At 41.8% G+C, this 288358-nt stretch overlaps 1 protein-coding gene and 1 non-coding gene across 2 annotated transcripts; one reads left to right on the forward strand and one right to left on the reverse strand.

Moving 5' to 3' along the window:
• The first annotated feature begins 22764 nt into the window (after nucleotides 1-22764).
• On the forward strand, nucleotides 22765-22839 carry Trnat-ugu (transfer RNA threonine (anticodon UGU)). Its single transcript has one exon. It is a non-coding gene; the product is annotated as a tRNA-Thr (tRNA).
• Nucleotides 22840-26211: 3372 nt separating this feature from the next.
• Nucleotides 26212-208845, reverse strand: LOC126183697 (homeobox protein engrailed-like ceh-16). The gene is made up of 5 exons (XM_049925879.1): nucleotides 208766-208845; nucleotides 168035-168180; nucleotides 57450-57661; nucleotides 53714-53850; nucleotides 26212-26521 (listed from the first exon to the last, which is right to left on the reverse strand). Exons 2-5 carry the CDS (start codon nucleotides 168165-168167, stop codon nucleotides 26341-26343), a joined length of 663 nt encoding a protein of 220 aa, XP_049781836.1. The 5' UTR covers nucleotides 168168-168180; nucleotides 208766-208845; the 3' UTR covers nucleotides 26212-26340.
• Between the last annotated feature and the right edge of the window lie 79513 nt (nucleotides 208846-288358).

Consider the following 288358-nt stretch of genomic DNA (forward strand, 5'->3'; position numbering starts at 1 on the left):
GACTGACTCTGCTGTGGGCTTGCTCTGTTGTGGCCCATTACCTGTCTGCATGTCAAGAGTCAGCACTGTCTCTCCGTTGGAAAGACTATACTACTTCTTCACGACTGCATTGAAATCCACTACTTCCATGTCCATGTTCTTTTACTGATCAGAATTTGTGGAATGTAATTACTACTGTGATGAAAGATCAGGACTGTCTTTATGAGAACAATTTTTGCTTTTGACCAACACTGTATCAATAATTGTGTGCATTTGATATATTTGTTATCGTAAGTATAAAAAATTTTAACAAATAATTATTGGGCACTGCCCAATACACTACTTGTTCAAGACTGCATGGAAATCCACTACTTCCGTGTGCATTTTCTTTTCCTGCTCAGACTTAAAGAAAAAAAACACTGCAATTTTACTGTGATGATGTGGTCAGGATTGTGTTTATGGACTGTGAGAAAATTTTAGCTTTTGACCAACATTGTATTTATAAGTGTGTGCATTTCATTTCTTTGTTATTGTAATTACGAAAAAAATTTTCAAATCTGTATTGGCCAGTGCCCAAAACAATTTGCAAAATTTTTTGTGGGGAGCATGGGGGCTATGTAAGTAGGCTGTTTAGGTTTTTATATTGGTAACGCCACGCAGCGCTCTTTATGAAAATCACTGGCTGTCCTGTGTGCAGTCTGTGGCTGGTTTGCATTGTTGGAATTCTCTATTGTAGTGGGCAGTTGTATGTTAACATGTTAACAGCGCGTAGCGATGCGCAGTTGGAGGTGAGCCGCCAGCAGTGGTGGATGTGGGGAGAGAGATGGCAGAATTTTAAGAGTGGACGATCTGGACGTGTGTGCGCCAGAAAGAGTAAATTTGTAATACTGGATATCATGAACTGATATATATATATATATATATATATATATATATATATATATATATATATATATATATATATATATAATGACTTTTGAACACTATTAAAGTAAATGCATTGTTTGTTCTCCATCAAAATCTTTCATTTGCTAACTATGCGTATCAGTAGTTAGTGCCTTCAGTAGTTTGAATCTTTTATTTAGCTGGCAGTAGTGGCGCTCACTGTATTGCAGTAGTTCGAGTAACGAAGATTTTTGTGAGGTAAGTGATTCATGAAAGGTATAGGCTATTGTCAGGGCCATTCTTTTGTAGGGATTTTTAAAGTCAGATTCGTTGCGCTAAAAATATTGTGTGTGAGTTTAGTGTTGATCAGAATAAGTAAAGAGCAAAATGTCTGAGTACGATTATGTGAAACCCAACTTGCACTATTGTTGTTTGAAAATCAAATAATGTAAGAGGTTTATCAGCAGAGTAATTCATTAACTGTTCTAAGGGGACATTCCAATTGGTGAAGCTTTTTCACATTTAAGATTCAACACATGCAGTTAAACAATGTCCTACGTTTAACACATCAGTAGCTGCATGATATTTTTTACATTTTTGTCCCACTTTTTCTGATGGAAAGTGAAATAGTTTGTAGAGTATAGAACTAGAAGTCCCAAAATTAAACTAAAAAAGTGATACACATCTTTTATTTTCATTCAGTCTTCGTAGTTTCATGTAACTGATATACAAGACATCTAGTTCTTTTTGCTTTCACTAAAAAGTTTTAAAGGTCTCAGGAATTACCTCAGATGGAAATGAAATGTTTCTTCTTTTAATATTTGGAATGGGAATAAAATTTAGAAATTTATATATATTACAGAGGAATGTCTGTGTAGAACTTATTTTGAAATAATAAAACAACCAATTTACGCTCATTAGATTTGTTTTGAGAAGTCTTACCAAGAGGCCAAGGAAAGGCAAGTAATACTTGAGAGATGGGGCGAAGGAGTTCGTGTGCAAAAATGTTCTCGAATCGGCCCTGTATAGCTAGAAAACATCTTATTTATACATCTATTTGATGTACAGTCTTAGACATATTCTGAGCTCAAACGTAATGAGATAACTCGAATAAAACGACCACCTACTTCCAGAACATAATGTATTCCGGAAACATCGATTATTTGAAACCCAACTTGCACTATTCTCACATGACAGTCTGAAAGCCATGCACCAAGACAGACTAGCAGATCCTGCATTTTTCGATTTCTGGATAGCATTTCATTCAGATGGTAATGGTACAAATGCACATGTCGAAACCTACCGTGAAATTTTTTTCATAGAAAGAGTACACCGAAAGAAATGCACAGCCAAAATTTTGTTAAGGCGCACTGCAAGTATTTAAACAAATGTTGAAGGTATTCCTTTTTGCCGCATGAAGAACCGCTTATAACAGTGGTTTGTACAGCTCTTCGTACCTAGGACGCGAATCAGCGAATAAGCTGATGAATCCGTGAATCCGTGGTACGATAATGCAGTGCCGTGCAGCGTGAAGTCCAGAGTGCTGACATGCGAATTTTAAGCACTTGAACCAAAAAAATTCACAGATCTTTAATTTTTTGAATAGCTTCCTGTTCATATCGGCAGCTAAACTGTTTCAAATTTGTTACACAAGTGACTAGCAAATTAAGGCAGTGTGTGCTGTCACATTACAGATGACTTCCAACAGTTGGAACTTTAATTTGTTGACATGAAATATTTTACAACAATATCTGTAGCACAGTTCTTGAATAAGGTATATTTTACTAACAGTGAAACAGTTCCTTCTTTGTTCCCTACAATCGTCACAAATATGCGAACTGTCTACTGAATGACAAAAACAAACATTTTCCTTACATCAGGCACACCTGATAAAATAAAAATTAATGCGTTCAGGCACTTCAATGTAATTATTAGTTTTATTTAGACCGAAATGGGAAGCAGTAAGTAAAGGTCATGGCCATTCTCCATAGAATGCTGCGTACCAGGCACATTTGATCAAATTTATAAAATGTGGTGATGCAAACTGACAATGCACAAGCGACTGACGTTTAACCATACTATTAGAAATTATATTTGTCCGACAGTTCTCTAAAAATACTCATACTGTGGAAAAATTTCTTTATCGAGAGGCCGAATCACACTATTAGTCCGAGTGGAATCCGAGTTATACTAAAAGTCTTTTCGTTGTCCTCCTGAAGACAGAGATATAGTTATGCCCAGGCCGAAAGCCCAACAAAAGGAATGAATTAATCTCTGCAACTGGTAAGAAAACGTTTGGGGTGTAATACTGAAAGCGATTCCCTCCCATTATTTTCAAATTTTACTACGTTGATTATTAGATTTTTGCAGCTAAACAGTGCTTTCTAAATTTTGGCCCTAATTTTCCTTGAGTTTCATGAAAACATATATAAAGTTGTGGAAATATAAATTCACTGATACTTATCACTGGCATTGTTGTATACGAATGTGTCACGGCGTTCATTGACTGCACAAGCGACTCTGTCTTTTGTTCGCTCGAGGTCATAAAATGTGGTTTGCACGTAGTTAGTGCACGAAAACTGACTGATCGCCTTTATAAAAAGCATTTTAAGCGATAACGAGAAGCTTCGTCTTCACGTCAGATATGAATTTTCTGTGGTGTTACCTATTAATGACATCTCTACACTTTAAGTAAACTTCGTAATTTTGCGACTTCCTTTTGTGTATAATTTCCTGAATCTATGCAACCAGAGGGCACAGTCTTGGAGAAATTCCTCGGTAATGGTGCAGTGATTATCATGAGCCGTTCTTAATCTTTAATGTTTTTATTTCAGCCTTCTGCGAGTTTCGTTTTGGCGCATATTTCGTACTTCATGAAAATCTTTCTTCTATTTATCAGTTTACCATCAGATTTTACGAAAAGAAACCTGCTGTACACACTATCTCTCTACTTTTTTAACCAAACATATTAAGAGCAGTTTCTTCATCACTGCAAGCTATTACTGTATGTGATTTTCTTGGGCTTCGAAAGTATTGCACTTTTGTTCTGCAATTTAATTAGCGCAAAAACCCTCGTTCAGATCACGATTCATGAAATCGTTAGAGTTATTCCCTGTTTCTTGCAATGTTTACAGATTTTCCAACGAAATGTCGACATCTTTCGAATAAGTTTCCAAGGAATGAACTACTAAATGACAAATATTCTTTTAGAGAAGCAGGTGATTTCGATTGGATACTGCGGTCTTCATATTTCATCCCTGCAAGGTTTAAAACGTAACTGGATTCCACATTACTGCACAGATTGACTCTATTAGCATGCATATACGAAGAAAACTAATTCAGTTTCATCTCCACTGTTAACACTTAGTGATACTGCAAAGAGAACTGCTAATTATTAGGGATATTAAATGAGTTGTTAATTCTAATCAGTAGTAACTGTGAACAGTTGTGATAGACAAACTATCAAAGCAAACTGAAAATCGCTTCACCAATTACGATCACGTCGAGCCATTTTATCTGGTTATTGTTGAGCAGATAGCCAAGGACAGGCACCCACCACTTTGTGCCTGCTGTGTCTCTAGGTAAGGGTGTACAGTTCTCCAGCCACCTGGCGAGCTACGAATATGGTAATTTTCAGCATTAAAAAAAAACTTGTATTGGGTCTTAGCAGCTAAAATTTTGACATCGTGTTTCTTTCGGTGTTTTCTTCCTGTACAAAAAACATTTCAGTCCCGGTTTCGACAAGTCGTGTTGGACCATTTCCTTTTCAGCACCACATCTACGCTTATTATAGAAAGTATAACCACTTGGGTTATCAAGTAGTTGTAACATACGATTTTTGTGAATGATGAAATTATCTACAATAAAGTACGGCCTGAAAAAAGATGCACATGTATTCAGATCTTGAGAAGATAGGAGAGTGGTGCAAACAATGGGAACGTGCTTTAAATGTCGAGAAACACAAAATTTTGCACTTCACAAAATTATAAAATCGTCTATCCTAAGACTACAAATATTTGGGTATAACAATCTTTAGGAATATGATAGGCATGGATCACATAGGCTCAGTTACAGATAAAACACGTGGCACAGTTCGTTTCATTAGTAGAATACTAAGGAAATGCAATCAGTCTTCAAAGGAAATCGCTTACACAAAACTAGTGTGACCCATCATAGAATATTGCTCAAATGTGATTCCTGTACCAAAGAGGACTAACAGGGGCTATTGCTCACAGATTTTTTGTTTTCCCTTGGAAGAGTGTCACGGAGATGTTGACGAATCTAGCTGCAGACTATCCCGAGAAAGCTGTTTAAAAAGTTTCAAGGACTTAGGAATATACTATGACGCCCTACGTATTGCTCCGGTAGGGATCAGAAGGACAAGATTAGTTTAATTACCGCGCGCACAGAGGCGTTTAAGTAAGCATTACCGCCATGGTTCGAATGGAACGGGAAGAAGCCATAATAATTGGTGCATCTACATCTATACTCTGCAAACCACTGTGAAGTGCATGGCAGAGGGTACGCTCCATTGTACCAGTTATTAGGGTTTCTTCCTGCTATGGAGTGCGGGAAGAATGAGTGTTTATATGCCTCTGTGTGTGCTGTAATTAATGTAATATTGTCCTCACGATCTTTATGTGAGCGATATGTAGGGGACTGTAGTATATTCCTAGAGTCATCATTTAAAGCCCATTCTAGAAACTTTATTAGTAGACTTTCTCAGGACAGTTTGTCTAGCTTCCAGAGTCTACCAGTTCACTTTCTTCAGCATCTCTGTGACAATCTCGTATGAATAATGCTAAACCTGCAACCATTTGTGGTGCCTTTCTCTGCACAGGTTCAGTATCTCCTATGAGTCTTATTTCGTACACGCCCTACGGACTACAGCAATGTTCCAGAATAGGTCACACTAGTCACTTGTAAGCAGTCTCTTTTCTAGCCTGAGTGCATTCCCCTAGCATTCTTCCAGTACACTGAATGAGAAATACCCTCTGACATGTTTTGTAAAATATGGCTGTAGATGCAGATAAATAGTCTTATGATGACTTGTGAAGAAGACAAACATACTGAAACTGTTTGTGAACCAAGCCTGACAAATATAGTAAACGGATTTCATTAAAAACTGGCCACTGTGTTCTCCTTTGGCGGGATGTCTAGTCCACGTAAACTTTTGATCAAATGTTTGGGCAGAGCGAAAACTAAAGTCCCTATAAATTACGCGATGGGCTTTCGTCCATACTTTCATAATCAAACGAAAGGTTTTAAATGGACAAATGGTGTATCATATTCACCAACGTGAGACCTAGTTTTCTAAAAAAACAGGTTTCTTTGCTTGGAGGTAACCAAGTTAGTTAAGAAAAATGTAATGATAAGAGGGAAAATTTTTGTCCAAATTTTGATAATCAAACAGAAAGTGGAAAATGGACAAACGGCGTCTCAGAACGACCAGTTTTAGATTTATTTTTGCACAAAACAAAAGGTTTAATTGTATCATATTTCTGGTTCTGTAGCCGTAAGATTCTATCCCTAGATTCACTCCATGGTTTGTTGAGACTGCAATAGCTGAGTTACGACGTAAGAAGTCGGGTGAGAACAGAAAGTACAATGAGTATCAATTCTGTGAGACGTTACGCCAATTTAGTAGGCGAATAGGCTGACTGGATGCCACCACAGGAGCCAGCACACGAAACTTCTAAGACTGATTTATTAATGTTTGGTAAAATACGATTCAGATTTAATTGTCTATCATGCTGAATACACTCTCAACATCAGCTATAATCCACCTATTTTTGATCTTATATTTATAACAATTTTCATTAAGATGTCAAGTATAATCCATTAATTTTTGATCTCATGTTTATAACAGTTTTCGTTAACATTAGAATAACGATTCTCAAACGAAGCATTTCCTGTACCTCTGGCTCCCGCCAAAATGCAGTATGAAGTTAAGTGGTTCAGGTTGTCGAGTCACTCAGGAACAAGAAGTTGAACGATTTGGATCACGTAACAGGCCACATAATTAATATCTCGAACGCGCGCCGAATAAAAACTATATTCTGTTGTCGCGACTCTGCATGCAAAGTAGAGAACGCACGCGTATTTTGTGCAGGATACTCAGTGTAATGGACTTCTGAGTGATTCTAGTATAGACTCTGAAATTTGTGATTTTGTAGATGCATATCCAAGGTGTCCTAGAAATGTTGCCACGAACTTTTCGCAGAGACGGGGCACATCATAAAGATTAAGAGTTGCACGGCCTCAAGTGTCGTCGTATGCTGCTAGTTGGTGCTGTACGCGAACGTACTGGAGGGGAACGGCCCCAGATTTACCGAGGCTTGATTTTTTTTCTACGGAGAGCCATGAATTCTCTCGTGTACTGCGACGTAAGAATCGTCTGCGAAGCTGCTACGATCGAGGAAACTTCCGGTGTGTGCGAGTGTCAGTGTTACGCATGCATGGCGTCTCATGGTGCAAGCTTCGAATATCTGTTGTAACATTAGAGCTGTATTTAATTCGTACACCATGTGTACTCGTTATGTCCACTAAACGTTTCAAATGGATCACTCTCTTGTTTCCTTCCTGATCTTCGAGCTCTGCTACCACTTATTACTGACTTTTGCGGCTATGGGTGCTATGCATCTCTCTATCCTTACGATGTGCCTCATCTGCTCTGCAAGGCCTTTGCAACAGTTCTGGGACACCCTGTATCAGATCATTTAGGAGAACTGAGAACCTTATCCACTTCACCAGCTATTTTCCGGCCTTAGCTCAAGAACAACTACTCGCGACATGACCACTACATCTATACTAGGACAAGGACATCTACAGACGATCTCAGATTTGTGGAGTAAGTGTCAGGAATGGCGAGGAAGGGAAAGCAGTGGGCACCCGTTGAGGTGAAGAAATGAAACATGTTTTAAGAGCACGGTTATTTAGTACAGTAAGAAAGAAAGGCAGGCCTAAAGAAGCCGGCGAAACTGAATGGGCGACTGCCCGAGAGAGCAGGAGAGGAGAGCGTCTGGTCGGGTGAGAAGCTGCCAGCAGAAGAGAGCGGAGGGCGTGTCTGCTCCCGACGGCTGGCCGCGGTTCCACCCCCACGTGACCGTTCCAACCGTCCCTATTGGACAGCCAAGTTGTAGACGCGCAGTTCGGTAGCGTTACCTCGTTAGCAACACGTGAGTTTAGCTGCTGATGGTTCAACACGTGAGTTTTAAAGTGGTTCTGTCCAGTTTTGTGCAACGTGACTGATACGCTGCAACTAGCCGCCAGGTAGAAGGCACTGACGAACATAAAGTGAAAAATAAAATCAAATTTTTATACTATTAAATCCATTCAGTAATGGCTCACACTGTAGACCTTTCTCTCCGCCTCCGCAGGAGTGAAGCAATGGGGGGGGGGGGGGGGGGGAGGGGGGGCAAATTGACAGTTACTATGCAGCTCCTGCAAAGGACGGCCTTTCATAATTTTGACAATACATTTTTAATTTTTATTTAACTTGCATTGAAAGAATGACAATAATATTGTAATGAGATCTTGCGTGACAAAATATGGACGACAGAGGATGGTGCGGCGGTAGTGTGTGGCGCTGCGAATTGCGGCGCGAAGTGCGGCGATGGAAAACATGAATGAGAAGACCATTAACCAAAATATGGGTGCATTTCGTGCTAAAATGAGTATTTTAGTGATTAATTTGCTACTGGTCCATACTGTTTTCTTTTTCCTTTTGGCGTTTTGGTATTTATTAATTAATTTTCTTCCCATGGCTTAGATTAGTGTTGTGAAATGTATAGAATGTTGTATAATATGACTGGTGCTTAACATAACTACTGCACTACGTGAAGTCATACATTACACAATTACTGGCACATCAACAAACTTTTGTCACTGGTTTACGATTGACTTTTTTATGACACTAGTATCTTGCATTTTGTGATGACATACTTTGCTTTAGTTACTGCATTGCATTTCTGCTGAAACTTCCATGTGTACTTCATTTTGTTTACTGGTTTACCATAACGATTTTTTTTCAGCGTATGCATAGGATAAGATACTTTTCTGTCTTGTCTTTCTGATGAAATATTTGACATATTCACATGTTTATGATAATCAATTTGGTTCCATTACTCTTCTGATTAAACTGTTTCATGAATATATGTGTATCGCAGCACCTATCGTTTCGTGATAGCTCAGGAGAAGCATTTACTATTTACTGTATAGCGGACGCGCTGTCACGTTTGCCTGAAACCGATCATCGGCTTGTGGAGGACGAGTCTGAAGGCGTACTGAAATTGTACTACTTTCAAGATGCAGAAGGTTGTAAAAGAGTAGAGAGCATCTGTAAAAACATGCGTCGTCATCAAAACGAGGACGACTGTCTAATAATTGTTAAGAACAAGTATGGCGAAAAGTGTAGAGAAAGGGGAGTAACTGAGAAAGTGTTACAAAATACATAACCGTATCTTGTACATACGTAAAGGTGAAGATAGCAAGAACTGGCGAGTGTGTTGGCGAGCCAAGTACGTCACAGAGATAATTGACTAGTGTTATTTAGCTTATGGTCATTGCAGACCAAAGAAGTGTGCTGAAAAGCTAGCGGAAGTTGTAAATTTTAATAATATACAAAAAAGAGTTGCTGAAAGAATAAAGACATGTGATAAGTACCAGAGGGTGAAGGTAACGAATTGCACGAACCGTGGCCCTATGCAGAGCATAAGACCTAACGATGTGCTGTATTTGGTTTGTACGGACCTCTATGGTCCACTGCCAAGACTTCGAGGAATTTCGCGTACATATTACTGGTGCTAGAAACAAAACCAAAAGCGTTTTGGTCCGATAACGGAGCGCAATTTACTTCCAAATTATGGAATGAAGGAATGAAAAATAATGGCATTGATGTAATACACATTTCGGCCTATTGGCCAAGCAGGAATCCCGCGGAACGGCACATGCGTCAATTAGGGCAGCTTTGCCGAACGTATTGTCACCACAATCACAGATCGTGGGGCTATTACGTCGGCGATTTCGAGAAAATAATGAACGCCTTGACGCATGAATCCAAGGGCTACACTCCAGAAGAAATACTATTAGACCATAAGTCTAAAAGTTTAGTGAAATAAATGATCGATTTCTCTCCGAGAGTTGATATTAACCATTAAGTAAAGTAAGAACACCTACGAGAAATGATGAAAAAGAAAGCTGAAGTACGAATACGGCGTCATGACGCTAAAGCGCGGTTTGCCAAATTTGCTATTGGCGATCTTGTAGTTGTTAAAGCTCACGAAAAGTCAGGCGTGATCGACCATGAAATTTCAAAATTGAAATTCATTTACAATGGACCATTTGAGATTATCAATGTACCGCATACTAACGCTTACTGTTTAGCTTTTCCTAAATCAGGCAAGCTGTTAGGTATGCGTAATATTGTCGATTTAAAATTGTACCAGTCAGGTTGTAATTAGTCCGAAATGAGAAAAGAGAAACCAAGCCATTACGTGCTATTCTAGTATTAGTGAGTTTGTGAACTTTGTATATGTATGTATTACGTTAAAATTTTATTGTAATCTGTATGATGTGAGTTATTACCCATGCACTTAGACGAACTGTTAAGTTCAGGTCTGTGTACACGTGTGTATTAACGGACAGTGTTGAGTTATCCACTGTGATAGATTTAAAAAGAGGACTCCTTTAGATTGCTTGGGAGTGAGTAACAGCAATTTGAGGTAGGTGGACGTTCTGGAATGCCACTGCATACACAAACACGGAGATCTAGCGTGCCGCTATAGCGCACGCAACAATGCTCCGCTTGAACGGAGTCGCTGCCGGCTCTTGTAGCGCTGCGACGTTCTTTGTGAATGTGCGTGTGCAACGCGAATTGGTTTTCTTTCAGCGCCAGCTGTTAAAGGTTTTGATGTAAATGTTTATGTTTGGTATCGACGTTATTTAAAACACACTCACTCGCGCAATGCGAGAGGACACTTGAAAAAAAATTTTTTTCATGTTCATTATACACATTTATGTAATGAATTTTGTAATTACTATTTCTTATACTGTTCTGAAAGTTTTTTTACTATTCTTTCTGTACCTTTAAATGATGCTTGAATTTTTCTATGCCAATATTAAGTATGTTTTCCATAATATTTGTAGTAATTTTAAACTTACTGATTTCTTGAAGGAAACGTTTTGAGTAATAATGACACAGGGTCGTCATGTAAATAACGTGCCCCCTACAGAACTGCAATAATTATTTGAATTGATAACCAAGCAATTATTGGATTTTATGCAGACAAAATTATTTAACTGTATACACGTGCATTTCCGTTTGTTTAAATTTTAGGACATTCCCTGAATTTGTTTTCCTCCAGAAAAAAAGTCATGAAATGTGGGGCACGTGTAACACCGAAAATGCAGGATGCATGGTACCTGCTACCGATATACACTACTGGCCATTAAAATTGTTACACCAAGAAGAAATGCAGACGATAAACGGATATTCATTGGACAAATATATTATACTAGAACTGACATGTGATTACATTTTCACGCAATTTGGGTGCATAGATCCTGAGAAATCAGTATCCAGAACAACCACCTCTGACCGTAATAACGGCCTTGATACGCCTGGGCATTGAGTCAAACAGAGCTTGGATGGCGTGTACAGGTACAGCTGACCATGCAGCTTCAACACGATACCACAGTTCATCAAGAGTAGTGACTGGCGTATTGTGACGAGCCAGTTGCTCGGCCACCATTGACAAGACGTTTTCAATTGGTGAGAGATCTGGAGAATGTGCTGGCCAGGGCAGCAGTCGAACATTTTCTGTATCCAGAAAGACCCGTACAGGACCTGCAACATGCGGTCGTGCATTATCCTGCTGAAATGTAGGGTTTCGCAGGGATCGAATGAGGGGTAGAGCCACGGGTCGTAACACATCTTAAATGTAACGTCCACTGTTCAAAGTGCCGTCAATGCGAACAAGAGGTGACCGAGACGTGTAACCAATGGCACCCCATACCATCACGCCGGGTGATACGCCAGTATTGCGATGACGAATACACCCTTCCAATGTGCGTTCACCGCGATGTTGCCAAAGACGGATGCGACCATCATGATGCTGTAAACAGAACTTGGATTCATCCGAAAAAATGACGTTTTGCCATTCGCGCACCTAGCTTCGCCGTTGAGTACACCATCGCAGGTGCTCCTGTCTGTGATGCAGTGTCGAGGGTAACAGCAGCCATGGTCTCCGAAACTGATAGTCCATGCTGCTGCAAACGTCGTCGAAATGTTCGTGTAGATGGTTGCTGTCTTGCAATAGTCCCTATCTGTTGACTCAGGGATCGAGACGTGGCTGCATGATCCGTTACAGCCATGCGGATAAGATGCCTGTCATCTCGACTGCTAGTGATATGAGGCCGTTGGGATCCAGCACGGCGTTCCGTATTACCCTCCTGAACCCACGGATTCCATATTCTGTTAACAGTCATTGGATCTCGACCAACGCATGCAGCAATGTCGCGATACGATAAACCGCAATCGCGATAAGCTACAATCCGACCTTTATCTAAGTCGGAAACGTGATGGTACGCATTTCTCCTCCTTACACGAGGCATCACAACAACGTTTCACCAGACAACGCCGGTCAACTGCTGTTTGTGTATGAGGAATCGGTTGGAAACTTTCCTCATGTCAGCACGTTGTAGGTGTCGCCACTGACGCCAACCTTGTGTGAATGCTCTGAAAAGCTAATCGTTTGTATATCACAGTGTCTTCTTCCTGTCAGTTAAATTTCGCGTCTGTAGCACGTCATCTTCGTGGTGTAGCAATTTGTAAATATTTGTAATTTAAATGCTATCTTTTAATAAGTAAAGACATTGATTCACTATATGTGTACATTTAGGTAGAAGTCTGTTGACGTTTCATTGCATTTATCTATGTTTTACTGTGAAACTTATAAGCTCTGGGAAAAAGTCAAAGGAATTGTTATTTGAATCGACTAGCAAAGATAATAGCAGTGCTTGTGCGTTGTAAAGTCTTTGGGTAGGGAGTTGCGCTGAGCGCGCGGAGAGAGGGAGACGGGTTCCAGCGCTTGTAGTGTGCGGAAGAGTGGCGTTAACGCTCTCGCATTAGGGAGTACCATTTTGGGCGGCATCATGTACACGCGCCGGCCAGATGTCTGGAGCAGGAGTACAGACAGTGGACGGGCGGAAGAGGCTGTATTAATTACGATTGCCCGTTCCTATAATTAGCCGTGGCTCTACAAAATGCTACCGTCTTCAACAACAGCAGCAGTTCCAGCAACACAGTTTCGTCGTCGGCTCCGAGTTTCGTCGTATGCACAGCACTGAAGAAAGACTGTTAATTGATATAAAGTATTAAAGGCTAACCCAGCAGCGCAAATGAATGTGATTTGATTGATAAGATTTATTTAAATAATAATCAGTTAAACTCAAGGCGATTGTGTCCTCATTACCCTCAGACATTGTTACCAGGCAGGATCCTTGTTCCTCTTTTTTCTAATATGCTAACTGAGTGTCATAAGAAACAAATTGAATAGTTACAGTCAGTTTATTAATGAATAATTTCTCTTTAAAGAATTTTAGCCTTAGTCTACTTTCAATTAATTGTTGTACAACAGAGGCTTCAGTATGTGACTAAAGTAAAGCAATTTCATTTTTCCAGTTTGAGAATCAATCACTGGAAAAAGTCCAAATCTAAAGAAATGCACAAATTAAAAGTGCAGAAATTTTGTTTATTTTACATATAGCTTGGAGCACATGGCTGTTTGGTTTGGTATGTATTCTAGTATTTAATTCTGTTCAAGTCAGTAAAAAAGGCTCAGTTGTTGAGACAATAATATGAAACCTTTATTTGCCACGTCAGTGTTTAATAATAAATGTTTTTCTTTGCCATCATCTTGTACAGGATTTTTTATGTAAGTTGTCCCTAGTGGGCTGGCGACCGTTAATTACTTCCTTTTCGTTCATTAGTATAACTTTTGGATTCGTGATCAGTGGTACCCCTTTCTGTCCAGTGTTGTTCGAGGGGGAATGCACAAAATAACTTTCGTTTTCCAACAGCCATCGGTAATGTTGAAATTCAGTATGGTGGACGCCCATCCTTAACCTTGATGAAAGATTCCACTCTCGCAGGCATACGTTCAGTCAGGTGCTGGAACGTTTCTTGGGGAACAACAGGCCATTCTTCACTGAGTGCTGCACTGGGGAGAGGTATCGATGTCGGTCAGTGAGGCCTGGCACGAAGTCGGCGTTCCAAAACATCCCAGTGCTGTTCTATAGGATTCAGGTCAGGGCCCTGTGCAGGCCAGCCCGTTACAGGGATGTTACTGTCGTGTAACCACTCCGCCACAGGGTGTGCATTATGAACAGGTGCTTGCTCGTGCTGGAATATGCAATCGCCATCCCCGAATTGCCCTTCAACAGTGTGCTGCTGCTACGGTCGCAGGTTCGAATCCTGCCTCGGGCATGGATGTGTGTGATGTCCTTAGGTTAGTTAGGTTTAAGTAGTTCTAAGTCTATGGGCCTGATGACCTCGGATGTTAAGTCCCGTAGTGCTTAGAGCCATTTGAACAACCTTCATCAGTGCGAAGCAAGAAGGTGCTTAAAACATCAATGTAGGCCTGTGCTGTGATAGTGCCACGAAAAACAACAAGGGGTGCGAGCCCACTCCATGAAAAACACGACCACACCAGAACACCACCGCCTCCGAATTTTACTGTTGGCACTACACACGCCGACAGATGACGTTCACCGGCCATTCGTCAAACCCACACCCTGCCATCGGATCGCCACATTGTGTACCGTGATTCGTCACTCCACACGACGTTTTTCCGCTGTTCAATCGTCCAATGTTTACGCTCCTTACACCAAGTGAGGCGTCGTTTGGCATTTACCGGCGTGATGTGTGGCTTATCAGCAGTCGCTTTACCATGAAATCCAAGTTTTATCATCTCCCGCCTAACTGTCATAGTACTTGCAGTAGATCTAATGCAGTTTTGAATTTCTGTGTAATGGTCTCTATAGATGTCTGCCTATTACACATTACGACCTGTTCAAACGTCGGCTGTCACTATCAGTCAAAAGACGAGGTCGGCCTGTAGGTTTTTGTGCTGTATGTGTCTCTTCACGTTTCCACTTCACTATCAAATTGGAAACAGTGGACCTAGGGATGTTCAGGAGTGTGGAAATCTCGCGTACAGACGTATGACACAAGTGACTCCCAAACACCTGACTACGTTCGAAGTTCGTGAGTTCCGCGGAGCACCCCATTGTGCTCTCTCAAAATGTCTAATGACTACTGAGGTCGCTGATGTCGAGTACCTGGCAGTAGGTGGCAGCACAGTGCACCTAATATGAAAAAAGTGTGTTTTTGAGGGTGTCCGGATACTTTTGATCACATAGTGTACAAGTAAACGAATTACCACTTGATTTGACTTATTTGCCTCTCTTTTGTACTTAAGGACGAGCGGGCGCCAGACCGAACCAGAGAGCTTGTACCATTTCCTAACTCGTACAAATTACGCCACAAAGAGGTAATAGGCCCAACAATAAGCAACGTCAAGAAAGCTGCAGAACGAAGAAAGAATTTGCAACATGCTAAGGTAAACGTCAAAAAGCTATGCACTGGTCAGAAAGTACTTGTGGAACTCCACCCTTTGTCTCATAAAAATAAGCATCTGTGTCATAATTTTTTCTTGATGTGCAATGGATCTTACAAAATTCATCGAATAGCACATGAAAACGCAGTAGAAGTGGAAACAGTATCTACTAAAAGGAGCAAAGAACTCCATCACGTGTCTTATATCAACCCATTTGTGGAATAGTGATTTTTAAATTTTGCTCAGAGATCGTAGTCTTAAAAACTACCCTGAACTGTATGTTGCACATCTCCGACACGTTGTGTCCTTTACGATGTTTTGTGATCATTTGGTTTTTGATCTGCAGCGTATGACATACGAGAGCGTTATTGAAGTATGTACTTTTTTCTTTTGTAACTAACTACACACCTTTTTGTTTTTAGGTCAGATAACATATTAAAACGAATTTGGCAACTATACATATATCCGAGATTTATGAGACACTGTTGCATATAGGCTGCAAGGTAAATGTCATGACAAATAAAAGAACTATGAATTTGGCTGTAGGAAGATAGTAAGCTGAAAAGATAGTAGGTGTACCTAGAAATATGAAATCAATGAGTACTAAGAAATGGGAGTAGTAAAAAGTGTCAGTAGGCAGATTAAATAATATTGCATATAAGCTGTGGTTGCAGAAAAATATTGACTGTAATGTGGAAATATAAATGAGTCCTGGATAGTTGAATAATGACTATATGTTGTGGTTATTATGATGTGATAATGAAATTCAGACAAATTCACTTTTTTGAGGGTGAATTGACATGAGAAGTATTATTACGGGAATATCCTGTTTTTGACAGGTAAACGAAGATAAAAGATATTATGATAAAAGTATGAGGTTTCAGCGAACATATAGTATGCTTACAGTACAAAAGTTAGACATTTGATCAGTTTAATAGAGTAGTACATAACACTGAGATAAAACATCACACAAACTGACTGAGACTTTAACTTTGAAGTGTGCTTAATCCTTTATTGCGTTTCCGTTACATGAAGCATGTTACATTTGTCTGTGTGTCCCTTGTTCCTGGTCTATACATCTTCCGCTTACGTTAAGTGTATGTTTTTCATGTATGCATTTTATGACTGCTGTTTCTATGTTTTGCATGCTAGTTCTGTGTAACTAGACGTTTTCTAAGTGATTAGGTAACATAAGATGTATTATCTAGTGCATACTAGATTTTCTTTTATATTATCATGGCCATTTATCACTACTGAAAGATAATGATCTTTTGTCAGTTGCTGCTCTTATTAAAACTTGACTTTTGTATTTTGCACAATTCGTTGTGTATGTATGTGTTTTCTGGTCATGTTGATTACTGCAGTCTACAGATATTCATGGTTTGTACATAAGCTTTATCTAACATTTTCATACAACTCTCTTGTACTATTTCACATATTTGCTAGGAAGAAGTTCATTTCTTTGTGAGACAATATTGCAAATGTAATTCATATTTTTTAACGTATTGTAAAAACGACAAATTCAATGAAGTTGCCAGGGATTTAACTGATTTTTGCACTCTCTTCAAGGAAATAATACTACTGAGTGTGACGATATCTATGAGGCTTGAACTCGACATAATACTTGTCAGTGTGAAGCTACTTTACTGAGTTTTCTCATATTTGATTCTACATTTACCACCAATGCTCAGTGGGTTATCAGTGATGGGCAGTCAGTAGCCTTACAGAGTCTGCCTCTGATACAGCTTTATCAGTGTTTCAAGAAATGTGTCAATATTGCGCTAGTTGCATTCTATTTCTTAGCCATAGGATTTATGACAAGAGACATTAACAGTATCTTCGTTGGTGCTAAGTCATGCGACATTTTGCCTTTAAGTTCATTCACATACTAGCCTCAGAATTAATGATATGAGAAATTAAAGCAAATCTTCGATGGTTATTAATGATGGAATATTTCCTTAGAATCTACAGCACTCGGCAAATTGTATGTGCTCTTCCTCCCTGTGCAAAGACAACCTTCATATGTAAAACACCGTTCAGAGCATTATTTTGTACATTTTGTAACCTAAATCAATGCAGTAATATTTATAGCTGTAACTTATTGTATTCACTTCTTTGTAATTTTCTTAAAAATTTCATTGTCCTTGCCTTACCAAGCCTACGACAATCCCTACGAAATTTAGCGCACTGCATGAGCAGTGAATAAAATCCTTAATTCAGTGGCTGAATTACTAGTCAGTCAATTGAACAGCGCTGGGTCATTCTTATTTGAGGCTCTGTAGCGAGCAGTTGAGTTTTTCAAAGGGTGAAATCTGTTTTTTTTTTTTTTTTTTTAATCTGGGAGAAGCTATATGGAATACTTTATTATGGAGAGGAAAACACATTTATAACACATGTTTGTTTGTCAGCACTATTAACCGAAGGAAGTCTTTGTCCCTCAGATAACTAATAACGTTCATGATTAGAGTTATTTTGATCTCTTTGTTTTTTATTATCTCACAAATAACTCAATTGGCTGAACTTTGTAATGAGAGAATTTTGTAATTGTAGAGTCCTCTTATGTTTTGCAGGTTTTTGTCAATAGTCAGAGTTTAATTTCTCAAGAACGATTTGTTTCTGACACACCAGAAAAATTAGAGTAGATTTTTCCTTTAGCTCCTTCATCTGCTAATTTCTATTTCCTTTCGAGAACGTCGGCACAGAAGACACAAAACAGAATGCTGAGCAAGAGGTAAGTCACTTTTATTTCAGGGCAGATGTAACCTTGTGTTCTGAGCAAACAGTGTGTCGCCGGGATTGACAGGTGTCTTGCTAGCAAGTAGATTAGTTTTTCAGTGTTGGTTATTTAAAACAGTTATTTTATTCCGAGTAGAGCTGTTACTTATTTTTGTGGCTATTGTAAGTCAAACATTGCACCACATGTTAGGCACCGTTCATAATGTACTTCGGCACTAAGTTTCAGTTATACAGTTCTTATTGGGCCCACAATTAGTTTCTTTTGGCATTTAATGAGATTCATTTTCTTTATTTCAGATTTTGCTTTTCATGAAGTTTAAAGTTTCGATTCACGACACTGTTCACATGTGCACCACAGAGTCAACCAACAGTCAGTTATGCTCAGCAACTGAATACGATATCTAAAGTGCACGTTACGTGAGAAGAAAGTTTTGGAAAACAAAATATTTAGTATTTACACATATAGACAATAATTACATAGAAAACTTACGCCACTTAAAATATTAAGGAGTTACCAGTAGAAGTTGAAACATTACCACTGCAAAAGTTCAGAGGTTTTTAAGTTATAACTATTGCAGTTATTCATAATTTGAGTAGCTACCACTTTCGGTTGAGTAAGCAATTAAGTGTTTATTTCTCCGATTATACAACCTCAAATGCCATTGGTACAATATTCCGATTATACTGTATGTGTATATGAAGGGCTTATTTCAATAGTGGTACAAGTCCATTTTTGTTAATTGTGAGATACAGAGTCCTAAAGTTAAATGAGCTCTGAAAAATCTGCAGATGAGATACCAGAAATATTGAAGCATATGGCTTCTTGCTAGAGATGAACATGTCTTTCTGTTTGTCTGGATCATTAATTTCAGAAGCATTATAGACAGAAAAGTGGAGGTAATGGACTTATATTTCTGAGTGTGTGTGATTGATGGAATCTGTTCAGTCATGACAGAAGAATGATTATGATTTAATTAAAAGTAGTTATAAAAATAGCATTATTTTGTACATTTTATTTCTAGTTAAAGCAGAGTTTTTACCATTACGACAACACAAAGACCTCTAAGTGTACTACATTTTCATTTGTGCAAGGAAGTCATTTTTCGTAAGTATTAAACATTTTTGTAGTTGTATTGTCATATTTTATTGTTCTGACTAATAGAACAATTGAAGATTTTTTCCAAGTTCTATTGTTTACAAATATTATTTAAGTCATATAATTTCTGTCTACACCTCGATCTTCATGTGTGAAATATTCATAAATTTATGTGCAACTGCATTTTTGTCTTGTATTTTATGAATGTTATGTGTAAGGTACTTAATTTGAGAGCTTTTTACGACCTGAAATATATAAAAACTTACATCTAGCGTAGGACGCTGTGTTCACAATGGTTGCACACATGCATGCATGACTGGTGAGTGTTTTGGTTGCCATAGGAATGTTAGTTTTAGAGAGCTGTGTAGCTACAACGGTAGATCGTTTCACTGGGAAGAATATATTAGCGTAGGAGACTGCGAGCTGACTGAGTCTCCTACTTGTTATTTTAGAGCCTACGCCTGAAATGGAGAAATAATTGAACTTAAGGAACTTTTTGCGTAATAGAAATCAGTATGTTGTTCTCGGCGTCGAGAGACAAGTGTATCGTCAAGAGTAACCGAGGGAAGTGTAGTAGGACCGTTATTGTTTTCTATATACACAACTGATATGGCAGACAGGGTGGCAGTAATCTGCGGTTGTTTGCTGATGATGTTGGGGTGTACTGGTTGAGTGACTGTGACAGGATACAAGATGGCTTAGACAACATTTCTAGTTGATGTGATGAATGACAGCTGACCCTAAATATAGGAAAAAGTAGGTAAATGCAGATGAGTAGGGAAAAAATCCGTAACGTTCGAATACAGTGTTAATATTGTCCTGCTTGACGCAGTCACGTCGTTTCAGTATTTAGGTATAACGTTGCAAAGCGATATTAAATGGAACGAGCATGTGACGAATGTGCTATGGAAGGCGAATGGTTGTCTTCGGTGTATTGGGAGAATTTCGGGAAGTTTAGTTCATCTGTAAAGGAGAACGTATATATCATACTGGTGCGACCTATTCTTGAATATTGCTCAAGCGATTGGGATCCGCACTAGGTCGGAGTAAGGAAGCACCGAGACTGTTCTAGGCGGCCTGCTAGATATGTTACCGGCTGTTTATACCAACTCCCAAATCTTGCGGAGATGGTTCGGAAACTTAAATGGGAATCCCTGGAGGGAAAGCAACGTTCTTTCGAAAACACTATTGAGAAAATTTAAAGAACCGTAATTTGAAGCTGATGGCAGAACGATTCTACTGCTGCCAACGTTATTTACGCTTAAGGAGCACGAAGATGAGATACGAGAAATTAGGGCTCATATGGAAGCATGTAGATAATCGTTTTTCCCTAGCTCTGTTCGCGAGTGGAACAAGTAAAGAAATAACTAGGAGCGGTGCATAGTACTCTCTGACAGGCTTGCGAAGTATGTATGTAGATTTAGATGTAGAAGGACGAAGGGAAATGACAAACAACTATTGCCAGGTGGCCTATAACTGGAAAGGGAAGAAAGGGGAAATTGATAGCTTGCTTGTAATGTGTTTAAGGCGAAAAATATCGTGCATCAGATTAACCTTCTCGTCACTGATGTGAGGACAGATCCTTGTTTAGGTAAACTCAGACCACAGGTATTAAAAAAGGTATGACTAAACATTTCGAGCCTCGAACCACGGAAACAAAAACAAGCATATCGAAAAATATTCTGTGCCTGAATATAAGATGGTCTAAAATAAAATTTAGGAACTTTTGGTTCGCCGCATGTGTGTACGAGAGGACGTAATGATTCTGATGTTGTCAGAGAAAATAAATAATTATGGTTATTTAGACCAAATTAAGGATACTAGTCATGCAGACATTGATATCTTTACTGAATGTCGTCTAACTAATGGAACAGATATTTTGAATGTGGTAGGATACAGTTAGCATCAAATAACTATACATCAGATAGTAAAGAAAGGAGGCGTTCCCACTTACATTGGTAAAAAATACAAACAAATGTGAAATCACTTATACAGTTCGTAATTATCAGTATCTGAAAGCTTATGATACAGAAACATAAACTGATGGTAAGTTAATAGTAAAGGCGATAATATACAGGGATGCATATAGGAATTTCGAGTAATCCATGGAACAGATGGATCTTTGTTAAGCCATTGAACTCCTAATCAGAGTGAGGCACAACTAAATGCGGACTTAAATTTAAAATTTATAGAATATAGTTAAGTGGATTCACACTAAAGGCCCATTTAATCCGGTTTTCTTTGTACAGTTGGGACCCAGCTCTAGAGGAACTAGGACTGACAGTGGTAAGATTTTATAGACAGACACAAACACATTACACAACAGTAGTACAAATCCTGTAACTAATCTTCTCGCAAATTGTGATGCTCAAATACTTGAATGTTTTGTATTAAATGAGGGAAGACGTGTGCCTCGAAACATAATTTAGTTGATGTAAAGGGAAGCAGACACAATATTTGCTTAATATTATGAAAGTTTGCAATCCGTAGATTTAATCTTCTGACAGGATTCACTCCATCTATTCTTGTTGTTGTACCGAACTGAGCATGAGTAGAGTAATATACACCGATAAGTCAAACCATTATGACCACTGCCCACTGTGGCGTTGGATACCGCCTGGTGGCCATGAGGGCACGTGACGCTGTAACCAAAGAATGTAAGCAGAGGAGGCATGGACGGAGGATCATCCTAGGGAAGATATTAGCTGCAAATGGGGAAATCCGTTGAGATAAGCGACTTTGACAAAGGGAAGATAATTATTACGAAGAGCCTGTGAACGAGAATCTCGAAAACGGCGAAGCTGGTAGAATGTTCACGTGCTATTGTCGTGAGCATCTACGGAAACAAATAGGACACAAACTGCCACTACGCGCTAAATCGTTGGACGTCCACGACTGTTCACAGAGCGTGGGGTTCGCAGGCTTGTCTGCTGTGTAAAGTAGGGTAAATGGTGGTCTGTGGTATCTCGTACCAAAAGAGAACGACGCTGGTGCACGTACAAGTGTTTCGGAGCACACCGGTCATCGTACATTGCTGAACATGGAGCTCCCCTACATGCCCACATGTTCACCCATCGACATCGTCAGTTACGATTGCAATGGGCACGGGGTCATCGGGATTCGATCGTCGATCAATGTAAGTGTGTCGGCTTTTCAAGGGAATCACATTTTTAACTATATATGACGGTAGTATCTGTTCCCGAAAGAACAGTTACCGTCAATGACCATGCAGCTTTGCTAGAAATGAAATGATACTTAATTGGACACCCTAGCTGCAAGCAGGCGTTGATATACTTCATTGGGGACATGTTGAAAATGTGTGCCCCGACCGGGACTCGAACCCGGGATCTATTAGGCGCACTACGAATGTAGTGTTGTGGACATGTTGGGAATGTGGATCTCACAGGGAGCGTGCAAGGGATAAGTCCCTGCAGACGCACTATCCTCTGTGCCCGCGGTGGCTCAGATGGATAGAGCGTCTGCCATGTAAGCAGGAGATCCCGGGTTCGAGTCCCGGTCGGGGCACACATTTTCAACATGTCTCCAATGAAGTATATCAACGCCTGCTTGCAGCTAGGGTGTCCAATTAAGTATCATTTCAAATCACATTTTTGCTACACTAGGTCGATGGTCGTCTCCACAAACGCCGTCATCGAGGTGAACGGCGGCTCGAAACGTACTGAGCGCCACGAACGCAGGCTGATGGGAGCATTATTATGCTACGGGAGACATTCTCCTGCGCTCGCGTGGGACCTGTGGTAGTAATCGAAGACACGTTGACAGCTGCGAACCACTTGCATTCCTCCATACTTGATGTCTCCCCCGGCGGCTATGTGCCTCGGAGGCAGAACCGTGCTACAGTGGTTCTAGGAGCATTGTACTGAACTCATGTTGATTCTCGGCGACCAAATTCGGCTAATGTAGTTCGTATGGAACCCAGCTGGGTCGCTATCGGGTGCCGTCACGGCGCACGCAAATCAGCGGTGCGTTATTTACGCGACTTACATGCATGTGCCTAGACATCTAATGCCACATGTCTCCACATACCTACCGACAAACTGTCAGATCCCTGATTCGCAGAATCAGTGATGTATTCCGTTCCAAAACAGGTTATTAAGCAGGTTATCATAATGTTTTGGCTGATCAATATAAAAAAAAAGAAAAAAAAGCAACGCACACAGATGAAGTGAGTTTCGAAAGTTTCGACGGCTTCTGAAAAGTAGCACATTATTGAAGATGACACATTACACAACCAAATTGAGTAATTGTTCTACAAACCAAGGAAATTAGTGATCAAGGCAAAAAGGCGTAGCCCTCATTTTTAACCATTACTGCTATTATGTAATAGTTTTAGATACATAATGAAAATAAAGTCTTGAAGTTGATGGCAGATGTATACTGAAATTTCTTCGAACGAGTAATTTGAGAAGAATTTATTTTTTGCTCGGAAATAATTCTTATAATCTTTTTGAATCCACGGCTACTGTTGAACATCACAAAACAAAGGATGGTTACAGTCCCTGCAGATATTTTCTTATGTGACTTATAAAGAAGCGGATTTCTTTGTTTTAGTGTATTAGCTGTTTCAAGTGTATACTAGCGATTTGAGTGATCCGATAGCAGGTGGTCCACGCATGCCATCCTCTGTGGTTTTATGTTTCCCGCATACGTTGGTTAGTGTAAGAAGTGTTGCCTCGTCAATGCTGCCCGCTGTCCAAAGGGGAAGTGCACGTTCAAGCGAACCTCCACCAAGCTGAGCCACAATCTGCTGAGTTTTCCTCCTGGTTCCGCTCTGACAAGGTCGCGTGGCTGTCTGTCTGTAGTACGAGTCAGGTCTTTCAGTCAAACAGATAACAGCTCCAATGTGGTCCAGCGAAGACAACACCCATATTATACATATCTATGGCGAGACGTACCACAATGCAGCTGAGGCCAGAACCCTGTTCATGTTTTAGACGTCCAGGGATGCATTTAAGAACCGTCGGAGCTTTCTGGGTACAACGTGTCGTGGAAAGACAAATCCGCGACCCACACGATGTTGCCCGGAGCGTTAATGAGTCTTTTGAGAACATCCTACGCACGGTAAAAGTAGCTTAAATGAAAATAACGCGTACTTACATTGTAGCATAAACGAAAGTGTTATCGTGGTAATGCATTTAGTCTGCGGTATTATTTATACATGTAATAATAAAAAAATAATAATACTGTTATGGCCAACATTATTATTATTAAAGTCATGAGATCTCGCCGAATAATACCTATTTCTCATCGTAATTAGGACAAAGAAGAGCTACAGCGGACCTGGGGATATCAAGGTCTTCGGTACAAAGGATTCTGGAGGAAAAATGGCACCCATTTAAGCTGCACCTACACCAACAGCTATACGGAAATAAATTCCAAAATAGGATATCGTTCTCCATATGTTTCGTAAATAGACAAGTGGAAGATTTTTTGAGCACCAACGGGTTCCCTACACGGTATTAGGCACTGTGCTGTGCTTCTTTGTTTCCATATTTTTATCCAACCCCCGTAACAGTACACTCATACTGATATTGCTGGTATTATATCATAAACTGTGCCTTATATTCTCCTTATGAAGTGTGATGAATGTCCCCTGTAAGCCTCAGTATTTCATATACCTGTACGCAATATCTATACTGGAATTCAAACAATTTCAGGATGCAGTTTACACGGGACGATCCAAATGTTTCCTTTTGAGGGCGTTGTTGCAACGGATATCCAACGTAGCGTGACTACATTGATTGCATGTAAGCACCGACATGTACGCGTAGATAAGGGATTATTTTGGCATTACTGTCTTTCCTACGCGCGTGCGGTAAATGCGGAAACGTGAACTATGGCGGCGTTATTACCATATGTATCCAAACAGGACCAACGTGCTATTATTCTTTTCTCGGCTGCCGAAGAAAAAACCAAGGTAGGCATCTATCGGAGAATAAAGACTGTATACGGGCCAACACGTCTGCTGGAAATCACCGTTGAAGAGCGGTACACCAAGATCCGTGCAGCTCGCAATTCTACACAAGAAGCCTGTCCATTTGTGACCCTGTTTTACCCATTATTTATTTCAATGTACCTGGTGTCTCCATCACTTGGGGACGTTACTGTGTAACGCTGGAGAAATTACGACGTGCATTTAAGGCGAAACGTCTGGGAAAACGGCGACATGGGGTGCTGCTGCTTCATCATAACGTACGTCCCGATATCGCAAATGTCCTAACGCAGAAATTACGGCAACTGAAGTGGGATATACTCAAACAAAGGCCCTATAGTCTTGCCTTGAAGGGTCGACGATTCCTGTCGGACGGGGACGTGCAGCAGGCATTTACAGACTTCTTCACGCTCTGGTGCGTGGGATGATTGTGTCATTGTTCGCTGGAATTTTGCCTGCTTGACATATCTATTTTGGACTGTACGGCCTTCGAACGGAAACTTTTTGATACCACTTATAAAAGAGCGGTTCTAGGCGCTTCAGTCTGGAACCGCACGACCGCTACGGTCGCAGGTTCGAATCCTGCCTCGAGCATGGATGTGTGTGATGTCGTTAGGTTAGTTAGGTTTAAGTAGTTCTAAGTTCTGGGGGACTGATGGCCTCAGAATTTAAGTCCCATAGTGCTGACAGCCATTTGAACCAACCCTTATAAAACAGTATCTTTTCAAGCGGGATTTGAATGAAACAAGTAAATATAATTAACAAACACTGCATTACTGCAATCGACGATTTCGACCAGAGATGTAGTCGCAGTTTTCTGTTAGTAAAGACCTCAAGTTCCTTACATTGTTGATAAAAACACTAATTTTCTCAGTAAATTTGACTCATTCATTTTAATCCTGCTGCATGGGAAGCAGCAGTTGCGAAAGTCCGTTAAGGTTTCACTACTACTGAAGATGAATCATCTGCCACAGACAAGGAGTGGGTAACTATTTACAAAATCTGTCTCTCGCTGGTACACGAATTTATTTCTAATTCTACAGTGATACGTAAAAAAGAGTGTGAAGAGGCTGCTAGAAGGTGATCTGCGCTGAGCCGTGTTGCGCGGCGCCGAAGTGTGCCGGGTGCAGCAGCGGCGGAAAGCCATGTGTGGGCGGCGGGGGTGGCGGAGGCGGCGGCGGTGGCGGCGGCGGCGGTGGTGGTGGTAGCGTCGCAGGCGTGGGCACTGGCGCACCCCCACACCAGTTGAAAAGCCTGCAATCACAACAAAACGGTCCTACAGAGTCCAGATTACTTGGCTTAAGGTCTTCATGTATGCCCTACTTCTCTTTCATTGTGAACTGTATGCAAGAATGATTGGCTGTGCAGTTCGAGATTGTAAAGTTAGTGATCTCCGAAACACTAAACCTCGAAAACGTTGAGCAATCCCACACATTGTGCTTCGCCATGTCCGCGTTGCTACATCTAGAAAAATAGGAATTGTTTTCGGAAGGCGAGACATAACTCCTATTTTGCGACTACCGAAGAAGATAAAGGAGCTCCTGCGATCGGTTAAGGAAAGTCTCTACGCTAGGGTACCTCGAATCTAGAACTTGAAAAGCCAACCATTTCTGAACTACTCCTCACAAATAAACGCAGTATAATGTTTGATGAAACGAAAATCTTGTCCCATATTCTACACACTGGGAAGAGCACTACAGTGTAGAACATTAGAGTACCAACGGGAAAATGTGACGTATGTCAGCCACAGCTAAAGCAATTATACATAATTGTTAGTCAATCTATACAGTATCACAAGGTGTTTACATATATATGTCAAAACATTTAAAACAGAAAACGGAATGAAAAGTCCATAGGTTGCAGTAGATGTATTTGTTAAAGTTGATTAGAGACTTACGCGACTGGTTTCGCAACTTTTAAATTGCATCGTCTGGTATACATCCGTACAGAAATTTTTCTAAAATTAATACTTTGATAATGGGGAATTAAAATTAATCTGAGATGTTTTCAAAGTTCGGAGTGATTAGATTTAAATAAGGAAGAAAATATTGTGCACCTGGTTAGGAAATTAAGTATGGATCTCAAACGCCCCAGAAAGAATGGGCCTACTCGTGTACAATAAATAAGATTTTAATTTCATACCAAAAAATTATTGCTTACAATGCTATATCGTATGGTATAGCGAGTTATTACGAAGTACCGCGGAGTAACATTTGGCGTGGCTAGGTAAAGTTTTCAGCTTTCTTCAGTTGGAAAAACCATCATCAGTGATGAATGACCAGTCTATAAAAGTGAAGGAATGAAATTAGGAATCAGAAGCTGATCCGCGTCAAAATCAATGTCTTCTTTATTTACCGCTTCACTGTCTTTTACTCAGCGACCATTTTCTGATTCCTAATTTCATTCCTTTTTCTGTTTAAAAAGTTTTAACACCTGTGGTACATTGTATGAATGGTCAATTTGCGAATTTGGCAGAGCACTTAAAAAATGCAACAGGCCTGTTAAAGAGAATGCTTACACTGCGCTTGTCCCATTTTCCGGAGTACTGCTGCGCTGTGTGGGATCCGCATCAGATAGGATTACGGAGGACATCGAAAAAGTCTCGTTTTGTATCATCGCGGAACAGGGGAGAGAGTGGCACAGATATGATATACGAATTGGGGTGGCAATCATTAAAATAAAGGCGTTTTGCGTTGCGGCAAAACCAGAGTGAAATTTCAGTCACCAGCTTTCTCCTCAGAGTGTGAAAATATTACGTTGGCGCCAACATACATAGGGAGAAATGATCATCATAATGATATAAGAGAAATCAGAGCTCGCACAGAAAGATTTAAGTGTTCGTTTTTTCCTCGCTCTGTTCGAATGTGAACGGTAGAGAAGTAGCATAAAGGTGGTTCGATGAACCTTCTAATAGACATTTTATTGTATTGCAGAGTAATCATGTAAATCTGGATTTAGATGCAGAGACCCATACCAAATAGGACTAACAGGGAACATCGAACATATACAAGGAAGGGCCAGATGAACGGCCACAGCTCTGTTTTAACCATGAGAGAGCATAATGTAAGCGGTGAACAACACGAACTGGTAGACTCTCGAAAACGAGCAACTATCCCGAGAAAGCTTACGTGCAACATTTCAAGAATCAGAGATAGTTGAATAATCTAGTCATATTCTTCAGTCCCCTACGTATCGCTCCAATAGACAGGATTAGACCAATCACAGCGCGCAAGCAGGCAGTTAAGAAGTCATTCTTCCGGCGCTTGGAATGGGAAGAAACACTAGCATGTGGTGGACTGTTAAGTACCCTCTGCCATGCACTTCACGGTTGTCTGCTAAATATGTATGTAGATATGGAGTGATATCCGGCAATACGTAAAAACGTATCCGCGAAACCTCATCAGGTTCATGAAGTGCTTCGGTTCGTCATCCAACTCCATCACATTTCCAATAGTAGATTTATCATGCATAAGTAATTGACCATTCATACAATGTACCACAGGTGTTAAAACTTTTAAAACAAAAAAAGGAATGAAATCAGGAATCAGAATATGGTCCTTGAGTGAAAGACAGTGAAGCGGTAAATAAAGAAGACATTGATTTTGACGCGGATCAGTTTCAACTTTCAATAAGGATAAATCTAGCAGTTAAAAAAAAAAAAGAAAAAAGAAAAAAAAACAGCACAGTGACACGATACCTTGAAGTTCAACTGGACGAAAGCGTAACTTTACACAACTCACTCAGAAAATCGCATACGAAGCAAGCAACATTATGCACATAGTTGCCCGCGCCTTCACAGCTAACTACAAGTTACCGCTATATGCGGTGAGGACCCAGCGCGATGCTATTTTCACGTCCACTGGAGCCTTCACAGCAAGTGTCTGGATGTGCAGACTTCAGTGCGAGTGGCACAAATAATTCGACGTTCACAGAGAGGTGTGCTCCTCAGACTAGCGTGGGGCTTTGGCATCACCGCCTACCGATGCTTTGCTGGTGATCGTCGGAAGCTACTCACCAGACATTGCGGAAAGATATCGTGCAGCCTACTACAGGTTACATCAAGCGGATTCGACAAAAATGCAACTAATCGTAGACCAGAGGGTAACAATTAAGGCCCAACTCCTGAACTGGAAAGTGAGTACAAGGTAGGACAAATGGACAGCAGTGAAGGGTCCAACTTTTCCATGCTTCCGAGAACGCCTGGGCGTTGATAATGTTAAGCAGAGTCCTGGAATGGAACATTACCTGACGAGACACGGCCCATATCCAGTTTACCTGTACAGCCTGAACAGGAAAGACGGTGACATGCGTCAGCGTGCTCATATGGGAACTCCCTATCCTTAACTGTGCCCCCCATTACGAAATTAGGGAACCATTAGAGACTAACCAATCAGTTTACAAAATTTTAAGACATTACGAGTGGAGGAAACTAACAGAAATTTCTTGGCATGAAAAATATGTTAGGATATAGCAATCACAAAATCCCTCCCATTCCGTACAACATCACCAAAGAAGTGTGAATGTGCTTAACGAAGTGCTAGCCAGTGCATTTATTGTTCGGAAGATGTGAATGTGAGTGTTGCGTTACAGAATGAGCATGTGCAACCAGGATCACAGCGCCGCAGTACCACATCAGCCCCACGACGGTGCAGCATCCAGTTCCACCACGGCGACGTTGACGAGGAAATGCGCGTCAGAGGGACGTGTTCAAAAATGGCTCTGAGCAGTATGGGACTTAACATCTGAGGTCGTAAGTCCCCTAGAACTTAAAACTACTTAAACCTAACTAACCTAAGGGCATCACACACATCCATGCCCGAGGCAGGATTCGAACCTGTGACCGCAGCGGTCGCGCGGTTCCAGACTGAAGCGCCTAGAACCGCTCGGTCACAACGGCCGGCAGAGGGACGTGTATACCACATCAAGTGTAACACACAGCCGTAAACAGTCACGATGTCTTTCCGAGACAGTTTTTCAAATACACTAAATAATTAAAGTAAAGGAAAATAAAGTGGTTAATACGGCAGAGATAGAACAGCGTCGTTCTCTGACGCCATTCCACAACGTATATGCGTTTATAAACAAATACACTCGTATCATCACGCAGTGATAGTAGTCACCCTGTTTCTCTCTGCCCGTAGAAGTCCTACTTAGAACCTGGTGTAAATGGTTTTTAGTATCAAATACTGTCTGACTAGAATTAATTTTTCTGTTTAAAATTTCATTTTCTGTATTTCTAGTCTATACATGTGCATATAGTCTCTCAACTAATATTGTTACTGATTCATAATAAATTTATGAATACATACACATTTCTTTTTTTATCTTTACTTAACCATTATTGTCATTACTAATATTACTGTCATTATTGTTATTGTTACTACTATTATTGCTACTTCTCCTATGTTACGTAATCAATGAAAAATGTGACACATACCAAAGTGTTATAAACACGACCCGTTATAGAGAGAAAGTAGACCTAAAGCTGAAATAAAATTTTAAAAAATTGGCATGTGGCTACCAGTCTTGCTGCAAACAAACTAGTCTTGCGACTAAAAATATAGAGGTTTGACAAGAATAAGGAAAGACCGTGAGAACTGCACGCTTCAATATAAATGTAGACGCTAACCAAGACCGCAGTAGTGTTGTTGTATTTGACAACGAATAGCACCTGCGCAATGTCCTCAAAGCGTTGAATGTATCAATAATGGTCATAACGGTGTTCTGTGCAGTTGTGTGTTCATAAGGTCAGGGCTAAGTGAGTTCGAACGTGAGCAAACTACTGTTGGACGTATGGTGGGCGTTACGACAACTAAGGTAGCTCACGTGTTTGGTGTTTCAAGAGGCATCATATCCAACATACAGGGAAAGTGAAAAAACGAAAAGCGTGAAAGATCATCATTGAAGAAGACTGTGACGAAAAACCAAAACAACATAGCTGGGAACTGCAGGGCGAGCTGGAATTCCAAAACCATTCATCTACATGGATACTCTGCAAATTTAAGTGTCTGGCTGTGGGTTCATCGAACCACCTTCTCAATTCTCAATTATTCCAATCTCGTATAGCGCGCGGAAAGAACGAACACCTATATCTTTCCGTACGAGCTCTGATTTTCCTTATTTTATCGTGGTGATCGTTTCTCCCTATGTAGGTCGGTGTCAACAAAATATTTTCGCATTCGAAGGAGAAAGTTGGTGATAGGAATTTCGTAAAAAGATATCGTCGCAAGAGAAAAACGCCTTTCTTTTAATGACGTCCAGCCCAAATCCTGTATTATTTCAGTGACACTCTCTCCCATATTTCGCGATTATAAGAAACGTGCTGCCCTTCTTTGAACTTTTTCGATATACTCCGTCAGTCCTATCTGGTAAGGATCCCACACCGCGCAACAGTATTCTAAAAGAGAACGGACAAGCCTAGTGTAGGCAGTCTCCTTAGTTTTCTAAGTGTCCTCCCAATAAAACGCAGTTTTTGTTTAGCCTTCCTCACAACATTTTCTATGTGTTCCTTCCAATTGAAGTTGTTCGTGAACGTAATTCCTACGTATTTAGTTGAATTTACGGCCTTTATATTTGACTGATTTATCGTGTAACCCAAGTTTAACGGATTCCTTTTAGCACTCATGTGGATGACGCCTCACTTTTCGTTATTGAGAGTCAACTGCAAATTTTCGCACCATTCAGATATCTTTACTAAATCGTTTTGCAGTTTGTTTTGATCTTCTGATGACTTCACTAGTCGATAAACGACAGCGTCATCTGCAAACAACCTAAGACAACTGCTCAGATTGTCTCCCAAATTCTTTATATAGATAAGGAACAGCAAACGGCCTATAACACTACCTCGGTGAACGCCAGAAATCACTTCTGTTTTACTCGATGATTTCCGCAATTACTAAGAACTGTGACCTGCCTGACAGGACGTCACGAATCCAGTCACATAACTGAGACGATATTCCATAAGCACGCAATTTCACTATAAGCCGCTTGTGTGGTGCAGTGCAAAAACCTTCTGGGAATCCATAAATACGGAATCGATCTGAAATCCCTTGTCAATAGCACTAAGCGCTTTATGCGAATAAAGAGCTAGTTGTGTTTCACAAGAACAATGTTTTCTAAATCCATGTTGACTGTGTGTCAGTAGACCGTTTTCTTCGAGGTAATTCATAATGTTCAAACACAATCTACATCTACATCTACATGGATACTCTGCAAATCACATTTAAGTGCCTGACAGAGGGTTCATCGAACCACCTTCACAATTCTCGGCCGGCCAATGTGGCCGAGTGGTTCTAGGCGCTTCAGTCTGGAACCGCGCGACCGCTACGGTCGCAGGTTCGAATCCTGCGTCGGGCAAGGATGTTTGTGATGTCCTTAGGTTAGTTAGGTTTAAGTAGTTCTAAGTTCTATGGGACTGATGACCTCAGAAGTTAAGTCCCATAGTGCTCAGAGCCATTTGAACCATTTTTCACAATTCTCTATTATTCCAATCTCGTATAGCGCGCGGAAAGAATGAACACCTGTATCTTTCCGTACGAGCTCTGATTTCCCTTATTTTATCTTGGTGATCGTTCCTCCCTATGTAGGTCGGTGTCAACAAAATGTTTTCCCATTCAGAGGAGAAAGTTGGTGATTGGAATTTCATGAGAAGCTTCCGTCGCAACGAAAAACGCCTTTCTTTTAATGATGTCCAGCCCAAATCCTGTATCATTTCTGTGACAGTCTCTCCCATATTTCGCGATAATACAAAACTTGCTGCCTTTCTTTGAACTTTTTCGGTGTACTCCGTCAGTCCTATCTGATAAGGATCCCATACCGCGCAGCAGTATTCTAAAACAGGACGGATAAGCGTTGTGTAGGCAGTCTCATTAGTAGGTCTGTTACATTTTATAAGTGTCCTGCCAATAAAACGCGGTCTTTGGTTAGCCTTACCCATAACGTTTTCTATGTGTTCCTTCCAATTTAAGTCGTTCGTTATTGTAATACCTAGGTATTTAGTTGAATTTACGGCTTTTAGATTAGACTGATTTATCGTGTAAGCGAAGTTTAACGAGTTCCTCTTAGCACTCATGTGGATGATCTCACACTTTTCGTTATTTAGGGTCAACTGCCACTTTTAGCACCATTCAGATATCTTTTCTAAATCGTTTTGCAGTTTGTTTTGGTGTTCTGATGACTTTATTAGTCGATAAACGACAGCGTCATCTGCAAACAACCGAAGATGGCTGCTCAGATTGTCTCCAAAATTGTTTATATAGATAAGGAACAGAAAAGGGCCTATAAATCCTCGCACGTACGAAAAAATGGCTGACATCGAAATAAGTGTCCAGGAAATAGAAAAGCAACTGAAATCACTCAACAGAGGAAAGTCCACTGGACTTGACGCGATACCAATTCGATTCTACACAGAGTACGCGATAGAACTAAGAACTTGCCGCCCCCCCCCCCCTCTCCGCTTCTGACAGCCGTGTACCGGAAGTCTCTAGAGGAACCGAAGATTCCAAATTATTGGAAAAGAGCACAGGTAGTTCCAGTTCTCAAGAAGGGTCGTCGAGCAGATGCGCAAAACTATAGGCCTATATCTCTGACATCGATCTGTTGTAGAATTTTAGAACATGTTTTTAGCTCGCGTATCATGTCATTTCTGGAAACTCAGAATCAACTCTGTAGGAATCAACATGGATTCCGGAAACAGCGATCGTGAGAGACCCAACTCGCTTTATATGTTTATGAGACCCAGAAAATATTAGATACAGGCTCCCAGGTAGATGCCATTTTCCTTGACTTCCGGAAGGCGTTCGATACAGTTCCGCACTGTCGCCTGATAAACAAAGTAAGAGCCTACGGAATTTCAGACCAGCTGTGTGGCTGGATTGAAGAGTTTTTAGCAAACAGAACACAGCATGTTGTTCTCAATGGTGAGACGTCTACAGACGTTAAAGTAAACTCTGGCATGTCTCAGAGGAGTGTTATGGGACCATTGCTTTTCACAATATATGTAAATGACCTAGTAGATAGTGTCGGAAGTTCCATGCGGCTTTTCGCGGATGATGTAGTATACAGAGGCAGCATTAGAAAATTGCAGCGAAATGCAGGAAGATGTGCAGCGGATAGGCACTTGGTGCAGGGAGTGGCAACTGACCCTTAACATAGACAAATGTAATGTATTGCGAATACATAGAAAGAAGGATCCTTTATTGTATGATTATATGATAGCGGAACAAACATTGGTAGCAGTTACTTCTGTAAAATATCTGGGAGTATGCGTACGGAACGATATGAAGTGGAATGAGCATACAAAATTAATTGTTGGTAAGGCGGGTACCAGGTTGAGATTCATTGGGAGAGTCCTTAGAAAATGTAGTCCATTAACAAAGGAGGTGGCTTACAAAACACTCGTTCGACCTATACTTGAGTAGTGCTCATCAGTGTGGGATCCGTACCAGGTCGGGTTGACAGAGGAGATAGAGAAGATCCAAAGAAGAGAGGCGCGTTTCGTCACAGGGTTATTTGGTAAGCGTGATAGCGTTATGGAGATGTTTAGCAAACTCAAGTGGCAGACTCTGCAAGAGAGGCGCTCTGCATCGCGGTGTAGCTTGCTGTCCAGGTTTCGAGAGGGTGCGTTTCTGGATGAGGTATCGAATTTATTGCTTCCCGCTACGTATACCTCCCGAGGAGATCACGAATGTAAAATTAGAGAGATTCGAATGCGCACGGAGGCTTTCCGGCAGTCGTTCTTCCCGCGAACCATACGCGACTGGAACAGAAAAGGGAGGTAATGACAGTGGCACGTAAAGTGCCCTCCGCCACACACCGTTGGGTGGCTTGCGGAGTATAAATGTAGATGCAGATGTAACACTACCTTGGGGATTGCCAGAAATCACTGCTGTTTTACTCGATGACTTTCCATCAATTACTACGAACTGTGACCTCTCTGACAAGAAATCGCAAATCCAGTCACATAACTGAAACGATATACCATAAGCACGCATTTTCACTACGAGCCTCTTATGTGGTACAGTGTCAAAAGCCTTCCGGAAAGCCAGAAATATGGAATCGATATGTTCCAGAATCCTGCTGCATATCGACGTTAATGGTATGGGCCTGTAATTAAGTGGATTATTCCTACTACTTTTCTTGAATATTGGTGTGACCTGTGCAACTTTCCAGTGTTTGGGTACGGATCTTCCGTCGAGCGAACGGTTGTATATGATTGTCAAGTATGGAGCTAGTGTATCAGAACACTCTGAAAGGAACCTAATTGTGATACTGTCTGGACCAGAAGACTTGCTTTTATTAAGTGATTAAGTTGCTTCACTACTCCGAGGATACTTACTTCTACGTTACTCATGTTGGCAGCTGTTTTTGATTCTAATTCTGGAATATTTACTTCGTCTTCTTTTGTGAAGGCATTTCGGAAAGCTGTGTTTAGTAACTCTGCTTTGGCAGCACTGTCTTCGATAGTATCATCACTGCTATCGCGCAGAGAAGGCATTGATTGTTTCTTGCCGCTAACATACTTCACATACGACCAGAATCGCTTTGGATTTTCTCCCAGGTTTCGAGACAAAGTTTCGTTGTGGAAACTGTTATAAACATCTCACATTGAAGTCCGCGCTAAATTTCGAGCTTCTGTAAAAGATCGCCAAACTTGGGGATTTTGTGTCTGTTTAAATTTGGCATGTTTGTTTCGTTGTTTCTGCAACAATGTTCTGACCCGTTTAGTGTACCAAGGAGGATCAGCTCCGTTATTTGTTAATTTATTTGGTATAAATCTCTCAATTGCTGCCGATACTATTTCTCTGAATTCAAGCCACATCTGGTCTACACTTATATCATTAATTTGGATGGAGTGGAGATTGTTTCTCAGGAAGGCGTCAAGTGAATTTTTATCTGCGTTTTTGAATAGATATATTTTTCTTTTATTTTTGGTGGATTTGGGGCTTATGGGCGTTCAAATAAAAATGAATGAAATGAGGTGATGTCCTTCAACTACGTACCCTCTGGCTCAAAGTGTTGAAATATTAAAAGTTTTGGCTGGTGTCGTTGTCTAGGGGTTGGGATACGTAGTTGCTGCATTACAAGCCCAATACTGCTGAGTCTACAGAATACAATATGGATATACAAATGAATCGAATGGTCGAAGGTTCCTATTACTCGGCAATCACGAATGTAACGTAAAAATTTATAAATAAAAGATTGCAATACATAAAATCTGCAGGTACTATCTTAACGGGATAGTAGAAGTACTTTTGAGAATGTGGTATATTCCTGCAAAACACTTATTGGTGTCGATGGTCCAGCAATTAAATAAAATATAAGTTGAATGAAAGGGGAAAAAAAGGTTCAAATGGCTCTGAGCACTATGCGACTTAACTTCTGAGGTCATCAGTCGCCTAGAACTTAGAACTACTTAAACCTAACTAACCTAAGGACATCACACACATCCATGCCCGAGGCAGGATTCGAACCTGCGACCGTAGCGGTCACGCGGTTCCATACTTAAGCGCCTTTAACCGTACGGCCACACCGGCCGGCATGAAAGGGAAACAATGGATTCCTACTGCCCGTAATTAGTTATGAACGACAACATAGCTCACGAGACATTCACTTCTAAACGCATACTACGTTTTCGCTGTAGAAACCTCGGAAATCTCAGAAGTTCACAAGCCCGCTCTCCAAAGTATTTCTATGTCTTGCGACGATGCGCAAACCGCTCCACACTCCAAGTCTCTCTCGCGACCGTGCGTCCCCCGCGCCGTACTGTCCCCGACCTCCCCATGTGCTGTCCCGTACTGTCCAGAACTTTCTCTGCTCCCTCGTACTGTCCTCCCACTCCCATCCAGTCTCCCGCTTCACGAGCGCTGTGATTAGCTACAGCACTCCCGGCCTGCCTTCAAGCCAACTCACACAATCACAATGAAACACATTCGAAATACTGGATTTACATTTAAATAACTTTAAATTAATTAAATATTCCTACGGCTGGATCAGAAACACGCTCTAACACACATTGTTAAATTCATAAACAAATTATATAGACATATATCAAAGGAATAGCAAGAGAAGTAGGCCAACAGCCTAATGTCTTTGTGGTTTCTAGAACACAGTAAATAATTTCTTCATGAATAGCATATATCGGATATTAACCAAGACATAGATGAATAAATATATTTATAAGCATGCTGCTACCGTTTTTTCGTGTAACTGTGGAGTACTTACGGCCTGACGCGATCGATAGTAATCGGCCACTTCGACCTACAATAACTCATGTACTATTCAAGTTACGTGACTAATTTATACAAATTTGGGTTTACACTAATAGCTTTCTAAAGACATGTTGATCGACAAAATCGGATGAACCGTTTAGATTTTGAATATTCGTTGCTGGGTGTTACTTGTATAATTTATCATCAGATACTAAAGTTTAAACTAATAAAGATATTGAAAATATGATTACACCATCAGAATCGTTGTGCGAATAGTGGTAAAGTATCCGAACGACCTGAATAGCATTTCGCCTGATCCGCATGCAACCCGCATAACGCAGCTGTCCAGCAGGTCCTTTAATCGCTCCTTGGTACAGTCGTTTGACTATTGAAAATGGGTCCAACAAGCCACCACTAGAAAACTCTGCTCTGTATCGCAATAACTCAAGATGTAAAGTAATGCCACGATACTACAAATATCAGGGAACACCTTATCACAGATAAGACTGTCCTTAAGGCTTGTAAGCTCACATTTATTGTAATAAATGACATACCTGGAATGTTACCACTTTCATTACTACGTCAGATAGGTAATGCACGTAGTAAGTTCGTCGTATTCATGATTTCCTCTTCAAAGTAACATACCGTACTTGTTATTTAACACAAAATGACATTAAATATTTAAGTTATTCACGAGCAGCTAGTTGAGAATATGTATGAACTTCAAATGACACGACGAACCGTCTCGTTCTGCATATGGATTCAAACCCAGGTCATGCAGACTAAGATTTCGTGACTGACGGAAATTAACAGTCATTCCTGACTAGGCATACAGAGAGTGATATACCTCCATTTTAGACAGTATCATTTAGCGAATATCAACTTTAAATTACATAACGTAAACATTTTTAACGGACGCGAATTTCTACCCAGTATCTATTGTACCTGTTAACGAACTACGAGAGATGTTAAATATTGCTTCTTCACAAGTAACGTACTTGAAATGCCGTGAGGTAAAGCTTTGTGTTGGACAGGGATTCGAACCCAGAACCTAATCGGATTGTTATCGAAGCACAATCAACTGTGGCATATCAGATTTTCTCGGTAGTAGCTAAATGTTTTAACTGAAGTGACGAGACGAAACATTAATTTTTTCCTTCCCAGGACTCCAACCCGGCATCTATCGCTGTTATATTCTAGAGAAAACGAACGTTAAATATGGGTTTGTTACACCAGCAGCGACATGTGAGCATGTTTGAACTAGAAATAATATGAACAAGAGTTCAGTGCTGACTGGGAATCGAACCCCACACATATCGTTGTTGACTACACACAAAGAGACGTCAGCTACCGAATTTTTCTCCACCAGCAGCTCGGAATAACATCCTTGAACTTACAGTGATCTCTGAAATAGTTCTGTGTCTCACTGGGAGTCAAAAACGTCAGATATCTTTAGTGTTGACAATGAATGAAAATGCATTAAAGATCAAAATTATTATCCACCATCAGATAGGTGTTCTCACGCTAGAGCCTGATAATACATAATGAAAACTTTAGTGCCGGGCCAGGATTCGAACCCATTCACGCGCAATATGTGGAGATGTTGAGGAATCTGCAGTTTTGAACAAACAACAAATTGTAGTCGAATTGTATTGTCATGAAGGGATCAAATTCCGCGTTAAGGGCGGTATGAGTTGCATTCCAAGCTCAGAACCAATTTTATCGACATACAGAAGCTCAAATAAAAGATGGAATAAGTGTCCTGTGACCATACATAGCGTATGTTTCGTCACTAGAAATAAATAACTAGTATAAGAAAGGTTACTGGTGATAGAGTTCCCACATTTCGCCACTCCTGACTTTATTGTGGTTCAGCGTAACGTCTACTTGGTAGAGAAGGAATATCATGTTTAATGTGAATTTCAGACCACAATGCCATTATAGCTTCTTCACTTGGCGTAGTCAGAAGAGAATAGAATCTGTCCCTCCTTACTAAAAATTCTCGGCAGAAGCTAGAACCGAACCCAGACCACCATCATAGGAACCTATCGTCAATCCAACAGACCACCAAATGTTCTTCTCTAAGACGCATTTTTCTATCATAACACTGTTGCGGCACACTCTATGAGAATTATGACACACAGGCTCCCTGTAGTGGTTTGCAGCATGTTCAGTACATTCATTTACTTGGTCGACCGAATCGCCATGAACTAGCTGCCTCGGCGATCCAGTGCATACATTCAACTCTAATTTGTAATCACCGAAATAAAATCACGTAACTGCCACCTACACAGAACTGACAACAGTGTAGGATGCAGGAATTTGAGTAGGAACTGTTCCTTTCCATTTGAGCTACTCTCTTGCGCTATCTGTTTGTAGACAAAGTCGTGCAGTGCAAAAGAAAAGCTGTAACTGTCTGTCTCTCAGAAGTCTAGATCCGGCCATATGCATTATCTCACAGCACTGTGGAATACGGAAGTTCTGGAGGAACTGTTCTTGACGTCTGGAGACGCTGTAGCTCCATGACAGCTACTAGCGTAACGGTAAGCGTCACGCAATGTAGGTATAACGTCGCGAGTTCTATTGCATTGGCTGCTACATTTTTTAAAAAGCAATTCTGCTGTCTTCAGAAATTATCAGTTTAATGGAACTTTGAACTTAATTCCCTTCACTTCTCAAACCAAAATAGCCGCATTTGGAAAAAGGGCTAACATCTGCGACATTTTGTTCTTTTCAGGTTTAATAGACGGCCAGGCAGCAGATGCATCTCGAAGCCTTTGTATTATGTATGGGACGAGCGCATAGTGCCAAAATAGTCAGAAAAGTGTTTTCTACATTTGCTGTCGTCTGGTAGTGGCATTTTAGTCTTCTTCAAACCTTGTTTGACTGCTGTAACTCAGAACAAGTTTTCTACATGCACGTAATCAATAAACTGCATGTGCATTGTCACACTGTTATAGATAACATCAGAGAATTCGCATATATCGTTGATAATTAATTTCTCTCTCATGCTTAGTATTGTTTTAACAACACTAAAAGAAGCCTTACAAAAACTGTGCACTGTATTATAAGAAATGAAGTAAAACTACCCACGATAACCTTACGACGAAAGTCTTTTTTAATAAAACTGAGTATCTGTACACAAGCGTGCTACTATCGGCACGAATTAGTCAAATACTACTTACTTAGATTTCGATTGGGTCTGTGTTTAATTGGTATGCTGTGTCATACTCAACAGGTATGCAAATGTGGCATTTCATAAATAAAGTTATGTGTTCCTAGAAACCCAAAATTTGTTTGTGAGCAGCGGAAAGAAGTGTTACCTGTTGTGCAGCATTGTAAGTTTTTCACCATTGCACTATGAGCTGAAAGTATTTTCTTGCGATTTCCTTATCGATGTTTGATCTGACTGCATGTAGCTCTTTCACAGAAGGGATAAAAACATTACAGTTAGCGAGACTGGAACCGCGAACCATAACAGACGCTATTTCACAGGTCAGCACGTCCCCACAGACGTAGAGATGAAGTATGTATTGCACATTCCTCTTACAAGGCTAAAAGTGACTAGAACTCGTAAATGGCTATTTAAAGAACGAGATTAGTTGCTATTTCCACGTGCAATGGCTTTCCTGGGCTGAAAACCGTAAATTTACAAGCTTTTGTTACACCTCAAGCGATAATAACACAGATTATTCAATGGAAATGACAGGAAAAATAAAGTGAACTTTGAGGCTTAATTCCATGCACACCAGGAAGTAACTCATCGATCACAGGATTGCCAAACATACTCTGCCCTGTTGCCAAATCTCAGTTTCAGTACCAGCAAGAAGAAGACGAACTGATGTGATCCTACAGCGGGCTGGGAAGTGACCATAGCTGGCGTCTCAAAGACGCGGCTGCTACGGCCTGGAATACGTAATGCGTCTGATTCGCATTTCTGTAACTAGGTTTAGAGACTGGAGCGTAGTTACTAATAGTAGTCAGAACTGACTGCCAACTAAGCATCATAAATCAGTAACTCTCATAGTTGTTTTTATATTTCTTTCGTAACTGTACTCAAAACTAAGAAACTCATCCACGGACGTTATCGTGCCCCGCTGATATTCGAGCACACCAAACAAATAAAAATAAAAAAGAATGTGTGTGTGTGTGTGTGTGTGTGTGTGTGTGTGTGAGAGAGAGAGAGAGAGAGAGAGAGAGAGAGAGAGAGAGAGAGAGAGACAGAGAGAGAGAGAGAGAGAGAGAGAGAGAGAGAGAGAGAGATAAAAATAAAAAAGAGTGAGAGAGAGGGTAAAAATTGTTGTAAAGAAATTGAATACCGGTATGTAAAGAAATCTTTCATTAAAATGACACATTCCACATCATTACGAAATGTCGTATTCATGATCTATGTAACAATTATTAATCTAATCTAATCTAATCATATTGCTGACTAGCTGCGAAGAGTCATGAATTACCGAAATTTTCGCCAATGTCAGTAACCAAATTTAAACTTGAAAATAAAAGACGACAGTTTTTGTAATAAACCGGGACTCCTATCAAGACCCTTTCATCACTGTTACCTAACCACCAAAGATGTCTGATATACCTCCATTCAGCAGTAACAAAGTGTGTATGCATTTAAAGATGATGTGAAGTTTTCTGACGGAGATACGATACGTAGAAGCGTGACGGCGGACACTAAAAAACACAAAACGACGTCACACACAAGAGACACAGATGGCGATGATCTCCGGCGCGCGAATGTTCACTGAGCATGTGCGAGTCCGGGGACCTCCCAAGGGGGAGGGGGGTGGGAGAGGGAGAGGGGAGAGCAGAGAAGCCATGTAGGGGAAGGAGGAAGGGGGAGGGGAAGCCCGTGGGAAGAGGGGAGGAGGAAGGGGATGGGGGAAGAGGAAAAAGAAGGAAAGGGGGAGGGAGGGTGCCTAAAGGAAAGGACACAGGAAGTGGGGGAGTGAGGATCAAAGCTGATAGGAGGGGTAGATGGAGGGGAGGAGGACATCATCAGGGAGGGGGAGCTGGCGGAAGCCACCTTGGCAGAGGGTAAGGAGGGTGGAGAGATGGAGACCAGGTGGGACGTGGGAATACAGGCGCAGCAGCGGGTGGGGGTGGGAGAGGATCGGGGAGACAAGCGGGTGAGGAGGATCGAGTTTGCGTGAGGTGTACAGGATCCGTAACCTTTCAAGAAAAAGGAGGAGGTGGGGGAAGGGGATGAGATCGTACAGGATCCGCGTGGGGGAGGGGAGACGGATGCGATAGGCGAGGCGGAGAGCATGGCGTTCAAGGATTTGGAGGGATTTGTAAAAGGTAGGGGGGGGGGTGGAGATCCAAGCCGGATGGGCGTAACAAAGGATAGGGCGGATGAGGGATTTATAGGTGTGGAGGATGGTGGAGGGGTCCAGACCCTACGTACGGCCGGAGAGGAGCTTGAGGAGACTGAGTCGGGAGCGTGCCTTGGCTTGGATTGTCTGGAGGTGGGGAGTCCAGGAGAGGCGACGATCGAGGGTGACGCCAAGGTCAAGGAGGCGGAAGGAAAGGGTGGTTTTGCCTACAATGATCGCCTGGGTTTTGGAGGGATTGACCTTGAGCAACCACTGGTGGCACCAAGCAGTGAACCGGTCAAGATGGGATTGGAGAAGGTGTTGGAAGCACTGCAGGGTGGGGGCAAGGGCAAGGAAGGCGGTGTCATCGGCAAACTGGAGAAGGTGGAGGGGGGGTGACGGCGGCGGCATGTCCGCCGTATACAGAAGGTACAGAAGGGGGGAGAGGACGGAGCCTTGGGGCACACCGGCGGAGGGGAAAAAGGTGTAGGAATCTGTGTTATGGATGGTGACATAGAAAGGACGGCGGGAGAGAAAGGAGCCGATCAGACGGACGTAGTTAATGGGAAGGGCGAAGGTTTGGAGCTTGAAGAAGAGGCCGGAATGCCATACGTGGTCATAAGCACGTTCGAGGTCCAGGGAGAGGAAGATTGCGGAGCGACGGGAATTAATCTGGTCGGAAAGGAGATGAGTGAGGTGAAGGAGAAGGTCGTCGGAAGGGAAGGACGGCCGAATGCCACACTGGGTAACGGGAAGGAGGCGGTGCTGGCGGAGATGCTGGTGGATGCGTCGGGTGAGGATAGATTCCAGGACCTTGCTGGAGACGACTAATCAGAGGTCTGTACACTCGTTATAATACCTCGAGCGTTCAGGTATCACTGCGAGAGTGTGATCCGCGAGGAGAAAAGGTTCTACGTTAGCAGCAATCTCATTGGCTGCGTTACATATTAATACGCGGATCGGCGGAAGCAGAATTTGGTCCGTCTTTATGGCAGCACCATCTCGTAGAGCGGAGACGGACGAGCGCTGCGCCTGCGCTGTTGTGCTTAGCGGGGCGCGCTCTTGTGGGAAAGTTGTGTACGCGCTGACTACGCGGAACTATGTACACAACAACTTGTACCTCCAATGGTGGATAACATCACACAATAAATTTAATAAACTAGCTGGAAAACGCCGGACCGCGCTCACAGCCAAGCTTCACTGACATACCCTCACCAATAAACTGATTAATCGGCACCAATTTACTGTACTAAATACCAATCAATTAAGAAATTTAACTGAGGTACCCACAGCTATCTGTGACACACTGTGCAAAGTAATCAGAGTCCAAATAATGCCGGAACATCTTCGGCGGTAATTCGTTAGAATACCGCCCTTCGATTTGTGCTTTCACAGTACCAATCGAAGTGATAGGTGTTGCAGTTTCCAGCCAGCCAGCCAGACAACGTGCAGCGGTCCAGCCAGCGTCGGTCCTCGCCAGCAGCGGTCACCGCCAGCAGCCAGCAGCGGTCTGCGCCAGCAGCCAGCGGCGTCCCCGCCAGCGACACGCAGCGCTCTTCGCCTGCGCCGGCCCCAGCCAGCATCCAGCGGCTACCAGCGGTCCCCGCCGCCAGCGGTCGCAGCCAGCGGCCAGCAGTGGTCCTCGCTGCCCCCACCATCCACCACCATCCGCCAGCAGCAGCAGCAGCAGCAGCAGAGGCGTCCCCGCCAGCCAGCCAGCCAGCCAGCCAGCCAGCAGCAGCAGAGTGGGGCTTCGGCCCCAGTCTCCTTCGTCTTTCTCCGTCCCTTTCTCCTCTGTGTCTCTCGTTGCCCTGCCCGTCTCTCGTTTGCTGCTTTGTCTAGTACTGTGTGTTTCCCCCCCCCTTGTCATAATGTCAACCCCCACCACCTCTTCTACAGCCACCACCACTGCCATTGTATACACCTCCCCCTCCACTGCTCCCACCACTATCACGTGGTGTGCCGCTTCACTCCCCCCTCAGTCCATCCCCCCACTACTTACTCTCTCCTCTCCCTCCCTATTTCTCGCCCCGTCCCCAGCTCCTCCCTCCCGCGCCTCCTCTGATCCCTTCCCCCCACTCACCCCCTCTGATCCTTCCGTTTCTGCGGCTCCCGCCAGGGTGGTCGCCCGGCGGGCAACGGCCCACGTTCCACTCTCCCCTTCACCTTCATCGTCCTCGTCATCATCTTCACCGTCGCCGTCGCCATCGCCCTCACCGTCTCCGGCGCCGACTCCGGCCCTGGGACCTGCCACTCCCCACCACATTCCAGTTGTTCCCATCCCCAACACCTCCTCTGCCGCCGTCAAGCGCCCCAGTGGCACCCCTGCCTCCTCTGCTCCCAAAAAGGCTCCGCCTCGTCCCCCTTCCCCCACCCACGATGCCATGGATGTCTCCCCGCCTGTCCCTGCCCCCTCTTCCTCCTCCTCTACCCACTCCTCCTACCGCTACCTCCTCTCCCGTCCTGATGCCTCCCTCCTTGAAGCCCGGAACCTCACCCTCTTCCTTCGCCAGCATTGTCCTGGTGCCCCCATCTCCCTCCTCACTCCTCGCCGTGATTCGGTGCTCATTTCCTCCCCCAGCCCTACCCTCCACACAGACCTCCTTTCCCGCATCCCTGTCACCCGCTTTGGCCCTCATGCCTCCCTCACCCCTGCTCCTTTCCCACCTCTCTCCCGCCAACCCCAACTCCTGCATCACCCGCCGACCCTTACCGCCGTGATCACTCGGCTCAGTCTGGCGATCACGGAGGAGGAGGTGTTGGCGGAGCTTCAGGCCCATCCCCATCTGGAGGTGCGTGCGGTTCATCGCATCCACAACGCTGCCGGCCCCACCCGCCTTATGCGGGTTTTTTCTGAGCACGCCCCCTCCTTAGACCGTCTCCTGAAGGAGGGTGCCCTCCTTTTTAACCAACGTTACAAAGTCGACCCCTCCCGTTCCCCTCCTCAATCCCTCCGCTGCCAAAGGTGCTTGTGGTATAATGCGCACCCAACATCTGAGTGCCGCGAGGCCCCCACCTGCCCGCACTGTAGGCAAGCCCACTTTTTACGGCAGTGCCCCAATCTCCGGTCCCCCCCCCCTCCTGTAATACCTGTAACCTCCCTCATCCCACCTACTCCCAGAAGTGTAAGGCCCGATCCCCTCCTACCACTCCCGAACTCACCGTTCCCGTCCGCCCTCTGGACGCCTCCACCCCTCCTGGCAACTCCTTTCGCCCACCCCCTACCGCTGAGGACATCATCAGATTCCTCACCATCGTCCTTCAGAATGTCCATCCTTTTCAGCACCCGCACTCCCTCCAACAGATCTCCCTCGCCGACTGTTCTGTTTTCCAGCTCAAAATGTACGCCACCTACTCCAACAACCAGGCCCATTTCACCTTCTCCCGTCTTGACACCCTCGTTTAAATCCCTATCATGGCGCGACAGCACCGTATCCTTTCCAACAACATACGCTCCCTTTCCGCCAACAATAACCTCTTCCTGCACACCCTTGCCACCCACCGCGTGGATGCCTTCCTCCTCAATGAAACCTTCCTGCAACCCCACCTCACAGTCCACACTTCGCCCTACCTCCTCCACCGCTCCTATAATCCCCTCCCGATTGCGCGTGGCAGAGTTGCCATAGGGCACCACCACCAGATCCCCGTTCGGCTCCAACCTCTCCTTCCCGACCCCACCGAACACCTGATCCTTAGTCTCTTCTTCCCCGGCCTTACTGTTACCTGCGCCACCATCTATGTCCGCCCCAACGCTCCTATTCCCTTCGACTTCCTCTCCCACATCGACCGTACCTTCTCCTCCTACATGATCGCCGCCAACCTCAACATCCATAGTCGTTCCGCTGCCCAATTAGGGCGGTGGCATCGGTTCCTCTCCTCTCCATCCCCATCCCCCAGCACACCAATCCCAAATCCAACTCCACTCCCGATGTTATTCTCTCCTCCCCCAACCTCCTTGGTCGTATCACAATGGATGTCCTGGAGCCTATTGGTAGTGACCATCTCCCTGTCCTCCTCACCGTTTCTGACAGACGTCGCCCCCGACCCGACCCTCATAATGACCCTCCCCCTAAGTACGTCCATGACTATTCCCGTGCCATCTGGAATGCCTACCGGGATACCCTCTCCACCCAGGTCGATAGCCACCCTTTCACCTACCACCACCCCGATGATGTCACCCATGCTGCCTCCTTTCTCCAGCAGACCTTGTCTGAGGCCGTGGAGGCCCACGTCCCTACTGTCGCCGTCCACCCCCACCGTCCTACCATACCCCCACAGGCCGTCCTCCTCCTCCGTGAATCCCGTCGTCTCTACCGTGCCTTCCTCCGCACGCGTGACCCGGACACACTACGACGCCACCGGCAACTCCAGCGACACGTTCGTAATTTGCTCACGGCTAAGAAACGCCGGGACTGGCGACAGACATGCACCCGTTTAAATGCAACCCTACCAATCAACTCGTCCAAGTTCTGGTCGGCCTTCCGTCGCCTTACCGGAACTAAACCCTCCCCCTATTATCCTCTTCTCCATGATGATCACCCTTTCCCTTACATCCTTAGTAAGGCCAATCACTTTGCCTCCTACCTCTCCGATGTATTTTCCATCCCCGATGATCCCCAGTTCGATTACACTCTCTTCCCAGATATCCGTGATCGAACTGACACGTCTGTCCCTCCCCTCGCTTCTGGTTTCCAGTACTTGGACAACATTGCACACACAGAACTCAATGCCCCTATCACTACACAGGATCTCATTGCTACACTTCACCCAAAACGCAACACCGCTCCTGGTCATGATCGTGTCACCTACCGTCACCTTCATGAAGCTCCTGTCTCTTTCCTCTCCACCCTGGCCAGGCTCTACAATGTAGTCCTGTCCACCGGTTACTACCCCGACCTGTGGAAAACCTCCCGTATCCTCAGGTTCCTTAAACCTGGCAAACCGCCGTCCGCCGTCTCCTCCTACCGTCCCATCAGCCTTACCTCGGTCTTCAGCAAGGTCCTGGAATCTATCCTCACCCGACGCATCCACCTGCATTTCCGCCAGCACCGCCTCCTTCCCGTTACCCAGTGTGGCTTTCGGCCGTCCTTCTCTTCCGACGATCTTCTCCTTCACCTCGCTCATCTCCGTTCCGAACAGATTAATTCCCGTCGCTCCGCAATCTTCCTCTCCCTGGACCTCGAGCGTGCTTATGTCCGCGTATGGCACTCCGGTCTCCTCTTCAAGCTCCAAACCTTCGCCCTTCCCATTAACTACGTCCGTCTGATCGGCTCCTTTCTCTCCCGCCGTCCTTCCTATGTCACCGTCCATAACACAGATCCCTACACCTTTTTCCCCTCTGCCGGTGTGCCCCAAGGCTCCGTCCACTCCCCCCTTCTGTACCTTTTGTACACGGCGGACATGCCGCCGCCGTCAGCCCCCATCCACCTTCTCCAGTTTGCCGATGACACCGTCTTCCTTGCCCTTGCCCCCACCCTACAGCTCTCCCAACATCTTCTCCAATCCCATCTTGACCAGTTCACCGCTTGGTGCAACCAGTGGTTGCTCAAGGTCAATCCCTCCAAAACCCAGGCGATCATTGTAGGCAAAAACACCCCCTCCTTCCGCCTCCTTGATTTCTATCTCACCATCTATGGCCGTCCTATCGCCCTCACTCCCACCCTTGGCGTCACCCTCGACCGTCGCCTCTCCTGGGCTCCCCACCTCCAGACAATCCAAGCCAAGGCACGCGCCCGACTCAGTCTCCTCAAGCTCCTCTCTGGCTGTACGTGGGGTCTGGACCCCTCCACCATCCTCCACACCTATAAGTCCCTCATCCGCCCTATCCTTTGTTATGCCCATCTGGCTTGGATCTCTGCCCCCCCCCTACCTTTTACAAATCCCTCCAAATCCTTGAACGCCATGCTCTCCGCCTCGCCTATCGCATCCGTATCCCCTCCCCCATGCGGATCCTGTACGATCTCCTCCCCTTCCCCCACCTCCTCCTTTTCCTTGAAAAGATACGGATCCTGTACACCTCCCGTAAACTCGATCCTCCTCACCCGCTCATCTCCCTGATCCTCTCCCACCCCCGCCAGCTGCCGCGCCTGTATTCCCATGTCCCACCCGGTCTCCATCTCTCCACCCTCCTTACCCTCTCCCAAGGTGGCTTCCGCCAGCTTCCCCTCCCTGATGATGTCCGCCTCCCCTCCATCGACCCCTCCTATCAACTTTGACCCTGCTCCACCCCCCACTTCCGGTGTCCTTTCCTTTAGGCACCCTCCCTCCCTTCTCTTCCCTTCCCTTATCTTTCCTTTTCCCCTGTCCCCTCCCTGCACCCCTCTTCCCTCGGGCTTCCCCTCCCCCTTCCTCCCTCCCCCCTTCCTCCCTCCCCCCTTATTTCCCCTGCCCGTGGCATCTCTGCTCTCCCCTCTCGCTCTCCCACTCCCCTTCCTCCTCCTCCTCTCTTGGCAGGTCCCCGGACTCGCACACGCATAGTGAACATTCGCGCGCCGGAGATCATCGCCATCAGTGTCTCGTGTGTGTGCTTCGTTTTGTGTTTCGCGTTCTTTCGCAGTTACAACTCTACTGTTCGCATGTGCCGTCGCCGTCCTCCGTGTTCTGTGCGCCGTGTCAACAAGTGTTAGTTTTATCGTCCAGCGTGAACGGCTTCATGTCTATTGTCTCTACTTTTTTTGCCCGCCATTTTCATTTTATTGTCTATGTCGCCTCTTTGTCACATGATTGTACCACTTAAGGCTGAAGAGCGGCGTACTATGCTGCTGACAGCCCGCCTGTATGAGGTGATAAAATTACAATAAAGGAAAAAAAAAAAATGCCGGAATATTTCTAAGCCCCCCAAAGCGCGAAATATTTCAAACACCTAACGAGTGCAGCTGGATCACCGCTCACACAACTCTTTCTAAATCTCATCATACCGAATCACCAACTGAAGACGGACCGACTGCCAGGCTGCAGACAACAGACCCTGGGGAACTTGGACCCGACTCCATAAAGACTCTGTCACCTCTTCCAGAAAACTGTCGCCCTTTCCAACCCTCGGCGCCTCCATCCACGAAAACCACGCCCCCTTACGTCACATAAGGGCATCATGTAATCACCAGTTCCTTTATACAACTTTTTATACACTACTTTGATCAAAATTCTGTTTGCACCATCAGCTGTTCCCTAAAATTTCGCGCTGTAAACATACAGTATGCAGCGTGTAGCAAAAAGATACTTTTGATTTGGCACGTCAGTATTTCTGAAACTAGTAAGCCTATACAGTGAATTTTGTTTTTCGATGAACGGCAAATCCAAAAAGTTTTTTTCATACTTTTCATAGGTGTTCAGTACGCCCCCCTTGAGATGCTCGGCATGCGGTATTCAAATTGTTTCCACACTGCCACGAACATGTCATGAGTTACAGCTTCCACAGCTGCTGTTACGCGATATAATTTCATACAGTCAAGTCCGGTGACCTTGGAGGCCAGTAATGTAGGGCTGAATCATTTGGTCCAGTGCGACCGATCCATCGTTGAGTAATCCCTTGATTTAAAAATTTCCGCACTTCCAGATGCCAGTGTGGCGGTGTGCCATCCTGTTGGTAAATGAAGTCGTTGGAATCAGTCTCCAACTGTGGGAAAAGAAAGTTCTCAAGCAAATCGAGATATGTGCTTCCTGTAACAGTGTTCTCAACCGAGCGGGTTGGCGCAGTGGTTAGACACTGGACTCGCATTCGGGAGGACGACGGTTCAATCCCGCGTCCGGCCATCCTGATTTAGGTTTTCAGTGATTTCCCTCAATCACTCCAGGCAAATGCCGGGATGGTTCCTCTGAAAGGGCACGGCCGACTTCCTTCCCAATCCTTCCCTAATCCGATGAGACCGATGACCACGCTGTCTGGTCTCCTTCCTCAAACCAACCAACCAACAGTGTTGTCGGCAAAGAAAAATGGACCATAAACCTTTTTCCGTGAAACTGCAAAAACACATTAAATTTTGGAGAGTCCCTCTCATGTTGTACAACTTCATATGGTTGTTCCATATCTCTTATTCTCAAATTATGGCAGTTCTCCTTTCCATTTAAATGGAATGTTGCCTCGTCACTCAACACTAAGAGTGTAAGAAAAACTATCATCCTCCATCTAACCAAGAACGAAATTACAGAATTGCAGCCGGCCGAAGTGGCCGTGCGGTTAAAGGCGCTGCAGTCTGGAACCGCAAGACCGCTACGGTCGCAGGTTCGAATCCTGCTCGGGCATGGATGTTTGTGATGTCCTTAGGTTAGTTAGGTTTAACTAGTTCTAAGTTCTAGGGGACTAATGACCTCAGCAGTTGAGTCCCATAGTGCTCAGAGCCATTTGAACCATTTTGAACAGAATTGCACACGTAGTTGTTCGTCACCTTCACGAAGAGCTTGCAGTAGCTGCATTTTGTATAGTTCAAGTGTAAACTTCGACCCAACTCACACCAGACGGTCATCGGGGGCATGTTAAGCTGTCGAGCTGCACGGCGAACGGATTCCTGCGGACTCCTTGTGAAACAATGATGGATGCGTTCGACGTCTGTCCCGACACTCGGGGACGGCCCGGCGATTAGCCTTTACACGAAAAACCTGTTTCTCGGAATTGTTCATGCCATCATCTAATGCTCTGTGCTGTAGGAGGATCCACACCATACCTAGTACGAAAGTCACGCTGAGCAGTTATTACTGACCCGCACTACGCAAAACATACAACACAAAACGCTTCCTGTACTCCCGACACCATTTTTATTAGAACCGAAGTGCTCGCACACTGCTGCTACCTGGCGGAAACCATGTAAAACTCGAGAGTTCATTCTTTCCAAGAGTTCGTTGTTCACGCACATATCTCAAATAACATATGATTTGTTTTAAATCGGACGATTCTTTTTGATACACCCTGTTTAATAATAATTTCTAGATGCCGCAGTTTGCCCGCAAATCAAAGTTATCAATATTTCCAATTTGTGCTTGTAATGGTGAGAACTGATTATTCTCGTGGTACCTTTACTATTACGCTATAAATGTGAATAGTAAATCAGTTTTTTGCAGTTTTGCTTCTCTTTCCGTTGCTGTCATTACAGTTCACGTTTATTTAATGAGACTTAAATTATAGGCAAACTATACAATTATACCATAAAACAATAAAAATAGATAAAAAATAATAAATCTTAACATCTAGATGGTGCGTGTGGTAAATATCAATAGCTGCCAACACATACTGTATCTGACTTCATTCATAAGGTATGCTGATTTCAATTAATCTTCCAATTAAAATATTCGCACAGCTTAATCATTGAAGTTACTGATAATGTAAGTAGTTCTGTCGATGTGTCACATCAAGACCTGCAAACTGAGTGCTCGGTCTCTACGGTGGAATGAATATTTTAAAAGTTATAAGCTATTCACTGCATTAGTTATATTCAAGTCTGTTTGTCTCTGTATCTCATTTCATATGTCATTTCCAGATTATATATTTATATTATTGGAGTCATAATCAACTTCTCTTTCTTTTGACACCCCGTACTTCACCGTGTTCATAACGGTTCGCGCTGCACACGCACAAATAATATCAACGCAAGTTGAAAGCTTTAACGGCTACCAGCCGCTGATGTCACGACGCACGTGGATCCACGCTGCCCCTGGCAGAAGCGAGCCGCTGGGCAGCGCCACCGAGCCACTGCTCAATCATTAGCCGGCTGGTGCCACCAATTCTGCCCGCCTCAGTGCGTGTGGGTCGCTCAACCAAACAGAACCCCAATATACAGATATTACTCGGCGTATTACACGATACAATTGCCCCTAACACGAAACGTTTGGTGCCGAAGCCATTGAACGTGGACTGTGAAGCAATGGATGAAATACATTTAGTCGGATGAGTCTTGTTTCACACTGTTCCCAACTCCCAACGTCCAAAGAGTGAAACTTGGCGGGTGTTTGGTGACTATTTTGGGCAGATATAACATGGTATCCCATAGGCTCCGCGGTTGCTTTGTAGCGTCGCATTACTGCGAAGGAATATGTGACCATTTTGGCTGATCAGATGTGTCCGATGGTACAATGTTTGTGTTCTAAGACGACATCGTCCAGGACTGGTCTTGTGAGCACGAGGATGAATTGTCGCCTCTCCGCTAGCCACCACCGTCACCAGATGTTAACATTATTGAGTCTGTGATCTAGTTTGGAGATAAGGGCACGTGATCACTATCCAGCTCCTTCGTCGTTACCTCACCTTGCAATTATTTTGTAGAAGGAATGGTGTAAGACATAGCTGTAAACCATGCAGGGCCTGTATTTATCCATCTGTATTCCTATCCATTGTGTTTCTATAGTTTCTATACTTTTGTCCGTCCCTTACATGTGATGAGGCTGCAAGATCCCACACGGACATGCAAACTGCGCAGGGTCATCGAGGTCCTGAGTGGCGTAGAGTATCGCCTTCTGAACCATCAATTCTACATTCGCAAGATAGTCGTGGAATCCTGAACAACGCGAGCAGCAGTATCGCAGAACGAAAACCTGCAGCCTCGAAAGCCCACAACGCAGCCGCTGCCGAACTCCGAAACGTGTTGGTAGCCGTTCTCTTTCTTACTCGAGTCATAACACTCTCTGCTCAAAAACAACAACATTCAAACGCGATTTCTGAATGAGAAACCCGTTGCGTAGCCTTTCCTTATATACAGAATGTAGGTTCGACTTCGTGCGATTTACCAGAAATGGTAATCATTTGCATTTCCAGGCATGAAGTACACATCGTACCAATATGAAGCTTTTGCTCTTCATGGTGACACAAACGTAACTGCCAGCTGTGTAGTAAATAGCCCCAAAATTGTAATGTAACCAGTACGGTAAATAATAGAACAGTAATATTGAAATATTTTGTCCAGCGTATGACAAGAAGAGTAGTGGCGTACCAGAGACGATCTCCCACGAAGATGGGCCTGGGCGCCATGATGCCAAGCGAGCTGTAATACTGTTGAGCCACCAGCTCCAGCTCGTTTGTGTATTTCCTCTTCCACTTGGTCCTCCGGTTCTGGAACCAGATTTTTATCTGAAACATCAAATACCCATCACTTCTGATTGATAGTGTGCCAAGAGCAATTGTCTGTTGTTTATCGTCTAGTGTTCCGAAGCCAAATTTTTACAGTAAATCGAAGCAAATAATCTGACGTGTTGTAGACTCCTCTGATGATAAAATGCTTATGAATAATACACTGACGGAGATGAAAAGTCTTACGCCACCAACAGCTTTCAAATTGATACTCCAGTATTTTCACGCCTGTGAGACACGTTGATTAAAATTTCGTCGTTATAAGAAATTGTTTTCAGTACTTTCGGCACATAAAAAAGCCATTCAAATGATGTGAGTAGATAACGATTGGGTGTGTGTAGCATAGCTCAAACTTTACAGGTGTTGTTCGCAACACAAAGACTCTTCCGGGCTTAGTGACAGATCGAAATCATTGGCATGTGTGTCGTGAGAACATTATACTGACAGAACACACAGTAGAGCAATAACTAGAGAACCAGTGGTGACTCGGAACAACAGTGTGGCTGGAGTAGTAGGCACCGATTCCTTCAGAAAGTTATACAGTACGACAAGATCGAGAATTGTTCGACTGTCCGCGACGAATAGATGGGTGGTAGCAACTGAAATCATAGAAGTCGTTACAGGCAGGACGTCATCTCGAATCATCGGGTATAGGTCGCTGGAAACTAGGTTATCTCGCGGTGTCATGTATATTTTACCGTTGACACCTTACCGCGGGCAACAGAGGCTTGCGTGATGTACAGCCAGAATCAGCTGGGACATTGAGTGCATTCTCTAGTGATGAGCGATAATTCAGTCTTACGTTTGTGGTGGACAAATCGAAACTAGGGTGCCCGTAGGCGACTTGGTGAAAGGTCACAGAAAGTAGAGATACTCGAGACACGCACCTGTATAACTCCTTGAATCATGGTGTGGGCAACTGTGAGATGCGACATCAGGAGTGATTTGGAAACAGTTGGAGAAAAGCTGAATGCTCGCCAATAAGTGGCAAGAATGGCAAACACTGTTTTTGTAACCTTCGCTCCTAGGGTACCAAATGCATATTACAGCAGGATAATGCAAATCACGTATTGCACTTCACACCGCAAGCGCCTCGAGGAATGTATGGTTCTTGACTGGTAGTGATTTGTCACAAATAAAGCACGTTTGGGACGCCACGGGAAGAGGTATACTTTTAGACCAACCTCAAGCTAGAAATCACAAACTGACACATCAGGCATAGCAGGAAATTCGTCTAGATTACACAACGAATACAAGAGTGTATTCCTTCACGTGCGAGTTGCACCTCACACTGACGTTGATGATTTCCGAATAGAATATAAGTTTAATCATTTAATACCCGCTTCGTGCTGAACGTCTCCACAAAATTAATTAAGCACGGTGCTTTATGATACGGCACTTTTCATTTCCGTCAATGTGTTTTTCCGTTGTTCAGTATGCGACAGTATTAGCTTAACTTACAAAAAATTGACAAACATTTTAATTGGTCATACTAGGTAAGAATGTTTATAATGTAAACAGCAACCAATCACAAGTATGTTTTAAAAAGGTTTTGAATCATACCACGACCAGTTTCGAATTTCTTACAAATCCATCTTCAGATCGTTGTTACAGGTTTCCTTCCTTTCTTGCTGGGGCCTCCTTTTGTATTCGTCGTCTGTTTGCTGCTGTGTTGTTATCATCAAACCGATAACGAACGCAAAATGAGGCTCCAGCAAGAAAGTAAGGAAACTTGTAACAACCATCTGAAGATGGTAATTGCGTAGGCTTCTCCTGCCAGCGTCAGTCGACATAAAAGTTTTCTGGGTATGGTACCGCGTCATATTATGTAAACTACTACTCGAGAAAACCAACATCGGCCAAGGTTGCAGCTGCCTTCTTCTGGGTCTACTAGTCATACTAGGTAAGACCCAGTAGAAGGCCGCTGCAACCGTGGCCAAAACTTTGGTTTATACAATATGACGCGATACCATTACCAGAAGACTTATGTGTCATACGAAGATAGATTGTAAGAACTTCGGAACCGGTCATGGTTTGATTCAAATAAACCTTTTTAAACCTATATCAGGGAGGTTTCAGACCATGGAGAAGCTGTGCAGAGCAGATAATTAGTTTCAAATTGATTATGGCATACTACAAGAAACGGAACAAACCTCTGGCAATAACATTTGTAGATTTTAAGAAGGCATATGACTGTCTCCACAGACCTTCAGTATTAAAAATTTTAAGAAATCTAGGACTCCATCCAAAATTAATTAAAATAATACAACTCACTCTAACCAACACCAAATCAAAAGTGAAGTTTAGAGGAGAAATTTCGGAACCATTCCTCATAAAAACAGGCTTAAGACAAGGTGACTGCCTGTCACCATTACTTTTCAAATGTGCACTGGAATACATAATGAGAGAATGGTACAAGGACAATCCAAAAAGGATAAGAATTGGAAGTGCAAAAGTTGTCGTTAGCTTAAACTGCTTGGGATTCGCTGATGATCTTGTTCTCCTAGCCAACACCGTTCAAGAAGCCAGGCAACAAGTGAAATCACTACAAGAAATAGCAGAGAAAGTAGGCCTTAGAATATCATTTGAAAAAACGGAGATTATGCTAACTGATCCACCACTTGCAAACAAAATTACAATAGGAGAACAGGAAATCAAAATTGTTGATAAATTTAAGTATTTAGGCGAAATAATAACATACAATCTAAATGAGAAGCCATCATGGAAAAATAGAATAAAAAACTGAACTATGCAAATTACATTACCAAAACTACATACAACAAAAAAAGCCTATCTATAGATGCAAAATTAAAACACTATAAAACAGTTACACAACCAGAAATAACGTATGCAGCTGAAATTATCTTCAAAACAACTAATACAGCAGAAATTGACAGAACACTAAAAATAGAAAGAAGAATAATTAGGACATGTATAAATAAACAGTATAAAATAAATGGACATTGGAGAATGGCATCAAATGAAACAGTATATAAGAAAATAGAACCAGTCATGAGCACAATCAGGAAGAAACGCATCTCATTCTTTGGACATCTGATGAGAACTCCAGAAAAGAGAATTAGTAAAAAAATAATACAAAAATTGTGGAATAGCAAGAGCGACATTAAATGGATCACAGAAATTAAGGAAGATATAAAAGAACTTCAAATTACAGTAGATGATCTAAAAAACAAGACAGAGAAAACCAGAATACTGTAAGACCCGCAAACCAGACTACAAATGAAAATCAATAAAAGGAGTACAGGAAGATTTGTCTCAGATGAAGAAAGAAAGAAAATATCTGAAAGAATGAAGAAATATTGGGCAGACAGAAGAGCAAAACACCTTTCATATAAGAATAGCCTCTAATAATTACATTACCTAAATATATTCAGTTATTGTCGAACCAAATTGTATCCATTTGTAACAACTTGTTTAGAACTTTGTATTTTTGACTACAGTGGTCCAATGAAGGCCATAAAAATAAATAACAAAAAAATAATAAACCACACTAATGGCATGTGGCTCTTCAAATCATAAACCTTATAGAACTACAGCCACTGTTCCCAAAATGTCAGTTTTCAACAAGGTTAACGAACTTGCGTCTCGGTGAGGCCGAGGTCCCTGCTGAGCGCCTGCCTCTTGGCGGTGGAGAGGTACTTGTTCGCCTCGAACTCCGCCTCCAGCGCCTTGATCTGCTGCGCCGAGAACGCCGTGCGGGGCCGCTTCTTCCGCTCGCGACTGCTGCTGCTGCTGCCGCTGCCGCTGCTGTTGTTGCCAGTTCCTCCACCATCGCCACTGCCGCCCACTGCTGCAGCACAGCAATGCCCCAGGTAAACAGCCGTACCGAGATAAGCTCACCAGACTAATATTCCTCTCCTCCTTAAAACAGCACACTGGTCACTTTGGATCTATTTACACGTAGTCAGCACAGATTCAGAAAACATCATTCTTGTGAAACACAACTGGCCCTATATTCGCACGAAGTAATGGGAGCTATCTACAGGGAATCTCACGTTGATTCCGTATTTCTAGGTTTCCAGAAGGTTTTTGATACAGCTCCTCACAAGCGACTGCTAATCAAATTTCGTACCTATGGAGTATCGTCTCAGTTTTGCGACTGGATTCGTAATTTCCAGTAAGAAAGGACACAGCTTGTAGTACATGAATGGATATCATTGAATGGAACAGGAGTGCTATCTGACGTTCCCCAAGAAAGTGATGTACTCCCACTGCTGTTCCTAATCTTTATATATGTATTTATATATATGATTATATATATTTATTTATATATTTATATATATTCTTTATATATATGATTTGGGAGAGAATGTAAAGAGCTCTCTTAGACTGTATGAACATGGTGCTGTCGTTTACCGTCTAGTATAGAATCATCAAATTACAAAACGATTTAGACAAGATATTTGTACGGTGTGGAAAGTGGCTTTTGACCCTGAACAACAAAAAGTGAGTTCCTTCACATGAGTAGTATAAAGGATCCGTTAAATTTTTGTTACACGATAAATAATACAAATTTAAAGGTTGTCAATTCAACTAAATACCTAGACATTACAATTACGAACAACTTAAATTGGAATCATCGTACACAAAATGTAAATAAACCTAAGGTATATCTGTTTAAAAAAGCAGATAAAAATTCGCTTGACGCTTTCCTATGAGACAGACTCCATTCCTTCTGAACTGAGTATTTAAGGGCAGACCAGATGTGGCTTGAATCCGGAGAAATAGTATCGACAGCAAGTGAGAGACTTATACCAAATAAATTAATAAGAGACGGAAATGATCCCCCACGGTACAAATAATAGTTTAGAACACTTGCAGAAGCAATAACAAAAGCATGCCAAATTTAAAAGAATGCGAAATCCCTAAGATTATGTAAGAGATTGATATCAATGATATTGGACGGCAGTTTTGCAGGTCACTTCTGTTACCCTTCATGGAGAAGGGTACGATCTCTGCTTTCTCCCAATCTCTGCGCACAGTTCTTTTTCTTTTTTTGCGGGGGGGAGGGGGGGGGTATACGTTATATGGTGTTAAAGGCTAACTCAGTGGTAAAGTCACTGTAGAATCCGATAGGAATTCCTTCGGGTACTTGAAAATTGTTCACTTTTAGCAGTTTCAGCTGTTTCTCAATTCCACTTATATTAATGCCTTTGCAGCGATGCGAGAATTCAACTGAACTATGCTACTAGATCTGCCTTTTTAAAGGAACATTTGAAACGGTGTTCAACCTTGCTACCGTCACCTTTCTGTTCCTGTGTCTTCCATAAGTATCTCGATACTAACTTTGGTGCCCCTGATAGCCTTAACATACTATCAGAAATTCTTTGAAGTAATAAAACGCTATTTGGCTGTATATTACTGTATTTTTCTTTTTTACTATCTAGATTTCGACTTTCACGCCATTATCGAGTACAATGTTAAAAGTTCTTAGACAATTAACACGTCATATCTGGTAAAGTCAGCACAAATTAGGTAACTTTTTTTTTTTTATGTGAGGGATTTCGAGGAGAGTCCGGTACGGCAGTTGTCGAAGGCTTCGCGCTTTGTCCTTTCACTATGAATTTTACCTGTTACTCCCAGGTCGGCCACACAAACCGCTGTCGGTCTTTGGCCTCACCAGTCAGCCTCGTCCGTCTTCTTCGGTCCATGTACACTTCTCCATTTAGTCCTGTCGTTCTCATATCGTCTGTAATCCCGTCGATCCATCGGAGCCGTGCTCTTCTCCTTGGTCCGTTACTTCTGATTTCTTCCTAGTGATCTGTCTTTCTCGAAGCATTACTTGTCCATACAACTTCAATCCCCTCTCTTTAATCACTTCCGTAATGTCAAGCGATTTGTACAGCTCATGCAATTGATAGTTTTTCCTTTTTCTCCATTCGTCTCAAACCTTCACAGCGAGAGAGGTAGCTCAGTGGTTAGCACACTGGACTCGAGTTCGGGAGGACAACGGGTCAGACCCTCGTCCGACCATCCAGATTTAGGTTTTCTGTTATTTCCCTAAATCGCTCCAGGCAAATTCCGGGACGGTTCCTTTGAAAGGGCACGGCCGGTTTTCTTCCCCATCCTTGGCACGATCCGAGCTTGTGCTCCGTCTCTAATGACCTCGATGTCGAGGGGACGATAAACTCAATCTTTCTTCCTTCCTTTCATTCATCACTGGTCCAAAAATCTGCGTCAGAACAGCATTCTCAAGTGTTAGGAGTTTTCTTTCTATTTTCTTGGGTCAGAGTCCAGCTCCCTGCTCCGTATAGAATTTCGGGTTGTATTACAAACTTTTAGATCGTAATCTTCGTGGATCTCGGTAAAAGTCAGAACTTGAGCAGCTTTCCGAGTGCAAAACTGTTTCCCGCTTCAATTGTTCCCATTATTTTCTGGTCCATCCAATTCCTTTCACAGAGTAATGCCTCAAGATATTTGAACGGTTTTATCCTTTCAATAATTTCAGCGCCTATATCTAAGAATCTGTCATCGTTCTCTATGCTCACTATCAGGCATTTCGTCTTATCCATATTCATCTTCAAGACTGCTCTCATTGCCTCTTCTATTAACATTCTTGCCATCTGAACCGGATCATGCACATTCCGTGCTATTAAAACTACGTAATACGCATAGTCCAGGGTGTTGATGCTTCTAAACAGCTGAATTCCTGTCCCTAGGTTTGTTATTTTTCTCAGTGATCTTTCTAGTACCACAAAGAGTCGGCATAATTGACAAGTTACGCCCCAAGAAGAATAGTGTGCAGAAAATATTACTGTTTAAGAAACAGTCGTAGGTCATCGAATGTTCTTTATTCGTCCGGACAGGCCATCATCAGGTAGTGTTAAAAAATCAGATATTTTCTGCCAAAAAGCATCCGTGAAGAAGGTATGGTATCGTATAAAATGTACTAAAGGGCAACCTCATGGAGACGACGACAGTCATTGCAGCGTAGAACAAGACCTCGCGCGCAAACTGTCAACAGCCGTACACTACAACGGCCCCAGAGGCCTGTCCGTATTGACGTAGTGCCTGCAAAATATAGGGCTAGTAGTAATGACAGTCGTCATACGTCGCTGCCATCGGGTATACAATATGATAACGGCGTAAAATTCAAACAGTAATGGGTGAATTAAGAAGTTAATAAAACATAAGAGAGCATATAGGAATATACATTATGCAGGACAAGCCAAGGCGAAAGCTATGCACAGACACATAGAAAACCCTTATACACAAAAGCAGTGTAAATGAATAATGGAACAAAATGCATAGAGTAAGAAAGTAAAGAGCCGACTACAAATAAATGGCTAAAAGGCAACAATGCCAGAAAGATAAAATACAACTGCATACACAACACAAGCGACCAAGAGCCTGGTAATAAAAATTTAGAAACTAGTAAACTGTGCAAAAGTGGGGAACATGCAATCATAGAGAACCCGATTCTACTGGACAACTGATCATTGAGTAACTTCTTAGCGTGTGAATGTTTAACAATTTGGATCTCTTCAAGCATACTGAGTCTCTTACCTTTGGTAGCATGGTGAAAAACCTTTAAGTTTCCGAGCGTATGTAGTTGGCGGTCACTGGTTTTAAGGTGCTCAGCGAAGGCGGAATTATGCTTAACCTGGCGCTTATTATTGAGCAAATGCTCCCGAAACCTAGGCGCGCGGAGTGGTCGCGCGGTTAGAGGCGCCATGTTACGGATTGCGAGGCCCCTCCTGCCGGAGATTCGAGTGCCCCCTCGAGTATGGGTGTGTGTGTTGTTCATGTCATAATTTAGTTTAAAGGTCCCCGGAACGCCCTATACTTGCAATGTTAAAATAACGCTTACAAATTACATCTTTCCTCACAAAGTATTTGAGGTAGGAAGTTGAACTTTTTACAGATTATTTATTGGAATATGGGCTACAACTTAACACACGGATTTTACAAAATTTTAGTTCAGTTATTAAAGATGATTTTTTTTCAATTGTAATGAAAATTCACAACATTTTTTTTCCAATTTTTTATTTATATATTCAAAAATATACAGTTTTTTGGAAAATAAAAGTTTTGGGAATCGAGCGACAAAGATTGGATTAACTCTTTAGTGCATTCCAGGTCCATAGGATGGATTATCTTCATCCTCTGCAAACTCCTCCTCCAGCTTCCTCTTGTTCCTCCTCCTGTTTACTCTTGCTTGTATTTCTAGACTCTTTACAGCCCTGTCTGCAACCCGAAGGTGTTCCTTGTCTAAAGCAAGCATCGCTCGTACCGTGTTAGAACCTATCTTCATTCCCATATTTCTAAATACCTTGCACCTTACAATGTTGCCATCATTGAAAGTCGCAACAGCAACTTTACTTTTACTCATTATTATACTTCAAGAAAACAGAGACTCAAGAAACAGAATTAATTAAGAATATTTTCGAGATAACGACAGAGTAAATAAACATGAAACAATCGACAATCACACCAGCGATATATATTGAACCATCACAGGTTAGCCACAACACATACTTTATCTCACATCACTAAAATGTACCTGATGAACACGGACGTTAATAATAACACCATTTGACAGCAGTTTAACAGCGCCACAGTGGGTCACGCCCATGTAGAACACATTTCAAAAAAAATTTAAAAATAGTTGTAGTCTTCGGAATTGAATAAATTATATATCTATTAAAAGGTAATAGTCTGCAGATTCAGAAAACGCAAAAAAGTAAAAATTGAACTTTTCATGATTTTGAGCCTTTCCGGAGCCCCTTCAGAAGAGTGTAAGCTAGGGACCGATGACCTCAGCAGTTTCGTCCCAAAGGAATTCACACACATTTGAACATTTTCCTGAAACCTAATTATAAAAGCCCTTCCCTTCTGGCCAATATAAGCCGCTTGACATTCACAGGTTATTCCCATATGCTCTATTATGTTTTGTTTGTTTTTTTTTCCACTACAATTTGAATTTCTTGCCGTTATGTCTTTGTTCACCCGACGGCAGCGCCACACGCCGACTGTCAGTACTACTAGCCCAATATTTCGTACGAGCTCCTATCATTCATACGTATGCGTTATGTGAATACGGAGGGCCTCTGGGGCTGTTGTAGCGTACGGCCGTTTACAGTCCTGTGCTGCGCTGCGCTGCTATGCCTGTCGTCGCCTCCATGAGGTTGCCTCAAGTGTGTTTTATGCGATATCATGCATCCTTGATGTCTGCTTTTTTAACATAACTTGATGATTCCCTATTCAGGCGAAACGCGTCATTCTTAAGTAAGTTGGTTGGTTGGTTGGTTTGGGAAGGAGGCCAGACAGCGTGGTCATCGGTCTCATCGGATTAGGGAAGGATTGGGAAGGAAGTCGGCCGTGCCCTTTCAGAGGAACCATCCCGGCATTTGCCTGGAGTGATTTAGGGAAATCACGGAAAACCTAAATCAGGATGGCCGGACCCGGGATTGAACCGTCGTCCTCCCGAATGCGAGTCCAGTGTCTAACCACTGCGCCAACCCGCTCGGTGGCTTAAGTAAGTAAAGAACATTCTGTAACCTACGACTGTTTTTTAAATAGTAACAATAGAAGACTGCTGTACCACCACGCCAAGATGCAATAATTTAAAAAAAAAATAATACGATTTAATGGCCTAACGAGAGACACATTAAGATGAGTTTTTTCACCAGACTAAAGCTGATTCCTTCTGTACGCCAATCTGAAAGCTGAGCTACTACGCTCTTCCAGTGGGCACAACGTCTACGGAACAAAGAAACACTAAATGAAAAAAGAAAGAAAGACCTCGGCTACTACTTACCCTAAGAGCTGAAAGCTGTATTTCGGTAACGTGGCGCTGTGTCGAACAGATATAAGAGACATATATTTTTCTTCAGAATTGCTACCATCTGCGGTGTTTCACTCTGCAGTAGGTGAGTCTATCGTGAAAACACAAGTGCCTCGTTTAGAGCGGAGAATTGTGCGCTGGTTGATACGCCGTTGTGGATACAATTACCGACCGACAAAGTGATGGCGTACTCCTGACAACTCCGCGGCCCGCGATTGGCAGCGAGGGGCTCTATTTGTGTGCGCAGCGCTGACGGAAGGTGTTTCCTCGTAATTAGGCAACATTTAGCGCGCAGTTTGTCTTCGTACGTCTAATTAAAGCGGACGCTCGGGCGGCTCACTTCTGGAAGCTCTTCATCTCTCGGGAGGCAGGGCTGCCCAGCGCGGGACAACGGGCGACGTGCGCGTCGCTTTCGTTTTCTGTTTGCAGCTCGCTTATTTATCACCTCTATTTACGCGCACATATGTGCCTCAGCGCTGACTTTTTCTTCATTTTCTTATTATTGCTTACTGCGATTTCTTACAAGGGAACAGTTAAGCGCTGACCGACTTTACACATTTAAAAGGAGCTTATACAAAAGTGAAACGTGCTTAGATTTTTATACTCTTACCCCTGTATCTTCTTCTGAGCCTACCTATCGTCCAGCTAAGCAACGTGCGCAGTTACACTGATGAGCCAAAACATTACGACCACCTACGTAATAGCTTTTTTGTCCGTCTTTGGAACGAGATACATCACTGTCTCTACGTATCAAGGATCCGACAGTTCGTTGGTAGACTTGTGGTGGTATGTGGCGTTAGACGTCTATGCACAGGTCATGTAATTCACGTAAATAACGAAAAAAATGGTTCAAATGGCTCTGAGCACTATGGGACTCAACAGCTGTGGTCATCAGTCCCCTAGAACTTAGAACTACTTAAACCTAACTAACCTAAGGACATCACACACATCCATGCCCGAGGCAGGATTCGAACCTCCGACCGTAGCAGTCGCGCGGTTCCGGACTGCGTGCCGAGAACCGCGAGACCACCGCGGCCGGCTGCATAAATAACGGGACGCTGGTTTTTGTACGCGGAGATGGCGCCCGGTGACACTGATGGGTTCCATAGGATTTACATCAGGCGAATTTAGTCGGCGAGACATCAACGTGAGTTCACTATAACACACCTCAAACCAGTGCATCAGCATGTCAACAATTTACGATGAACGATGCGCTCCGAAAGACTTGCGCGTGCAACATCATTGTGGTCTTTCGGCAGAGATGCCAACAGATCACCATGTATTCTACTTTACAGAGCAGACAAGCCTCCGAACTGCAGAGTCTGTGATGAGTCGCGGACGTCAACCATTGAGTGCCTAGTGGTAGTTTCACTCTCTGTCTACCTCTTTCTGTAGATAATTACGACAATAGCACGCGAACATTCGATCAGCTTCGCTGTCTTCGAAATACTCGTTCACAGGCTCTGCGTAATCATGATCCGCTCTTTGTCCAAGTCGCTATCTCAATGGGTTTACCCATTTGCAGCCCACATCTTCGCGAAGGTGATCCTCCGTCCGTGTCTGCTCCGCTTACATACTTTTTTGTAATTGCAGCACCACCAGGAGGCATCCAGTGTCGCGGTGGGTAGTGGTCAGAATGTTTTGGCTGATCAGTGTGTGTTCACTAGCTAATCAAAAGTATCCTCACAACCCTGTGTAACGCGAAGTTGGTGTCAAGAGAGGTAGACCCGCCAGTGTAAAAGGAGGAGTGGAGTTCAATTGAGAAGCATTGACAGCAGAACGGGTCGCTCAGGAGAGCTCAGTGACTTCGAAAGCGGGCTAGTCATTGGCTATCACCTGATTAATATATCCATCAGCGACATTCCAAACCTTCTAAAGCTGCCCAAATCGACTGTTGGTGATGTGACTGTGAAATGGTACAACCACAGCTAAACCGAGACCAGGCAGACCTCATGTACTGACTCAAAAGAATCGTCGAGCATAGCCGAAGGTGGCTGAAAAATCACTGGAACGAATCACTCGTGACTTCTATGGTGCTCCGGGTGCTGTCACACTGGCTGCGCGTAGGGCGTTAAAAATAATGGGGTACAATACAATGGAGAGATGGTGTTACGCTATGGCGATAATTTCGTGGTTAGCATGTGGAGCTCTTACTGCGCATAAGAAAGTGGTAAATGCAGAAGGATATGAACACATTTGGCAGCACTGTGTACTGTGAACAGCTGAGGATGTGATGACTGTGTATCAGCATGTCAGTGCAGCCTGTCATAAAGCAGCATATCTGAGGCAATGATTCGTGGATAATAACATTCCTGAAATTGACTGGTCTGCCCAGAGTTTCGACCAGAACCCAATGGAAAAACTTTGGTATGAGTTAGAACGTCTACTTGCCTCCATACCCCAGAGGTCCAATGTCACTACCTTCTTTTGTTTCGGCTCTTGGGGAAGAACGGGCTGTAATTCCTCCACAGACACTCAGACCTCTCATTGAAAGTGTCGCCAGCAGAGTTCTAACCGTCATACAGACCAAGAATGCCCCCTAATACGTGTCTGGGTAGTGTATATCCAAGGTTCAGTGGGTCATGCGGCGAGCGATTTTCAGTGGCCTCTTTGTCGACTTCAATTTAACTCATAGACTATTCAGAATCCAGATTTTTGTCGCAATAAACTTTCTCCTGTGCATAGTAGTTTATCTGAACGATTATTGAAGGTATGAGCACGGGTTGTACAGTAAAACTTTGTATCGGTTATACATTTTGGGAAGGTGCGTCCAACGGTCTGGGCGGTAATACCTTTCCTAACTTAAAGAAAGGCAAAAAATATGATCTGCAGGTAGTTTTCCAGCATTAAAGCTGCGATACTATTAAATGAAATAATCCTTACAACAAATTCTAAAGAACTTGCCAACAATACAGTACAGTTGCGTACATTCTTATTTCACTAAGTATTTATCCGCCTCACAACGGCGGATTTCTAATTTTAGTTTTACAACTTATGAACATATGGCCACATAATCATCAACTAAAGAACTATGAATACTTGAAATGCGCGTATCAATTTTTATAAGATTTTTACTGCTTCCATATAACGTTGTTAGTCCAATGGTTCATCATTTCGAAATTTGATTCCACGACTTTAAGTAATACAGATAGTTTTCCTTAATCCTACATAGCCCCACTGCGGTAAATTTTATGTTTTGCTAGAAATGGAGAAACAATGTTTTTTTTTAGTTTAGGGCACCATATTTTTGTTTCCAGACAACATTGTGGGCCAAATGACAGCTGCTTGATGAACAGGAGAGAAACACTAGTTTACACGGGATGAGAGAAAATAGAAGTCACTCGGGAATGTTACTTTAATGTATTTCATTTAATATCAAGAAGAACTCACAAATATCAAACATGCTACAAAAATTTACATGAGTGGTTAGAAAAACTTAGTTAAAAACTCATTCGCTTACTAGTGCATCTTAGTGACTATTTCTCCGAAGGAGCCGTTCAAAAGGTCGGTTTCCACGGACGGGGCAGTGCAGTGATTACTTCGCTCAGCTCGCACCTACATCTAAATTTATATCTTTACTGCGCAAGGCAACTCACGGTGAGTTGTGGAGGGCAATGTGATGTACCAGTATCATTTTTCCTTCCTATTCAATTATTGCATATAACACTATCGCTATTGCCATCCTTATGACCCTACGTGAGATGCATTTTGGCAAAATAAATATGTTTAATGTCTCATTTTGGAACGAAGTTTATTGCAGTGTCGCAAGCAAGGCTGTTTGCGATGTAGAACGTCTTTCATGCACGTTTGACAGTGTATTTAGATGAAGATTTGTCTGACACTCTCACGTTGAGTAAACAAAGCACTGATGAACTACGCAGCTCTCCTTTGACATTTTCTAACCCATTGATTAATACAGCTTGGTGTAAGTCTCTGACCAAGAAAGAATACTAAAGAATAGGTCGAAAAAATGTTTTGTAACCGACCCCTTTCGTGTGTGACTTAAGCTTTCTTACGAGTCTTTCAATGAGTGTGAGTCTAGCACCTTCCTCTCCCATGATTAAATTTCTGTAGTCCTTCTACCTTAAATCTACATCCACATATACATCTACATGGCTGCTCTGCGAATCACACTTAAGTGCCTGACAGAGGGTTCATCAAACCACCTTCACAACAATTCTCTATTACTCCACTCTCGAAAAGTGGCAGAAAAAACGAACACTTATATTTTTCCGTACGAGCTCTGTTTTTCCTCATTTTATTATGACGATTGTTTCCCCCTATGTAGGTCGTCGTCAACAAAATATTTTCGCATACGGAGGAGGAAGCTGGTGGTTGAAATTTCGGCGCAACAAGAAACGCCTTTGTTTTAATTATGACCACCCTAAATCTTGTATCACGTCCGTGATTCTCTCGTCCCTACTTCTCTATAATACAAAACGACCTTTGAATTTTCTCGATGTACTGCTTTAATCCTGTTTGGCAAGGCAAGGATCCCACACCGCGTAGCAGTACTCCAAAAGAGGACGGACAAGCATAGGGTAGGCAATCGCTTTAGTTGATATGTTGCATCTTCTAAGTGTTTTGTCAATAAATTGTAGTCTTTGATTGGTCTTTCCCACAGCATCTTCCATGTGTCCTTCCCAATTTAAGTTGTTGGTCATTGTGATTCCTAGGTATTTAGTTGAATTTACTGTCTTTAAATTGGGTTGATTTATCGTGAATCAGCCGCGTGGGATTAGCCGAGCGGTCTAGGCGCTGCAGTCATGGACTGTGCGGCTGTTCCCGGCGGAGGTTCGAGTCCTCCCTCGGGCATGGGCGTGTGTGTTTGTCCTTAGGATAATTTAGGTTAAGTAGTGTGTAAGCTTAGGGACTGATGACCTCAGCAGTTAAGTCCCATAAGATTTCACACACATTTGAACATTTTTTTTATCGTGAATCAAAGTTTAACGGATTCTTTAAGCACTGAGATGTATTTCCCCACGCTTTTCATTATTTGGGGTTAATTGCCAATTTGGTACCATACAGATATTTTTTCTAAATCGTTTTGCAATTTGTTTTAATCTTCTAATGACTTTACTAGAAGATAAACGACAGCATCATCTGCAAATAACCTAAGACAGGTGCTCAGATTGTTTCCTAAATCGTTTATGTAGATACGGAACAGCAGAGGGCTGTAACACTACCTTGGGGGACGCCAGAAATCACTTCTGTTTTACTCGATGACTTTCAGTGAGTTACTACGAACTGTTACTTCTCTGACAGGAAATAATGAATCCAATCACTTCGGACAGAAACTTCTAGATTCTTGAAGGTTGTAACATAATCGATTGAGTGATAGCCGATAGCGTAGTTAAACAATATGGGTCTGTTCACACCCAATGCATTAAATTTATTTATGTTAGGGGCCAGCTGCCAATCTCTGTAGCAGGAATTGATCATCTACATGTCTCGTTGCATTTCGTAATAAGTTTGTAGCAATGTTTTCTCCTCGTGCACAACGGTGTCGTTTACGAACAGCCTCATAGGGCTACATACGTGAATCATGTTTTCTGCCTGCATGTGAAGGCTAATTTCAGGAACTACTGTAGGAATTTTGATAAGAACTGCACGATGGCAGTTCCTATCTGTTTGAAACTGACAAGTCAGTGTACAGTTGGAACACCTCGACTGACTGAAATTTTTTAGTAACATAAAAGAACATTGGAATTTTTTTAATAGAAAAATGAGCTTTGCATTTTCATCTTCCTTTCAGTCACGTTTAAAAATTCTTCAATCTGATTATCCTATAATCAGTGAGTGCAAGTTTTTGCCACTGTGCGAAAGTTTCCTTTTTGTAGTGAAAAGGGCCAGTGAACACGGTTCTTGCTCACTTCAGACCACTACTTTTGTTTCACTCAAAAGTATTTACTATCCCTTCTTGCTGAGAGAGGTGGCACAATGGTAAGAAACTGTACTCATATTTGAGAGGATGAGAGTTAAACTCTCAGTCCGGCATCCAGATTGCGGCCCAGGCTAGCAGCAGCGTCGCTTCAGCCTAGGTTACACAACATTGGGTTGCGCCACTCGTTGCGTGGAATGAGTTGCACGCAAATGGTTTCATATTTGACTGTAGGCACGGCGGAACCAGTGTATACTTCAGTTTCGTCGTTTTGTGGGTCCCTGAGTCGTGTCTGAAATGAAAGTTTTGGAAGCTGCACGTCGCACGAGATGTGCTGGACTTAAAGTTTGTTACGTGGAATCAGTGCATAAGAAAAAAAATAAGAAACGTGTTTCGATTCGTGACTGGATGAAGAAAAGACGTCAGCTCTGTTGCTCAGCATCCTTGCTGAAATAATTTATAACGGAAGATCCTAGAAATTATTTTAATTATCTTAGAATGTCATCGGAACTGTTCGAGTTTCTTCTGAATTGAGTTAATTATGCGATAAGGAATGAAGGTACTGTAATGCATGAAGCATCATCGCCAGAACTGAAATTATATATCATACTGTGTGCATTACAATCGAGAACACTTGGCATGCTATAAGATACGGTTTCAGTTGGTGATGATGCTATTTCATTAACACTAATAATTGTTAACATTAAGAGTAATAATTATTAACATTAGCCACAATTATTATTCGAAGCAGGCCGCATTAAGAAGAGAATGGTTTGCAAACTACTCCCTTGTAGACAGATCTGTTCAGTGGCAATATTTCAAATTTCTAACATAAGGGAATGGGGAGCACTGCAACGACGTTTTAAATAGATGAATATCGAATAAAGAAGGCAGCTTCATGAATTTGTATAGCCTTCCCGGGGTGGCCGAGCGGTTCTAGGCGTTACAGTCTAGAACCGCGCGACCGCTACGGTCGCAGGTTCTAATCCTGCCTCGGGTATGGATATGTGTGATGTCATAAGGTTAGTTAGGTTTAAGTAGTTCTAAGTTCTAGAAAAATATAATAATTCCAATCCCAAAGAAAGCAGGTGTTGACAGATGTGATAATTACCGAACAATCAGTTTAATAAGCCACAACTGCAAAAAAATAACGCGAATTATTTACAGACGAATGGAAAAACTAGTAGAAGCCAACCTTGGGGAAGATCAGTTTGGATTCCGTAGAAATGTTGGAACACGTGAGGCAATACTGACCTTACGACTTATCTTAGAAGAAAGATTAAGGAAAGGCAAACCTACGTTTCTAGCATTTGTAGACTTAGAGAAATCTTTTGACAATGCTGACTGGAATACTCTCTTTCAAATTCTAAAGGTGGCAGGGGCAAAATACAGGGAGCGAAAGGCTATTTACAATTTGTACAGACACCAGATGGCAGTTATAAGAGTCGAGGGACATGAAAGGGAAGCAGCGGTTGGGAAGGGAGTGAGACAGGGTTGTAGCCTCTCCCCGATGTTATTCAATTTGTATATTGAGCAAGCAGTAAAGGAAACAAAAGAAAAATTCGGAGTAGGTATTAAAATCCATGGAGAAGAAATAAAAACTTTGAGGTTCGCCGATGACATTGTAATTCTGTCAGAGACAGCAAAAGACTTGGAAGAGCAGTTGAATGGAATGGACAGTGTCTTGAAAGAAGGATATAAGATGAACATCAACAAAAGCAAAACGAGGATAATGAATGTAGTCGAATTAAGTCGGGTGATGCTGAGGGAATTAGATTAGGAAATGAGACACTTAAAGTAGTAAAGGAGTTTTGCTATTTGGGGAGCAAAATAACTGATGATGGTCGAAGTAGAGAGGATATAAAACGTAGACTGGCAATGGCAAGAAAAGCGTTTCTGAAGAAGAGAAATTTATTAACATCGAGTATAGATTTAAGTGTCAGGAAGTCGTTTCTGAAAGTATTTGTATGGAGTGTAGCCATTTATGGAAGTGAAACATGGACGATAAATAGTTTGGACAAGAAGAGAATAGAAGCTTTCGAAATGTGGTGCTACAGAAGAATGCTGAAGATTAGATGGGTAGATCACATAACTAATGAGGAGGTATTGAACAGAATTGGGGAGAAAAGGAGTTTGTGGCACAACTTGACAAGAAGAAGGGACCGGTTGGTAGGACATGTTCTGAGGCATCAAGGGATCACAAATTTAGCATTGGAGGGCAGTGTGGAGGGTAAAAATCATAGACGGAGACCAAGAGATGAATACACTAAGCAGATTCAGGAGGACGTAGGTTGCAGTAAGTACTGGGAGATGAAGAAGCTTGCACAGGACAGAGTAGCATGGAGAGCTGCATCAAACCAGTCTCAGGACTGAAGACCACAACAACAACAACAACAACAAGTTCTAGGGGACTGATGACCTCAGAAGTTAAGTCCCATAGTGCTCAGAGACATTTTTTTTATAGCCTTCCCTCCTGTCAACAATATTCCTTAACAAATAGTTGGCCAACTCGAACGATGGGATTTTAGTCTTGAATTGAGTGTGATTGTAAAGTAGTACAAGAGTGGGAGAGAGATTTCTCATGTGTCACGGACCACTGTGAGTGGTATTGTGGTGAAATGTAGGGAAAGAATTAAGTTTAGTCACCACTCTTGTAATTATGCCCAAGAAACTCACAAAGTAGGCCGAAAACACTCTGTTTCTGTTGCGACTATGCCCAGTAGCGAACGTTACGTCACGAAGTATTGGAAGCGGCACACGGACAGCGAAAAGAGGTAGCTGGAGCGAAGGTATCAAATACTTCTTCCTTTCGAAAAGCGGAGGTCTCATTGTTTTGCGATAAGGGGCGGGGGGGAGGCTAATCTTTGCACAACTTTTGAATGCGGAGAGTCCAAGGACAAAGAACGGTAGCGTTTGTCCTTGGTCAAGTTTTACACCAACCGTCGGACCGAAACGCTAGAGAATACTCAAAGCATCACAAATAGCATTATTTTCAGCCGGGTGGGGTAGCCGTGCGGTCTAGGTGTCTCGTCACGGTTCGCGCGGCTGCTCTCGTCGGAGGTTCGAGTCCTCCCTCGGGCATGGGTGGGTGTGTTGTCGTCAGCGTAAGCAATGCGTAAGCCTAGGGACCGATGACCTCAGCAGTTTGGTCCCATAGTCCTTACCACAAATTTCCATTATTTTCAGATAATATGAGACCACACACCGCGCAAAGGATAGTGCATAGGACTGTGGTTAGGATGGATTTGGATTCCACAACCGTTCAGTCAGATTTTATATCTAACACCGAAACCTCCAGATGTTAGACACTCAGATCTGGATCAAACGTTGTATATTGATACGGTATCAACCAAAACTCCGATTTAATTCGTACTATATGCTGTCGTCCAGCAGAAGGGGCGTAACTGTTAACTAAAAGTAACACCAGAACTATCAGATCATACAGACAGCATATCTGTGATATGTAGGCCGGCCGAAGTGGCCGTGCGGTTCTAGGCGCTGCAGTCTGGAACCGCGAGACCGCTACGGTCGCAGGTTCGAATCCTACCTCGGGCATGGATGTGTGTGATGTCCTTAGGTTAGTTAGGTTTAACTAGTTCTTTGTTCTAGAGGACTAATGACCTCAGAAGTTGAGTCCCATAGTGCTCAGAGCCACTTTTTTTTTTTTTTTTGTTTTTTGTTATACGTATTAAGTCACGTAGTTACGTTTCAGCCGCGTTAGCGAGTGGACGTTCTTTACTACTGCGCTGCGCTTCCGTGTTTACATCGCTGTGCTTGTGCTTCGCCGAGTGCTGTCCGTCCGTTAATCTCCGTGTTCGTTCATATTCCTTGTGATCTGACGGCTCCTTCTGGTCGTGCTGCTCCTAACTGGAATTTCGGTTGTTTAACCGAAATTTCGTCGCTCGATTAACCATGGCTGCAAACCAAGGTTGACAAGGAATCCCATTCTGTTCAGCCAACATCCCTGGAAATAGATGACTGGATTACACTGGTAATTGGTCTCAATGCTGAAACTGTCCATACCAGGCAACTGGATCAGGAAAAATGTGTTTTTGTCAAGTTATTCAGTGCTGCGACTGTTGATAAAATGTTACGAACGTGGGGCTACGAAGTAGATTTTGTGCATAGAAATGGTGATAAAAGTAAGGTTTCCATCTATAGAGCTGACATTGATTACAAAACCGTTCGTGTCGTGAATCTTCCCAATGAAATTAAAATTATAAGATTAAGGAAACTCTTTCAAACTATGGGGATGTTAAATCAATGCAAATGAAAGATAGTCGCCTTGCTTTAAACTGCAATCTTTCAACAGGGTCCGCTGGGTAGAGGTGGACGTTAAGACAAATATTCCGTCTCACATAACTGTTTGTGGGTATAAGGCACAAATTGTTTATGCAGGTCAGGAAGCTGCATGTCATTTATGTAACAAAACCGGCCACTTCAGACAGGAATGTCGGCGGCGAACTGTTGTTCTTAAAAGTAATTTGATACAGCGTCAGAAACTTGCCTTAAATGATGTGTTACCAAAGAATAGCCCGGGTCAACTGGTTGAGGATGTTAACGCAATAGGCCAAGCTGGTGTCCCTCTTCACTATAAAGTCAATTTCCTCCGTTAACAAAAAAGGGAAACCCTGTTACCACTACTCGTGAAACTGAAATGCAACCGAAAAAACGACCTCCGGAGACAGTTGACAGTTGTTCAGAGGACGAGCTGTCCTCTCCAGCTCCCTCATTTCACAAGCAAAAACAGTGCGATGAGGAGGCAGAGGAACCGGAAGGCAAAATGCCAATGGAAACTGATTAACAGAAAGGTAATAAACATACGGTACCAAAAAAATGAAGGGAGTGTAGTTAGTATTAATTTGCAAGAAACAAGAGATGACGTAGCTGATTGCAAAGATCAGCAGCTATCCGTTAGTAAACAAATTCAGGGAGAGGTTGCAAAACTGCCGTCTCCATTTGTTACCCTCGATCAGGAAGTAAGTGATATTAATAAAGAACAGGGAAGTGGTGTCCAAAATGAACTCACGGTCAACACCGCAGGGCTGGCATCAGCAGCAGAAATTGCGAAAGCGTCTGCTGCTGCTCCAGATGAGCCGCGAAGTAAAATAAAACGCAACCAAATGTGAATGTAGCTCGTAACCAAGGGAAGGGCGACCCAAGCTCAAAGAATGTTCAGTCCGAAACGATACTATACGAATCACTGGAGGAAAAATCAGAAAGTTTACAGGGGAATCAGTCTGCTAGCGGTACAGCGCAATGACGCAATCTTATTCTGTCACCACTATAAACATAAATAAAATTACGTCCGGTTTGAAATTATTGGCATTTGAGGAATTTTTGTACGAATCCACGACTGATATTGCCCTGTTACCAGAAGTTCTAGTGACGGATTTAGCAATTCTCAGTTATGTCAGTTACATAAATGTGCCTCACGAAACAAGTGTTCGAACAGCTGTTTTGGTGAGGGAAAGGATTCGAGGAAGTGAGGTGGGACGACTGGAATCTGGAATGGGAATAGGAATAAATGTCTATGATGTGCCTATCATCAACATGTATGCCCCTTCAGGAAGTTCTCACCGCTCTACAGGGCACGTTTCTTTAAACATGAACTCGTATACTTGTTAAGAAAAAATACCATACAGTTATTACTTGGAGGTGATTGTAATTGTGTTTTAAATCGAAAAGATCAGTTACCTAATTTTAATTTCACAAGTGAACTAAAACAACTAGTTACTGGCTTAGAATTAAAGGATATATGGGAAATCAAATACCCTCCATTGTTGAGTTCACTTATGTCAAGGCAGCATCTCGTAGCAGCATTGATAGACTATACATTTCTAAAAATCTTGAAACTTCCGTGACAAAAGTAGAAACCATTCCTACGTACTTTTCAGACCATTCAGGTGTCTTAGCTTGCAAAAATCTTAACAAGACAGCCAATTCGCCGATTCAAGAATCAGTGGAATTTGAACATTTCCTTGTTAGTAAATCATGATTTAGAAGACGTGATTAAAGAAGCATGGGCAATATGCCTGCGTGCTCCTAGTAGATATGCCACTACTATCGACTGGTGGGCTGAAATGGTGAACCAAAGATGAGCAAGGTTCTTATTCAATACAGTGCCTAGAGCGCAAGAGAAATGAAATGTACTATAGAATATTACTATTCCGTTTTGAGAGTTCTATATGATCAAGTCTCAGCAGGTCCCTCACTTCGGATAGCAGACATCAAAATAGTCAAAGCCAAGTTACTTAATATCAAGAGAAATCAAATGGAAAGGTTGTAAATAAAATTGAAGGCAAATTCGGTGTCAGAAGACGAAACTACTTCCCTGTATCGCTTAGTGTAGCATACGAAAAACGGAAGGAGGACTTTTATCGATGAAATGCGAACAAAAAACGGTACGATTCTCAGAACCCAGCAGGATTTCATGGACGAGATTTATCGCTGTTATTGCGAGCTATATTCTGTAAATCAAAATAGTGATGCATCCTTGGAAGAATTCCTTGACATCCTGGCCCCACAGCTGACAGAAGATGACAATGAAAATTTTCTCGAGGTAATCGGTTAAGAGGACGTGTATGAGACTCTGTGCTCCTCATCACCAAAAGAATCCCCAGGACCGGATGGTCAGCCAGCAGAGTTTCACATCCGTTACTGGCCAATAGTGGGCGCAAATATCACGGACATTGTAAATGAGGTTATTCAGGGTAAAATGATTCCGGCTGAGTTTAAGGAGAGAAAAACTGTTCTTCTGCAAAAAACAATGGAAACAAAGATTTAAATAACTGTCGTCCAATTTCACTGCTGAATTGTAATTATAAATTAATAGCTAGAATAGTAAACAAGAGAATTTCATGCCTTACAGATAAAATTATTTGTGAACATCAGAACTGTGCACAAGGCAGAACCATTTTTCAAAATCTAGCGGATTTCAGGGCTATCATTGCAATAACTTCTGTAACAAACATAAAGTGTGATTTATTTCTTTCAGATTTTTATAAAGCCTTCAATGTAGTAAATCATGGATGTTTTCTACAGACGTTGAAGAAAATAGGTTTCAACGATGGGGTCATAAAATTGATAAACAACATAGCAACTGGAATAAGTGCAAAAATAGCGGTGAATTGTCAACAGTCCAGGCCGATACAAATAAAACGAGGTGTTCCTCAAGAAAGTCCTCTGTCGACGTCGCTCTTCGCCATTTCACTGGAACCTTTCCTCCGACATGTCAGTGCTTAAAAGGCTTAACATTATCAGGAAATAAAACAGTTATAAGAGCCTATGCTGACGATATAGGTGTCATTATAAGGAATAATGCAGAGGTAACCATGCTAGCAACAGTGATTGATACGTACTTTAGAGCATCTGGAGCCAATGCAAACGAAAAAAAAGTAATATTTTAAATCTCAGAGGTTTTGTTAACATATTAAAAAATTAGAAACCCGCCTCGACTGCGAAAAAAGCACCTAGTGTTTACCTAGGTTTCGGCGTAGATAACTACACCTTCTTCATAACAATAAAACCCACAACTGCCTAAAAAGACCTTTGTCAATTATTAAAAGAACACCATGGCTATACATTTATAAACGAAAAAAAGGGAAAACACAAACAGTACATATGTACAAAGTCTAAACCGTTACTTAATCGTGTAACCTCCACCTCACACCGGCTTATGTTCGATGGGCCATGACTTGCGATATGGCGGCCCATCGAACATAAGCCAGTGTGAGGTGGAGGTTACACCATTAAGTTAAGTAAAGGTTTAGACTTTGTACATATGTACTGTTTGTGTTTTCCCTTTTTTTCGTTTATAAATGTATAGCCATGGTGTTCTTTTAATAACTGACAAAGGTCTTTTTAGGCACTTGTGGGCTTTATTGTTCTGAAGAAGGTGTAGTTATATACGCCGAAACCTAGGTAAACACTAGGTGCTTATTAACCAACGACTGCTGACGCGCTGCAATGTTGAAGGTTCTTAAGTTTTGTTAACATCAACGTCGAGTGACAAAAATTAGTCCGACTACATAAAACTCTTGGGAGCACCTTACACCATACCCCATGAAAATGACGGCTTTGAATTGGAAAGATGCAGCAGATAAAGTGCAAGGAGCCATTATAGAGAATTTAACTCGATATATGAACCAAGTTCAAAGACAAAGTATATCAACTCATGCATCCTTGCTAAAGCTTATTATACTGTCCAGCTGTTTCCAATACCGAGAACGATAGCGAGAAGAATAATGTCCAAAATCACAAATTTTTGTGGAAAGATGAAGGGTTCAGAGTACCTGCTAAAATAGTCACATTAGATCCTAAAAATGGCGAATTAGGATTAACTGATATAACGGATAAAGCCTCTGCACTTTTTATCAAAAGGCAAGTTAATTTAATAAGAGACTCGCGAGAAAGCATAACCAGCCAACTTTTCCACATAATTAAAACTCGAAGCCTGCTTCCCCCGATTGACGTGCAGAATGTCAACAATTGTTTGCAGCATGTGAGGGTTTTCTATGTTGAGTTCAGTTACGTAAGTGCCGAAATCAGACAGTCACGACACTTAACATCAAGAGCCATAATGCGGGAACGAAAGAAAAGCAAAGGAAGGAACAAAGTAGAACGACTGTTTCCAAAAATTGATTGGACTGAGATTTGGAAAAAACATTAGTTGTAATGTGCTCACGTCTAATATATAGTTAGCACCAATGGAAGACTGTACGCAATCGGACTCTGTGAAACTAATTTATGTCAACAATGCCATCTAGTTGACACAATAATTCATCGATACACATGCAGCGGTCACATGAATAGTTGGAAGTGGACCCGAGAGCAAATATCTCTGATTACAAGGTCATCCCCTAAGAGTATATCGCTATCACTAATACATAGCCATGAAGCACGCTATTTCCCAGAGGCAAAAAATAACGCTGTGTATTGGTTGGTGGGAAATTTTGTCAATTACTTCATTAGCAAACTAGGATCCGACAGCACCATAGAATTCAAGGTACACATGCTGTGGGAATACCACAAAATTATAAGGTATTCGAACCACAAGAAAAAGTTCGGAAGTGTGTTGAAAATTGTATTTGAAAGAAGGGGCATTGGTTAATATAAAAACAAAGAAGTCTGTGTTGACAGTGATGCATTGTAGTTACCTCAAGGCTGTTATTCAAATTTTTATTGTAAATTTTTGGTGCGTACTTTTTCTACTTCAGAAAGTAGTTTTTGAAATTTTATGAGCTAATATAGAGAACTTATGTGGCAGTCCGATTGTGTGTCTAATAGTGTCAAAATACAAAACATTAAAGCTGCATGATTGGTTTATAGTACAAATATGAAAATTAACAGTTTTTATGGAAATGTCTTTATCGATTGGTTAAAACCATAAGATTGTAAAAAAAAATGGTAGAGCGATAGGTTGGTGAATTTGGAGAATTAAGTATCCTGGGTTCAAACCCCGATGATATTTTTTTAACGGCATTATGTGTGAAAGTGTTAAATGGGACAATATTTTTCTGACATCTAAAATGGCTGTTTTGAGTTCACAGCAATGTCCTATTGGAAGTGTGTTTTCGCTATGTTTCTCTGAAAGTAGTAAATCTATAGAGTACATTTGTAATTTCACACACTATACAATCTGAACAGAAGAATACAGAAACAATTTCATCACACGTGTGGAAATAATAATAATAATATAATAATAATAATAATAATAATAATAATAATAAAACTCCGCCATTGCCGGTCCCAAGCCCGGATCCTCATCTTACAAGTGATGAGGGAGGAGGAGGGGGAGGAGTAACAACCTCGTAAAAAAACCTGGGTCCATCTGGCTCCGGATGGTAGCACCATGTGAGGGCCCCTGCCTAGGGTTACGGGTGAAAACCGGTCAACGGTCTCATAGGCGGATGAGGAATTTTTAACTCCCAACGGCTGAGAGAGCGGAGGAACCAAGAATCTATAACTGCAAGCGTCTGTACCCAAATTGGGCGGCTTGTGGGCAGCGTCTGTTCCTCATGTTAGAGGCGGCTGTTTCAAGAAAACCTTCTAACGCTAACAACGTTAGTCGTATTCCTGGTAGGTTACGCAAGTAATCTCCCCAACTTTGAAGAATTTCAACAGTTACAATCTTAACGCATGATGGAAATGTCTTTCAATAACGAAACTACCCCAGGTGGCCAATCCACCGTCGGCAACGACCCATGGATTCTGGGGAGTCTGCAACACCATGCAAATCCAACAAGATTAAACCCAGAAAAATCTTCAACATAGCAACTCTCAACATAAACTCCCTTCTCAAAGTGGGAAAACTTAAGCACCTTACAGACCAGTTACACACGGAAGGCATACAAATTGTGGCGCTACAAGAAACTCGCTTCACTGATGAAAACACATTTGAATCAAACCTGGAAAAATTGTAATGAAGAAATGCCCTCAGCTTGGCACAGCTTTTGCTGTAAACACAAAAATTCTGAACTCTGTCGAACATTTTTGGTCAACATCATCGAGAACATCTTTCCTCACTTTTCGATGTGCAAATAAAAAACACACATTAATTAATGTTCACGCTCCCACAAATGACAAAAATAATGCTAAAAATAGGGAAGAAACAGATGAATTCTGGGAAAACCTTAAGGATCATATATCGGAAATCCCAGAAAACAATGAAAAAATACTTCTAGGAGATTTTAACGCTCAGATTGGAAAAGAAAAGAAATTCCGCGATATTGTCGGCAACTTTCCCGCACACAAACGAACCAACAAAAATGGGGAAAGGTTAATTATGCTCTGTAAGCAGTTTAAACTCAAGCTAATGTCAACACGTTTTAAACATCTTCCCAGAAAACAAGAAACCTGGGTATCTCCGATAAAGAGTATCGGAGAATTTCAAATAGATCACGTTGCCATCTCCTCCAAATGTGAAAAAGAAATATTGAACACACGAGTCCGAAAATCTCTAAACCTCGACTCCGATCACTATCTCACGAAAATAAAAACTAAACTGATCCCACAAAACAAACAGAAAAGCAGAAACGGTGAATATAAAAACAGAAATAAAATAAATTTTGATCTTACAACCTGAGAAATTACAACCTTAAGTCCAACTCTAACCTCAAGGATTTTCAGAAAAAACTAAAGACATTCTCCCCCTCACAAAACCTCCAAGAATTCCAGAAAAACTTGATTGAGGCTACAGAAACAACCTTTCCAAAAAAGAGCAAACCGAGACACCCGTGGTGGGACAGCAACTGTAATGAAGTTCTGCATGAAAGACATAAAGCCTGGAAAAAGTGGAACTCACATAAAACTGAAAACAACCTTGATGAATTTAAGCAAGCCAGAAAGAATGCCTCGAAAACTATTCGCAACACCAAAAGACAATATGAAAAACAACAACTGGGCACAATCGAAGAGAATTTCAAGAAATGCAACACGGCAGCTTGGTACAAAACATTCAACCAGAAACTCCGAGGATACCAGTCCCCTTGCCTAAACCTTATGAGAAATAATAAGACTCTCGCCACCAACAATACTGAAAACTGTGAAATCCTGGCTGAATATTTTGAGACACTCCTAAACTGCCAAACACCTATCCAGACTCTCAGTTTTACGCAACCAGAAACATTACCAACACATTCAACACCTCCGACACGAGAGGAAATCACAAACATAATCAAAAATCTCAAAAACAGGAAAGCATGTGGAGAAGACACAATTACAGCAGAAATGCTCAAGCTTGGGGGAGAAACATCAGTAGAAGCACTACACAAAGAACTTGAACAAGTATGGGAAACCAAGAAAATCCCAAGTCACTGGAAAACTGCCCTAATTCACCCTTTGTTTAAAAAAGGTGACAAAAGGGATGTTAACAACTATCGTGGAATATCGCTTCTCCCAGTCCCATACAAAATTCTATCAAAAGCCCTGCTCAATCGTGTATCACCAATTATAGAGGGAAAACTTGGAGAATATCAAGCTGGCTTCAGACCAGGAAGATCCTGCGCCGAACAAATTTTTAACCTCAAAACAACAATGAACTATTTATCTACAAGGAGCAAGAAATATTTCATAACATTCATTGATTTCAAAAAAGCTTCTGACTCAATCGATAGGGACACACTCATCAAAACACTTCGAGAATATGAAATAGATGAAACAACAATCACCATAATCAAAGAAACATTAACAAATACAACATCAAAAGTAAAATTCCAAGGAGAAATTTCACGGCATTTCGAGGTCAAAACCGGCGTCAGACAAGGAGATGCCCTGTCCCCGGCATTCTTCAACTGTGTTCTGGATAAAGTCATAGCGGAATGGAGAAAACTCACGCAAAAACATGGAGTTGAGAAAGTCCAAATTGGAGGGAAGTGCTACAAAGCCATTGAAACCAACTGTTTTGCCTTCGCTGACGATCTCGCCTGTTTAGCTTACACACAAAAAGACACAATAAAACAAATAGAATTACTTAAAGAAACTGCTGAAAAAGCAGGCTTGCAAATTTCATTTGAAAGGACAGAAATCATTACAAATATCAAAAATCCACCAAAGAAAATAACTACGAAATACGGGAAAATACAGGTATCTAAACATTTTAAATATCTTGGTGAACTAATTCAGCCTGTGGCAAAAGGTCATCCAGCCTGCAGGGCTAGAATACAAAAACTAGAGACAGCAACTCACTACTGCAGACAAATGTATTCAAAAAAATGTATATCCAAAAACATTAAACTCAGACACTACCAGACTGTCATTAGACCGCAGATACTATATGCATCAGAAACACTGGCAAATTTTACATACGCAGAACAGATAGAAAATCGTGAAAGAAGAATTGTGAGGACAATTCTTTGACACAGGAAAATAACTGATGATCAAGGCAAGCCTGTATACAAACTAAAAAGCAACAAAGAAGTGTATACGAAGTGCAGCAAAATTACAGACGAAATTAGAAAAAGAAGATGCTCCTTTTATGCTCACATCATGAGGATGAACCCGAATAGGCTTACAAAACAAATATTTTCGTACATCGCAAATCTAAAAAATAAAAATTTATGGTTTATCAACACAGAAAGAGATCTAAAAGAAATGGACATAGATCAGGAAACAATATTTAACAGAAACCTTTGTAGAAAAAAAAAACTGAATTCATTCACGGGTTTCGGTGTGAAAATTAAGAAGACTTGTGGAACTAAATGGTCTGAAGAGAGAAAAGCCGCCTTCAGCGCAAGAATGAAATAAGTGTGGACTGAGAGAAAGAAGACTTCCCAGAAGAGCAAGAAATAACTGTTTTCACGGTCTTTAACGGCCAGATTTGTATAATAAATAATAATAATAATAATAATAATAATAAAACTAACAGTAGTAAACAAACAAAATAACACAGCTGATGTATGCGGCGCTGCTATCTGCAGTCAGTTATTATTATTACTATTATTATTATTATTATTAGTACTTCCACAAGTGTGATGCAATTGTTTCTTTATGCTGTTGTCCCATTGCGTCTGTTTATTATGTGAAACTACATATGCGCTAACTGCTTCATTGTTCCGTCGCACATTTTTGACGGAAACCAACACCTATCTATACAAATGTAATCTATAGATTTGCTGCTTTCAACTAACGAAGCGAAGCGAGGGTTTGAAACTTACGTCTTATTCTTCGAACTTTCTTCAGTACAACACACACAAACACACTCATATTTTGCTGCATAGTACTGCTGCAGATGAATATACCGTACAGGAAAAACATCACATTTTAATCAGGCAAAGGAACGAGGGGCGTAATTGACCTACCGATACCGTTTGTCTGATTTTACCTAAGACATCTTCCAAACGGCGGATTTGAACCATTAATTGGAAGGAAATATACGCAAATTACGCGCTGTAACACGATTTGTAGCTATTCTCGTAATACCACATTCGAAGGTTTCGGCAACTCACAAACAGCTATTACCTTCCAGCCTATCGTAGAACCCTGGCTACGCTTCAGATTAGTCTGTTCCCACATCCTACATTCAAAAAAATAATACAGGACCGAAACAAATATTGTGTAGGCCGCTGTGGCCGAGCGGTTCTAGCTGCTTCAGTCCGGAACCGCGCTGCTGCTACGGTCGCAGGTTCGAATCCTGCCTCGGGCATGTATGTGTGTGATGTCCTTAGGTTTAAGTAGTTCGAAGTCTAGTACTCAGAGCCATTTACACGATTCTTTTTGTAGGCTCTGTCCTATCTCTGTCTCAGCATGTATGGCGTCACTCGCCACATCATTGCGTCAAACGTCAAAGCCGATATCCGGTATCGTTAGGTTCAGTATATTCTGAACAAGCTGGCTTCAGTCATGCATACACAGTATGGCACAAGGAACCACTTGCAAGGCGTGGACGAAATTATAGAACAGAGCAATGTGTATGACTTACCACTTTTTTCTCATCGTTGGAAAATATCGTTCTCCTCCCCCCCTCCCCCCTCCAAGTGTTCTTTCAGCTTTCGGAAAACATGCAAATCGCCTTGTTCAAGATTCAAGATCTGAACTTCCCGATCAGGACCACCTACATCTGTGCGGCCTTGGTCAAATTATTGGCACCATTTTACTACGGCTGGACGTGACACAGCATTTGGACCACACATCGACAGAACAGCACGGTGAATCTGTGTGCAATTTACATGTTTTCCCAACAAGAATCTTACTGTCCCGCGTGTTTCAGCTTTCGGATACTTTTCCAGTTGGCGCGCCATTTCAATCGCACACTATTATGCACCTGTTAACCGTACCGCAGCAGACCTGTGTCTTCAAGAAACTGGGAACATTTACTCTCTTCTGACAATACACTAATCTTGTTGCACCATGGTTTTAGCGTGGCGGCGACATGTGTAACTTCTTTTCTGAACCCCGTACGTACTGTATGACAGTTACATATCGACTTTAAATGTGAAAAATTTTCAAAAACTGTAGGTCACTGAGCTAGCAATGGACAAATTCGTATGGGGAATTACTGGGAGAGTCAGTAAGGCAAGTAAATAGATGAGGGGTAGACTAGAGTGGAATGCGTAGAACCCAACTGAAAATGAAATACAGGTGGCCGCTATGTGTAATCAGCTGGACTGTAGCAGCAAATGGACCAAAAGTTTGCGCCCGCTACCCACTGAAAGTAGGTAGACGTCATTTGAAGACATGCAGGAGCCACAATGCTGCGTGTTATTAAAGACCCTAATGCGTGGAAAAGTGTACAGGTAGCTCGTACGCAGTAGTATGGTTTTATGATGGTAGCCTAGTCCTGGGTAAGATATTCTGGAGATAAAATAGTCCCCCAATTCGAATCTCTGGCCGAAGACTACTCAGGAGGACGTCCGCATCAGGAAAAAGAAATCTGGCGTTCTACATGTCGGACTTCGATGTTTTAGATGCCTAAGTCCTTTATTTGGACTAGAGAACTTGGAAAGAGAAAGGGATAGGTTGAAGTTAGATATAGTGAAAATTCGCTTAGTGTAGGCTATTGTCAGAGAAAATTATATTATGGTCAGGTTAGTTCAGGACTATCAACAAAATCAAACAGCGGTAATACTGGATTAGGATTAATAATGAACAAGGAAACATGACTGCTAGTGAACTACTGTGAATAGCATTTTGAATGGATTATCACAGCCAAAACAGACAAAGCCACGAGCTACTATAATAATACAAATCTATAGGGTGTCAGTGAAGTACGCATACAAAATTTTTGAGTGTTCAGAACAGGTAAAAAAACAATTTCTTATGTGACAAAAATGTCACAAGTATAGCATTTCCCCTCTTGGCGTCCACGAAGGTTTTGACACCAGTGATATTTAGAGACTGTGTTCAAAGTGCCATGGTTCAAATGGCTCTGAGCACTATGGGACTTAACATCTGAAGTCATCAGTCCCCTAGAACGTAGAACTACTTAAACCTAACTAACCTAAGGACATCACACACATCCATGCCCGAGGCAGGATTCGAACCTGCGACCGAAAGTGCCATGTAATGAATGGTATTTTAGAAGTATTGTTGAAATCCTATATATTTCTTCTTGTGGTGGTAGATGAAGCGTTGCCCGTTTGGGTTAATTTGAAGCCCTTATTCGTGAAACACTGGGTTGTTTAGAATGGGCCACACTGTCATTATCAGGCAGGTTCCTTTTGTGCATTAATTTAAACAGACGACATTTTCAGCGATGTCTCTGGAACAACGTACATTACAAAGCAAAGTGACCACCATCTATGAACAATAGAAGCATCTAAACATTAATGGACCCCTAGCTGGGAAAAAGAACACATGCAATGCTTTTGTCACGTAGAAAAACTTATAGAATTATTGTCACATATCGCTACTGCATACTGATTCATTTTTGCCACCATATCGTAGCTAATTTTTTTAGAGTGTTCTGGGCATATTTATTAGAAGGAAAGCTTTGCGTCTGTGTCACAGGGAAGGTGCTCTCCCGGTATGGTATTGGGGCACAGTTTGTTGGCAGGCGGTGGTCAGTGACTATCTTTCGAAAGGGCAAAGTTCCCTGGCAGCTGGGCAGTTTTCTAGGAAGTAATGCTGCGGCCTGCTTCGTGCTTTTCTGGACAGAGCCTGTGCTCTCGTATCCCTAAGCGGAAGGCGCTTCGCCGCCACTGCCATCCCCCCCAAAAAACTGAGCGTGACATTTTTGCCTATTCTGTTCGTATATCAAAGGACGAGACACCGAGATGCCATCTTAAGGTCCGGGAGCTCATTACTTGCTTACTTTGCCGTGCAACTTGTGTCTTAATTTGATTATAATTCGTGGCATCATGTTGAATCGTATGAGCAGATCTTGTTGCGCTTTCTCTACACTTTTGGTACCTTCCCACAGTTTTAGTTCATTTTGTAATTTTATAAGAACATTTTATTGCTGGTTCCCTTCTTTTCCCTGCTGCAGCGGGGCATGTAACTCAAATGAAAGGAAACGCATTGGTCATAAAAATTTAGATAGTTTACTTATGTGAAACTGAAATAACACAAAATTAATTTTACACCTTCAGACCGGATTTTATGTGCAACAAAATTTTGTATGTACTTCAGTACTACAATATGTGGTCGCCAGAGGATAAAGGAGACACTTTACAGCATATTTGTCCGTGACGTGTCACTTCGTAAACTACGTGTTCACCACACACCGAATTTTATGCGCGTATTTTACGTGTATGTGAAGGTTAACTTTGAACATCTGTATCACGGGAACGGTAAAGATGTGAAGGAAATGTTCGAGGTTTTCGAGATCGGGATCTTAGGAATATATCGCAAAAAATTCAGTCATTTGCTGTGGAATCCTCGACTGGGTTTCGATTCGCTGGTGACGGCGGAGATATAGTAAAAAAACACTTTTTGCGGGGTTTTCCGAGGAACCGACCATAAAATAATGGTGCCCCCATAAATCCCATTTTGTCCATCAAACGCCAAAACACCCAACCAATTTGCTCCATTTGTCTAAGAAAGAGGAAGTGTGTAATGTTCATACTTCGACCCTGTACTTTAGGTTGGTGACACTAAGACGATGCTTCTGTTGGGCACACAAAGGGTCCCTAGCCCAACCGCTATCGAAAACACTTTATGCTACGGTTTTATTACCACTAGTGCCCTAGTTATGAGCACTAGAACATTCCGTGTTTATGCGCGGCGCTTTGAAGTGTATTAGGTACACATGCTGTCAGAGCCTGTGTATCGGGAGAATGACTCATGCGTGCACAGTGACAGATGGTCTGAAGCGGGTTCAGTCGAGTACGTAGTTCTAATTTTCATTTGCTACAGGACAGTAGTGAACAGAAACATTCAAGAAATAGGTCAAGAGAATGTTTTTGTGAATTGTACGGTTTATTTCTTGAAGGCTGTTTTGTTTATGTTTGAACAGTTTTGTATTTTCTTTTAGTAGTATGAATGATGCGTGAATGTGGTCTAAAGTAAATATGTAGATCATTGTTCTCCTGATAAACGCTGTACGAACTAGCGTGAGAAATTTTTGAGACAATGTGAATGCAGACGACGGGGAACTTTGTATCATAATATGTTAAGTTTATGGTAAAAGGAAAGCTAATTCGTGTGCAAATAAAAAAAAATTTAAAACGTTAAGTATATACAAAATATCAGAATGTTAAATATTTATTTCGGAAAAAAGTACAGTTCGAAAGTGTGTTATTTGTTGATTAGTTAGTGACGAAAAGCGCGTAGTAACGCTGGAGAATAATATTTTTCTTTTGGCCCAAAAGAAAACTGACCAGTCAGAACAGAGTATTCCCCGCGCGTGTTTTCTTTTAGAGATAGGGAATGCTTACAGCAGTCTAAGTAGCCAGAGCCCAGCCTTTCAATGGTACGGTCGAGTGTTGTATGATCTCCGAAGGAAGTTATAATTTGCCGGTTGTAGTTGTGTTACATGTTTCAAAAAGTGTTTTAAAGTGAAGGCATATTTATTCTGGTATACGAGGTGCACTCAAGTTCTAAGGCCTCCGATTTTTTTTCTCCGGACTGGAAAGAGATAGAAACATGCGCATTGTTTTAAAATGAGGCCGCGTTCATTGTCAATACGTCCCAGAGATGGCAGCACCGTACGGCAGATGGAATTTTACCGCCAGCGGCGAGAATGAGAACTGTTTTAAATACTTAAAATGGCGACGTTTTCCTTACTTGAACAGCATGCAATCATTCGTTTTCTGAATTTGCGTGGTGTGAAACCAATTGAAATTCATCGACAGTTGAAGGAGACATGTGGTGATGGAGTTATGGATGTGTCGAAAGTGCATTTGTGGGTGCGACAGTTTAATGAAGGCAGAACATCGTGTGACAACAAACCGAAACAACCTCGGGCTCGCACAAGCCGGTATGACGACATGATCGAGAAAGTGGAGAGAATTGTTTTGGGGGATCGCCGAATGACTGTTGAACAGATCGCCTCCAGAGTTGGCATTTCTGTGGGTTCTGTGCACACAATCCTGCATGATGACCTGAAAATGCAAAAAGTGTCATCCAGTTGGGTGCCACGAATGTTGACGGACGACCACATGGCTGCCCGTGTGGCATGTTGCCAAGCAATGTTGACGCGCAACGACAGCATGAATGGGACTTTCTTTTCGTCGGTTGTGACAATGGATGAGATGTGGATGCCATTTTTCAATCCAGAAACAAAGCGCCAGTCAGCTCAATGGAAGCACACAGATTCACCGACACCAAAAAAATTTCGGGTAACCGCCAGTGCTGAAAAAATGATGGTGTCCATGTTCTGGGACAGTGAGGGCGTAATCCTTACCCCTTGCGTTCCAAAGGGCACTACGGTAACAGGTGCATCCTACGAAAATGTTTTGAAGAACAAATTCCTTCCTGCACTGCTACAAAAACGTCCGGGAAGGGCTGCGCATGTGCTGTTTCACCAAGACAACGCACCTGCACATCGAGCTAACGTTACGCAACAGTTTCTTCGTGATAACAACTTTGAAGTGATTCCTCATGCTCCCTACTCACCTGACCTGGCTCCTAGTGACTTTTGGCTTTTTCCAACAATGAAAGACACTCTCCGTGGTCGCACATTCACCAGCCGTGCTGCTATTGCCTCAGCGATTTTCCAGTGGTCAAAACAGACTCCTAAAGAAGCCTTCGTCGCTGCCATGGAATCATGGCGTCAGCGTTGTGAAAAATGTGTACGTCTGCAGGGTGATTACGTCGAGAAGTAACGCCAGTTTCATCGATTTCCGGTGAGTAGTTAATTAAAAAAAAAATCGGAAGCCTTAGAACTTGAATGCACCTCGTACTTTTAAGAAAGTACGGATTTTTAAGTAATTTTGTGTACGAGAAAAGACAGTAATTCCGCTTGGCATATTGAGCAGATCGGTGACTAAAAACTTGAGTGCATAAGACATCGATAAACTTAATAGTGTGGCGAGTATTTTCATTTAAGAACAATCCGTGCTTTGTAGATGTTCAGATTTCGGGAAATATATTACCATAAACTTGCTAATGTGAATTAAAGGGTTTGTGCTTGACTGTGATTAGCACTGGCAGTGAACGTGTAATTCTCGTCGTCAGAATATACCGTAGTTTTGCCAGTATTTTCAACTTTCATTCAAAATTACGACCTTTTCCCGAATCTTAAAATAGTTACGTTGTAAACAGGCTGGTGCGAGTTGCAGTGCGGTAGGTTTCTGCTCGGCTTCCCTACCGGCGATCTGCTCCAACGAGTTCACCGGTAGGTGCAGGTAAAAAGGACGAAAGGAACCGCGCCGCCGCAACATGCATACCGATTACATACTTATGACGGAATACTACTCATGGACCACTGACATAGACTTGCTTTTGAACATTTTAAGAATTCTACTTTGCGAAACCGTATTTTATGAGTTACAAATTTGCACAAGCGTTTCATTTACATGTCCTGTTTCGCTCTGGTTTACTGTGCATCATTACGAAATTCGTTAACATAGCTCCATTAAAAATCGTTTCTTGATAAACGCTCTATGAGACGACGAAGGTAGCTCAACGAAACAGCTAGACCACCAGAATACTATTTTGGTGTGATAATTGCTCGTCTGCATTAAGGTTGGCACTAATAATCTAGTTCAGTTAGTACCTTTTTTTTTTTTAATCCTGTTCCTTTGAGTGTAGCCATAGTGTTCCTCTACAGTTAGATATACGTTTCAGCCCATTACCGTAAATGCGTTAAGGTTCAGCCTATTGAGGCACGCCAGTGTGCTCATTCTCACCAGCCGGATGTCGCAGCTCCAAACACAGTGCGTCGCAAAGTTTACTGTGTGGCATAGTGCTGTCCAGAGACCTAAACGTTATATGTTTAAAATATGACGCATTCTACTATTTACGTGGTCTGTAGTAGTCAATGTTTGCAAAGGCTGTGATTTATTTTCGCTTGGCTGTAACTCAAACGACCGCAAAACCAAATAACAGTGATTACCTTAATCCTACCTTTTACAGAAAAGAAGAGTAAGAGCCCTTTGGTCTCTTGGTCAGTTGCAGTGTACAAACAGCTAAGGTAGTTAGTGGTTCAAAAATGTTATTTCAATTTATAAACGACGCGCCACAGGAAGCACTAATAAGTACCTACCACCAGACGACTTGGCTGATGTCGCGGTAATACAACGGACCCACGATCTCAGGCGGCTCATTACAGAGTTACTGCATTTCGTGTGAAATTTGGAAATTTGTGGTAAGGGCTGTGGAACCAAACTGCTGAGGGCATCGGTCGCTAGGCTTACGCACTACTTGATTTAAGTTAAACTAAATTAAGCTAAGGACAAAGCACAGACACACACTCATGCCCGAGGGAGGACTCGAACCTCCGACGGGGGGAGCCGCGCGAACCGTGACAAGACGCCCTAGACCGCACGGCTACACCACGCGGCCATTTCGTATGATTTCTTCCCCCAGTTAACTTCGTATTTGTATTGCATTGTGAAAGTGTCGACGCTACGAGTTGTGTGTCTTGCTCCCATTCACTCACGGTACCTGCTGTCGACAACTTCAGTAACCATTTTTCTCTTCGCCTTCAAACTTGCATTCAGTACTGCTCCGACCCGTATAGGGTTTGTTTGTGCTGCAGTATTAGCTGTACATTAACAGCGATACATAGATGTACGGATAGATTTATTGGTAGAGCTTCGCTCTACCAAAACTACGGTTCGTTAATATAGTATATAAATGACGTAGTAAATGATAGTATTACCGGTAGTATTGATAGCCTTGGTGGGGAAAGAAATATAATGGAACGTGTGACAGGGAAACTGGAAGCCGACGGATTCCTTTTGTTTTTTGTTTGTTTGTTTTGCACATTACAAGAACCGGACATCGTCCAGAGTTAGTACATTGTGTATTTTATATACTTACAAAATATAAATTGCAATCTATAAGTTATAAAAATTAGTTTATCACATAATTTCTGCGTTTTTACGTTACAAAAGCAATTACTTTTCATGTAAGTACAGTTTACATGACAAATCTTAAAAAATCTACATACTTATTGTTAATAACATGAATACAAAGTATTGATGTTCCACGATCACTGTTGCTATTTTTGACTCAGTAACACGTTTTCATAATGAGCAGAGGCAAGAGTTTTCTGTTATTATTAAGTGTGGAAGTTTTTTGTGACTAACAGAAACATGTTTTATAAAAACTCGACGAAGTATTGAAGCAATTTTTGGTATTTTTTTGTTTTGCGTTTTTTTAAACGTTACTTTAATTTCGGGAAATTTTAGTTTCTAGCGCTATATGATAAATCTGTGTTGTTCTCTTGTTTTTACTACTATACCATCCTGTTTCACGTTACAGATCAACAATTTTCGAGTAAAACCAGAATTAAATATTGAAAATTTCAAATTTACTATAAACATTGCCTTTTTTTAAATAACAGACTGGGGGATAACGATGTAGAACAATAAAGTTATATACCCTCACCCAGTTTAAAGACAGTTCACCCTATCCAGTTTCTAGAGGAATCTAGTAAGACACTGACCGTATACGCAGACAAAGCAATCAAAATGAGGTAACGCCTGAGAGGTATGCAACGTACTTTACTGACTAATGCTGCTAGGAAACCTACTGTAGTCTGTGCTTACTTACGACAGTCTATGGTAGTTTGCTGTGAAAGAGTTGGCTGGTATGCACCTCGAGTGTGGATTCACTGCATGCACTGCAAGTGCGCCACGTGAGCTGTCGTCGCAGCGACGGCAGCCACACCACAGTGCAAGGTTTCGTCTGCTGGTTGTTGTATTACTCTGTGTTGTGTACGTTTGGTTATTGCACAGTACAGGCTTCTCCACTGACGTGGGGAGATTTTTATCGAACCAAGGGCGTTTGTGGTAACAAACCGAATAAATAATAATTAAATTATTACTTTATAACAAGCCGCCGGAGGCCGTAGGTTCCTTGTACCAAAATACTCTGAAGGTGTCCCTGAACAACCTCAGAGTTTGTCGGTAAAGTTCTGGTTGTGTCTGTACACACAAACCTTCGTCATGAATCAGGTTATCTATTAGTAAACACTGTACCTGTATCAAAAACCCTACAGCGGTTCCTGAGATTAGTCTTCACATACATACTGAGAAACTTGGCGGGGGCCTTAATAAAATGTATGGATATGTATAGATTCTTGTCAAGCTTTGCTGCCCTCTGGAGATGCAGCGGCTATTTCCTTTACTGCTTGTACCACAGACATCGTCTCGTCTCAAACTGACTTGCGTCTCACGCCCTGCTGGTTGTGATGCTCATTGGCTGACAATTAGATTCATGACGTTATACACATTAGTCAATCAGGACCGTAGCTAAGATTTGAGTGAATGCCACATCATTGCTACACTCGTTCTCGTATTCACACTGTGTCGATCTGAACGAATGCAACATCTTTGCTTAACTTAGTCTAGCATTCACACTGTGAATTATTTCGTAGAAATGGCTTGTTCTATTGCGTGTTATGTGTGTGATAGAGAATATTCCGCGAGAAAGCATTTGAATGCTCATTTGAGAAATACGCATAAAATGCAGCAAGACGGAGAAGGTACGAGAAGTGCTCAGAAAGTGGATGCAGCTTTAAATGTAATTTTTTGACTACGTAGGGGCTACATGTGGAGAAAGAGCACACGGTTGAGGTGGTAAAAGCAATTAGTGAATTCCAATCGAAGTACGGTAAGTTAAGGGCACACTGTCTATTTAAATTAGTATCGTTGTTGTTGATTGTTACATACTTGCCTGCCCCGCGGTTATTAATCCTTACTTTTGTTGGTCAATAGAACATGTGCTTATTAGAAAGCCTAAAACGACGCGTTTCGCATGAACTGTACACTTAGTGTATGCCACATTCAGTATAGGTTAAACAGTTGCAAATAAGTCCTGTACACACAAATTTAAATGATCGACATCACAGTAGTAACAATACGGTGTCAGTAATGCATGTGGGTATCCAACAGGGCAATTTATGTTTTGACTCCTGCTGTCTAAGTTGTTCTTGTTGAATCTCAATGTATTACATTTTTTAATTATATTTTTGTGGTTATTTCAGTTAGAGTTAAAAAGAGGGTTGTGGACCTTACACTAGGAATAGCACTGTAATTGTTTTTCTTCGATGGTTTTATTTTAGACTTTCTGAAGTAGAAGCCTGAAGAAGAGAGGAAACCCAAAAGTAGTTTTGTGATTCGTTATGACACTAAGCAATTACAGGATGGCACTGCAAAAACCACCTTTGTGTGCTACAGCAGTGGTACATTTTCATCGAAGTCAGGTGGCAAAATGTTGTTTAAGTCGTAAGATACTTGCTAGATGGGGAACTATTGCGTTGCTGCTACAGAGCTTCACGGAGAAGGAGAAGTGGAATTTTTAGTGTGATTTTCTACAGAACACATTTCGGCCATGAACAGAACATCGCTGCAGTAGTTCTGATAGAGAAGCCATCGCTGGTAAGTATTACCTTAATTGTAGAGTTCTGCTGTCCTTCCCCAAGCACATGAGTCACACTTGAGATTAAAGTATGGCGAGAAAATTCCTATACCAATTGTCAAACTTGTTTTTAGTTATACGTAGTTGACTTTTACTTTTTGGTAGTGAAGGAACATTGTCTTTTACTGTTTTTAAATGAATATTGCTATGGAAATGTGATGTAGAGCAAAAGGTGTCAACATATTGATTGGCAGTTCACATGAACATAATGTGTGATGGTAGCATGAATGCAATTGTAAAATACGTTACTGTTGTGATCCACGTTGAGCACAATAATGGTGATTGTACTTGGGTGTGTGAAAGCAGCTGCAATACATTACAGAGATGCAAGTGTGGAAGAAAGTTCTGAAATCCATGTTGCCTTGTCATTGCATGTGTCGTAGTAACTTATTTCACAAGAATACATCACTAATGCCTCTGCATAGACTAAAGGCAACATATTTATTCTTTATTGCCCAGCATGTTACACATAGTGGATCAGGGTATCCGAAACTACAGTAATGGATTTGAGACCAGACTAAAGCACCAGGTGCAGTGCTTGGACGTGCACTTGCAGACCTCATAACCAATTGAAAGTGGTCTTGGTAGCTGAAACAGGTCGTGAAATAACATGCTGCAAGTGGTGCTGTTATCTGGTCTCAGTTTATTCTTCCGCCCACCGAATGTTAACGGGATCTTCAGTACTGTTGGAACGGTACACTGAGTATATCGTTACGCCATTTTTTAAACTATCCAACTTATAAGTACTCACGGCAACTGTTATATTGCATGGATTTATTTTATGCTGAGGGTGTCACTTTCCAGATAATTCTGGGTGATATGAGAGACAATTCATTCCAGTGAAGTGGAGAGGTTGCATCTCCTCACTCGACATGACCTCTACAACGTAAGAGACTTCACCATTGGAGATGATGAGCGGACTAACATTGACGAAGTCAGTGTGAGTATGTGGTTGGAAAAAAATGTGAGATTGTGTTCTCCTCTATAAGAAAGAAGGTGAGGACAGGGAAGATTTTGACAGCAGTGATTCAGTGATAGATGACAGATTACCAGAAACAGTTATTACAGAAATTTGGACAAAATATTGTATGTGGAGGATCCACATATTGTACAAATGTCTACAAGTTGTTAGTGACCACACTGTTAGTGGTAGACGATTTTGGTTCAGGTATGCTTGTAGTATTCTGTGTGTCAAATTAGGAGACTACTTCCATAATGACTCATTTCTTTAGTGCTGTGAAAGGGAGAGCTGGCGTCATAAAAGCATGTGTACTCATGTCTACACTAACACTTTCCGCAGTGCGTGGGCACGAGTCATGCGCCCCGCGGAAAATAATCTGCTGTATGCTTCGCACATAGATCGCAGCTGGCGGAATAATTTGAAGAATGTGCATAGCAATAAGAATAGAAATCACTTGAGTACAAAGGTCTTCGTACATTGCTTGAATAAGTGGGGACAGACAATTTTAATGAGCTGCTGGAGTCATTCGTCAGGCACCTTGAAGGAGATGAAGATATTAGACACTTTGGTGTGTATTTCTTTTCAAATTGTTTATTCCAGCCTCGGCTGTGGGCATACTGTCACTGTCGCAATCTGAGCATAAACACAAATATGCACCTTGAAGAAATGCATAGAGTTTTAAAATATTGTTATCTAGATGGAAAAACAAACAATAGATTCGACAAAGTACTTGTGTTAATGAAACTGGTACGTGACAAACTGCGTGATCCAATGTTTAAACTACATTAAGCTGGCCATTCATATAGGATCAACCTTATTTAGGCTCGTCACAAAGCTTCATACAATATAAATGTGAGTGACATAACAGTCAATACTGATGGCACGAAGTTTCATGTGAAATCACAAACATATCATGGCGTAGCACATCCCGTAATTTCAAATAATATTGAGTGTAAATTGGAGTGTGAGTTGAAATGTTCCATTTTTAATATATGTATACACGCTTTCAGTTGCTCCTGTGCGGAGAGTTTAATTCATTTTTATATATGCAAACACATTTATGCTGTGTCAATGACTTATGCATTACATTCCAGTGCCGCATTTAAACAGCTGAAGCAACAGTGACTGAAGCAGCTTCTGTCGTTTTGTGTACACTTAAAAAAAATGCTAACGATCATGAGAACACATCTCTGATGCGAGAACTAGTGTCCACGTATTAAGTTTTGATTAACCGTGTCAGTTCAGGTAAAGTGTCCACAGAGACACTGAAATCATTTCAGAAAGATCCAACTTATTCGCAGCCACTTTTTGAGTCAGACTACAGGGAATCTCCACGATACCACAGCAACGAGGAGGTGAAAGTGCGAAAAGATTTGGTACATCCAACAAACAGCCAAAAGGCATTTTCAAGAAACCAATGGTTGATGAAAAAGTATTGTTGTTTTGGCACTGAGGTAGCCCGAAACTGAAATATTAAATGTTGATATTGAGTCTAATCATACTTACTGTCCACACCAACTTTTAGATGTGTGTGCTTCTGTACACTCCATGGTTTGTAGGCCTAGAGGGGAACTCGCCACATAAAGCAAAGAGTAATGCATTGTGCTTGGTACCCAAGCGATATTAATACAGAAAATAATTTTTTTTTTTGCAAAGTTGTCTCTCAGTTAATATCTTTATCCCTTTTGTTTACATATGTAATTAAAAACTGTTAGTTGACGTTCTAATTGATTGCATTAAAATGAATTGCTGCGTAACCAGTGGAGAAAATTTAGATGAGACTGTAGAGCAGTGTGTTTGGCATGCATGTGAAGCCACCTTTTACATGATGGAACAAAGTCTGTCGTGTCACAATATATTACTAAATGCAAAATGAAAATTGCTTGCATAACAATTACAAGACATTTTTCACTTCTGAAACACATTTCAAGTTGGTTCATTTCTTGAGAGTTCAACAGAATAAAATTCAGTGCATTTGAGCTAAGTATGTTATGCTCCATTATATTTATTTGACGACTGTGAGTGTGGCAACTCCTTGAGAAATTTTTGCATCCATTCTTACAGTAATTATTGACCAAGGAAATTTGTGGCAAAGAATTTCACATATTGTTCAGTTTGAGAAAACAAGATTTCGGAATCGGATATGCACTTACTGAACAGGATTTTGCAATTAGCAGGATTTACAAAATGTTAAGAATTGTAGAGTATCATTCCATGCTGCTTTAGAATTATTTTTAGAGTTTACAATCTCATTATATGCTTTACATCTTGCAAATTACACTTCCAGATTTATGTACCTTGCCTTGTCTTGTCTTCAGCACTTTTTATGAGATTCATCTTCCAGAAAAAGTTTTTTATTTAGGCTGATACTGTGTAATATTTTGTTGGCAGAATTTACCAACTGGTAGGTAGCTAAGAAGAGAACAGTAAACTATTTTGGAGTCTTTCATCCAGTTCTTATCGGTACAAAAGATGCTGTAACTGATTTTTTCTAGTCAGTACAGCAGTTCATTAAGTCGTCTTTAAGAGAGTTTACAGTAATGTGGAGAATAATTTCATCATTTTTCACTGGATATTCTTTACTACAAGTTGTTAGTGATTTTTATAGGTAATAGCTGTGTGTCAGCTGCAGTAAATTTAGTTACAGTAAAGATGATTTTCACCTGTTTTTTGTCACACTTTACTGATGAGATTACCTCATCCCTGTCTTTGGAGTTTTATAGGATTTTTTCAGAGTGGAAGTGGAATTTGCATTCGGTACTCTGGTCACATTCTTCCTTGGTTCATTTTTTTAACCAGTCATACGTCACAACATGATAAGCTCCAAACGTAAAAATTTTACACGAAAATGTACAGTATGCTGCTAGGAAATTAGATGCAATAGATATACTAATTGATTCGAAGACACCAGAGATTATAACGTGAGAACATGGACTAGAAGCAAATGTAATCAAGATATACAGCGTCCTTCCATTTGACTGGTGAAGTCTTCCATTTTTAAGACATGCGGGCATCCAGACTTGGTATGTAGTAATTCCATGTAAATGTCTAAAACTTTATTTATGACTCGTTTCGAGTCGTCATCATCAAATACCTGTGGCAAAATTTACACAAAAGACAAATTAGAAAAGCCAATACAAGATAATTAATAGGCGAAAGTAACAACAAGAACGGAAGTACATACTAGGTACAAGTACTTACAATATGCTTAGGAAAGCTCAAATAAGTAAGCAATACAAGAAAGACATACCGTCTCATATAAAATTGCCGTTAGGTGATATTTACGAAAGATGTTCTTTGGAGACTTCGCATGCCTGACTGAACTTAGCAGACTCGAAGACCATATCGTATTAAATTGGCACCAAATGGCATTGATGTCAGAGATCGAGACAAACCAAGACGTAGCTTTTATACTACACAAAACAACGTAAATATTCCTACCACATTTTTGGATACTTGCATGTTTTAGTGAGCAGGGACATAACAGAGGTGGAGCTGCTATCTATTTAAACAAAGAGGTAAAGGACACCACTTCATGGACAGACAGAAACACAGAGAAATTGTCTTTGAAGCAGCAGGTATATAGAGAAAGGAAGATGAGCTTAATGCTAGAACTGTACAGATCTCCAAGTTGCCAGGTAAGACGTTTTCTCAAGTAATTACGTCTACTGCTAGAAAAGGATACCAGCGAATTCACTTGCATAATAATTGTAGGTGATAATTTAAGAACAGTGGAAGACAGTTCTCATTCAAGAGAGTTATATTATCTAATCGGAATCCACAACCTAAATTTATAAGTAAAAAAAGAAAAGAACACCATGCAAGATGCTCTTCCACTATAAGGCACTCTGATAGATCAAGTCATCACAAACGTACCTCAGTCTATGCAGAAAGTTATATTAAATATTAATTTCAGACCATTTTGAGCTGTTGTAGAAATAATGGACAACTCAAAACACAATGAAGTTACATTTATGGATGTAAGACAGATTAAAGAAACTAAATATGTTACATTTAGCTCAGAAAAATGGAGTAATCCAGTTATACCAAAGTACATGGATAAACGTTTGGAAACTTTCTGTTCATCTCTAAGGTACTGTCTAAATATTTTATGCTGTCAGAAAAGCAAAAATATAAAGAGAAATAAGTGGATCACACCAGTCATTAAATGTGCAAGACGGGAACTGTAACATTCATGTGAGAGACACCAAAAAAATTAAAAACTGAAGCAGTGTTGAAGACTACAGGAAGAGAGAGAGAGAGAGAGATTACTGCGGATTGTTGAAAGAAATGAAGACGATGTACTTCAAGAAAACACATGAAAGTTCGCATATTATCGCAAAGAGTGTCTGGACTTTTATTAGCACAGACAGAAAAGAAGTAAATAGAAAAAAACAATGAATACATAATACTTAAAAAAGACGGAAAGGAATTATTGTATCCAGATGAAGTCACTTCCATTTTCTATGGACACTATCATAACAGTGGTAGACAAACTCTTAGGACAAAATCCCACAAAACGAAAACAATAATAATTTTTTTAAGTAATGTAAATTTAACAGAATGTTTGCTCCTTTTTCCCACAAAGAATATGGAAATAGGAAAAATAATCAGCAAAATGAAAAGAAAAACAGAATTGGATGATATATCCACAAGAGCAGTTAATTACTGCTCACAGTTTCCAGTACAGTCACTGACATTTCTAATAAACAAGTGTATGGAAGAATCCCTGAGCCCCTAAAAGCCAACACAGTATTTGGACAACTGCTTTTCGGAATGAGATTTTCACTCTGCGGCGGAATGTGCGCTGATGTGAAACTTCCTGGCAGATTAAAACTGTGTGCCAGACCGAGACTCGAAATCTAACAGCTTTTCGTTCTCTGTGGAAGTGATATGATTACACTAAAGGGTGCAAATGTCATCGCATATGCTGGTGATACATCTATTGTAGCTAGCGGTAGCACTTAAAATGAACTGGATAAAAGAATTACTCTGAAGATAGAAATGCAAGAAAGGATTTCAGTAGTAGCAGTTTGTTCATAAATGGTAGTCTCAACGTACCTGCTGTTCCAAACCAGCAGAAATATTTACACTGCAAATATCGTCCTTAAATAGAGGAACACAGATCTACAAGAGACAAGTAGCTCTAAGTATTTGGGCCGGGCGGGGTGGCCGAGCGGTTCTAGGCGCTACAGTCTGGAACCTCGCGACCGTTACGGTCGCAGGTTCGAATCCTGCCTTGGGCATGGATGTGTGTGATGTCCTTAGGTTAGTTAGGTTTAAGTACTTCTAAGTTCTAGGGAACTGATGACCTCAGTAGTTAAGTCCCATAGTGCTCAGAGCCATTTGAAACATCTAAGTATTTGAGCGTGGTGATTGACCCGGGAAAATAATGTTGATAATGTGTATAAAAAAATCTGTACCGTTATAATCAGTCCTGTAATGTAAAGCTTATTTTATTGCTTGTTTCAAGATGTCATGTCTGATATCGTGTAAGATCATCTAAAGACAAATAAACATAAACGTGATTCTTGTTTCTTTATCAAACATCGGATTTATATGTTTTACATGTGTCTATTCATGTGTTAATAATGCAGTAACCTCGCAGACTTACTCTGTGTCCGGAAATTTTATGTTCAATTGTCACGTAAAACGAATAATACCCTTCCACTCGTTGCAAGATTTTGATGTGATCGTAAGTCGTCTACCAATACACGAGAGTATTTGCAATACGGCGTGGTAGATCAGCATGTGAAGTTGTGTGAGACATTTAATATTAAAGTTTACCAATTACAGATATTGGAGTTACGTTTCGTGCAAATACACTAAAAGACACTGTAATGTAGTCGATTTCATTTATTAAGGGATACACTCAATCTGTAATTATACTGCTACCAGAAACCTTGTTACTTCCTGCTAGAAAACCACTGGGCGTGTGTTTTGTTTAAGAGCACTGGAGATGCCAGTACCAGAATCCGAATCTACTACCAACATTGAATTAATTTTCACCATTTGTAGAATGTGCAACTACAAATAACTTTTCAGTACTCACTCAATAATACTTGCTTCCTCATACACAAATGAACAACCGTATTTAAAACAATGCATTTTGGAGAGATCTTTATTGTGGTGGGTCACTGAAACTGTGTATTTTCGTAATACGCCGGCATAAATACGAGAAACATGATACAGATAACAATACATATGTTACACCCTCATCATTACTATAATTGTATCAAATTCCCAACAGTAGTTACTGAGATGACCCTTTGCATATTAACAGAAAAATGCGCTGGGGGACTTTCGTTTATAACAATATGTAGGGTGTCCCAAGAGGAATGGTGAGTATTCAGGGATATGACAGGAAAGATCAGGCGAAGCAAAAGAGTCTAGTAAACATGGCCTCTAAAATGTATACCAAAAGAGCGATGTGCACTTGTTCGCTCTGTGAAACGTACCTCGTCTTCTGAACAAGTGCTCATAGCTCAAGTATGCGATTAGGGCCCACGTTAAATAGACATTTTTGCTTTGAAAGACCGTTCCTGTCATGTGCCTGAACATTGACCATTCGTCTGGGATACCCTGTAGGTTACGGAGAGACTTCTGATTCGTAAACAATGGATTTTCTTTGCTCACTAAATGCAGCTTATAAAAGGCAACAGTGACACAGTGTGATGATGATCAGTATTGTAACTCTTCAGGCTTTCCCGGCGATCTAATGACATCTTGGGTTGTCGGGTGTGCAAGTACGACGCTGATATCCGGGTGCAAGTACGACTCTGATATCCGGCAGAACACCCGACAACCCAAGATGTCATGATCAGTATTGTTTATTATTACAGTCAAACAATGGGTTCACGATCAAAGTACGTGAAATTTATTAGTTCTCAAATTAGTGAAATTAAATACTATTAGACATAATATTCAGATATTACGTGGAAGAAAAATATGAGTATATATTTCTGCATAGGGGCCCCGCAGTTGATCAGTGCTGTGGGCTCTGCGTGATCTAAAGAGCAGATATAGGGCAAATTAGTTAAAAAATTTGTTCCTTTTTATTGCTTAATTTATTAGATTGATGGTTCAAGAATGACATCTCAACGTTTCATGATCGAAATCTGCCTGGAAATACACTGATCAACCAGAACATTATGACCACCTACCTAATAGCCGGTATGTTACCTTTGGCATAGATAACAGCGGCGACGAGTCGTGGCATGGAAGCAGTGGGGCCTTGGTATGTCTCAGGAGGGAGATGGCACGACATCTGCACAGACAGGTCAAATAATTCCCCTAAATTCCGGGGAGGGGGTGATGAACTCTAACGTCCCAGTCAATTATATCCTAGATGTGTTCGATCTCGTTCAGATCTGGCGAGATGGGACCAACACATCAACTGGAACTCGTCGAACCACTCCGTCACGCCTCTGGTCTTGTAACATGGCGCGTTATCTTCTTGGAAAATGCCACTGCCGTCAGGAAACATGATCTTCACGAGTGTACGCGGTCTGCAACTAGTGTACGATACATCTTCCCCGTCACGATGCCATGCTGGATGCCCATTTGAACGTCCCCAGAGCACAATGGAGCCGCCGCCAGCATGTCACCATTCCGCCGTACATGTGTGAAGGAGCTGTTCCTCTGGGAAACCGGCATGATGAAGAAGGTATCGGGATTCATAAGGCCATGCAACGCTCTGCTACTGCTTCAACTACCATTGTCGACGGTCACGTGTATTTCAGTCGTAGCTGCCGATATCGTGGTGTTAACTTTGGCACATGCATGGGTCGTCGACTGCGGAGGCCCATCGTTACGAGTGTTCGGTGCACTGTGTGTTCAGACACACTTGCGCTCTGACCAGCATTAAAGTCTGATGTTAGTTCCGCCACAGTTCGCCGGCTGTCCTGTTTTACCAGCCTCCCCGGCGTCCGACGTCAGACTTCTGTAATGAGGGGTGTTCCCCCGAACCTCACGACGTCCGGACGAGCTTTCTCCTCGGTTTAGCCACATGTTGAAGACACAACATAGCACTCCTAGAACACCTTACAAGTCCTACAGTTTCCAAAACTCTCGTGCTGAGCCTCGGGGCCATCACAAGCTGCCCTCGGTCAAGCTCTGAAAGATCGCGGGCCTTCCACATTCTACACACGGACAGCACGCTCAATGACACTACACGTGCCGTGCTTGTGTGTGACTAGCAGTCATTCCTCGCCAGGTAACGCTACTATCGACTGGACGGGTTTATATCGATAGTAGGTAGATGGTCATAACTTCTGGCTGATCAGAGTAAGTTTTTAAAAAACTTCCTTGACCATTTGCATCTGCCACGCCCTCTTTTTCTATGTTGTGATCCAATCCTCCTCTTTGCAAGACTTTTTGTGTAAATTTTTCGGTCACACACTCGAAACAAATTGCAGATGTTTCTAGAACGCTGTATGAAATGTAGGGTAAGAAATAAGAAGATGGAAAGTCACTGGTGGGTGCTAACAAACTGATAGACAAATAAATTCACACATTACAGACATATTCTGGGAAAGCCATACGGACAACGTACACTGTGTGAAAACAGTGCAGCAAGCAGTGTGGGCAATATCCTTCCCCAAACTTTCCACAGATGAGAAGCCTCAGCACTTCCTCTGTGACATACCGTGGAGCAAATGTGTTTAGGCAGAAACCGGAGAAAAGCGTTATACCCATAGGCATTGTCTGACACTTATTGTTTTAAATGTTACAAAGCCCACTTTCAGACACCTGGCCAGTCCCGAACTGCTGAAAAAATATTTACATGGGAAAACACAAAATACGAATGAAAGCTACAGTCACCTTACATGGATATTTCGTCCGAAAACAGTATTTATGCCCTTAAATCTTGTGAAGACATCTGCCTGTGACGCCTGTCTAACATCCGATAGCGGAAATGTAAGTAGGATTAAGTGCCTTCAGAGAGTAGGCTTCCATCCAGGTGCATTCACACTGAAGATACTTAGGAGCATTGATGAAGCATTACTTGACAAAGACCAGGTAGTAGAAGAAGACATGTAAAAGTTGGCTCGGCAAAGGAGGCAGGGAAAGAGAATACTCCAGGAAGACAAGGAAGAGAATGAAGATTATGGATCTGGACAGCATTAGTGACTACAGGTGTGGCAATATTGTTAAAAACTGAAATGAAAAATTTTAATGAGATTTATTACAATTTTTTAAAAACGTAATGTGCCTTTTCTCAGGAATTATAAATGCTGTCATTCTGAAATTTAGCACAATTTTGAAAAATAACTGATTAATGCTGTGCAGTATTTTTTTCTTCATCGTGTGGCTGAGAAAAGTTCTCCTTTATGAGGAAATAAGAGCAGTCTCGGTTGATATAAAACTTAAAAAGTTAACTTGAAAGTAACAATGAGCTTAAACAAAAATCTGTTGAATTCGTTTTGATAGCATTTTATGCAGATGTAAGCTGTGAAGTTTCAGCTTTATGCTTGATTAGTTTTGTAACCATTCTTGAAACCATTTCCTTTTTTCCGTCTTTTATGTTGCATGGAAGGTATGGCTAATAAAATAACAGCACACTCATTCTTCTGGGTGTTCGAGATCTCAACCTTGTAACACAGAGTTAAAAACTAACATTTTTTGTCAATATTATTGATGGTGTGAAGACAATTCAATATATTGAAGTATCGACAAAGTAGTATTTTCAATAAATACTGAACGTGTGCAGACCACTTTACATGTATGTGCTGTGACCTAGCCTTCCTGACATCTCAGATTTAAACCGATGAAATCTCACGTGGCCACACCTCCTTATATACCGGGTGATCAAAAAGTCAGTATAAATTTGAAAACTGAATAAATCACGGAATAATGTAGATAGAGAGGTACAAATTGACACACGTGCTTGGAATAACAAGGGGTTTTATTAGAACCAAAAAAATACAAACGTTCAAAAAATGTCCGACAGATGGCGCTTCATCTGATCAGAATAGCAATAATTAGCATAACAAAGCAAGACAAAGCAAAGATGATGTTCTTTACAGGAAATGCTCAATATGTCCACCATCATTCCTCAACTATAGCTGTAGTCAAGGAATAATGTTGTGAACAGCACTGTAAAGCATGTCCGGAGTTATGGTGAGGCATTGGCGTCCGATGTTGTCGTTCAGCATCCCTAGAGATGTCGGTCGATCACGATACACTTGCGACTTCAGGTAACCCCAAAGCCAATAATCTCACTGACTGAGATCTGGGGACTGGGAGGTCAAGCATGACGAAAGTGGCGGCTGAGCACACGATCATCACCAAGAGATCTTTCACGCGTCTAGCAATACTTCGTTTGTATTTTTTTGGTTCTAATAAAACCCCATGTCATTCCAAGCATGTGTTTCAATTTTTACCTCTATCTACATTATTCAGTGGTTTATTAAGTTTTCAAATTTATACTGACTTTTTGATCACCCGGTATATATGATGATAATTGAAAATTCAAAACCTTGTAAAATGAGTGTCCATGAACATTATCGAACAAAGTCTATGCAGAATATCGTGCACTATGTTCTACACCACAGTCTCGCGTTGTAACATTTTAACTGTTGTAGTGTAGGAGTTACAAAAGTTTAAATGTCAGTATGCATTTCGGCCTACGCTTGCCCTTAATCCGGCCCTATAGAGAGACCAAGTGAACCGATTCAGGTGTATGTAGGCTGCAGTAGTTATGAAAAGTTGCAGAGACTCTGAGAGGCTAGACTAACGAGGAAGGCTGCGACAAGAGGAAGATGGGGCTGGACAGCCCTGCGGCGGCTGCGGCGGTGGGGCGTGGCGACCCAGAATATCCCGCACGATCGCTCACGCCGCAAAGAGCCAGAGCCGTTCCGCGGATGTGCTCCGCCCGCCACCATTAACACTCGTCCCCGGTTCACGTCGCTGGGATACCGGCGTGGTCACGTCAGGTTTCACTCGGTTTAAATCTGAGATGTCAGTATGGCCAGGTACGTAAAAGGGCCTGCACAAGTTCAGTACGTGTTGACAATACTAGCTTATCGGCCGTTCAATGTACAGAAGTGACCTCACACCAGCTATAGTATTGACAAAAATTGTTAGTCGACAACGTGGTTTTACCTGGTTAACATGTCGAACAACTGAAAGAAAGTATGTGATGTTATTATATTAGCTATACACTGCAAGCAACATAAAAGAGCGAGAAAGAGGAAATGGATCCGAGAATGGTTACAAAAAAAAAAAAAAAAAAAAAAAAAAAAAAAAAAAAAAGAAGAGCGACTGGTCACATATTACTTTACTGACAAATCAAAACCACGGACCCGAAAGATTTCATTAATTCTTTTTCGAGGAGTCCTGCAGCGCACGACAAGTTACTGGTCCAGATACGAGATAAAACAGGGGAACCAAATAAGTTAATGAGAGAGGAAATCGCAGTAGCCGCGAGATTAGTATTAACTTTGAGATTTCTGACGACAGGCAGGTCATCCGAATGCTCGAAGTTAAGCTACAAAATATTAACAAACACAGTAAAACTCTATATAAACATATGAAGCAATTATATGTGCCTGCAAGGATATTTTCAGGCAACTAACGTAAACGACTTTTTTACATGTTGTAGTAATTTGTTGAAACTGACGCATTTCGCAGACCTCTTACCAGTAATTGCAGGTATATGATGCATTTTTCGAAGAGGAAACGTTTTTCTTAAACTGCTGTGTAAGTCACCAACCTATTCCATACTTTAAAATTAACGAAGTAAGCGGTATCATACAGACTCCTCTATTGACCATCCTAAAGTCGTAAATACAGTATTATCATCACATAGGTCTCATAAAATTGTGTTTTGTTAAAAGACTACTTGAAAAAATTTATGTGAGGTGTGAAATGGCCACAGGCGAATTGGAAACATAAACTCTGTACATTAACACCGCGTGTCTGGTTCATCAAGCTCTGTCAACATCTGAATGGAGAGTGTTAAACTGTCAATACTTGATCTCACACGTACAATGTGTATTGACGTTGCCGAGAATATTTTGAGGACGATGAATACTGTTCGCCAGTATCAATACGCGCCCTCAGAAGGTCGATATATTGACGGTTTGACAGTATTATTGAATGTGTGAGGGCCTCTGAAGGCCTGCTTACACACTGAAACAGGTGTGGATACAGCTATGGGTCCCAGCGGAAGGGGTCAGAGTTCATTATTTTCTCCTCTACCCCTCCCCCCTTCCGCAAACTCAATATAATTTGCCTTCATCTACTCATCTCCACTTTTAAAGTGCAACGTATGCCTTGTATTTTAATAATAATAGCAGAGAATTTGTAGAAAAAAATTCAGTCTGCACATTTGTTGATTTCAAAAATCTTAGATCTTTCGAAATCAAAACGGGAGTAAGAAAAAGAGCTGGACTGTCTTCATTACTTTTCAGTTGCACTCTTGAGAAAGCGGTACGAGAATGATGCAAACAGAAATCGGTCCTCAAAGTAGACCAATCATTAACTTTAGACAGAAGCAAGTTATCTATAGCTTGCTTAACATCTGCAAACGATTTACCAATCTCAACTCGCGACATTTCATCAGCCCAAAACAAAACTGAGCGCTTGAAAGAAACTGCAGGAGAAATCGGTCTCCAGATCTCTTTTGAAAAGAGAGAATATGTGATCTTTGACACACAAGCACCAAAATCATGAAGACGAAATATAGCAAAATTAAACGAGTTCCATAATTTAAATATCTCGGCGAAAGCTTTCAGAAAAATGGATTCGGAAAGAAAGATCAAACGAAATTAGAAGCCAAAACATGGAAACTGCATAACGACTTATCCAAAGTATCAACAAGAAGAAACGTATCTCCAAGCCCACAAAACTAAGACATTACCATACTTTAATTAAACCAAGAAGCCTCTATGGATCAGAAACACCAATTCTGAACAGAAAAAAGCCACCAAAAACGTGAGAAAAAAAGGAACACAAAATCGTATGAAAACTTTTAGGCCCAAACCTTGGAGACGAACAATACCGACCCACAGACAAACAGGAAATCAGACGATACATTAATACCTACAGAGACATTAGAAAACCCAGCTTCACATTCTGCTGACTCATTAAAAAAATGAACCCCAGCAGACTTACAAAACAAAGTCAAATTCTTTGACACCTGGAGTAAAGCCAAAACAGACACGATGAAATGGACTAGCAAGATAAAAAATGATCAGAAATTCTACATTTACATCGATACTCCTCAATTAACCTCACGGTGCGTGGCGGAGGGTACACCTTACCACAACTAGTCATTTCCTTTCCTGCTCCACTCGCAAAGACAACGAGGGAAAATCGACTATCTACACGCCTCTGTATGAGCCCCAATTTCTCGTATCTTATCATCGTGGCCCTTACGCAACAGAATCGTTCTGCAGTCAGCTGCGCATGCCGGTTCTCTAAATTTTCTCAATAGCGTTCCTCGAAAAGAACGTCGCCTTCCCTTCAGGGATTCCTATTTGAGTTTCTGCAGCACTCCGTAACACTTGCGTGTTGTTAGAACCTACCACCTATGATTTTCGATGTCTCCCTTTAATCCGAAACACTCGAGCAGTACTCAAGGATAGGCCACACAAGCGTCCTATATGCAGTCTACCATACTTTCCTAGAATTCTCGCAATAAACCGAACACGACCATTCGCCTTTCCTATCACAATTCTCACATCCTCGTTCAATTTCATATCACTTTTCAACGCTACAGACAAATATTTAAGTGACGTAATTGTGTCAAGCAGGACACTACTAATGCTATATCCGAAAATTACGAATTCGTTTTTCTTACTTATCACCACTAACTTACATTTTTCTACATTTAGAGCTAGTTGCCATTCATTACACCAAACAGAAATTTTGTCTAAGTCATCTTGTATCGTTTTACAGCCTCTCAACTCCCACACTTTACAGCATCATCAACAAACAACCTCAGATTGCTGCCCACCGTGTCATTTATGTATATCGAGAATAATAGCGGTCCTATCACACTTTCCTGGGACACTCCTGACGACAACCGTGTCTCTGATGAACACTCACCGTCGAGTACAACATACTGGGTTCTATTACTTAAGAAGTCTTCTAGCCACTCACATATCCGGGAACCTTTTCCATATTCTCGTACCTTCTTTAACAGCCTGCAATGAGGCACGGTGCCAAATGCTTTCCGGGAATCTAGACATGTGGAATCTGCCTGTTGCTCTTCATCTATAGTTCGCCGAATATCATGTGAGAAAAGGGCAAGCTGAATTTCGCATGAGTGATGCTTTCAAAAAACCATGCTGATTCATGGACATAAGCTTCTCGGTCTCAAGAAAATTTGTTATGTTCGAACTGAGAATATGTTCAAGGACACTGCAGAAAATCGATGTTAGGGATGTTGGTCAGTAATTTTGTGAGTCTGTTCTTCTGCCCTTCTTACACACAGGGTCACCTGGTCTTTTTTCCAGTTGCTTGGGACTTTGTGCTGGGCGAGAGATTCGCGATAAATGCAAGCTAAGTAAGGGACCAATGCCATAGAGGACTGTCTGAAAGGATTCCATCCCGACCGGATGACTTCGGCTGTTTCTCTATGCCAGGGATGCTTATTACTATGTCGTCCATATGGGAGTCAAACGACGATATGTTTGTACGAGTCTCCTGGGCAAAGGATTTTTTCAACGTGAAATGTAAAACTTTGCCTTTCGTTTTGCTACTATCAACTGCCACGCCAGACTGGTCAACAAGTGACTGGATGGAAGCATTAGACCAACTTAATGATTTTACATATGGCCAGAATTTTCTCGGGTTCTCTGCCAGATCTTTTGCTAAGGTATGGCTGTAGTAGTAGTTGTATGCTTCGCGCATAGATCTTTTCACAGACGCACAAATCTCTACTAACCTTTGCTTGTTGTCATATACGGTTCTCTTTTGAAGCGAGCATGCAACAGCCTCTGATTCCTCAGTATTTTTCGAATATCGTTATTAAACCATGTTGGATCTTTTGCGTCCTTATTCCTCTAATTAGGCACATAGTTCCTCAGACCACGATTTACAATCTGCTTAAACTTTGGCCATAATTCCTCTACGTCCATCTTACTGTATCTAAGTGATGTCAGTTGACTGTAAGTGAGATGTTAACAACTTCTTATCTACTCTTTCTAGCAGAAACACTCTCCTGGCTTTCTTGTTTGATTTATTAACTTCTGTAACCATAGTTACTATAATAACATCAGGATCGCTAATCCCCATGTTTATACTGACGTTGTTGATAAGATGCGGCCTGTTTGTAACTACAGCCTCTAATATCTTTCCATTGAGGTGGGTGGGCGAACTAGCTGCCCACGAAGTTTTCATAAAACATGTTCATATGTACTTCGCATGACTGTCTGTCTGGACCCCTTGCAATGAACTCATAGACATCCCCGTCTATACTTGGCAGGTTAAAGTCGCCTCCAATTAATATTGCATGATCTTTGTATTTACGCACTACTGGCCACATACATCCCTTGAATGTCCTTAGAACTGTCACAGCAGAATCAGGTGGCCGGTAAAAACATCCAACAATTAACTAGGTTGCATCCAGCCCTGATATACGCAACCAGATAACTTCACTGTCACACTCGACTTCGATCTCAATAGAGACAATATTTTTGTCAATTTCAATGAACACTCCTTCTCCTATGGTTTCTAATGTGTCTTTCCGATATACGTTGTGTGACATGCTAAATGTCTCAGAGCTTTCCATTTCAGGTTTCAGCCAGATCTCGGTCCCGAGAATGATTTGAGTGTGAGAAGTTCACTTAGAAGACTGTAAATTCGCGAACTTTGTTACGAATACTTCGAGAATTTAGTGTTAAAATTTTGACAGTCGAAATGTCTTTGCTCTGAATGCAGTCTGACTTCCCTTGCTGCGTACTGATTGCCTCAAAAACCATCAGACGCACTCCACAAATACTCTGCTACCTAAGTAGCTGCTTCCTTCTTGTAGTGCACCCTCGATCTATCAAGGGGAGTCCTAGAAATCCCCTACCGACAACGCGTGTCTAGAAATCTGCAGCCCAGAGTCGACGAATCCTTTAGTTGAGACTCTCCACTCGGCTCCAATCCATAGGACCCTGATCAACCTTGGGAACAGGGATGCAAATTGCGAGCCCTGATAGCACCCCACGCGTGAGGTGAGCAGCCTTCAGCACTTCAGCCAGCCGCCTGTATGAACTGAGGAAGGCCTCAGAATCGATGCGACAGGCGTCGTCGGTGCTGACGCGAGCCACAACTTGCAGGCGACTGCACCGTGCAGGCTGGATAGCCACAGGCAAGCCGCCTACACATCTCCGGGGGACAAACCGAGTGCACATTGGCTTTCCTTGTAGCCCTGAACCCATCTGCCTAAGAGGCTCCATAACGCATCTCACGTTGTTCTCGATAACTAGTACACCCCTTCCCCCGTGTGCCTGCTCGGACCCTGCTGAAGAAGTCATTTGTCCACTCATACGGCGAATGGGCGAGGCAAGACTACCAGTGTCCACTTTGGCCCTCCGCTTCAAGCGACGCGAACACATTACCACCCACCACTCACGCTGCTGGGAGGGCGGATCCACCGCGTCGGGTGCATTAGGAGGTGCCTCAGTAGCAGAGCCCGTGGGCGAAACAAACGACACTCGAGACGTCGCATGCGACGCGCCAGGTTCTACACCCCGAGGTCGCAGCTTGAAAGTGACAGACCGTAGCCAGATGCCCATTCAGCTCTTCTCGAACTATGGCCAGCTCCTCCTGCGTCCGCACATAGCGTGCTCACATGTTACACATAATAGCAAGACTAACCGCAGGAGTAAACTATAAAAGCAGACATAGTCCTAGATATGCACTTGCTACCATTCTGACGTGTCGCCAGAGGTCGGTGACGCCTTAAAGAGCTGCGCTACAGACTGCCTGAATTTACACTTACAAAATGCGAGCTTGCACCTCTTAAATGGTAACGTGAACGGAATTTAAGAAATATAATAGACTGATGACCTCAGAAGTTAAGTCGCATAGTGGTCAGAGCCATTTAGAAGTATAATACAGGGAAAACATAGTAAGAGACAAAAATTTAATTTACTGCTCTGTAGATGCGAATCAGTAGGAATTACACCAGAAGAACTACACAAAGATTGGTTGGTTGGTTGGTTTGGGGTATAAAGGGACCAAACTACTGGGTCATCAGTCCCTTTTTCCTGAAGCGAGCAAGGCTCAAGGTACAAAAACATCCAAAGTACGTTTGAGAAAGTAAAAGGGGGAAAAGGAATGGTGAACCACACCTAAAAAGGAAACGAATGGAACGAACAAAAAACGGGGAAAAATACACCACAAGGAAAAGTAGAAGAAGGTATTGAAACCATAGAGCAGATGGTCTGGGCTGCCTGATCACAATAATAAAAGAGGATGAGCCAGCCACTCTGAAACACATTAAAATGTCCACCCCAAAAATACAAGGCGAGATGAGCACATGTAGGGAAAAGACGACCACCAAGACAAACAAATGCAAGTAAAGTGCGATAGAGTTAAAATGGAGGGAGGATGGAGGCCACTGAGAGAATGCTAAGTGCCCACCCTTATATGGTACGATAAAAAAAAAACCTCACGAATAAAACGTAAAACTAAATCTGCTGTTGAGGCATTGTCGCCAAACACCGAAGATAGGGTGCTGGGAAGGTTAAAAGTCCGCCGCAGTGTGGCTAAAAGTGGGCAGTCCAGGAAGATGTGGACGACAGTCGTATGTGAGCCACAGTGATACCGAGGTGGGTCCTCGTGACGGAGGAGGTAGCCATGTGTTAGCCACGTATGGCCAATGCGGAGCCAGCAGAGAAACACAAGAGTCTCTGCGAGAGGCCCGTGTGGAGGTCTTCCACACATTCGTAGTCTCCTCGATGGCACGCAATTTGTTGTGCGTACTGAGATTCTACTATTCCGTCTCTCAAAGCTGAAAAACGTTGCGGAGTAATAATGATCGCAGGTCAGTTACAGGGATACCGATTTCCATAAGCGGTTTCCATGTAGCCTGTTCAGCCAGCCTGTCGCCAAGATCATTTCCTGGGATTCCGACGTGGCCTGGGGTTCACACAAACACCACTGAACGACTGGACCGTTCCAGAGCATAGATGGACTCCTGGATGGTCGCTACCAAAGGATGGCGGGAGTAGCACTGGCTCATAGCTTGTAGGCTGCTCAAGGAGTCAGTACAGAGAAGAAACGGCGCGCCAGGGCACGAGCGGATGCGTTCAAGAGCACGAAAAATGGCCGCCAGCTCTGCAGTGGAAACACTGCAGCCATCTGGCAAGGAGTGCTGTTCAATATTTCTTTCATGAACATACGCGAAGCCAACGTGACCATCAGCCATCGAGCCGTCGGTGTAAACCACTTCATGGTCCTGGTACACGTCGAGAATCGAGAGGAAGTGACAGCAGAGAGCCGCGGGGTTAACTGAGCCCTTAGGACCATGTTGAAGGTCCAGGCGAAGCTTCGGCCTAGGTGTAGACCATGGAGGTGTACGTGAATGGACCTCGAGTATAGGTGGTAAAGGCAAGGTCTCCACTTCAGACAGAAGAGATCAGACACGAACCACCTAGGCCTCCGATGCAGGAGATGAACCGACATGGGTGGGAAAAGGAGATGGTAATTCGGATGCTCAGGAGAACTACGAATGAGTGCAATATAACCGGCGAGCAGTTGTGCACGCCTAACCTTCAATGGAGGGACGCCGGCCTCCACCAGGACGCTGGTCACCAGACTCGTCCTAAAAGCTCCCACTGCCAGTCGAACGCCACAGTAGTACATTGGGTCGAGTAAACGCAACGCTGATGGTGCCGCCGGACCATAAACCAGACTTCCATAGTCAAGGCGGGATTGAACAAGGGCTCTGTAGAGCTGCAGCAGCGTAGAGCGATCTGCACCCCCGTTGGTGTTGCTGAGGCACTGGAGGGCATTGAGGTGCTGCCAGCACGTCCGCTTCAGCTGACGTCAATCGGGCTTCGAAAACCAGTCCTAAGAATCGATATGTCTCCACTACAGTCAGTGGATCGTCATTAAGGTAAAGTTCTGGTTCTGGATGAACGGTACGATGCCGACAGAAATGCATGACACACGACTTCGAGGCTGAAACCTGGAATCTGTGGGCTAGAGCTCATTACTGCGCCTTGTGGGTACGCGCCGCTCAGCAACACCAGTACTGGAGGAGTAGTACGAAATGCAGAAGTCGTCCGCATACAGAGAAGGTGAAATGGACAGCCATACAGTTGCTGCTAGACCATTAATGGCCACTAAAAATAGAGATACACTCAATGCAGAGCCTTGTGGGACCCCATTCTCCTGGATATGGGGTGAACTATGGGAGGCACCAACTTGGACACGGAAAGTACGGAGCGATAGGAAATTTTGGATAAGAATCGGGAGCGGACCCCAGAGACCCCACTCATATAATTTGCCAAGGATGTGATGTCGCCAGGTCATGTCGTAAACTTTTCGTAAATCAAAAAAGACGGCAGCTAGATGTCGACATCTGGAGAAGGCTGTTTGCATGGAAACACGAGGGAAATTATATTATCAGTGGCAGCGCGACACTGGTGGAAACCACCATGGCATGGAGCCAGTAGGTCACGTGACTCCAGGACCCAACACAACCGCCGCCTTACCACACGTTCTAACAGCTTACAAAAAACGTTGGTGAGGCTGATGGGCCGATAGCTATCCACAAGAGGGTTTTTACCGTGTTTGAGCACTGGAATGATGGTGCTCTACCGCCATTGCGATGGAAAGACGCCATCGCACCAGATCCGGTCGAAGATGACGATGATGACGATGAGATATCGCTTGTAGTCGGACGAGAGATGTTTGATGATCTGGCCATGGATCCGATCCGGCCCAGGAGCTGTGTCGAGGCAATGTGCAAGGACTCTGTAAATGGAGCATTATAGGGCTCACTGTGACGTTCAGAGAACGAGAGGGCTTTCATTTCCATCGGCCATTTGAGGGTGCGAAATGCTGTGGGATAATTCTCCAACGCAGAGGCTCGATCATAGTGCTTAGCAAAGTGCTCGGCAACTGCATTTGCGTCGGTAGATAACACACCATTGATGTTAATGCCAGTAACACGTGTCGGGGTCTGGCACCCACAAACACGTCTGATCTTCGTCCAGACTTGGGAAGGTGACGTATGACACCCAATAGTCGAGACGTATCTCTCCCAACACTCCGTTTTTTTATAAGCTGGCGAACGCGGGTACAGAGCCCTATTCTCTACGGAAGAGTGCCGCTTATGTCGCTGTAGAGCTCGCCGACGCTCTTTAATGTCCTCCGTGATTTGCGGCGACCTCCAAGGTACTGACTTTCGCCAGGGACACCCTAAAGAACAAGGGATCGTGTTTTGCGCCGCAGGAACGATCGTTCTAGTGACCTGCTCAACTACCACGTCGATGGTACCATGTGGGGGAGATTCAACAGTGACAGCAGAGGTGAAAGCTTTCCAGTCTGCCTTGTTTAAATCCCATCTTGGTAGACCTCCGGGGAAATAATGCTGGCGGAGTGACAGGAAGATGGAAAAGTGGTCACTACGACACAAGTCATCATGGGCTCTCCAGTGGACAGATGTAAGAAGTCCTGGGCTGCAGAGACATAAATCAATGGCCGAATAAGTGCCATGAGCCACACTGAAATGTGTGGGTGCCCTAGTATTTAAGAGGCAGAGGTCGAGTTGAGACAGGAAAGTTTCGATATCTTGTTTAAATCCCATCTTGGTAGACCTCTGGGGAAATGGTGCTGGCGGAGTGACAGGAAGATGGAAAAGTGGTCACTACCACACAAGTCATCATGGGCTCTCCAGTGGACAGATGGGAGAAGTCCTGGGCTGCAGAGGGATAAATCAATGGCCGAATAAGTGCCATGAGCCGCACTGAAATGTGTGGGTGCCCCAGTATTTAAGAGGCAGAGATCCAGTTGAGACAGGAAAGTTTCGATATCTCTACTTCGGCCAGCAAGCACGGTGCCACCCCACAAGGGGTTATGGGTGTTAAAATCTCCTAAAAGTAGGAAAGGTTTAGGGAGTTGATGAATCAGTGCAGCCAATGCGTTCAGGGGTACTGCACCATCTAGAGGAAGATATACATTGCAGACAGTTATTTCCTGCATCGTCCTGATCCTGACAGCCACAGCTTCAAGAGGGTTTTGAAGGGGCACAGGTTCACTGCGTATGGAATTCAGGACATAGACACAAACTCTACCTGACACTCTGTTATAGTCGCTATGGTTCTTGTAATATCCCCTATAGATGCGGAGGGCAAGGGTCTGCATTGCTGGGAACCAGGTTTCCTGGAGGGCAATGCAGAAAGCCGGTGTAAAGCTTAACAGTTGCCGTAGCTCAGCCAGGTGGTGGAAAAAAAAAAACCGCAGCAATTTCACTGGTGGTGGTGTTGGGGCCACCAGAGAGGCCTTTTTCTTAGCAGACTTCTTTGTTTGCTTGCCCTCTCACTTCTCTTCAGGGGCTTGCTGGGAGGACCTCCCTGACATAGCTTCAGGCATGGAGGAAGAACGTGAAGCTCTTTGTCCAGCAGCTTTTGGCTCCTTTAGTCACTGAGGAGTGTGAAGGGACCCTTCCACACGAGAGAAGCCGGAGAAGGCTGTGGTTTCTGTGGATGGGAGAGGGGACCGATGTCCCATGCATTGGGGGGGGGCCTTGTTGTTCATGACGCAGAGTGTGGCATGACTGGTACTTGTGACGGCAACGGTAATGTAGCTGCAGCGTACGTGGCATCAACCAAACAGGGTGTAATCGTTCAAATTTACGTTTGGCCTCTTGGTAAGTCAACCGGTCCAGGGTCTTGTACTCCATGATTTTTCGCCCCTTTTGGAGTACTGTGCAGTCTGGCGAGCAGGGGGAGTTCTGCTCTCTGCAGTTGATACAAGGCGCACATGGAGTATCTGGATGCAGTGGACGTCCACTGTCTCGACATGTGGCGCTGGAAGTGCAGTGGGAAGACATGTTCCGAATTTCCAGCACTTAAAGCATCACATAGGGGGAGGGACGAATGGTTTAACGTCACAGCGGTAAACCATCACCTTGACCTTTTCAGGCAATGAATCACCCTCAAAGGCCAAGATGAAGGCACTGGTAGCAACCCTGTTGTCTTTGGGTCCCCTGTAAATGAGCCAAATGAAATGAACATCCCGCCGTTCTAGGATGACGCGGAGCTCGTCGTCAGACTGAAGGGGAGGTCGCGATGGAAAATAGTCCCCTGGACCACATTGGGTCTTTTACGGGGAGTGACCGAAACAGGAATATCAGCCAGCTGGTCACAAGCGAGTAACGCCCGGAATTGGGCTGGGGATGCTGTCTGTATCAAGACTGCACCGCTTCTCATCTAGGACAGCGCTGTCATTTCCCCAAACTTATCCTCAAGATGTTCAAAAAAAAATTGAGGCTTTGTAGGTAGAAAATAGTCCCCGTCTATTCTGCTACAGACTAAATACCGAGGCGAATATGGCTCTCTTCTTTCTGTAGCCCTACGTTCCTCCTATGGTGTAGCGAGGGAGGGAAACGATTTAGAGTCATATCTATCAGCATTGTGCTCCATCTTGCCCTTTTTAGAGACTGCTGGAGCTGTACGGTCACCAGCAAGAGATTACTTAGTCCGCTTCATTGCGGGTCATCCACCCTGACGCCACTCATTCTGATCAGGGGCTCTCCTCACGGGCGCCAAAGCTAAGGCCACATGGAATAACGGCCGTTGTCGGGAGTCCTGATGGCCTAGGAAGACAGGCGTCTACTCTTTGGCGTATGTGGGGAGTTTACAGCTCAGGCATGAGCAGTGCAATCACTGTATTGTCAGGAGGCTACCACCAAATGGGTACATGACGGCCTCACCACAACGGAATGGCTACCGTGCTGGATATTGGGCGCAGAGAAATCCAATATTGTCATGGTGATGAAAGAGAACAGGAGACGACGGAAGAAGATGACATACCCCAGAAATCGTCCTCGCCCAACAGTTGAATTGCAGGTGGAGATGCAAAGCCATGACAAAAGGTTCAGAAGTTCGAATCTAAGGCCACTATGGATAACTCATGCACCACATAAGGCGCCCTTCCCCATATGACCCGCACTTCTGTAGAATATGGAAAGTGGAAGGTCAATCCATAAAATGGGACCTGAACGTACAGGGCCGGAAAGTGTGAGACTCCTTTTAGTCGCCTCTTACGACAGACAAGGACACCTCGGGCCTGGTCTAACTCCCGGACCTGCAGGGGGGAATTACACAAAGAAGACGACAGGATCGACATGGTCTGAAGAGAAAAAGAAAGCCCACAGGAAGAGAATGAAAGAAATATGGGCATAAAGGAAGGCAAATGCCCACCTCTAAGTACTTGGTGTAGCCTTGATGATGTTATTCGTAATTAATAATAATAATAATAATAATGCGTTTTCGTTAATGATTAGCGTAACATGTAAGAACTTGCAGTTCTGAAAAAAAAACATCATTTCACATCTCAGAAGTTCACGTGTCAAGCTCTTCAATGTGAGAACAGTATTAGAAAACGTCTCACATAGTTTTAGAAACGTCATAATTTACACTATTATCAGTATTTCAATTTTCACTGCAATTGCGTCCACAGGTCTAGAGACTATGGCTAATCGAGCGCTGAGTGCGTGGGGAGGGAGGGGAAGAGAATATTGTTTCTTTGGGTCATTTCCGCTTCTGTTCGCGAAAGTTATTTTTTTACTGGAAGGTCTTTTTCTTTCTGCCTTCAAAACTCAGATTCTTGAGGCTTGCCGGTTTCACCTGTGGACTCCCGGATCGTGGTGGATTTATTTTAGGCAGCAGCTGTGGTCAGCCTGAATGTAAGCCTTTTTCCTTGTATCATCGTGGCCGAACTCTCAGGTAAGCATTCAATAGATATCCTGTGTTAAACACAGCTTGTAATTTTCAAGAATGCCCTGCCATTTTCACGTCTGCGTTGTGAGGCTGTATTGTTGTTTTTGAAGACTGGATTTATTGTGCTCAATGTCGAGGTGATTAGCCTCTCATAAAATTATACGCTGAAGAGCCAAAGACACTGAAACACCTGCCTAATATCGTGTAGGGCCGCCGCGAGCTCTCAGAAGTGCCGCAACGCGACGTGGCATGGACTCAACCAATGTCTGAAGTAGTGCAGGAGGGAACTGACACCATGAATCCTGCCGGAGTGTCCTTAAAATCGTAAGATTACGAGCGGGTGGAGATCTCTTCTGAACAGCACGTTGCAAGGCATCCCAAATGTGCTCAATAATGTTCATGTCTGGGGACTCTGGTGGCGAGCGGAAGTGTTCAAACTCAGACGAGTGTTCCTGGAGCCACTCTGCAGCAGTTGTGGACGTGTGGGGTGTCGCATTGTCCTGCTGGAATCGCCAAAGTCCGTCGAACTGCACAATGGACATGAATGGATGCAGGTGACCAGACAGGATGCTTACGTACGTGTCACCTGTCAGAGCCGTATCTAGACGTGTCAGCGGTTCCATATCACTCCAACTGCACACGTCGCACACCATTACAGAGCCTCCAGCAGCTTGAACAGTCCCCTGCTGACACACAGGGTCCAAGGATTCGTGAAGCCGCAAACGTCCCTCCGCTCGGTACAATTTAAAATGAGACTCTTACGAACAGGCAACAGGTTCCCAGTCATCAATAGAACAGTGTCTGTGCTGACGGGCTCAGGCGAGGCGTAAAGCTTTGTGTCGTGCAGTCATCAAGGGTACACGAGTGGGCCTTCGGTTCCGAAAGCCCATATCGATGAAGTTCGTTGAATGGTCCGCACGCTGCCACTTGTTGATGGCCCAGCATTGAAATCTGCAGCAATTTGCGGAAGGGTAGCACTTCTGTCACGTTGAATGATTCTCTGCCGTCGTCTTTGGTCCCGTTCTTGCAGGATCTTTTTCCGGTCGCAGCGATGTCGGAGATTTGATGTTTTTGCCTGATTCCAGGTATTCACGGTACACTCGTGAAATGGCCGTACGGGAAAATCCCCCCTTCATCGCTACCTCGGAGATGATGTATCCCATCGCTTGTGCGTCGACTATAACACCACTTTCGAATTAACTTAAATCTTGATAACGTCCCTCTAGCAGCAGTAACCTATCTAACAATTGCGCCAGACACTTGTTTTATTATATAAGCGTTGCCGACAGCAGCGCCGTATTCTGCCTGTTCACACATCTCTGTATTTGAAAACGCATGCCTATACCAGTTTCTTTAGCGCTTGAGTGTATTTCTGGACGGATTCATATGAAATTTGTGAAATCTTTGTATCCAGTTCGTTGTGAAGGCAGAGTTAGTCACAAGATAAAATACTTCAACTTGAGATCCAGTATAACAAAAAAAAATTATATTTGAAATTCTTTCTGAGAGATGTGTGCAGAATGACCACTAATACAAAAGAAAGGGCAAAAAAAAACAAAAACCTGAAACTTTAAGACTTTCTCATACATGTGTGATAGCACACACGCGATTGCGCAGCCTAGAACTGCTCTTCAGATAGTTTGTACTGAGGATAAAATTATATTTTTGTTTACTTGGTCCTGAAGGTGCTATGCTGACACAAATAAGCAATGTTGCAATGGAAATTAGATTCATCATATAAGACAAACCTTATCAGTGATATTAAATTCATAACCACCTACATTATTCTGATTGTACTGATCATATATCAGGAGACAACAGAAAGTCAGGAGTCACTGTTTTAAATAGTTTCTCTTCTTTATTCAAGCCATAGTGGGTTACGAGTATATATAACTATAATTATTATTTTATTTTTTCTGCGTTAGGTGCACTACAATTAAACGGGAGTCTTACGCCAGACGGCCATCGCTTTTCCTTTGTTGACAAAGCATCGTCATTGTTAATCAGCGTTTATTGTTTCTTCTTTACATATTTCGGAGAGAACATGTATTTACTTCGTTGCTAGAAGAGCTTTTACTCGAGAGAAGGATTCTAAAACGAGGAAAGCCACAGCAGAATCTTTGAGAATATAAGGGATACGTTAGTAAAGTAAGATGAAATACAGAAAAGGAAAATGCAGAAAAAAACGGGTTCGTAAAAGCCGACCAAAATTAGTGAATTCAAGAGTATTTCAACTGCATCCCCTGCTAGGAACGAAAGAAAAACTTGTTGTCCTCAAAATACGTAAAAAGGAGCAATAAATGCCAGTCAAAACCGATGATGCTTTGTCACTAAAAGTGATACGCGTCTGGCATGACACAGTTTTAAATTTCAGTTTGATCAAGACCAAATAATAATTGTTAGAGAACGTATGCCCATATCCAGATTGCTGCATTCACATATTTAATGAATGCTCCAGGACATGCCGAAAGCCAATAGCCCCGAATTTGTTATGTAACTACGCTAATTTAAAAAAAAAATAATACAAACGTTATTAACATTCATCATCTATCACATCTACATATGTGCTGTCCTCTACCTGCAGAGGTCTCCGAATTGCAGCATGTAACAGGGCGGGGTGTAGCGCGGCTATGTCGGTGGTCGGTTGGTTGATTTGGGGGAGGGGACGAAACAGCGACATCATCGGTCTCATTGGGTTAGGGAAAGATGGGGAAGGAAGTCGGCCGTGCCCTTTCAAAGGAAACATTCCGGCAATTGCAAGAGATTTAGGGAAACCACGGAAAACCTAAATCAGGACGGCCGGACGCGGCGTTGAGGCGTCTTCCTCCCGAACGCGCGTGCGTGGTGCTAACCACTGCTCCACTTCGGTCAGAGTATGTCGGTGCGTGAGAAACAGTGTGCTGTAATCGAGTTTTGAATTCGAAGAATTTGACCACACATGGAACACCCTCTCTTTCAACGTGACAATGTCAGACCACACACGAGCGCTGCGACAGTTTCGACTTAGCCCCATACGATTTTTATCTGTTTCTAAAGCTTAGAGAACACCTTCTAGGAGTTCATTTCGATAGCGATGAAGCGGAGGTGATATTGTGGTTCCGTGAACAGAGTCGGACATTCCACAGTGACGGTATCAACAGAATGGCTTCTTGTTGTGAGAAATTATTCGTCGTCAGGGTGATTGAGCAAGCAGTAAAGGAAACAAAAGAAAAATTCGGAGTAGGTATTAAAATCCATGGAGAGGAAATAAAAACTTTGAGGTTCGCCGATGACATTGTAATTCTGTCAGAGACAGCAAAGGACTTGGAAGAGCAGTTGAACGGAATGGATGGTGTCTTGAACGGAGGATATAAGATGAACATCAACAAAAGCAAAACGAGGATAATGGAATGTAGTCGAATTAAGTCGGGTGATGTTGAGGGTATTAGATTAGGAAATGAGACACTTAAAGTAGTGAAGGAGTTTTGCTATTTGGGGAGCAAAATAACTGATGATGGTCGAAGTAGAGAGGATATAAAATGTAGACTGGCAATGGCAAGGAAAGCGTTTCTGAAGAAGAGAAATTTGTTAACATTGAGTATAGATTTAAGTGTCAGGAAGTCATTTCTGAAAGTATTTGTATGGAGTGTAGCCATGTATGGATGTGAAACATGGACGGTAAATAGTTTGGACAAGAAGAGAATAGAAGCTTTCGAAATGTGGTGCTACAGAAGAATGCTGAAAATTAGATGGGTAGATCACATAACTAATGAGGAAGTATTGCATAGGATTGGGGAGAAGAGAAGTTTGTGGCACAACTTGACCAGAAGAAGGGATCGGTTAGTAGGACATGTTCTGAGGCATCAAGGGATCACCAATTTAGTATTGGAGGGCAGCGTGGAGGGTAAAAATCATAGGGGGAGACCAAGAGATGAATACACTAAGCAGATTCAGAAGGATGTAGGTTGCAGTAGGTACTGGGAGATGAAGAAGCTTGCACAGGATAGAGTAGCATGGAGAGCTGCATCAAACCAGTCTCAGGACTGAAGACCACAACAACAACAGGGTGATTATATCAAAAAATAAATATGTAGACATGAAGCATGAAGATGTGCAATGTTAATAACGTTTGCTTTATGTAATATATTTTAAGAGTTTTCACACAAATAATTCGGACACATTGCTTTTCATCACGTCGTGGTAATCAGCTCTATGTTGTGTGGTGTTGCACTGGGTGAGAAATAATTATTTCGTCATTATGGCCGTATATTCTTAATCTGTATCTATTTATGTAGTTAGGTAGACCAAACGTGTGCTAATCTGGCTAAAATTATTGTTAGCAAACAGGAGAAATCAATGCTGAATACCTTTTTACGAGTTTGCTGTTTTTAACTTTGAAATCCTGGTTGTGTTGTACACTATTTAATATGAAGAATTGCTTGGGCATCAGATTCATTTCACATATACTGTTTGTGTGTTTCTCATGAATAATAAAATACTCTTAAGTTCGATCGACCGCTGTGACATCCTCAGGCATTCGTCATCGGATGAGGTCAGCACACCGCACTCCTGGTCGCTGTCGAATCGTCGATTTAGGAGCAGCTGCCTCTTAACCAGATAGCTTCTTTTGCATCACGAGGCTGAGTGCACCCCGGTCCTGTCCTGCTACCAAGGAAAAATCCCTGGCAGTATCGGGAATCAAAATGGTTCAAATGGCTCTGAGCACTATGGGACTCAACTGCCGAGGTCATTAGTCCCCTAGAACTTAGAACTAGTTAAACCTAACTAACCTAAGGACATCACACACATCCATGCCCGAGGCAGGATTCGAACCTGCGACCGTAGCGGTCTTGCGGTTCCAGACTGCAGCGCCAGAACCGCGCGGCCACTTCGGCCGGCTATCGGGAATCAAACCCAGGTTCCCCGCATGAGGGTCTGTCCTATTGACCACTCGACTACCGACGCTGACACGTTTGAATGAACCTGGTGTTTTTTAGATTAGACGAAACCCCGATGTCCCCCAGAAGAAGACCCAGTTTCAGATGAACTAATTGTTTCAAATATACAGAGAGTGAGCATCTCAGTAAAATCCAAGAACTAGCGGTTATCGTAGAAAGTAGTCGCCCAATACGAGGTGTGGCTAGAAAAAAACCGGACTAGTACTGGTGAAACAATAAAACGAATGCAATAAGGCTGAAAGTAACGTGGCCTGTCATGTGACTCTCGCTCCGCCTACTGCTCGAGTTTCATCTGCCTCCTGCACTCAGTCTGCCTGTGGCGTCTGTTTTAAGTAGTTGACGTTTTGTCTGTGCGTCGGAAAATGTTGAGTGTACAGAAAGAACAGCGTGTTAACATCAAATTTTGTTTCAAACTAGGAAACTCTGCAAGTGAAACGTTTGTAATGTTACAACAAGTGTACGGCGATGATTGTTTATCGCGAACACAAGTGTTTGAGTGGTTTAAACGATTTAAAGATGGCCGTGAAGACACCAGTGATGACACTCGCACTGGCAGACCATTGTCAGCAAAAACTGATGCAAACATTGAAAAAATCGGTAAACTTGTTCGACAACTACATTACTACATTAGCGTCCTGGCTACCCTACGTGAGCGAGTACGGAGAAAACGGAACGATTTGTGGAGAAAAAGTCATGGATCCTTCACCAAGACAATGCCCCAGCTCACAGTGCGTTGTCAGTGAAGACGTTTTTGGCAAAACACAACATTCCCATCTTAGATCATCCACCCTACTCACCTGATTTGGCCCCCTGTGACTTTTTTCTTTTCCCTAAAGTCAAGTCAGCTTTGAAAGGAACTAGATTTGAGACTGTTGAAGCAGTAAAAGAAAAAGCGACGGAAGTAATGTATGGACTTACCTAAAATGATCTGCAGCATTGCTATGAACACTGGAAAATTCGTATGGAGCGGTGTAGAGACCGAGGAGGAGAGTACATTGAAGGAGATAGCATGAAATTGTAAATAAATGTTTTTTCCAGCATCAGTCCGGTTTTTTTCTAGCCGCACCTCGTATCATACTAGGAACTGAGAGCCTGAATTACAAATTTCCTGCAGAGCAGAGAAAGAAAAATCACCAATACCGCTTCTACCAGCAAGAACTATTACACTTCCGTAAATAATTCTCTGAAATTGCGTAAATCATTTTCATTGTTTGTTTGGTATGATCTCCCTAAAGAACTATTGTCATTGACAACGGCACAAATCCCTCTCACTTTGCCATTTCAAATTTTGAAGAGTGTAGACAGTGTGCTGGAAAGAAAGGAACCTCCCATTTGTAGGCTCTAATTACAGAGTAATTACAATATTTCTTCATTTTTAATTGTCTGCACTGCGTTTCCATAAATTGTTTCAATCCTCAAAGATAATTGCCCGATATTTGCAATTTCGAAACCGCAACGTATCGATAAGCTTTTCAGTCCATGCTGGGTTCATCATCTTGCAAAGTAGTCAAAAACTGATAGTCCAAGGCAATCCATTTCACTTCCAACTTTATCTCTACACACAACTCCAGGGGAATTTTCTTCTGGGATTATATTATGACCATTGTTCAATAGATTCCAGTTCACTCTCTAAAATGAACTGTTTGCATTGTTACACTGACTGAGTATGTATGGCAAACTCCTGAAACTTAGTTTTATCCATTACGTCCGAAATGTCACGACTGTGCTAATTCAAATGAGTCTGTGATTGAATTGTGCACTATGACATTTTAGACATAGTGTATCTCTCTTCGCGCATCTTGGCTATTATAGTGTCTGGCCCATGTGATACGCAGAACAATTTACACAGTAACCTTCTGTATATGCTACTTCGCCTTTTTGTCTGCATATGCTCTGCTATCGTGTTTCAATTGTTGTTCTAGTTTGTACCTGATGTAGAATTCTATGCAAATATTAAATATTGCGAATAAGTTGGCAACTTTCTGTTAAATTTTACCTTTGCAAGACATGCTTGCACATCACCAGAGAAATGTTTACAACATACCAAAATATTTGTAAACCCTCCGAAAAACTTAAAAATCTTATTGTATCTTGTAAAAGTGCATCTGACAAGGATAGTTTAAACTATAGACAACAAATTTTTCTTCCTTTCAAACTCAACAAAACTGCTGCTAAAAGAACAGATTAATATGAGGGAATATACAGCAAAAATATAGGAAGAAACAGTCGTTAAAATCTTTGAATCAGAAGCTCAGAGAGAAAGAGCAAGTGTATTAAAACCGTCGAAGGGATCTCCATAGTGATCATGCACGAAGAGCGTTACGTTAGTAGAACTATTGAAAACGACATTTGTGAAATAAAGTGGGTCACAAAAGCACATTTTCAAGACAGAATGACAAGTTTCTGAGCAAATCTATTTTAAAGCCGATGAACGGGGTAATAAACACTAATGAGCTAAAACATTATGACCACTGCCCATCGCAAAATTAAATGGCGCCTTGTGGAGTTGCGGGCGCGTGTCGCGGCAAGGAAAGTATATAAGCAGACAAAAGATGAATAAAGAATCATTCTAGCGACGATTCGGGCCGCTGACATTAATGACTTTGACAAAGGGCAGATCGTTATGGGCTGGCGCCGGAGAACGAGCATCTCGGAAATGGCGAAGCTGGTCATCTGTTTGCGTGCTACTGCTGTGAGCATTTTAAAGATATTGAAGGGCTGTGAAATCATAAGTAGGCGATAAGGTATCCGACGTCTAAGCCTCATTCCAGAGCGTGGATGTCGGGCACGATAGGTGGCGATCTGTGCTGGTGCAGGCGCAAATGGTTCGGACCACACCGTCAGCTCACTTTGTTGAGATGCAAGTGTCCTCTCTTCGGAGCTCCAGAGGTGAATTGACATCTACAGACTTTCATAGTGGCCAGTGTTCGACATCTTCCGAATAGACATTGCACTGAAGAGTGACAGATTTATAAATCTTTTGTATCTGTATATATTTCTACATTCAAATCTACTATTGACAACTGAAGCTGCTACTTCAACAAAGTTATGGATTATTTTTGCTACTTGCTCCTGTGTACACTAAAGAACCACACAGGATGCCAAGGAAGCTACGGTCGCAGGTTCAAATCCTGCCTCGGGCATGGATGTGTGTGATGTCGTTCGGTTAGTTAGGTTTAAATAGTTCTACGTTCTAGGGGACTGGTGACTTCAGAAGTTAAGTCCCATAGTGCTCAGAGCCATTTGAACCATTATTTGCAAAGGAAGACATAGCAACGTTGATGTCTTGGCCACCATATTCGCCTAATGGTAAACGTTTGGACGTCACCGGGCTTAGCGGCCTGTCCAAGGGTGTAACACATTTTGCAGTGTCTGTGTTTTACTGTGTACTATGTAACATCCTTCAGACATGCATGCATGTAATTGTGAATACATTTCTTCTACTTCATACAGCTGCAGATCGCAGCAGTGTCTGTTCCTTCAGGCAAGCATGCATGTCTGGAGGAGATTGCATAGTACACCGTAAAACATAGGAATTGGAAATAGTAGCAATTGTTTCTCTAGAATTCCGTTTTCGTTACGACACGGATGGGGAAGATCTGCAGAGAATGGTGACAACTGACGCTTCCTGTGCTAACATGGAGACAAAGCAGCAGTCGTAACACCTCCCCAAACAAAGATAAGAAAAGAATGACGGGAAAAAGATTAACCATCCAAACTCTGTGAGCCAGCAAGTTTGTGGCAACCATTGCTTGGGACACTAGAGGAATCTCGTTTTGGGTTTTATGGAACATAGAAGGACAACCAGTTTTGAAGTCTACTGTAAAACATTAAGAAAACAGCGAAGAGCCCTTCAAAAGAAGCGGCGTAGTTTCCTTAACATCTGCTTCGCGATTTTCACGACCATGGCCTCTCGCATTCTGGGCCACACACCATCCGTAAAACGCAAGAACTGTTGCGTCACCTCATGGGTCGTTTGCGAATACCCGGACCACAGCCTAGCTTTGGCTTCAAGTGATTCCCAACTCTTCATATCCATGAAGAATGGATTGTCTCTCAACGGTTTGACTCCGACGTAGGACTTAAAGATCCTGCGACGAGCTGGATGCACTCTAAGACGGCAAAACTTCATCCAGAGGAAACTTGTCAACCCTTTAATAATGGTTATTTAGAGACGCAATAAAAATATGTAGTTATGAGATCTTTCTAATAAATTTGCTTTATCAGCTCCAGTATGTCATTTATGGACTACCCTCAGCATAACTTTCGTATAATCTTTGCTTATTACAGTAATAATAAAATACTATGGAAGAACTGCAGTTACAACTGCAATGAAGAATACCACAATCAGCTTGCAAAAAGCTTTATTCTGCAGATAAATTGCTTTCTGAACAACCTGTTTGGTCTGTTGCTCAATCATTTCATTGTCTTCTAACTCTGTTACTGTGAACATGAACTGTTTCAGTCACGCCTTTCATTTCACTGTAAATGGAAGAGCTGCCACGTGACTGTCATCTTAAGGCTATTTGTAGCTGCATCTCCCTAGCGTGTTTTTGAGCAGCGATATCAGTGGAAGTTGAACATTTGTTTCTGTACCCGCTGTAGAATGAGAGCGCCATCTGCTCAATGTAGCCGGTTTTGATGAAGCGCTGACCGAAGAATGACGAAAATGTGTGGAGTTTCAGCATAACTGCTTCCAAACGGTCTGTAGCAGTAACTATTCACAGACACTAGGGACAGATAGTTACCAGAGAGAGTTACGGCAGCTGCGTGGATGGGGAAGTGTGTGACTAATTTGCGGTGATTTAGTGGAGCGGCCGATGTATTTTAAGGACCGGCGGAGCACTGCGCCAAACGCTAATTCGTGTTAGCTAGATGCTGTCATTGCTCCCAGCGCAACCTCCAATAAACAAAGAAACTAATGAAGCAATACTGCCTGTCTGTAGCATCTCGCTACGCGTCAGGAAAAGTGGATCGTGGTATGCACAGTGCTACGTAATCGCAATGGAAAATTAATGGGGGCGTTTTTAGGCTTTTCACAGCTCAGATGTTCCCAATTAAAAATCTCCTGTTATGAATAGGAAATTTGCCAAAGCGTTAGCTCTCAATGAACGGAATGGTCGAAAACGATGCCTTTCTTCATCCTTTTTCACTTTTTAAAAATAATCTAGTTTGACCATAAGGGGGGGTGGTTTAGTTTAGAAGCTTTAACGGCAGCATTAGTCATTACCAGAATTCACATTTTGCTCCCCGATGGCATTACAGGGTTTTTACATTCTCAAACTAGAACAGCCTTATGACTTACAGGATAACTGTATTTTTACGTTTCCGGCTGAAAAAGTTTAATTGTGGTTTGTTCGAACTGTCAGTGAGCGAAATTACGTGTATGCAAACATGGACAAGAACCTGACCGTCTGTCTTCGAGTATATAATGTATGCTATTTTGACAAAAACTGACGTATTGAGCCCGTGGCTGTGTACAGAACACAGATTGACTCTTACACAGAAGATTACAGCAACCAGTCACTTTCTACAATGCTATTTATTTATTTAAACAGCGCCGTCACCGGGATTGGAACCGATAGGTTCATCTTCAGACGGGTAATTCACGTTTTACATTACATTTCGTGGTTTATTTCCCCACCTGACGAAACTTCCTTGGGGTGGTGATGCCCTACAACCGAAACAAGATCTGAGAAAAGTCTTTTTAATTGTAATTGTGCCTCAAGACGATTTTAAATGATTTAAACAAATTTTTATTTAATGGGAGGTGTTTCGGTTACTTACAACGAAGAATCCTCGCCATTACCTGCACCGGAACGTAATGGCGAGGATCTTCATTGTAAGTAACCGAACCATCTTCCATTTAATTATAATAATTTGTTTACATAACTTAAAATCATCGTGAGGTACAATTACAATTAAGAAGACGTTGTCTCACATCTTGTTTTGGTTGTAGGGCATCACCACCCCAAGGAAGTTGAGTCAGGCGTGGAAGCAAACCACGAAATGTAATGTAAAACGTGAACTAGCCGTCTGAAGATGAACCTATCGGTTCCAAAACGGAAAGGCGCTGTTTAAATGAATAAACAGCATTGTAAAAAGTGACTGGTTGCTATGTAAGAGTCAACGTGTATTACATAATGTATTCCATGAGATTACGGCTGTGTGTAGTGTTGTTAAGTATGGACCTTTATTCAGTTCCGTTAGGAAACGCAATATTTGTTAGTTAAAGATAAGAGTAAAACATATCACATTTCTGAAAGAGAATTTTTAAATTCACGATACCAAGTGCCGTTGGACGCATATAATAATGGACAAATCTGAAAATCAGCACTTAGCATCCAAAACTAGTAGTGAAACTGAAGATTATGAGATTGAATGTGACTATATTAATTACGTTTTGTGTGATTAGTATATTTACTACCTATATTTTACGAAATACGTAAAATTAAGGTAAATTTTCTGTAACATCTAAGTGCAGTATTCTATTCTGAAAATAGAAGAGCTGGTAGTCTATTGGGCTAATCCGAATGTAATGTTACTTTAAGGAAACAGTACTAATGATATTTCTGAAGTATTTCAAACGAATATTTTTGCAGTGTCATTGTTGTGGCTGGTATATGCAGTAAAATACACAAAAGATGATCAAGACAATGGTTTAAACCAGACAAAGCTGATACGGACGTCGAGAGAGTAAATACCAATCAATGTGTCGTCTTTTACTTATCACATCCGGAAACAGATATATGTGTCACAATGTTCCCGACTTTTGGTCAGGTGATTACAGGGTTATAAATACAAAATCAAATAGGGGTAATGCAGGAGTAGGTTTAATAATGAATAAAAAAATAGGAGTGCGGGTTAGCTACTACAAACAGCATAGTGAACGCATTATTGTGGCCAAGATAGACACAAAGCCCATGCCTACTACAGTAGTACAAGTTTATATGCCAACTACCTCTGCAGATGATGAAGAAATAGATGAAATGTATGACGAGATAAAAGAAATTATTCAGGTAGTGAAGGGAGACGAAAATTTAATAGTCATGGGTGACTGGAATTCGTCAGTAGGAAAAGGGAGAGAAGGAAACATAGTAGGTGAATATGGATTGGGGGGAAGGAATGAAAGAGGAAGCCGGCTGGTAGAATTTTGCACAGAGCATAACTTAATCATAGCCAACACTTGGTTCAAGAATCATAAAAGAAGGTTGTATACCTGGAAGAATCCTGGAGATACTAAAAGGTATCAGATAGATTATATAATGGTAAGACAGAGATTTAGGAACCAGGTTTTAAATTGTAAGACATTTCCTGGGGCAGATGTGGATTCTGACCACAATCTATTGGTTATGAATTGCAGATTGAAACTGAAGAAAATTCAAAAAGGTGGGAATTTAAGGAGATGGGACCTGGATAAACTGAAAGAACCAGAGGTTGTAGAGAGTTTCAGGGAGAGCATAAGGGAACAATTGACAGGAATGGGGGAAAGAAATACAGTAGAAGAAGAATGGGTAGCTCTGAGGGATGAAGTAGTGAAGGCAGCAGAGGATCAAGTAGGTAAAAAGACGAGGGATAATAGAAATCCTTGGGTAACAGAAGAAATATTGAATTTAATTGATGAAAGGAGAAAATATAGAAATGCAGTAAATGAAGCAAGCAAAAAGGAATACAAACGTCTCAAAAATGATATCGACAGGAAGTGCAAAATGGCTAAGCAGGGATGGCTAGAGGACAAATGTAAGGATGTAGAGGCTTGTCTCACTAGAGGTAAGATAGATACTGCCTACAGGAAAATTAAAGAGACCTTTGGAGAGAAGAGAACCACTTGTATGAATATCAAGAGCTCAGATGGCAACCCAGTTCTAAGCAAAGAAGGGAAGGCAGAAAGGTGGAAGGAGTATATAGAGGGTTTATACAAGGGCGATGTACTTGAGGACAATATTATGGAAATGGAAGAGGATGTAGATGAAGATGAAATGGGAGATAAGATACTGCGTGAAGAGTTTGACAGAGCACTGAAAGACCTGAGTCGAAACAAGGCCCCGGGAGTAGACAACATTCCATTTGAACTACTGATGGCCTCGGGAGAGCCAGTCATGACAAAACTCTACCATCTGGTGAGCACGATGTATGAGACAGGCGAAATACCCTCAGACTTCAAGAAGAATATAATAATTCCAATCCCAAAGAAAGCAGGTGTTGACAGATGTGAAAATTACCGAACTATCAGTTTAATAAGTCACAGCTGCAAAATACTAACGCGAATTCTTTACAGACGAATGGAAAAACTAGTAGAAGCCGACCTCGGGGAAGATCAGTTTGGATTCCGTAGAAATGTTGGAACACGTGAGGCAATACTGACCTAACGACTTATCTTAGAAGAAAGATTAAGAAAAGGCAAACCTACGTTTCTAGCATTTGTAGACTTAGAGAAAGCTTTTGACAATGTTAACTGGAATACTCTCTTTCAAATTCTGAAGGTGGCAGGGGTAAAATACAGGGAGCGAAAGGCTATTTACAGTTTGTACAGAAACCAGATGGCAGTTATAAGAGTCGAGGGGCATGAAAGGGAAGCAGTGGTTGGGAAAGGTGTAAGACAGGGTTGTAGCCTGTCCCCGATGTTATTCAATCTGTATATTGAGCAAGCAGTAAAGGAAACAAAAGAAAAATTCGGAATAGGTATTAAAATTCATGGAGAAGAAGTAAAAACTTTGAGGTTCGCCGATGACATTGTAATTCTGTCAGAGACAGCAAAGGACTTGGAAGAGCAGTTGAACGGAATGGACAGTGTCTTGAAAGGAGGATATAAGATGAACATCAACAAAAGCAAAACGAGGATAATGGAATGTAGTCAAATTAAGTCGGGTGATGCTGAGGGAATTAGATTAGGAAATGAGACACTTAAAGTAGTAAAGGAGTTTTGCTATTTAGGGAGTAAAATAACCGATGATGGTCGAAGTAGAGAGGACATAAAATGTAGACTGGCAATGGCAAGGAAGGCGTTTCTCAAGAAGAGGAATTTGTTAACATCGAGTATAGATTTGGGTGTCAGGAAGTCGTTTCTGAAAGTATTTGTATGGAGTGTAGCCATGTATGGAAGTGAAACATGGACGATAACTAGTTTGGACAAGAAGAGAATAGAAGCTTTCGAAATGTGGTGCTACAGAAGAATGCTGAAGATAAGGTGGGTAGATCACGTAACTAATGAGGAGGTCTTGAATAGGATTGGGGAGAAGAGAAGTTTGTGGCACAACTTGACAAGAAGAAGGGATCGGTTGGTAGGACATGTTTTGAGGCATCAAGGGATCACAAATTTAGCATTGGAGGGCAGTGTGGAGGGCAAAAATCGTAGAGGGAGACCAAGAGATGAATATACTAAGCAGATTCAGAAGGATGTAGGTTGCAGTAGATACTGGGAGATGAAGAAGCTTGCACAGGATAGAGTAGCATGGAGAGCTGCATCAAACCAGTCTCAGGACTGAAGACCACAACAACATGTTCCCGACTAAATATTAGAATGAAGTATAAATCTATGTTGTATTGTCAGGAGAACTTATATAAAGACAGTTATCACACACTCATACACGCTACAGAAGAGAATGTTGCAATAGATCACATATTTTAGTGGAGCTGATAACAGACAGCCAGAGCCGGATCAAGAACATCTTTCCATACAAGAGATATAATTTGATACCCCACCCTCTCACTTTTTATACATTGTTTACCTTTCCATGGACTCTTGGCAAGACCTTTAAAAATAAATGTAAAGATAATGCGCATGAAAATTACTTGTTTTCGCTACTAATTATGGTACACCTGCGAGCTAACATCCCAAAGATGTTCGGGCTCACATGCGGTTCCTCTTCGGCAAAATGTCTTGGCTCAAACTAGTCGTCAGTTACACGAAAAGTTAGAGTTCACAACAGGCGTCGGTTCTAGGCGCTTCAGTCTGGAACAGCGCGACCGCTACGGTCGCAGGTTCGAATCCTGCCTCGGGCATGGATGTGTGTGATGTCCTTAGGTTAGTTAGGTTTAAGTAGTTCTAAGTTCTAGGGGACTGATGACCTAAGAGGTTAAGTCCCATAGTGCTCAGAGCCATTTGAACCATTTGAACCACAACAGGCGTGCGACTGCTCACCGCTCAGAGACTAAGTCCCGCGATACCACACAACGCGAAATTTTCTAAGTCGTTTCACTTCCTAGCTGCCTAAAGACCGACCGTCCGCTTTCGCGTCTGCACCCGTACTCTACGCTTTGGTGTCTCCAGCCGAACTGTCCGTTTCCGAGCGCGCCAAATCTTCGCTCAACTGACTAGCGCAATTCCCTTTCCTGAAGCCGTCCATCTGATTGGCTACAGCTTATTCTATATTATTTTACATTTTAACATTTTTAAATAATCAAAGCTTGAGCACTTTCACGTTCTAAATAAAGTAACAATAATATCCATTACATAATAACCGTTAAATTCTTTTACATACAACCAATACAATTTCCTTCTTAACTTTGAATGTCACGGCCAGAAGCCTCGCATAAATGTGCTTTCTGATAAATAAATAAAGAACAAAATTAACTATAATGCACTAAACTCTACAACAAATATTCTATTACCTAATGATTCAATAATGTGTCATGCTGTCATCGTTCAATGTGTTTTGTGTGGAGGAAATGATGATCTGATGGTTACCTAAAAATACTGATAATTTAAATTTACTATGTCTTTTAAGCAAATAAAGTTACAGAGTTGATATTTACAACGTTTGTCATTTTAATGATGCGCTTCTATATGAAATGTCGATCGTTAAGATCGACCAAAGCGTTCAGATTTTAGCATTCAGGTCTTTGGTACAAAACTTGTTAATTTCACTTTAACAGTAAATTCGAAACTATTATAGATATGATCAATATTCAAGTTTTATTGAGATCACCATGAAAATTTATGGAGGGCCGCAGATTGAAATTACTGTGGCTTGATTCCCTGCATTACTACAGAATTAAATACTCGTAGTTTTCGTAAATGTTTCCCTTTATGGCCGACCTTAAGGCAGCCATATGTAACACTGTTACGTCTCCTCGGACAAAAATGGCTTCCACTGGGTTTCCCTATGACTTAAGTTCTCGTCTGTCTCAGTCGCACACTACAGCGCTTAGGCCTCAATAGACAATAGACTCCTGTGAATATCCCCATCTCGTGGTGAATCTGCGCCCTTTGTGGCAAGCGGTCTTGGACGACAGGGCTCGTTTCACAATTTCTGTAAGCTGACTCTTTCGGCCATATATTTAAATGAGAGCTCAATGCACGTTAAGTCGCACACCCTACGTGTAACTTCTCCATTAGCGGCGCCTCTGGCTCCTTTCTCATCTTGGCTCCGCTTGCCAGCGACACAGCTATTTTCTCAAATAAATAAATTCAGTTTTTCTACTTTCCGCGCCAGAAAATCTTTCGTAGCAAACGAGCTTCAGATAATTAAATCATAATGGTAGAACTGTTCCATGAAAAGGGAATGAATAAATATTTTAAATGGTTCCAAAAACTTGTCGTCAGGATTAGTCTGCTCCAGGTATACGATTTATTGTTTTTGTCGTCTTCAGCACCGTGACCTTCACAGGATCTACTCATATATTTAGGTCAGGTACACACATTCCCCATACTGACGTAAGTCTTGAAAATTATATGTTTGTTTCCAGATTTATCCCAGCAAAAGAGTGCCATGAAAATTAACTGGTTACTTCCTGGAAAGGGCTTTGCAATAAGAAGCTGCTCACAATTTATGAAGTGAAATTAGTTATCACCAATGAAACAAAATAGATAATTAGCTATGATGAAGGACTTGTGGAAATGAAACAGAAACTACGCAGAAGTTCCATCATGGATCGCATGGCACCATTAACACGAATAATGACAGAATAACAGACCTGGAAGACGTCGAGAAAAGGTTCAGTAACTCGTGTACAAATTATCCTACTGTAAAACATGTGAGCACTGTTCAATCATTACCACCTCTGCATTTATCATACACAGGGTGATTCACGAAGATATGCAAATATTTTAATGTTATTCTACAAGTAAAACCAAAGAAAAAAGTTCATATAAACATAAGTCCGCAAATGTTTAGTTATGGAGTTACGGCTAATAAAAGATTTTGCCTAAAATTTAACAACTTCGCTAAAATGAAGCCATCTCAAAACTGTACGAGGTTAAAGTAAAGCACGATTTCCGTTTATTTTGTTGTTATTGATCTGGTGAATTTAATAAAACATATCCCAGACGTGTATCTGCAGTTGTTGCCCACAACATCTAGAGAAGCAAAGACGCAATTTCGTAAAATTTTTAATTTATTAACTAACTGGCCCAATTTGTTTTTTAAATTCCCGACAATTGCACAAAGTTTTCAACAGAAGTTGTAGAGAATTTAATTTTGGAAAAATGATGGTAATAACGTTAACTGAAACTGTACGAATGTGTCAGATTATGTGCTTCTATTAATACCACAGCACACATAAATTCGTGTTAAACCGTAAGAAACAAAGTTCAGTGTTAAGAAAGTTGTACAGTGTACATAAAATTTCACAATACATTCACAATAAATGTTCAAAAATATCTCCACTGAGTTCAATGCATTTAGCTGCACGTATGTGAACAGATTTTGTTGCTCGTTTCAGTTTCACAGGGTTGTTCTAAATTTCGTCTATTGCATTCACAATGCGAGCAAGTAACGCCTCACGTGAATGGACTTCGTCCTCATAAACCAACTCGTTTCCAGGTCAGTAAACGACTGAGACAACTCAACGGTTGCCAACAATGACATAAAAGTTTCTACATTCTTAATGGAAAGTAAACAAATTTACTTGTATTAAAATCTTTGCTTCTCTGGATGTTCTGGAAAACTACCGCAGATACACGTCTGACACACGATTTGTTACATTCACCAGACAAACAGAACCAAACTAAATGGAAATCGTGCTTTACTTTAACGTCGTACGGTTTGGCGATGGCTTCATATTAACGAAGTTGTTAAATTTCAGGCAAAATCTTTTATTAGCCGTAACTCTGTAACTAAACATTTGCGGACCTATGTTTATTTGAACTTTTGTCTTTAGTTTTAACTGTAGAGTAACATATTAAAATATTTGCATATCTTCGTGAATCACCCTGTGCATCAATACAACGCTTGGCCTCTGCACACAACCATGGGCAAGTTGTACAAAACTAGGGATCTCAAATTGTAGCTCAAGATTGTGAATATAAAATTATTGTTTGCTTTAGTCCAGTGAATAATTGACAACAAGACAGCACAAAGCAGTTTTCTTACTTTGGATTAAACTGATGTAAATACAATGCTAAGTGCCGCGGGACTTTTATTTTGTTAGAAGACTGCAGAAAGAAAAAGGAATAAAACTTCATCTGGGCATCTCACAAATTCAAGATAACGGAGACAAATATTAAATACAAAGAACTGAGCATACAAGATGCCTAACAGAATTAGTTACCTGTGAGTTTCTCGAACGATGGATTGCGCAACAACCTGAGTGAGACATTTTCCAGTGAGTGGGTGCCAGTCATGAGGAGACGAGAGATGGTAAGCGAATAGATGTCAAATTCAAATTCTTTCTTCTGAGCTGTCCACAATTACAAAATTCCACTTGGAAGGGCGTCTGAATGCTGCTGAAGATGTGGAAAACGAGAACGTCCGTTATCATGTAAAAACAGGAGAATGCAACGGAACCTTCTCACTCAAGCCGCACAAAAACGCCTATCATGATTAATTTGGTTGTTACTGGTACCGAACAGTCTCTCTCCTCTTCTCGGTGTCATTCGTGCCACGTCTTGGGGAAGGGGTGACACTTAGGACTGGACAGCTCGTAAGGGATGGAACTTTATCACGCCGCCAGGATAGTGTCAATAGGCGGCAATAGGCGGAACTGAGCACAATATTTCACGAAATGGGAACGTTCTGCGAAAACTGGGCGCTTCCCAAAAGACTGCCGTACCCTGCTTTTGAGATACAGTGAAAGCTTTTTGCCGCTGACCAAATGGTACACTGCCGTGCACCCCACACATTCCCTTCCTGCGAGAAATCGAATAACTTTACACTCCCAGAAAAGGTACAAAGCTCCCACCCAATAAAGTACAAGTAATGGTAACAGAGCTGAAAGAAAACTCTTGACGGAAAGTGTGACAGTCATGTTACATTATTGTACCAGTTCATCTGATGATGTGTTGACCACTTTCGGCACTGCGGCGTTCAGTTCAATGACCATTTATTTATGAACAATTTCTTAACAACAGTGGCAGATATTCCTATCAAAGTGAATGTTAATGTACAAAGCTGTTTTGCACGGTCTGTTTTATTTCGAAAGAGGTTTTATCTCTAAATGTATCATAGCTTAATCAAGGGCAACGACTGTGCGACAGTACACACATGTGCAGTACAGGGTTCACGTGCATTTGCCCAGAGTGGGCTGAGACTTCTTTTGTTGCAAGTAAAACGAGAAACGCAGCTGAAGGTAACATAGCATTTAGAAATTTTGACTGCTTTGTGTGCAAACTAAGTTAACTCAAAAATTAATCGCTGTTTCTTCTTCTTCCATCAATAGGTCGCTTAGATCCACGCGGAATAATCACTTGTTGGCCTGCCTTTTAGTCCAGTACTTTTACATGCATTTTGGCTGAGTGTGTAACCATGTCTGTTGTTTGAGTTATCTCTCTTCTTCCTTGAAACCCTATGTTTGTATGATTTTCTCTGGATTTGGTGGTCCCGTTTCATTAAGACCTTTTTCGGCTTGTCTGTACCAGTAATCTTATTCTTTAATAATCTTGAATCTGATCGGTTAGGCTTTTGAGTCAGTTCTTTCTATGTGTTCCGTGAGTTGGATTCTTCGCATATGCATTGAAATCGTGATTTTTCAGGGTTTGCCTGCAAAATTCTGCATTGGGTTTTGGGTCCCGTGTTTCAGCTTTTATTCTTGTTTCTCAATTTTTTATCATAATTTTATTTTCCATTACTTTTAATTGTTATTTCATTGTTTTATGTTGTGTAGATTACTTGTGTTTCAAAAGCTGTTATGTGATGTCTGATTTTACAATTCCAGAAAAGGCAATTCTTGTTATAAATGTATTTTTGTTAATAGGAAAGTGATTTCAGTTTTCTGAGTCTGAATTCTAAGCCTTTATTTTCGTAAAAATTTTCAGTGATTCATTCACCTAAATGTTTAGATTCTTCAACAAAGAATACGTCTTTTTATTTCATCCCAGCGCAATTTGTATCAGTCATGAATGTTGTTTCCTCAGATGAAATTACTAGTCCAATTTTCTCTAGTTGTTTCTGAAATATTTCAAATTGTCTTTTTGCATCAGTGGTGTCCTTGGCAATTAGTACTACGTCATCCGCAAATGCTAGACATTCTAATTCTATATTTTTTAAGTTGAGGTCGTTGCTAGTCTGTTGATGTAACTCCTCTTCTCCACTACCTTAAAATTTTTGTCAAAGGCATAATGGAATAGTAATTGGAAATCGGCTTGTACTCCTGTATCTATTTTAATTTCTTTGCTAAGCTTACCCATAAATTTTACTTTTGATTTTTGTCTCTGTAAGCGCCTCTAAGTGTATCAAGCAATCTAATCCATTCATAACACACATTATACAAGGCACCACGGAATGCAAAAATCTCGGGGACAAGGTAAAATTTATGTGGAACTGTGGGTGCGTTAACACTGGACACAATTAAATGTTCAATTACTTTGTGAAGACGGTCGTTCAAAAGTGGGTACGCAGTCCTTATCAGACAACATGGTATACAAGAAAAAGATGCAAATGGGAAGACATATAAAATTGCTAAAAACAATAAAGGGAGATATTATGAACAAACACAGATGACCCTTTCTTCGAATGTCTGACTTCGAACAGTTAAAGTGAATGATAAACGTAATTTTCCGTAATTCGATTAGATTTAATCATTGATCATTCCCCAGTCATCTCTGCCAGTCGTACGTACCAAATAATACTTATAGTTCATGTGACAAGGTATAAATGAGAGACACAAATCACATTTGCTCCCATGGTGGATGTACACTACATAAACCAAGGAACGAGATTATTACAACAGTTAATCAAATATCAGTCACTATAAAATAATATGGGAATTTTCCTTCGTCAAAATAATACATTATTATGAAAAACAAAAGATTTAAAAAATGAAAGCTTAGTCTGAGAAGTTCAAGATAATCTTTAAAACACTCAAAAATAGTTGCAGGGCTTTTAGGCTAAATGCTCAATAAAAGTTTTTTAAAAATACTGAAATGCTGACTGCTCCAGTATCCAGTTATTACTTTCCCATTGTTTTATTCTTGACTGTACTTTAACAAGGTTACTGCCTTTCTTATGTCCTCAATTCTAGGAGTTAAATGGTGCAGTTTTTCTTGGTATTTTTAATTGTGCGTGCATATGCTGCTTGTCGAGAAGGTAAAGCTACTCGAGTTACAGCCACATTTACACGTTTTCACTTTTTGCTGGCGGTAAACGCACAGAGAAATGTCTGCAGAAGGAACGAATGTAACATGTGTAACAAGTTCAATAAATAATATGGAATTTGAGAAACAAAAGGCACTATCAGAAGACAGAGTAGCTGCTGACATGTTGAAAATGGTTGGTAATCAACTGACCCTTTAAGAAAGGTTATACTAACGACTGCAATTGTGCAATATGGAATTGTTACTGCTGTTCTATACTGTAATTAAGTGCAGCACTTTTGAATGATTACCCTGTGGTATAAGAACTGTCTAGTAACGTTTTTGCTCTATAAATGCCTTTTTATTTTATTTTTATTTGTGCAACAGTTTTAATTTTGTATTAGCTACTCCGACTGCAAAAGAAAAAGTTAATGAGAGAATCTGCAGTATACAATATTTATTCATGAGCATTGTGCTTATGCTGCTTTGCGCTAAGACGGCTAAATTATAGAAGAAACCCACAATTAGTCGTACTCAGCTGTAAATTAATAGTTTTCACTTTCCAGAATGAAATTTTCACTCTGCAGCGGAGTGTGCGTTGATATGAAACTTCCTAGCAAATTAAAACTGTGTGCCGACCGAGACTGCAGCTCGGGACCTTTGCCTTTCACGGGCGAGTGCTTTACCATCTGAGCTACTGGTGGAATAGAAGCTGTGAGGAGGTGTCCTGAGTCGCGCTTGGATAGCTAAGATGGTGGAGCACTTGCCCGTAAAAGGCAAAGGTCACAAGTTCGAGTCTCGACCCGGCACACAGTTTTAATCTGTCAGCAAGTTTCAGTGTTCACTTTGCTTTTTCGTCATCAGCTATTGATATAGATCAGCTATTGATCAGCTATTGATATAGAAAAGTACTACCGATTGCACAACCTTGATTAATTATGTTAGACACTTTGTCGAACCTTGCCATCACTTATGTACTTGTTTAATTAATTGTCTTGTAATACTCGAGTCCTCAACCTTCTATGTACAGTAGTTTGCACGCGCTCTTACGTCAACCGCTGTCGACCCGTTCACTGCTACCACCCGACTCTCACTGAATTAGCTTCCATTCTGCCGGGTGCGTCTACTTGCTTTACATGCTGTGCTCACGAGAACAGAAGGTTGGGGTTAACCGCGACGAAACATGCTCACTTTACACGATCGCCAGAGAACTGCACTGTTTCTCTGGGCAATTTCTTTCCTCGGTGGTGCTTCTATAATCAAACAGTTACACAAAAGGAGCACTGAGTTCAGGAACGAATTTAGATACACATTTACGCCTATGTATAAAGAATATTAATTATCTGTGCATTAATAGATACGCGATGTGACATCTAAGGTCTCTGAGGACCTCACAAGAGGGCAAAAGAGATGCAAGCAACTGTAGAGGAGGCTTCTTACTCTCATTCGGCTATCGTAACTTATCTAAATTCCTACTGAATGTGTTAGAGGAATAAACGAACCACTTGATTGTAGACTACAAAATAGGAATTTAAAACAACGGATCGTGTGCGGAATTAATGCCGAACTTTAAAACCCTTCTTCAAATGCGCAAAAGCACAAAACTGTATCGTAATTGTAATTTCACGTATGATTCCATATAGACTGAGGGACATTGTTCAACGTACTACAGAAATTACTAGTTCATAAGAAACAAGGGAACTGATAAAAAAAAGCTTCGCAACCACATCATCACAAGTTCATCCTTTGGGAGAATTTTTTGCCCTATTCGAGATCGAGACACAGGTCAGACAGTAACATGATGTATCCCCACTGCTGTTAAATTTAGTTCTGTAGTAAGCGGTTAGAAAGTGGCAAAACGAATGTAAGAGCATAATTGTTGGCAGATATTAGTGCTGTAAACTCCGTCGAGTTCAAAGTCGTTGGAGACAGGCCACAGGCACGAACTAGGGAAGGAAATCGGCCATGCCGTGTCAAAGGAACCATCCCAGCACTCTATTTAAACGCTTTAGGGACATCACAGGAAACCTAAATTGGATGGCTAGGCAAGAATTTTAATCGATGACCTCCCGAATACGAGCCAGTGTCTTACCATTGCGTTACCTCAATTAGTAACAACCTACGTCTAAATTACCTAGAATTTGTTGATGATATTGCAGTTCTCTCCAATAATAGGCAAGACGTAATCTAGCCTATAAATAAATTAAATGAAATAGTGGTAAAAACTAAACTCAGAATTTCACACAGTAGATGCAGTGTATGGATAGAACTAGACTGGGATTCATCAGTCAACATTTAATAACTAGATTTGGAGAAATCTCTCATCTGGACCAATTTCAGTATTTATGTGAGATTACTTAATTACTAGGCTAAATCTGGAAGCTAACGAATCAAGAGTTGCGAAATTAGAAACGGAACAGATATAACAAAAATGTCTTGTCACAGAAGACAGAACTACGGCATTCTAGTACGGTAGCTAAACAGGAGAACTTAATATATCGGAAACTATGATAACTGGTAGCAGATCTCAAATCAAAAGTATGCAACGTATGAGTAGATATTGAAAGGAAATGATAAGAAGTGCTACGTGAATACGAATGTCCTCTTCCGTTAGGTGCCAAGAATAAGAAAGTGAACATGACCAGTTGGGGTTCTACCCTAATTCCTCTTATTCTTCACTGTCGTATCGCTCGTTCATATCTGCAGACGACGAAAATTAGAAAGAACAGATCTGTTAGAGAGGCTGAAAGAGTTGGCTGTTGAATAACGAGACCACGCTGAAGACTTTCTAACAGAATCGACCGACAAAATTACAGTTAAATATCCTTAAATGGGTTTGCTGCAGAATCCTTGGACACATTCTGAGTTCGAAAATAATAAATTTCCTTGAGCTGGAAAAACTTCTGTCCACAAATCAGCACGGATTTAGAAAGCATTGATCGTGTGAAACTTAGCTTGCCCTTTTCTCACATGATATCCTGCGACTCGCGGGTGAATGATACGAGGCAGATTTCATATTCCTAGATTTCCGCGAAGCGTCTGACACTGTTCTCCAAGGCGGACTGTTAACGAAGGTACGAGCATACGGATTAGGTTTGCAGATACACGAGTGGCTCGAAGATTGAAGCCAGCGCGTTGCCTTCTACGGCAAGCTTTCATCTGAGACGAGGGTATCATCAAGAGTGTCGCAGGGAAGTGCGCACCGTCTTGTTCTTTATATATATATAAATATCTGACAAACACAGTGAGTAATAAATCTACTGCTGTTTGCTGATGGCCCTGTGGTGTACGAAAAGATGTCGTCGTTGAGAGATTGTAGGTGAATAAAAGAAGACTTAGACAAAATTTCTAGTTGGTGTGATGAATGTCAGCTTGCTCAAAATGTAGGAAAATGTAAGCTAATGCAGATGAGTAGGAGAAACAATCCCGTAATGCTCGAATACATGGTGTGTCAATTGATACAGTCACGTCGATTAAATATCTAGGCGTAACGTTGCTAAGCGATATGAAATGGACTAACTGTATATCACATATAGAGGAGAACGCGTATAGAAAAATAGTGTGGCCAATTCTTGTATACTGTTCGAGTGTTTGGGATCCCCATCAGGTCGGGTTACAGGAAGACATTGAAGCAATTCAGAGCTGTGCTGCTGGATCTGTTACCCGTAGGTTCGAACAACACTTGAGTTTTACGGATATGCTTCGTGAACTCAAATGGGAATCCGCGGAGGGAAGACGGTGTTCCCTGCGCGGAGCACTATTGAGAAGATTTAGAGAACCGATATTTGAAGGTGACTGCAGAACGATTCCACTGCAGCCAACGTACATTTCTTGTAAGGACCACGAATATAAGATAGCATAACAGAAATTAGGTCTCGTACGAAGGCATATTGATACTTTGATGACAAATGTTGATGCTGTTGAGACAGCAACCCGCCACGAATTTATTTTAAGTTACTTTATTCAAAGGGTACCGTTACTGGTTTCGAATCATTACGATTCATCGTCAGACGGTTTTCATGCTTTCATTACAACATGTGCTGCGTTTTTTACTGATTAGTTATCCTAAAATATAAATAATACATAATTATAAGCACGTCACAAAGGTGATTGAGTTACAGATTTGTATTGGGATGTGACTCACGTGAAATATCGGTTTGGAGTACTTATTTTCATAGTTTTCATCCAGCAGACAAAGTTTGTACTTTTCGCCGCATTCACATCATTGTACACATAAACTTCCATAATTGAGCTCTTCACTGACAAATCTGAAATCGTGTTCCCTGATCAAGCTTTCAGGATTTGTCTCCAGAGCGACCTTTGACGCTGAACGTCATGTATTTACGGAGGTAATGGAACGTTTGAGACGTAATCGAAAAGAAGGGAAGGAAGATCAGGGTTTAGCGTCCCGTAGACGAAGAGGTCATTAGAGACCAAGAAAAAGCTTGGACTGGGAGAAAATAGGGAAGGAAACCGACTGCGTCTTTCCACATTATTTACGTTAAGAGATTTAGGAAAACAAACGACAACCTAAAATGGATGGCTAACCGTCTCTCCGAAACGTCATCCTCCAAATGCTAATCCAGTGTCATTACTGCGCCACCTCGCTCGGTGGACTTCATCGAGGCGGGAAACGCCCACCTGCTTCAATTCCCTGTTGCTGCACAGTCGATCCTAAGCAGACAAAGCTATCCAAACATTCCAGTACAGCATTTACCAGTTGGAACACTAAGGGGTACGAGACGATCTCGGAATCCAGGCTGAAGAAATAGCTGATAAAGGAGGGCTGGGGGGAGTCGAATTTAGCACAGTGTGTCGCCCCACTGCACACGGTTACCGCACTTTTGGGCTGTTAATTGATGTGCCAATCCAAAAAAAACTTGGGTCGGAGTGAGTGACAATAAACTACTACACGTGGATCCCACAACAAAGCCTTTGTCTACTTCCAGCCACCTACAAAAAAGAGACAATGTCCTTATATGCTCCGAAATTGGTCACTCTCAGACATGGCGTCCTGCAGCAGCACGAAGACACGCCTATTTCCAATATTTGTTGCAAACTCTTCACATAGAAATATATTTTAAGCGACTGTAATTCGTACGCAGACAGAAGAATAGAAACGTGAAGGGACACATACAGCACAAAAGCGTAATGGTCGACCCCGTCTGTTGGCTGACAGACATCACCGACAGTTGAAGAGTGTCGTAACGTGTAATAGGCAGACACCTATCCAGGTAGTCACACAAGAGTTCCAAACTGCATTAGGATCCACTGCAAGTACTATGACAGTTAAACGGGGTGAAAAAACATGAATTTCATGGTCGAGCGGCTGCTCATAAGCCATATGTCACGCCGGTAAATGCCAAACGACGCCTCGGTTGGTGTAAGGAGCGTAAACATTGGACGATTGAACAGCGGAAAAACGTCGTGTGGAGTGAAGAATCACGGTACACAATGTGGCCATCCGATGGCAGGGTGTGGGTTTGGCGAATGCCCGGTGAATGTCATCTGCCGGCGTGTGTAGTGCCAACAGTAAAATTCGGAAGCGGTGGTGTTATGGTGTGGTCGTGTTTTTCATGGAGGGGGCTTGGACCCGTTGTTTTGCGTGCCACTATCACAGCACAGGCCTACATTGATGTTTTAAGCACCCTTTTGCTTCCCACTGTTGAAGAGCAATTCGGAGATGGTGATTGCAACTTTCAACACGATCGAGCTCCTATTCGTAATGCACGGCCTGTGGCGGAGTGGTTACAAGACAATAACATCCCTGTAATGGACTGGCCTGCACAGAGTCCTGACCTGAATCCTATAGAACACCTTTGGGATGTTTCGGAACGCCGACTTCGTGCCAGGCCTCACCGATCGACATCGATACTTCTCCTCAGTGCAGCATTCTGTGAAGAATGAGCTGTCATTGCCCAAGAAACCTTCCAGCACCCGATCGAACGTACGCCTGTGAGAGTGGAAGCTGTCATCAAGACTAAGGTTGGGTCAACACGATAATAAATTCCAGCATTACCAACAGAGGGACCCGCGAACTTTTACATCATTTTCAGCCATATGTCCGGACACTTTTGATGACATAGTGTATGCATATTTCATTTTACTCTATACCTGTATCTGGAACATTCTGTAGCTTCTAAATCTTCAGATTTTAGATCATCTTTGTTACTCTATCAGGCAAGCATCCAAAGATTACAAAGAATTATTACTATTTTAGTGCATAATCGACTGAAAGTATTTCGTTTCATCACTGTTAAAGCCATGCTGATTCAGTTTTTACCAGTTATAACCTGATTCATCTGATAATGAATTTGCATGGCTTCTAATAACTTCGACGTTGACTATCCTACATCCAAACAATGACAGCCGTTTGACTTCTTCTTCTCTGAATACATTAATGTTTACACGAAAGTAAAGCTCTTACAGATATCAGCCAACGAAATCGACGATTAATAGCTGCAACTGAAACCACGATTCGGGAGACACTTCAAAAGATATGGACCACTTAAGTGACCCATTGTAGCAAACTATTTGGGTGCTTGCTATCCCCTCTAGGACGGATTATAGGATGATACCGAAGATGCTCGCAAACTTGCTGGTAGATTTGTTACATGTCGGTTCGACCAGTACGGGAGTATTAAGAAAATACTCCTAGAGCTTAGATGGGAACCATCAGGGCAGAGATCCACAGACCACGGCTCCGGAGTGCATGTGGCCCATCATTTATCGAATGGCGGTTCGTCCCTTACCGTTCGTTATTGTAATTTTTTTTTGTAATCATCTTTCATTCCCTCCTGGAAATGAAAGGGTGGGCCCTTGTGAAAACTACTAAATGGCAATCCCTGTAGGATAATACACTCTAACACAAAAACAAAACAAAAAAACAAACAAAAACCGTGCATCATGAAGATAATTATCCGATTGGGATGACGATCGGTAGATGTGATGCAGATTACAGACAAACAAATAATCACAACAGTAGTAGGACAAAGTTCGTTTTAGTGCAATTTGTTAGTGTGGGTTGCCTACATCAAGGGCAGGTATGCACACAGGGGTAAACCCATTGTTCTCCTTTGATTGACAGGTCATTAACCAATTGCTCTCCTTTGATTGACAGGTCCTTCACCTATTGTGTTGTTAATAGAATCCTTCCTTTTCATTGACAGGTCCTTAACCTATTGCTCCCCCGCCCCCTCACTATCCCCCTTCCCTCAGGACACAACCATCCACCCCCTCCTCGTCACTGCTACAGGTACACTTTCAGGTCTGTGTTACTGGAATAGTTTCTCTCACTCTTGTGAGTTTGATTGACTGCTTAATTAAATTAATCAAAGAATTAATTTCCTCCCCTCTATTAAACCTCCTCCCCACCCACCTTCCCTCCCAAGAAATGGCCAGGAAAAGACTCAGTTGATTGGTCATTTGGAAGGAATTCTTTTTGCAAAATGCTAACTTATAGAGTAAATTTAGGGAAACATCATCAACAACAAATGCAAAAGAATTCTCTTTGTAACAATGTACGTCTCGTATGAGGACGGCAAGGATCATATGATACCTGGAAAGGCTCATGCAGGCGATTATTTTTCCTTCTCTCCATCTGGAGTGGAACAGGAAAGGGAATGATCAGCTACGGTACCTGATACCCTCTGCCGTGAATATTATAGTGACTTGTGGAACATGTATCGCATGCTATGGAGACACTATTGTCTTGCGATCTGTCCAGCAATTAAAGGTGCGCGTATCGAAACGGACTGAAATGGATATAAAAATTGGTACCATCTGAATATTTCAGTGAAATCTACTAAAATTTGTGTTTGTTGTACTGCATAATACAATTATGTAATACTGGCACTCTTTTCTGTGACCTGTCTGCTTCATATTATCACTTCCATAAATAAGATGAATTTAGCTCATTCTGAGTCATTGCACTTCAACGTAGATCTTTCGTTTCTGTCTGCGTCTCAGAGTGGCTCGGTGGTCGTGATTCATGCACTGTAAAATTACTGCGAAGGTCGGATTTCAACGTTTCATGTTCAGCGCAGTAATTCCACACGAGACTAGTTCAGTGAGGACGGATGGTTAAACGAAACAGTCACATCCTTATGAAAGGACCGTCCCGGCACTCGCCTTATGAGATATGGGAAAACGGCGGAAAAGCTAAATCAAAATGGTAGGACGGCTTTACGAAGCGCACTCCTACCGAATGCAAGTTCACTGCCTCTATCAGTGCGCCATTGTGTTCGATCGAAAAGAAGGACAACACCTTTAACCGAAAAGTGAGCAGAGAGACAATAGTAAAGTATCGGAGCAGTTAAAAGAAAATTAATGACTGTATTTCACGACGAGTTGCGTGAAGTTCCAAAATAGTACGGTTTTAGCACAACCGGAAAATACGGCAACTGCTTGTTTCGTGCAATGACAAGGAAATGCTGAACAGTAGACACAGGCGGTATATTCGCGACTCTAAAGTGTGACAGAATAGGGAGGCTGTTGTGTTCAGTACAATGCAGAGCAGCCGCTGCCACAAAGAGAGAGGAGCCGGGTCTAAAACGGAACGGCGCTCAGCATTTGGCGCCGTACGTGTTTGTTCTGCCTGTCCAATCAGTTAGAAATATTGCCGCTCTGCTAATGCAGCAATTAAACGATATTTATAAAAACTACGAGCTGCAGTCTAAATGCTTTAGTGCTGCCTCGGGCGTCTGTTTTTGTGCACCCGAGTGCGAAGGATGAGGGCTAATTAGCTCGTCAAAGCTTCCAAATAACTCTGGCACGGTGTGGCTTTCTTGCTCCGTTCCTCCCTCTTCGGAATTTTCTCCTGCCAAGCTATTCACCGCTGGAATCGTGTACTTCGTTGTATTCTAAACATACCACTGTCCGAATGCATCGTATACATTCCACTTTTGAAATCAGAAAGTCTTATATGCCAAGCGCTCCCGTTGCTCTCGCCTTCAGGCCTTCTGGCTGAGGGACACTGACACATGAAGTGCAGCTTAAGCGATCGCATTTGTATTTTGGAGCAGGAGGGTTCAGTTTCCGGTAGTAACCTTCCTCATTTACACTTACCATTATGAGCCCTAAACAAGAAACGGGCAGTTTCCTTGGCCGTCCTTTACAATTTCTGCTTATTGTGCATCTCTAATTACGACGACGAAGACAAACTTTATTTTTTATTGAGTACCGAGTGAGGTGGCGCAGTGTTCAGCACCCTGGACTCGCATTCGCGAGGACGACGGTTCAAATCGGCGCCAAGCCATCTAGATTTAGGTTTTCCGTGATTTCCCTAAATCGAGGCAAACGTCGGGAGGGTTCCTTTTAGAATGACGCGGCCGCTTTCCTTCCCCACCCTTTCGTAATCCGAGCTTGTGCTCCTTCTCATATGATCTCGCTGTCGACGGGATGTTAAACTAGCCTAGCTTCGTTCCTTCTTCATTCAATGCGCGAAAAATGTTTAGATGAATTAGTTAGTAGAAAAATTATTTGAAATTCTTCGAGGATGTAAAGATATTGTTCAAAGAATTTCAAGTGTTATTTTTATTTATTTGTTGTATCTATGCTTTATAGATCTAGAAAAGGCATATGACCGGGTTCCTAGGAGGAAGTTATTGTCTGTTCTACAAGATTATGGAATAGGAGGCAAACTTTTGCAAGCAATTAAAGGTCTTTACATGGATAGTCAAGCAGCAGTTAGAGTTGACGGTAAATTGAGTTCATGGTTCAGAGTAGTTTCAGGGGTAAGACAAGGCTGCAACCTGTCTCCACTGTTGTTCATATTATTTATGGATCATATGTTGAAAACAATAGACTGGCTGGGTGAGATTAAGATATGTGAACACAAAATAAGCAGTCTTGCATATGCGGATGACTTAGTTGTGATGGCAGATTCGATTGAAAGTTTGCAAAGTAATATTTCAGAGCTAGATCAGAGCCGGCCGCGGTGGTCTAGCGGTTCTGGCGCTGCAGTCCGGAACCGCGGGACTGCTACGGTCGCAGGTTCGAATCCTGCCTCGGGCATGGGTGTGTGTGTGATGTCCTTAGGTTAGTTAGGTTTAAGTAGTTCTAAGTTCTAGGGGACTTATGACCTAAGATGTTGAGTCCCATAGTGCTCAGAGCCATTTGAACCATTTTTGAAGCTAGATCAGAAATGTAAGGACTATGGTATGAAGATTTGCATCTCCAAAACGAAAGTAATGTCAGTGGGAAAGAAATATAAACGGATTGAGTGCCAAATAGGAGGAACAAAGTTAGAACAGGTGGGCGGTTTCAAGTACTTAGGATGCATATTCTCACAGGATGGCAACATAGTGAAAGAACTGGGAGCGAGGTGTAGCAAAGCTAATGCAGTGAGCGCTCAGCTACGATCTACTCTCTTCTGCAAGAAGGAAGTCAGTACCAAGACTAAGTTATCTGTGCACCGTTCAATCTTTCGACCAACTTTGTTGTATGGGAGCGAAAGCTGGGTGGATTCAGGTTACCTTATCAACAAGGTTGAGGTTACGGATATGAAAGTAGCTAGGATGATTGCAGGTACTAGTAGATGGGAACAATGGCAGGAGGGTGTCCACAATGAGGAAATCAAAGAAAAACTGGGAATGAACTCTATAGATGTAGCAGTCAGGGCGAACAGGCTTAGATGGTGGGGTCATGTTACACGCATGGGAGAAGTAAGGTTACCCAAGAGACTCATGGATTCAGCAGTAGAGGGTAGGAGGAGTCGGGGCAGACCGAGGAGAAGGTACCTGGATTCGGTTAAGAATGATTTTGAAGTAATAGGTTTAACATCAGAAGAGGCACCAATGTTAGCACTGAATAGGAGATCATGGAGGAACTGTATAAGGGGGGCTATGCTCCAAACTGAACGCTGAAAGGCATAATCAGTCTTAAATGACGATGATGATGATGATGTATGATTGTACAATTACGGTCCTGGACCATTATCAAGCATATAAAACAGAAGTATCATTTACACAGTATATTAGCATCAATTAAGAATTAAACACACAGTATGTCAGATCTCAAGATATGTTATAAAATTTATGACTTACTCCACAGAATATTGTCAGTGGTACGTTACGCCACACAGGTATTGCCCCTGTGTGTGTTTAATTAGAGTTCATCGTTGTTGTGCTTGTGACTATATGTAACTGTCATAAAACTGGTTCAAATGGTTAAAATGGCTCCAAGCACTATGGGGCTTAACATCTGAGGTCATCAGTGCCCTACACTTAGAACTACTTAAACCTAACTAACCTAAGGACATCACACACACCCATGCCCGAGGCAGGATTCGAACCTGGGACCGCAGCAGCAGCGCGGTTCTGGAGTGAAGAGCGTAGAACCGCTCGGCCACAGCAGCCGGCCATAAAACTGGCAGTGTTGGATCAGTTAACATGAGACAACGTCACTACCGAACATATGTTGCAGAGATTTTGAGTTAAGTATACACAGATGTACAAAGTGGATGCAGTAGTTTCAAAGTACATGGGTGGTGCATAACGGGTGTTATTCTGTAATAAAGTAAATAACGTAAAAGTAATAATATTAATCAAACTATACAATTCACCATTTGAGCATACAGACGTTAAAAGTGCGCCTTCAATAGCCGTGTAACGAAAAAGTAATGCAAATAATGAAATTAGAATAAGATTGCCTCGATTTATTATATGTTTATATAATATTCTTCGTATTGTGGCTCTACACGTTTATGACTATAGCAGTTCCTGTGGTTTATATGGCTCTGCGACGTTTTATCGGAATACTAGCGCAAGACTGTCCACAAATTTTCCATTGCGTAGTTCTCCTTGTTCGTTTAAAACTGTGTCCTACTGGTTCTTTAGATGCGTATAAATTACAGTCTCTTCCATTACGTCCATAATTTTACCTTTCTGTATTTTATGCAGGACCTGCAGATAATTATTAGTATTGAGTGTCACGGGGTTGGCGTCTTTTAAGTGTACAGAAAAGGCTGTGAGGTTATTATCACGTATTGTTGCGTCTTCTTTAAATCATGTGCTAACCTCTCTTGCTGTTTGTCCAATATAAAACTTGGGGCAGTCTTGACGACGAATGTTGAGACATATACCACAGAAATCAGAATCTTTTCGCAATCCGAAATATAAAAAATTAACAACGAAAATTTCCCAAAAGGTATACTTACACATTTGACTAACCGAGCAACATATTATATAAGGATCATGCTCAAAATAAGTTTTGCACCGTCCGAATGACTTTCATAGTTGTTTTCTTCTGGACCATAGATGTAGATGTAAAACAGAAGTTCATATACACATATTATATTCCGTATGGTTCGCGGGGAATAACAGATATATACTCACTCTGGTTTTAGCTATTGTGTCGCAATGCCTTTCCTAACATAGATTAGTTGAGTGTTATTGCTACAGGTGTATGGACTTGAATTATTGCAAACGCGTCACAGTGAACCATTTCAGTGTGCAAGTTTCGGTAAAAATACCAGTTGCTCTCGATAGCACCGAATGTACAAATATTATGTACGTTTATGAATTATGCTATCACTTCTGTTGCTGTTGAGTAATACTGCGGGTACCTTCCGGATTATTGCTTTTTTTTCATGAGAATGTCGAGTATACTGCGTCAGAAAGATAACCTGCTCAGCGTTCACGTTGCAGCTGACCTAAGATTTCACCTAAATGTGCAGGAATGGCTACTCGTTGCACATCGTGCATCGTAGGTCTTCAGCTAGAAGTCTCAATTTTCTACAGGTATGAGTGTGACGTCTACAGGTTGGAGAAATACTTCAGGACGTGAATTATTTCACTTTTTAGTTGTGGAGGAAAGCATGACAGAATGCAATAAGATTTTTTTCATGGGGATAAGATGTAAAATACAGGGAGCGAAAGGTCGTCATTGTAGTCTACCCCCCCCCCCTCCCCCCTGTCATTCAATGTACATTAAAGTAAAAAGAAAGAAAAAGTGCATAAATTTAGTAGGAAATTAAAACTTAGGGAGGAAAAAAACGTAAAAACTTTGATGTTTGCCGATGGCATTGTATTTTGTGGGAGACGGCAAGCAACATGGAAGCTCTTCTGAACGAAATGGATAGTATCATGAAGAAAGTTTATATGAGGGACATAAATGAAAGTAGATTAATAACGAAGGAGTGCAGGGGATGTTGAGGGGATTACACCTGTAGACGAATTTTGGCATTTGAGCATCTAAATAGTTGTCGGCGGCAGACGTAAAGAGAGTATTATAAAACGTAGACTAGCAATAGCAAGAAAAACAGAAATATTGATAATATCTTCTTGTGATACCAGCAGAGTGACAGCGTTGTCTTAAGCAACGGCTCATCTTCGTATGAAGAAACGTTGCTACAAGAGGTCGCTGCCACTCGGCTGATGTGAAGATTTCATCAATGACATTCGCCGAGGAAGCCCGCATTGCCGAAAGAGGAATATGTTAACATCTAACATAACTTTAAGTGTTATCAGGTCTTTTCTGAAAGTATATGTTTGGATTGTAGCCTCATATGGATTGGAAACATGGGCAATAAACAGAACAAATATTAAGTATGGGAGCTTTTGAAATACGGTCTCACAGAAGAATTCTGAATGTTACATGGATAGTCATTGTAACTAACGGATAAAAAAAAATCTTTATGCCACAACTTGGTTGAAAGAAGGAATCTGTTGATAGGATACACCCTGAGGTTTCAGGGAATAGTTGAATTGGCAGAGGAGGAAGTGTGATGTATAGAAATTGTAGAGGGAGACCAGGTCTTGAATATAGTGAACAGATTCAAATGGATGTGGGTTTCAGTAGTGATGTAGATATAAAAAGAGTTGCACTGGATATAGCAGAGCTGCACCAAAAAGTTTCCTGAGTAAATATAACAACACAAAAACAGCAACTACTGCTACTACTACTACTACTACTACTACTACTACTACAACTACAACGTTCTTTGACCAAATAAATGATGTTCTGTTCGGCATCCAGAATTCAGTGTACTTCCAGTGTGGGAGAACCACTTCACACAGGCCCTACCACGGTACGTATGAGACAGCATCTCAACATATTTGCCATATTGATCGGAGAACTACCACTATCTGGGTAGGTCTCCATAAATAAGACTGCTATATTTCTACCGACGGTATGCGATTAAGATCGAACCGCATAATAGAGTACAAGGGCCCTATTATAAGCAGCTTTATATCAATTCCAGAGGTTACAGAAGTGATTTCAAGTTGATGGTAGAATTTCCAGGATATTGTAAACTGTTAAAAATTGATTGAACTACTCCAGCAGTTACGAAAGATGGGTTCAAAAACAGGTCGTAACACCTCGAGTATTTTGTAGCCATGAACGGTCATCGTCCGATTTAGTATTTCATACGTAAACTTTAACAAATGTTTTACCTTGTGTAAAATACTCAACTTCGTTTCGTGATTAATTTGGGTGTTATTCAAATCTGAAATCGTCAAAACATTGTGAAACACCCTGCGTTATGAACTGCTGAATCAGGACTGTGATATTTAAAAAATTATGACGTACGAAGCAATACAACTACATTCACTGGACAAAGAAGCTAACTTAGCAAGGGCAAGGAATGTAGAAATGGATTTTCTAGTAACAAAAAACCTGCATAACAAGGACTCTATTTCTACAAATATAAACCTCCGGCATTACAACACTGTCATAAGGCCAGATTGCCTTTATGCTTCAGTGTGACTTCGCTTAAATACAGCCAAACAATTAGGTGAAACAAAAAACGAAGAAAGGAAAATAATCAGGTAAATCTTGGGACCAAAATATGACAAGGGAAAATGGAAATTAAGATGTAATAACAAAGTTTATAAAATAGTATGAATATTAGGCACAATGAGGAAGAGAGGAACTGTATTTTATGGATCACCTAAAAAGTCTAGATGAAAAAAGAATAACAAAAAGAATTTTTAGCTTTTTTGACAGAAATCCAAAACCATCAATGACTTGGATCAAAGAAGTTAAATCTGACCGGAGGGAAACGTAAATAATGGAGGAAGAAATAGCAGAAAGAGAAATGTTTAGAGCGAAAGCAAAAAGTTTCAAGGGCTCCCAGCAGAAAACAAAATGACAGGTGCAATAAGGACAGAAGAAAGGAGAGAAAAACAAAGGGGAAGAATTAAAAACTAGTCAAAAGAAAGAAAGGAGAAAAGAAGTCCTTCGCAGACCAAACCAATAAAAAATAAATACAATTACATATAACAACATAACATCATTCAAAATGATGATAAACGTTTTATTTCGAAAGACAGCATGCGTCTGTATGAACTTTCTTATAGAGAATGTAATTATAAAACTTCCTGCAATTTTGACCTTGTTTAGCGCGAAAGACTTGATCTTCTCACTCTGAGGTTCATATGCGGTTCTTCTTAAGTTTCAGCATTTTAGTCTCCCACATACGGAATTGTATGTTTCATTTCCCGGGTGGCAGCCTGGTCCATACACTCGTGTGTTGCTCGCAGCGTCACGCATTAACCTTTCAGTTGTGCAGTCCTTCACGTTGCAGGCCAGACACTAAGCGTTTAAATGCTGTTACTTTAAATTTGAAATGGATACGCACAACGTCTTTATTACTTTCGTTTTTACCGAAGGAAGTGATTACAAAGCACATGAAAATCACGCTATAGACATGCGGAAGACTGGCAAACACATTTTTGTTGCAAGTTCATAACGAGCATCAGAGAAAGAGTATCGTTGATTAAATAAGAATTTTTTGCTTTTGTAAGTTTGATACGTCATGCTGTTGTTGTGGTTTTCAGTCTGAAGACTCGTTGGATGCGATTCTCCACCGCAGTTTACTCTCTACAAGTCTCTTAATCTCTGCGCAAATGCTGCCATCTACAACCATTTTAACCTGTTTCCTGCATTCAAACCTCGGTCTCCCTCTACGATTTTTGCTTCCCAGACTTTCCTCTGTTACCAAATTGACTACTGTTTCTTGACCTAATGTCTCAGTGCGTGTCCTACCATTCTATTCCTTGAAACCAAGCGAGGTGGCTCAGCGCTAAGACACTAGATCCGTATCCGGAAGGACGGCTTTTCAGACTTAGGTCTTCCATAACATCCCTAAATTGCTTAAGGTGACTGCCAGGATGGTTCACTTGAAAGAACACGGCCGATTTTCTTCTTTGTCCTTCCCCAAACTGAGATATTGCTCCATCTGTAATGGCGTCGTCATAAATGGGAAGTAAAACCTGAATCTTTCATCCTTCCTTTTATTTTCCTAAAAATGCGCAATAAATGACTGTCTTCCTCTGTTCTGTTCAGAACTTCATTGGTTATCCGCTCTACCCCACCAGTCTTCAACATTCTTCTGTGACATCACAATTCAACAAATTTTATTCTCTGCTTGTCTGTACTAATGATAGTCCACTTTTCACTTCATAGATGGATAGACTCCAAACCAATATTTTCAGATAAGTTTTCTTTACTATTGGCAGCCTCAATTTTATATCCTCTTCACCTCTACGATCGACAGTTGTTTTGCTGCCCAGATAGCATGCCCGTCTATTACATGGTTATTCAAAATGATCTCTATACTTTAACTGATTGAAAAAATGTTCTCATTGAGGTAAGGTGTTCTACCATTACGTATATGGAAACAGAAGAAGTTCTTTTTGTTACAGTGATAACTGACAACATGGCTGCTAGCCAACGGAGAAGGCATTTGGCGTAGCCCATGCCATAATTGTAAGAGGGTAATTATACACACAACATTGTGCTGTTTTGTTTTCTACGTTGCGATCACTTTTAAGAGGACAGACGAATAATGTGTTTATGGGTTATCGACTTATGATTAAAATGAAACTTTGCAATCTCACCCGTTTATAGATAACGACTATGAGCAGTGGCGGATTTAAAAACACCATATTATATGCCTCTCCCCAAAAAAACATGTTTTAAATAGTAACTATCACCCGATAACTTCACAATTGCCGTTTTAGGTGGGAGCGCTGTGAGCTGTTTCCGTACTCTGCTATTCGTTGTTCTGAAGGACGCGTCAGCAGTCTAGTCGCTATCAATCAGAATGTAATAAGGTTCCTGAACTGTACTTAGCGTACGGCAGTGGATAAAACAAACTTAAAACTGTATTGTTAACACATTCTTCTGTCGAAAGACAACAGAAACGAACACAAGGAAAATAACTTTCCTTTTATGGCCGAAAAATTCAGCAAAGCGTGTAGGAGACAACGGATTTTTGTTATACATTCACTTTTAATATGTTCTTTTACATGAAACCGTTGAAAAAGAAATTAAAAACGTTGTGTTACGATCTAAAAATTGAAGCGAACTTGTCATACATTAGAAATTAATACGCACTTTTACAGGGATGCGTTCAAAATTAAAATTAAACTGTCTATTTATGATCTAATAACTTGAATCTGTAACAGATAAGAAAAACACGTTCGGTATTAATACGTGAATCTATAAGAAAGCGTAAGATATGAAAATGAAAGAGATTTCGGTGCACGAACTAACAAATACAGTCGGACAAACACAGAACTGGATTTATTACATAATTTTACAGACTAGTGTGGAAAAATCAAATTTGTTTTATAATCTAATAGTTGACGTGTACAGAATTAGAGTCTGTGCAGCTACATGCTGCATAATAAGTGAACACAATACCTTTAATCCATGTAAGGGCTGAAAAGTTTTGTACTGCGGCTACTGCTCTCACCATAGCCCTTTCTAATGGTATTAGCAAAGCTTTTACATATATATCGACAGAACTGAACTACGTTAGTTATTAACACTTTTTCGTCTGAGAGTACTCTCCGATAACGCATATTTCCATGATAACTATACATTTCAGCAGACGCCAAGAATACGCATCAGTTGTAATATACTACAGTATCAGTATGACTTGACAATACAGCGCCGAGCGGCCTGGGTCATTCGGGTATTATTTAGTATCGTCGGGTGCGTTCGGTCACGTCAACACTTAAACGTCGTTTTATTCCGCGTTCAGACATCGGTAGTTGTAAAATAAACTGATAATACGTAGTTTGTACATCTAATGACTGTGGTCTAAGTTATAATAAAAATCACGTTATAATCTAAAATTTTTTAAACTAATGTGAATAAATAAACAAACTCATCAGTCAAGAAAGTTTGTGTCTGGGTTTGAAGGCAGAAAACTCGTTGATCATAACTTCATAGTTCAGACGGTTATCAGTTAAGAGGTCGGCTTTAATGTGAAGTATGGACAAGGCATTCAATCTCTGCTCACACAACGTAAAACGTAGGTACGATTTCAGTCTTTTAAGAGCCGAAAACGAGATTTCTGCTGAACAATTTGTAAGTGCCATATATAGAAATATTCTAAGAGCAATGTCAACATTCTGAAACACGGACTGTAACCTCTCTTTTCGTAAAAATTTTCTCATTTCGACTGGTATACCACTGATGTCAGAAGATTTCAAAAGTTTCGCGAACTGTGCACATTCACTAGGGAAGGAAGGCTCTAAATCTGTGTCATTTGATGCTTGGAGTTTTGCTGCACGTTCAGCAATATCGTCAGGGGAACTGTTCTGAACGTTACTGAAAACTGTGAAGGAGTCCAACTGAATTCTATAGCTTTCCTTCCTCCTCATTAACTCGGCGTAAAAGTTGTCGAGTACTGGGAGAAATGTTTCGACTCAAAATTTTCCCCTTATAGTCAGAAAACTTTTAGTATCAATATTTACACCTTGCAATTTCAGATTTACACTATTAAATATCTGGAGTATGTCCTTCCAAACTGTCATCATGAATACTGTTTCTAGTCTGCTGAGTTGATTGAATAAAGCTGATGCCTCATTTCGCACAAGTGGTTTTTCAAACGTATTACTGGCAATATGTGTGAGAGGATTGATAACGCCATCCCAGTTTTCATATAGACTTACACACGCTTCCTCTCTTGCTGACAAAAGTGTTTTTAATAAATTTTTTACTGTTTTAATTCCTGGTTACATGAAAGAAAGAAGTTTATCCCAGCGCTATGTAGAAGCAGAGAAAAAACTATACAGGTTTTGCACTACATTGAAAAATGAACATGCTTCCCGACAACAGCTTGCAGCACTAGAGCCGACTAAATTCAAAGAATGTGCTGCACAATGTGCTATCGGATTTCGTTCCCTAATGCGTGCCTGCAAACCAGTGTAGGTTCCTGACACATTGCTTGCGTTGTCATATGACTGGCCTCTACAGTCAGTAACATCAATGGAATTTGTGGACAGGACTTTTAGTACAGCCTCAGCTAAGTTTTCGGACTTGTGTCCCGGGTTTGGTAAAAACAGAAGGAAACGTTCAACAGGTTCACCATTCTCGTTCACATATCTTAATATGAAAGATAATTGATCAATATGTGAAATTTCCGCAGTAGAATGTACTATTATAGAGAAATATTTGGCCTGTTTTATTTCACTTATGATAATTCTTTTTATTCGTTCAGAAAGCTCTATTATTTCATCACAGATTGTTGAAGAAAGATAACTTTTCGACCCACTGTGCCAGTACATTTTTTCTGTCTCAGCATATGACTCGAAATTGTTATCTATTGTTCCAAGTGACTCTTTTCTTTTTAAGAATGATTACTCAGAGTTTTTGTGTTCAAGTGAATTCTCATGATGAGATAAGATATTGGAAATATTTTTCCAACTTGCAATAGAATTAGTAGCAATCGCGGCCCTACCTCCGAACAATTTACATGGTGCACAAAAAACAGCACCGGTGCTACAGAAGTATACTAGTAAATCTCACAAAATTGATTCACCATTTAAAAGTTTATTGTAAAATACATTTTTGTTCAAATATCTGGTTTTATCGCCTATTGATCTTCTTGAATTAGAAAAATCTCCGTTACAGTTTTGATTAACACTACGTTGTAAGAGAATGTCGATTGTTGATTCATTGACACACCATTCTGCAGGATCATCACTGACGAGGTTATTACTTGTTATAGTGTCGGACTCGACACTTAGTTTTTCGTGAAGCTCGAAATCAGGGACAATTTGTTTTTCTTCATTTTTAACTTTTCTTTCGTCAGTACTTACTTCTTTTACAACAGCTGCGGTGTTAGAAATGTCATCCGTACTGCGAAAACTCGAAGTCGAACTAGCAACATTTTTTGCGAAAAATTTATCTACTCCGTCAAGGGTTTTTAGAACATTGGATTCTCTTTCTCGTTTCTTCTTCTATAATTTCGGAAATGCCGTTCCATCTAATTTTGCACGTTTGCTTTTTTCACTGTTATTCATATAAAATAGTCAACTAACAGTCAGAACAAAAGAAAAAAATTGTAAAAGGAAAGAAAGACTGTATCCAGTTTCAATCGTACTACACCGCACATGAGCATAAAGCTTTTAACTTTAAACACGGCACACGAGCACAAAGATTTTTCCTTTAAACACGAAGCGATGAACTGACCAACTCGGATTACTCATCGTAACTGTGCTATGAAAGAACGACAATGCAGAATAATTTAATTTCATTGTCGCCTGTTCCTCTGTTATCAGTCAACAGTAAAAGCACACCTGCCGGCTGGAATTCGTCTCGTAAAGAAAACACGACAGTCCCTTTCTTGGCTTGTGTTTCCCGCGTCGACGAAATTTTAACTGGGACGCAAATATGTTCTGACCATTCTTGACACTGTCTTGCTAATTCAAAAAGCAAATAATTTTTGCAGTTTCTTGCAGTGAGGTGTGCCGGATCGACTCTTTATCCCACTTAGCCTTGTAATATTTTAGCGGTTTCGTGGGCAGAGAAGGCAGACTACAAAGTTTATGTAGTATTCAGAATGAGATTTTCACTCTGCAGCGGAGTGTGCGCTGATATGAAACTTCCTGGCAGATTAAAACTGTCTGCCGGACCGAGACTCGAACTCGGGACCTTTGCCTTTCGCAGGCAAGTGCTCTACCAACCGAGCTACCCAAGCTTCCACAGTGCTTTGGTAGCTCAGTTGGTAGAGCACTTTCCTGCGGAAGGCAAAGGTCCCGAGTTCGAGTCTCGGTCCGGCACACAGTTTTAATCTGCCAGGAAGTTTTATGTAGTCTTGTTGGCAGTTGATGTGGTGTGTTGTCATTTGTGTGAATTACAGTAATTACAGTAACGGAGGGTTAACTTGATACTTCCCCGCAATTTCTACAAGATATTTAAGTCGAATCGTGTTTATGGAGTGAGGCCCACACATGGGACAGTATTTAAGAAACTGCTGATTAGTTTATCACAGATTTTCAAGGGTCCCGGTATTTTCATGGGGAATATATGGTAGGGTTAAGTAGAAGCCAGCAACATTCTCAGAATGATAACATTTCAAACATTGTATTCTAGATTGCCGTCCTGACAGCTTACTTCACAAAATTTTGAACAATCATGAGGATGATACCAGACAGAAACCCAATGTTAAATTTCCATTCAGTCACCAAGTAAGCTATGTACATTTTCAAGCTTGTATTGTCGAAATTCGTTCTTAAGGCTTATTTAAACTAGCAAGTTGTTTAACAATGTTAAAAAAATTGTCGTTTGTAAGCGCAGTTATTTTAAAACGTAAAAGGCTAAAATGAGTACAGAGCAAAACATGCCCTCCCCTTAACCCTAGAACGGTCGGGCTGGGTCTGTGAGACCACTGGTTTTTGTTTCACTGAATGTATATTCTTACAGTCGCTAATTTGACTTGAGCGCCCTGCTACCTTCCTGAAACATCCGAGAGAAAGCATTATTGTCGTGAATAAGGTTTTTCTTTGTTTAGTCATTGTTTGGTAGTCTTTCAAAAAGCGCGCGGGTCTCGCAGACCCAGCCCGACCGTTTACGTAACTAATTTCTGCCGGTGCAACCCCATTTTTATTTTGGTGTATCATTGAGCAACTAGTTATTTTGTGAAGTATATGTGATGTTCTAACACCGAATTATCATTGTCAGTAGTCTGCAGTATAACATGGCAAGAGAAAGTCCTTCTTACAGTGAAATTTGCAGAATTTTGTATGATGATCAGACTGAAGCAGACGATTCTGATGCGGACCCAGACTTCGAAATAAACTCTTATCATGACAGCAATAGTGAAATAAGTGGTGATGAAGAGGAAGATGTTCAGTCATCTGCCGACATCTATGCACCTGCTATTGCTGATTCAAGTACAGTCCTCCAACTGAGTCAGGTACGTCACCTATACGCTGTTACAAAGGAAGGAATGAAGCAACTAAATGGCGAAAAACGTGTTTCCCACAAAGCGTTCGAACAAGACGTCACAACATAATAACAATGTATTTGCCTGGAAGTATTCGAGCTGCGATGGATGTACATTCACCGCTACAATCATGGCAGTTATTTTTTAGCAATGCATTGGTTGATACAGTTCTTGAATCAACCAATATCTATATTGATTCAGTTCGAAACAATTATGCAAGTGACCCGAACATGGCTAGGCCTACCAGTTTTGATGAACTGAAGGCATATTTTGGCCTACTTTATTTAGCTGTATCATTGCATGGCGGTAAAATGAACATTGAAGGCTTTTGGAATACAGATGGGACAGGAACAGAAATCTTTCGTGCAAGTATGTCACTGAAGGGGTTCAGATTTTTGACTCGTTGTTTGACAACATCCATACAAGGGAAGAAAGAAAAGCACAAGATAATCTTGCTGCCATAAGAACCATTCTTGATATGTTTGTCTCCAACTGCAAAGCATATTTTGCTCTGTCAGAAAACGTTACTTTGGACGAAATGCTCGTTCCATACAGAGGCAGGTGCAGGTTCATGTATATCCCAAATAAACCTGCCAAGTATGGGATCAAGGTCTTCATCCTGGCTTGTTCTAAAACGTACTACGTAAAACATTTGGACGTTTATGCAGGTGCACAACCCCAAGGACCGTACAAAGTCAGTAATAAGGCAGATTATGTTGTTTTCCGTCTTGTAGATCCAGTAAAAGGGTCTGGAAGAAATCTGACGATAGACAATTGGTTTACTTCTTACCCAATCGTCAAAGAACTATTACAAGAAAAAAATATTACTGTTGTTGGTACGTTAAAAAAATAAGTCTGAAATTCCGTTTGCCCTTTTACCCAAAAAGTCTAAAGAAGAGTACTCAAGTATGTTTGGATTTCAGGAAGATGTCACATTACTTTGATATGTACCATAAACGAAACAATTCAGTACTCCTTTTGTCGTCAATGCACCATGATGATGAAATTGACAGTGACAGCGGTGGAAAGGAAAAACCAAGTATAATAACGTACTACAACAAAACCAACGGCGGCGTAGACGTCGTTGATGCTATGTGTGGGGAATATACTGTTGCTAGAGGGACAAGATGGTGGCCTTTGTGTCTCTCTTTTCAGTTGTTGAACATTGCAGCTCTCAATGGCTACATTGTGTTCAAAGCCAACAAAAATGTAGCAGTTAGACGAGAATACCTCAGAACATTAGGAAAGTCTCTCATAACACCATATTTGACAATGCGTGCAACCAAACCAAACCTCCCGCGCGATATTCGCAGGCTTTCCTCTAACCTCTCCAGTACCGAAGAACAAAGAATAGTCGAAGATCCACAACCAGGGAAAAGGGGAAGATGCTACAAATGCAAGAACAGCAAAACTAAATACTTTTGCAAAGTTTGCAAACTGTGGTTATGCTTGGCGCATGCAGAAATGGTTGACGGCCACTGTTTTGAAAAGTGATAACTTTAGAGGACGAGATTTCATGAACTATTATTCAAATTCATGATTTCCATTTATACAACGAAAGTTCATCATTTTTTATTCTTATTTCTACAACTTACTCTCATTTATATTCTTATTTCAGTCAAATTTACTTGTATTTTCAGTTTACTGACATTTAGTACTACAAAGCTGTATATGTTTCAGTGTTTTTTTACACTAATTGTTGTATGATGCAGCTCCTTATATTAATAATTCTAACCTATGTACCGATTCATTGTAAGTGACTTCATTTTCTAGTCGGGGTTTCGTTTGCAGTATCATTAAACAATGCTCAAGGTCAGAGAGAGGGGGGAAAAGGAGATGGACAGAGAGGGAGAGAGGGAAAAATCTACAGAGAGAAGGGGAAGGAGGAGATTGAGGAGGAGACTGACAGTGAGAGCAGAGAGGAGAAGGAAATAGACAAATAAAGAGGGAAGAGGAGGAAATGGACAAGGAGAGGAGGAAGAGGAGATAGAGAGGGAGGAGAAGGAGATAGGTCGTATATGCAATTCCCATACATATTTAGCAACTGTGAGGCAGTGCAGGGTTCGATAATAAGTTAGGCTTGCAGATCATTCTATATAAATAGTTAAATTTTACAAAGCTCATATTTGTACAGAGAGATGGTCTGCCACTTCACTGTTCCTGATTCGGATTTGTTTGGCCATGCTGGAAACGTCTGCGCCATCTAAGCACAGCGTGATACGATTATGCATTGTTGCCGTTCACTTCAGGCAACTCAGCATTTCCTTTTCTTTTCTTTCAAAGTTATTCCCTTTAAATGCAGCAAACGGATTACCGAACGATAATCCACTCTAGCAAAGGGTTGCACTATTTTGTTTTGTTCCTGTGTTGGAGCGCTACTGTACAGTGATGATGGGATTTGGAAAGCGAAAAAAGTTATTTCCATACATTATAGGGATAACTTTGTGACAGTACATAGACAAGTGAGACAACTGAAATTATAGGAAACAAGTAGGAAAATTAGGGACATTTGTGATAGGCTTAGTAAAAAGAGGTAAAATTGTATTTCGCATTATAACATACATTTGCTCAGAATATTGTATGAAATGTATCATGACTGTTTTTTATCCTACTATTGAAATTTTAAGTTTCTAACAGTTTGAACTAATACCTTGCTTAGAGGAGACTGTGTTAAATTTAACTGCTGTCCTGTTTTTTGTCACACGGTTCCACTGAACAAATGCGTAAATAAGTGTGCAAAAGTTATATTTAATTACCTTGGTTAATGCAGTATAGATTTTTCTTCATTCTTATTTTGTTTCAGTGAAGATAAACTTATAATTATTTAGATTTAAAAAAAATAGAAAGTAAATCTCACCAAACTGACAAACTTTGTAGCAATTTTTTCTGTGTATTAATAAAACAAAACTAATCAAACTGGGTAAATTTGTAACAATAATATAATATGTCTCATAAAGAAAGACTTCGTTAGCATATGCTTGTGACAGATGAATTTAACTCCGCTTTCCCAGTCTTTGACTAGATGTTGCAATGTTGTCCGCTTTGTGACGATTAACATTCTATATCCCGAATACCTTAATGAACATAAAAACTTTATTGCTATCAGAATTAAAGGCAACGGTTATAAAATTATATATATATATATATATATATATATATATATATATATATATATATGGAAATTAAATATAACAGTACATTTTTTATAAGTTTAGGTTATAAAAAGTTCCAAAAGTGCCACAAACTCGCAGAGTTTTTTCGGTACGCTATCCTTTCATAACCGTTTTTCCATATACTGTCCATTCCAATCAGTTTATTTTGTAAGTAGTTTTCTGTCTGACAGAATTACTGTGTCATCACCAAACATCAAATTTATTGTCTCTTCTCTCTGAATACTAAATCATTTTCCTTATGCCTCCTTTGTTTGTTTTACTGTTTGCTCAGTGTACACACTGAATAACATGAGGGAGAGGGTACAACCCTTTCTCCCTCCCTTTTGAAATTACTACTTGCTCGTCGCGTCATTCGGCTCTTAGAACTGCAGTCTCGTACATGTACAAGTTATTTATAACATTTCGCAACGTCTATTTTATTTTACTGATAACAGCAGAATTTCAAAAAATTGTACTACAGGCAACATTTTCAAAGGTCTTTTCTGAACGAACAAATGCTATAGATGCAGTTTTCTTTTTAATGAATATCATTTTATAACAGCTTTACAGACACTATTCATTCCATTACACTTATTTTCCAAGTAGTTTTCTGTTTGCCAAAATTATTATGTCCTAGGGCAGTTTCGCGACATATATACTAATTACTAAATTAAAGTCCTCCGCTGCGCTTTTCTGTCTGTATGTGAAGGCCTCTCTCAGGACCTACCGTAGGGATTTTGATACGGCTTTCTCTAGTAGATAGACTGATTCACGAGGAAGGCTTGTTTACATAGCCCGTCCAAAAATTTCCGAGATAGGTTTTATTCCGTGTGCACTAGCGTCATCAGGGCAGTTAACTACGGTGGCAGCTTGAACTAACAGTCGTAAACGAAACATGTGTATACGGCCAGTCAGTTGTTTGCGGGCAATATTAAGTAGTGGACGTGGGGCCGTAGGTTTTCAACTTTGTTGTGTTAAAAATCGTAATGGAGAAACACCTCTACATCAGCCGTGAAACACATTCTCCAGACTCTTTTGAAGAAGAGAATAGTGTTTGTAAAGTTTTTTCTGCACATCTTGACTACGAATAAAATCAACAACGTGTGGACGCCTGCTGAGACTTGGTTGAAATGAAAAAAAGTGGACAGTTCCATTCTGGAAATAATAATAAGACTTGGTGTTATCACTATGACTCTACCACAAAACGACGAAGTGCATAATGGGTCTCTTCTGGTGGTTTGCCAAGACCGAAGAATAACATAAATTGGAACGATCACATAGATAATGTGGTGGGGAAAGCGAAACAATGACGGCGATTTGTTAGCACAACACTTAGAAAATGCAGTAGGTCTACTAAAGAGACTGCCTACATTGCGCTTGTCCGTCCTCTTCTGTAGTATTGCTGCGAGATTCGCTACAGTTAGAATTGACGTCGGAAAAGATCAAAGAAGGGCAGCTTCTTTTGTAATAGGGAGGAGAGTGCCACGGATATGATACGCAAATTCTGGTGGTAATCATTGAAACACAGGCGATCTTCCATACCACAGGATCTCCTCATGAAATTTCAATCACTAGCTTTCTCCTCCGATTGCGCAAATATTTTTCTTGGTGCCCACCTACATAGGGAGAAAGGATCATCGTTACGAAACAAGAGGAATCAGAGTTCCCACGGAAACATGTAAGTCTTCGTTTCTCACGCGCAATGTTCGAGTGTGGAACGGTAGAGAAACAGCTTGAAGGTGGTTCGATGACCCCTTCGCCAGGCACCTAATTCTGAATTGCAGAATAATCATATAGATGTAGATACAAATTTAGTAGCGAGTGTGAAATCCCCAACACCGACTTTTCTGACAGTTTTACGTTGCTGTGTGAACATTCTGTGCGTTGTACTGTTGCATTAAACCACCATGTTTATTTTTTGTAATTCTGTCATGGAACTTTTCGGTTTGACAGTGTATATAATTTATTACCGCTACGCCAGACAAGTCGTCCGCCTGTAGACAGTTAATGCAAGTTGTGCGGAGTCGGGACGAGTCGCTAGTGTGTTCCTAAATTTCTACGGAACTTTGGTCTTCCCCCAGGTGGGTTTCTGCCAGTTGTCTGATATTGTTATGCTAGTCTATAAGTCTGTGATATGTGGCAGACAAATAAAAATTGTGATTCGTTGCTGATGAAGATGGATTTCCTTTCACGTTTACTAGACAAAGTCGCTTTTTTAAAATAAAATGACAACAGGAAATGATTGAGATAACTCGGAGAAAGACATTACGGTATTTTGACGACACATATGCACCGCATATTGATCACACTGGCGGAAGGGGAAGATCACTTACTGGGAAGTTCCAAAGGTTATGCGAGTAATAAAATACGGCGTTTTGGAGTTTGTACGTGAAAGGCAACTGACCGGAGCTGAGCTCTGGAACTGAATCGTAAAGGCTAACCTGTGGCGGCGTGGGCGTGAGGCGACGGCGTGTTGGCGTGGCGGGTTTGTGCGGGGGCGGGCGGGGGCGCAGACAGCAGCCGCTCAATGGAGAAGGCCGGCGCCGCCACCAGCTTCTCGTCCTGCACCGCCATCCCTCTGCACCATCTGCACAGTACCACTCTCATTCTAACACCGGTTACACCTTCTACATTTCCTATAATACCGGAAATCTGGTCAACACCAAGGAATTGAAAGCACTGTAACAGTTATACCGAAATAAGTTCAAATGGTTCAAATGGCTCTGAGCACTATGGGACTTAACTGCTACGGTCATCAGTCCCCTAGAACTTAGAACTACTTAAACCTAACTAACCTAAGGACAGCACACAACACCCAGCCATCACGAGGCAGAGAAAATCCCTGACCCCGCCGGGAATCGAAGCCGGGAACCCGGGCGTGGGAAGCGAGAACGCTACCGCACGACCACGAGATGCGGGCCCGAAATAAGTATTTTAACATCTGAATATACAGTATATGAAACATTTTAACTCTAAAGTTAAGGTCAAGCAACTGAAGACGAGAGTGGATTTAGATTTGGACAAACAACAATGGGTAATTTATTCACTTCGAAGATATTGATAAACAAAAGAAGAGAATTTAATAACGAGACACATATAGCTTTTATGGACTACGAAAACGTATTTGACAGATTAAATAGGACAAACATCTGGTCAATATTACAAGAAAATGGAATTCCGCTGAACTTAATGTGGACTACAAAAATCTTACCTAATGAAATTAAATGTGAATTAAAAATAGGGAAGAAAACAAGTAAGACTGACATTATACATCTACATCTACATGAATACTCTGCAAATCACATTTAAGTGCCTGGCAGAGGCTTCATCGAACCACCTTTACAATTCTCTATTATTCCAATCTCGTACAGCGCACGGGAAGAATGAATACCTATATCTTTCCGTACGAGCTCTGATTTCCCTTATTTTATCGTGGTGATCGTTCCTCCCTATGTAAGTCGGTGTCAACAAAATATTTCCGCATTCGGAGGAGAAAGTTGGTGATTGAAATTTCGTGAGAAGATTCCGTCGCAACGAAAAACGCCTTTCTTTTGATGATATCCATTCCAAATCCTGTATCATTTCTGTGACTCTCTCTCCCATATTTCGTGATAATACAAAACGTGCTGCCTTTCTTTGAACTTTTTCGATGTACTCAGTCAGTCCTATCTGGTAAGGTTCCCACACCGCGCAGCAGTATTCTAAAAGAGGACGGACAAGCGTAGTGTAGGCAGTCTCCTTAGTAGGTCTGTAAAATTTTCTAAGCGTCCTGCCAATGAAACTCTGTCTTTGGTTGGCCCTCCCCACAACATTTTCTACGTGTTCCAGTTTCAGTTGTTCGTAACAGTAATTCCTAGGTATTTAGTTGAATTGGCGGCTTTTAGATTAGACTGATTTATCGTGTAACCGAAGTTTAACGAGTTCCTTTTAGCACTCATGTGGATGACCTCACACTTCTCGTTATTTAAGGTCAACTGCCACATTTCGCACCATTTCGATATTTCTTCTAAATCGTTTTGCAGTTTGTTTTGATCTTCTGATGACTTTATTAGTCGATAAACGACAGCGTCATCATTATAGCTAACCAACGCCTTAAACAAGGCCGAATCATGAAGGACTGCCAGAAAAAAAAGAAAAATCATCCAAGAATGAACATGAACATGTAACTTACGAAGACATGCAGTGCAAGCCGCTTTCGTCAGTCTATAAGAGGTAATAAACATTTAGAAAACGCTGATTTCACGCGCAGTGACTATGAACTGGAGATAAAAAGCGACACAGTCACATGCCATCAGTAAACAGACAGCCCCAAATGCCGAATGTAGAGACGCTGAAACGTTAAGCAAGGCAGAGCTACAGGCCGAGGAGAGTTTCAGCTGGAAGCCTTGGCTTACCAACGGCCTGAGCGAGTACTGTGTGACGGAGCATTGTATTCTGTTAAGCTTGTACACCAAGAAGGACTTGCAAAGCTTTCCTGTATTGGTCTCTGGAGTAGGGCGATTGTTTTCCATCCTACATTTGGCTGCATGTACGTAGCTATGTTTGTATGTCACTTTCATTGTGACAAGTACTCGAATCTAAGGGCTCGATTAGAGCAATAGAATCTAGCACTTGCATAGTTCGTGCTCTGCAATACCTTACGTTACTGTTTATACGCGAATCTCTATAAAGTTGTAGGCCAGGGAGTCCATTTGTTCAGGTAACTAAGTGGAGAATTTAGAAGCCTCACCTATGGTTTACACTTACTAAAGTTATAAACGAGTGTCTGTGCTCTTCTGCATGTTCGTTGCAAACATGTGAAGAAGCAATAAAAAGCAAACCAGTAAGTCAATCCAGATTCCCATTTCCATATCATCAGCATATCTACCTTCTTAGCCTAACATCGGGGTCTTGCTGTACTGTCTCCAACCACAGAGACATAGAAAACCTCAACTTGACCCCATCGCCGTCTCACTCATATACGCAGTCACTCGCGTCCCAAGAAACGGAATATCTAATCCCGTGTCAATTCTGACCTGAGCGTGAGCTTCTAAGAAAGTATGTTGTGACCGACACTGGTTGCGACACAGGGTTGCAATCTTTCCTCGGTTTCATTCAGTTTATATATATAAATAGCATAACTAAAAAATGAAATGAGGAAACAAAAAATCAAGACGGGATTAAAACTAGGTAAGGATCATTATACAAAAACATTAACGTACGCTGACGACCAGATTATAATAGCCACTTCACAAGAATAATAAGAAAGAAATGTTATTAAATTAATCGAAATTAGTCAAAATCATAATTTCTAAATACCTATAGAGAAGACAAAAGTGGTGATGTTTCTAGGAAAAAAAACAGGTGCGATCCAAATTTGAGGTAAACAACAAAATAATCGAGCAAGTAAATAATTTTAACTACATGGGCTGAGAGATTTCTTTTGATCATGATAAAAACACAAAGAATAAAACTGAATACTTTTAGGGTGACTGTGGGAAAATGAAAATAGCACTGAACAAAAAGACAATTCAGAATTGTATAAAACGCTAGCTGTTCCAGTACTGCTTTACGGATCTAAGGTTTGGATACATGACAAAGAAGACAAATCGATTAGTCCCGTTTGAAAGAAAATTTCTCACATCAGTTAAAGGATTCAAATTAGAAGATAAAATGACGATCTAAGATTTTAGGAAGGAGGTTCAAGTATTTAAAGTAACAGAAAAAATGTATATAAATAAGCAAGAAAGGAAGGAACATTTGAACAGGATGGAAGGGAAATATCCTATAAAAGTCAACATGTACCCAAAGGGGTAGGGGACGTAGGTCGGCCCAGGAAACGATATAGCTGAGAAGTTGAAGCCGGAACCTAATCCATGAATGTAAGTGGCGGTGATCAAAACTTTAAGGTTCGTCGATGAGACTGGCAGACACAGCTAAGGACGAGGAAGATCATCTGAGCAGAAAGGGTAATATTTAAATACGAGTTTATAAGATGCATATAAATAAAAGTAAAAAATGGTAATTAACTGTGCTAGAATTAAACCAGACAGTGCTGAGTGAAGTACATTAAGATTTGAGACACTGAAAGCAGTAGGCGAGTTGTGCACTTTGGGAAGTAAAATAGCAAACGATGGTAGAACAAAAAGGATATAAAATGTAGACTGACAATAGCCAGAAACGCGTTTCTGAAACAGAGATGTATGTAACAGGTAATATAAATTTAAGTATTAGAAAGTCTTTCCTGAAAATATTTCTTTGGAATGTATTCTTAGATGGACGTCAAATGCGGACGACAAACATTTGCATACAAGAAGAGAATAACAGCTAATGAAGAGGTACTCATCCGAATCGGGGAGAAAATAAATTAAGGCTACACACTCCATTAAGCAATAGTTAAATCCTGGAAATGGAAGGGCTTCTGTGAGAGGGGGTGGTGTTGGTGGGGGATGGGGGGGGGGGTTGCAGAAGCAGATAATGCCTGACTACAGTCAATAAGACGATTCAAATAGACTCTTGTGGAGATATGCATCTAAGCAGTCTGAAAACAACAACTGTAGCATAACAAATAATAATAACAACAACTTAATAATAGAATTGGAAGGATCATTTGCTTAATAATTAATTATTATTTTTAATATTATACTATTATTAGATAATAATAGTAATAGTAACATTAATAATTATTATTATTACTTTTTATATTGTTATTAAGGTTTACTAGTCTTAGATGCTCGTTGCGGCAGAATGATCGAGACAAACCTTTTGCTGTCTTTTCAGAAATCATTTCCCAGGCTCTACTCTGTCTGCATGTTTCTAAATCACTCTGAATAGTGTCAAAGTGTCTTTTATGTTGGGATCAAAGATGTCATCTTTGAGTGAGAATTTCTTCTGTCACTCACTTGATGGTCCTTTTTGTTGGGGCTATTATGACATGCCGTAGACATTGCAATCCTTTGACATTACCTGCTGCTACTATATTCCGTTCTTTATATACGTTATAAAGTTATGAAGCATTCTCCAAAAATTGTTACTGACAAGGGAACCTCCCCATCGCACCCCCCTCAAATTTAGTTATAAGTTGGCACAGTGGATAGGCCTTGAAAAACTGAACACAGATCAATCGAGAAAACTGGAAGGAGTTGTGTGGGACTATGAAAAAAATAAGCAAAATATATAAACTGCGTAGTCCATGCGCAATATAGGCAACATCAAGGATAATGTGAGCTCAGGAGCGCCGTGGTCGCGTGGTTAGCGTGAGCAGCTGCGGAACGAGAGGTCCTCTGTTCAAGTCTTCCCTCGAGAAAACTTTACTTTCTTTATTTTCGCAAAGTTATGATCTGTCCGTTCGTTCATTGACGTCTCTGTTCACTGTAATAAGTTTAGTGTCTGTGTTTTGCGACCGCACCGCAAAACCGTGCGATTAGTAGGCAAAAGGACGTGCCTCTACAATGGGAACCGAAAACATTTGATCGCAAGGTCATAGGTCAACCGATTCCTCCACAGGAAAACACGTCTGATATATTCTATACGACACTGGTGACGGCATGTGCGTCACATGACAGGAACATGTTGTCGACCCACCTAACTTGTGCACTTGGCGAATGGGTAAAAAGATTCCCTTCCCCGATTTAGGTTTTCTTGTGGATGTGATAATCACTCCGAACAAAGTGATGAAAACATAAGGGTTTGTCACATAAACTGCAACAACTGAATGCAATAGTTTCACAGTCGCACAGTTTTCCCATTTAACGTTTTCAAAATTTTCCGTGTCTAGACCGTCAAATCCTGCATATGGCATATGTCCAAGCAAATCTGAGCATCTCTTGGAATTTTGGAAAGCGAAGTTGATTATGTGTGAGTGCCTGAACTCTGATAATTGGCTGAAAATAAAAAATTTAACTTTTCACTCGAGGGAATAGTTGAACCAAGGACCTCTCGTTTCGCAGTTGCTCATGCTAACCAATTTTTTTTTTTTTTTTTGTTAAAACTGGTGCAGCTGAAGATTTGCTAATGTAGAGTTTAGTTTTGCTAGAAAGTTTTTGAGAACTCTCTTAAGGCCACATTAGCAAGTGTTAGCCTTTTGACTCGTTATTCGATTTCTTCTTTTATGGGCCACTAAGAGATTCGCAGGATCCTATGATTATTAAATACACTGCTCTTTGCAAACGCTGTGTCATTAATTTTAAGTGCATTGTTGTTTGTTAGGTGGCGAGTGTGACGTAGTATCCTAAGCATATAGAAAGATATTAATTCTGATATTCATTGCGCTACATTTCGTAACAATTTGACTTCTCAGTTGTTCACGTTGTGGTCTTTAGTCCGGAGACTGGTTTGATACTGCTGTCTAGTGCTGTGCCTGAGCAGTTGACGTCAAAAATCGAGAAATCTCTCCAGCTTTCAATCGCCGCACGATGCAGCGTCACTACCTCCATGACGAGTAATAGCGTTATTAATATATTATGGAGTTTAATCATGAAAATAACGGCGAAATAGATATTGCAGTATCTTATAGAGTGCAGGTCATATGCAAACACAGCCACTAATAAATAGACAAATTGTCACAGTCGCGATTTATTCTCGAGATCTATCTCGTCCGGCGATGTAGTGATTTCTGTTGGTTCTGTCTCCACAGTGAGTCTTTCCTCTGATAGTTACCCTCGCGATTGTATTATCAGTGATAGGCTGCTACCCTGCTTCACTTCCTTCTCAGTAACTGTCTCCCTTTCAAAAAATCGGTTCTTCAAAATGCAGTCTGGTCTCTGTACAAGTTGTACATAGCGTTTAGTTCCCTGTATTTTATCCCTGATAAATTCAGGTTTTCAAAGAGTGCATTCCAGTTTGTATTGTCAAAAGTATTTTCTGAAACTACGAAAGGTTATAAATGTGAGTTTGCATTTCTTCCATTTTCTTCCCAAGAAAAGTCGTAGGGCCAATATTTTTAATTTGTTTTGCTTTCAGCTTGCAACCTATACACCCATCTCACAGTGTTTTATAGGAATTTCTTAGGCCTTTACAGAAAACAACAAAATTTATTCAAAATTTCGTAATTAATTTTGAAATCAGCATATCATTTTGATAAAGAAGAATTGCCATATTAACGGGTAATGGTAGATGATATCTGATTGACTATTGTAGGAAATCACTTCGTTGATTTGCGTACAGCTTACATGCTAAGCAAATTTAGCTTTTATCGCGTACTGTTATTGCGTCAAATCAGCAGCAAAGGTTATTTCGAACATATATATGATACAAATGGCTGGAGGATGATCTGCGATAAAATGACAAGCAGATTCTGGAACTTACGAACTTTTCGTTCGTTTTAACTGCTTAGAACTTCGTCTTACATGCTACGGCTGTGTTTCTGTACAATTTCTCTCTTTGACGCCTTTGGATGATTAACATTTGTTTACCCATTGGCTTATTGCTCTTTTAAACAATGTAGAAAAACAAGAACTCGCATTGGGAAGCTAAAATAAGTCTTTTTAACTAGATATTGAACACAAGAATGCACAGTCCACTTAGTCATGCCGTGTGGTTTTGGAGTCGTCCGTATACATCTCAAAATACTCAGCGTAGTTTATCAGGACTGCCATTTTTTGCTAAATGCTGTGCAAATATTTTAGTTGGAAAGGTTGTTTTAGTTATTTGTTTACTTTAGTAGTAGGAATTTGGATATGATCGCGTTCTTCGGAGATTATGCAAAACTCCTTTAAATTTGTTGAACTGAGCAGGGTAAATTCTCTGTTTATTCAGTTTCCTATGAGACTACCTTTCGAATTCCTGAATTGTTGTTTGCATATTTGTTAGGAGGAATATGTCTCTGAATTTCCATTGGACATTTCAGCGGATTTACCTAATAATGTATTTGTTATCATAGGACGCGTAGTTTCTAGACAAGTCCTGATACAACTAAACTGGATTTTTCTTGCTTGAAAATAGCTTCCCTGTTGCCTCTGCTGAATAACATACAACCGCAGTCGAGTCTGGATATTATTATCTTCGTATATATTAACAGCAGAATAATATGATCTGATTCCCACCGTCCTCTCGTAACCGAGCGTATTACGTTGATACAAGGCTGTGTCTCAACAATGAAATGTGCAATATGCCCAGTCAATGATTGGGTGAGTCCAAAATCATTCCTTCTAATTCAGTTTTGCTCTTCACAGGAAAATGCTGATCGTTGAACTTCAACTGTTGTAGTCCCTGTGGAAGGCAACACCTTTGTGTCTTTTTAAGAACTGAAAGTTGTATTGCCTTTAGATGTCGCTAACTTATTACTACTCTCGTTCCTTCAACATTATTTGAGGAAGTATTCAGGATGAGCTAGATTTTCACAGAAAAACTTTCAGAGTTGCTGGTATGGACCAAAGCGAGAAAGAAATTTAGGCTCTAAAAAGCATACCTTAGGAGTGATGAGGACTTGTTCTTCTTCACTGCTGTGAAACATACATCTTCTATTGAAAAAGTGCTCATTACTCCTAAGACATGTATTTTAGAGCCTATATTTAGTGGACATTTTTCCTCGTTTTGACCCATGCTACCTCCTCCAAAAATATGGAAATCAATGAGTGTGCAGTAGAAGAGATATGTTTCACAGTATCGAAGAGCTCTGAAATTAGCGTTCACGTTTACTAGACTTTTTTTCATGTTTTGGTCCATCCTACCACCTCTGGAAGTTTGTCGGTAAAGTTCTGGTTCACCTGTATACAAAAATATCGTCGACATTTTGCAGTCCTTGAATATCTTTTGGAAGCCTTCCTCCTGTGTTTGCCGTGTAAACGACAATCCGTTGCGGGATCAATATCTATTGCTATGAAAACCCAGCAGTAGCATATTTTGTTTCCAGAGTTTTATTTTTAGACGTAAGAGGATTGTCTTTCGAACGAAAAATTTGCTTATTTTATAAACGAAGTTACAGCGCAGTTCAGTCTGTGTTATTCTTTGCGATGATAAAGGAATAACAACATTATCGTACGCCCCTTCAGTATCCACAAATACGGCAGTAACATACACTATGTGATCAAATGTATCCGGACACCTAGCAGAAAATGAATTACAAAATGGTTCAAATGGCTCTGAGCACTATGGGACTTAACTTCTGAGGTCATCAGTCCCCTAGAACTTAGAACTACTTAAAACTAACTAACTTAAGGCCATCGTACACATCCATTCCCGAGGCAGGATTTGAACCTGCGACCGTAGTGGTCGCGCGGTTCCAGACTGCAGCGCCTAGAACCGCTCGGCCATTCCGACCGGCTAATGAATTACAACTTCGTGGCGCACTTCATCGGTAATGCTAGAATTCAGTATGGTGTTGGCCCACCCTTAGCCTTAATGACATCTTCCCCTCTTGCAGGCATACGTTCAATCAGGTGCTGGAAGGTTTCTTGGGGAATGGCAGCCCATTCTTCACGGAGTGCTGCACTGAGGAGAGGTATCGAAGTCGGTCGGTGAGACCTGGCACGATGTCGGCGTTCCAAAACATCCCAAGGTGTTCTACAGGATTCAGGTCACGACTCTGTGCAGACCAGTCCATTACAGGGATGTTATTGTCGTGTAACCACTCCGCCGAAGGCCGTGCATATGAACAGGTGCTCGATGGTGTTGAAAGATGCACTCGCCATCCCCGAATTGCTCTTCAGCAGTGGGAAGCAAGAATGTGCTTAAAACATCAATGTAGGCCTGAGCTGTGATATTGCCACGCAAAACAAGTACCCTCCATGAAAATCACGACCACACCATAACACCATCGCCTCCGAATTTTACTGTTGGCACTACACACGCAGGCAGATGACGTTCACCAGGCATTCGCCATAACCACGCCATGCCATCGGATCACCACACTATGTCCCTTTACGCTCCTGACACCAAGCGAGGCATCGTTTGGCATTTACTGGTGTGATGTGTGGCTTATGAGCAGCCGCTCGTCCATGAAATCCAAGTTTTATCACCTACCGCCTAACTGTCATAGTGCTTGCAGTGGATCCAAATGCAGTTTGGAATTCCTGTGTCGTGGTCTGGATAGATGTCTACCTACTACACATTACGACCCTCTTCAACTGTCGGCGGTCTCTGTCAGTCAACAGACGAGGTCGACCTGTACTCTTTTGTGCTGTACGTGTCCCTTCACGTTTCCTCTTTACTATCACATCGGAAACAATGGACCTAGGGATGTGTAGGAGTGTGGAAATTTCGCGTACAGACGTATGACACAAATGACACCCAATCCCCCGACCATTTTCGAAGTCCGTTGAGTTCTGCGGAGCGCCCCATTCTGCTCTCACGATCTGTAATGACTACTGAGGTCGCTGACATGGAGTACCTGGCAGTAGGTGGCAGCACAATGCACGTTATATGAAGAAAGTATGTTTTTGGTGTTGTCTGCATACTTTTGATCACATAGAGTATGTCTTTCTAGAGTAGGTATTGACTTGGATGCTTTTACATTTCACCGGAATCCAAACTGCTCTCAGCTTGGATTGACATCTTCCCATTTTTCTGTTAATAATTTGTGTTACTATTTTGCAACTGCGACATATTAAACGGATGGTCTGGTAATACGCCTTTTTGCCCATACTCTATTTGGTATTGGTGTCATTACATTTTTCTTTTCGTCTGAGGGTATTTAGTCTGTCCTATATATACTGTATACTAAATTCAGCATTTATGTCATCCTTAGTTTTTCCAAGGATCTTAATAATTAATCTACTTTGGGAGCCTTGTTTCGACTTAGGTCTTTTAGTGCTGTTCATATTCTTACTGAAGTACCGCATCTCTCATCTCATCTTCTTCCACAGTATTCCCAAAGTTTCTTTCTTTTATATAGCCCTTTCATTTACTCTTTTCAAATTCTATTCTTCTTTTCTTCGCATAGCACTGATTCTGAGCTCTCGAGGTTCATGTAACTGCTTCTCTTTTTTCCAACGATTTCTTTAATTTTCTTTATCTGTCAATCTCATTTTTAGAATTCTGCATTCCCTTTTGCTTGTTTCATTTGCTGTATTTTTATATTTTCTTCTTTTGTCAATTATATTCAATGTCTCATGTGTTATCCAAGGATTTCTACTGAGCCTTGTCTTTAGCCTATTTGATCCCCTGCTGCTTCCACTATTTCATCTGTCAAGGCTGTCCATTCACCTTCTGGTGTATTTCTGTTCTTTACTTAAGTTAATGCTTGCCTCATGCAGGCTCTGAAACTCTGAGCAACATCTGGTTATTTCAACTCATCCACGTCCCCTCTTCTTAATTTACTACTTTTATGCCATGTCTTCACATTTGTCTGCATTCCTTAAATAATAAATTATGGTCACTGTATACAGCTCTTCCTAGAAATCACTTGCACTTTAAAATCTACGAGGCCTATTCGGAAAGTAAGGTTCGACCTGTCGCAAAATGGAAACCACCATGAAAATAAAAAAATGTTCTATTTCCAACAGTTAGCTACACCTTCCAACTACTTCTCTACATAGTCGCAGCTCCGATTTAGACATTTGTCGTAGCATTGTAAAAGTTTTCAATACCTTCGTCATAGAAGTCAGCCGCCTGTGCTTTCCGCCAGTTCTCTGAGCTGATCTGCAGCGCGTTGTCTGTGCCAAAACGCTGTCTTCATAGCCAGCAGTTCATGTGAGCAGAGATGCAACTCAGGGGTTGTCAATTACGGGCTCTGTTGTGGTTGATCAAACACTTCCCAACGAGAACGCTGCAGGAGCATCTTCATTGCCCCTTCAGAGTGCGGTCTAGAATTGTCATGCAGAAGGAATGTATGGCAGTTATGTTATGTGGGCTGCATGACATAAGGCGAAATCTCACACCAGGCCCTCATACTTGGCGGGAGACACTATTGTTGTAAGTATCTTTACGTGCCCATTGTGCGCTCAGAGCTGGAAAGATCGATGTGACGCGATCGATGGGTATACTAAAGACACTGCCCAACACATCTGTGCAAGCTTCATCGGATTTTCACTGTTGTTTCCGTTTCGCACCCCATCGGACCTTACTTTCCGAAAAGCCCTCGTAGTTTCTAAATCGCTGTAGCACTATTACATAACATATTTAAATTTTTCTGGTGCCTCCAATTCTAGTTCGCATGTACAATCTTCTCTCAATGTTCTTAATTATGACTGAAATGTGTTGTGTGTTAAATTCTACGAGGTGGCTTTTCCTTTCATTCCTGTCTCCCAGTCCATGTTTTCCTACTATTTTTCCTTCTCTTCCTTTTTCTAGTATCGAACCGAAGTAGGTCTCCATCAAAATTAAGTTCTAATCTCACTGAAAGTACTGTGTAATTTCTTCCATCTCTTCATACATTTTCTCAGTCTCTTCATCATCTGCCATGCTAGTTGCAAGTATACTTGAACTACATTTCAATTACTTTGTGAATTATACAACAACTATAGTGACTTGAACCTGTGGTACTATGTTCAGAGACAACTTAGTGTCAGCCACTTATCCTAATCAGATTACAGAAGCTTCATAGTGCCACTGTTGGAACAACGCGGAACGCTGCGGTAGCCCTATTTTACATCTAACAGGAGAAGCGTACATACATCCAAGACTCAATCGTGTACGGGAAGCCTCAGCTCAAAGTTTACGAGCCTGCCGGATAGCATACGGTGGCGATAGTCGTGTAGCAACGGCGTTAGCGCAACTAACACAACCGGCTCAAATGCAGAAAAACTTGCACAAAATTTCCACTTCAGGTATCAAATTCCAGCTCTCTTTAAATGTGGATACTTGCAAGATAATGTTTACAACGAAAAGTAAGGGCCCGATAGTATTTTATTGCAAAGTTAGTAGTGAACAGCCGCTGGTGATGTGCCTCCTATACATTGTCTTATTTCGGTTGTCAGGTGGCTACCGACGTCGCTTGCTGGGATTCCTCTGGACAATTCGAAGTAAAGGTTACCGTGGAGAGGAGGTGGGTCGGTAGACTCCGATAGATGACTGCTTGTACCCTGGGATACTGGTTTGCTACAGCGAGACGATGAGTAAGTGAGGTTGTCGAAACAACTGAACGCCGTATAGCACGAACGGGGAGGATGGCTACCAGTTACCGAGGGCCTGGCTGCTAGCGATACCGCTCCAGCAGGCCGCGCGTCAGCAGATCCGCGTGACTATTAACAAGAGGCCGCAGTAGAACTTTCGTGCGGCATCAACGTTTCGTTGCAGGAAAACTCTACCCCTGAGTACAAGCTGCCTAACAATAACATGCCAGAGTGGTGCGAACCGCCACCACTCCATTGTAAACTTTACTTAGAATTGTCCAATGACAGCCCAGAATGTGACTTTGGTACTCACCTGACAAACGAAATAAGACAGTATGTAGGGAATGACAATCACCAGAGACCACCAGTTATTCGACACGAAGAGGACTGCTGCAAAGATCGTCTAAACGTCGGAATTTTACCTGTTTTTAGTATTATTTTATTAGACTACTTAATACACAAAAGTTTTTATTCAAGTAGAGGATCTTTTCCACAAAACTCAACAGGTACAAAATTTGCAAAGATGAGTTGTATATGTATTGGTGTACTTCTAAATGAGACGAATCCACTGCAGTACACGGATTTTATGGAAACTTACTATTTGTTTGTTTAATCTTGCACACAAAACCGAAACTTTTCTAGCTCGACTTCTATAAAGATTTTTTTTTTCCAAATATGAACATCTACTCCCTTTGGTAAACTTTTGATGTTAGTTTTTGACAAAGTAGATCCCTACTTCCCAATCACAGTTACATGCCCTCTGATAGGGTATTTGATACCAATAAAAATAATAGGGTAAACTTGGAACAACCTTACCATCACACTTTCAAGAGGTTCTGAGCCATCACAGTACCTGTACGCTTCTGGATAAGGACTGACATGTGTACAATATCATGACCACAGATTAATAAAAGATAAACTACTATTGAAAATGTCTGACGCCAAAGTTCTTATTTATAAAAAGCAAACAAAGGTAGTGCCATCTGAAAAGTCGAATCAAACTGCTTTTCCTTTCGGATCATTGTTGAAGTGAAGGAAACTAAGATAGTTTCAAGCACATTGATTAGACAGGTGTAATAAAACGTAGAAACCATGTGAGTGTCAAAGACGCTAACGATGTAAATAAACTAACGAGGTCCTTTGATACACCATCAGAAGAAACAGGAGAATTCTATGGGAGGGTCTTGGAGTTTTGCGATGAGAATGGCAATGAACACAATGAAACACAGTACCTTAATGAACCAGTTTATTAAATTATTATTTGTTCAATAGGTTGAAATAAACTACACTACTGGCCAACAAAATTGTTACACCAAGAAGAAATGCAGACGATAAACGGATATTCATTGGACAAATATATTATACTAGAACTGACATGTGATTACATTTTCACGCAATTTGGGTGCATAGATCCTGAGAAATCAGTACCCAGAACAATCACCTCTGGCCGTGATAACGGCCTTGATACGCCTGGGCATTGAGTCAAACAGAGCTTGGATGGCGTGTACAGGTACAGCTGCCCATGCAGCTTCAACACGATACCACAGTTCATCAAGAGTAGTGACTGGGGTGACTGGCGTATTGTGACGAGCCAGTTGCTCGGCCACAATTGATCAGACGTTTTCAGTTGGTGAGAGATCTGGAGAACGTGCTGGCCAGGGCAGCAGTCGAACATTTTCTGTATCCTTAAAGGCCCGTACAGGTCCTGCACCATACGGTCGTGAATTATCCTGCTGAAATGTAGGTTTTCGCAGGGATCGAGTGAAGAGTAGAGCCACGGGTCGTTACACATCTGAAATGTAACGTCCACTGTTCAAAGTGCCGTCAGTGCGAACAAGAGGTGACCGAGACCTGTAACCAATGGCACCCCATACCATCACGCCGGGTGATAAGCCAGTATGGCGATGACGAATACACGCTTCCAATGTGCGTTCACCGCGATGTCGCCAAACACGGATGCTACCATCATGATGCTGTAAACAGAATCTGGGTTTTGCCATTCGTGCACGAAGGTTCGTCGCTGAGTACACCATCGCAGGCGCTCCTGTATGTGATGCAGCGTCAAGGATAAGCGCAGCCATGGTCTCCGAGCTGATAGTCCCTGCTGCTGCAAACTCGTCGAACTGTTCGTGCAGATGGTTGTTGTCTTGCAAACGTCGCCATCAGTTGACTCAGCGATCGAGACGTGGCTGCACGATCCGTTACAGCCGTGCGGATAAGATGCCTGTCATGTCGACTGCTAGTGATACGAGGCCGTTGGGATCCAGCACGGCGTTCCGTATTACCCTCTTGAACCCACCGATTTCATATTCTGCTAACAGTCATTCGATCTCGACCAACGCATGCAGCAATGTCGCGATACGATAAAACGCAATCGCGATAGGCTACAATCCGACCTTTATCAAAGCCGGAAACGTGATGGTATGCATTTCTCCTCCTTACACGAGGCATCACAACAACGTTTTTCCAGGCAACGCCGGTCAACTGCTGTTTGTGTATGAGAAATCGGTTGGTAATTTTCCTCATGTCAGTACGTTGTAGGCGTCGCCACCAGCGCCAACCTTGTGTGAATGCTCTGAAAAGCTAATCATTTGCGCGTCTGTAGCACGTCATCTTCGTGGTGTAGCATTTTTAATGGCCAGTAGTGTAGATCATTACAGCTATAAAATAGTTGTTCTGTAGGTGCTGAGTTTTGGAAAAAGTTCATGATCTTTACATATCTTTTTATCTGCGTGTGAAAGCTGATTGAAACGTTGTTTCATTGTTGTATTTTGTATTTAGAGTTTGTTTGTGAAACATAATTTTATAAGACATCAGTGATGTATATTTTCAGGTAATTCAATAAAACGTGTTTCCTGAAAATTTTTCCTTTTGTAGATGTTGACTTTCGTGAAAATAGTTCTCAATTGACACTTGTCATGAATGTATACCAACGTATACCAAACAGACTCCTTACAAAATAACCGACCGACCAAATCAGATGGTGTTAGTTTATGTCATCACCACAACAAGCCATTGTAGTCTGTGCACGACGGAAAGGTTGATGTCTTTGGGGATAGTACCGTCACACTTATATCAACAGTATGTGCTCTTGCAGCTTCCTACATGAAATAACCGTAGGTCTTTTCGTTAGTTGTCGGTTGTCTGAAAAAAGACCGCAGTATATTTTTCACATACCTATTAGAGGTCAACATTTAATGGAGAAAGATTGGCCCAATAATTCATGTCGAACTAATTGCACATCATACGTCTGTTTTATCATCGTGTAGATACTTTGATGTATCTGATGCGGATTTTCAAAAGTCCAACGTGATTCCAAGTCTTGGTCGTACAGAAGGGGTGGCGAGGTAGACCCCCGCCGAGGGCAAGCACAGAGCAGACGCAAAAACCGAACAGGAAAAAGAGAGGAAAGAAGACGGTTTAAGAATTAACCGGGAGAGTTACGTGAGCTCTCCTACCACGGGTGTTCCTCTCTGCTGCCTACTGGGAAGTTTTCCCTCGCCACAGTGTCATTTCGTCCATGTAGTATCACAAGAAAGCGACTACTTTCCAGAGGTCCGTCGCCAACACGGTTTATGTGGCAACAGTGCGCTCTTCTCACAGAGATGAGCCTGAACAGCTCACTCACGTTCAACACTGCTCTTGCTACAGTTCATAACTGAACTGGTCAGTGACACTTACTTTTAGAATTCTTCGCGATAAATGCAATAAAGTCAGCACCCGATGCAATGATATTTTTCATACAACATTAATTTTTGATTTTCTTGTACGTTCAAACAGATGGTAAAGTATAATTTGTTTTTTATTCACATTTAAAAATATGTAGTGATAAGTCGTTTCAATTGAAGATTGTAATACTAAAAATTTTTTTCAAACATGTTTCATAATTTTGAGAACCATACGTAATGATCATAATAATAACAATAACAATAACAATAAAATAACAATAATAATAATAATAATTATTATTATTATTACTTCTACATTATTGTGATAACTTAGAATATTCATTACGTCTATTACCAAATCGCGAATTACACGTAAACTTGATTTTGCTTGTATATGCGTGCTTACTGGAAAGTAATGCCTCCGTATATTTTGTGTGAAAACTCTTAAAGCTTCTACAAAACTTATCCGTTACGGATATGGAACACTGTGACTGCAATGAATAATGGTTTCCAGAAATTACTGCAACCAGTCGCCATTGGTAATTCTTCAATTTTTATTTCCCTTGACCGATTTAGAGTCGCCTAGTGATTCATCATCAGGTGGTAGACATTTATTGCATCAATGATGAATCGCTAGGCGATTAGAAAACGTCGTGGTTAATAAATATTGGAGAATTAGAAAAGGCGACTGGTTGCAGTGTTTATGGAAACCTTAACGCTTCTTAATAAAATTTTATTAGCATTCCCCATCTTTATTTTTCAGATATACTCATTTATTTCTCAACATAGTCACCATAGCAACGAACTCATTTCTCCCAACGAGAGACCAGTTTGTTGATGCTGTCACTGTAGAAAGTTTGACGTTGTTGACGGAGCCATGACCTCACCTCTGCCTTCTCTGGCTCATCAATATGGAAGTGAGTTACTCAAAGATGTTCGTTGAGTTTTTGAAGCAGGTAAAAATCGAATGTGCCCGAGTATGAAGGACGATCGAAGGCAATGAACCGAAGGCGTTGGACTGGTGCAGACGTGGCAGCGCTCGTGTGTGATCTGGCATTGTCGTGCTGAAAGAGAGGGTGCCCCATGTGTGGACGAACTCGAAACTCTGTTATAGCCCGCAGTTCCTCACACACACACGTAGTTATGTTACACACCGCTACAATTCGGAGCCCTCCAGCGGCAGAGGGCTGCAAACACGTAGACATGAAGGCAGTAATTCAAGATTTTGTGTTTTATGACGTGTTTTACCGAACGAGTCATTAAAGACAGAACTAATTATGAGAAGAAGTTGCGCAACGTATCAGTTCTAAAGTCAATTCATATCCACAACCACGATCCTGGATTTCTCCTCCCTTTAAACAGGAAACGAACTTCTAGATATACTGTGCCATTGAGAAACATCGAGAAAACTACAAAGAAGAGAGAAAGATCAGTAGTAAACAATTTTTACAAGTTTTGTGAATTATTAGGCCACATAACTTTAATTTACTACTCTTTGTGTTCTCAAGGTATTTAGAATTAATCGTGCAGACCACATTACTGTTCACCAGTGAAGTTTGCTAAACATTTCTCAATGAATTTTTTATTCCTTTGCAGAAGAGCAAGTTAGAAGCTTCTTTGCGGCACTGTGAGGTCAGCGAGCAGATGTTGAAGTAAATATGGTACTTCCGAAAGCTTCGCGATTTCTGCCAACTGTTGCTGCTTGAGCTAGAGCACTTCAACGTATCTGATACACTATTAAGTAAAACGATAAACACATTTTATCTTATATTGAAAAATGTGCAGATGTGGCAGAGATATTAATGCAGCGGAGCTATTTTACGAATTACTTGCTTTGCTGCTCTAGATGATTGATTGAGCTTCTGAAAAGGAGTGGCATTGCTTCTCGGTTGTATACCTCGATTTCTTTTTCCAAAGTATGGCATACTCAGACATCGAAATAGCTTGCAGGATATTTATGACAATGCCACTGACTGCACTGTAAACGCAGGAAAGATGAAAAAAGAACCAAAATTATAATAAAAACACAATTCTTGAAAACAAATATTTTCTCAGCTTTTATTTATGACCCTTTTTCTTTATCTCTGATTAGTAATTTATACACTAAAAGTAATTTATGAGGAACAATTAAAATATGTTCTGTACTATATATCATACTAAAATCAATGTAGAGTGTCTACATAAACAATGAGATATAAAATTTTTTTTACTTTCAAAGTTTATGCAATTAGTGGTTTATTTAGTATAACTTTTTTAATTTGTTGCGTGCAATATTTTACATCAATACAATTAATTTTGATAATATTTTCAATAACGCTTCATTTTTATTGAATTTACTTACAAAATTATAAAATTTGCTGCATTTGTGTTTAAAGACAGTATAGAAGGGTAGTTTTATGGGAAGAAGGGGGAGTGAGGGGAAGTTCGGCAGTTCTGCCAGGGGCGAGGTACCACCTCGGCACGGCTCTGGTCCATGTACTCCAGTAAATGCAGTCTTCCTTCGAAAGACAAAAATCGGCATTTCAGGATCAACTGTAGACGATGTCACTAAAGCAAACTTTTACCGGTAGTTTGGCGTTTGGACGAGGGACGACATTTGGTAACATTACTGTCCAGGATCAAATTCTATATCTCTTGAGAAATTCCCGTTGAGCTCTAGAGCTAATGGTGATTCGTCAGTCGAAAAGGAGCGTCAAGCTTAGCGTACCTCTGTTTCTTGACAGTAGTAGGTGGTGTGCCGGCGCCATATTTTAGTCTCTTTCTCTGTATCTCTCGTCGTCACAAACATTGTACCACAGTCCGCATATACTCCTCACAGCTAGCCCCTAGCTGCGATTATGGAAGAACAGAATCCTACCAGAATGTCAAATTCGTGAATCCTTGAAGGTAAAAATGAGCCAATAGCTTTAGAGCACTTCTGTCTTGTATGCATTCCATGAAGGGGCGAAATTTTGCTTTTCTCATGACAGATGAAAGAGGGTGTGCTGACCAAGTAATGCGTGCATGGGGCAGAAGTGATACTGGAAAACGGTAGTAGTCTAATTCCACTCATCCAAAGCCGAGTCTGAAAGGGAGACTCATTATCCAGCAGCTTACCCATTGCACAGGTGCCGTTATAGTCAAATTCTAATACTCCTTCGGTTTGGTTTCGGGTCCACGAGGTTTCTCAAGTCCGTGTTACGAAGGAACCTGAACGTAACGTAGCCTAGCCACTGACATTACTTAAGATTAAATAAAAATAGTAATAATAATTATCGCTTCTTCAACATACTTTAGGAATAGTGAGAAACGTCTTATTTGTTCTTTTTCTACTACTTTTGCAATTTTCTCTCTCCATCTCACACTTGGTTGTCATTAGTTTCTATATTATTATCATTAGATATTTTCATTTAGTAATATTACGTGGAAGATAGTTTTGAGGAAAAGACATCGCAATATGAAGGTTATTTTAAGATACAGCAGCTACAATATTTATGAATTTCATACAATGTGCTTAAAATATTGTGAAAAAACATACATCCATATTAGTTACATACGTGGTGGACCAGTAATAAAAATAAATACATTAATGAAAATAAATAAATATAATAATTAATTAATTAATTAAAATAAATATTCCGATAACTGAAAAACTTACGTTTAACATAAAACATACTACATCAAAAGGCGCTTACGAAAAAAAACCAGCTATTCAGATCAGGTGGTGAATCTATCCTACGGAGGTTTCTATCGAAAAATTCAGTTTACTTCCACGTAATTAAGCGTAAATTACACCCCCAGAGAGGTGTAACTCTGATACAGGCCCAGCTCACCTTTTTATTGTGGCAGTAAGCGTTTGGAGCATGTAGGTATATGCTTGGTAAAGACAAGCTCGAAATTGTGCCTCTTTTGCTGTGAATAACAGGTAAGTGTTTTGAGGCTTTGTGGTTGCTTATATCATGTGCGCAACACTGATAGGCATAGCCACTGCCGTCGCTTTTGTTCTGGAGGTATGCCAGAATTGCTTTTAATAATTCTGTGATTAAGGGCTGCAGGCGCGGGACAGCAAATTGCTCGACTTTCGTACTGTCTGCCTTCTTCAGCGATCAAGAAAATACGTAATGTTGCGCGACAAAAACTGGGAACCGGCCAGACCGTGCCGCCACATTACAGTTGTTTGTAGAGAAGCACGTCTGACCACAGCGTGTGATGGACGTGGGCGTGCGGAGAAAGACCTCATCATCGAGTTAGTTGTATCGCTTCAGAATGAAGTTGTCCTGTCGAGTGAAACGTTATATTGTACGCGATATACCGAGGCTAATCAGCGATGCAGAAATCTTATGGACGAAACAACAATAGATCAACTTGATGACTAAGAGGTATATCTGCTCTTAAATTCATTTTAGTTACTGATGTTATTTTGTTTAAAATCGGGACGAGATACCAGTTTTTTCAGAAGACCATATAGATCCTTAGTGAGACATGTCCCGAGATAAAAGGCCTAGTAGTAATATTTCTGGCGACCGCCCGGTTGGCCGTGCGGTCTGACGCACGACTTTCCGGGCGGGAAGGAGCGCCTGGTCCCCGGCACGAATCCGCACGGCGGATTTGTGTCGAGGTCCGGTGAACCGGCAAGTCTGTGGATGGTTTTTAGGCGGTTTTCCATCTGCCTCGGCGAATGCGGGCTGGTTACCCTTATTCCACGTCAGTTACACTATGTCGGCGATTGATGCGCAAACAAGTTCTCCACGTACGCGTACAACACCATTACTCTACCACGCAAACATAGGGTTTACACTCGTCTGGTGTGAAACGTTCCCTGGCGGCTCCACCGGGGACCGAACCGCACAATAACACTGGGTTCGGTGTGGGGCGGCGGAGGAATGAAGTGGACTGCGGTAGTCGTCGTGGGGTTGTGGACCACTGCGGCTGCGGCGGGACGGAGCCTCTCCGTCGTTTCTAGGTCCCCGGTTAACATGCAATACAATACAATATTTCAGGCTGTTAAACGGTCGATTGCCGTCAAAAATTATTAACATTGGGCATATTTTGTGACTTGGTTAAGGCTTTTGATTGTGTGAACCTTGATTTCCTTACACAAAAGTTTAAACATTATGGAATAGTGATTTCTGTATTGTCTGCGTGGTACAAAGTACTGGGTATCAGTTCTGTGTTGATCACATAGCAGTAGGCACTTAGGATCTGAAGCAGTCAGTCATTTTGTACCACAGGATTCTATTTTGGGCCATCTGATAGACATAAAAAGTCTCCCACTTATACCGTCAGAAGAGCAAATGTTGTATTTTTTTCAGATTATTCAAGCTTAGGAAGAAGATAGCATCAGTTCTCTTGCTGAAAAGGCAGCTAACGAAATAACTGAAAACATCCACAGATGGTAAAAAGCTAATACATTACCAATAAGGTTTGAGAAGAATCAGCATAGACAATTCAGTACTTCTCATAGAAAATCAAAAACTACAAATCGGATCTATTCAGATAACGAAATACAAGTAACAGAAAGTGTTTTAAGTGGTTCTTACGACGGATAAATCACAATATTAATTGGAAAGCCCACACCATATAATTAATGAAGCGCCTTAGTTCAGCTACATTTTCAGTACGCATGGTTGTCACTATAGGTGATTTCAGAATTATGAACGTAGTTTGTGCTGTATATTCAGTTTATCTAATGAGTTAAGGAACCATTTTTTGTTGTACTGAAGATTATATTCCCAAAACCTCTTAAAAATGTTTTAGATAAGTTTATAAGCAATATTAGCCCTTTAATACAATAAGATTCCAAAATGTTAAATCATTTCATTGTATTGTATTGCACTAAAATAAAATACAGGGTATCTGAAGGCGTTAATGCTTCACTTCCATGAAATGGGGAGGCGAATATGACATGTCGAATCTCTCTCGCGGTTTAACCACGAAAGTTGGTGATGTGGCCAGCATGGATGGGGTTTTAGGACGTTTCTCACACCCTACTTGGTAAATATCGGGCTGGTATCAAGGCCCGTCTCAAATACACGTTACGCAAACATTCAGAAAACTGTCACATTTGCACATAGACGCAGACGGATAGGTCACACAGATTCAGCCCTGAGAGATGAATAAGAGACTATTGCCATAGATGTTTAGTCTCTTTAAACCTATGATGATGATCATCATCATACATCAGATTGCTTTGCGTAACCAGAGACCACTCTCCACGATGTCTACGTAGTATGAATGTCATGTAATTTCATCCGAACCAGAGAGTAAAGCATCTTGTCTCTTTTGGTCTATCAGTCACACATGCGACTTTTGTCAGAAAATACTGAAGGGACGTGAAAAGAACAGTTGAGTTGTACACACAAAAGTATCCCTACAGACGGTGTCCAGCAAGACTGACAATTCAGTAAATGTGCAAAACGTTGTTATAGGAACGCCACTGGAATACTAAGGAGTAAGCCTACAACAAGCGGAGCGAAAGAAATAGATGTTCTAACAGATGTTGCTCATAATCCACACGTAGCTCCAGAGAAATTGCTAGTGCCTCTGGAAAAAAGTCAGTGCAGCTTTGTTCGTATTTTGCGCTCAGACAGCTTCCGTCCGTAACGTGTGTCACTTCAACAGCAGATTTATCGGGGAAACTGCAGATGACGCATGGAATTCTGTTGCTCTGTTCTGATGCGATATTACTAGAATTCCTCAAAGAATTGGCTTTAATGATGAAGTTAACTTTACAGATGATGGATAGCTGAACGTAAGAAATATGCATTATTATTCCTCACTGGTTGGGGTAGATTGAACGTCAGAAGACGTAGAGTGTGAACGTTTGGTGCAGAGTTACTGGAAATGAAGTGTTTGTTCGTTGCATCATTGAAGAAACCTTAAACTATAATTTATTACCGTTTTGTTGCCGGTTTTCCTAGAGCAATTTCCACTTGGAATACACAGATGTTTATGGCACAAGCACGATGAATGTTCGACTCATAACACGCATGTTGCTATGAAGTCGCTCAACCAGCTCTTTCCTGGTAGTTGATACTCGTAGCAGGTGAAAGCGTTGTAAGCTGGCCTGTACGTTCTCCTGAGTAGACGCCATAGGGTGTTTTTCTCTGGGATAAACTTAATTTTGAAGTCCTTGCACAAGTTCTGACGACCCATTAGGTTTTAAAACACTGTGTAGATGCTGCATTTGCAGTGACATCGAAGGAAATTCTTCACTGTGTCCAGAAGTCCTCGCACCAGCGACTGAAAACGTCTATTACAATAGATGGTGGGCATTTGATGACATAAATGGAGATTTAAGGAAGTTTTAAAATTTCAAACACGGCTGCACTTTAGCAACTGTGTACGTAGACACTTGATAGCATCGGGTGAAAACAGTCAACCTGTTGCAAAATTAAAGGTTTAATAAACTTTTACCACGATTTCGACAAACATAACTTTGTCTTCTTCAGAAGGAAAAGGACTTATTGAATAGTTTGTTACAAAGTAGTTACAAATGTCATACAAAGAAGGAACCAAATTCGATAGCAAAAACTACAAATTTTTTATAGAAAAGCATACTCACACTTAGAATCACATATTGACAACGTATGGTGGATTCAAAATGGGTCGTGAATCTGAACTCTAAGCCTATAGTTCTTAGAAGTCAGTTAAATTTACATAAGCAAAATCAACCGATCCGTCTGTTAGTTAACCGTATAGGGAGTGCTCACCACATATTATCTAGCCGTCGCCATTACAAAATCAAAGACTTTTTCGTTTTCGAACGTAACTTGTCAGTTAAAACTAGTGCTGACTTGATCAACAAAATAAAAATATAAAAATGCACATCTAAGACTAGGTTGATTTTGTTCGACATAAGAAGCTACTATATGAACATACCAACAGATTTGCCTCTCAACATCACTGACAAGAATTTATTGCCATACGAAAAGGTAACGCAGGTACAAATTGTCGAGCTTATTAATTTATTACAGGTGGTACTTAAATACAATTCATCCATGTTTAATGGTAAATTTTATGTACAATCATATGGCCTAGCAACGGGGAACCGTCTTGCTGGAATCCTAGCTGACATTTTCGTTAATTCTCTAGAAAACGGTTTCTTTCACTCCAGCTAAGGTAGCAACGCAAGGTACATTTTTATGCTCCTTATGTAGACGGCATAATTGTTGCTTCTGATGGCAATCACCATGCAATAGAACTGTTGTTTAACGTCTTTCACTAAAAAATTCACTTCACAAAAGAAATCCATAACGCAAATGCTAAGCTTAGCTTTCTCAAGCTCAAAATATCTACAGCTTATCAAATAACAATATTAGCGTTAACATGTTCCATAAGCCAACGTATTCCGATAACATTATCCCTGCTGAATTTTGTCATCCACAAGCTCACAAATTAGTATTTTCCCATTTCTCTATTAATCATATTATAACAACACCCTTTTCTCCTCTTAACCTACAGAATGAAACCATTGTGTCAAAATCCATTCATATTAACAACTCATATGGCCAAGATTTAATAGATCATATACTCAGTAACAAAACTACTAACAAATTTTCAGCTTTATAGGGTAGTACATCCGCTTACAATAAAGACGAAAATAATAATTTTATTTCCGTTCCCTTTTCGACAATGTGTCCTACAGAATAAAACGCCTTTTGGGGAACAGATGTAAATGTGATGTAACATGTTGTGCTACTAAAGAAAAATCTTGTGCACACTATCAGCATTGTCGAGGATCCGTTCTCTAATTCGAGCAGCTACAAAATGATTTGGAGTAACTGCCCCAGTTGTTATAGAGGTAGAACAATGGAAATGAGATACAAAAAACTTCTATTGGGGAAGAAAGGTGGTAATGCACACAGTTACGCCTTCGCAGAACATTTACTTACTGCTGAACATTCTCCGGGAGATTTAGAGGGTACCACAATTCAAGGCAAAGAAGTAAAAGCAGGAGATTAGGTTTGTGGGAAGAACTTGAAATTTTCAAACATTTAACGAACATTCACGGCAATATTTTAAACGACCAGCTCCACTTTGCAAGTAGACATTTGCTTGAAGGCTTTAAGCCGTTACTTCTGGCCGTGTTAGCCAAGTTTACCGCTCGTTGTTGGCCTCCGAGTGATGTTTGTTTTCCTCAGAATTCTATTTGCAGTTACGATTCCTACATTCGGCGACAGCATTCTTTGTTGCTCATAGGTACTATCTCTGTTTTATTATTTCATATTTAATGTACCCTCTTGGTACTTCCATCCGATTTTAATTTGTTCAAAATGGATGCTTTATCATTCACGGCTACTTTCCCTGGTATGTTAACTCGTGGGTTGTAATTACAATGCTTACCTCCTCCCGCGCCTTTTTTGCTAGTGTTTTTATGCGTTACATTCGTTTATTTTCATAAGTATCTTTTCTTTCATTTTTGTTGAGAGCGTCTTAATACGGCTCCAGGTATTTGTGCATTTTTACACTATGTTAACACGTTTTACCACGTGTATTGTTTTCGACATTGTTACTTGGCATGTTCTCGTACGTATTTACAAGCTCTTCTCGTGCTACCTTATGTGCATACTTGTAAACAATTAAGATTGTTTTCCTGAGCCAGCTTACTCTTTATATGTCATATGATCTTAATGTCTCCCTGCCTCCACCCTCCTATCCCCTTTTCCAGCCCTTTTTCCTACTTCATTAGCCTTATTCTGTTTTAATTCTAGCTGTTAACCATTTTAGTTGCTGAATCAGGCATTTTGTTTTCAGTGCGGCTATGCGCATACTCGTTCGCGCAGTGTGGCCACCTACCATAGCTTACCTATTGCTAGTGCCTGCATATCTTAGTTAGTCGGAGAGTATGAGAGTATCACTAGCATTCTATGCGCCATGCTAAATGTCTGTTGAATCCATAGTCATGTATGTTTTCTTTTAAACGTTTTACGGGAAAGCCCTATAGTACTGGGCTACTACCTTCAATTATACTTTTTAACTGTTGATATTTGTGGCTGGAATGCACAGTATAGTAGACAAGAGCCTTATGGCTCCAACATATGTTGTTGTCAGTATGTGATTCTACGACTGAGTATGCTCTTCTATTAAAAAGAAATTATTTTGTTTACTGAATTTGGTTTCTTCTTTATGACATTTGTAACTATCTCCTAATAATTTCTTCAATAGGCCAATTTCCTTCTGAAGGAGACAAATTCATATTTATCGAAGCCATTGTAAAGCGTTAATAAATCTTTAATTCTTCAACAGGTTGCCTGTTATTTTTCAGTCCTATCAAGTTTTGCGGATGTATTCACGGCCACATTCTTTTGCTATTTACTTTTTGTTGCTGTTGCTAATGTAATTATGTAAGTATGTATCTCAACAATAACTAGTGATGGGAAATGATTATTTAACGGTTTTTATACCTCAGTTTCCTATTTTACTAATCCGCTGAATTTTTGACGTGTACCTTTCTTTGAAAGCTCTTGCAGAAACAAAAACGGAAATGTTAGTGTAGTTTACGGGTGATTCGCCATGAAATGCCACTTACTTTGCCTTCCAGTTGGTGTGCCGGTCCAAGCACGTGTAGCCAAGCCTGATTTGCAGCGGCTTTAAATTAAACTCTGCTCCACTTGAGGATGTAGACTCTCTTAGCTGCGTCTTCAGCCTGTTAGCGACAGTTCCGTATGTCACAAGGAACTTCCGCGTTTCATATTTAAAACAGATAAGTCCTAAGTTCTAATATTGTAATGTCTTTGACACTACAAAATGGATTTCGAAGAGTGAAACATCACTCAATTCGTCTCTTATAACTGCGACAGTAGCAGCAGAAATTACTATAGCTAGTCGTAGAATCACATACTGAGAAATTTCACAATTCGTTTAGAAGGAAACAGAATTATATCTTAAACCGTTCTGGAAATATCTCAGGTGAAAAGCAGATCTGAAGGGTGGTCAGAAATAGTCTGAAAAGCCTGTAAGAGTGTTTCAGGGTAGGTTGTGCAGAGAAATAATTGTTAAGAAAAAGTTCGATACATTGCGCCGTTTCCGAGTTAATTAGCATTGAAGTTAGCGAATCAGGTCGTTGCGCGTGAGGTCGAGCAGCCCGCCAGATATAGTTAGCGTCAGTTGTTCTCATAGCGTAGATGATAGCGAACGAATCTGGTCAACCTTTAGCTCGGGTTCGATCCTTACTACCGCCACATATCCAATTTTTGTATCGATCTCTTGTCCAATTTTAGGAAACGAAACGAAGAACACATTTGGCGACACTGTCTCTGGCGGACCGCTTGAATTTGCACGAGCAACGGCCTGATTGACTAACTTCAATGCTAAATAACTCCGAACCGGTGAACATGTCCAGAATCACGTTAGCCCGTTTATGTACTGAGATTTACATAACTCTCTGAAGTGTTGTAGGCTTACGGTGAAGAAGTTCTAATATATTATTCCAGGTAACTACTTATATATTTGACTGCGGATAATCACAAATTATAGCGTGTTAAGCTTCTGGCGCCAACTGAATAGCCGTTCTAAATAGACAGCAGTTTAATCAACGTACAAATCGTAAGAACAAACAAATTGCTAGGGGGAAATTAGTCTGTGCAGCAAAATTCGGCAGTTATGTGTGTGTTACAAGGCAATCTCCAGAGGTAAGAAGACTGCGTTAAACTCTCTCGATGAGATCGCAACTACGTGAAAATAACACCTTGAATTTCGGCGTCAGTACTATCAAGGAAAGGAAAACGGTGCAGGGATACTGCAACATATGGTACAAACGGTATCGAGTTTGGTTGTCATAGGCTTCAGCGTCCAAGAGGGTATCGGGACGACTTTTAAAGTAAATTGCAACCTTATTCGGTCACTATACCACGCAGACGCTCATCCATAACTATAAATCATGTTTATCTCAGCACCATGTCAATGTCTTTCCTTTTCTTTTAGCAAGGCGCTACGCTGGTTTTGTTATTATGGGAATAACGTTCAAATAGCTATTAAGAAAAAATTCTCACTGATGTAGAAGTTTACAGTTCCAACCAATTCCTAACAGCAATTTCCTGTTTATGATCTTAATAGAGCGCGCAACCTGCATATTTTACCTAGCTGCTTCAATGGTAGAATTAAGTAAGTAAGTTTAATGTTTTGTGCGAGCGCTTTCTGTGGCAAAGATTCAAACAGATTTCACTAAAACGTACGCTTGTTTATAGATTGTGTTATAGAGGTATAACTGAGTTAAGCAACTTGAAAAATTTGGACCACCGAATACAAACAACAGAAGTAAAGAGGGATCAAAATGACAGTGAGGACCGAATCAGCTATTAGAAGCAGCATTACAATATTTCTTAATGTTCACAAATATGTTCAGAATAAGTAAGAAAAGGTACTGCTGCCACGGCAGAAACAGAAAACATTTCCGTTGCTACATAAAAGTAGTCACCGACAGTGACTGGCTATTAAGTTATTTCTTTGCGCCTTTTATGTAAACTGCAGCGTCTGGCTTTGAAGTGGAATGAGTCAGCTTCAAATTGCAATGCACTTTCTCAGTGAAAAATATGGCAACATGCTGAGCATTTAAGTCATTGTCCTTTAATTTAAACCTTTACATAGCGCTAATTTTTTATGTACATTGATTTATTCTTTCTCTCTCTTTCACTCATCCCCCCACCCTTACACACACACACACACACACACACACACACACACACACACACACACACACACACACGCACGCATTATAGCATTGCCGGCCGGATTGGCCGTGCGGTTCTGGGCGCTACAGTCTGGAACCGAGCGACCGCTAAGGTCGCAGGTTCGAATCCTGCCTCGGGCATGGATATGTGTGATGTCCTTAGGTTAGTCAGGTTTAATTAGTTCTAAGTTCTAGGCGACTGATGACCTCCGAAGTTAAGTCGCATAAGTGCTCAGAGCCATTTTAACACATTATAGCATTCATCATAACAAACTGTGCAATAGAGCAGAAAGAACTGTCAAATAGATATTATTTCAGCTTTTGCTCAAAATTAACTATGTAATCTATTAGATTATTCACATCACGAAGTAAGCGGTCAAAGATTTTTATGGGTGAATATCTTTCTGTGCCACATTACCACTGAATGAAAGATAGTGTAACTCATTGTTCCTTACAGTATTATATTTATGAACGTTTTTGTTTGCGAATTGCAATTTTTTGTTAACAGACATAAGGCTGTACAAATATATGAGCTTGTTAGTACTCCTAACTGTTTAAAGAACTGTCTACCGGAAGTTCGAGAGGAGGCACAATATATTATCCTTACTGCAACTGGCAACGAACTCTTTCTTTCTCAAACTAGAGTGGCCCTGGAAAGTGACGCCATTAGCGAATGAAAACAAGAAAAGTAAGTCAAGTTTTTGACATTTTCATCTCCTAAGTCTGTTGGTCTCCGAAACATGAAATTTGGGCTGATGAGGCGCTTTGGACTTGTACCACGATATTTTTTGTTCACGCTGTTATCGATATAAACACCTGAAAATCTATAACATTGTTTCATTTATTGATATTCTCTAGTGCTTTATTTCCAACAGTGCAGCCATTAAAAAAAAAAAAAAACGGATGTACTGCATTGTATCTAAGATCAGTGGCAGTCCGTTTGTTTGTAGATCCTCCATTAGAGCTCATTATAACATTTGTATCCTTAGCAAGGAGAAATATTTGTGGTTGTTGAATATGCGGCAGCAGAGTTACGATTGTGGTACCAGAGCTACCCTACGTTACTCACGGTAAGTTGGCTTGCAGCGTGTGGACGTAAATGTAGCAAAAAAATGAAAAGACGATAACTAATGAATAAATATGCCTAGATATGATATTGTTACTACAAGAATGCAAAGTTACCATTTAGTATACAACGAATCTAAGGACGATAATTTCTGAGGAACCCCCGGCCGGAGTGGCTGTGCGGTTCTAGGCGCTACAATCTGGAGCTGAGCGACCGCTACGGTCGCAAGTTCGAATCCTGTCTCGGGCATGGATGTGTGTGCTGTCCTTAGGTTAGTTAGGTTTAATTAGTTCTAAGTTCTAGGCGACTGATGACCTCAGAAGTTAAGTCGCATAGTGCTCAGAGCCATTTGAACCATTTTTGAGGAACCGGGTGTCAGCGTTAGATGGAAAGTGATAACTCTTTCGTTGTTCGGTAGGACGTTTACTAACTATTCGGCTGTGGAAACTGGCCAGGAGAGAAATCGTGTGCCACGAAGTAATGGCGGCTGTTCCATACTAATAGTATTTTGAAATACTAAATCTACGTTAGTTTCGAGAAACTTCTGCAAGATTTTTTGATTGAAAGCGCAACACGCCTCTAATTTCTAGTTCAATTAGTGCAATAAAAATTAAATTTTGGTTTTGGTGTGATAGTGCAACTCATGTACAGCTGGTAGAACCGTCGTCATTATTTACAAGTTTTTCGGTTTGCAGCCGAGTTATCATTTTTGTACACGACTTTTCGGCTTTTTCGCCGATTGTATTTTTCAGGGGTAAAGTTCAGACTTGATTCCTCGATGTTTGGACTACATCGGAATGAAAACTACCCACGATATCCGATTTCTGGAGCCACATTTCATAGGGCGATACGCAAAATTAGTGGAGTTGCGAGTATGCAGAATTGTGTGTGGTCTGAGGTTTTCCCGGCGCACGGAAATTTTGAAAATTTCTCGGGTGTTGAGCCGCGTGGCGACGCCCAACAGGCGCGATATTTCGGCAAGCCGACTTCTTGCCGTCTTCAGGCGTTCCTGGAGTCTACACGCTTGCCGAAATATCGAACCTGTTGGACGGCGTTATCCGGCTCAATACCCAATACATTTTCGAGATGCAGAATTGTGTTAAACAAATACTTGCATCAATATATCTGTTATTAGAAGAGTTAACAATATTAACCGTAAACAATATTACGTGCCACTTTGCCAGAAAACTCGTTTGGAGACGAAAGAATGGAATTATCGGCTGAAGAATTCCGAGGGTTTGTTCAGTCACCTTGTCAGAAAGTCATGTCATAAGTTTATCTGTTGAGTGCAAGTGACTTTAATCACTGTGAGTATGGTGAGGCGTCGTTTGCGTTGTTTGGTGATGAGGCAAGTGAGAGATCGCCAGACTCAAAGTCCGCATCTGTCGGAGAGATCACCGTCAACACTATCACAGGCTCTCAGTTCGCTGATCGCTTTGGGATTCACCTAGGACAATCACAAAGTAACTCATCAGGTGCTTATTCCAACACCTTTCCTCCCCTTTTTAAGCAAAAACTGGTGGTGAAAATACACTCCTGGAAATGGAAAAAAAGAACACATTGACACCGGTGTCTCAGACCCACCATACTTGCTCCGGACACTGCGAGAGGGCTGTACAAGCAATGATCACACGCACGGCACAGCGGACACACCAGGAACCGCGGTGTTGGCCGTCGAATGGCGCTAGCTGCGCAGCATTTGTGCACCGACGCCGTCAGTGTCAGCCAGTTTGCCGTGGCATACGGAGCTCCATCGCAGTCTTTAACACTGGTAGCATGCCGCGACAGCGTCGACGTGAACCGTATGTGCAGTTGACGGACTTTGAGCGAGGACGTATAGTGGGCATGCGGGAGGCCGGGTGGACGTACCGCCGAATTGCTCAACACGTGGGGCGTGAGGTCTCCACAGTACATCGATGTTGTCGCCAGTGGTCGGCGGAAGGTGCACGTGCCCGTCGACCTGGGACCGGACCGCAGCGACGCACGGATGCACGCCAAGACCGTAGGATCCTACGCAGTGCCGTAGGGGACCGCACTGCCACTTCCCAGCAAATTAGGGACACAGTTGCTCCTGGGGTATCGGCGAGGACCATTCGCAACCGTCTCCATGAAGCTGGGCTACGGTCCCGCACACCGTTAGGCCGTCTTCCGCTCACGCCCCAACATCGTGCAGCCCGCCTACAGTGGTGTCGCGACAGGCGTGAATGGAGGGACGAATGGAGACGTGTCGTCTTCAGCGATGAGAGTCGCTTCTGCCTTGGTGCCAATGATGGTCGTATGCGTGTTTGGCGCCGTGCAGGTGAGCGCCACACTCAGGACTGCATACGACCGAGGCACACAGGGCCAACACCCGGCATCATGGTGTGGGGAGCGATCTCCTACACTGGCCGTACACCACTGGTGATCGTCGAGGGGACACTGAATAGTGCACGGTACATCCAAACCGTCATCGAACCCATCGTTCTACCATTCCTAGACCGGCAAGGGAACTTGCTGTTCCAACAGGACAGTGCACGTCCGCATGTATCCCGTGCCACCCAACGTGCTCTAGAAGGTGTAAGTCAACTACCCTGGCCAGCAAGATCTCCGGATCTGTCCCCCATTGAGCATGTTTGGGACTGGATGAAGCGTCGTCTCACGCGGTCTGCACGTCCAGCACGAACGCTGGTCCAACTGAGGCGCCAGGTGGAAATGGCATGGCAAGCCGTTCCACAGGACTACATCCAGCATCTCTACGATCGTCTCCATGGGAGAATAGCAGCCTGCATTGCTGCGAAAGGTGGATATACACTGTAGTAGTGCCGACATTGTGCATGCTCTGTTGCCTGTGTCTATGTGCCTGTGGTTCTGTCAGTGTGATCATGTGATGTATCTGATCCCAGGAATGTGTCAATAAAGTTTCCCCTTCCTGGGACAATGAATTCACGGTGTTCTTATTTCAATTTCCAGGAGTGTATCTTCCACAGCCAGCAATCGAATCGACCACCTCCGAATCGAACGCTACCGCAAACACGTGACTCGCCCTAGCCCCTCAGTGCAAAAAAGATTCGAAACTGGTTAAAAAGGATAAAGAAACTATAACATGGCGATTTTAAGGCTTCAGGTGTTTTACATGGTCTCCCGCACTGAAGTAAAACCACATAATGTTTGTAGAACCATGTAAAAAGGTCATAAAACTTGTTCTTTGGGGTGTTGTTCAACTCGGGCGGCACGTTGTCTTGAATGCTGATTGTGTCATCAAAGCGTTGACCCCACATGTGAATTTCTGCCTTTAGTCGTTTTGTAGGATGTTCGTATTGATAACACTAAGTGTCGTCACGTGTGTGTATTTTGTTGCTTACAGTTGGTAGCTCAAGCTGGCACCGTAGTTACTGCGCTGACGTCGCACATTCGCCAGGAATAACAGCAGTCTCGGAGCTTTTTGGACGGTCTGTACACATACGTCGGCTGAGGCAGTGAAGACAGGGAATCAAAATATATATTCAGAACGAGTAATTATATCAAGGTGAGGCTTTCTCTAAGCCATAATGGATAATCTGGCGAATTTTGTCGTAAGCAAATAATTTTTAACGCTAATAGCTACCTAATTATGACACTGACTTTTCTTTTTCAAAGGAATTTTTCTTACTTTTTCCATGATGCTGGAAAGAACCTTCGAAGAGAGCTTCTACGACATCTAACTAATAACAAAATAACAGCACTGTGAAGTATAAACCACTGACCTGCTCTCAGGAGAAGAGGTACTAAATGCAAGCTGACACCTAAGTAAGGTACGATCACTTTTTGTGATTGTCGTATCAAGCTCTCAGAATATTGGTCTTGAGCACTGATGCATGCCATAAATCCACTCCAGATAGATAATACTCAGACGGTACTGCATGTCGAATTTCATTTCGACTTGTCGCAGCACAGGACTACGTTAAACGGTGTTTCACATCTTTGGAAGTCGTCGGTGTTGTTTTAACTTTGCTCACAGACAGAACCCCAGAGGTATTTAAGGCTGATGAGAGTGCAGGACGATTTATGTTTCCCGGACGACTGATCCAATCATCTCCAAATGTTGTCACGGTTTGTTATTATCTGTGCAGAATTTGAGGGACATCCGACCTGCTGGCACCACGTGAATTGCTTATGTCTAGCGAGATCTCTTCCAATAATTGCGGCAGTATATCTATTAGGTACTGTAGATACTTGTGGCTGTTTAGAGCCCCACCTGTATAATAAAGACTAGTATACGATTCTTGTAAAGCCCGCACTACTGGCTGACAGATCGAGGTCGTTTCTCATCCACTTCTCTTAGCCAGTGTGGATTTGCGACTGACTAGTGCTTGTTGTGTAGATTGACATGTTTTATAAACGATGCTTCAGTCGTAAGCAACATATTGCTTCGAAAGGCAGCACCGCTTTACAGATTTAGTAGACATCACTTGGAGCACTGCAAATTCACACGATACTGCTTTTGCTAACTCTTTCCAATTCTGCTTCCTCAACTGCAATACCAGCTAGAGATAATGGGTAATTATAAAAGAATTCAAACAGATAAATTAAAAATGAAAGCTACAGCATTGCAAAAAATAAATCAGAGATATCCTGAAGATTAGTGACTCCACATCTACAGAGAGGGTTCATTAATGGAAGAAGAAGGAAACGCTGGCGTAGGAATGTACAGTAAAATTTTCCCTATCTCCCATACTTTAGGAGCATACCACTCAAATTTTCAAGGTGAAATTAACTGCAACAAGTCAGCTAAACAACTGTTTACACACATACGACAAAGCAGTTACATTCTGCTAGCCTAGAGCAGCAATAGTGGCAGTTGTCAACACGCAACATCCAAAAATCGTTCAGTTAAAAAAATGGTTCAAATGACTCTGAGCACTATGGGACTTAACTTCTGAGGTCATCAGCCCCCTAGAACTTAGAACTACTTAAACATAACTAACCTAAGGACACCACACACATCCATGCCCGAGGCAGGATTCGAACCTGCGACCGTAGCAGTCGCGCGGTTCCGGACTGAAGCGCCTAGAGCCGCTCGGCCACCGCGACCGGCGTTCAGTTAAAGAAATCCAAGAAGTAATTAAATGACTACAACAGAGCAACAAGGAAACTGCAATTCAGTGGAGACCATCTCACTGTGGCTTAGACGGTAATGAAAAAGAAGATTTTCTAGCCAAAAAAGACATACCGTAATTTGCAATGAAAGAATTATTAACAACACATTTCAAGAAGAATTAAAACACTTCAATAATATTTCGTGTGATGAAAAGATTTGTAAAAAGCTCATGGAAGACTCTGCAGTGTCTGATGGACCAAGAAGGCAAGCAGTAGCCATATTCCGGTCGACATGGCCGCCCGTCAGCATAAGATATCCATTCTGCCGTCCCCAGAACGTGTTGTGTGTCACAAGATTGCTTCGATCATGAACAAAGAACATTTAAAAGAGTATATACAATTAAGATATTGTAATTCATATTTATCAACATTGCAGTGGGAAGCAAGAAGACGAATGACAATAAGTGCAGAACATTAAAATAACCATCATAATAATAGTAATAATAATAATAATAATAATAATAATAACTTTGGTTGATCCCACTCGGACATTCAGGTTGCCTCGTAGTGGCATTTGCATTGTGTGTTACCACTGTTCAAATGTTAATTGTGCTAGTCTCATCTCTTGTCATTCTTTACAGGTGGTTTATTTTATTCCTCTCTGTTACAGTTTCTTGAAATTTTTGATAATGTTTGCAAAAGACAGATCTTGATGCATTGGCGTGTTCAGGACACCTTTCACCAAACAACTAACAAAAATCATCCTAACTTTTTAGGTCCGCAGCTCGTGGTCTCGCGGTCGCGTTCTCGCTTGCCGAACACGGGGTCCCGGGTTCGATTCCCGGCGGGGTCAGGGATTTTCACCTGCCTCGAGATGACAGGGTGTTTGTGTTGTCCTCATCATTTCTTCATCATTCATGAAAGTGGCGGAGTGGTCTGAGCAAAGGTTGGGAATTTGTGTGGGCGCTGATAACCGCGGCCGGCCGTAGTGTCCGAGCGGTTCTAGGCGCTAGAGTCTGACATCGCGCGACCGCTACGGTCGCAGGTTCGAATCCTGCCTCGGGCATGGATGTGTGTGATGTTCTTATGTTAGTTAGGTTTAAGTAGTTCTAAGTTCTTGGGGACTGATGACCTCAGCTGTTAAGTCCCATAGTGCTCAGAGCCATTTGAATCATTTTTTTTTATAACCGCGCAGTTGAGCGCCCCGCAAACCAAACATCATCATCATGACTTTTTAGACTGTCCTGTACATTGTGTAAATCTGAATAGCTGGAGTTCGAAGTTTTCTAATAGCAACAACGGAGCACGGACTGTATCGCTTCATGCACACACACACACACACACACACACACACACACACACACACACAAAGACACACACACAGTTTTACCAGTGAAGCAAATTAAAACAGGAGGCCTACAAGGAAACATCGACGACACTCGTAGACACGAAACGCCTTATAACATAGGCCTGTTCTGCGATAAATCCTGATGACATTCGACGTACTGTAGTATCAATCCGAAATCGCTTTTAGCATGTGTTAGTGACGAAAATCAACATTTTGACCACTTGATATGACAGTCATATGATGAAGACACGGACCATACCTGTCCTGTGGTACTGTGGTCTTGTTACTATTTTATCCAAATCCTCAATTGTTATGTCGTTGAAGGTATCTTCGAAGGCTCTTTTCAATGTTAACAAAAGTAGATAGTCCCATTAAAACTTGTGACATAAATCGGCAGTTATAAACGTCCAAAATTACTTGCGTATAGTTCGTGTATTTTATGGACACGAGTGGTCCCAACAAAATTTCTTGAGACACACCCAAAGCTCTCTTTCTTTGTGAAGTAAATTTGTGATCCAAGACATAACATCTATATGACTAAGCTGTAATCCACACTTACGTGCTGGAAAGAAGGTTCATCGAGCTACCATCAAACCATTTCTGTACAGTACCACTCTCGAACAGCGCACGAAAAAATCGATCGCTTAAATGTTTGTGTGCGAGCTCTGATCTCTCATACATTATTGCGATGATCATTACTCCCTGTGAAGTTAGGTTCAACAAGATGTTTTCGGATTCGGAGGAGAAAGTTTGTCAGTGGAATATCGTGAAAAGATCTCGCAGCAACGAAAGACGTCTTTGTTTTAATGATTGCCGCCCATACTCACGTATCATATCCCGTGACATTCTTTCCCCTATTTCTCGACAGTAAAAAACGGGCTCCGTCAACAAGTCAAACATTCTACCGCGACGGTATCAAAAAACTAGTCTCTCGCTGGGAGAAATGCGGTCGTCACCAGTGCGACTATGTTGAGAAATAAATATGTGGACGTCAAGAGTATGTAGAATGTCAAAAACGTTTGTTTTACTTAAAAAGCTTTAAGAATTTTACTAAAAAAATATTCGCTGATTCCGAATAGTTTGACATTAGCTGTTTTAGCGACACATGGAAGCACGTGCCGGACTGGGACTCAGTCCAGGATTTCCCGCTTCGGCCATCCGTGCACGCTCCTGAGACCGAGTCAAAGTTCCATATGACATCTTGTCTACATCCCCTAACGCTCGCCCGAAATAAGGAGAGTGAGACAACAACATGTTCAACGTTATTATTATGATCGTCGTTTTGCCCATCAAGGGAATTCATGTCAGAGACATGCATGCATGTCAGAGACATTACTTCCCATCACGTCCTCATCCAATGCCAGAGTAAGAACGCTATTGAAAAGGCAGGCGGATTTTGTTATAGGGTTTTCCTTTATTGTCCAGTCTCTGCTTTGTCAAGATTAGGTACTAATCTACTACGGTTACCACGAAACGTGCAATGTCATTTGCCGATTATGTGATCGTAGGTGATAACTTTTCCGAAAATAATTCATGACTTGCAAAAGATGAAGGAAGCCTACGGATTTCTATGCTCCTAACTTCTGTTTCCATAAAAAAAAATCCACGTTGGCACTCAAAGGATCTTGTTTCCCGTTTGTCGGCCTAGCTACTGTAATCGGCAATTAAAAACTTTCCAGTTGAGCCTGTTGCGGCAACGTGGCTCCGTTGCGGGTATTTAAGCACCACCATGTAAGCAAGGGATAAGTGTGTCATTCGTGTCTTTCCGACGTGCGTACGGTTGATGCGTCTAAACAGAACCAACGCGTTGTTATTCTTTTCTCGGCAGCCGAAGTACAGACACCGGTAGACATCCATCGGAGAATGAAGAATGTGTATAGGGCAGCAGACCTGTTCAAATGTCCGTAAAAACTGCGACAAGGGGGTGATGCTGCTGCACGTCCCCATCTCGCAAGTATCGTACTGCCGAAGTTGCGCCTACTGACTCAAGCGCCCTGTAGTCCTGATCTAGCCCCATGAGATTATCACGCCTTCGGTCCCTTAAAGGCCTCGGTGAGTGGATGTGCAGCAGGGTGCGTCGGCGGGATGACTGCTCACGGCGATTTTGCCTGATTGTTATATCGATTGTGGACTGTACGTGCTTCGATCGGAAGCTTTCTGATCGCTCCTTATAATATCTGAGAACAGAGGTTTATGTAATGGCCATGTGATACACAGGGTAGATGACCATCTGTTTTGGAAGATTACAGCTTAATTTTTTGTAGATTTTTGTCTGACTAACGTATGGCGGACGGCGATCGCTAAACACACTAAGTGCGAGTTGCATTTGCGTACGAATTGCTTCTAACGTCGTTTTTAGTTGTCTCTATTGAAGTGTCTCAGTAAGTTCTTTGCATTCACACTATTATCTGCAAGTGTACTACGAAACGGAAAAATGACGTATAGCAGTTTGTAGTTCTAGGCCAGAACTTACATCTACGCAAGCCAATGTACAATACATGGCGGAAGATACATCTTACCAATATTACTGATTTTCACTCCCAGTCGATTAGCCTGCTGAGCGAGGGAAAACGACTGTCTCTCTGTACGCACCCTGATCTCTCTCGTCTTATTCTCATCTTCCCTACGCGAGATGTACCATAGAGGCAACAGAATGTTCGCATAGTCTTCTCCGTAGTGTTCTCTAATTGTATCCAACACGGTTTAGTGAGAACTCGTCGTTTGTCCAGGTATTCCCTTTTAAGGTCCCCGAGCATGTCTGCTGCGATCCTAGCAGCACGCCAATGAATTGCTTTCTAGTCTGTTATGCCTCTTGACGGACTCCAGGCAATGGTGCAATCCCAATTGCAGATTGCCTATTTAACGGCTTTCAGGGGAAACCAAAATTTAATTTTCTGTATTTCCTATAGGATAATTATTAACCGATTTCGCTGTTCTGCGATAAAACCTCTGCATCAGGTGTGACATTTTAAGTTGTTACTCCTTTATTACTGACACATTTTGCAGACAATATCTACGTATACCACTGAATGTAACTGAAAAACTATATCGTTGTACGACACGTAGTTCACATAGACTGCTTAGAAACTAACTTTTGCTTAAAACTCAGCGAAAATTACTCAGAGTATACTCATCCACTATTTGATAATGAGAGCACATAGTGATATCCAACAACCTTTAAATATAATTTCAAGCCTTTTATAAACTTTTATCGCTTACATACTTAACGTCAAATTTTTAATATATTAACTCATTTGTAAAGTGAACTGACGTCCGAAACTGTTTTATACGTGAATGTTCTATTCTTTATGGAATTCTAAGTTTATTGGTGCTCTACAACTGGTTACACTAGCGTCTTTTACGTTATTTCATTTACAGATCCATTGCATTTTGCCAGATCCTCTCTAACACATTTAAGCGATTCATTCGCGTTACCAATACTAATTTTACGTGGTTTTCCCATTTTATATTGATACTTGTACAATGTGATGTGCTCAAGTTTTTCACCACTAATCTTTTAGTCAGATAGTACTAGGTTCTCTCTGTTTCAGGACAGGAAGATCAACACTAGTCGCAATATTATCTGTGTTTTACTGCACATTTAAATTGCAGCTAACAATGCACCTATGATCAGTGCGTTACAGGTAGTCATGTAGACTCATCATAGTTATAACGACACATATTACAATATAACTTTGGCATCTACAAGTATCAGTCAAACCCCAAGGGATGAAACAGCATGTCTTTTCTCTTTGTTATTGGTGTTATCATTTTACATTTCCTTACGACACTTTCTCTCACACTATAGCACTGCCAACGAACAATTTTATAGTGCTGCTGATCCTATCTGATAAATGGGTTATGTACTCGTATATTGAGATAATAATAGCTGCTTAAGGCACATACGTTGTTACTTTCGTTTCAGTTTATCATTCACCGTCCAGTACAACATTCAGGGTTCTAGCAGTAAAATATTCATGGAGCGAATCACATAGTAACGAAGATATTCCGTATGATCGTATCCTGGTTGGTCGCAGACGATATAGGGTGTGTGTCGAATGGCCTTCGTAAATCTCGGAAGACGGAATCTAACTGCGCACCTGCCTCTACGTTCTGTAAGTTTTCATATGTTTCACACGAGTAGTTTTTCCTGAATCTGTGTTGATTCTTTGAGGCAAGCATTGTTTCGTCATGGAACGTCATGCTGTTTGAGCTTAGACTGTGCTGGTTGGTGCAGCAACGGAATCTAACGATATTAACGGGTAGCGCACTTACAAATGCATTTACGCTGACGTATACGGGATATACCGGTACATTTACGTGACACATTCATGCGTATCCTGACATATAACGAGCTGACTAGTCGCTTTCAATTGGAGGAGACGGTTAGTAAAGTAGAACTGTGAAAGCTACGTACGTGGTACTGAGCGCATGTAGTGGCGACGAACAGCAGCGAACTGGCGCGTGAAACCGCACGGCGTGGCGCTTCGCACCTAGCGGGAGGGGCAGCTGCAGGGCGTGTCATCCAATGGCGCTTGCGGTGGGCGTGGCCTAGCACTTCGTCGCCACCCACTGCGCGTCAGCCGGTGGTAGGGTGGGGGCAACACATGGTATCCCCACGAGGCTCGGGGCGCCGCTGTCACAGCACAATTTCCACCAGATCTCTTCTTCTTCGAAGCCGCCATCAACCGCTTCCGGCGGAATTTAAAGCGGGAGATGGTGAGGGGTCAATGAGCGCATCGTTTCTCAGAAACGGGAGTCGGCAAAAATAAGTGACAAACATGCGACGCCGGATTTCCTTGACACCTTCGTCGGCTATGTAGCCCATAGTCTCCCCCTCCCCCTCCCTCACTCTCAAACTAGTCTTCTCCCAAATTCGGCACCAGATGGTATTAACTGCTTTAACTGCTCAACCACAACACACTTTCGTTGTATGTTATTTCGTTCCAAAAATGATCGAAAATAGAAACTTCGTTAGACACCGAACGAGGGGGTGTTGAAAAGCTTCCAGCTTTTTATGGAAAGAACAGCCTCTGCTTTGACAGTACTTATTTATTCAGCCCCCGCTCCCCCCTTCCACTCCTCCCCGAATTTTTTGGATTCATATTCTTGTTAAAATTTTCCAAGTCCATTGAAATAGAAATGGATGGTCAAACCTACTGCCAGCGGCGTGTTTACCTTCTTCAGCATCACCAAAATGACGACCTTTCATGTTAGGAAAAAGCTGGTAGTGCGAAAGCGGCAGGGCAGATGAGAAGTAGGATAGAATCGCAGGACCTTCAATTTGGCAGCAACAAATCTGGGTATGTTTGAAGGTGCATTGTTCTGTAGCTTTAAGGCAAGCTTTGGTCAACTTTACACGGCGTTTCGTCTTAATTACCTGTCAGCTGCTGGAGGAGACTGGAATAATACTCTCCGGTTGTACTACAGATTTGAGGTAGGTTGTCCAGCAAACCAGTACCGCCTTTTTCGTAGGAAACAGACGTCACCACGTTTTGGCCAATTCCTGGAGTGGAACATCTTCGGTCGCGGGAACCTACTGTGGCTCGATTTCGGGGTCATAAATGTGGATTCCAGTTCTTTCCTCAGTCTCCAACACAGCCAAAAATTTGTTTGGAACATAAAAATGGACCAAAACAGCTATAGATGTCACAACGTGCGCCTTTTTCTGTTCACTGTTTAAAACTGTCAACACCCACTTTGATGAAAGTTTCCTTCTGTGTATGACATTATTAATAAATAAACCGTCACGCTCCCGTTAGATGTCCAGTATCCCGCTCTCACTTTTGTCGGATATTTGCAGGTGTTTAAGAAGGAGCTTCTGCAGAGCATCGCTTGTTGCCGAGTCTGTCGTTATGGGCTGCCCACTGCTGCATTCGTCTTCAATGGAGAAAGACTCAGTGTTGAAACGAGACGCTAAATTTTTGACAGCACAATTCTCCTTTAGTTTTGTGACATATGAGTGGGTATGTACTTTGCAGATCATCCCAGGAAAAAAAAAAAAACTTCGTGACGCCCAGTTAGTCGAAATTCGCGTAACTTGCTTGCCCTCTGTCTCATGTTGTAGCTGAAAATAAAAATACTTACTAAATTATAGGCAACATGTGGTTTTTGCACAGTCGCACAACGCGATATCAAGCTTACACATGATACCAAACTCATTTTTAATCCCATTTGCAAGAGGCCATAACCAGAAATTTTTATCCCCTCCCGCCCTTCCTTGTATTCAGAGGACTAATGCAAGAATGTCAAAAATGGTTCAAATGGCTCTGAGCACTATGGGACTCAACTTCTGAGGTCATCAGTCCCCTAGAACTTAGAACTACTTAAACCTAACTATCCTAAGGACATCACACACACCCATGCCCGAGGCGGGATTCGAACATACGACCGTAGCGGTCTCGCGGTTCCAGGCCGTAGCGCCTAGAACCGCTCGGTCACCCCGGCCGGCCAAGAATGTCAGTTTCGAGAGATGCACGCATGAATCATCGGTCAGGTACCGGATGGTTATAATTAAAGTGGAACTACTCGCGGAGGTCCATTGCGGGCTGTAATTATCGTATGGCAGCGGAACTTGGTAGATATGCTGATGCGTTAATGCGGAACCGGTTTATTCTGGAAAACAAATGAGTCCCGAACAGGGGCAAGTCTGACTGTGTACACTGTTTGTATGACGGTAAGAGATGTCATTTGAGAAGCCAATACGCAAGTGAACAGTATGGCTATCGAGAAGAGAGACCGTACGTTGTTAGTGAAATTGTTTTATGTGCACAGCAGTAATTACAGTGTTGCGTTGAGAGAATATCGCCGACTGAAAGGCCTGAAGACAGGTTTGATGTTATTATACTGTTTAAAAAAGATGATAATGAAATTTTAAAGCACGGATGTTCCTCGTGTGACACCTGGAAGAAGTCGGCGTCCTACCCTGGTGGGAGTTATCGACAAGGTTACTTGAGGTGTGTGTTACTGCAACTGACCATTCGACACGTGTCCCCAGCAGTGCCAGCGTTCGTGCAGTGTCTATCCCACGGTCACAGTTTTGAGGTCTACATTACAATGGTACCCGTACAAAATCCAGACGGTGCAGCAACTGAGACTTCGTGATTCACAGCAAACTTCTGTATTTGCTCTTCGGTTTCTGGCACGGATTGAAGTTGATGGCATCTGGGCGGACAATATTCTATGATATTCTGTGGAGTGACGAGCACATTTTACTCCACGGATGCAGCTAATACACAGAACTGCAGAATACGGGGTACTGGTAAACCGCGTGTTGTGCACGAAATGGTTCAAATGGCTCTGAGGACTATGGGACTCAACATCTTAGGACATAAGTCCCCTAGAACTTAGAACTACTTAAACCTAACTAACCTAAGGACATCACACACACCCATGCCCGAGGCAGGATTCGAACCTGCGACCGTAGCAGTCCCGCGGTTCCGGACTGCAGCGCCAGAACCGGACGGCCACCGCGGCCGGCTTGTGCACGAAGAGTCACTACATTCGCCGCATGTGATTGTGTGGTGTGGGTTCGCAAGCATCTTTGTTCTCGATCGTCCTTGTTTGAAGAGGGCCTGTCAGGTGTACCGTGACGTCTGTACATTATCGAGACCTCCTTGTGCAGAATGTGATTCCTGCTTTGGAATGGCGCAGCTCTGTGGAAACCCACTGTTTCCATGCAAGGTAAGGAAACATCTCATGTCGCTCGCCCAGCGAAAGATCTGCTTAATGCATCCTCCCACGAACGTGTTATGTCCAGAGATTTTCTAGATGCATGGCGTGCAGAATCACCTGATTACGGATGCAGCTTCTCGTGGACAAATTGGAACTAATTTTTTCCAACGAAAGTCGGTTTCCCATTAATGCATTAGCATACCTACCAAGTTTCGCTGCCATACGATAATTACGGCCTACACAGGATTCCTGTGAGTAGTTGCGCTTTAATTATAACCACAGGTACGGTGACGGTGCACTGCAGTGTATTTCGAATCCCTCGTGCTATCGTTGCAATATGTCCACAAGCTACCACACTGATACTAGTACCACTACAGGCCATTCTCTTTGCTGTTCCACTCGCAAATGGAGCGACGGGGCTGTCTGTCTATATGCTGCCGCAGGCCAAGGCGCAACCAGGACGTCGACGATACTGTCGTCTGCTAAGTTATCTCTAACAGAATGAGTGGAAGAAAGCCTCTTAGACTGCTTAGCGCAGGTGATTTTGGAACGGAGAGGAGAAGCTCATGGCTTTGTAGGAAGTGCAAACGCTTAAGGATTACCGAGCGACCGCTACGGTCGCAAGTTCGAATCCTGCCTCAGGCATGGATGTGTGTGATCTCCTTAGGTTAGTTAGGTTTAAGTGGTTCTAAGTTCTAGGGGACTGATGACCTCAGAAGTTAAGTCCCATAGTGGTCAGAGCCATTTGAACCATTTTTTTTACTTTTTTTTTTTGGCTGGGTATGCACCAAAACTTTTTCTGGCCTGTGGTATCATGCACGATACACATCACACACGCATAGCTCAGTTGTTCATCCTTCTGCCGAGAACCAGGAGATGTCAGTATTGATTGCAAACTTCAGATTCTGCAATCGCACAGCATGTTTCGGCGAAATAAAAGTAAAGGCGTATCTTTTATCTAGTTACTACTCTTTTCACATGGTTTAATAACTTATTACAGCTATTCAGACATTACTCAGTTAACAGTTAACTATAAATTAATGTTGTAATTGATCTATAAATTTTAAACTTTTGGATATGATATATGATGGTCACTGCCAGCTTTGTCAGTAGAAGCGGGATTGTACTTTTCTCTTAGCCACCTTACCGGGCTTGACATGCATGTTCAGCAAAACAGTCAAAATTCCGGAAAGAAAGCTGCACCTTTGTACGGTGTGAGCAGCGTAAAGCCTTCCTTTGCTTCAAATGGTTCAAATGGCTCTGAGCACTATGGGACTCAACTGCTGAGGTCATTAGTCCCCTAGAACTTAGAACTAGTTAAACCTAACTAACCTAAAGACATCACAAACATCCATGCCCGAGGCAGGATTCGAACCTGCGACCGTAGCGGTCTTGCGGTTCCAGACTGCAGCGCCTTTAACCGCACGGCCACTTCGACCGGCCTTCCTTTGCTTCACAACCGGCTGGTATTACTTTACAGATTCCAGAAAAAAATAGAATTAAATTAGGTGAAGTAATGTTAATACCGATCCATGTGGTAATTCAGGAATAGCAAAAATGCTTTTAAAAATTTTGCTATGGTAATTTTGTTTAAGTATTTCGAACTGATAACTTACCATTATTAAAAGTTTTGACATCAAGTGTGTATTTTGACCTATCTTAAAATCTACAGCAAATATGAGCAATATGTGTAATTTATATGACTTTTTTGTAATAAAGCAATAAGAAGCTGCGAATTTGTGTGTATACTTCTCCTGATTTAGTCCTCAAGTATCAAACTGATACCATCTATAAAAAAAATCGCTATAGTTTCAAAGAACTTTTTAAGGGTTCTAGGGTGACTATAATTTCGCTTCTTACAAGCACTTATCCACATACTTTGCCGTGATCTACAACAATAATTAGGTATCATGTGATAGGCTGTACATCGTATATACGAATACATAAAGGAGACTGACATTGTCACGTACATCTTGTAAATAAATGTTAACGCTTATTGCATGAAAGGTGACGGGGTGTCTTTATTATAAAAACGGCGTAACGAATGACTGCCTACACTAGTAGAGGTTAGAACGCCAGTGGAAATGAAACGGCTGGCGGAACTGAAGCCCTGGGTGCAAGGCCCACACAGGTGCGTTGGTCCTGCTTAAACACAGGAAATAGCAAACGGACGTCTTAGCACCTAAGCGCTGGAGCACAATAGAATCGCGACCGGCCGATGTTGTAGCCGAACCGGAAGGATTATACTTCGTAAACGCTGAAAATCTTGGACGCAAGTGAGAGGAACGAAAAAGCGCACCTCGGAAACCACGCAGGCTGGGTTATTTCCAAGGATTTTTACTCAGAAGCGTACCGTTGTACGAGTATAGGTTTTTCCTCAAAAACTTTCTGCGCTGGACGACAAAAGACTAAAATATGGTTGGTCGACATTCGGAAGAACCTGTAGAGAGGGATAATATTCCGCGTTTTGGGGAATATGATTCGTTTTCGGAATTACGAGGGTGGGGAGCCAAGCCTTGCTGGGAATGCTGCGCTGGAGAGACGCAGTCTTCTGTTTTGAGCTTCCGTGTGTGACGGTCGCTCAGTATCAGCTTTTTGTTGGTACGGACGGACTTTGCTCTCACGAGATTTTATAGTTAGAACGGTTAGGCACTGTACTGTTGTAAATTTATACGATTCTGGACTTCGCCTCCAGGTTGGAAGTCGTCGTTGAGTACGCAGCGTTCAGTATTTGAGAGCACTTCTTCTACCTATATTTACATTGAGACGTTATCTGAACTCCGTCCTTGTGGCTGGGAGTTGGCGTTTCTCGTCTGTAGAACACAGAGAGAAGAAGACAGTATTAGAGTATAGCAGTCACAAGACCGCCTTCAGCCGTCCTACTCTTTGAAAGAGTTTATTTTGTGGCTGGAGTTCTTTCATCGTCGCAGACGTATACAAGAACCATCACTCCGACCCACCGGACGCAGTACATACGGTGATATTGCTAATTGCTTTGGCTTATTAGGTGCTATAAGGGTAAATAGCTGTGATCACGTAGGATTTATTTCCACTGACGTTGCACTCCACTGTAGATCAACTTTAAAAGTAGTGTCTTCTTGTGTTTGGTATATAGATGATGTCAGTCATTTCGTGTTATTTATATTAGATCGCGCAGTCATAATAAAAGGGCAGAGTTGTTCAATGGATCAGTAATTTTAGCTAGGAGATAAAGACATTTGTAATAAAGATTGTTTTCAACATACAGTAAAGGTATAAGCAGCAACAACGTTTATCATTCAGTGTAATTAGTTCCCTTAATCATTCATTTCTGTTTAGGTTTGAATTTATGTGGTAAAGATCATTAAGAGGTCCTAAGATCTGCTTCAGGGGGTAGTCAGACAGGGCCAAATCTTCATTTCAGCGTTTATTATTTTCCGTTGCGCACAGTCACATAATACCCGCCTGGAGTAGCCTCCTTGGATATGGCTTACCCTTCCAGGATCCTACTTAGACCCTTCTGATAGTAGACATAAAGTTGTTTGAAACCTCGGAAATTTTCAAAACTTTTTTCTCCCATTTAATGTTTAGGTGTTGTTTATAGTGATCACTAGCTTACGTGTATAGTTTTTGCAGTGGTAAAGTCACGCTATAACATTAAAAAAACAAATTATATTTGCGTATTTTATTGTATTTCTTTTCAAAACCTTTGCGCTTCAGCTCGCAGGCTGCAATTTATTGATTTTGTAATTTTTTTATCATTGTATTTTGCTTGTATTTTAACGAGACTGCTCGTTCACGACGTTGCCATTAGTTTAGCTTCTTTGTTGTAGATATTTTATGTTACATGCCCGTTACGTAATAAATGTGGGTAGCGTAGATAGTGCACCTTTAAGAGAGAGCTGTTATTAGGGATGAGTCCATGTTAACTAATGCGAAAGCGCGCTTAGTAGCACAACAGAGCACTGGTTGTAACAACATAGAAATGGCAGGTACACGGGGTAGCCAAGAAAGCCTATGGAATGAGAAAGAGTTAGTATGTTAGCAGCACAAGGCACTGGTGAGGAGAATACCGATCCAAGGGAACTTGTTGAGGATGATAGACACAGTCAGGCCCGTGGTAGGCAATCTGATAGCGAAGATGAGGAACGGCGACACACTGAGGCAATCGTAAAGATACGGGAATATAATGTAGGGAGTGCAAGTGAACGCAGCACAACTAAGAATTGTGGCAGATCGCCGTCTGTGGCATCGTCACGGCGCAGCATATCAGGTGCGCGCGGTGATGACTTTTTTGAATACCAAGAAACGGAAAGGCAAAAGGGGAGATCACCTGAGTTATGGAAAGTCACAACAGGAGAGGAGATTTAGATAAGACAGGTATGTTGGATATACTTACATACCTGAAAGCAATGGGAAGTGAAATGGGAAATAAAATTCAAAACGTTGGTGCTGAAATGCAGAAGGTCACCTCTGAAATGGGTGGTAAAATTCAAAACGTTAGTGCTGAAATTCAGAAGGGCAGCTCAGAAATGGAAAGTAAAATTGAAAACGTTAGTGCCGAAATTCAGTCGGTAAAACATGAAACGAGGGAAGTGAAAAATGAGGTAGTGAATCTCCGAACAAAACTAGAACGAGATATTGCAGAGGTCAGAAGAACCGCGAACGAGGCGCGATTACTGGCGAGGGGCGCAAAGCGGATTGCTCTTGAAACGTTAGAGGAGACAGAAAGCACGACAAAGATAGGTAGAGGTGCGTTAACGAAGTTGCAGAGGCGCGTGAAACTAGTAGAAATAACGTAGCTGCAAAAGACAGACATTGTACCAAATCAGGCATTGACCGCGGAGCTCTCCCAATTTAAACAGCACATAGAAAGCGAAATTAAACAATTATCTCAGGAAGTCAGGTCACAACCAAGGTAAAAATCACCTCTCAGAAAAGAAATAGTAGGCGATTTGGAAACAACAGGTACCGAAAGAGCCAGTTCAAACTCTTCACTATCATGTCCAAGTCCAGTCGGTATTAGAATGTGCTGGAATGTAAGAGTTGCTCGTCACCTATAGACTGAAAGCGTATCTGCAGAGCAATGAAATATCGCTAGAGGTATGGGCCCCGCGTCTACACAGGGCACGACTGGATCGCAAATTGCGAATACGGACAACAGCAATGAAATATTTCATATGCATAATTGTTATCCGATAATGCGCAGCACGGAACATTTTTCCAGTGAGGAAAACGTGACAGGGAACAAAAGAGGGGACGCCCAATGTAACGATAGACAGGGAACGTTAGCGCCAAGTGAGAATGTGATAGGCCGAGCGGGAAGAAACCCTAATGAAATTTTCGATTTTAAACATTTTATCTCTGTACGAAAATTTCAGCATTAGAAAGACGAGGGAAATGTTTTACACCCGAAAATCTTTATTGGTCAGTTTTATTTATCATTACCTCCTCACTGGCCTCTGATGTACAAACTGGACTTCGTATGTTCACATATCGAGGGAACAACGGCCGAATGCATGCGGAACTTTGCCAAAACGTGCACGTCATACGAAGAGTTTCGTGATGAATTTTTAAACAAATACTGGTCCAAGTAGACACAGGACAGGATCAAACAGGAAATAATGATGAGTGGAGACTTGGAGTGTTCAGGGTGAAGTTTACGAAAACTTGACCAAGAAAAATCAGTATTTGGACGACCCATGCACACCGGCTGAGATCATAAGATTTTCTTACATGTAGTTGCCAATTTCCTACCAGCAAACGCTCGTCGGCCGATGTGGAAGTGATGTAGAAGGATTCAACAGTATCCTAAGAGAGTTAGAGTTCGCTTTCAACGAGTAGCAGGCGCGAGAAAAACGTAGGTAGAGAGACGTGCAAGGTGAATGAAGGGAGAACAACGGAGGGAATAATAGATGCCATACCTGGCAAAACAATGCAAACCGTCCGCCTCACCAAAACAAGGACACAAGGTGAAAGAAGGGAGAACAACGGAGGGAATAATAGAGGTCATACTTGGCAAAACAATGCAAATCGTCCGCCTCACCAAAACAAGTACCAGAGAGATCGTAGTGGGAATAATGGACAATGGAGGAACTATGGCAGGGAATATAGGCATCAAAATGACCGGAGATGGGAGCCACAAAATAATGGCGCATCATGGGGCGACAACAGAGAAACTCGTCAACGGTCTGACCGAGGATGGGGTGGAATGAACAACAACAGGAATCGGGAACAATCGATTGAAATTAGACCACCTAACCCTGGGAGAGTACGCCATGATAACGTGGAAGAATGAACAATGACTAGGCCAGACGACGGGCACTAGAGAAAATGCACCCGTAAACCGTCTCGAAAGTAATAATATAAATATTATAGAATATGGGGACATGACTGAGATATTACTTGGAGAAAAGGAAACGTTACCTAAACAGGACATATATCCGGTGGTAAAAATACAAATTGGAGGTATTAGATAGGCTGTTTGCTAAATGCAAAGATTCAGTTGATCCACCGGTTCTGACAGTACAAAAACAAAGGTACGAGGTGCGTTAGTTGGAAAGGGTATGGAAATATCGCACGTCTAGACTTTGATTGCCAAGGAGACCATATGACTGCAAATCTGTTCATTACACCGAAACTAACAGCTGATATAATAATCGGTGTAGATTTTCTTTCAGCGCAGAAAGTTATCATCGATCTAGGAAGAGGGGAGTTAACGTTAGGGAAAAAGAATAAAATAAAAATCAAATTTGATGACCAGGCAATAAAAGCTCAAATTCCGGCGAGCTGTTTAAAACTACAAGTTACGGGCCAAAATGCAGGAAGAGTGTAAAAAAGATAATGACAGTAGAGCAGAGTTCAAATCAGAACGTGAACATATTAGTGAAATTAACAATAGCATTGATTCGAAACTTGAGAATCTGGATAACATAGATAATAAGGACAGAAAAAGGTTGGATGTAGCACTCAAAAATAACGCAGAGATCTTCGTACCCAAAACCGGATGCATTAAGGGGTAACAATATAAATTTGAGGTAAAGAAACATAGACCATTTCGGGTACCTCCTTATTCCACCCCATGGTCATACCGGGAAAAGGTTCTAAGTGAACTACGAAGAATGGAGGACGAAGGTGTAATTGAGGCCGCGAGATCGGAGTACAATACTCCACTACGCATAGTAGACAAAGAGGAAGGTGGAATTCGACTGGTGTTAGACTCACGGCAAATAAATACCATTGTTGTGCCAGAGACTGATCGCCCTGAGAGGCTTGAGGAGCTGCTTCAAAGATTTCGCGGGGTTTCGGTGTTTTCCTCGCTTGATTTGCGCTCGAGCTTTTGGCAGATTGAGCTCTATCTTGAATGCCGAAAATACACGGCCTTTACTGCCTTCGGAAGGGGGTTTAAATTCAAAAGGCTCCGTTTGGGATTGAATATATCTTCATCTGCATTTATGAGGGATTTTAGTAAAATACTGAGTGAAGAGTTAAAAGAGAAGCTCACGTGTTATGGAGACGATATACTGATATCAGAAAAGACCTGGGAGGGACATAACAGACTCTTAGAGGAAGTGTTAAGCAGTTTGAAAAGATATGGGGTGACCACAAACATTGAGAAGTCTCGTTTTGGGAGCAGTAGGTCAGCTTTCTGGGACACGTGATAGCAGGAGAAGGGATTAGTCCCAACTCAGAGAGGATGGCGGAAATTGCAAAGTTTACCACTCCTATAACCAGAAAACAACTGAAAGGGTTTCTAGGAATAATAAATTTCTATAAGAAATTTATGTATGTGGAAACATTAACAAGTCCCCGACTCTGCCAATTGACAGGGAAAGAAACACCCTGGGTGTGGGATGAGTGTGCAGACCGAGAATTCATAATTTGAAGGCAGCACTCGTCAGTGGTCCTATTTTATCACGTCCTGACTTATCACAGGATATTTGTATGACCACTGACAGCGCGAAAACCGGTTTGGGAGTCATGGTGTTTCAGGAGTTTGAACAAGATGACAAATTAGTAGCAGGACAATCGCCTTTGGTAGCAGGGTACTATCCGAAAGTGAAAGATATTACTCTGTTACCGAACTTGAAGCCCTTAACAATAGTATGGGGATTTAAAAAGTTCAGGCACTTTCTGTTCTGTAGAAAAACAAAAGTCTATACGGACCATAGGACCCTAGAGTTTCTCATAACCGCCACACTTCCGCATGGAAGACTAGCGAGATGGGTAGCTGTGCTTCAGCAATACCAGTTTTCAACGGCCTATGTACCTGGTCCAACAAACGCCATCGCTGACGCCCTGTCCCGCTCACCTATTGGTATAGCAGAAGAGACGGCTGAAGCATTAGAGCTAGATCACTTTTCGTTGTTCTACCTCAAAGGCGTCGCATTTGAAAACTTCGTTACTGGAACGATGCGGAATATCCAGAATGAGCAGGACAAGGACCCAGATTTAGGCAAAATAAAAGAAAAATGGAAGGATCGAACGCAGGCCCGCATAAGACAGCACTACCTTTGGAGAAAAGGGATTCTGTTCTATAGGGCAAACGTTAATGATTCGCTGTAGGTAGTGTGCATACCAAATGACTTAATAAATAAGCTTATATGGTACACACACCTAAGTTACGCACATTTCGGTCCACGAAAATGTTTTATGAAAATGAGGAGTGTCTGCTACTTTAAAAACATGGAGAAACGCATACGTAAAGTATTAGCCATCTGTAAAAACTGCCAAAAGGCGAAACCCATAACTGTAGGAGGAATCCAGGCTCCTTTACACCCAATTATTCCTGAGAAGCTAAGGCGCATGGCAGCGACGGATTTAATGGGACCATTGCCCAAGACACCGAGGGGCCGTCAATATACATCGGTAGTATTGGAGCTGACATCCAAATCTGTGACAGTGACACCACTAAAAAGGGCGGCTGGGGCAACTGTAAGTAGAGCCTTGCGTAGAGACTTCATAAACCAAGTGGGAACTGGTCCGATCTCGAGCAATCTTCGCGTCCTAAACTTCACAAAAAACTGTAGCTTCCATCACCGTACTCAAATGAAGACGAAAGTGTGTTGTGAAATCCGAATCAGTGTGTGACTTGATAAAAAAAGTGCATAATGTAGTGAACACTGAACAGTTACACCTACAAACTAACAGTTTCCGATATCTACCATTTATGTAAACATTTTGTACTTATTTTTCACCTTAGTCTTAAGAAAATATTTGATGTATTCATATAAAATATTGTTTGAAATTCTCTTTGATAATGATGCGATGTCCTTCACTGTTTTTATGTATTTGCGTTTTTCGAGAATTTTATTTGTGTATGTATTTATGTTTGTCATTTCTTTGTTGATGATGCTATGGGTTGTTAATGTTTTTATGTATTATATTTAACACACTGTGAACAAACACATTAGATAAATTGGTGGTCGATCCGAACTCTTATTACAAATGTTACTTGTTAACAACTAGTTTGGAATTATTAACTATGGGTCTGGTGATGAGTATAATGCTACGGTTGTATGGACAAATAATGAACACGTATTTTTTATAGGTATACAGGTATGCAGTTCGTCAAAGAACGCTTTAGAACATAAGATTTTGGAAATATTTAAAGAGTATACACGTTAGGGTAACACTAGACCTGGTCAATCAGTTTGTGAAATGATGTTTTTTTGTGATGTAGGCCAAGAGCATAAATATGACCAAGTAAAAATTACACAGAATGTATCATAGAATTGAATATATTTGTATAATGAACAATAGATAACCTCTTGAATAATTGACATAACAGCTTGTCTTGCATATTAATGGCTAAATGAAGCACATGTTATTTATTGGACGACCACTTTGAAAATATTAGGATAATTTACTTTAATATTTCTTGAGTCAACCTATGTCTTAGGGATGGATGAATGACAGAGAGCGTGGGTCTTAAGTCTAAAGAAAGTTGGGAACTGCCATTTTTTGAAAGAGCATAAATTTTTTTTGTAATGGTAGATAAATCCTTTTGATGTTGTATATTCCAATCGTCACTTCTCGAAAAAATGTCCCAAACATAAGGGATAGACAGATTATAATAAACATGTAATAAGTAAATTTATGGCAGAAAACCCATGAATGAATGCAGAACGACTGTAGAAGAACATATCATGATTCAAGTGTTGCTCTGTCCTCGTATTCTTATTAGTTCGCTTGTACAGACAATTGATGATCATATGATTTTGTACTGGATGAGATAATACTATAAGAATTATCCCATCCTAGTACAAAATAGTTCGTTAGGTGGTCGTATTTTAAGGTAGCAATAATTTCGCACCTTACAAGCACTCTCCCACATACTTTGCCGTGATCTACAAACACAATTAGGTATCATGTGATAGGTTGTACATCGGATATATGAATATATAAAGGAGACTGACATTGTCACGTACATCTTGTAAATGATTGTTAACGCTTATTGCACGAAAGGTGACGGAGTGTCTTTATTATAAAAACGGCGTACTGAATGATTTCTTTTAATAGTAGAAGTTGGAACGCCAGTGGAAATGAAACGGTTGGCGGAACTGAAGCCCTGGGTGGAAGGCCCACACAGGTGTGTTGGTCCTGCTTAAACACAGGAAATAGCAAAACGCACGTCGTAGTACCTAAGCGCTGGAGCACAACAGAATCGCGACCAGCCGATGTTGTAGCCGAACCGGAAGGATTATACGAGGGCTGTTCAGAAAGTAAGCTCCGATTGATCGCGAAATGGGAACCACAGTGAAAATTAGAAATGTTTTATTTTTAACAGTTAGCTACACCATCCAGCTACTTCTCTACGTAGTTGCCGTTCTGACTAAGACATTTGTCGTAGCGTTGTACCAACTTTCCAATACCCTCATCATAAAAGACAGCCGCCAGTGCTTTCCGCCAATTCTCTACGCTGGCCTACAGCTCGTTTTCTGTGCCAAAATGTTGTATTCATAGCCAGCGGTTCATGTGAGCAGAAATGAAACGCAGGGGGAGTCAATTACGGGCTGTATTGTGGGTAGTCAAACATTTCCAATTGAAAACGATGCAGGAGCATCTTCATTGCCCCTTCAGAATGCGGCTGAGAATATTGCCTTGTAGAAGAAACTGCACGACAGTTATGTAATGTTGGCTGTATAGCTTCAGGCGAAATTTCTCACCAGGTCCTCGTACTTGGCGGGAGACACTATTCTCTAGACAACTTTACGCGATCACTGTGAGCTCAGAAATGAGAGGAGTGACGTGATGCTATCTAGGGTCATACTAGAGACACTGCCCAACCCTTCTGTGCAAAGCTTTATCGGATTATCATAGTCGTTTCCATTTCGCGATCAATCGGAGCTTACTTTCTGAACAGCCCTCGTACTTCGGAAACGCTGAAAATCTTGGACGCCGGTGAGAGGAACGAATAAGCGGCACCTCGAAAACCACGCAGGCTGGGTTATTTCCAAGGATTTTTACTCAGAAGCGTACCATTGTACGAGTATAGGTTTCTCCTCGCAAACTTTCCGCGCTGGACTACAAAAGACTAAAATATGGTTTGTCGGCGTTCGGAAGAATGTGTAGAGAGGGAGAATATTCCGTGGTTTCGGGAATATGATTCGTTTTCGGAATTACGAGGGTGGGGGGCCAAGCCTTGGAGCTCCCGTGCATGACGGTCGTTTAGTATCAGCTTCTCGTTGGTACGGAAGAACTTGCTGCCTTTGCTCTCACGAGATTTTATAGTTACAACGGTTAGGCACAGTAGTGTTGTGAACTTATACGATTCTGGACTTCGCCTCCAGGTTGGAAGTCGTCATTGAGTACGCAGCGTTCAGTGATTGAGAGAACTTCTTCTGCCTATACTTACGTTGAGCCTTTATCTGAACTCCATCCTTGTGGCTGGGAGTTCGCGTTTCTCGTCTGTAGAACACAGAGAGAAGAAGACAGTATTAGATTATAGTAGTCAGAGGACCGCCTTCAGCCGTCCTACTCTTTGAAAGAGTTTATTTTGTGACTGGAGTTCTTTCATCGTCGCAGACGTGTACGAGAACCATCACTCCGACGCACCGGACGCAGTAAATACAGTGATATTGCTAATTGCTTTGGCTTGTTAGGGGCTATAAGGGTAAACAGCTGTGATCACGTAGGATTTATTTCCACTGACGTTGCACTCGTTTTTAGATCATCTTTGAAAGTAGTTTGTTCTTGTGTTTGGTACACGGATGATGTCAGTCATTTCGTATTATTTATAGTAGATCGCGCAGTCATAATAAAAGGGCAGAGTTGTTCAATGGATCAGTAATTTTAGTTAGGAAATATAAACTTTTCTAATAAAGGTTGTGTTTAATATACAGTAGAGGTATAAGCAGCAACAACGTTTATCATTTAGTATAATTAGTTGCCTCAATCATTCATTTCTGTTTAGGTTGGAATTTATATGTTAAAGAGCATCAAGAGATCCTAAGATCTGCTTCAGGGGGTAGTCAGGCAGAGCGAAATCTTCATTTTAGCGTTTATTATTTTCCGTTGCGCACCGTCCTTTAACACCCGCCTGGAGTAGCACCCTTGGAGGGTCATTCATTGTTAACTATCGTTACCACAATGCAGTTAACACAATAGCAGCCCAATTTTACATTTAATATGTGCTCGGGACTGAAGAGGTTAAGGATACAAGTGAAAAGCGGCACTTGTACCTCTGTGTATTCTGATACACACAAAATATCAGCTATTACTCGTTGCTACTATCAACACACTATACAGAGCTTGTTCTCTACTGACAGGCAGAAAACTCAACATAATATCTGTTGCTGGATACTTAACTGAAACTCAGTTGACCTCTCTTTAATGTGTAACAGTCTTCTCGAAGTTTACTGCAACATCATCGTTATGTCTCTTCATAGTGACTTCGAGCCTCGGCTACAGCGCCGCTCCCGACCACCAGGCTGCTCCGTGGCAATGACTGTTACACCATTTCCAAATGCGACTGCACCTGACTTAGTCCTGTGCGCTCGTCGTTTATATACTGATTTTTCATGGTCTTCTGAATGGGTTTCTCTAGCAGTGTCAGTTTCTCCTGATGCTACCGAAGGTTTTGGCTCTGGCTCTGAGCACTATGCAACTTAACTTCTGAGGTAGTCAGTCCCCTAGAACTTAGAACTACTTAAACCTAACTAACTTAAGGACATCACACACATGCATGCCCGAGGCAGGATTCGAACCTGCGATCGTAGCGGTCGCTCGGCTCCAGACTGTAGCGCCTAGAACCGCACGGCCACTCCGGCCGACACCGAAGGTTTTCCTAATAACCGAAATCTTCCAGTACACCAATGGTTCAAATGGCTCTGAGCGCTATGGGACTCAACAGCTATGGCCATCAGTCCCCTAGAACTTAGAACTACTTAAACCTAACTAACCTAAGGACAGCACACAACACCCAGTCATCACGAGGCAGAGAAAATCCCTGACACCGCCGGGAATCAAACCCGGGAACCCGGGCGTGGGAAGCGAGAACGCTACCGCACGACCACGAGATGCGGACTCCAGTACACCCTAGAAAACTTTCGAACAAACCGGAAACTTCCAACCTTTGTGGGAATGATTCTCAAGCACGGCAGCCTAGCAAGTGCTTCTCTGTTTTATCTTGACCGTCTGGTCGTGATTACTCCTTTCACGAGCGGAAGTCGAAAAGTAAAGAGTATTTTGAGAAAAGCAGTATTTATTCTAATGATAGAAAACTGAAACATACATTATTTTTCTACAGAATCTCCCCGTACCTCAACGCACTTTGTCCAACGTTTCACAAGTGTTTTGATTTCGTCAGAAAAGAGTTTTTTGGTTGCACCTGTAACCAGTTTTGCCCGCATCGATAACTTCTGCATAGGCTGCCAATCAGCTTCCCCCGAGCGCTTGCTTCAGTGGTCCGAATATATGGAAATCGCTTGGAACCAGGTATGGCGAGTGTTCCAGCAACTCGAATCCCAACTCCTTTCTTATTTCGGTCGTCTGTTTGGTAGAATGTGGCCGAGCGTTATCTCGCTGCACTGTTGATACCTTTTCACTCTTTTCTGCGACGTTTAAATCCTATTGCAGGTTTGAGTTTAGTTCGCAACACGTCAGAATAGTTCTCACTGTTCACAGTTTCGCCTCCTGGAGTGAAATGAACGGCTATCACAACTTCCATGTCGCAGAATAGTGTTAGCATAACATTACCAGCTGATAACTGACGTTCAACTTCCTTAACTTCTGGTGAAGATGGATGTTTCCAAACCATGTTCGCAGCCTTACCTTCCGGTTCGTGATGATGCACCCTCGCTTCGTCTACAGTAACGATTTTCTTTAATAATCGACGGGACGTTAAACCCAATCTTCCTCCCTTCTTCCTTCCTCTTTTGCTATGAAAATCCATCTCCCTCGTGATGGCAACGGTCGAGATGTTTACAAGGGATGCCCATCCTTTGCGCTTTATGCTGCGCTGACAATTCTTTCGGTACCCACGTTGCACACACTTTCCGGAAATTGACAGCTTCGGCCACTATGATTCGTGTGTCTTCCACCACCGTACCCTCAATCACTTCCAAATTGTCCTCAGTTGTTGACGTCGATGGCCTGACCGATCTTTCTTCATCGCATAGACAAGTTCTTCCCTGTTTGAAGCGCTCTATCCATTAGAAGATACTGCTTCGCGATAAACAGCTGTCCCCAGAGTGCGCTTGCATTCGACGAACGATGTCCGCAGGTTTAACACCTTCCGCAAACAAAAAGCGAATCACTGCCCTCACTTCCTCTTTGGTGCAGCAATGGAGCTGCTGTTTTTCACGGTCTGCTACAATACAACGACTAACGAGGGAATAGAGTGACACGTTGTACAGAATTGTTGCAGACAACAATACTTCAGCCTGGTTACTGGCAGTGTTACCAAGCCCTACGGCGAGAAATTGATAAAGTCCGTTAACTTTTTGACATCCGCGCAGACATTACGTTACATTTCATACAGGCAGGTCGCCACCGAGCGAGGTGGCGCAGCGCTTAGCACAGTGGACTCGCAGTCGGTAGGACGACGGTTCAACCTGTGTCCGGCCATCCTCATTTAGGTTTCCCGTGATTTCCCTAAATCGCTTCAGGCAAATGCCGGGATGGTTCCTTTGAAACGACACGGCGAACTTCCTTCCCCATCCTTCCCTACTCCGTTGGGACCGATAACTTCGCTGTTTGGTCCCCTCCCCTACATCAACCAACCAACCATGTCGCCCAGGCAGTTACTATGACTGACATATCACTTCTCACGATGTTGACACTTACGTTCACTTTACAGGGCTATTACAAATGATTGAAGCGATTTCATAAATTCACTGTAGCTCCATTCATTGACATATGGTCACGACACACTACAGATACGTAGAAAAACTCATAAAGTTTTGTCCGGCTGAAGCCGCACTTCAGGTTTCTGCCGTCAGAGCGCTCGAGAGCGCAGTGAGACAAAACGGCGACAGGAGCCGAGAAAGCGTATGTCGTGCTTGAAATGCACTCACATCAGTCAGTCATAACAGTGCAACGACACTTCAGAACGAAGTTCAACATAGATCCACCAACTGCTAACTCCATTCGGCGATGGTATGCGCAGTTTAAAGCTTCTGGATGCCTCTGTAAGGGGAAATCAACGGGTCGGCCTGCAGTGAGCGAAGAAACGGTTGAACGCGTGCGGGCAAGTTTCACGCGTAGCCCGCGGAAAATTGGCTCATGCCACAACTGGAGACCGACAGCACCGACTTCATCTTTCAACAGGATGGTGCTCCACCGCACTTCCATCATGATGTTCGGCATTTCTTAAACAGGAGATTGGAAAACCGATGTTTCGGTCGTGGTGGAGATCATGATCAGCAATTCATGTCATGGCCTCCACGCTCTCCCGACTTAACCCCATGCGATTTCTTTCTGTGGGGTTATGTGAAAGATTCAGTGTTTAAACCTCCTCTACCAAGAAACGTGCCAGAACTGCGAGCTCGCATCAACGATGCTTTCGAACTCATTGATGGGGACATGCTGCGACGAGTGTGAGAGGAACTTGATTATCGGCTTGATGTCTGCCGAATCACTAAAGGAGCACATATCGAACATGAATGCCTAAAAAAGCTTTTTGAGTTTTTGTATGTGTGTGCAAAGCGTTTTGAAAATACCTCAAATAATAAAGTTATTGTAGAGCTGTGAAATCGCTTCAATCATTTGTAATAACCCTGTAGTTTCCGCCGACCATACGCTACACGCACCTCGTCTTCCCAGCACCATGCTTTTGCATTGTCTTCATATTAGGGGGACGGCAAAGTTTTTTCGTTTTTACGTTAAAATTCCAACAGATAAATTGTTAACAAGCTCTTATTTTAATCAATAATGTAATCACCATTCTTTTGCCATCTAGTATGAAAATTTTGAATGCCGGATCAACAAAACACAACGTTTTAATTTCACAGAATGGGCATAGGATTAGTGAAACTGAACAGATCAAATTTCTAGGTGTTCAGATAGATAGTAAACTGTCGTGGAAAGCCCACGTCCAGGATCTTGTTCAAAGACTTAATGCTGGCATTTTTACTATTCGAACGGTATCTGAAGTAAGCGAGAATTCGACACAAAAACTAGTCTACTTTGCTTATTTTCATTCCCTTATGACGTATGGTATTATATTTTGGGGTAACTCTTCCCATTCTCAAAGGACATTTTTGGCTCAGAAACGGGAGGTTCGGGCAATAAGTGGTTTAAGCTCACGAAGCTGTTGTCGACCCCCGTTCTCTACTCTGGGTATTCTGACATTGGCCTCTCAATATATATATATATATATATATTCCTTACTGTCATTTCTTGTTAACAATATAAGCTTATCCCCAAGAATTAGCAGCCTTCACTCAGTTAATACTAGGTAGAAATCCAATCTGTATTTGGATCGCCCTTCCTTAATTCGTTTGCAGAAAGGTGTGCGGTATTCTGCTGCATCCATTTTCAATAAGATACCACAAGAAGTCAAAAGTCTTAGCAGCAATCCCTTTCAAATCGAAGCTGAAGAGTTTCCTCATGGTTCACTCCTTCTATTGTATCTTGAAAAATTAAGCTGATTCCTGTGTAAAATTGTTGATTGAATTTACATTAACTTATGGCTTGTCTTTTTTTGGATTTATAAACGCTTTATTTTACCTGTTATTACTTTTATATTGTAATTTCGTGTACTGACACGTTCCATGAGCTTGCAGATTTGCTCCTCAGTTTGGTCCTAGACGTGTAAAATAAAATAAAAAATAAAATCAGTTGGTTTTTGAGCAAATTATCTGAAGAAGGTATTTCGGACATCATCCACATTTCCAACTTTTTTGCCACTTAGAAAATGTTGTAGCGATCGGAATAAGTGGAAATCCGATGGCTCAATATCGGGCGAGTATGGTGGGTGAGACAGTACCTCCCACTCCGACTCATAAAATTTTTCCAGGGTTCGTCTTGCGCAGACTGGTCTTTCAATATCGTGCTGCAGAATAGTGCCTTTTTTGACAATTTCTGTGTACTTACAGTTAAAGATTGTTTTATTCGTTTCAGTTGTTCACAGTAGAGGTCTCTATTCAAAGTTTTTTTTGAGATTTCAGCACTTCAAAATGAACACTCCCGCCAGTACTCCACCAAACGCACAAAAGAACCTTTTTGAGGTGTACACCTGGCTTAGCTGCAGTTCATGGCGATACGTTCAGGCGGAGCCACAGCCTTTTGCGTTTTGGATTATCGCAGACAAGCCGCTTTCCATCTCCAGTGATCAAGCGGTAAAAAAACGCGTCTGTATTGTGCCGCTGAAGCAGTAAGTCGCATCTGGTGGATCGGCCAGCTTCGTTTGTCTTTACCAATCTGCTGCAAATGCTCTTGGATGGTTGACCAAGGTTCATTAAGAATGTCTGTCAGTTCCTCGATTCTCTAACAGTATCCGTTTCCTCTTCGCATTTAACATACCATTGTCTAAAGTTGTTGTTTCTGATCGATATAAGTTGCAAAAATCAAAATTACCGAATTTGAACCTACTTCTATGTCGTGCATACGGGAGACTGATCGACGGTAGAACGGCAATATGTCTGTACGATCCTTCTGTGTGAATGATTTTTTTAAACACGAAATTTAAAACTTCAGTTTTCCTTTTGCTGTCTTCTATTGTCACACCAGACAGGCCGGCGAGTGGCTTAATGAAAGCCATCGCCCCGCTTAGTGATTTTACGTACGACGAAAATTTTCTCGGCCAGATCTTTCGGTAACGTATGTCGGTGCAGGTTTTTTTGTACTTCGAGCACGGATCTTTTTATAGATGCACGAATTTCTACTAAATTTTTTCCGCCGACGCATGCATTATAGACGCTTTTATGAACGTCTAATGCACTTGGATAAACTCCGCAACTGTTTTCGGTAGCAACGGTTGCGTTATTACCCTTTCGGAGCTCTAGAAGCATACGATGTCGAATATGCATCTATTCTGGTAATTGTATGGTCATTTCACCATAAATTGCGAAAAAAGATTTAATTATTTACGAGTAAACACGTCACTATAACCTAAAAATGTCGTTGGCACAGCTCTGAAGCACACAATAGGCTGATAAATGACGAACGAATATCGACATGCGCAGGTCCTCCTAATCTTACTCTTCACAAAATTTCTGTCCTTGTCTCGCAGTTATGCCACTTCCTAAATTCATAAAATTTCATAGCCAAAGCACCTCTTCTATTAATAAAATGTGACAGCAATGATACCACTTACATTGACAAAACTTGACAGCCATGACCTGTCTTCATGGTTCTTACACGAAATGTACGCTGGCGGCAATGGGTGGGAGCAGACCACACAGCGAGGTCATCGATCTCATCAGATTAGGGAAGGACGGGGAAGGAAGTCGGCCGTGCCCTTTCAAAGGAACCATCCCAGTATTTGCCTGGAGCGATTTAGGGAAATCACGGAAAACCTAAATCAAGATGGCCGGACGCGGGATTGAACTGTCGTCCTCCCGAATGCGAATCCAGTGTGCTAGCCACTGCGCCACCTCGCTCGGTCTGACGGCAGTGGATTCGTCCTGTATTCAGCGGCAGATCTTCTCAATAGTGTCTCGCGAAAACAACATTGTCCTCGCCCCAGGATTACTCTTCTGAGTTCAGTGGTATTTACGTACTAATCGTGTCTTGATCAAGCATACTGATACCACATCTAGCAGCGCTGTGACGTCTCCCTTTAAACTGGCCTGGTGGGGATCCAAAGCACTCAAAGCAGCACACAATAATGGGTCGCACTAGTATTTTATACGCCGTCTTCTTTACAGATGAGCTACTGATTCTGAAACGTCCCCTTAGAAAAATTTATATGTGACAGTGCTGGAAAATCTGTACGTTATTTGATTTTCAAACAGCTGAGCAAAACTGAACGTACTCAGACATTTCTCTCCTTACTTATTCTGATCAACACTAAACTGACACACAATATTTTTTTTTTAGCGCAACGCAATCTGACTTTCAATAATCCCTACAAAAGAATGGCCCTTTACTTTTGATGTCTTTCCAAATTGGATCCTTATCTTGTTCATGAGCAATGTCCTTTAAAGATGTGATGAAGTTTTCAAAGGTGACTTTCTGAATGTTAAGAATACTGAAATTTTTTTCGAGGTTGCCTTCTGTATGACTTCTCAAGCCCAGCCGGTGCACGTCATAGTGCGTACGCAACAATGTTCTCCTTGCCGGGAGTGCAAACTGTTGTGAAGTGGAATGCCCAACGTTTTAACCTGTCATGATTTAATTTTGAAGTCATAAGAAATTGTAATGCGCGATAATCACTGTATATTTTTACGTGCTTACCAGAAAGAAAGAAACGGAATTTGTTAAATGCCCAAACGATAGCTAAAGCTTCTAATTCAGTAACGGAATAATTTATTTCAGATTTTGTTGGCACTCGGCGAGCAAAAGCAATGGTTTTCTGAACAGTAGTGTCATTTTCTATGGCTTCTTGGAATAAATGGGCACCAAGACTGAATTTAGAAGAATCCGTGCTAAGGCAGAAATCTTGTGACAGATCTGGATGAACTAGTATTTTTTCCAGTGGGAGAACAAAGTTTTGGTGTAACTAGAATTTGCATATTCAGAAAACGACAGTAAAAATTTACGAGACCTAGAATACCGCGGACTTGTTTCTTTGTGGATGGAACTGGAATGGCTCTGATTGCTTCTAACTTTTCGGGATCCGGCTGAATGCCTTCAGAAGAAATAATATGTCCCAAAAACTTAACCTTTGACCTATCGAATTCAGACTTTTCCAAGTTAACTGTAATTCCAGATTCTGCAAAAATACGTAATACACTGTTGAGGATGCGATTATGTTGTTCCCATGAGGCTTCTGCTAGTAGAATATCGTCCACATATAAGGTGATGTGACGTTTTAAGAACTCAGGTAATATGGAATAAGTTTCCGAAATTGATTACAAACTCTGAAACAAAGAAAAGCTGTGTATTTTCTACATTCTGGATGAAGTTCGGTCTGATAAAAAGCTGGTTCTGAGATCAATAGAAGACAACACTTTTACACCGTTGAAATTTTGAAGAAGTTCTTCCAACGTTTGCGGCCTCTCTGTTTCAGGAATGATGATAGTATCGATTTGTCTCGAATCTAAGACAAGCATGATCGATCCATTTTTCTTCTCAACAACATGTAATGGATTGTTGTATGAGCTTACTGCAGGCTCAATAATGCCCTCGTCAAGCATAGATTGTATTTCTGTTCTAACACGGTCCCTATAATGTGCCGGAATTACGTATGATCTAACACAAAATTTAGTATGCTCTCGAACACGAAGTTGGCATTGAAATCCCTTGACTGTTCCTGTTTTGTGAGTAAAAACTGTGGAATGTGCTTGTAAAATCTCAAAAAGGTCCTGCCTATCAGTGTTATTACAATTCTCAATTGTTTGAATTTTGTTCTGAATTAACTCATTAGTATCAAATACGCCGTCGATATCATCCCTGTCAATACTTGCAGAGTGATTGTTAGTGTCAAGTTCCGTCGAAAATTACGAACTGTTGTCTAACAGGAGGTAAAGCCGATTAATTTCCTCGTCATGATTTGAGAGCTAATCTTCAAATTTCAAACCTATTGTCTTACCTTCTTTCTCTAAACTTATTTCAGCATCGTGGAAATTTAAGATTGCTTTGTTTTCATTCAAAAAGTCTACTCCCAATATAATTTCTGTTGACAATAATGGAACGATAAGAAAGTTCATTGCGAATCTGTGGCTTTGACAAAAGAATTCTAAGTTGATTTGTTGGCGTACATCTACAGTTTTTCCAAAGATTCCACCTTGTAATTTAATCTTACCTAATGAAGTGTGGGACAATCGTTCGATTTGTTGCATTTGCTAAAGGCTGTTTTACTAATTAGTGAAATGGGACTGCCAGAGTCAAGTACTGCCGTAAATTTTACATCATTTACTGTAATGTGAATTACAGGATATGCAATTTTGTTCTGTTTTACGTCGTGTTCCTGGAGTAATATGTCCCTAATGTCTTCCATTTTTACGTAATTAAAAGCCACGGCAGCTGCGTCGTCAGCGCCATAAGTACGTTTTGTGGCTGCCATGCGGTGTGAGTCATTGTCTACTGCCTGTTTGATGTCGCGCGTTGTTATTGGGATTTGGAGATCTAACCTCTACAACTTCAGCTTGTTGAGAGGGCCCTGCCCTGTTTGCATCCCGCCAGTTCTGATTAAATTCTGGTTTGTTGTTAAGATTATATCGTCTGTCGTCATGTCGGAAGTTTCTGTAATTTTTTTCTTGTCGGTCACGTGGTGGAGAACGTCTCCCTGAGTCGTAATTGATCGCTGACCTGTTACATATGAAGTTGTTCTGTCTCCCTTCATAATAATAGTTCTGGTTCCCATATTGGCTGTTTCTGTGATTGTCTCTGTCACAGTCATTACTGCGGAGAGGTGATCTTTCCCTGTAATTATTGCTACTCTGCCAGCGGTAGCCATATTGGTAGTGGCTGTTTTGGACACGATTTGCGTTGTAAGAATAGCCTTTCCGTGTCCAGTTATTATTTCTGTCATCGCGGAATTGCGACGAATGTGACCTGCAATTGTGTTCCTGTTTTCGCGTCCCGCGATTGTCAGTGTCAATTTCCAATTCTTGTAACAGTCCCTGAAAAGCTTTGACGTCGTCTTTGCAATGTCCTGCCAAAATAATATGTCCTAAATGTACAAGAAATTTGATTAAGCAAATGCAAATAAGTTCTGAGAGTCTGTATGGGTTTGACAGATACTGATTCTTATTCAACATGTCTTCAAAATATTTCACAAGACTGGAAAATTCAGATTGTTCGAAATGTTTCATCATTATGATGCTATGTTTTACGCGATCTTGAGTAGCTTGAGACCAATATGCTGAGAGGAAGACATGATAAAATTCTCCTTCACTGTGACAATCGTGAATGATCGATCGCATTCTTACAGCTGGTTCATTCTCTAAGTAGCCACACATAAATTCTAATCTGTGCTCCAAGGACCAATTGGGAGGAAAACGATGAGTGAATTGATGAAGCCATACTTGTGGATGAATGGCGTTGCCGAACTTCTTAAATGTTTTGAATTTACGTGTAGTAATAAACAGCTTATAGTCAAAATCATCATTTCGGCGAGTCATTGTTCATCGGTCATTGTTACGTCGTTTCGGCGGTTCCATCTCAAAATTCGGTGTACCTTGCCAATTTCTTTCATAATTTCCGAAATGCCCTGTGTTATTATTTTGTGGCTGTTTCGTATTTCTATATCCCTTTTCCCGTGTTGGAGTGCGTGTGCCCTCTGAAATATGTAATTTATGTATTACTTGTGCCAACTGATCTTGTTCTTCCCGGATTTCCCTTTTGTGTTGCGTATTAATTTGATTCTGATTTTGTTTGAATTTTCTAATTTTCTCATACTCTTCTGTGTCAGTGAAGGCTACCGGTCTTGTGTCATTCAGATCATCATCTACCTTTGTAGTTAAGTTAGTGAACTGATCCATTTGTGTTGAAATCGTATCTACTGTGCCCTTTAAATTTTCCTGAGTTTTACAAGTTGCGTAACCGAATCGGTAGATGCAACTGAGTCAATTTTAGCTTGCAACGTGTCGTGATTTCCATGAACAATAGTTTGTAGTTCTTATATGGCTGCTTCGTGATTCTGTAATGCATTTTCATGACGCGAAAATATAGGTTGGAGATGCTCACAAATTTGTGTTTTTATGTCATTACAGACTTTTTGACATTTCGATTTTAAGTAACTCAGCAGTTAAACCATCAGGTGTTTGTTCAAACGTGGTGTCTAACTTTTGAACCTGTTGCTGTGTTTGTCTCTGGTGTCGTTCCATTGTGTCTAACTTCTGAAGCTTTTGTCCCATTTGTTGCATTGTAATAGCAATGCACTGGTGTCTGAAACATGTTCCTCAGTGCTATTCGGCAGTGCATTTGAACCGGCAATATTCGCATTTTGAAAAGCAGAAAATGTGTCCTAACTTATTTGAGAAAACGGTGAACACGCAAAACCTGAATGTACAGTATTTGCAAGATTGTGTCCTGTCATTTCGGATTCCTGAGGCGAGCTGTTGCCGACCGAGCGATCGATAATGCTTCCCTGTTCACTAATTGTTTCATTGTCTACACCATTATTTGCCGCCCGCTCCATTTCCGTGTGCACAATTACCAAATTACTACATAGAATGTCTGTTAATTCACTACACGGTGGTGCTGATAAGATACGCTCGTCGTCACTATCATTTCTCAATTTACTTTGGAGCCTAGTGTTACGTTTATCACACGTCATAATTATCATGTATTTCACACGATAACAAGAAAAGCACAATTTGAAGAGCAAAAACAAGAAACACATTAACGTTGCACTCTAAATAATATCTAATTAATTGTAAGCATGGCTGCGAATTTTTTGGTACAAATATACATGCATGCCACAACTGTTGTACAGTACAACAAAGAGAAAAAACAAGAAACACATTAACGTTGCACTGAAAATAATATCAAATTAATTGCAAGCATGGCTGCGAATTTTTTGGTGCAAATATACATGCATGCCACAACTGTCGTACAATACATCAATGAAAAACTACAACTACAAAGAAGATTCTGTCTACAAGTACGCGCTAGCAGTAAACAATAGCTACAGTAATTACACCAACTACAAGAAAAAATCAGAAGATTCCAGAGAGGTATCCTCGGCTAAGGATCGACAAATGAAACATCCCCTTAGGACAGTTTAAAAATGACAGTGCTGGAAAACCCCTACGTTATTTGATTTTCAAACAGCTGAGCAAAACTGATCGTACTCAGACATTTCTCTCTTTACTTATTCTGATCAACACTAAACTGACACACAATATTTTTTTTAGCGCAACGCAATCTGACTTTCAATAATCCCTACAAAAGAATGGCCCTAACTAACAATAACCTATACCTTTCATGAATCACTTACCTCACAAAAATCTTCCTTACTCGAGCTACTGCAACACAGTGAGCGCTAATACTGCCATCTAAATAAAAGATTCAAACTACTGAAGGCACTAACTACTGATAGGCATAGTTAGCAAATGAAAGATTTTGATAGAGAACAAACAATGTATTTACCTTAATAATGTTCAAAAGTCATCATATATAAATATCTATCAATTCATGACCTCCATATTTAAAAATTTCCTTTTTCTGGCGGACACACGTCCAGGTCGTCCGCTTATAGCAACCTGTCAAAACTCTGGCATCTCTCTCCACATCCACCAATGCTGGCGGCTCGCCTCCAACTGCACAACGATACGTGCTGTTCACATCCAACTGCACAACACTACAATAGCGAATATTCCAACAATTCCAATCAGCCACAGACTGCCCACAACACAGTCAGTGATTTTCATACAGACCGCTACGTGGTGTTACCAACAAAAAACCTTAGCAGCCTAACTACATAGCACCCATGCTCCCCACAAAAAATTTTACAAATTGTTTTGGGCAGTGCCCAATAATTATTTGCTAAAAGTTTTTTTATATTAACGATAACAAATATATCAAATGCACACAATTATTAATACAATGTTGGTCAAAAGCAAAAGTTGTTCTCATCAAGACAGCCCTGATCATTCATCACAGTAGTAATTACATTGCACAAATTCTGTTCAGTAAAAGAAAATGCACACGGAAGGAGTGGATTTCAATGCAGTCTTGAAGAAGTAGTGTTGTCTTTCCAACGGAAAGACAGTGCTAACTCTTGACATGCAGACCGGTAATGGACCACAACGGAGGAAACCCACAGCACAAGCCGTCGAAGTTTTGAAGAATATTGGTAGGTATGTCTTCACAGAGCAGACCCACTGTAGTCCTGGTAGTGATTATGGTATTGATGGGCCATCAAAGGTGCAGACCCACTGTAGTCCTTGTAGAAATGGCTAGCAGCCATCTGTTGCAACTGTGCGGGTGCACAATCACCATTAAAGAGTCTTGCGGATAATATAGCAAGTCCATAAACCACCACTTCTGCACTCATAAACTTTTTGGAATGTCCTTAGAACCAGCAGTGTTGTTAACCAGCCCCTTGCTGAATTATCATGCGAGCACTAACAGTCCCCCCCCCCCTTTCTTTTTAAGTTCTCACATATAGTGCATGTACTACGACCAATAGAAACGTGTGCAGTGAAATGAAACTTAATTTGAAGAACTGGTGTCTATACAATTATAAATTTACAACATGATAATACAATTACAAAGGTACAGAAAACATCATTAAAGAACATAATAATACAGATAACATTTGTAGTAATACAGGCTTTACAAAAGAATAGAAATAAACATATACATCAGTGTTACAGGAATTATGACATAAGTAAACACATAAAGGATGAGAATGGCTTTCGAAACATTAACTTCACACACGAACATTAAAACAGAACAGAATAAATAATGCCTAAACATCTTTACAAAATAAATAACATTTATTAATGGAAATTATATTTGAGAATAACAGTATTCCTCATCATAGTGAATGTAGCTTAGTATTAGAAAAATTCTACATCATAACTCTTATTAGATAAACACATCAATACAGGAAGAACACAAATACACAAGGGTGCACAAACACATAGCGGAATAACACAAAAGGAAAGGACAGGATTTGTTTTCAGTGTAACATTTGGTACTACAGTCCAACCCACAACTTCATTCTGTAGATCTTTCCTCTTATCCAATATCTTACCTCATCATTTGTTTCCAAGAAAATTCTACCTAAACCTGTAGTCCCTAAACCCTACATTTTTGTTCATATCCTCTTTCAAAATAATTAATCTTCATTTTACACTACCTGTTTGGCGAAACCTTTTCATATTGCTTCTCAATGCATTTCTTCCAGTTCGTCACAATTTATTCTCATATATAGCCTACCCCGTCTTAAGCTAACTTAAATCTACTGAGCTCAGATATATATACTAGAGAACGAGGCAATGCAGCAGCACAAAACAATTAACACAAATAACAATGACAAAAAAATGCAAATTGGCAAAGCAAGCAGCAATATATCTAAATTAGCAAAGCAAATGTAACATTACAACTAATATGGCCAATGTGCAGCAACAAGAAAAATAAATCAGTAGTAAAACTGGCTTAACAGAGTAATTCAAAGTGAAATTCAGTAGCACTATGCCTGGCAAACAGCAGCAGCAAATGCAATAAGTTATACCTAACATGACAAAATTCAAGCAGAAAAAATACTACAGTAATGATAGGAAATGTCTAATACCTATGTCAGATTTTAACACTAGAGTGTTGCATCACAATAACTTACTGTACCAAACAAGTTACCAAATCATTAAAAAAATTATGTATGCAGTTCTTGTGAAGGGACCACTTGGGTCTCGTGGTGAACACAGTTTCCCACCACTTTGGATAACGGTACTTGCAGCATCAGATGACGTCATGTCTGTCATCTTGGACGACAGTGCCCTCTGCTGGTGGTAGTGTGTACTAGGTCAGTTGGAGTCTGGACCTTGTGATGAACACACTGGATGGTTGTACTGCATTAAATTGTTTAAATAAAGACTTATGTCCAGAACTGGTCAAGTCCTTTTCCCGCGAATCCCTACTAGGTGGAGGTGGCGGTCGAGTGACGAGGTTAGTGGAGGTGACCTTCCTTTCCCACCATTTTCTTAGGTTGGTAGAGATACACCAATTGATCTAGCATCCCACCAAAATTCAAACTTGGCGCCAGTTCCTAGGATGAGGTGGCTGTCGGATGACTCAGGTTAGTGGAGGTAGCCCAAGTGACCTATCTTCCCGTGATTTTCTTATGTTTGTAGCGATACCCATGGTGTCATGCATTATCCTGTTGGAATTTGAACTTCCCTCCATTTTTCTGGGGGAGGGGAGGGCGTTAGGTTAGTGGAGGTAGCCCAATTGACCTATCTTCCCGCCAAAATCCGCCATTTTCAATTATGTCACAGCCACCATCTTCGATGATGTCATATGCTGTTGCCAAGTCTACACGCCGCCATCTTGGATGAGGTCATCGCCGCCACGTTGGATACATCTGGTAACAATGCAGAGTGGTTCTTTTTTATATATTTTTCTTTAAAGTCAGTACCGCCATTAGACTTATTTATTTACAATGTTACATTTACACTTACACAATCACGATTTCGGCTTCAAAGTGCCATTATCAAGTGTTTTCTGAAAGCAGGTTAGACAATAACAGTGAAATACATAACAAGTGATATAACCATATAACAATCCATATTTGTAATGCTTACTTACAAGTATTATAAGTTACCTAAGATTGCATACTGCAGTATTAAAATACACTATTAGACACATTGTCTAAGAGTCGATATTTCTGGCAGAGCCTACTGCTTTGTTTCATTACTGAGTACACCATCTTGACTGATTGACAGCTGGCTAAGTGTCAAACTGTCTTGGTCAAAGAAATTCCTGTTGCAAGCAGGAGACCTTTTTTAGTCTTTGGACTCTGTGTCTGGTAGGATAGGAAAGGTTAGGAGCAATTTATTTTCTTTGGTAGTTGTTACATCTTTGCAATACCTGTTTATCTTAACATACAATGAAGTTACCTGCTCATAAACATAAACAATAACAAACCTCTCGATAATATTCGCTGCATCCATAAATATAAAAGTCCAGCTAGTCATTGACATTGTTTAAAAGTACATTTTAGTATGTTATTATATAGCTTTGTACGTGAAATTAACATATGGCCAACTCTTAAGTTGTGTAATTTTGGCTCAATTCATAATTAATACAATACAGTGCAATTACTTATTCTACTCACTCATGAATTAGCCAGTGAGGTTTGAAGCGATATTTATGATGTATGTATCACCAGCAACGTAAATCCTGTTATCTGTGTTGGAAATTACTTAGGAATAAGTGGAAATAAAACAGGTATGTGAAACATGTCATGTACATAATAGCATTTAAGCAAATAAAAGAATCAAACGATTTCACGTTAAGCAGCACATTCAAAATTAACATAATATAAAGAGTAGGGATATCCTAATATTTGTTAATGGTTGATGAGATACAATTACAAACTTGAGTGCACCGTGATATTGAAACATATGGCTGTAATCTTGGTGTTATAAATCTTATTTACATGTTGTAGTAGTGACATCTTATTTATATGATGCACACATGAAATAGTACTGTTAACAACTTAATCAGCTCCCACATATGAAGGCCCCAAAGTCGGTTAATTCCTATTTCTTGACAACAAAGATAAATGTAACATTATTGACAATAGTTTCTTCTTGAGAGGTAATGAACAATTGAGAAGAAACGCAAGGTCTACAATACTATAAATCAGTCATGGAAGACTGTAGGCATGTGGAGTGTAAGTGTAAGGAGGGGGGGGGGGGGGTGTAGAAGGATGGATGAAGGGTTATAAAATGACTAAAGAAATGAAGAAGAAGCTATTATAGTGGGTGGTAGATGGGCACTTTTATATTTTAAAGCTTGGACCAAATATAGCATACGCTAGGACATTGTGTGGGAATGATGTGTCCAAAGTGAAGATATGGCTGAAGGGGATACGGAATCGCCTATCCCCGCAATGTTAAAATATGCCTGCTATAGGGAACATTTTCTCACAAACTACTCGAGATAGAGAGATAAAATTTTTACTGTATGTGCATTGATATGTTATAACAATACTGAAACAACAGTTTATTGTCAAAGTATTTTCTTATAGAAATATTTTACATTTATTTTTAAGTAAATTTTTACTAGATTATCACCCCTAAGCCTTTTGTAAATCAAATAATTAAAAAACCGTTGTTTTAGTGTGTAAAAGAAACCCATGTGACTAAGCCATAAAAATTTCAGATTTCTAGGTTCACCAGTAACTGACATAATGTTCCTAGAAGAAATAAAAAGCAAACTTACGGGAGAAAGAAGATTATAACATTCCTGATCCATAGTTAACACCCCCTTCACAGTCTTCATAGTCATCTTCAAGTCTTCTTTTGGCACCCCTCTGCACCAGTCTTTCTTTTTTCACTAATGTCTTGATTATGTTGTCAGCATGCCTTAGTCAGTGGTGATCTAAAGTCAATATAGCACGTACTGTACGGGAACCAACACGCAAATCCAACTTTTGAAGGACGTGGCATTTAGTTATATTCCCAAGATTGAAGGTTTCCACTGCATCATACACACCAAAATGTAGTGTATTAATTCCGAAAAACACTGTTTTTGGGAGACGATGCCATATCACACTATTCAAGCACTCGTTAAGGTTCTGCGTTGTTCCAAGAAGACATTTCATCAAAAGACTTCTGTCAGCCAGATCTCTGAAAATGGGCTTTATTTCTTCCATGATGGCTAATGGTAGACTGTTGTGATGAATGTATTTCTCTCCAGTTGTTAGTCCCCTACTGTATTTACACCAGCTCTTTTCACCTTTGCGGCACGAACCATGCTCTGGATGCTCATCTGTGGATGCAGTGTGAAAATACAAAGCCCATATAGTTTTCCTCATTTCTTCAAGATTGCCTGTATTTTGCTTGATTGCAAGGCCATAGCAATTCTGAATGTGGTCTATTATGGAATCAGTCAATCTTCCTTTGCCATGCAAGGTTTTCCCATCATCTAGATTTTTCCCCTTCATAACTGATTTTAACCTTCTCAGCCTGGCATCCATTCTCTTCTGCACATGTCCTACACATTCAAGTTTGCTTATATTTACACTGTTACCATAAGGCTTGCTTTCCAAATTTCTTTGAACATTTTAGAGTCCCCATCTCCCAGATACTTGACATAGCAAACATTCTACCACTCTGAAGAGCGATGAAAAATTTTTGTCACCCCAGCAGTCTCCTTGCCACCATTACTACCACAATAATTAGAAACACAGGCATCACTATGTTCATTTTTCAGCCTGTCTATGCATCTTCAGTATTTAGACATTATTGCAACATCAATAACCTTGCCAGTGTCAACACTAGTTGCTGTTACAACAGCATTGTTGAAGGTGAGACTCCTTTTTTGCCACATGCCATCAAAAGTTACTGTGAGGTCATGACTGCCATCATTTTCTTTCACTGCTTCTTCCACAGCTACCTGCATTGACGTCTGTGTTACATCTTCAACTGCAGATCCTAGTACATAGTTGTAAGCATCAAACTTTGAAGGTACACTTGTAAGATTTAGAGCACCACGTAGCATATCACCAGCTGCCTTGCCCGTACCAATTGCTCGCAATCCATAAACTAAGCTAATATTTACACTATAAAATTCAGTTTTCTTGTATCCATTATTTACAGTTACTGAAACAGAACTTAGAAACTTAAAGCTGTACTTACAAACACTGCATATTAAATTTAACTGGTAGCACACCAACACGGACTTCTACTTTTAGAGAAACGTTTCCTTGACATTTTTTGCAGCACACACTGTTTTCAAGAGCTTCGCACAATATACTCGAATAAATGAGTTCAAAAACTTCTTTCTCTTTATCAAGTTAATTATATATCTCTTCCAAATCTCTTAGATTTTTATGAGAAGCACTGTTTTCATTTGGAGTAAGTTCGTTCGACAAATCAGTAGTAAGTGGACTCACATTTTCCAACAGTGATGATGAAGAACTGCTTTGCTTTGCTAAGGAATCATCATTTCTTTTATTTTGTCAGTTCACACACTTTTTAAACACTTTTGCTCTAGCTCTAGGCACTTTCACTGCGAAAAATGAAGCACTAAATACGAAATAACTCGACAACAACAACTTTCATATAGCACACTGTTTACATACAATACCATCACAAAGTCAAAGGGTAACTTGAGGAAACCAGAAAGAAATATTTTCGGACAAATAGTATGTAAATAGTCGCTGGAAAGCAGGATATTTGAATTCAAGTCACATAAATGTACTGCCAAAAACTTTATGGTCAGCCATGAGAGACGTGTATAACTAAAGCGCAATACGCGATCTCACAAATCTATAAAAATAAAATAGTTATATTTCTAGTAGAGCTATGTATGATACGTCATTTTAAAGAGGAAACTTGGTGGAATATAATACGTTAATAAAACGAAAATCGATTTTTAACCCAAAATCCAATACTGTATTCAATTAGTGTGTATCAGTATATTCTCTGTATGGATTCATATATCCTAGTATTTTATGTATTAAACAGATGTGATACTAAAATTTATTCCATACATTTAATACAAGATAAGGTTTTATTGAGACTTATTCAATTTGCCCTTTGGTTAGTGATTGAGGTTCAGGGTGAGGTATGAAGAGAGAGAATTGATTCCTGATAAAATTAGTATGTCTGAGAGGGAGCGTAAGTAGGCTGTTTAGGTTTTTATGTTGGTAACGTCACGTAGCGCTCTGTATGAAAATCACTGGCTGTGCTGTGTGCAGTCTGTGGCTGGTTGGCATTGTTGGAACTTTCGATAATGTAGTGTTGGGCAGTTGGATGTGAACAGCGCGTAGTGTTGCACAGTTGGAGGTGAGCCGCCAGCAGTGGTGAATGTGGGGAGAGCGATGGCAGAATTTAAAGAGCGGACGATCTGGACGTGTGTCCATCAGAAAGAGTAAATTTGTAATACTGGATATCATGAACTGATATATACACTCCTGGAAATTGAAATAAGAACACCGTGAATTCATTGTCCCAGGAAGGGGAAACTTTATTGACACATTCCTGGGGTCAGATACATCACATGATCACACTGACAGAACCACAGGCACATAGACACAGGCAACAGAGCATGCACAATGTCGGCACTAGTACAGTGTATATCCACCTTTCGCAGCAATGCAGGCTGCTATTCTCCCATGGAGACGATCGTAGAGATGCTGGATGTAGTCCTGTGGAACGGCTTGCCATGCCATTTCCACCTGGCGCCTCAGTTGGACCAGCGTTCGTGCTGGACGTGCAGACCGCGTGAGACGACGCTTCATCCAGTCCCAAACATGCTCAATGGGGGACAGATCCGGAGATCTTGCTGGCCAGGGTAGTTGACTTACACCTTCTAGAGCACGTTGGGTGGCACGGGATACATGCGGACGTGCATTGTCCTGTTGGAACAGCAAGTTCCCTTGCCGGTCTAGGAATGGTAGAACGATGGGTTCGATGACGGTTTGGATGTACCGTGCACTATTCAGTGTCCCCTCGACGATCACCAGTGGTGTACGGCCAGTGTAGGAGATCGCTCCCCTCACCATGATGCCGGGTGTTGGCCCTGTGTGCCTCGGTCGTATGCAGTCCTGATTGTGGCGCTCATCTGCACGGCGCCAAACACGCATACGACCATCATTGGCACCTAGGCAGAAGCGACTCTCATCGCTGAAGACGACACGTCTCCATTCGTCCCTCCATTCGCGCCTGTCGCGACACCACTGGAGGCGGGCTGCACGATGTTGGGGCGTGAGCGGAAGACGGCCTAACGGTGTGCGGGACCGTAGCCCAGCTTCATGGAGACGGTTGCGAATGGTCCTCGCCGATACCCCAGGAGCAACAGTGTCCCTAATTTGCTGGGAAGTGGCGGTGCGGTCCCCTACGGCACTGCGTAGGATCCTACGATCTTGGCGTGGATCCGTGCGTCGCTGCGGTCCGGTCCCAGGTCGACGGGCACGTGCACCTTCCGCCGACCACTGGCGACAACATCGATGTACTGTGGAGACCTCACGCCCCACGTGTTGAGCAATTAGGCGGTACGTCCACCCGGCCTCCCGCATGCCCACTACACGCCCTCGCTCAAAGTCCGTCAACTGCACATACGGTTCACGTCCACGCTGTCGCAGCATGCTACCAGTGTTAAAGACTGCGATGGAGCTCCGTATGCCACGGCAAACTGGCTGACACTGACGGCGGCGGTGCACAAATGCTGCGCAGCTAGCGCCATTCGACGGCCAACACCGCGGTTCCTGGTGTGTCCGCTGTGCCGTGCGTGTGATCATTGCTTGTACAGCCGTCTCGCAGTGTCCGGAGCAAGTATGGTGGGTCTGACACACCGGTGTCAATGTGTTCTTTTTTCCATTTCCAGGAGTGTATATATACACGTACGGATGCACGCCAAGACCGTAGGATCCTACGCAGTGCCGTAGGGGACCGCACCGCCACTCCCCAACAAATTAGGGACACTGTTGCTCCTGGGGTATCGGCGAGGACCATTCGCAACCGTCTCCATGAAACTGGGCTACGGTCCCGCACACCGTTAGGCCGTCTTCCGCTCACGCCCCAACATCGTGCAGCCCGCCTCCAGTGGTGTCGCGACAGGCGTGAATGGAGGGACGAATGGAGACGTGTCGTCTTCAGCGATGAGAGTCGCTTCTACCTTGGTGCCAATGATGGTCGTATGCGTGTTTGGCGCCGTGCAGGTGAGCGCCACAATCAGGACTGCATACGACCGAGGCACACAGGGCCAACACCCGGCATCATGGTGTGGGGAGCGATCTCCTACACTGGCCGTACACCACTGGTGATCGTCGAGGGGACACTGAATAGTGCACGGTACATCCAAACCGTCATCGAACCCATCGTTCTACCATTCCTAGACCGGCAAGGGAACTTGCTGTTCCAACAGGACAATGCACGTCCGCATGTATCCCGTGCCACCCAACGTGCTCTAGAAGGTGTAAGTCAACTACCCTGGCCAGCAAGATCTCCGGATCTGTTCCCCATTGAGCATGTTTGGGACTGGATGAAGCGTCGTCTCACGCGGTCTGCACGTCCAGCACGAACGCTGGTCCAACTGAGGCGCCAGGTGGAAATGGCATGGCAAGCCGTTCCACAGGACTACATCCAGCATCTCTACGATCGTCTCCATGGGAGAATAGCAGCCTGCATTGCTGCGAAAGGTGGATATACACTGTACTAGTGCCGACATTGTGCATGCTCTGTTGCCTGTGTCTATGTGCCTGTGGTTCTGTCAGTGTGATCATGTGATGTATCTGACCCCAGGAATGTGTCAATAAAGTTTCCCCTTCCTAGGACAATGAATTCACGGTGTTCTTATTTCAATTTCCAGGAGTGTATATATATATATATATATATATATATATATATATATATATATATATATATATATAATGACTTTTGAACACTGTTAAGGTGAATACATTGTTTGTTCTCTATCAAAATCTTTCATTTGCTAACTATGCCTATCAGTAGATAGTGCCTTCAATAGTTAGAATCTTTTATTTAGCTGGCAGTATTGGCGCTCGCTGTATTGCAGTAGTTCGAGTAACGAAGATTTACATGAGGTAAGTGATTCATGAAAGGTATAGGTTATTGTTTCAGGAGGAAGGGGTTAGTGAATCAGTGATTAGCAATAATACCTGATGGGGATGATGGGTATGTTAACAATACATATAGCGATGTGGGAGGGGGGAGGGTGGGCATGTTAGCAATACATCCATGGAAGGGGGAGGAGAGGGGGATGCTGAAGAATAGAGGAATCATGCATAACAATGTGAATTAAATCCTAATAAAGTAGAGAACAGGAAGGGGAGAATGTTATAAAAAGCAAAAGGAGGAGAAAAGACATAAATATTCCACATTGTGAACTATCAAAGGAATAGCTGACAAATAGAATATATTCATCTCAAAATATAAATATCATGGCCGGGGTATATAAAAGGTGTAATGGCTAAGATAGAAATTCACAATGTAGAAGCACTCTACTTTATTAGGGTTTAATTCACATTGTTATGCATCATTCCTCTATTCTTCAGCATCCCCCTTGCCTCCCCCCTCCCCCTTCCGTGGATGTATTGTTAATATGCCCATCACCTGATTTAAGTTCCCCGTGGTTTCATCAAATCCCTTAAGGCAGATGATGTGACAGTTTCGTTGAACAGGTCACGGTCGATTTCCTTCCCCATCCTCCACATATCCAGCAATTTTCTGCAAATCACCTTACTGTGGATGGCGGAGGGCAGCTCGCGTGCTACTGTCACTTCCCCCTGTTCCGGTAACGAATGGTCTGCAGAAACCTCCTACTCTTTTTTAAATTTAATCTCAGTGGATAATTACTATGACTTCAGTATCAGTTCCCTGAGAAATTCCCCTTTAATACAATATTTTGACCTATTAATGAGTATTAACACGATATGATTTATTTTTATGAGATATTCTGAGATAGGTAAAAACTTTCGTAGCACAAAGGTTTAAGTAATACAGGATTACTTCAGACATACACAAACCTGTTAACTCAACCACAAAATATACTGCATCCCCGTCTATAGAGGGAGCATGTAGTGAAGATATAGACTCCATTTTGCGTAGTCTCATACCACCTACAGACAGCATTATTCACAATAGTCACTATCAATATACTCAGTATCGGCAGTGTCCTGAATTTCTCAGCAGCTTATACTACTTGCTGTAATATACACTCACAAAAAAAGAAAGGTGACACAACAATAAGAATTATCCGAATGGGACACGAAACGGTAGATATGATTTACATGTGCAGACAAAAAAATGATTACAATTTCAGAAAAAAACTGGATATTTTCTCAAGAGAAAGAGCTTCACAAACTGAGCAAGTCAATAACACGTTAATCCACCTATGGCCCTTATAAAATCCGCTATTCGGCTTGGCATTGATTGGTGCAGTTGTTGGATGTCCTCCTTAGTGATATCGTGCCACATTCTGTCCAATTAGCGCGTTAGATCGTCAGTAGTCCGAACTGGTTGGAGGTCTCTGCCCATAATGCTCCTAACGTTCTCTATCGAGGAGAGATCCGATGACATTGCTGGCGAAGGTATGGTTTGGAAGCAGGAGGACAATCAGTGTAAGCTCTCACCATATGCTGGCGGGCATTATCTTGCTGAAATGTAAACCCAGGATGGCTTGCCACGAAGAGCAACAAAACGGAGCGCAGAATATCGTCGACGTACCGCTGTGCTGGAAGAGTGCCGCGGACGACAATCAAAGCGGTCCAGGGAGATTCCGGACACGTCTTTGGCCTGGACTCTCATTGACTGGAGCAGAACTGTCTTCAGTGATGAGACCTGCTTCCAACTGAACCCCTATGACCAGCGAAGACGTGTCTGGAGACTACAAGCATACTTCAACAGTGAGGTGAGAATAAGATCCAAGAAGGGACCAAAGGGCAGAGGCAATGTTAATAACGCGCTAGCCTCTCATAAAGGAAAATACTAGTCGAAAAGGGTATTTGCGGCACTAATGATAAAAGATTACATGGTTGTGTCTGTATGCTACAACTGCTCTGATTTTATCACTAAGACGTGAAGGGAAACAGAGATCGTATGTGGAAATGTGGGCCGGCCGGTGTGGCCGTGCGCTTCTAGGCGCTTCAGTCTGGAACCGCGTGACCGCTACGGTCGCAGGTTCGAATCCTGCCTCGGGTATGGATGTGTGTGATGTCCTTAGGTTAGTTAGGTTTAATTAGTTCGAAGTTATAGGCGACTGATGACCTCGGAAGTTAAGTCGCATAGTGCTCAGAGCCATTTGAACCATTTTTTTTGGAAATGTGGCAATACGAGTCACAAGAAATGAGACTGTAAGTCCGGAGATGATCCGACTTCCACATCGTGCATTACACGAATGTGGTGAAAAACGTGCTAAAAAGTTGAAGGAGGACAGCGCACAACCTACCACCACGTGAATATATGAAAAAGCTAACTATGAGCTGTAACTTTCTCGCATATCTACATCTGCCTCTACATAGATACTCCGCAATCCACTATACGGCGCTTGACGGAGGATACCTCGTACCATTACTAGTCATTTCCTTTCCTGTTCCACTCGCATAGAGCGAGGGAAAAACAAATATCTGTAAGCTTCAGTATGAGCCCTAATTTCTCGTAGCTTATCTTCGTCGTCCTTGCGCGCATTTTATGCTGGAGGCAGTAGAATGTTCTGATTCAGATGCCTGTTCTCTAAATTTTCTCAAAAGTGGTCTTCGAAAAAATGTTGCTTTCGTTCAGGAATTCCCATCCGAGTTCGCGAAGCATATCCATAGTAACAAGTCTAGTAGCGCACCTCTGATCTGCTTCGATGCCTTCCTTTAATCCGACCTGGCTCAGATCCCAAACACTAGAGCAGTACGCAAGAATAGGTCGCATTTGTGTCCTACAGGCAATCCCCTTTACAGATGAACCAAACTTACATAGAATTCTTCCAATAAACCAAAGTCGACCATTCGCCTTCTCTATCGCAATCCTCCCATGCCCGTTCCATTTCATATCGCTATGCAGCGTTATGCCCAGATATGTAAACGACGTGACTGTGTTTTCAGCACGCTACTAATGCTGTATCCTAACATTACACGCTTGTTTTTCCTACTCGTCCGCTTTAACTTACATTTTTCCATATTTAGAATTAACTGCCATTCATCATACCAACTTGAAATTTTATCTAAAACATTTTGTATCCTCCTACAGTCACTCGATTTTGACACCTTACCGTACACCACAGCGCCATCAGCAAACAACTGCAGACTGCTACCCGCCCTGCCCGCCAAATCATTTATGTATATGGAGAGAGTAACAGCCGTCCTATCGCACTTCCCTGGGACACTCCTGACGATGCCGTTATCTCTGGTGAACATTCGCCGTCAAGGCCAACATACTGAGTTCTATAATTTAAGAAGTCTTCGAGCCACTTACGTAGCCGTGAACCTATTCCATAACTTCTTCCGTAACTTCTTTAACAGCCTGCAGTGGGGCACCATGTCAAATGCTTTCCAGAAATCTAGAAATATGGAATTTGCCTGTTGCACTTCATCCATAGTTCGCAGCGTATCATGTGAGAGAAGGGCAAGCTGAGTTTCACACAAGCGATGGTTTCTAAAACCAAGCTGATTCGTGGATATAAGATTCTCGGTCTCAAGGAAATTTATTAGTTTCGAACAGAGAATGTGTTTAAGGATTCTGCAGCAAACCGATGTAAACGATATTGGTCTGTAATTTTGCAGGTCCGTTCTTTTGCCTCTTTTTATGTATACAGGGTGTTATTAAAAGGTACGGCCAAACTTTCAGGAAACATTCCTCACACACAAATAAACGCTTAATTTCCATGTTAGAGCTCATTTTAGTTTCGTCAGTATGTACTGTACGTCCTCGATTCACCGCCAGTTAGCCCAATTGAAGGAAGGTAATGTTGACTTCGGTGCTTGTGTTGACATGCGACTCATTGCTCTACAGTAGTAGCATCAAGCACATCAGTACGTAGCATCAACAGGTTAGTGTTCATCACGAATGTGGTTTTGCAGTCAGTGCAATGTTTACAAATGCGGAGTTGGCAGATGCCCATTTGATGTATGGATTAGCACGGGGCAATAGCCGTGGCGCGGTACGTTTGTATCGAGACAGATTTCCAGAACGAAGGTGTGCCGACAGGAAGACGTTAGGGAGCACGGAACATTCCAGCCTATAACTCGCGACTAGGAAAGGCCTAGAACGACGAGGACACCTGCAATGGACGAGGCAATTCTTCGTGCAGTTGACGATAATCCTAATGTCAGCGTCAGAGAAGTTGCTGCTGTACAAGGTAACGTTAACCACGTCACTGTATGGAGAGTGCTACGAGACAACCAGTTGTTTCCGTACCATGTACATCGTGTGCAGGCACCATCAGCAGCTGATTGGCCTCCATGGGTACACTTCTGCGAATGGTTCATCCAACAATGTGTCAATCCTCATTTCAGTGCAAATGTTCTCTTTACGGATGAGGCTTCATTCCAACGTGATCAAATTGTAAATTTTCACAATCAACATGTGTGGGCTGACGAGAATCCGCACGCAATTGTGCAATCACGTCATCACCACAGATTTTCTGTGAACGTTTGGGCAGGCATTGTTGGTGACGTCTCGATTGGGCCCCATGTTCTTCCACCTACGCTCAATGGAGCACGTTATCATGATTTCATACGGGATACTCTACCTGTGCTGCTAGAACAGGTGCCTTTACAAGTACGACACAACATGTGGTTCATGCACGATGGAGCTCCTGCACATTTCAGTCGAAGTGTTCGTACGCTTCTCAACAACAGATTCGATGACCGATGGATTGGTAGAGGCGGACCAAGTCCATGGCCTCCACGCTCTCCTGACCTCAACCCTCTTGACTTTCATTGATGGGGGCATTTCAAAGCTCTTGTCTACGCAACCCCGGTACCAAATGTAGAGACTCTTCGTGCTCGTATTGTGGACGGCTGTGATACAATACGCCATTCTCCAGGGCTGCATCAGCGCATCAGGGATTCCATGCGGCGGAGGGTGGACGCATGTATCCTCGCTAACGGAGGTCATTTTGAACATTTCCTGTAACAAAGTGTTTGAAGTCACGCTGGTACGTTCTGTTGCTGTGTGTTTCCATTCCATGATTAATGTGATTTGAAGAGAAGTAATAAAATGAGCTCTAACATGGAAAGTAAGCGTTTCCGGACACATGTCCACATAACATATTTTCTTTCTTTGTGTATGAGGAATGTTTCCTGAAAGTTTGGCCGTACCTTTTGGATACACCCTGTAGAAGTGACTTGTTCGTAACGAGGAGCCCAGTAATTATTATTCTGACGCTACTCACTTGCACCAGTAGGACGACATACTCACTATGAAGAACCACAAGTCTCCCTCCACAATGGAGTGCAGTCGCCAAAAGGCAGTCTCCTAGCAGCGTCAGATGGGACAACTTCACGACCCCCCTGACCCCCCTCTGCCCCCCTACCCCCTCCCACAACCTAAACTTTGAAGAGACTCTCATGCAATCACTACCAGCCCTCATAGATACTGAAGCGTTAGGTAGAAGCTTCACAGACGATGTGAAGATGTATGGAACGGTAGAACCAAATGCTGCTAGGCTAACAGTCGTACTACTGGGCGAGCTACCAGACAGCCCTGCAGCTCAAGGTAATCGGACTACAGGGTGACTTGCTTCACAAGACTGAGTGCAAAACTAAATGAGCTTACCCCAAAGTAGAGCTCGACATACACAAACCAAATACAGCAAGAAACACCCGCACAAAAGAAATACGACACAAGCAAGACTAGGAATTATGTGAAACCGGTGCTCTTCGTCTCTGGATGGATTACTAACCCAGGAAAAATAAATACGAACGCTGCCTATATTTCAAATGACACAATATACAACACACGCAACACTTCTAGAACTAGCAAAACGCAACCCTCGGAGAAACAGAAGAAAGACCCATAAGATTCCTGAAAATAAACGTAGTCCCACAAAAGCAACTATTAAAGGTCATCCTGAGGAAAGTGATTCCGAATAAAAGTTTACTGAAGCAAAAAACATGCGTATGTTTAAAAAAATGTAGGAAACAAGATAATATTCACGTAGGAAGTGACAGTGAAACTGTGAAAGTGAACAAAAAAAATATGAAGCACCCAGTCACACACAGCACAAGAACGTCAGAACACCGATTACTATAATGTAGAGCTTAACTTAAAATTAAGTAAATTAGAGAGGAAGGGCGCGATCCAAACAGCACAAAGACTACTAATCAGGTTGCCACACCCGAAGGGCTACAGTATATGCTTCCGCAAGACCGAAGAAACTGACAGACTCTTGCTAAAAACACAGAATTTCCCGGCAGTTCCAAAAGACCTCTGTCATCTGCTGAGGCACGTATGCCTAATAAGGTCACAAGGACTTACCTGGGACAAGATATACAAAGGCATCGTTGGGAAACACGCGAGTGCCCATTTTGACTCTTCCCAGACTGGTACGAAGTGCTACAGCTGAATACTGTACTGAGAACCATCGTTTCTGCAGAACTCTCTAAGATAACAAACTCAAAATAGGTACACCTGTCTCCTAGAACCCTACATTAGGAAAGGAAATTTAACTAATCTACCGATAAGAGCAGGTACAGTCATAGGTAGCTCAGTGACGAAGGCGGCACTAGCTGTCCTGAACCGAAGAGTGGGCTGCGGCGACAATCAGTCAATAATACAACGAACACCAAGCAGCGGCAAAAGCAACATGGGCAAAGAAACCTGGGTAGTGACATCAGTTTATACACAGTGCTCTCACAGCATGGAAACTTACGTAGTATTTTTTACTAACGAAACAGCGATGTATGGGTAACATAAGAGAGTTATCCCCCCATGAACCATGGACCTTGCCGTTGGTGGGGAGGCTTGCATGCCTCAGCGATACAGATGGCCGTACCGTAGGTGCAACCACAACGGAGGGGTATCTGTTGAGAGGCCAGACAAACATGTGGTTCCTGAAGAGGGGCAGCAGCCTTTTCAGTAGTTGCAGGGGCAACAGTCTGGATGATTGACTGATCTGGCCTTGTAACATTAACCAAAACGGCCTTGCTGTGCTGGTACTGCGAACGGCTGAAAGCAAGGGGAAACTACAGCCGTAATTTTTCCCGAGGACATGCAGCTCTACTGTATGATTACATCAACAAAAGCAAAACGAAGTCGGGTGATGCTGAGGGAATTAGATTAGGAAATGAGACACTTAAAGTAGTAAAGGAGTTTTGCTATTTAGGGAGTAAAATAACCGATGATGGTCGAAGTAGAGAGGGTATAAAATGTAGACTGGCAATGGCAAGGAAAGCGTTTCTCAAGAAGAGGAATTTGTTAACATCGAATATAGATTTAGGTGTCAGGAAGTCGTTTCTGAAAGTATTTGTATGGAGTGTAGCCATGTATGGAAGTGAGACATGGACGATAACTAGTTTGGACAAGAAGAGAATAGAAGCTTTCGAAATGTGGTGCTACAGAAGAATGCTGAAGATAAGGTGGGTAGATCACGTAACTAATGAGGAGGTATTGAATAGGATTGGGGAGAAGAGAAGTTTGTGGCACAACTTGACTAGAAGAAGGGATCGGTTGGTAGGACATGTTCTGAGGCATCGAGGGATCACAAATTTAGCATTGGAGGGCAGCGTGGAGGGTAAAAATCGTAGAGGGAGACCAAGAGATCAATACACTAAGCAGATTCAGAAGGATGTAGGTTGCAGTAGGTACTGGGAGATGAAGAAGCTTGCACAGGATAGAGTAGCATGGAGAGCTGCATCAAACCAGTCTCAGGACTGAAGACCACAACAACAACAACAAGAGAGTTATAATATAATTAAAGACCTTAGCTCAAGGTCTACGTTGTGGAACTCGGACAGGGTAGACAACAGGGATCGAGTAATAAACGACTTACTCAAGAACATGACTTCACGTCGTCAGCAAGGAAGACCAACTACCGGCGTACATGTGATACAACGGAACATAAAGTAACACTGACATTATGTTAGTTAACAGATCACTGACTGGACAGTTCATGAACATTTAACAGTAACCCGGGTTACTGATTGGCTTTCTGGTATCTAAATTGTTGGTGGGAGCCAGCGGGCTCGATTCTAGTCCCTTCATTGGAAGAACAGTTAGACCCTTTCGCTGACTGGCAGAATAAAGTGGAGAAAAGGAGCCACGTACATTCATCGCTGACTCGGTAAGCCAGCACTGCAATGCAATCGATCAACGATAGGAATTTCAGCTGTTTGAGTTTCAATTAGTCTCTTACTGTAGCTTGGCCTGCCATATTACATACGGAGGTAATACTTTAAGCACGGCGCAGTTATTGCCTTTGAAATGATGAATAATTACTTTGAGATCACGCTGATATGATTATTCCAGTCTTCTAATTTCCTTGACGCTGTTGCGCACTCAGTTCAAGTCCTTGCGTTTCTGTTTTTTTAATATTTTGAAGGAAGTACGGTTGAATTAAATTGCTAGCTCCGATATTAACTGAACATTAATTCAGCCAGTACTGCACAGCAGTACGCTGGTGGCGACCATAGTTTACTTTTTTGAATAAGTGTGTTATACGTTAATGTCTAAAAATGAATTTTTATGTGTTATTCGTGGATTAATAAATGTATATCATTAGCAGATCCAACTCTATGATTCAAGTATTTATCTCACCGACATAATTGAATTGTCAACGCCCTCCACCCATAAACACTTAACTGAGGCCCCCTAATGAAATGAGGATTTAAGTTAACGTTTCCTGCAGGCGTCAAAGTAATCTTAACAATTATTCTTAGTGGTTCGTGGAATATGCTGCCGATTTCTTATCTGCAACAATGGTACTGGCCACTGAAATTACTTGCCTATCCACAGAGATTCGTATCAAGTTGCCAGTTGTATTTCTGAATACACCCGACTTCTGGCAAACACTGGTTGACACCATCTCCGCAGCACCGCACAGTGAATACTTGACAAAAAAAAAAAAAAAAAAAAAATGCAGCACTAAGGCAGATTCCACAGGGTGTGTACATCGATGAAAGAATGAGTAACAGTCGAAGAGGTATTTAATACACTTTTATTGATTAGTAAAAAACTGCTAATTAAATAAATGAAACTAGGTACAGAAAGTAGCTGGCTTTTACACCCATGTGCACTGTTAACCTGTAAATACACGTATGTACTAGATGTAGTAAATGATCGGTTATTGTACCGGAATGTCACTATAAACCTGTACGTAGATGAATACATTATACTTGGGTATCTACAATTATAAGCATAGTTCACTTAAAACTGTATATGTTACAACTAAGCACGTCAACTTAGTTATGTTACAAAACTTAGGATAATGAAAGTAACATAGGAAAATTAAAGAAGACCGGACGCCAATGGCTCAACGAAATATTCCCTGGCTTTCACTTCCGGACTTCAAGGTGGCGCGACAAATCTCTCTTATATACTCTACACCATCTTTTTTATTTCTCCTCTTCAAAAACAGTGACCTCATGATAACCTAAAACCTCAGTGTCAGGCGCAGGGCTAAGAGACCTAAACGGCCGGCAATAAAAAATATAGGCAACCAACCATAAAAATAAAGCAGCAATAATAATAACAATAATAATTTTTCTAAATGCCACAATAGTCACTGATCACAAGTATTTGTTTATTCAGTTCCCAGTTTCGACCATTTCGATCATCTTGACATTGTCTAAATACAGAAATGTGCGTATCTTATAACAAATGTACATATTGGTAGGCTATCAACTGGAATAAACAGTGTCCTAATATACATAGTCTGGAAAACAGACAAAACATACCTGTCTTCATGAAGTTAACAGAGAAAGCAATAAAAATTTGTTGCCATAAGTGACATTGTCACGTGGATTAAAATCATGATGAATTAGTAACCACACATGTCCCGTAATGTCGGGTTGTCGCTTGTGTACAGTACTTACAACACTTGTGGAAACAGCTAGAATTATAGCATGAGTGGAATGGTAATTATTGGTTTAAATTCTGAAGGGTAGCTCCAGATAAATGTGTGTGCCATATGCAATAGTGTAAAGTTAATGAAAACCAGCTTGTCAAACGATAAAAAACTTGCGGGGGTAACGGGCATAGAAAAAACAAATCTGAAGGAATGATAGCGGCACGGGACCGAGTGATAATGAAAAAGGACAACTGGGGAATAAAATTAATGAAAGCTCCAAGGCTAAACAAAAGAATGCTAATGAACTATCGTTAAAATTATAAAAGGTATTACTTAATAGTTTGTAACATGTACAAAACACAAATAAGAGAACTGAAAGCACCGTATCAAAACACGTTATAATGGTTGTGGGCACAAAAGACTCACTGAAACCGAAGCAGTTAGCACAGCAGAAGCCACAGAGCTGCTAGAAATGGTAGAGTTCATGCATTCCTATAATTATTTCACATTTAATAACAAGCTATTTTCCCAAAAACGAGGCTTTCAAATAGGAAGTATCTTGGCGGCACAATAGTAATTTTCCAATAAATTTCCGGAGTGTACAGATCAAGTCTTCTTCTACACAGTTACGTAGATGACATCTTAGTGACGTTAAAGGGAAGCACCAATGACATTGATATCTTCACAGGAAGGTTCAAAAATGGCTCTGAACACTATGGGACTTAACATCTGCGGTCATCAGTCCCCTAGAACTTAGAACTACTTAAACCTAACTAACCTAGGCACATCACACACATCCATGTCCGAGGCAGGATTCGAATCTGCGACCATAGCGGTCGCGCGGTTCCGGACTGAAGCGCCTAGAACCGCTCGGCCACCTTGGCCGGCAAACTAAACTAAGGACATCACGCACATCCATGCCCGAGGCAGGATTCGAACCTGCGAGCGTAGTGGTCGCGCGGTTCCAGACTGAAACGCCTAGAACCTTCGCACGAAGGTTCTGTTCCACGCTTCCAAAATATAATAAAATAACTCTGTTAATTATTTGGGCTTAGCAATCTCCAAAACCAACAACAGGCATATATTCGGTAATTATAGAAAACCTGTATGTACAGAAAATATCATTCATCGAAAATCTTGCCACCTGATGTGGTACAAGAAGTCCCTTTATGCTTCTATGGTTTACCTACTTACCCATCTGCCATTAAATAATCATGAAATACTTAAAAAGGTAAATAACTAAATATACTTAGGGCCGATTGTATAAAGCATTTGACCTTACGTTAAGATAGAAAATGACCTTAGATCAAACTTAACCTGGAAATCTGCGTTATATAAGCCCTGAATCCTAGAACATATCGTCGTGAAGTCCGATCATATTTTGAAACATCCCCTTAGAAAAATTATGTATGACTGTGCTTAAACTGACACACAATATTTTTGGCGCAACGCAATCTGACTTTCAAAAATCCCTACAAAAGAATGGCCCTGACTAACATTAACTTATACCTTTCACAGATCACTTACCTCACCAAAAATCTTCGTTACTCGAACTACTGCAATACAGCGAGCGCTATTACTGCCAACTAAATAAAAGATTCAAACTACTGAAGGCACTATCTACTGATAGGCATAGTTAGCAAATGAAAGATTTTGATAGAGAACACACAATGTATTTACCTTAATAGTCATAATATATATAGCAGTTCATGACATCCATTCGTACAAATGTACCGTTTCTGATGGACACACCTCCAGATTATCCATTCTCAAAAATCCGCCATCTCACTTCCCCACATCCACCACTGCTGGCGGCTCGCCTCCAACTGCGCAACGCTACGCGCTGTTAACAGCCAACTGCCCAACACTACAATGGCAAATTCCGACAATGCCACCCAGCCACAGACTGCCAGTGATTTTCATACAGAGCGCTACGTGGCGTTACCATTAAAAAAACCTAAACAGCCTACTTACATAGCCCCCATGCTCCCCACAAAAAATTTTACAAATTGTTTTGGGCAGTAGCCAATACAGATTTGAAAAAAATTTTCATAATTACAATAACAAAGAAATCAAATGCACACACTTATCGATACAATGTTGGTCAAATTTTCTCACAGTCCATAAAGACAGTCCTGATCGTTCATCACAGTAAAATAGCAGTGTTTTTCTCAAAGTCTGAGCAGTAAAAGAAAATGCACACGGAAGTAGTGGATTTCCATGCAGTCTTGAAGAAGTAGTGTTGTCCTTCCAACGGAAAGACAGTGCTGACTCTTGACATGCAGACAGGTAATGGGCTACAACAGAGCAAACCCACAGCAGAGTCAGTCGAAGTTTTGAAGAATATTGGTAGGTAGGTCATCACAGAGCAGACCCACTGTAGTCCTGGTAGAGATTACGGTATTAGTGGGCTATCAGAGGTGCAGACCCACTGCGGTCCTTGTAGAAATAATGGTATTGGTGGGCCATCAAAGATGCAGACCCACTGTAGTCCTTGTAGAGACGGCCAGCAACCATCTGTTGCGACTGTGCAGGTGCACAATCACCATCGAAGAGTCTTGCGGACAATATAGCAAGTCCATAAACCACCACTTGTGCACTCACAAAGTTTTCATGACATCCATTCGTACAAATGTACTGTTTCTGATGGACACACCTCCAGATTATCCATTCTCAAAAATCCGCCATCTCACTTCCCCACATCCACCACTGCTGGCGGCTCGCCTCCAACTGCGCAACGCTACGCGCTGTTAACAGCCAACTGCCCAACACTACAATGGCAAATTCCAACAATGCCACCCAGCCACAGACTGCCAGTGATTTTCATACAGAGCGCTACGTGGCGTTACCATTAAAAAAACCTAAACAGCCTACTTACAATTTGAATGGCGAAGAGTCGCGGTTCAAACTCAGGTTCAGCTCTAATCCTCAGTTTATAGTGTAGTGGCACTGCGATTCATCGCTTTTGTTTTTAGCAGGTAGCAATAAAAATAATTAAAAAAGTTTTTATTAAAACAAAAAATGGCAAGTAAACTTGTGACTACGTCATTCCCACGCCGCTGATGCTCAAAATACTTTTTTCGAATTGGAAGTTTAGGTTAAGGACATTACCGGCTACTGTGTGTACTTAACGATCAAATTCATAACAGCTCTTGGAAAACAACTCGTAATTTATGTGATTAGTTCAAAGGCGTTTTAGACACTTAGAACCAGAGTGAGAAAGAAAATTCAAAATATTTGCAGTGAACAGTTAAGTATGGGAATTCTGACAGCAGCCAACAACGATTCAGCATCAGTTGTATATGTTCTCTTTCGTCTCAAGTAGCAGTAACTATGCAATTCTTATTAAATTGTTAATTACCGATCACGTCCTTAAACTGCTATGATAATTCCACGTGCGTTGATAGAGAACATAAGCAAGTACGTTGGATTGCAGTAAACACATAACCTTATTTCATTCAGTTCGGCGGCTCAGAGGTTGCGTTATGGACTGTTGTGTAGAAGACTGCACGTCAGAACCCATGACAACTTCTGAATATTTTTCCGTTTGTTACTGCTTTCCCTACATTGTTGGTCGTGAAGATAATTATAACAGCATTACCATTCCATTCCATACCACTGAAACCATACCACACACCTCGTTTTCCGAGCTTTCTGGACCACTGTTGAGCAAAATTATGTGTGCAATAACCCTATGCAATGTGAATTACATTGTTTCCTTTCGTTTACTTTACAAATATCTGAGCATGCAGATGTATCACAGAGGACGACGATGACGAGATACAACGAGCTCCCCGCACGTTCCGTGAAAGGGTGAAGCCACTCTTGGAGTTAAACAGCACGTCATTTAAGATGATGATGATGATGTTTGGTTTGTGGGGCGCTCAACTGCGTAGTTATCAGCGCCCGTACAATTTCCCAACCTTTGCTCAGTCCAATTTTTCCACTTTCCTGGATGATGATGAAATGATAAGGACAACACAAACACCCAGTCATCTCGAGGCAGGTGAAAATCCCTGACCCCGCCGGGAATCGAACCCGGGACCCCGTGCTCGGGAAGCGAGACCGCTACCGCGAGACCACGAGCGGCGGACGACGTCATTTAAGCTGAGGATTCGTTTCGAGAAAAGTACTGTACAGCAGTTGCGACGAAGGCTCAGGTTGAAACCAATCACTGACTGCAATGTGCATGTTGCTGTTAACCACACGAGTTTTACGCCACAGGAACCTTTCACGTAGTGTTGGTGATCTGGTTAAAGCAGACATAGCAACAGCTTGCAGAGCTGTCCGTAAGGTATCGGCCTTGCGAGAGAATTAAAGTCAAAAGCAACTTATCCCCATGCCTTTACCTTGTTGACCACAGTGACTATGTTTAATTTTGCACTCAGTTATATCTTTATAGTGGCCCAACACAATTTCCAGCAGCAAATCTTTCTCGTATTGAGAAAAGTTTTGCGATCGCTACTTTTTCTGTTTACTTGCTCCCATGGTTATAGGACGGCAGCTCCGATAATAAACACTACGTATCTACGATGTACACTATGTGATCAAATGTATCCCGACACCTGGATGAAAATGACTTACAAGTTCGTGGCGCACTTAATCGGTAATGCTGGAATTCAATATGGTGATGCCCTACCCTTAACCTTGATGACAGCTTCCTCCTGTCAGGCATAAGTTCAATCACGTGCTGGAAGGTTTCTTGGGGAATGGCAGCCCATTCGTCACGGAGTGCTGCACTGAGGAGAGGTATCGATGTCGGTCGGTGAGGCCTGGCACGATGTCGGCGTTCCAAAACATCCCAAAGGTGTTCTACAGGATTCAGGTCAGGACTCTGTGCAGACCAGTCCATTACAGGGATGGTACTGTCGTGTAACCACCCCGCCACAGGCCGTGCATTATGAACAGTGCTCGATCGTGTTGAAGGATCAATCGCCATCCCCGCATTGTTCTTCAACAGTGGGAAGCAAGAAGGTGCTTAAAACATCAGTGTAGGCCTGTGCTGTGATAGTCCACGCAAAACAACACCCTCCATGAAAAACACGACCACACCATAACACCACCGCCTCCGAATTTTACCGTTGGCATTACACGTGCTGGAAGTTGACGTTCATCGGGCATTCGCCATACCCACACCCTGCCATCGGATCGACACATTGTGTACCGTGAATCGTCACTACACACAACGTTTTTCCACTGTTCAATAGTCCAATGATTACGCTCCTTACACCAAACGAGGCGTCGTTTGGCACTTACCGGCGTGATGTGTGGCTTATGCGCAGCCGATCGACCATGAAATCCAAGTTTTATCACCTCCCGCCTAACTGTCACAGTACTTGCAGTGGATTCTGATGCAGTTTGGAATTCCTGTGTGATGGTCTGGATAGATGTCTGCCTATTACACATTACGACCCTCGGCGGTCTATGTCGGTCAACAGACGAGGTCGGCCTGCACGCTTTCGTGGTGCACGTGTCCCTTCTCGTTTCCACTTCACTATCACACCTGAAACAGTGGACCTAGGGATGTTTAGGAGTGTGGAAAGCTCGCGTGCAGACGTATGACGCAAGTGACATGCAATCACCTGACCACGTTCGAAGTCCGTGAGTTCCGCAGACCGCCCCATTCTGCTCTTTCACGATGTCTAATGACTACTGGGGTCGCTGATATGGAGTACCTGGCAGTAGGTGGCAGCACAATGCACCTAATATGAAATATGTATGTTTTTGGGGGTGTCCGAATACTTTTGATCACATAGTGTACGATAAAGATCTGCACTCGAAGCGCAATAATCGTATCGATTTTAGCCGTATTGCCAAGCATGTTATGTACCACCTACATCTACATCTACATCTACATTTATACTCCGCAAGCCACCCAAGGGTGTGTGGCGGAGGGCACTTTACGTGCCACTGTCATTACCTCCATTTCCTGTTCCAGTCGCGTATGGTTCGCGGGAAGAACGACTGTCTGAAAGCCTCTGTGCGCGCTCTAATCTCTCTAATTTTACATTCGTGATCTCCTCGGGAGGTATAAGTAGGGGGAAGCAATATATTCGATACCTCATCCAGAAACGCACCCTCTCGAAACCTGGCGAGCAAGCTACACCGCGATGCAGAGCGCCTCTCTTGCAGAGTCTGCCACTTGAGTTTGTTAAACATCTCCGTAACGCTATCACGGTAACCAAATAACCCTGTGACGAAACGCGCCGCTCTTCTTTGGATCTTCTCTATCTCCTCCGTCAACCCGATCTGGTACGGATCCCACACTGATGAGCAATACTCAAGTATAGGCCGAACGAGTGTTTTGTAAGCCACCTCCTTCGTTGATGGACTACATTTTCTAAGGACTCTCCCAATGAATCTCAACCTGGTACCCGCCTTACCAACAATTAATTTTATATGATCATTCCACTTCAAATCGTTCCGCACGCATACTCCCAGATATTTTACAGAAGTAACTGCTACCAGTGTTTGTTCCGCTATCATATAATCATACAATAAAGGATCCTTATTTCTATGTATTCTCAATACATTACATTTGTCTATGTTAAGGGTCAGTTGCCACTCCCTGCACCAAGTGCCTATCCGCTGCAGATCTTCCTGCATTTCGCTACAATTTTCTAATGCTGCAACTTCTCTGTATACTACAGCATCATCCGCGAAAAGCCGCATGGAACTTCCGACACTATCTACTAGGTCATTTATATATATTGTGAAAAGCAATGGTCCCATAACACTCCCCTGTGGCACGCCAGAGGTTACTTTAACGTCTGTAGACGTCTCTCCGTTGAGAACAACATGCTGTGTTCTGTTTGCTAAAAACTCTTCAATCCAGCGACACAGCTGGTCTGATATTCCGTAGGCTCTTACTTTGTTTATCAGGCGACAGTGCAGAACTGTATCGAACGCCTTCCGGAAGTCAAAAAAAATAGCATCTACCTGGGAGCCTGTATCTAATATTTTCTGGGTCTCATGAACAAGATCAAATCTGAACCTGCTTCGGTGAATTTGCGTTCAGTGGCATACAATAGAGCTGAGTCCTAAATATAGTTCTTTTACTGATCTAATGTCAGATTTCATCTCCAGTCAACGGTGTTTATAAATTCGGCCTCAAAACAAATAGCCGTAGCGAGGTATAGACCGAAAGCTTTGTCACATGTGTGCCAGACAAAATAGAACAATACAAAAACTCAGGAGCACAGATAACCATTATCAGTATGAAGTACTGTGTCCGGATGACATATTTTGGACAAAACCATCAGATGCGTTTTTCAAATAAATAATACTCTAAAAATGCAGCTCATGTGTAAAATATGTCACGAACGGAATAAGTTTTTCAATTCAGGCGTCGATAGAATACAATGCAGGGTTTGTGAGAAGTTTTACCTTGGACAGAAGAGCATGAATTTCAGCATAAGGTTCAAGGAGCACTCACATCCACAAAACAGAACTGGTTTTGAACAACATTTGGCTACTCAGAAACATACTGTTACTAACGTAGACCACAATATGCAGGTTGTACACATGCCCCTAAGAGACGTCTGTTGAATCGTTTGGAAGAGATAGATTTATGGCAATAGGAAACGATACCCTCTAATCTTCTTAATGAACAGAGTGAATTTGCTCATTTGCACCCAGTGTCTATTTTTCATTATGTTACAAGCGGTTGTAGGTCTTTTCCTGGTAGAGTTCTGCACCTCTCGCTGCCTCCCGCATTTTCCTTGCTTCTGTTTCGGCGAATTTGTTGTGCCCGCAGCCTTTATATCGTGTTGTGATATGCTGTTTTCAATTGGCTTATTTTTGTATTGTACACGTTACAAACTAATTCTAGACACCACGTTTTATAATTTTAACGATACTTCACTGTAATATTTTTGTTTAGCCACGGAGCTTTCATTAATTTTATTCCTCAGTGTGCCTATTTTTATTATATATTGATCCCGTGCAGCAAGCTGTTCCTCAGATTTGTTTTTGGTATGTCCGGTATGCTCACGACTTTTATGTCGTTTGACAAATTGGTGTCTATTAACTTTACTGCACATACATTTATTTGCAACTACCCTTCCGAAGATAAAATAATATGTCCCCTTTGACTCATGTGATAACTCTCTTTCAACTGCATTTTATGTGTTCAGTTTAATTAAATGTAGACGCAGCTGCTGTAGATTAACTTTCCTGTACTGCATATGGCACGTACATTTATTTGGAGCTACCGTTCCGAATTTGAACTAATATTTCGCCTTTGAATCACGTTATAATTCTAGCTACATTTAAATGGCATTGTATGTATCAGTTTAGTTGTGTCAGACGTAGTCTAAGATTACGTTTCTGACTTTGTATTACGCCACTGCAAACTGTAGCCGGCCAACGACATCTAGCGGCCACGCCTCCTCAGCCGTTTGCACCAGTGTTGTAAGCACAGAACGCAAGCGGCGACCCGACATTACGGAACGTGTGTGTTTACTAGTTTATCATTATTTTAATCCATGTGTCAATGCCACTTTTAGCTACAATTTTCATCACTTTCTATGTACATTTGTTATAAAGTATGCACATTCACAGTGAATAAATCACCCCTTATCAATAATAATAACAATAAATAATAATAATAATAAAGCCTCCCACAAATGACGCAGGATAAAGCAGAATGTTCCAATGAGTCCATTATTTGTTCTCGGATGGCAAGTGCAGATACGCTTACGATATGCTTGGTGCACAGTTCGACGATCCTCCCTTGTAGTGCTCACACATGAAGGACAAGGACGTAGATGACGAATATACCTGCCTCTGCGTTCTCATGGTGTCCAACATCAGGCCAATGATACATCCTGCGCAATTCAGACAGTTCAACAAATGGGGACCAAAAATGAGGCCAATTACAAACTCTGTCAGGGGATGATAACGCTGTCACGCGAGTACACAGCATGTCCGTGTCCTGCACAGGGATCATTCAATATCAAACGCTGTTCACTCGACTTATGTACCCTACCAGCTCTGTTAGTAGCACTGAACAGGAACATCGCTAAGGCCGGTATTACACTATCAAATTTCTTTGTCCAATATCTTTGTCCAATATCTTTGTCAAAGATATTTGATAGTGTAATAGGGGCTTTGTCAAACGTCGTCCAATATTTGATCAAATCTAGGGCCTCGCTGTATATTTGATCAAAGAAACCGCTTGTCTTCTGTTCACTGCAATGTGACATGTTACCACGTGGAGCGCTAGCATCGCTGCAGCGTTCTGTCGTCTGTAGTGTTTTTATAAACATTGCCGGTAAATACAATTGGTGTGTGCCGGCAACTACAAAATTAATAGAGATGTAGGCCTATGAAGCTAATGAGGGGCTTTACAACGTGAGGCACCCTGAATACAAAAATAGATTAAGAAGATTGGAGACCTAACCTGACCTGACCTAACCTAACCTAACCTAACATAACCCTCTCCTGTAGCAAGGAATCGGAGTGTTATAGTGAGCCTGTCTTCTGAAGATGTAGCAGTTCTTAAGTGAATTTGTGCTTTGTGATATGAGGATACACTTCATTGAGCACATACAGAAATGTATGCTCATCCATTCTTAAGTAATTGATGTAAGACTTTACGTCTTCCACTGTAAGCTCACGTAACAAGTTTTGTTGAATGCTTTTATCGTGTCGTCGTAAAACCCACGGCTTCACCCAGATTAGATTACTTTTTCGTTCCATAGATCCGTGCTGAGGAGAGCCTCGTGGATGTGAAACATGTCGATTTTTTTAAAGCTGAAATAACAATACTAATAGTATGAATAAATACATCATTTGTTTCTATTAAAAATTTCGCCAATGGAGTAGAAGGAGTTAGCCAGTAGTAAGTCTTTCAGGCTCCTTTTAAACTGATCTTTATTTCTAACTAATTTTTTTATGTTTCCTGGCAAATTATTGAAGATGAGTGTTCCTGAGTAGTGGACCCCTTTTTGAACTAAAGTAAGTGGTTTTAAGTCCTTGTGCAGATCATTTTTGTTCCTGGTATTGTATGTATGAATTGAGTTGTTTGTTGGAAAAAGAGAGATATTATTTACGACAAATTTCATTAAGAAGTAAATATACTGAGAGGCAGTAGTTAGTATACCCAGATCTTTGAAGAGGTTTCTGCAGGAGGTCCGTGAATTTAATCCACAAATAATACGTATTACACACTTTTGGACCTTGAAAACTTGTTTGACTTCAAGATTTACCCCAAAATATTATCCCATATGACATTATGGAATGAAAGTATGCAAGCTTTTTCATTTTTATGTTTCCTATGACAAAGAAATTTGATAGTGTAATACCGGCCAAATACAGATTTGTTAAGGCCTTTCTGCAGTTCTGTGGTGTGCTCCTCCCAACTGAATTTATTATCAAGTTGTAATCCCAGAACTTTTAAGACTGTCAACCTCGTATGTATGGTTCCATTTTTTCCCCCACTTCTTTTCCGCATGTGCACACAATGCAATTGAAGTACGTACTGCTGCGGTTAGTAACAAGTTGTTGTCAGCCATCTTGAACTTTGACGAAAAATTTGATGACAGTGTAATACCCCCTCTAGCGCTACGTCAAAGATCTTTGTCAAATATATTGGACGGAATATTGGATCACATCTTTGATCAAATCTTTGACAAAGAAATTTGATAGTGTAATACCGGCCTAATACACACAGGCACACAGGTGGCCGTTCCACCTGTCACAGAGAATTGAAACTCTACTCATTTACATACCCGTCTATAGCGTGTACGTGTACGAAGTTACATTGACCTCCGACCATTTCTTATGGGTGCTTTACTTTTTTGTCAGGCAGTGTATGAACTAACTCGCACATCGTTTGGTCTCATTGTTAGAAAATTGTTATAAAATGCGGGGAGACATCACAGAGGTCAGTGTATGATGCGAAGACTAGCAGCCGATCATCAACATAAAAAAATACAATGTATAATGTATCATTAAGTCTACGACTCCTGCATACTGTAGGCTGATGTTTAAAATTGTGTCATCCGTACTAACAAATGATAAATGATCCCAAATGAGAAACAAAAAAAAAGAATATTTTAACGGTTACTTTTACAGAATATAAAATTTGCTGTGCCTTGAGCACAAACCTCCATGTCTAAGAATAATTATTAAAAGACAATATATTACATGTAGACGCTTACAAATTAAAGACGTGTTACTAGACGAAGTCTTTCCATATGTATATTGCAGTATTTGAACTAGTTTCGTGAGCAACAGTGAAGCTGCTTTGCGAAACGTCATTTCTGAATGATAAACAGAAATTATTGTATCACGGAAATGATACAGACGACAACTGTAACAAATCGCAGCTGTGCTTATAGCAAGAATACAGTTGCAAATGAAAGAAAATTAAGTTTGATCCTTCTCATTAAGTAAGGCTGGGAAAAGGTTCATTATACCAAATTATAGATGACACGGTCAAGAAAGAAGAGATACAGCATCGTGGCCATAAAAAGACGTAGGAAGAAATTTACTCCTGCTCGAAAGTAAAATCACTGCTCAAGAACTTGGTAAGAAAATACAAGAAACTTTACACATCTTTCATGAAATTCACGGGTTCCAAAATTGACTCAGGAATCAATTATGAAGATTTTTGTAGCGTACGTCTAACTTCAGGAGGTCAGTCACACCGTTGTGTCATTATCTATACCGAAAAATTACAGTATAGATGCGATACAACGCACGTAATCAAATAATACGAAACATCATTTGTCTATCGAATCGGTGATCAGTAACAGGAATCAATCACAAATATTAAGTTAACTAGGAGTGTCTGTTCTGAACGGTTTGAGATGTAGCGACCACATAAACATAGCCATGGGCACTGCATATGTCAGGAGAATGTCGGAAAAATCCCAAGGAAGTGCAATGCAGGTACAAAGAAGTTGCTTGCTCGTCGACCAGTCTGGCGTGGCAATGGATGACAGCAAAAGTTGTTGTAAAGCTGTTGTAAATTTCGCGTTTAAGAAATCATTCTCGCAGCAGGATCGTACAAACCTACCGTCGTTTGAGTGTCACTCAGACTCTCGCATGGAGGACATACAAATAGGCATCCCCGGAGTAGATGAACAACTGAAAGGATTGGAATATCAGTTCAGTTTTACGTAGACCTTGGCCCGTTACTTAGCTTGCATTTATAATGAAACTGTAGTCCAGGGCAAAATCCCAAGTGATTGGAAAAAAGCGCAGGTGATTCCTGTATAAAAGAAAGGTAAATGAGCGGACCCGCATAATTACAGAAATACAACATCGGTTTGCTACAGAATTCTTCAACACTCTTTGAGTTCGAATACAGAAAATTTCCCTGAGATAGAAAGGCTTATGTCCAAAAATCACGGATTTAGAAAGCATCGCTAGTGCAAAATTCAGCTTGTCATTTTCTCGCATTATATGCTTAAAACCAAGGTTGGGGGCAACAGGCAGATTCCATATTCTTCGATTTTCAGAAAGCGTTTGCCACGGTGTCCCACTGCAGACTGTTGAGGAAGATCTGAGGATATGGATTAGGTTCACGGATATGTGAGCGTTTCGAAGACTTTTTGTTGTTGTTGTGGTCTTCAGTCCAGAGACTGGTTTGATGCAGCTCTCCATGCTACTCTACCCAGTGCAAGCGTCTTCATCTCCCAGTATCTACTGCATCCTACATCCTTCTGAATCTGTTTAGTGTATTCATCTCTTGGTCTCCCTCTACGATTTTTACCCTCCACGCTGCCCTTCAATACTAAATTGGTGATCCCTTGATGCCTCAGAACATGTCCTACCAACCGATCCCTTCTTCTAGTCAAGTTGTGCCACAAACTTCTCTTCTCCCCAATCCCATTCAACACCTCCTCATTAGTTATGTGATCTACCCATCTAATCTTCAGCATTCTTCTGTAGCACCAAATTTCGAAACCTTCTATTCTCTTCTTGTCTAAACTATTTATCGTCCATGTTTCACTTCCATACATGGCTACACTCCATACAAATACACTCCTGGAAATGGAAAAAAGAACACATTGACACCGGTGTGTCAGACCCACCATACTTGCTCCGGACACTGCGAGAGGGCTGTACAAGCAATGATCACACGCACGGCACAGCGGACACACCAGGAACCGCGGTGTTGGCTGTCGAATGGCGCTAGCTGCGCAGCATTTGTGCACCGCCGCCGTCAGTGTCAGCCAGTTTGCCGTGACATACGGAGCTCCATCGCAGTCTTTAACACTGGTAGCATGCCGCGACAGCGTGCACGTGAACCGTATGCGCAGTTGACGGACTTTGAGCGAGGGCGTATAGTGGGCATGCGGGAGGCCGAGTGGACGTACCGCCGAATTGCTCAACACGTGGGACGTGAGGTCTCCACAGTACATCAATGTTGTCGCCAGTGGTCGGCGGAAGGTGCACGTGCCCGTCGACCTGGGACCGGACCGCAGCGACGCACGGATGCACGCCAAGACCGTAGGATCCTACGCAGTGCCGTAGGGGACCGCACCGCCACTTCCCAGCAAATTAGGGACACTGTTGCTCCTGGGGTATCGGCGAGGACCATTCGCAACCGTCTCCATGAAGCTGGGCTACGGTCCCGCACTCCGTTAGGCCGTCTTCCGCTCACGCCCCAACATCGTGCAGCCCGCCTCCAGTGGTGTCGCGACAGGCGTGAATGGAGGGACGAATGGAGGCGTGTCGTCTTCAGCGATGAGAGTCGCTTCTGCCTTGGTGCCAATGATGGTCGTATGCGTGTTTGGCGCCGTGCAGGTGAGCGCCACAATCAGGACTGCATACGACCGAGGCACACAGGGCCAACACCCGGCATCATGGTGTGGGGAGCGATCTCCTACACTGGCCGTACACCACTGGTGATCGTCGAGGGGACACTGAATAGTACACGGTACATCCAAACCGTCATCGAACCCATCGTTCTACCATTCCTAGACCGGCAAGGGAACTTGCTGTTCCAACAGGACAATGCACGTCCGCATGTATCCCGTGCCACCCAACGTGCTCTAGAAGGTGTAAGTCAACTACCCTGGCCAGCAAGATCTCCGGATCTGTCCCCCATTGAGCATGTTTGGGACTGGATGAAGCGTCGTCTCACGCGGTCTGCACGTCCAGCACGAACGCTGGTCCAACTGAGGCGCCAGGTGGAAATGGCATGGCAAGCCGTTCCACAGGACTACATCCAGCATCTCTACGATCGTCTCCATGGGAGAATAGCAGCCTGCATTGCTGCGAAAGGTGGATATACACTGTACTAGTGCCGACATTGTGCATGCTCTGTTGCCTGTGTCTATGTGCCTGTGGTTCTGTCAGTGTGATCATGTGATGTATCTGACCCCAGGAATGTGTCAATAAAGTTTCCCCTTCCTGGGACAATGAATTCACGGTGTTCTTATTTCAATTTCCAGGAGTGTACTTTCAGAAACGACTTCCTAACACTTAAATTAATACTCGATGTTAACAAATTTCTCTTCTTCAGAAACGCTTTCCTTGCCATTGCCAGTCTACATTTCGTATCCTCTCTACTTCGACCATCATCAGTTATTTTGCTCCCAAAATAGCAAAATTCCTTTACTACTTTAAGTGTCTCATTTCCTAATCTAATACCCTCAACATCACCCGCCTTAATTCGACTACATTCCATTATCCTCGTTTTGCTTTTGTTGATGTTCATCTTATATCCTCCCTTCAAGACACTATCATTTCCGTTCAACTGCTCTTCCAAGTCCTTTGCTGTCTCTGACAGAATTACAATGTCATCGGCGAACCTCAAAGTTTTTATTTCTTCTCCATGGATTTTAATACCTACTCCGAATTTTTCTTTTGTTTCCTTCACTGCTTGCTCAATATACAGATTGAATAACATCGGCGAGAGGCTACAACCCTGTCTCACTCCCTTCCCAACCACTGCTTCCCTTTCATGCCTCTCAACTCTTATAACTGCTATTTGATTTCTATACAAATTGTAAACAGCCTTTCGCTCCCTGTATTTTACCCCTGCCACCTTCAGAATTTGAAAGAGAGTATTCCAGTCAACATTATCAAAAGTCTTCTCTAAGTCTACAAATACTAGAAATTTAGGTCTGCCTTTCCTTAATCTATTTTCTAAGATAAGTCGTAGAGTCAGTATTGCCTCACGTGTTCTAACATTTCTATGGAATCCAAACTGATCTTCCTCGAGGTCGGCTTCTACAAGTTTTTCCATTCGTCTGTAAAGAATTCGTGTTAGTATTTTGCAACCGTGGCTTATTAAACGGATAGTTCAGTAATTTTATGTTATATCTGTCAACACCTGCTTTCTTTGGGACTGGGATTATTATATTCTTCTTGAGGTCTGAGGGTATTTTGCCTGTCTCATACATCTTGCTCACCAGATGGTAGAGTTTTGTCAGGGCTGGCTCTCCCAAGGCTATCAGTAGTTCTAATGGAATGTTGTCTACTCCTGGAGCCTTGTTTCGACTTAGGTCATTCAGTGCTCTGTCGAACTCTTCACGCAGTATCATGTCACCCATTGCATCTTCATCTACATCCTTTTCCATTTCCATAATATTGTCCTCAAGAACCTTGCCCTTGTATAGCCCCTCTACATACTTCTTCCACCTTTCTGTTTTCCCTTCTTTGCTTAGAACTGGGTTCCCATCTGAGCTCTTGATATTCATGCATGTGGTTCTCTTTTCTCCAAAGGCCTCTTTAATTTTCCTGTAGGCAGTATCTATCATACCCCTAGTGATATACGCCTCTACATCCTTACATTTGTCCTCTAGCCATCCCTGCTTAGCCATTTTGCACTTCCTGCCGATCTCGTTTTTGAGACGTTTGTATTTCTTTTTGCCTGCTTCATTTACTGCATTTTTGTATTTTCTCCTTTCATCAATTAAATTCAATATATCTTCTGTTACCCAAGGATTTCTATTGGCCGTCGTCTTTTTACCAACTTGATCCTCTGCTGCCTTCACTATTTCATCCCTCAAAGCTACCCATTCTTCTTCTACTGTATTTCTTTCCCCCATTCTTGTCAATCGTTCCCTTATGCTCTCCCTGAAACTCTGTACAACCTCTGGTTCTTTCAGTTTGTCCTGGTCCCATCTCCTTAAATTCCCACCTTTTTGCAGTTTCTTCAGTTCATAACCAATAGATTGTGGTCAGTGTCCACATCTGCCCCTGGAAATGTCTTACAATTTAAAATCTGGTTCCTAAATCTCTGTCTTACCATTATATAAACTATCTGAAACCTTCTAGTATCTCCAGGGTACTTCCATGTATACAACCTTCTTTCATGATTCTTGAACCAAGTGTTAGCTATGATTAAGTTACGCTCTGTGCAAAATTCTACTAGGTGGCTTCCTCTTTCATTTCTTATCCCCAATCCATATTCATCTACTACTTTTCCTTCTCTTCCTTTTCCTACTATCGAATTCCAGTCACCCATGACTATTAAATTTTCGTCTTCCTTCACTATCTGAATAATTTCTTTTATCTCATCATACATTTCATCAATATCTTCGTCATCTGCGGAGCTAGTTGGCATATATACTTGTACTACCGTGGTAGGCGTGGGCTTCGTATATATCTTGGCCACAATAATGCGTTCACTATGCTGTTTGTAGTAGCTTACCCGCATTCCTATTTTTTTTCATTATTAGTCCTACTCCAGCATTACCCCTATCTGATTTTGTATTTATAACCCTGTATTCACCTGACCAGAAATCTTGTTCCTCCTGCCACCGAAATTCACTAATTCCCACTATATCTGTCTTTAACCTATCCGTTTCCTTTTTACATTTTCTAACCTACCTGCCCGATTAAGGGATCTGACATTCCACGCTCCGACCCGTAGAATGCCAGTTTTCTTTCTCGTGATAACAACGTTCTCCTGAGTCGTCCCCGCCCCGAGATCCGAATGGGGGAGTATTTTACCTCCGGAATATTTTACCCAAGAGGACGCCATCATTATTTGATCATACAGTAAAGCTGCATGCCCTCGGGAAAAATGACGGCTGTAGTTTCCCCTTCCTTTCGACCGTTCGCAGTACCAGCCCAGCAAGGCCGTTTTGGTTAGTGTTACAAGGCCAGATCAGTCAATCATCCAGACTGTTGCCCCTGCAACTACTGAAAAGGCTGCTGCCCCTCTTCAGGGACCACACATTTGTCTGGCCTCTCAACAGATATCCCTCCGTTGTGGTTGTACCTACGGTACGGCTATCTGTATCGCTGAGGCACGCAAGCCTCCCCACCAGCGGCAAGGTCCGTGGTTCCTGGGGGAGGGAAGACTTTCTAAATAATAGAAACCAGTACGTTGTCCTCGACGGCGAGTGTTCTTCAGAGACTAGTGAGTCGTCATGAGTGCCAAAGTGAACTGTAATAGGACAGCTGTTGTTCTCTATCTACATAAATGATGTGAAGGACAGGGTGAACAGCAATTTATAGATGTTTCCTGACGACGCTGTGGTGTACGGGAAGCTGTCGTCCTTGAGTCACTGTAGGGGGATACAAGATGGCTTAAACACAATTTCTAGTTGGTGTGATGAATGTAGCTCGCTCTAAATGTAGAAAATATTAGTTCTGTAACGTTCGAACACAGCATTAGTAATGTACTGCTTGACACAGCCACATCGATTAAATAATTACCTAGGCGTAACGTTGCAAAGCGATATGAAATGGAATGAGCACGTCAGGTTGGTAGTCGACAAGGCGAATGCTCGAGTTAGTTTTATTGGGAGAAATTTGGGAAAGAGCAGCTAATCTATAAGGGAAAATGAAATGATCGTATGGCATTATAGGCCGCGGGACACCATCTGTGGTTGCTCAGTCGCTTAATGCAAGTCTTTTTATTTGACGCCACTTTGGCGAAGACTTGCTCGTCGATAATGATGAAATGATGATTTTCCTTTTAAAACTTTCATATTTTATTGCATTTTCTTTGAATATCTTTTCGGTGTCTACAGTTCGGTTTGGTTTTGGTTTTAGGATATTTTTACTCACGTCCTTTGGAATGCTTTATGTTTTTTGTGAAGTTTCCGAGTTAGGTTTGTTGACTTCTTTCCTCACTGTGTATGTGTTTTTATTTGACGATTAATTTCAACAAATAAATAACTTCCTGTTACTAATATACAAATTTTTATAGGATACAAATGTATGAGAGTAGGTTGACTGTTTACACTGTTGCTAGTTTGTAGTGGAATCTGTATTATATTTTCATTTTTCAACGACTTCGCTTCATAGTTTGGAGGTCCTCATTTTATGTGAAAAAGGTGGCACAGTCATTTATCGTAGGGACAGTGGAAATAAAACCACTTTATGTTTATATTATGGCGGACAATTTTAACAATATTAGGATTTTGATAGGGAGACTGTGATATATGAGACCTAAGATGAGAGAAATTAGGGCTGGTACGGAGGTTTGTAGATAGTTGTTTTTGCCTCTCTCTGAAGAACAGGAAAGGAGATGAGTAGTATTGCTATGTGGTATCCTCCGCCATGCACTGTACGGTGGCTTGCGTAGTGTGTATGTAGATTTAGATACCGATTCTTGACCACTAGACACCAGTCTGGGAGCCGATTCGTTACGGGTATATTTAGTCACCTCTAGAGCGTCAAAGAAATTGTCAACAAACTTCATATGACGTTGCAAAAGAGTTTGTGTCTCACAGAGAGCCTTCGTCTAAAAATTCCCGGTGCATACCTCCTGATACGAGCCAACAAACGTGTTGCGTGCTAGAATTAAAATTTCACAACTGGACGATTTTATAACGTTGTATAGTCACATAAACTGCAGGCAAATACATAAAAACGTAAGTGTTGTATGGCTCTGTTGGTTAGGACACCCCACTTGATGGGTTCAGCCACCTGTCGGAAAGGATGTTCTTTCTCCGCGCACACTCGCCTCTTTCCTTGCAGATATGTGTAAGTTGTGTCGCATTTTTGTAGTGTGTCGGTGAGTGTAATAGATGTGTGTATAGCGTAGTGTTATCTTTGTGAAAGTTTCATTCACCCCCAAGATTCGAACCAGACTATTTCCGACTCTTACCTTGCCACCGTTACAGACATGTAAATTATATGCACAAAGTATTTTTCACGACAAGCTAGTAAACAAATGGGTGCAGAACGGATGTAAGATTGGCTGGAAGACTTCTCAGCGAGCTGTACGTCTCTCTCAATGGAAAGTCATGGTAAGAAGTGGAGGAATCGTGGTACGTTCCGTCCTGTGTTACTCAGAGACGCCGTGCCACTGCGCGAAATCCCATTCGCTGCCGCGGTCTCAGCTACGGCAACCCACTCCCAACCAAGTGCGGCGCGCGTTACTAATTACGCTACCTGTGGCACCATTTATTCACAAGGAAACTTTCATTTGCCGACCCGGAGCAGTAACCATCACTGCTGTATTTAAAAAAATGCCATAATAAGAGTCGCCATCCTCCTCTTTGAACCACCAGGCTTAGAGGAAATAGTCACTACTCAAACACTAAAGGTAAATAACCTTTATCGATCTAACCGAATTCAGAAGGGTTCCGAGATGGAATGTAAAATGTACACTTACCCCATACAGTTCTTTCAACTAATTATTTGCAACTTCTGCAGAAATCTCGAAAGGGCAACACCCAGGAGCGACCAAGATTTCGGCTCGCAGACCGCGCCTAGGCACCACTGCCAAAGTGCTCAGCCTCGCTTCACATTTCCCCCACCGCCAAGCCACGCTGTCTGAGCACGAGGAAGAGGAAGACGGGAAAACTGCGAACTCGCTGCATTTAAATGGCAGTGCAATCACACTGCATACTACTTGGTTTTATAGTACGTATTTCTCAACAATAAAGGTCACAAACAAAACAAGTTTTCAGTACTATTTGATTATTTTTGGCGCACTGAAAACGTAATGTAATTTTTATTTGTTACCAACTGCCAGCGTATGGACAGATGCAGACAAGTGCTTCTTGAAGTTCAGAACAATGAACCCCGTCTATCGATCGTTTTCGCTCTTTCATTGTCAACTAAATCTTTATATTCCTTGGTACTGTAATGTCAATTCATAGCCAGTATGTAGTATCTGTCGCTTATGCGGATTGAGAATTCTCGCCCCTCTCTTTTGTCATTCCCGTTCCTCTTTTAAAGGATTGCGACGATAGATCGCTATTCCCGGCGGGGTCAGGGATTTTCTCTGCCTCGTGATGCCTGGGTGTGGTGTGATGTCCTTAGGTTAGTTAGGTTTAAGTAGTTCTAAGTTCTAGGGGACTGATGACCATAGCTGTTAAGTCCCATAGTGCTCAGAGCCATTTGAATCGCTAGATCGCTATATGCCTCTTTTTGTGGAAATAGTCACTGGACCTGTGAACGTCTTTCATACCACTAACAAACCGCGAAGGTTAAACAGCGCTGACAGTACGATTCTGCTGAACTCGGAGAGATGTGTGGACCGAAAAACGCACCGTAGTGCTAAATGAAATGTCTCGCTATTGCGGGTACTTTCGAGAAGGACCGTGTAAAGCCGAGTGATGGGCCAGGCTTTGGCCCGCACATGCTGCACGCCACAACAGGGCTGGCCCAGGCAACAACAACTCAACGCCGATACGCCAAAAGTCTCACAAAAACGCCACACTTCAAGTTTCCAGGGAACAAATGCAATTCATCTCAATTACACTTCCAACCAGTTAATGACTTCAAGATTACTTTAAAACATCCCCTTACTGATCATAGGCTTAGGCATTAAGCCGAAACACTCACTCTTACGGAATCGCGAAATGATTAAACACAACGTCCGTCTTTGGAAGATGCACTGAAGAATTCTACTCTTGAATGTTAATGTGGGTGAAAGTTCGCCACAGGGAAATTCAGTGTCTTTGTTGTGAAATGACAAACCGGCTTAGAGTGTTGGCAATCCTGATAGTATGTTTTTGGTAGTATAAGTTTATCCATTGTTGAACCATGTCTATCAGTTGCTTCAGTATTTCTGTGTCATTTTACCATTAGTGTTCATTTGTATTTCTATTTCTGAGTATCTTCTTTATGTGAATTCGATATTATTTGAGTTTTAGTTTTGTGAATACGGAGTACACTATCGTTGATGTACAGAAATCATAGATGATGAGTTTCGAAAACTTGTTCATGATGTTTTTAATGGAGATGAGCCGTAGGATGAAGAGGATAGTGCACAGGAAAGCATCTGTGATTAGAATGATGCTGAAGGTGATGTTATTGCTGGAGGTGACAATGATAGCGATTTTCTCGAGAAAATAACAGCGATGAGAGTGAAAATGAAATTGAGGGCCGGCCGGTGTGCCTGAGCGGTTCTAGGCGCTTCAGTCTGGAACCGTGCGACCGCTACGGTCGCAGGTTCGAATCCTGCCTCGGGTATGGATGTGTGTGATGTCCTTAGGTTAATTAGGTTTAAGTAGTTCTAAGTTCTAGGCGATTGATGACCTCAGATGTTAAGTCCCATAGTGCTCAGAGCCATTTGGACATTTGAAATTGAGGAAACGTAAAATCCAAAAAACCGTAGAACAGAAAATTCCTGGGTTGAAGTCAAGGGAGAGAACATCACTACTCCGAAGAAGACTATTCTAAAGAGAAAAAATGGTTAATCATCATATCATCACGAGAGGAAAAAGACTCCTTCAAAGAATATGAGTAGATCAGCTATGTCAGGTCCACAAGGTGATGCTCGCAAAGATCAAAGTTCTGAAGAACGTTGGCGTCTCTTCATTTACGAAAATATGCTGAGTGATATTGTTCGAACACCAACAAAGAAATTGCTATACAAAGATAGAAATATTCTTCCGAACTAATATTTACGGATGACTTCTCTCCACCAGAGCTGGAAGCATACATCGGCCTACTTTTGTCACTGATGTTAGAAAAGGTAATAATATGAGTGGTGATTTTATATGTAATGCCTCCGAAGTCCTGTTTATACATCACTTATGTCACTGATGGGACTCAGATTTATTACAAATTGTTTGACGTTCGCCGGCCGGAGTGGCCGAGCGGTTCAACGCGCTACAGTCTGGAACTGCGCGACCGCTACGGTCGCAGGTTCTAATCCTGCCTCGGGCATGGGTGTGTGTGATGTTCTTAGGTTAGTTAGGTTTAAGTAGTTCTAAGTTCTCGGGGACTGATGAGCTCAGAAATTAAGTCTCACAGTGCTCAGAGCCATTTGAACCATTTTGTTTGACGTTCGATGACAAGCAGTCCAGGACAGGCAGAAAAGACAAGGATACTTTTACAAATGTCCGAGATTTCTGGAACAGTTTCTCGCACAAGGTAAAGAGTGCTACACAACCTTTATTGAATACACCATTGATGAGCAGCTTTTAGGATTCAGAGGTCGATGTAAATTCCGAATGTATATTCCCAATAAACCAGAAAAGTACTGCCTAAAACTTGTCTTCATATGTGACTACTATTCTAAATTTTTGATCACAGGAATACCGCACGTAGTGAAAGAAACGTCAGTGGGCCTGAACCTGCGGCACATTACGTGGTGAAAGAACTAGCGAAGCCAATTTACCGCTCCATGTCAAACATAGCCGTATATAATTGGTTTGCATAGTTTCCTCTTCTGTCGGAGATGATCAGTCATAGTATAACTACCGTTGGAACATTACGAAGGAATAAATAAGAGATTTCCTAAGAATATCTTTCGACTAAACTACGACCTGTATCTACAGCAATGTTTCCAATGTTTCTTTTTGACTCTAATACAAATAAACAACTGGTATCCTTTTCGCCAAAAAAGAGGAAAATTATCTTAATAGCTTAGAGCATTCATTATATGTCAACTATTTCCAAAATTACAAAAGAACCAGAAGCCATTTTGAAAAATGTGCACAAATTATTTGTGCAGCAGACGCACACGATGCTGACCTGGGGCTGTATTTTATGGGTTAGTGAATGCAAGTGGAATTGCTACGTATGTGATATGACAATATGTCGAGGAGCAGAATTACCCAAAAGAGTGCAACTTCCTTGACTTCCGGAAGGCGTTCGATACAGTTCCGCACTGTCGCCTGATAAACAAAGTAAGAGCCTACGGAATATCAGACCAGCTGTGTGGCTGGATTGAAGAGTTTTAAGCAAACAGAACACAGCATGCTGTGCTCAATGGAGAGACGTCTACAGACGTTAAAGTAACATCTGGCGTGCCACAGGGGAGTGTTATGGGACCATTGCTTTTCACAATATATATAAATGACCAATATATAAATGACCAATATATATAAATGACCCCTATTCAGTCACTCGTTGACCACGATGGCACCGAAACAGAGGACGACCGAAGAAAGGCAGAAATACTGAATTCAGTGTTCCGAAACTGTTTCACTGCGGACAATCGTAACACGGTCCCTGACTTCAGCCGTCGCACGGACGCCAAAATGGAAAATATTGAAATAAACGATATCGGAATTGAAAAACAACTGCTATCACTTAGTAGCGGAAAAGCATCCGGACCAGACGAGATACCCTTAAGATTCTACAGTGATTATGCTAAAGAACTTGCCCCCTTTCTATCAGCAATTTGTCGTAGATCGCTGGAAGAACGTAAAGTACCTAGCGACTGGAAGAAAGCGCAGGTCGTTCCCATTTTCAAGAAGGGTCATAAATCAGATGCGAATAATTATAGGCCTATTTCGCTTACGTCAATCTGTTGTAGAATAATGGAACATGTTTTGTGTTCTCGTATTATGACGTTCTTAGATAATACAAATCTCCTTCATCATAACCAACATGGATTCCGCAAACAGAGATCATGTGAAACTCAGCTCGCCCTATTTGCCCAAGAAATTCACAGTGCCGTAGACACTGGCGAGCAGATTGATGCCGTATTCCTGGACTTCAGGAAGGCATTTGATTCGGTTCCGCACTTACGTTTAGTGAAAAAAATACGAGCTTACGGAATATCGGACCAGGTTTGTGATTGGATTCAGGATTTCCTAGAAGAAAGAACACAACATGTCATTCTTAACGGTTCAAAATCTGCAGATGTAGAGGTAATTTCGGGAGTACCGCAAGGAAGCGTGATAGGACCTTTATTGTTTACAATATACATAAATGACTTAGTTGACAACATCGGTAGCTCCGTGAGGCTATTTGCAGATGACACGGTTGTCTACAAGAAAGTAGCAACATCAGAAGACTCGTACATACTCCAGGAAGACCTGCAGAGGATTAATGCATGGTGCGACAGCTGGCAGCTTTCCCTAAACGTAGATAAATGTAATATAATGCGCATACATAGGGGCAGAAATCCATTCCAGTACGATTATGCCATAGGTGGTAAATCATTGGAAGCGGTAACGACCGTAAAATACTTAGGAGTTACTATCCGGAGCGATCTGAAGTGGAATGATCACATAAAACAAATAGTGGGAAAAGCAGGCGCCAGGTTGAGATTCATAGGAAGAATTCTAAGAAAATGTGACTCATCGACGAAAGAGGTGGCTTACAAAACGCTTGTTCGTCCGACTCTTGAGTATTGCTCATCAGTATGGGACCCTTACCAGGTTGGATTAATAGAAGAGATAGACATGATCCAGCGAAGAGCAGCGCGATTCGTCATGGGGACATTTAGTCGGCGCGAGAGCGTTACGGAGATGCTGAACAAGCTCCAGTGGCGGACACTTCAAGAAAGGCGTTACGCAATACGGAGAGGTTTATTATCGAAATTACGAGAGAGCACATTCCGGGAAGAGATGGGCAACATATTACTACCGCCCACATATATCTCGCGTAATGATCACAACGAAAAGATCCGAGAAATTAGAGCAAATACGGAGACTTACAAGCAGTCGTTCTTCCCACGCACAATTCGTGAATGGAACAGGGAAGGGGGGATCAGATAGTGGTACAATAAGTACCCTCCGCCACACACCGTAAGGTGGCTCGCGGAGTATAGATGTAGATGTAGATGAGTAGATAGTGTCGGAAGTTCCATGTGGCTTTTCGCGGATGATGCTGTAGTATACAGAGAAGTTGCAGCGTTAGAAAATTGCAGCGAAATGTAGGAAGATCTGCAGCAGATAGGCACTTGGTGCAGGGAGGGGCAACTGACCCTTAACATAGACAAATGTAATGTATTGCGAATACATAGAAAGAAGGATCCTTTATTGTGTGATTATATGATAGCGGAACAAACACTCGTCGCAGTTACTTCTGCAAAATATCTGGGAGTATGCGTACGGAACGATTTGAAGTGGAATGATCATATAAAATTAATTGTTGGTAAGGCGGGTGCCGGGTTGAGATTCATTGGGAGACTCCTTAGAAAGTGTAGTCCATCAACAAAGGAGGTGGTTTACAAAACACTCGTTCGACCGGAGTATTGCTCATTAGTGTGGGATCCGTACCAGGTCGGGTTGACAGAGGAGATAGAGAAGATCCAAAGAAGAGCGGCGCGTTTTGTCACAGGTTTATTCGGTAAGCGTGATAGAGTTGCGGAGACGTTTAGCAAACTCAAGTGGCAGACTCTGCAAGAGAGGCGCACTGTATCGCGGTGTAGCTTGCTGTCCAGGTTTCGAGAGGGTGCGTTTCTGGATGAGGTATCGAATATATTGCTTCTCACTACTTATGCCTCCCGAGGAGATCACGAATGTAAAATTAGAGAGATTCGAGCGCGCACGGAGGCTTTCCGGCAGTAGTTTTTACCGCGAACCATACGCGACTGGAACAGGAAAGGGAGGTAATGACAGTGGCACGTAAAGTGCCCTCCGTCACACATCGTTGGGTGGCTTGCGAAGTAAGTAGATGTAGATGTTCTTCACATTCTTGGACCTGATACAGCAATAAAATTTATGCCACACAGACTGACCATCAGGAATCTTCCAAGTGATCTGCGGGTGAAGATAGAATCTGTACTGGAGCGAAATATTTCATTGCAGGTTAACTCATCGAAAAGGACAACAAATCATCCGCACCAGGTCCAAGATCGGGACAACGGAAACTCGGCAAAAAGAGTGACGGGGAGTATACAGTGAAGTGCAGTGTTCATAAGAATTTCATCTCTGTTGACCATAGGGAAGTTATTTTCGAAAACAATAGCAGGTCATAAATTACTGTGATTGGCATTTACATTTCAGCAATAGAACAGCTACTTTGTCAGATTTTTGTTATTTTTATCCTACAACGAATTTTGTTATTATTCACATGTGATTAACTTTTACATCATCTTGTAACATTGAGTTTATATATTATACAGGGTGATTCAAAAAGAATACCACAACTTTAAAAATGTGTATTTAGTGAAAGAAAAAATAATATAACCTTCTGTTATACATCATTACAAAGAGTATTTAAAAAGTTTTTTTTCACTCAAAAACAAGTTCAGAGATGTTCAATATGGCCCCCTCCAGACACTCGAGCAATATCAACCCGATACTCCAACTCGTTCCACACTCTCTGTACCATATCAGGCGTAACAGTTTGGATAGCTGCTGTTATTTCTCGTTTCAAATCATCAATGGTGGCTGGGAGAGGTGGCCGGAACACCATATCCTGAACATACCCCCATAAGAAAAAATCGCAGGGGGTAAGATCAGGGCTTCTTGGAGGCCAGTGATGAAGTGCTCTGTCACGGGCTGCCTGGCGGCCGATCCATCGCCTCGGGTAGTTGACGTTCAGGTAGTTACGGACAGATAAGTGCCAATGTGGTGGCGCTCCATCCTGCTGAAATATGAATTGTTGTGCTTCTTGTTCGAGCTGAGGGAACAGCCAATTCTCTAACATCTCCAGACACTGTAGTCCAGTTACAGTAGCCATCTTAGCATCAACTGACGCTGACGCTTAGTCAACAGCGCCTCAAGCGAACAAATGTACAACTAAATGAAACTTTATAGCTCCCTTAATTCGCCGACAGATAGTGCTTAACTCTGCCTTTTGTCGTTGCAGAGTTCTAAATTCCTAAAGTTGTGGTATTCTTTTTGAATCACCCTGTATATGAACCATGGTGTGTGTTTTAAATTAATGAAGGCATCAAATTTGCAACAGTTTGATTATTTACAGTGTAACGATTACAATTTTGAGCTGTGTGGAAATTCACCCATGTATATCTAATAAAGAGTTTACCACTTAAGTGTTACGATTTACAAGCTGGAGAATAACTTCACTGATCATTGTGGGTCACAAAGTTCTGTCACCAGAAATCAGCAACAGTACTGAAAAGCCTCTCCAGCCTAGATTAACCGCGACTTTCGTCCTTCACCCAGGAGGGCTAATGAATGATTTCTTGATTTTGTAAAGTTCCAGAAACTACAGAAACTGTTTAAACTTTCACGCTTACCCGGAGAACAAAAATGCAGTATTTCTTACTGACATTCTCTTACTTCCACTATGTACACTCCCCTCGAAAGTGCTGCTTACTGCTAGGACGTCCTACGTGTTAGTTAATGGTGTTGGGAGAATACGCGTAGTCAACGGAAAATCAAGGGAAATTCTTTAACACAAAAAAATAGGTTACTTCAGTATCTAGGAGAGAGTATTACACCTAGACGATGCTGCGCCTAGGAAGACATGACGTTCTCTGGTCGGTGTTTCAATCTAATGACCGACTCTAGAGTCGTATGAAGGAATGGGCACTAGTATTCGCCTTAATCAGTTTCCGATATTTTCTGCTGGTTGTGTTGAGACATGAAGTTGTGTTTCGTGCAGCGTTTGTAAATATTACGGCGCCTACATAGTTAGGTGTTGTATAATACTTTAAAGCTATTTGGAAGATCTTGTTAATGATTCTGTTACAGTGTTTTATCATGAGTAAAATTCTAAATATTTTTAAAACTGGTTACATAAAACATGGGCGGTTAAGCCATTCTTCGTCAGCCGTTCTCTATCTAGTACCTGGAAACTGCAGAAGACGCTCTGCCATGGAACACGTCGTATTTTCAAATGTCTGAACAATTTTCCCTGACTTGAAAACGGAAATACATATTAATAGACGGTAGCTTCCATTTCAAAATGTCTTAATTCATAACAGGTTCTTGACAATATTTCTTCTTAATCTGATTTCACTTCGTAATTATTGGTGTGTAGCAGAGTAGTAATGTGGTACACGCACTGTTAAATACGGTACTGACAAGACGGCAGCACTTTCAAATTTGAATAGAATATTTCTTCCTAGGTACCTTGGAACAGTTTTTAAATTTGAGAAAACCTTACTTTTCCGGAGTGATTGTCATTATTTCAGAAAAAAGACTGAATCATACATAAAGTTAATGTTATCATTTGAGAGTGGGGTAAGAAAATATAATAAACTCTTATTACCAGGATGGGTAGAGGCGAAAGTGTGAAAAGTTTTCCAGGGTACTGTTGTGACGGTAGTAGAGGTAGCAAAGAAATACAAAAACTTCTAAAACAATGGAAAACAACAATGTTTATTTACACTATGTAAACTTAATATTTGAGTTACATATAACTTTGAATGCTTTAGATTCTTCTGTAATGTTGAGTTACACACAATTAATTTAATGTTCTTGATATTAACAAAATAGTGTTGGATGCTGATTCACCTGTGGAAGTCTTGGAGTATTCTAATAGTAATAGCGTCGTGTTACTTCGATGTATGTTCGTTACTGCAGTCTTCCACACTAATGTTGATAGGTCTGTAGATGGGCTCGATCTGGGGCCTAGCTCTGAACTGCGGCTGCTAAGGTGCGCCGACCAATCAGAGTATCGAGCAGTGAGATCATTTGGATTTAACACACTCTGGCAGCGTGTATGCGTGGTGCCGCCCATCGGAGACAGCGAGCGACGGACTGGCGGGAGGATCAAAAGTGCCGTCTCTCGCACAGCTGTGGGTGGCGCGTGCGGTAGCGTTCTCGCTTCCCGCGCCCGGGTTCCCGGGTTCGATTCCCGGCGGGGTTAGGGATTTTCTCTGCCTCGTGATGACTGGGTGTTGTGTGATGTCCTTAGGTTAATTAGGTTTAAGTAGTTGTAAGTTCTAGGGGACTGATGACCATAGATGTTAAGTCCCATAGTGCTCAGAGCCATTTGAGCCATTTTTTTCGTGGGTGGCGCTCCTAGCGCCGGGTACGCTGGACGGAGATTCTGTCGATACCGCACGTACAACTATCTCCCCTGTTCTACACTACTCACCATTAAAACTGCAACTTCATAAAGACAGCCTTCAACGAACTCAAATTGTCTTAAACTGTACTACATGCTTCAATGCCCAAATGACTTACATTGAAAATTAGTAGATGAGTTTTCCTCTTTTTGAGCAGCAAAAAGCTGGTGACGGCCGACATAGAGAGGATATAAAACGCTGTCTGGCTACAGCGTGCAAACATTTTTTGAAAAAGTAGAATTTGTTAACATACAAATAAATGAAACGTGGACGCTAGCCAATTCAGAGAAGAAGAAAATGGCTCTGAGCACTATGGGACTTAACATCTGAGTCATCAGTCCCCTAGAACTTAGAACTTCTTAAACCTAACTAACCTAAGGACATTACACACATCCATACCCGAGGTAGGATTCGAACCTGCGACCGTAGCAGTCGCGCGGTTCCGGCCTGAAGCGCCTAGAACCGCTCGGCCACCGCGGCCGGCAGGCAAGAAGAGAATAGAATCTTTTCAGAAGTGGTGCTATAGGAGAATGTTGAAGATATATTGGTAAATCGTATGTCTAATTGGCAGGTACTGAATCGAAACGAGGAAAAATGATATTTAGGGACAACCTGACCAAAAGAAGGGATCGATTAATGGAACACAACCTTAGATATTCAGTAATCGTCAGTTTGGTAATGGAGGGAAGGGAAGATTGCGCAGAAGGTTTCTCATTCAGAAATTACATATGAGTGTTTTTTGTGAAAGGCTTGTAAGTAGGCTGTTTAGGTTTTTATGTTGGTAACGCCACTTAGCGCTCTTTATGAAAACCACCGGCTGTGCTGTGTACAGTCTGTAGCTGTTTGCATTGTTGGAATATATGATATTGTAGTGTTGGGCAGCTGGATGTGAACAGCACGTAACGTTGCTCACTTGGAGGTGAGCCGTCAGCAGTGGTGGATGTGAGGAGAGAGATGGCGGAGTTTGAGAGCGGGTGGTCTGGACGTGTGTCCACCAGAGACAGTAAATTTGTAAGACTGGATGTTATGAACTGATATATATATATTATGACTTTTGAACACTATTAAGGTAAATACATTGTTTTTTCTCTGTCAAAATCTTTCATTTGCGAACTATGCCTATCAGTAGTTAGTGTCTTCAGTAGTTAGAATCTTTTATTTAGCTGGCAGTATTGGCGCTCACTGTATTGCAGTAGTTCCAATAACGAAGATTTTTGTGAGGTAAGTAATTCATGAAAGGTATACGTTATTGTTAGTCAGGGCCATTCTTTTGTAGAGATTATTGAAAGTCAGATTGCGTTGTGCTAAAAATATTGTGTGTCAGTTTAGTGTTGATCAGAATAAGTAAAGAGCGAAATGTCTGAGTACGTTCAGTTCTGCTCAGCTGTTTGAAAATAAAATAATGTAAGAGGTTTATCAGCACAGTAATTCATTAATTTTTTAAGGGGACGTTTCATATGAAAATTTATGAATGACTGTGCTGATAAACCTCTTACATTATTTGATTTTCAAGCAGCTGAGCAGAACTGAACGTTCTCAGACATTTCGCTCTTTACTTATTCTGATCAACACTAAACTAACACACAATATTTTTCGCGCAACGCAATCTGACTTTCAATAATCTCTACAAAAGAATGGCCTTGACTAACAATAACGTATACCTTTCATGAATTACTTACATCACAAAAATCTTCGTTACTGGAACTACTGCAACGCAGCGAGCGCCAATACTGCCAGCTAAATAAAAGATTCTAACTTCTGAAGGCACTAACTACTGACAGGCATAGTTAGCAAATGAAAGATTTTGATAGAGAACAAACAATGTATTTACCTTAATAGTGTTAAAAAGTCATAATACATACATCAGTTCATGACATCCAGTCTTACAAATTTACTGTCTCTGGTAGACACACGTCCAGATCATCCGCTCTCAAAACTCCGCCATCTCTCTCCCCACATCCACCACTGCTAGCGGGTCACCTCCAACTGAGCAACGTTACGTGCTATTCACATCCAGTTGCCCAACACTACAATAGCAAATATTCCAACAATGCAAACCAGCCACAGACTGCACACAGCACAGCCAGTGATTTTCATATAGAGCGCTACGTGGCGTTACCAACATAAAAACCTAAACAGCCTACTTACAGGCTGTGTTATGTCTCGTGTAAGATGGATAAACCAGCACGTGTTGTAATTCGACAGCGATAGGATCGTGGCCTACCGAGACTGTGTTTTATCGTTCCGCTATACTGATGCTCGTGATCCCACAAATGTCGTGCAAGTATGGAATCGATGAGTTCGGGATGGAAATACTCAACATCATGTAGGATCTCAACGATACCACGTGATTGGCGCCCTAGACGACACACATACTGTTCACTCAGCCGTACAGGATCTTACAGTCACGTCAAATACCTTGAGTCAAGAAATGAGCTTGTTTGTAGCAACACAATTATCCACACAGACAACTTTTGCAGTTCCACAAACTGTCAGCAAGGTGATTATTGCTGTAGCTTCCCTTGGCGTACCAGTAGAGAGAAGTGCGCTGACTGTGATGCATCCGACAAAAACAATGGACAGAGCAGTGGCTTCACACCTCATTCCAGACAACTGGCGGTTTTG

Source organism: Schistocerca cancellata, chromosome 4 (genome assembly GCF_023864275.1).
Source record: "Schistocerca cancellata isolate TAMUIC-IGC-003103 chromosome 4, iqSchCanc2.1, whole genome shotgun sequence".
NCBI classification, from domain to species: Eukaryota; Metazoa; Arthropoda; class Insecta; order Orthoptera; family Acrididae; genus Schistocerca; species Schistocerca cancellata.

What these genes read in the sequence shown, in the direction of transcription:
- LOC126183697 (XM_049925879.1), bottom strand. Translation starts at nt 168,167, where the DNA reads ATGGCGGTGCAGGACGAGAAGCTGGTGGCGGCGCCGGCCTTCTCCATT. An exon ending in TCACGCCCACGCCGCCACAG is followed by an intron (nt 57,662 to 168,034) that starts GTTAGCCTTTAC and finishes GCTGTGCTGCAG; the next exon opens with CAGTGGGCGGCAGTGGCGAT. An exon ending in TCGGCCTCACCGAGACGCAA is followed by an intron (nt 53,851 to 57,449) that starts GTTCGTTAACCT and finishes TTGATGTTTCAG; the next exon opens with ATAAAAATCTGGTTCCAGAA.